Raw genomic sequence first — 208920 nt, forward strand, 5'->3', positions numbered from 1 at the left:
CACCGGGGTGTCCCGGGGAGGTCGGGGCTGGGGGTCAGGGAGGGCCCCCCTCGTTAGGAGGGGGTCCCTGGGTGGGTGGGGGGGGGGTTAGGAAGGGCCCCCTCGGGAGGAGGGGGTCCGGGGAAGGGTGGGGTTGGGGGGGGCCCCCTCCGGAGGAGGGGGTCCCTGGGGGGGGTCAGGGTGGATCCCCTCCGGGGGAGGGGGTCCGGGGGAGGGGGCGGGGCGGTGGGGGGACCCTCCCCCCCCTCCAGTCTCCGCCCCCTTCCTTCGGACCCCCTCCTCCGGACGGGATCCGCCCCGGCCCCCTCCTGGGGACCCCCTCCTCCGGAGCTGGGGAGGGGGCAGGGTGGGGGGCTGTTTGTTTGTCCGTCCATCTCTATGTCTGTACACGCTGCAGAGTGACGTGACCCCCCCCCACCCCTCCCCTGGCCCCGCTCCGGAGGAGGGGGTCCCCGGGAGGGGGCCGGGGCGGGTCCCGGCCGGAGGGGGGGGGCCGGAGGGGGGGGGCGGGGACTGGAGGGGGGGGGTGGGGCCCCCCCCCCCCCCCCCCCCCCCCCGGGCCCCCCCCTCCGGGGGGGGTCCCCCCCTTCCCCCCCCCAGGGCCCCCCCCCTCCGGAGGAGCCCCCCCCCAACCCCACCCTCCCCCGGACCCCCTCCTCCGGAGGGGGCCCTTCCTAACCCCCCCCCCACCCACCCAGGGACCCCCTCCTAACGAGGGGGGCCCTCCCTGACCCCCAGCCCCGAACCCCCCCGGGACACCCCGGTGTGATGTGGGGAAAGCCGGAGGTCCGGCAGTGTCGGGCGGTGTTTTAACCTGTATGGGGACAGCGGCCGAGCGGGCCGGTCCCCGTGTGGGGCTCACGGGGACAGTGGGGGGCGCCGGGCTCCGGCTCTCTGGCCTCACCCTCCGGCGCCCCAAGCCCCGCGGCTGCGGGGGAAAGAAAGAGAGAGGGGGACGGGAAGAGAGGAGGGATAGCAGAGGATGAGATGGAGTTGGGAGGGGGTTTGGGGTGTGGAGGGAAGCGGGAGGGGAAGGGAAAGGATGGGTGGGGAGGAAGGAGGATGGACAGAGGAGGGGGAGACGGGGAATAGAAGGCGGTAGCAGGGTACGGACAGGAGAGGAAGGAGTGGGGGAATTGGGTTTGGGGGGAAGAGGAGGAGAAGCTTCTGGGGAGAAAGAGCCGGAATACGGAGGAGGAAAGGTTCAGGGAGAGACAGTAGGGGAGGCCGAAAGCGGAGGGAAAGGGGTCGGCTTTGGTGAGGAGAGGGGAAGGGGGAAAGGGAGAGAAAGAGTAGGAATACGGGGAGGAGGAAGGAGGAGTAAAAGGGGAGACAGCAGGGGAAGCCGAAGCCCCCGCGCCTCACCTGCGGAGCCCGCACAGGAGACCCCACCCGCACCGTGCTCGCAGTGAGCGAATGGCGGCCGAGGGAGTTCCGGGCATTAAATCACCTCGGACCCGCCCCGCGCAGCCGCCCCGGGGCAGCACACCTGGAACAGGGCCCGGGACCCGCCCAGCACACCTGAGCCTAGCCCTGAACCGCGCCCCCGGTACCGCCCCGGTACCGCCCCGGTACCGCCCCCGGTACAGCCCGCCGTACCGCCCCCGGTACATCCCGGTACCGCCCCGGTACCGCCCCCGGTACAGCCCCGGTACATCCCCGTACCGCCCCCGGTACATCCCGGTACCGCCTCTGGTACAGCCCCCGGTACAGCCCCCCGGTACATCCCGGTACCGCCCCCGGTACAGCCCCCCGTACCGCCCCCGGTACATCCCGCCGTACCGCCCCCGGTACATCCCGGTACCGCCCCCGGTACAGCCCCCAGTACAGCCCCGGTACATCCCCGTACCGCCCCCGGTACCTCCCGGTACCGCCCCGGTACCGCCCCCGGTACAGCCCCCCGTACCGCCCCCCGGTACAGCCCCCAGTACAGCCCCGGTACATCCCCGTACCGCCCCCGGTACATCCCGGTACCGCCTCTGGTACAGCCCCCGGTACAGCCCCCCGTACCGCCCCCGGCCATTCCCGGCCCCCGCCTCACCGTGCCCCGGTTCCGCCCCGGCTCCCCGGGATGGGAGCGGCACCATCGCTCGCGGGCCCGCCCCTCTCCCCTGGGCCGAACCGGGGCTGCTCCCGGCGCTGGAACCGGCCCTTCGGCTCCGGGTCCTGCCCTGGGGACCGGGCTCGCAGGCGGGAGTCGCTCCGGGACGGGGCTCCGGGCACGGCCCCGGGACACCCCAAACCCCACCGGTTCCCGCAGCGGCGCCGGGAATTCTTTCGAATTTTTATCCAGCGCAGGCAGAGAATTCTCATAGAGAAACCCCAAAAATAAAGGATATTGGGTCGGAGTGGGGGGGTGGGAGGGGCGGGCAGTGTTCTGCTTTAAATCAAAAACGCATTGGGAAAAATAAATCTGTGGACCAGCTCCTTTCCAATCCTGGACTGGTTTCTGTGTGATCCTCTCTGATTCCAGTTCTCCCACGGGATTTTCAGCCTGTGGCACTCGAATGAAATGAATGCCAGGTGCTGAGCGTGGCAGAAAACAATGGGAAAACTCTCTGCATCAGGCAGTGTCCCAAAGGTCTGGCAGTGCTCCACATCCCTGGCTTCAATTTGGGGGTGCCAGCACATCCCCCCCATAGTGTCCCCCTGGACCTGGCACTTCCCAGCATTCCTGACTGGAATTTAGGGGTGCCAGCACATCGCCCCCATAGTGTCCCCCTGGACCTGGCACTGCCCAGCATTCCTGACCAGGGGTTGGGGGTCCCAGCACAGCCCCCCCAGCACATCCCGCTGCTTCAAGTCCCCTTCAAACAGGATCATTTTTTGGGGTGGATTTGGCCCAAACCCAGCAAATCTGGCTTTAACCAATCTTGGGGGTTCTCCCCTCTCCCCTCCTCACCCAAAACCCAGGCTCAGCTCAGCTCCCCATCCCCTCAGTCCCTCCCAGGAATTGCATTTACATTTCCCAATCCAACAATGCTGTTCTCCCCATGGGGGATCTTGATTGCAGCAACTGCTTAAGAAATAATTCAAAGAAATTCAGAGAATGAAGAGACAAGAAGGAAGAGCTGCCAGCTCCAACCAAGCTCCTTGCCAATCATTTCCTTTAATTAACCTGTGCAAATGAACCAATCAAAACCACATTGGTACAATTTTATTATTTTTAATTGAGTTCTAGAGAAATTCTGCAGAATAGAAAAGAACTTTTTGAGGCCATAAACTCTTCCAGGAGTTCTACAGGGCTGGGCAGCAGCTCCAGCTGTGCTCGGTGTGTCCCAACCGTTCCCATGCTGGCACAGCCTGGCTTCCTCCACACACTTGGAAGTGTCCTGAAGGTGGAACCAGGAAAGAAGCCTCTTATGGCCACAGTCTTGGGATTGAGGGGAAGAGCAGGAGTTTCCAGTCTTCAGCAGCTCCCACTCCGTCAGCACCGACAGCAAACACGGCTTCAGCCTGGGCCAGACACAGGGAGTGGGAGATTTCACAGATCCTGGTCTCACCTCGGCCCTTGTGCAGGTCCAGCCTGACAGAGAGAGGGAAGGGAACAGATCAGGACAGACAGCCTGCTCCCAGAAAATCATCCCAATCCACCGCGTGTTAAACACAGCTGTACAGAATTCCCGAGCTGTTCCTTTCCCTGCAGACCAGAGCTCGGGGGGAAGCTGGCTATCCACTCCCCAGTTCCCTCAGGCTTGGTTTGTTGAACCTTCTCAGGGTTAATTTAGCAAACTTCAGGGTTTGGTGATGCCAGCACCAAAAGCTGTGAGAAAGAAGCTGAACTGAAGCCAGCTAAGAGCGGTCCCTGCTGATGACTCCCGAGAACAGCTCAGTCAAAAGGGGGCAGGATGGATTCCGTACTCCCATTCCTCACTCACCTGGCCAAGGTCAGAGTTCTCTGCCCACCGAGGACACAGCGACCAGCAGGGACCTTTCTCCCACTCTCCAGCACAGGTTTCCTCCCTCCACACGCAGGGAACACAGACTTAGTCCTGGGCTGGCAACAGGAGAGGCACAAGGGTCATTTTGAAGCCATTCCAACCGCAACGCTGTCCAGACCTGGGTGAAAGCGCTTCCCACACCACTCCTGGAATTTTCTTCCCCGTCCCTTCCATTTTCAGGAGGTTTCTGTGGGAGTCGGGATTATCGGTGCTGTTCAGAAGCTGCATGTGGTGCCTAAAGCATTTCCTCGGGAACGTGGAGCTTCCCTCGTGCCTTTCACTTCTCTATGCCGAATATTCTTCCCAATGCTCCACAGTCTAGAAAGAACAAAAGGGAAAAGAAGGAATACCAGTTCGTTTTGACATAGGGAAAGTTGATTATCCCAACACACTTCCAGGTGAAAAAAACATTTCTGCCACTCTAAGAAATCCACTTGATACTGTCTCAATTAAATATTACTTATTTAAATATTGTATTAAGAATCATAAGGACACAACACTTGGAATTCCCAAAACTGCTCAGCTTAGCTACTTCAAGGATTTTCACGCACAGGGAACCGAGCGCTCCCAGATTTAAGCACCACGTTTGATCGAAACCCGATAGAAATTGGATTTGGCTGCCAGCACGGGAGCTGCTTCCACACACGGGCGAGGCGAGGCTGCTGCCAGCCGTGCCCTTGGGGCAGCAGCAGCGGCTCAGCCCAGACTCCGCGCAGCACCCAGCCGCAGCTGCAGGGAGCTGAAATTCCCCCCGAGAAAGGTCCCAAAGCTCCCCCAGCCCGCAGCTCTGACCTTCCCGGCGAACACAGCAGCTGCCTCCTCCTGCTGGGTGCTCCCGGCTCCGGGCAGCCTCCCCCCTGCGGGCAGGAGAAAGGCTCAGGCAGCTCGGCCGACTGTTCGGGCCCGATGTAATTGTGTTTTCCTCCATTTCCCGGGGCCGGGGGGAGAGAGAGGGCAAAGCAAGAGAAGCGGCGGCAGGGGACGGGACGGGTCGGGCTTCCGCCACACCCAAGATGGCGGCCGCGGCAGGACCCCAGGAAAGAGAGGCGTCTTCGCCACTGCCTGCTGGCGCCCACGAGCTCTCCCGCCCGGCTCGCACCCGGCCCCGGCGCCGCTGAGCGCACAGCCCGTGTCGGAACGCCTGGAAATGCCGCGGAAAATCGCTCCGGAACGGCATCGGTGTCGGCGGCGTGCGCAGGCAGTCGGGTAGACGCACGGGAGGGTCCTTGCTTTTTCCCGCCCTTTTCCGCCGCCATATTTAGAAGGTCAAGAGACTAGTGACCGGGTAACCATCTTGAGTGTGGCATCGCGTGACTTCCGCCTTTCCCGCCGCCATCTTTGTTGCGGCTGAAGCCACTTCCGGCATAGCCGCCATGTTTGTTGAGGCACGCTTAAGGCCCCCGCCCCTCACAGTGGCGTCTGTCGAAGTCATTGCCTGAACGAAAAACCGGCCGATACGGACCGACTCCGCGCTCTTCGCACGATTTTCCTCCGCCTTTCCCCGCGCGAGGACGCGGGTGGCGGGGTCAGTGGCGCCGGAGCGGGGCGGCGGCCGCGCGTGTGACGGCAGGCAGTAGCGAGGACACCTCTGCCGGGCGGGGGGGGGGGGGTGTCCTGTTGCGGCCGCCATCTTGAGTGTGGCGGAAGCCGGACCCGGCTCCTGTTGGGGGTCCCACCCCGGCCCGGCTCGGCTCGGCTCGGCTCGGCTCGGCTCGGCTCGGTTCGCTCGGCTCGGCTCGGTTCGCTCGGCTCGGCTCGGTTCGCTCGGCTCGGCTCTCTCCGGTTTGGTTCGCTCCGGCCCGCCTCGGCTCTCTCGGCTCGGCCCGGCTCGGCACAGCTCGGCTCGGCTCGCTCGGCACGCTCAGCTCGCTCGGCCCGGCCCGGCTCGGCTCAGCTCGGCTCAGCTCGGCTCGGCTCTCTCGGCTCACCCCGGCTCGGCCCGGCCCGGGGCACAGCTGCAATACCGCTCTGTGGCCACAAGGCGGCAGCACTGCCGCAGAGCTCAGCCCGGGGCGGGGGCGCCTTCAGCCCCAACCTCTGTCCGCATGGCTTCAGGCGCTTTATTATTTTATTCATATATAAAATATTATGTCATTATTTACCAAACCTACAGCTCTACATTCAGAATTTTTTATCTTCCTGTATAATAGAGTAGATAGAGAGGATTTATTTAAAAATGAATTAATACAGAAATCAGTATTATTTGTCTATATATATATATATATAAATTAAAAACTTGACAGGTTTCAGTATTCTACACCCACAGCCTCGCTGTGAATATCCCGGCAGTTTTGGTCCCTTTGTGGGAGGGCAACCCAGCATTACCTCCCTCATTCCCGTTCCCACTCTCATCCCTTTCCGCAGCTCCAGGTGGATTTGTGCCTCTTCTGAAAGCCTAGAAAGGAATTAGGGAATTCCCTTTGCTTTCTATGGTTTCCAGCTTTTTCCCTGGGGCAGCAGCAGCTCCTCAGCCCGGACTCCGCGCAGCACCCAGCCGCAGCTGCAGGGAGCTGAAATTCCCCCCGAGAAAGGTCCCAAAGCTCCCCCAGCCCGCAGCTCTGACCTTCCCGGCGAACACAGCAGCTGCCTCCTCCTGCTGGGTGCTCCCGGCTCCGGGCAGCCTCCCCCCTGCGGGCAGGAGAAAGGCTCAGGCAGCTCGGCCGACTGTTCGGGCCCGATGTAATTGTGTTTTCCTCCATTTCCCGGGGCCGGGGGAGAGAGAGGGCAAAACACGAGAAACGGCGGCAGGGGACGGGACGGGTCGGGCTTCCGCCACACCCAAGATGGCGGCCGCGGCAGGACCCCAGGAAAGAGAGGCGTCTTCGCCACTGCCTGCTGGCGCCCACGAGCTCTCCCGCCCGGCTCGCACCCGGCCCCGGCGCCGCTGAGCGCACAGCCCGTGTCGGAACGCCTGGAAATGCCGCGGAAAATCGCTCCGGAACGGCATCGGTGTCGGCGGCGTGCGCAGGCAGTCGGGTAGACGCACGGGAGGGTCCTTGCTTTTTCCCGCCCTTTTCCGCCGCCATATTTAGAAGGTCAAGAGACTAGTGACCGGGTAACCATCTTGAGTGTGGCATCGCGTGACTTCCGCCTTTCCCGCCGCCATCTTTGTTGCGGCTGAAGCCACTTCCGGCATAGCCGCCATGTTTGTTGAGGCACGCTTAAGGCCCCCGCCCCTCACAGTGGCGTCTGTCGAAGGCATTGCCTGAACGGAAAACCGGCCGATACGGCCCGACTCTGCGCTCTTCGCACGATTTTCCTCCGCCTTTCCCCGCGCGAGGACGCGGGTGGCGGGGTCAGTGGCGCCGGAGCGGGGCGGCGGCCGCGCGTGTGACGGCAGGCAGTAGCGAGGACACCTCTGCCGGGAGGAGGGGGGGGGGGGGGGTCCTGTTGTGGCCGCCATCTTGAGTGTGGCGGAAGCCGGACCCGGCTCCTGCTGGGGGTCCCAACTCGGTTTGGCTCGGCTCGGCCCGGCCCGGCTCGGCACAGCTCGGCTCGGCTCGCTCGGCACGCTCAGCTCGCTCGGCCCGGCCCGGCCCGGCTCGGCTCAGCTCGGCTCGGCTCTCTCGGCTCACCCCGGCTCGGCCCGGCCCGGGGCACAGCTGCAATACCGCTCTGTGGCCACAAGGCGGCAGCACTGCCGCAGAGCTCAGCCCGGGGCGGGGGCGCCTTCAGCCCCAACCTCTGTCCGCATGGCTTCAGGCGCTTTATTATTTTATTCATATATAAAATATTATGTCATTATTTACCAAACCTACAGCTCTACATTCAGAATTTTTTATCTTCCTGTATAATAGAGTAGATAGAGAGGATTTATTTAAAAATGAATTTATACAGAAATCAGTATTATTTGTCTATATATATATATAAATTAAAAACTTGACAGGTTTCAGTATTCTACACCCACAGCCTCGCTGTGAATATCCCGGCAGTTTTGGTCCCTTTGTGGGAGGGCAACCCAGCATTACCTCCCTCATTCCCGTTCCCACTCTCATCCCTTTCCGCAGCTCCAGGTGGATTTGTGCCTCTTCTGAAAGCCTAGAAAGGAATTAGGGAATTCCCTTTGCTTTCTTTGGTTTCCAGCTTTTTCAATGAGGTGGCCCAAAAGGCAAAAAAAGTAAAAATCAAAAACCCCGAACAGCACAAAATCTCAGCCCCTCCCAAGCTGCAGCTCCTCACAGCAAACCTCGGGAGAATCCACGGTGGTTCCAACACTGTTCCGACCCCACCTCATCCACATCCAAGCCTGCATAGCCCAAAAAAGGGCTCCTTTTTTTTGTTCCTGCTGGAAAAGAGAGGTCAAAGTGAAGGGGAAAAGGGGGGGAAAAAAAGGAGTTTTGGGTTTTCCTTCTTTGTGCAACAGGTTCGAAGGGCAGGATGGAGAGGTGTCATGGAAAAGTCCCGAAGGCTGCTGAATTCCCAGCAATTAGTGATGCGCAGATTGAATCCAAGAGGACAAATCCGCTGGGATCAAACAGTGGCTGACAGGATGGTTTATGACACAGATCTGCAAAGCTGGAGCCTTCTTTCTTCTCCAGGTCTCTGCCAGAAATTCCCCATGTGGGGAATTCCATGGGCTTGGATACCCCAGGTGACCGGTGAGGCTCAAACAATAAAGTTATGCAGTGATCAAAGTGTTTCTCCAAAGGAAAAATGAATTTCCAAAGGAAAAAAAGGACATATTCTCTGAAACTGGGATAACCTGCAAGAGTCACAGCTGGCTATGGTGTCCCATAGAGGATTCCATAGGGGCTCACCTTTTTCTTTGAGCTTGGCTGAATTCCTCAGCACTGCCAGGGAATGTGCCCATTTGAGGGTTTGGGCAGATTTGGCTTGTTTGCCTTTTTAGACTTTGTTTCCTTCTCTCAACATTCCCAGTGGATTGGGGTCTCCAAGGAATACATAAATCCCATTTAATTCCTGTTCCTTGGGACAATTTTTACTCAATTCCTGTACAAAAGGAGGCCCCCTATTGGGATGCTTTTCCCTACCATTCCCCACCTTAGCTGGGGATTCCCAGATTTCTGAGCTTCACAAAGCAGGAGCTGGACTTGGCTCAGAACTAAACACTCCCAAGGGATCATCTGGGAACATCTCCAGGTTTACAGCTGATCCTTGTGCTGAAAAGACCCCTCTTTCTTCCCTTCAGGCAATTCCAGGGCTCTCTGCTCCCATCTGGGAACAGCCCCCAGGCCAGACTTTCTAGTGGAGTGTCCCACCAATCCTCCCTGCTGGGATCCTGCTCAGGAATCCATGGGCTACAAATTTAGCAATTAATTCTTCTCATCCCTGCCCAGTTCTAATTCCAAAGGATTTGGAGTCTGCCTTACCCAGCTGGAGTCTGCTTCCAGCTCTGTTCTCAGAGCTCCTGCTGCTTTCCCGAGCCAGGGCTGCGCTCACCTGTCCCACCGCTCCAGCGGGTCCGGCCCCCGGTAATTCCGGATCTGAGCCTCGTAATTCCTGCAGGGAAGAGGCCGGGATCAGGCCGGGATCAGGGAGGGAGGGAAGCGCCCGGAGGTTCTGCCACCCCCGCGGATCTGCGTGGCCCCGGTATCCGCACAGCTCCGGGGGTCGGGGCATCCCTTGATGCCGATCCCCATCCTGTTATCCCGTTATCCCGATCCCGCTGTCCCGATCCCATTATCCCGTTATCCCGTTATCCCATTATCCCGCTATCCGGCTCCCCATCCCGCTATCCCATTATCCCGTTAACCCACTATCCCGTTATCCCGTTCCCCATTTCGTTATGCCTCTCTCCATCCCGTTATCCCGCTCCCCATCCCGTTATCCCGCCATCCCTCTCCCCATCCCGCTATCCCGTTATCCCGCTCCCCATCCCGTTATCCCGCTCCCCATCCCGTTATCCCGTTATCCCTCTCCCCATCCCGCTATCCCGTTATCCCGCTCCCCATCCCGTTATCCCGCTATCCATCCCGTTATCCCGCCATCCCTCTCCCCATCCCGCTATCCCGTTATCCCGCTCCCCATCCCGCTCTCCCGCTATCCATCCCGTTATCCCGTTATCCCTCTCCCCATCCCGCTATCCCGTTATCCCGCTCCCCATCCCGCTCTCCCGCTATCCATCCCGTTATCCCGTTATCCCTCTCCCCATCCCGCTATCCCGTTATCCCGCTCCCCATCCCGCTCTCCCGCTATCCATCCCGTTATCCCGATCCCGTTATCCCACTCACCGCTCGGGCCGGCACCGCGTTCCCATTGGCCAGCCCTCGGCCCGTGCTGCAATCCCATTGGTCGATGCCCACGTCAATCAGACAGGAGCCCCGCCCCCCGCCGCACGCGCCGTTCCCTGGGCGCGGCGCTGAGGGCCGGGAGGGCAGAAATGAGGAATTGCGGAATAAACGGGAAAGTCGAGGAGCATCCCCCGCTCCTCACTTCGCACCTGCCACCAGCCTCTCCCGTCATTAACTCGGAGATACTCCATCGTTTTTCCAAACTGCTGAATTTATTGTGCCAAAGAACCGCTGCGTTCCGCGTCCGCCGGTGCAGAGGTGCGTATAAAAGTGCTGCGATACAATTCCAGTTACAAGGAGTAATTATTCCATTACGTACTGCCCACGGCACCGTCCCTCTCCGGGCACAGCCGGCTGCTCCCACTGCCCCCCGCATTCCAGACGTTCCTACGGGATTTTATGTGAGATAAAAGCTCTTTTACAGGACAAAGCTGTTTGTTCCCACCGTGAAACCCGGGCCCCACGAGTGGGAGCAGCCAGGGAACAGCCGGAGAGCCGGGAATGGGCTCCATTCCCTGATCCCCCTCACGCCGCGCTCTCCGAACTCGGGCTCCTGGGAACCGAGGTGGGCGACAAGTTTAGGATCTCTTCAAAGGAAGGGCCTTCATCCTCCAGGGGTATCTCTGCCTCGAACATGCGCTGCAGCAGAGCATCCACTGTCCTGTATCCTGGCGGGACAAAAAAGTGCCCCATAAGCACCACGTGTGCTCCTCTGGATACCTGAAATGCCCGTGTTTTAAAATGAAAAAAAATCAGGGGGTCAGAAAATCCCCCAGATTACACTCCCTCTGAGCCCTTCTGCAAGATAAAGCCATTATTTGGGATTTTAAGCCCTTCTATTCCCACACAGTGGAAACCCGAGGTACAGCAAGAAAGGAGAAGGAGGGAAATAGTCACCGAGCCAGAGGAAAGAGGGATACGGTCCCCCCGTGATCCAAGGCAGCAGGAATGCAAAGCCCATAGAGGAAGGAGAAAGGAAAACAGGTGTCTTGGCACAGCAGGACCTCGGCCACCAGGGCAGTGTCTCCAGAGGGAGGTTCATGAAGACAAGGAACACAGAAGGGCTGAGGTGGGAGAGAAGAAGATGCTACAGAAGTAAAAACGAACAGCGAACAGCAAACATCCACAGCTGTCCCAAAGTCTCCAGGTGGGTTTTAGCTGCTTTTACAGCCCCTAGGGAGCAGCAGGGCTTGGGAACTTCCCCAGGAATGATGCCTTGGATGCCTTCCCCAGCTGGGAACCTTGGGCCTGGATGCCCTGGAGGGTCACACTTACGTTTGGAGGCAATTTTGAACACCAGCCCTTTGCTCTGTGGCTTTGTTCCACCTTCCCCCTCGAGCTCGTGCTCCGCACTCTCCATGTTGTCAAGGAGCTGCTCATGCTGGAGCTCATCCCTGCACAGCAAGGGCCAGGAATTACCCTGGGAAGGGGACACATGCTACCCTGGAGCCCAGCAGCGATGGGTTCTCGGTGGGGCAGCACAAGCACCAGCCACAGGGTTATTTTCCAGCATCTTTCCTGATTTCTGGGCTGGAATTCCTGGCTGCAAGAGCCATGGGAGGCAGCAAAGCTAACACCAGGGGCCTTCTACTGCCACCAAAACCAGCAGAGGAGCCAGGAATTCATGACAGGGAAGAGGAATCTCCATGTTTCAGGAACATGAGCCAGAACTTTGTGACAAGGAAGGGGAATGTCAGCTCATGCCTCGACACAGAGGCTGGTTTTCCCTCATCAGTGGTGCCAAATTGGCCACATCCAGCACGGGCACATTTGGGGGGCTTACTCTTGAACTCCCATTCCCAGCTCCTGGATTTTCTGCTCAATGGCAGTTTCCACTTCGCTCTTCTCCAGGGAGTACTCCACAAAGAAAGCTTCCAAGATGAAGGACACAAAGATACTGGAAGGAACAATGAGCAGAACTGAGGCAGCGTTTCCTCACTGGCATTGCCCATCTCAGTATTCCCAGGCTCATTTCCCACTGCTCCATCCCCTCCAGGTCAGAGCAGCAGAGCAGGGACAAGAACACAGCAGACCCCTCTAAACACAGCCCACCTGTCTCCCATGGGTGACCCCAGGCCCACCAGCAGTGCCCTGGCAGGCACAGATCCCCCTTTCCATCTGAAATCATCCCAAAAAACGTACTTGACAATGATTATCACCATCACAATGTGGAAGGCAATGAAGTAGAGCTTGGCAGGCTGAACTGTCACATTAGCAAATCCATTGGCAAAGAGTAGAGTGGGAGTTAAGGGAAAAGAGGGAAGGAAGAGCTGAGGGGGGAACCAGGAGCCCAACAAAACCCTCTGAGGGACCATCTCTGCTGCCCATCCACGTACAGGGCCACAGGAAGAGCAGAGTTTGGGAGGAGCATGGATGTGAGAACAACCCAATCTCCCACAAGGACCACCAAGCCCAATTCCTAAGGATCCAGCTGGGAATGTGCACCACAAAGGATATCGTGCCACTGGTTGACCACGGTGAGCTCCATGAGGACGATGAAGGAGGAGGCAAAGTTGTTGAAGTTGTTCTTGCAGTACTTCCCACGGGCAAACAGGGAATCCTTGAGAGCTGGGTTCCCGCACTCCAGGGCGTGAGGAGCATTCGAGTTGGATGGGAAGTACTGGATTTTCCCGTGGAATAACTCCATGCCAATGATAGCAAACACACAATACACAACCTGGGAAGAGAAACCCCATCACCTGCTTCTCCAGCAAGCTGCAAGCCTCAGGGCAAGCTCAGCATCCCAGCAGGTTTTCCAGCTTCCACAGGCACAGCAAGGGACTGGAGGGCAGCACAGATTCCAGAGCTCCAAGCCACCCAACAGCAATCACCAAGCAGGAATAATTAGCCAAGAACTATATATGGATAAGGAACGTTCCCAAATCATAACAGAAGCTCATTTTAGGAAATAATTTGAAACCCAGGTTTCTCATTCAGCCTCTTGTCCAAACCATGATTTGATTCCTTATGATGCAAAGCCCAGGCTGCCAGAACACCCCATGGATCCAAGGAGGATGTCCTGATCCAGGAAAAAAGCAGGAATTCAGCCCCTCTGCACCCTTTGCTTGCACAATGGCCACGATTCAAACGGACACTTACACTTCCAAGGGCCTGCCATCCAGGGAATTGCATTTATCCCCTTGGAAACAGCATGAGTGTGAGATTTAAGGCACATTTCTGTGGAACTGGAGTGCTTTGAGCCAGGACATCAGGATTTCTTACCAGAGTGAGCCCACCAAAAGTCAGCATGGTTGGGACGATGTTTATCAGGGTGTTCATGATGACCTGGAACCTACAGAGAGCCCACGTTGGTTACTGTCACACCCTGGCCACCACACGCTCCCCACATCCCCAAAAGAAGCCTCCAGAGAGGCTGCAGCCACTGGGCTCATCCCAGGCAGGCTGGGACAAAGCCTTGGGGTGCTCTGTGGGGTGGCCACGGTCAGTGCTGGGCACTGCCTCTGGCACAGATCAGCCCCTCCCCAAAAACCATCCCCCATCCCACTCTCTCCTCACCTCTGAATGCTGTCAACAATCCGGATCAGTCTGAGGACTCTTAGGATCAACACAATGTCCAGGATCTGCTGGCTGTTGTACTTCATGGCTGAATAAAGAACAAAGATACTTTTATTAATGGAAATAAAGCCGGGATGTGTTTAGATAAAATTCTTTCACTTGTTATTATTGTGGCCTTGTTAAACACTATAACAGGGAGCTAAAAAAAAAAATAGAAAAAAGAAAAAAAAGAAAAGAGGAAGACTGGGTTAGTTCTTATAAATCCTCCAGTAATTGTTTGTCTGGTCACAAAGCCTCTCCAGCCTGAGGTGCTGGCAGAAGGCTGGGGAGGACACCAAGATTCCCAAGGCATGCAGGCTGCTCAAGCTGCACTTACTGGACTTGAGGGTGGCATTGAGAATCGTTGCAGTCAGGGCAGCAAAGATGATGAGAGTATCAAACCTGGCACGAGGGAAGGCACTGCTGTTAGATTTTGGGGGACAGGAGCAGGGTTTAAACAAGGAGTGACCCCTGCTCCTCACATCAGGGCCAGGCAGCCCTGGCTCAGCTCAGACTATGGGCACACAGGAGAGCTTTGTCACAACATCCTCTGATTGATCTTAAACACACCCTGGCACAGGAATTCAGAGCGCTTCAGTCCTTGAGGAGCTGAGCACAGCACCCACCACGCTCCACACAAACTTCCAGCCCACTCACCAGTTCCAGAACTGGGTTTTGCCAAAGAACTCCCTGGGTTCATAAGTGTAGACCTTCAGGAGGATCTCAATGATGTACAGAGCAAGGAACACCCACTCTGCATAGGAAACGTAGGGGCTTTCCTCATCCAGAGCAATGAAGATGGCATTTACCAGGATGATGGCATCGTAAGTCCAAACAAAAGCCCTGCAAGGACCAAAGAGAGCTCAGTCTGCAACTCCCAAGAAGGTCAAAGTCACACAGTTATTTCAGAAGCTCTTTGCCTCCTCTCTCAAAAATTCTTTACCCATCAATTCTCCCCAAACCGAAAGTCACTGAAGAGTTTCATTTTGCACTTGAAGTCCAACACAGAATTTGGTTAACAGGTCCAGGGAAGTGATTTTCCCCCACCTACTCAGTACTGGTGAGGCCACGCTTGGAGGTGCTGACAGAGGAACCAGGGTCAGCTGTGCTCCCCTCTCTATAAGAGAGGCCTGAACACACAGAGCTGGTGCATTAAAGGGTCACAAAACTGACAGGACAGGACAGTGGAATGTGCTGGGAGAGCTGGGGTAGTCCAGACTGACAGGGAGAAGGGTCAGGAGCAGCTCCTGTGCATAAATACCTGATGGGGAGGTGCAGGGAAGTTGGAGCCAGATTCTTCTCAGTGATATCCAGTGGAAGCACAAGAGGCAAGGTACACAAGTTGAAATACAGGAACTTCCATTTAAACAAAAAAGTTGTTTGGTTTTTTTTTTCAACCAGGGATGATCAAGCACTGGAAGGGGTTGCAGAGATGTTATGGAGCCTCCATCCTTTGGGGACAACTCTAGACCCAGCTGGGATAGCCCTGAGTACCCTACTCTGGCTGGCCTTGCTTGGAGCAGGGGGGTTCCATTAGCCCATCCCCGGATGTTCCCTGCAACCTCAGCTATTTTGGGATTCTGGGAAGGCTTGGAAGTGCAAAAGAGCTCTAGAGAACTCCCAGATCTGATGAGGCAGCAGGACACAGCTCTGCAGCAGAGACTGCTGAGGTAGGAGCAGATCTAAGCACAGCACTTCAGTGCTGGCAAGACACAAAGCAGAGCCTGATGTCAGCAAAACCCAGCTCGGGCACCGGGCCACAGCTGGGTCCTCCAACACTGACAAAGGCAGGCCAGGAGCGGTGGCACAGCCCCTGAGGGGACAGTCTGTCCTCCCCAGCAGCGTGCCCAGGTGAGCCCTCGGCGGTGTCACAGCTCACCTGTGCCTCACGACGCTGCGCAGGAGCCGGCTGGGCGCGGATCCGTACAGGGCCGGCAGCCGGCGCGCCAGAGGGTGCCTGCGGATCTTCAGCGTCACCACCTGGATGTTGAGCAGGTCTGCCAGCTGCATGAAGGACTTCTTGTCTGCAGCAGAGTACCACGTGTCAGCCTGATCTCATGGCACATCAACAGCATCTGCCAAATGCAAATCTGAGCCCACAGGAGTGGCAGCCATCTGGACTCCGTATCTTGAGCTCATCTTTCCCAACAAAGCCAATCCCAGACCGGTATTCACCACAACAGGCTGAACTTGGAATTGGAGCAGCTTCTCCTCCCCATTCCTGGGGAGCTGGCTTGAGCCATGGGCCAACAACCACCCCAGAATGATTCAGAACGAGGAGACTGACCCATGTCTCCCAATATTCCCGCTCCAGAGGACTGTGTGGGGAGCCACATTGCATCTGATAGGGACGGGAGGCTTTCCACATCCTCTGCTGAGAACAGGAGGTCCCACATGCCATGGAGAGTTTGGCCTGATGTCAAATGGCCATGAAGGGCCACCCACAGCGTGTGGGACATGGGCTATAGCAGCAAGAAAAATCTTTCAGGACTCCAGGAATCTGGAGGGAAACAGGAAGAGCAGCCTGGAGCCCCCACTCCTGGAGGTGCTCAAGGAATGACTGGACGTGGCACTCAGTGCTCTGGGCTGGGTGACAAGGCGAGGAGCAGGCACAGCTTGGACTCTTATCTCAGAGGTCTTTTCCAGCCTCAACAACTCTGTGATTCTGAGCCCCTCTGGGGCCATTACAGATCATAAATCCCAGTGCCAAACCCCTTGAAGGATCAGGCTCCCGGCCCCTGGCTCCTCCCCAGTCCCCATTGCTCACCTACGAACCCTTTCTGCTCGTCATCCGAGATGCGGAGCAGCAGCTCCCGGTGGGAATTGCTGGTGTCAGGAGCCACCAGCTTGACCAGCTGCTTCCACCGGGCTTCCCGAACCACAAACTGCTCTCCCTCCTCTTCCTTCAGGAGGTTGAAGGCCTCGATCATCTTGCGGCGTTTCATGTAGGCGAGTTTACGGATCTCGTTCTAGAGAGAGCATCGGGAGTCAGGCAGCTGCAGGTGCCCTTCCCCTTTCCTTTAACAAATAAACTCATTTTCACAGCACAGAGATGCAAGAAGAGACCCAGGGGAACGACACTGGACACAAAGCACAGCGCAGTTAATGCGGGGAGAGGTGAGAAATGGTGTTTAACAGGCAGCTGTGGGTTCTCCACACAGAGCTCTGGAAGGATCAACAGATTGCTGGATGCTGGGACAACACAGAAAAACCGGAAGGAAAGACAAAGGGTAGTGGCAGACAGGAAGGAGGTGACAAAGATCACGGGATCTGCACAGCCAAAGAAGCAAAGAGGATGTGTCCACACGTGCTTCCCATCCACAAGTGAATCCTGCTGAGAGCAGCGGTGGGGATTCTCTTCTGCACATGACTGGGAGCAGAGGAACACCTTCTGCCTCCTGAGAAAGATCCAACCCCCCCATGGGAGCACCCAGGAACTCCCAGCTCTCCCACTTCAATCACAAGTCCCAAATTGCCCGTACCCAGTTTGGGCAGAACAAAAATTCTGATTTACTCAGACTTCCCATTTCCAGTTCCCCTGCTCTCAGAGCACACACACAGATGCTGTGTGCAAAAGCAGGTCCCTGCATGGAGACAGCATTCCTGAGCTAGGACTAAGCTTCCAAGATAATGCAGAATGTGCTCTTTATCTGCTGGAGGCACCATAGAATATTTAACTCAATGCCAACAGCAGAACTCCCAGCAATCCCATGATGTGAAAAGTGGGTCTTGTGCTTTGAAGCTGTTTCCCCTTCCCAAAACTTCCCAAAGGAAAGCCAGAGGTTCCTGACAGAGAACAGCAGGAATCCACTGGTCACAAGCCTCTCCAGGCATTACCTTCAGGTGTTTTTTGTAGTTGTTGTAGACCACGGCCAGGAAGAGAGACATGAAGATGTAAGTGTTGACAATGACGAAGGCAATGAAGAACAGGGCGTACCAGGAGCTGAAGTCAAACGCTGGCATCCTAGAGAAGGGAAAAGGGATTGCTGCTTGCCAGAAAGACAAACAGGGAAAGTGAGTCCATGAGAAAACAGCCTCCCACATGGATTTCCAAGTGCCATTTTGGACTGTCGGATCAAACTTGTCAAATAAAAGCTAAAAACTGCATTAGTTCAGCTAGGGAACACTCATCTTTTCTTCTGCTGGATTTTTCATCCTGGTTTGTCAGGCCCTGACTGACCAGCTGCAAAGACAGCACAGAGATGAAATCTCTGCCAGTGCAGCCAAATTTAAGAGAAGACATGAGGCAATGCCTCAGCCAGATGTTATTTTTTGACCTTGCTGCACTCAGATCTGCTTTTCCACTTGCTCTAGGATGAGCAGCATTTTATTTCTCAGTTTAAATGCCCAAGCTCCCTGTACCATCCCAGCTGTGCTCAAGATATTTCCAGCACATAGATGACTGAGCCACTCCTCCCTGTCCTACTCCTGACAGCACCTTCCCAGCACAAACTACAGCAGGAACCCAGAAGAGATAGGGATGAGAAGCCAAACACCCACAGGATTTTAACTCTGCTGTGCAAATTAAAGGTTGCACAGAGACCCCTGAGAACACAATGAAAGATCTGATCATCTACACGACATCCATACATGACATCCGGGCTGTTTGCCGTTGTCACCAGCACGTAGAGGTCAAACACAATCTCCAGGTAGTTTCTGAAGTAGGGCAAGCCTTCTGCTGTCTGGAGATTCCTAGGAGGAAGAGGACAGCCTGGAGTTAAGCACTGGCATCACGTGTTGCACAACACGAGCTGCACCTATCAGCAGTGCTTGCTGCAGGAATTGTTTGGAGTCTGCCCAGAGTATCCCAGGAGCAAAGGGAGTCTCCACACCTCTCTCCAAACAGCTTCAAGGCCATTAGGGAGAACATGAGGAGGCTGAACATGAAGAGCAGGAAGACGTAGGTGATCTCTGGCAGCGTGTTGCGGATGCTGCGGAAGGCCCTCCGGATCTGCCAGGGACAAGGGAAGTGTTCAGAGGCAACGTGGCACCCCTTTTTCCCCTCACCATCCCATCTGGATCAAACCCCTAAACTGGGGTAAAAGAGTCCCAGGCCTTTCCTCCTTGTTCTCCAGAGGGGGATCCCATATGGAATCTAGCTACACATCACAGTGAACTCGGGAGCCAAGGGACAGAGGGCCCAGGGCGGTGCTGAGATGTTCTTGCTGCAGGGAACATGCCAGGGACAGAAATCCATCACTCCAGGCCACAAAACACATGCTCTGAGCCCAAACGTTGAGCTGCTCCCTCCCCCCAGGCCTCCACATCACAGTTTATTAATATATAAGTCAGGACCAGACAAGTCTTGAGCAGCAGGACAAAGATCTCTCCATGCTGAGAGGAATCAGAGTCCAAATCTGGACTACAGGTTTGAGAATACCATGACACTTGATTACCAGGAGACTTCAGAAATCAGTAACCTGATCCCTGACTCGGGGAGAAATACGGGCTTTTTTTCTGTAGTACTGTGTGAATCCACCCACCCCAAATTATTGCTTCAGGCCACTACTGAAACAAACCTTCTCTTACAGGACCCTAAATTCTGCCATAAAATCTTTCTGCCAAATCCCCTGGACCGTGGAAAGCGGCAGGCTGTCCAAAAAACCAGGACCCTGGACATGCCACCAGGCCTTTTCCTTACCTGGCGACTCTCTGCGAAGTTGATGAGGAAGATGGGCCTCACAATCCTTGACCATCGGATGCTCCTCACGTCATACAGCCTGAGGACCCCATATACGGCCAGGTCTGTCAGGGATAACTGAAGGAGAAAGAAGGAAAGGTCCCAGAAGTAATTCTGGAATGTGTCCAGACAGTGAACAGTGCTCGTTGATGCAGGAGAGGTGCACACACGGCAGGTTTGTGAGAGCTGGCTGGTTTGGCCATGGCTCGTGTATGCCAGGGCTGGGATCCCAGGAGAACAACACGAGGGGGAAAAACCCCACCTCCCCTGGGCCCAACTCACCAGGATTGCCACCATGATGCAGATGTTCTTGGTGTCCTTCCAGAACACGTTGTGCAGGGTGACTTTGGCAAAATGTGTCAGCCGGCCGAGGAACACCAGAAGGCACAACACCTCCAGCACTGACGTGGCCTGCAGAGAGAGCAGGGCTCCGCCAGCACAACCAGGAGCAGCAATATTCCTTTTTGCACAATAAAAAACAGGCAGAGCGATATTTTCAGGCTTCCTTTTACAGAATTCTCTGCCACAGGCAGCACAGTGAGTCTGTGTTTGCTTAGGATTCAAGGAGTACATCTTTCACAATCACACTGGTGCAGCACAAATAAAGGCTGCAGAAATGTCTGGCCTAAAGTAAAACTTCTACCTTCACACATGAGGACTGGACTCGAGTCCCAAAGAAGGCTGGAATTGGCCTCTGAGACGGAGAACAGCAATTTGACTTTGTCCACAGTCACAAGGGCCATTGCTGGTGGCCACAGTGGCTCCTGTGGTCCCTGGCCAGCTCCTGTCCCTTTTTTGTCCCCATTTCAAACAGATCACAGAATTATAAAATCACAGAATCATTTGGATTGAAGGGGACCTTAAAGATGATCCCATTCCACCCCCTGCCATGGACAGGGACACCTTCCACTACCCCAGGCTGCTCCAAGCCCCATCCAACCTGGCTTGGAACACTTCCAGGGATGGGGCAGCCACAGCTTCTCTGGCAAACTTTTGCCAGGGCTTCATCACCTTCACAGGGGACAATTTCTTTCCAGTGTCCCATCTCATCCTGCCCTCTGGCAGTGGGAAGCCATTCCCCCTTGTCCTGGCACTCCAGACCCTTGGTCTTTCTCCATCTTTCTTCTTGGCCATTTCAAGTACTGGAAGAGCCAATTTGCCACTCTGAAACTTCTCCAGGCTGAACAACCCCAATTCTCTCAGCTTTTCCTCACAGCAGAACTGTTCCATCCCTCCGATCAACTTGGTGGCCTCCTCCAGACTCACTCCAGCTTTCCATGTCCTTCCTGTGCTGGGGACCCAGAGCTGGATGCAGGACTCCAGGCAGGGTCTCACCAGAGCAGAGGATCAATGATACCCACAAAAACATCACCATCCGCTGTCTCTTGGCACCTCTTTGAACCACTTTGAGCCAAGAAACCCTTGCTGGCTCCAGCAGCTGCATTTGCTGCTCCTGCAGCACAAACTCACCAGGAAGGGGAGCGGATACACAGCAGGTTCCTCAAACAGGGCAAGGGACAGGTTGAGGAAGATGAAGAAGTAGGTGGCTGTTCGCATCATCCAGTGGTTATAGAGGTGATAAAGCCTGGAGGGAGAAGGCATCACAAATAAAGGCTACAGGGCACATCCCCAGGGCATCACCAAATGCATCCTGGAAGAACAGCACTTGTTGTCCCAAACATTTTTGCCAGCAAGGAATTTGGCAATTTGTTTCCACATCAGTCTCAGAGCTGATGGATACTATAATGCCTTTTGGAGTAGGGTTAAATAACAGAATGTTTATTATAGTAAACAAAAAAGATTTAACTTTGCAGCCACCTGGTTCTGCCACTCCAACACCTTCCACAGAGCTGAGGGCTGACCAAGCCTCCCAAACTCTTCATTCCCCCAGAGGCTTGGAAGACTTTATATTAGTTTTATTTTCTCCCCGCCAGCAAACGACAACTTTTTAATGTCATTTCCCATCCTCAACATACAGATGCGCTGAGCCCCGTTTTAAGTATTTCAGCTTAAGTCCAGTTTTTGGCACCCCACACAGTCACCCTTCTTAGCACCGCAAACCTTTTCTGGCTGCTGCTGTTTGGCCACGGATGCGGCTGGCTCTCCGCAAGTGTGGCTGGACCGGGGGGCGCATCCCTCCTTACCTGACAGCCTCCGGGGAGGTCTTAAAGGGAATATTCCTGTTGTACTGCGCATCGGAAACAAACGCTGCTGCCAGCAGGAGATCCTGGGGAAAACACAAGACAGCGTGTGAGGAGCTTCGGGGAAACTCTGCGGAGTTCCCGAGGGGAGGGAGAAGCGGCCAGGGCGCCTCGGGGCCGCGGTACCTGCGCTGCCGCCTCGGCCATGGCGCGGGCGGACGCGGCGCCTCCCCGGCCCCGCCGCCTTTACCGGGGCCGGTCCCGCCCCCGCGGCGGCGGAAGCGGGAGGCGGTGCCGGGCTGGGGCTCGGCGGCGAGGCCGGGATGGTGCTGGAGGCGCTGCGGCCGCGGGTGGTGCGCTGGGCGCTGCTGGCCGCCTTCGCCGCCGGGGTGGTGGTGGGCTGGCAGGCGGGCCGGGCGCGCCGCCGCTTCCTGCGCTGGAGGCAGCGATACCTCCAGCGCCGCCTCGCCGCAGCACAGGAGAAGCTGGAAGCGGCCTGAGCGCCGGCAGCCGCGGCCGGACTGCCCCTGGCCCTGGCAGCGGGCTCCGGGTGCCTGCTCCGCTTCGGTGAGCGCTGCCTGAGCCGCTGGAAACGGGTGACGCGCTGCTGGGGAAGGACAGCATCCCTGGGAGAGCAGGGCTGCCGGCTGGACAGCATCCGTAGAATAGCAGAGCTTCTGGAGAAGGACAGCATCTCTGCGAGAGCAGGGCTTCTGGAGAAGGACAGCATCCGTGGGATAGCAGGGCTTCTGGAGAAGGACAGCATCCCTGGAACAGCAGGGCTTCTGGAGAAGGACAGCATCCGTGGGATAGCAGGGCTTCTGGAGAAGGACAGCATCCCTGGAACAGCAGGGCTTCTGGAGAAGGACAGCATCCCTGGAACAGCAGGGCTTCTGGAGAAGGACAGCATCCCTGGAACAGCAGGGCTTCTGGAGAAGGACAGCATCCCTGGGAGAGAAGGACTTCTGGGGAAGGACAGCATCCCTGGAACAGCAGGGCTTCTCTTCTGCCCTTCGCAAAGCAAGATCCCAAACTGTGTCAGACTAAGCTAACAAAGAACTGAGGATATGCAAGCAATGATCCCAAACCTGGAATGGACTGCTCGGGGAGATTTGGAGTCCTCGTCCCTGGAGGTGTCCAAGGAAGAACTGGACGTGGCACTGGACAGTGCTCTGGGCTGGGTGACAAGGTGGGGATCGTCACGGGTTGCACTCGCTGATCAAGGAGGTCTTTTCTAACCAAAGTGATTCCATGATTCTGGGATTTCCATATTTCAAAGGGCTGTCTGCACTTGTCCAGCTCTAAGCCGGCTGCTCTGCCCTTGCCAGGAAGTGCTGCCAACACAATAAACTAGAAAAAGTTATCGTGTGGTGTTTATTTCTGGAATAAATGTGAAAAGGTGCCTTATGGGCACACGTAACAAGTCGCATTATGGGTGTGCGTGGGGAGAATTAAGTGGTGAAAGAGCTCATGCGTTGGCTGGGTGAATAAACGAGTAAAATAAAGGAGTATGAATTCCGCCTGGCACTTTGGATAAGGAATTGTGAAGGTAGCTGTAGCAAATTCCTTCTTCCCGTTGCTAGAGAATTCCAGGAGTACTGGGGGATTCGTTGCAGGCTGCTGGTTTTCAGAGCTGTTGTGGAGTTCTAAAATCGATGGGGGAGAAAAAGCAGTACCCAGAGCCCCTTAAGGCCTGGCCTTGACCTTGGAGCTCTTTCCCAAACGTAACGATCCTGGGTGACCCTGGATGGTCTCCAGAGCTGATTCCAACCCCAGCTGTGATTCCATGACCGGGATCACAAAACGCCACAGCCCGTTTGTCCCCAGATGGGCTGCGAAGGGGCTTTCAGAGCCGGGGGCTGCCCGGTGTGCGGTAGGAGCGCTGCGGCCCCGCCCCGGGCCCGTCATCCCCCGGCGCCGGCGCCGCCCCCCTGCCCCGTGGCCATGTCGGAGCGGCGGGCGCGGGGGCCGCTGCAGCGGGTGCAGCGCCGGAGCCGGGAGCTGCGGGCGCAGGTACCGGGGATGTACCAGGGCCGGTACCGGGGATGTACCGGGGATGTACCAGGGCCGATACCGGTGCCGTACCGGGGATGTACCAGGGCCGGTACCGGAGCTATACCGGGGATGTACCAGGGCCGGTACCGGGGATGTACCGGGGATGTACCAGGGCCGGTACCGGGGCTGTACCGAGCTGTACCAGGGCTGGTACCGGTACCGTGCCGGCTGTCTCGCCCCCCGGCCCCTGACCGCCCCTGTTGTCCCCTGTTGCAGGTGGAGGAGCTGCGGGCGGACAGCGCGGCTGCAGCCCCCGGGCAGCGGGAGGCTCTTTGGCTGAGGTGAGCGGGGTCCCGAGCCCCATCCCGAACCCATCCCTCGGTCCCACCGCCCGGGCGCTGCCCTCACCCTCCCCTCTCGTACCCTCAGTAGTGCTCGTTCCCTCTGTGCTTTTTCCCTCCCAATTGTACAGCGTTCTCCCTGCCCCTCCTCTCCCCTGTTTTCTGGGCTGCCTCCTTCCCAGCCCCTTCTCTCCCCTGTTTTCTGGGCCGGCTCCTCCCCACCCCTCTGGGGCTGAGGACAGTCTGGAGAAGGGAGGACTGAGAGGAGATCTCACCAATCCACATAAATATCTCCAAGGCAGGTGCCAAGGGGATGTGCCAGGCTCCTTCCAGTGGTGCCCAGCAGCAGCATGAGGAGCAATGGCCATAAATGAAAACACAAGATCCACTTCTCCATGAGGGTGGCAGAGAACTGGAAGCGCTGCCCAGGGAGGGTGTGGAGTCTCCCTCTCTGGAGACATCCCAAACCCACCTGGATGCATTCCCGTGTCACCTGCTCTGGGTGACCCTGCCTGAGCAGTGGGCTTGGGCTGGGTGAGCTCCAGAGGTCCATTCCAACCCCAGCTATTCTGGGATTCTGTCAGATGTTGCTCTTTGGGCTTGGAATTCTCAGCCTGAAGGGACACACAACACCTAAAATGACACCTTTTAGTCAGCAGGTGTGGTTTGGATCAGAATTTTAAGAAAATACTGTCTGTCTGTCTGTCTTGCTTTCAATGCAGATGTACAGAGCTGAAGAAATTGGTGGAGGAGAATACAAATGCTCTCCATGCTTTGAAAAAAGTAAGTATGGAGATTAATTTGTGGTTTTCTTCAAAATCCATTGTGGAAAGTGTTTAAAGAAAATCACTGCTCTATTTTAGATGCCTCAGTCCAAGAGCAATGCCCAGTACTGCACAATCCCTGCTGGTCATCTCTCCAATCTATATTTTTTTATATTCATTTCTATAATTTAAAAATTCACTTTAATGCTTTATTTTGTCCAAGTCCCAGGTGAAAACTTAACAGAGAATTTCACCTTGGTAAAAAGGTGAAAGGGTAAGAAAATTGTCACTAAAGAGGGAATGAGAGCAGCCCAGGAAGGGGAAAGCTTGTAAGGAATCTCTGGAAAACTTAATTTATAGAGGAACTTTGATTCTTTGAGCAATTTATTGGAGAACTTTGATTTTTTGGGGCATTTTCTGGGTTCTCTGTCAGGCTGACGAGCCGGCGCCAGTGGGGAATTACAGCGAGAGGAAGGAAGAGGAAGAAAAGCTGTTGCTGAAACTCTCCCAGCAGCTGCAGAAACTCCTTCTTGTCTTGGATCAGGAAAATGTGACAAAGAATTATCCAGGGTGAGTAGCTTAAACATACAAATGCAACCTGGTTTTTAAAAGGATTGCTGGAATGGGCCCTGGAAAATAATTATCACATCCCCTTGATTAGCTGAAAAATAACAGAAGGATAAAAAAAGAAGTGCTCAGGAGAGAAGTAATTTATGACTGGCTGGGATTTTTTCAAGAGTGCTGGATAATGAATGTGAGGTTTGGAGGAGATTCTTCAGGACAGAGAGCAAAACACAGGAATGAAAATGCTGGATCTGAATAATGTCCTTGCAGAGGCTTGACAGCATTTCAAAAAGTTCGGTGGAGATGATACTAAAAAATTGTTTGATTTGTTTTGGGTAGGGATGAGGAACACCAGAAAGGTCCTCATGCAGAAGAGGGAGATGAAGAAGAGGAGGAGAGTGAAGATGAAGAAGGTGAGGAGGAGGAGGACACTGAAGAAGAAGAAGAAGATGTGGAGAAGTTGTTGGATGATCCAAATGTTAGAGAATGTGTTGCTGTTGGAAACTTTGATGCCCAGCAGGAAGGGGATCTCACATTTGTGGTAAATCTCTCCCTGTAAAGGGTTTTTACTGCAGATCACTGAGTTAAGCAGTAACTATAATGAAATCCTCTGCTTTTGGGATTCAGCCAGTTGTGGGATTTGGGGAGAAACTGGAGTTAGGTCCTTTTTCATTTAAATATTTGGTTGTTTTTTTTTTTGTCTCTGTCTCTTTTTCTGATGCCAAAGAAAGGTGAAATCCTGGTCATACACGACAAGAAGGCGGATGGCTGGTGGGTAGCTGAAAATTCCAAGGGGGAGAGAGGCCTCGTTCCCAGGACCTACCTTGCGGTTGGTGTGCTGCAACCTCTGTCCTCATCCCCCCTCTGCTCTTTTATGTCAATTAATGAGCATATAATTAATTATATAAAAAATAATATAATTAATGAGCTGCACCAAATGGGTCACAAAGCAGTGTGTTGTTTGGAAATAAAGCACATTATTTGGAAATAACTCCATGTTTTTATCCATGGGCATGGAGATAGCCATCAAAAGCAGCATTTCTGTGCCTTGTGAAGTTGTGGCAGAGAAGTTTCTTAAATATGAAAGTCAGAATCTTTGTTGCTAAAGGCCAGCTCTGAAGACTCCAAGCTGCTGTGGATTAATTTGGGGTTTTAATAATTTATCTGAAATGGGAGTCCATGTAAATGCAGGACAATTTTCTGCATCACAGAGAGAAAAAAATCTCCTTTTCTAAACTTCCTTAATTTATTCTAAACTTAAATTAACATGGGCTGTGATTGGAGAAGACATTTTTAAGAACAGAACTTGGAAGAAATCGAGCCCTTTGCCATTTTAAATGTGAATTCCAGGTTCCTAAGGAAGAGGAAGAAAGCCAGGAGGAGTCAGAAGAACACATAGAAGTGGTGGATGAAACAGCAGATGGAACTGAAATTAAAAAAAGGTAAATGGAATGTCTCAGATACGGCTGTGAAGCTGCTGCTGTTTGAAAACAGAGTGCTATTTAGTGGTTAAATTTTTGTTCATGTGAGGATTTACTATAAATCCCTCCATTTTCTTCCAGAACAGATTCCCACTGGAGTGCTGTCCGAGCCATCACAGAGGTAGGTGCCCCTCTTACACTGCAGCTTCACCTGCCATGATCTCCATTATTTTGTAGACAAGCTGTGCCTTTTCCCAAACACCATGTCTCGTATCACAGCCTATTGTTCTTTAACAACATCTGTGTTTTGGGAGGTTTTGGTAGCAAGAAATGCCACAGAAATGTTTCAGAGGAGGTGACCAACATCCCAAGTTTCTGGTTCCAAATTCTGTAAATTGGGATGAAATTTGCTGTTAAATAGCAGGAACAGTAATATCCTTTTTTTTCTTTGTTTTTACTAGAATGACACTGTGGAGGTATTGACCACCACAGGGGCAGTTCCTGCTGGATTTCGCCCATCCATGCTTTTCCAGCTCTTGGAGGAAGGTAAGGATTTTGTCTGGCAGGATTCTCAGGTGTCTGTGGTGGCTTTCTCACCCTGGTCACCAGCCTGTTGGTGTTGCTTTATTTTAATTTATTAGCTAACTGGCTATATTTGATCCATCATATAATGTACAAAAGATTTTTTTTCCTCTTAAATTTTACTTTATCAATGTGAAATCCTGACAAATTTCCTCATGATTTTAAAGAGTTTCTGCTTTGGAAGTTCATTCCTGTTGACTTTGCTGGAAATTAAGGGGTTTTTTTAAAAATTTTAATTTTCCCTTTTTCTCAAAGGTCTTTTGTAGCCTCTTCACCAAATATATTAATATATCTCATGTTTTCATAGTCTTTCTGTTTAAAGGTTTTAATCTCTTTTTAAAAATAATTTATTGTGCTTTTGGGATTAAATAATTCAGAATACTCATAGTGCTCGTGGCAGATAATTCCATAGTTTTGTTTGGTCAAATATTCAACTGGACATGAATTTGGGGTGTTGTCCCTTTTGGCACAATAAAGATCATTTTAAAAAATGAAGAGTTTTTAAACTTACTCTTGTTGTAGGTGAAGAGTTTCGAGCAAGTTACTATTTGCAACCAGAGCTTACCCCATCCCAGCTGGCTTTCAAAGACTTGGTGTGGAACTCTGAGAGAAATACCGTGAGTATTGCTGCTAAGTGGGACACAATTTGCCTTCTTTCCTTTTGGTTATTGATTATGTCTTAATTTGCAACCATCTCTGGAATATTTCTTCTGCTGGGATCTTCTGTCCCACTAAAACATCACAGCTAAAGGCTTGTGAAGAAGTCCTGCTGCTACCACTGCACTGGCTTTGTGGTTGGGAGAATCACTTCAGTCCATAAACACAAAATGAGGGCCCTGTAGGTTTAACCCTCCTTCTGCTGCATTTCAGATCCATCCTAGACCCACCAGAGTGTCCCTGATTGTCACTTTATGCAGCTGCAAGATGATTCCTCCTCCTGGAACCGGTGTGCGGGTCCTCAGCCGGCACGTCCGGCTCTGCCTCTTTGACGGCAGCCGGGTAAGGAACGTGTCTGCTTCCCAAATAAAGGACTGGAGGAGGTTTGCAACTCCCAGGATCCTTCTGGTTCTGGTTCCTCTCGTAGGCAGCTCCTCCAGCTGTCTCACACAACCTGCCTCCCAAGATGCTTAATTTATGCTCAGCTGAGTCTGGTTTGAGCCCACTCACGCAGAAGTATAGAATTGAATGATAAAACAGGCCAGACCGCATTGATGGGCATCAGGCACGGCCAGGCAAGCACACTCAGCCCTGCTTCCCACCCTTGCTACTCCACAAAGCACTCGATCCCTCCCTTATTCTGTCTTTGGTTTCTCCCCCTCTGCTTTCCTCTCGTGGTAAATCAGGTGCAGCCCCAAAATGCCCATGAGCAGTGTGAGGTGAGCTGGGGAGCTGCTCCTGACTCAGGGTGACAGTCACACCCGGCCCTGGGAGGGGCTGGGGCGGGAGCTCCATTTCTCTGAGTCCCTAATTTTGGGTTCCCCACCTGCCATTGTGCCTGCTGCCTCCTCTGTGTTCCTGGTGATGGGGATGAGCGTTTCCCGGGCTGATCTGTCTCCTGGGATGGGCCTGGGAGCAGCTGGGTCAGGGTCAGATTCCTCCACGTGCCCTTGATCCTCTGTTCCTTTGTGTGTGTGCAGAGCAGCCTTTTATAAAAACATAACCCTGATTATCCAGCAATTTTCTTCCAGCTGTCTTTGTTGTGTGCAGTGTTGGATCCATCTGGGATAACCCTGCATTTTCTGAAAGCAGTAAAACTTGCCTTAGCTTTTTTTCCCCTACTTCAGGTGCTGAGTAACATTCACACAGTGAGAGCTACGTGGCTGCCTAAAAATCCTCAAACTTGGACCTTTTCTCCAAGGGTAGGTGACACAGCTGCTGGCTTTTTACAGCTTCTTCCTCCAGTGTCACTAAAGTGTTCCCTGGTGGCACAACTGTGCTCCATGGAAAGACAATAAGGGGGGCAGGGTTTTGACTGGAATCACTTCTCTCCTCATTTTTTATAGTGGGATTGAGTTTGAGATCTTGTGTTGAGTGAGGGATGTGCTTGAAGGCCTTTAAAATTCAAGTTTGGTTTTTTTTTTCCATAGGTACATTAACTTCTTTTTCCTTTTTCCTCCCTCCCTCTGTACCAGGTGATGGGCATCTTACCCAGCTTGCTTGATGGGGACTCTTTTGTCAGGTCCAACTCCATGTCTTCAGCCATTGGGATATTGTTTGAGCTCGGCATCACGTACAGGTGCAATGTGAGTGTGGGGAGGGGCACTGGAAGTCACTCCAAGTGCAGGTTCATAAAGGGAACCTGTTACCGCTGAAGATGAATAGATAATGCGGACACAGGTTGAGGTGTGGTAAAGAAAGAGCAGAGTTTATTTTTCCTCCCAGGATTTATAGGCTTCTTACCATGGTCGGGGATTGGATGGTCAGGATAACACTTTCTCACTGCACTGGCCATGAGAAATGCCCATCAGAAGACGTGTAACAGAAAGAATGTACACATATCTATGTTTACAGTTACTGTCCTGGGAAAGTCCTTAGAAAACTATGTTAGCAAGCTCAGAAGCTGAGTTTTCAGGGTGACAGGAACCAGCTGTCCCCAGGTAGAGAATAGGACTAGAGAAATATCCTTCTTTAGAGAACAGGATTAGACAATACCTGGAAAGATGGAGAGAGACTTTTCACAAGGTCATGTAGTGATAGGACAATGACTTCCAACCGTCAGAGGGCAGGGATGGATGGGATATTGGGAAGGAATTCTTCTCTGGGAGGGTGGGGAGGCCCTGGCATAGGGTGCCCAGAGAAGCTGTGGCTGCCCCTGGATCCCTGGCAGTGCTCAAGGCTGGGCTGGACAGGGCTTGGAGCAGCCTGGGATAGTGGAAGATGTCCCTGGCCATGGCAGGGGTTAGTACAAGATGATCCTTAAAATCCCTTCCAACCCAAACCATTCTGGGATTCTCTGATAGGAGAATATCCCTAATTAGAGAGTAAAAGTCCCTCTGGCTCATGGATGTGCATGTCCCTGTACCAACACTGAAGTAACTTGTGCCAAAGATCCCATGCCATGGGATCCCAATGGACTGGTTCTCTCTTCACTCCTGCAGTTTTCCATCTCAGCCATTTATTTCAGACTAATGTCCTGTACAGTTTGAAAACTTTAACTGTTTCAGCAGTATGGACAGTGGTTCCCAGCTCCTGTTGACACACATAGAACCTGTCCATCTGGGATATGCTGCTGGAAAGCACAACAGGTAGTAAGACAATAGATGGTAAAGCCAGGAAAACTACCCTCAGAGAAGGCAGACTGTGATTTTTAAACACACAAGGGTGAAAGAGGAAAAGGGGAATAACTACAACAATTTTGATGTGGTTACTGTTATTAATTGTGGTTCAGTCACTCATTCTGGGTCAGCTGCTCAAATAATTTACATTTCTCTTTTTTCCTAGTCAACAGGTGAAAGAGGAGAGCTGAGCTGTGGCTGGGCCTTTCTGAAGCTCTTCACTTCCACTGGGCTTCCTGTTCCTTCCAAGTTAGTTTGTTGCATTGTCCTGCTCTCCCTGTATTTACACATAGGTGTAAATAGATCTGTTTTAGACTAAGAGTAAAGCTCCTCTTTCATACTTACACACTCCTGGGGCAAGGGGCATCCATACCAGGCCTTTATGATTCTGGTTCTTCTTTGCTGCATTTATCCCTTTCCCATGTGAAAACTGGGAGATGGTTCCCAAGACCTGGAATCAGGTAGGAGTTGTTGTGAATGAATCTCTCACTGCTCTTGGAGCGTAAATTATATTTTGCAGCTGATTTATGATTAGTGGGTCCAGTCATCTGAAAGAATAATAAAGTGTATGTATTTTTATTTTATTAAATGTAGGAAAACTTTTTGTTTATTGACAGAAATAATTCACTGTAGCTCAGACTTTCAAGACTTGTTTTTTACCAAATACTGGTAGACATATATGTATTGTGTATATGTATTCTGAATTTATCTGGATTACAGCACCTGCAGGACACCTCTACTGTTCTAAAAGTCTCTAAATCTCATCTTTTAAATATTCTACTATTTCATTAAGTAAGCATGGTATTATAGATTAAATTTCATGCTTGTTTCAGCAGTGACTTACTCTTGGCAGAACTGGGGTTACATTATTCTTTAACAAATTTTAAATATGGAAGATTTAAATTGTTGAAGTGATGATTCCTCAAAACCATTTTAGTGAACCAATTGCTAAATTCCGTACAAGAAAAATAATTGCGCTGTGGAAAAGAAACAGTGTTGTTAATGGCTTTTAAAATAATTGACCTCCCAGTATAATTAAATTCCAAAAAGAGTTGAATTCCCAATATCATACAGGCTTCAAATTTATCTTTATTGACAGGATGTATGAGCTGGTCCTGAGTGGTGGAACTCCCTATGAGAGAGGCATTGAGGTTGACCCATCAATATCAAGGAGAGGTGTGGTTCCTTTTCAGTGTAATATAAACATAATGATGTGATTCATGCTGCATCTCCTTCACAACAGTGCCCACAGCCTGCTTTGGGTTTGTGTGTTCTATTTTTGCACGTATTCCATTGTTTATCTGCTTTTGCCTTGGCTGTGGGGAGCTGGGTGCTGCCAGGCTAACTCGACTTGAAAGAGTTCTCAACCCACTGAAATGCCCATTTTTGTAATATAATTATTACTATTGTTTCAAACTGACTGTTTCAATCTGGGGTGTTTATTCCTGCAGCAGGCTCTGGGGTTTTTCAGCAGTTCATGAGCCTCAGGAAACAGCCTGTGCTTCTGGTGAAAGTGAAGTCACCAAGTGTGCACTCAAAAGACATCCTGAAGTGAGTCCCTGTGCTTCCATAAAATGAAAAAGTATTCCAGATAGCCTAGAGAAATCTGCAGTGTTTGCAGATCAATCAACATCTCAACTGCTGTCCCTTATTTTCCCAACAGTTTTCTCCCTGAAACATTAGTTGGGGGCATGTGCTACATCCATCTCCTGGTGTTTTATCGGCAAATCCTTGGAGATGCCCTCCTGAAGGACAGGATGAGCATGCAAAGCACAGGTGAGCACTGAAGGAAGATCAGGTTCACCCAGGGAATGACTCTCTCCAGAGTTTCCCTCTGGTAAGAGATGTTTTTGGCACTCTGGCTAAGTTAGCCTCTTTGTTTTTTTTTTTTTTAATTATTGTTTACTTGCTGACAGTAGGGAGAGACCAAAGTTGGAGAATTCTGGTTTTAGAACTCAGTGTCTTGCCCTGATTATTCAGCAGAACTAATGATAGTTTATACCCTTCCCTATTTAAAAAACAATTTGAAATAAGGAAAAATTACATTTCTTAACTGTACTACATTTGAATTTATATAGGTGAGAACTGCCACACTTACCTGGTTTGTTCTTCATGATTTAGGACAGTAGATCAGGCCAGTGACCTCTCCTGGAGTTAAATTGCATCCCTTTGGATTCAGACTTCATTTGAGGTCATCGAAAGGCTTTATCCCAGAAGTTGTTCTGGTAGCTGTGCAACTAAAGAAGATTTCTATTATTTCAAAATCCACCATCACTTTAGGAATAGACAACTGAAAATGTCTGTTCTACTCCCCAGAAGTCATCAGCCTGGCTCCCTTCCCCAAAATGTTTTGGCATTAGTAAATGCTTCATGTTTACCAAACCTCCAATCAGCTTCAAGGTGAAGAAACAAGTGTACCTTCAATATTTGAAGTCACACAATAAAGAAAACACTTCAGCCAAAATCCTGCTCTCTGTCACCTGGATCCTTACCCACAGTCTCATTAATTAAAATAATATCAGGAACAGAGTGATTTCTCATGGAAGTGATCCAAAAAGCACCAGCTCACCTGTGCAGTGGGATATGGGCCCCATAGGGAAAATTCACTGTGCACTTGGTCCCTGGTTCTCCTAAAATGCCACATCAGACACAGGCTGAGGTAGAACCCAAGTGTGTTTATCCATAACATCCAAACCAAGCAGCACAATTACAGCTGTGTGTAAAAAAGACAGGTGCAGAAATGAGGGAAAACACCCCTGGCAGGTAAATCGGGAAGGGCTCGTGTTTGCTGGCATTCCCAAAAAACAGCACTGGGGTTTGTGTGTCTCCTCTCCTAGTTTAACTGTCTCTCAGCCACTGAGAATTGGCTGCAGTCAGAACAGTTTTTAGGGAATTCTCCTACCTTCCCTGCTCTGGAGAACTGTTACAGCTCATTTTCCCTTTGGAATAATCTGTCAGGAGGGGATGTGCTGAACACCTGAATGGGCCAATACTTTGAAAACCATCCTGATTCCTTCTTAGCCTTGACTGTGCTTGCTTTCTGTTGCAGACTTAATCTGTAATCCTGTTTTAGCAACTTTCCCTCAACTCCTGGATCAGCCAGACCTGATGGATGCACTTCGGGTATGTTACCTTGTCGAGATTTCCAGGCAAAATTTGAGCTTTTTTTCTGTCCTGGGAGAAGACAAAGTTCTCCACAGCCTTGGTCTGATTTTACATTTCATTCTAGAGTGCCTGGGCAGACAAAGAAAGAACATTGAAGAGAATTGAGAAGGTAACAAACTAAAAGTTTTTCTTTCCATATATTCAGGGTAATTTGAGCTAGCTGCAATTGCTGCTTAACTTTTCCTCTCACTGTACATCTATTTGGAAAATAGAGATATGTAAATGCAGTTCTTAACATTTCTCACCCAGATTTTTAACAGTAAACCAGGAGGAAAATTAAATTAACTTGTAACGTTTTATTTCAGTGTTGTTAGAGGGGGAACCTGTTACAGTGTGGCTCCCTGTCAGGATGTGCTTCCAATAGTCAGCTGGTAAAAGCTTTCCATGGAAACATAAGGGGCTGTGTATGCCCCCAAAATCATATTCCCTCCACCAAACTCTGAGCTTCAGTCCTCCCACAGTCTGCCTGGGAAAAGGCCCCCAAATTCCTCAGATGTCCCTGCCCCAGACAGTTGTAATCCCGCATTTTGGCACATAGACAGCTGGAGAACTGACCTGGTGGTCCCCAGGCTCACCCACACCTTGTCCTACCTCCTGTCCCACAGACAGAGAGCAGCTGCAGGGAACTGAATGGGAAAGCCATTGGCTCTCAGTCCTGCATTTCCTGGGAGCAGCAGCGGGATATTTCATTCCCTGTGCGTGCTCCTGGATTGATGCGCAAGGACAGCTCCCTGTTTACGCAGAACAAACACCCGCTGAGTCAGAGCAGCTTTTTCAGGGCCATTCATCCAAAAGGAAAGCAGATCTGCTCACGGAATTGGCAACTCCCCGGGCTCCCAGAACCATCCAGTTCTACCTGACTGGCATGTGCCACTCCCACGGGAGGATTGCTGCCTGCTGAAGGCTCACCCCTCGCGTGGTTCCGTGAGGCTGAGCCCTGCAATGCTCCCTGCCAGGCACAGCGCTCCTGGGGCTGGGACACTCCGGACTTGGATCTTTCCCGTGTGTTTGATAATTGACCAGGCTGATCCTTTGGGTTTTCCAAACTGATCTTTATAGGGGTGCACACAGGTCACACCATGCACAAAGAGAGCCCGGGGGCAGCATCACCTCTGGCTGCAAGGAGTGGGATCAAAGCCACGCTCCGCCTAGGAGAGCAGGGAAATGAGAGGAGTTTGAGTTTCCAGGACAGGGAAGATACAATATTAAGAAAATATAAATACTCCACAGCAAAGGGCTCTCAGTGCCTGTAGTTTGTGTGAAGGCTGGCAGAGTTCAGTGCAGGTTTGTTGGTATGCTGGAGGCTTTTCCAAGATAACCGATATGTGTTTAGGAAGGTCAAATCTCTTCCCATTGCTTTCCTGGGAACTGGGAGTGAGTTGTTTGGGTTTTTTCCTGTGTACAATACTTTGGGAAAGTGCTTGGCAACACCACGTGTTTGCACTGAAATGTTTTCAAACGCTGTTCTCTGCAGAGAGATCAAGAATTCCTGAAGTCTGCGTTTGTCCTGGTGTACCACGACTCTGTATTCCCTCTGCTCTGCGCCACGTTTCTCCCCAGCTACAAGTGGGCTGAGGAAGAGGTGGAATTGTCTCGCTGGAAGGTGATCCATGACTTCCTGAAAAGGAGCCGGGAGAAGGATGGCGCGCTGGAGTACCTGCTGTCATCAGGAAACACCCACAGAGCCTTTGACATCTCAGAGCTGGCCTACGATTTCTTAGGAGAAGTCAGGGCAAACAATCCTGGAGAATGAACAAGTCAGGTTCTTTAGGGGCATGGTAATAATAAAATTAAATTCTTACCAAAGAGATTGTGTAGGATCTGAATTGTAATGGATATTTCAGCACAATTAAGATTTTGAGAGAGATTAAAATTATTTCATCCATTTATCTACTGGAAGTTGTATTTTAAATTTTTGCTTTTGCAGTGTTAAACAAGGCTCTGGTTGCCTGTTACTACCTGTTGTAGCCATGTCAGGTGTCATATTTTGCCAAAGCTGAGGTAGCCCTTTTCTCCTCTCATGCAGCTTCCAATTAATTTCCAGTGTTGTTTTAATCAGGATGAACAAAAGGCTCTTTGTCCCAGTCCCCCAGCAGCCTGGGAGCAGGGAAGGGAAAGAGCAGCGATCTTTAAGAATGCTGCTGAGCAAGGACAGCCAGCTTAGGGGAAGAATCCTCTCCTGCCAAACCAGTGACCAGCAGCTTGCTCCGTTTTTAGACTGCCTATTCCTCTCCCCCACTCAGGAGAAGGCTGGGTTACTCCCAGGAATGTGCCTGACCCAACACAAATAACAGCTGGTGGGAATCCTGGGAACGCTGCATTTCCCCAGGATTATTTCCTCTGCTGACCCCTCAGTGCCTTGTGATCACAGGCTCTGTGTGCTGCCCACTCCCAGAGGGAAGTGATTAATCCACTTTCTCTTTAGTGCTGGAGCATCTGGATGCTCCCTGCAGGGCAATGGGGACATTGCCACCAAGTCACACACGGACTTAAGCCCAGGCCAGGCTTGGTTTTGTCTGGTGAGATATAAAACAAGATTTTTGAAAGCCTCCACTGCATGGTGCCAAAAACCAGCTCCCACTGGAGTATCTGTAAACTGGAGCCTCCAGAAACACCACAGGACACTTCTCCCAGCATAGGAAGGGCTCAGACAAGAGATATGGATGTGATCTTTGCTCTGTGTTGTGCAAGAGCTTAGCACAGAAGCCGAGTTCCTGGGGCATCACCTGTCTCACCTGGCATAGCTGGGATATTTCACTGGGACAGTGTCCTCCTGCTGTAGCCCACTGCCCCAGTTAATGGGATCATTCTGTCCTCTCTGGGCCACCAGGCAGAAGTGCCACCCCCAGCCTTCCGTCCCACCTCTTATCTGGGAGTTCTGGGGCCAGGCAGAGTGCGCTGGATGAGACAGCAGGTGCTTCCCAAATCCAAAATGTATTTGCCAGGAGGCAGAAATTCCAGTAGCTCTCCTTCAAACCTTACAGGGCACTTGGGAGCACATTGCCAAACCCTCCCGGTGTGTCTGTAAAATTTACCTGCTAGTTCCTGAAGCTGGATGTACCTGGAGGGTGTGGAGGGGTCTGACGTGATCACGGGAGCAGAAACCTGAACAGAAAGGGGAGGAGGCAACAACAGTGGAAGCAAAAATATTTCAGGCTTGGAAGCGTGCCAAGGACAAGTGTTTGCAGGAAATATTTCTGTCCCGGCAAGGTGTAGAAAGTTTTTTTTCCCCTTTCCCCTCCAATTAATGACCTTGCATTGGTGCGTGTTGGGGCCGGGGTCGGGCTCTGTCGCATCCCGGCCGGCAGCGGGATGCACAAAGCCGCGGTGTCCGGCGGTGCCGGGGCACGGCGCGGTGCCAGCCCCGGCCGGTTCCTGCGCTTACGTCCCGCGGGCGTGTCCCTTAAATCCCGCACGGGAGCGGCGCGGGGCAGCCGAGCGCCAGCGGAGCCCAGCGCAGCGCTGTCAGCGGAGGAGACATGGCCTCGGTGGGTCCCTCTGCAGCCTCCACGCAGCCAGCCCTGCCCTCCGGACCCGCCGTCTTCAAAACCATCCCCTACGCCTTCATCCTGCCGGAGATCGTGAGTATGCCTCGCTCCGCACCCGCTCCCGGCTAAAATCCCCCGAAATCCTCCTGAAGGCATCATTACTGGGATTAGTGACACATTGTCTTTGAGCTAACGCTGAAAGCACGAAGTATTCCTGATGGGGTTTTTAGGAACAGCTTGAGGACAAGGTACACTCCGCTCCATCACAGCCTGTGTGAGGGTCGCTGTGTGAGGCTGGGAGAGGCTGAAGAGCTGCTGGCTCGCCCAGCTCTTGTTATCATGTAGAAACAGCTTGAAAAATCAAGGCAGTTTTGGTCTCAAGTCGTTCCAGAGGTCGAAGGCAATTTGGCGTCTCGTAACGTGTGACATTCCATGACTCTTTCAATTGCTTCTGGGTCCAGAGGGCATCCAGTGGGACTGCCTGAGATAGCAGCTGGTGCACTTTGTCATGGTGCACATGGGCTGGCAACCCACACACCCTGTGCTCCACAGGCACAATCCCTGCCCGTGGTGATGGGCTCAGCTCCCTGCTGCAATTCCCGGGATGGCTCAGGGCAGCATCATCCCGATAAGCCTGTGTGCTTTTTGTGCTCAGCAAATCTTTTGGGTGGATCCAGAATGGGCAACTCACTCCAGGCTGGTGTGTGGAGCTGAAGGAGACTTCCTCGTGCTGTGATTCCAAGCCTCGGAGATGACCGAGCGAGCAGGGCTGTTTGCTTTTCCCAGATAAAAGCGCATTTTCTGGCTTCTCCACCAAATCCCTCGGGGTGACACATTTCCTTGTGTGGAAGGCAGCAGCAAACCCTTCCCTTTCGTGTGAGCACTCATTTCCCATGAGTGTTCAGGGAAACCGGTGCCAGCTTGCTTGTTGTTGCACCGGGATGCCCTGGGAAAGATGCAGCGGTTCCGCTGGCTGCTGTGGCCTGCCCAGGAGGGAGGCGAGGAGGGAACCAGGCAGGAAAAGAGCTTTTCCTCATCCCACACTCATCAGAGGTGCCTGTTTGTCCCTGGCAGCTCTGCGGGACCTGGGTGTGGATCCTCGTCGCTGCTACCTCCGTCTCCTTGCCGCTGCTGCAGGGATGGGTGATGTACGTGTCCCTCACCTCCTGCCTCATCTCCCTGCTGCTCCTCTTAAGCTACCTCCTCGGCTTCCACAGGAACAGCGAGAACTGGAAAGTGCTGGTAAGGAGAGGATGGAACACGGGCAGATGTTGACAGCAGCAGTGTGGGTGCAGGACCACCACGGCTGGTGACCCACCGACCCTCTCCTCCTCTTGCCTCGACTGGAAAGTCCAGGGGAGCTGTGCTGTCGAACCACTGCCTGGGAGGGTTTGGTCCCCACCCTATGCAGGCACGTGTCCCCCTTGGGGCACTCACAGGAGCGTTGTTTTGCAGGACAGTTTGTACCACGGTGCCACGGCCATTCTGTACATGAGCGCCGCTGTCCTGCAGGCCAACGCGACCATCAACTCTGAGCTCAGCCCCGACGGGCCGCTCAACTACCAACTCAACAGCGCCGCATCGGTGAGTCCAGAGCGCCCTGCCAGGCTGCAGAACACGCAGTTCCCCCTGGGACAGGCAGCAGCACGTGCTGAAGCCACAGCAGAGCCACCCCAAGCCCCACTGGGCACAGCTTCAGCTCCTCACCTCTGTGGGTCATGCAGCTAGGGTCGGCTTCTCAGGGTCCATCAGTTCATGGACAGCCCGACATGGCTGGATCCTGGGAAAAGCTGAGGCTTTGCCTCTCCTTTGAGGCTGGAGAGAGCTCTGGGCTGGGAGGCTTCCCCATGCTGAGAGCACTGGGAGGAGATGGAGTTTGACTCTGCCAGCTGACCCTTCCTCTTCTTCCTCTCGTGCAGTTCTTCGCCTTCCTCACGACCTTCCTATACATCCTCCACGCCTTCAGCATCTACTACCAGTGATCCTGGCAGCACCAGATTCACCTCTGCAGGACGAGGGCTTTCCCAGTGTGAGAGACCCTGCTGTCTTCCCAAGGTGTCCCTGCCCCAGCCCTGCCACCAGGCCTCAGGAATAGCAGGTCCTTTTGCACTTCATCACAGGAGGGATTTTGCTGGCACACACTGCTGTGCCTGTGGGACATTTCCTGCCTTGCCTGGGGGCCACGCAAGGGGAGGGACCGGGCACAGGCCCCAAAGCTTCCAATTCCGACATTCTGCCAAATATTGACACCAAGGAAAGGAAAAAAACCATCACTGTTCCTTCAGCAAACAATCTCCTTTCTTTATATTATTTGCCTTTTTCTGGTTCAGCTCCATCCCTCCCCAACACAAATTCATAACAATGATACAAGATTGTGTTCCTTGACTTTCAGATGGTTTCATTTGGTAAATGCTGTATTTGGAATAAAGTGTTAACTGACAGATTTTGACTACTCTGTAAGCTGTGTTCACTGAACAAGTTCATTTTACTTCCCAAGAGTTAGAAAAGAAACAAAATGTTCGCTTACAAAGCTACAGCAGATTTTACACAAGTAAATCATAGAACTCATAGGAAATTTCTAGATGTAGTATAAAACTACAGCACGAAAAGAATGATGACGACAGACATTTAGAGCAGTTCTCCTCCCATGTCTCCTGATTCCCATTACAAAACCTGCAGCTGCGAGTCCAGGCACTGGCACCGCCGTCAAGGAGCACTGGTTACTGGTGTCCTTCTTCCATATTCTCAGCCTCGGAGTGGCTGGAAGGCACTCCCTCCTCTCCCTGCTCCAGGGAATCCTGCAGGTCTGGGATAGTGTTGGCTCGCAGCACATCCAGGTAGAGCAGGTAGTCCTGGAGGCAGGCTGGCAGCGGCAATTCCCGGATCACGCGCTCCGAGCGCAGCCGCTCGCTCCCCAGCAGGGACCGGATCTCCAGGCGGCACAGATGGGACAGGGAAGGAAGGAAGGCTGGAAAATGAAACCCAAGTCAAACACAGAGCAGCTCTTACTACACAAATATATTTACTAATAAAAAAGGAAATAAAGAGAGAACTGAATCTCAGTTTCCCCAAATAACCCCCTTAAAACATCCTCATTAGCTTCAAACACTCTCAAGGAAGTATTATTAAATGACATTATCACTTGGACAACTTAAAAATTTTTACAGACCCTTTTAAAGAAGAATTTTCTTTGAAAGGAATCATTAACAAAGACATCGAAGTGCAGTTTCTCAGCCACATAACACGTAACTGCTTTTCTGAAGGATGAACTATGAAAAATTCCTGCACAACCAACTAAATCTTTCTGGCTTGTCGCTTTTTGATTATGTTTAATTTTTGTGGTTTGTATTTAATTACTGTCCAGTGCTTACAAAACAGGACAGATGCTTCATTAGAAATACAAATTAAGAAAATAAAACATAATTAAGTCATATTGTCATCTTCTCCTCAAGCTCCCCATCTGCAGCCTGGAAGCTGGTTACGTGGAGACATCATTTTCCTGCATGTATTCCTTACCAAAATGGCTCTTCCAAGTCCAAGTGAACTTCTCCTTGTATTGGGAAAGGTGTTGCTCCACAATTGGAGGAAGTCTGCTCCAATTCATGAACTCCAGGACAAAATTAAGGACATCCTCACCCATGGAGAAAATCCTGCGTAACAAAGACTCCCCTAAAATACCTTTTAAAACTATTTGTAGATTACAAAATAAAAGACCAAGAAGCATTGCATGTGATACACAAGGACAGTGAGATTCATTCCATCACTGAGTTGCAAATTTGTCGTGTGTTTACTACAGCCTGCAGAAAATACAAATATTTCATAACTCTAAGTGTAATCCTGTAGTGCCCAATTAAATATAAATCATCAACAAGCTGTTATTTATACGTGGAAAAACTTTAATAGTAATAATAAAAAAAATCCAACTGGAATTTTTGCCACATTGTGTTAAAACAAAAGTCTCAAACTGCATCCGTTTCCTCTCCTCCCAGCCTTGGCCCAGCTTCACTTCCCATTTGCTTCCCATCCCTCCTGACCTATTTCTCCCATTGGAATTTCTTCTTACCATGGCTGTATTAAAGTATTACACACGCAATTTGCAGCTAAATTTGGGGGTTAATTAGAGATGTTCGATATAAATTTGGGAAGTGATGCCTTATCGGTACCCTAGAGAAAGGCAATTTCCAATCTGGCTTTCTTCCTAAATAAAACTGTTTTACTGCCTCCAGACATGACGTGTGAATGATTTATTTCAGACTTTCCACAACCCCTCCTGTTCCTGATGGCGGCAGCTGATTATCAAGGGCCATCCTGTGAAAGCCCTCGCTCAGTAGCAGCTCTGCACATTAGCACGAGTTTTTTAAGTAAATAAAGACAAGGCTCCCTGCTCACCAGAACTTGCACATGAAATTCACAGGGTTGAAACCAGCCAGGAGCAGGCAGGGCAGCCATTCCTTGTATTCCTTCTGCACCGTGCTGCTGTAGTGGATGAAGTGCATTAATTCCTCCTCCGAGGGCAGGGAACAGCCCAGCCTCAGGAAGCGCCGAAACAGAGCAAACTTCTTATGGCACAGGCAGTGTGCCAAGTTAATCCCACGCAGGGTGATCCCGTATTCCAGGAGAACATCGATGAACTGGTAATACCTGTGAGCAGGGAAGGAACATGGCATCCCATGAGCTTCCCCTCAGAAAGCATCTACCACTTTTTACATCTGTCTCCGATAAAACATTTTAAAATGGTTTTATTGAAATCTTTTCATCATTACCCACTGCAACAAGGTAATAGGATAAGGACTGAGACTATGACTGGTGTTACCTTTTGGTGATTAGATGGCACATTGCTCCATTGAAGTGGTGATGTGTTACCTGCCTTGTTCACAGAGCAATCACCTGCTCTGCATCCTTTCTTAAATTATTTATTATAAAGCAACACCAGGGCAGAAAGGGAAATATGGTGTCCAAGGATTTTTAAAGGCAGCTTCCTAAGAGCAGGCCACAAACTAAATTCACTACTAACAAACCTCATTAATTTAAATTCTATGCCATAACCAATTTCAATCTACGGACAAAGAAATAATCTGTTAAAAGCTGAGAGGATTCAAAACCCGTTTTTGAAGATGTTTTCCTTAGTGCAGCATGAGTCACATTCCAGGACTTCACATTAATATTCCCAAGGAGGAATATTAATGACTGTCTGCAAAGGGGGCACACACTGGAATTCTGGAAAAATATTACATGATGGCAGCAGAGGGAGGAAAGTGGGAAACTACACATTTAAAGTAAGTTAATTAAAGCAAATATAATTAACTTGAAAACAGAAGAGGCTTGCTTACTGCTTTTGGAAGATCATGCACATGGGGGACCTGCAGTCGAAGTCCAGGCACTCCTGGGCATCGGGGCTGAAGCCCTGTTTGAGCAGCATTTCCAGGCACTCCCCGTCCCCGCCGTAGAGCGCGGAATACACGGGGCTCACCTTGCCCTCGCCCCTGTCACAAATCCGGTCTGTGATGGGAATCAGCAACTCCAGTATCCTGCAGGTATTTAAAATCACTGCTTTCTGATCTTATGCAATGATTCATCTTAAACACACTCTCGTTTTTTCACAGGCTCATTGCAGCTTTGGAAGAAAATCATGTATTTTCACTCTTGCATTTGCACCTTTATAATTCCATACATAGACCTGTGGCAAACTTTGTGCTTTGGGATGGATTTGGGCTGGAAAGAAGCATCTTAAACCAAATACTAGGGACAGCTACTTCCTATTACCCAACAATTCTTTTTACAGCAACAGAACACCACTGCACATTAAATCCCAACTCCAAGGAAGTTTGGAAGCAAACTGGAAATGTGAGTTACAAATGAAATTAATTCTGATTTTTCTGGTTCACACAACTAATTCTGTTTACAACTGACACCCCAGGCCACATCACATTAGTGACAAACACCAGTTCCTTTGCTGCTGGAACTTACTGGTGCTGTGTAAGAGTTGCCAGTGATGTATCATCATTTATATATTTTTAAGTGCTGTCCATGTGTGAATCATGGAGTTCCTGAGAGATCCTTCTCCCCAGTGGTCTACTCCCAAAACTTCCTTCCACTCTTGGCTCTCTGCTGTGGAACTGACTTGTAGCACTGAAACTGGGCAAAGCTACAAATGCATCTATGGAAAGGTTAAAGAAACTGCTTTGTGGCTTTGATTTTTCTGGCTGGTGCAGCTAATTCAATATTTGCATATAATTACTTCTGCTACTTAACACAGAATTCTAATTAGCAGCTGTTCAAGTCATGTATAATGTATAATACGGTTATTTGTATTTTTAAATGGAAAAGCAATATGGTCATGGAGTGATTTGATACCTCGTTCAGCACCATGGAAAACCCTCTAAATTCATCAGGATATGGATCAAACCCAGGTTAGATGCTGAATTAAAAATCCTATAATCACAGAACAGTTGGGTGATGCAGTTCTACCTCCTGCAATGGGCAGAGACACTTCCACTATCCCAGGTTGCTCTAAGCCCTGGCCTGGAACATTTCCAGGGATGGCACAGGGAAGCATTTTCCCCTAATATTTCATCTAAACCTACTCCCTGTCAGTGCAGAAGAAACTACTAAGAGACATTTAAACTAAGAAAATAATCAGAGCTTATAAACTATAGATCAGTTTGAACACTTAGTTTTTCCCCCTTTTAGGGCTGAACCTCCTCCTTTGGGGATCAGATTTGTGTGACCAGGACCTACTTTGCATGGCCCATCTCAGCTGCTGCATGAATGGGTAGCTGCCAGTTATCCTCGTTGCAGTAGAGGTTTGGGTCTGCCCCTGCAGTCAGCAGCAGCTTCACACAATCCAGGTGTCCCTCCTGTGCAGCAATCAGCAGGGGAGTGGCCTTGTCCTTGGCCTGGCAGTTGACATCTGCACCTGACACAAAACAAAACCAAAGCCACGTCCATCAGTCACGATTTTTCACGTGCTGGCTTCAAACTCAGCGAGTTTTCTGCAGCAATAAGGAAATAAAACCTCCAATATTCGAAATGACGACGCGCAGGAGCAGAGCTAAAATTGCATTTAGTGGGAGTCGATGGAAGCGTAGCAAGGGAAATGAAGGCTCGTGGTTACCGTGGGACAGAAGCAGCTGCAGACTCTCCAGCTGGCCATACTGAGCAGCCACAAACAGAGGGGTAATTCCAAAGTCATCGCGGCAGTCCTTGCTGGCCCCTTTCTCCAGGAGCATTTGCATTATCTCAGTGGAACCCTGAAATCAGTGGGTTTAGACTTAACCAGCAGGAAAGCAAGGAAATTACATAACCTGGTTTTCCCCACATGTTCCAGAGAGAAAGAATAAAACCCACAATGTATTCAATACTCTGAAGATGTACTTAAAAATTAATGGTATAAGAAATTTGGCAAGTTCAAGTTAATCACTTTTGCCCATTTACATGATAAACTCATTTGTATGTGTTAGAACCATTAAGCCAACATATTTTTAAGTACAAGCTTATGACTGCTAGGCTAGGTCAGGAAAAATTACCTGACAAAAATGCAGTAATTATTAAACAAATAATTATCCCCCAGAATACACCAGTTACACAGAAATTACATTATGTGCTCACAGGTTACCTGAAAGGAAGCTTGGTGCAAAGAATTCCAGCCAGACCAAGAATGAGAACCTTCAACATTTGCTCCATGTTGGAGCAGAAACTTGACAACCTCTGTGTGTCTGTTTTCAACAGCTTCCACGGAACAGTAATAAAAAAATAAATAATAAAAAAAATAATTCTTATTGAAGAATTTAAAAAATAAATAAAGTATATGGATTTAAAAGCTAAAAAGGTCTTACTGCCAACATCCTGAAACAATAATCCTAATTCCTTTAAACTTGCCCATTATATACTTACTTGCCTTTTATGCTTAGATCCCCAAAACAGTGCTGGAGAATGGAAATGATGCCAAAATTCCCCCAAACATGGAAAAGACTTGGAAACAAAGGTAACATGGCACTCATGATGTCTGAGTACAGAGGCAAGTAAATCAATATACATATTTAATCAGATGATTTAGACCCTCAGGATTCACCATAACTGAAGTTTTAAGCATTTAATTAGGTCAAAAATAAATCATAGAAAAAATGTTAAAATAATGGACCTTAATTGTCAAACTAGGAATGCCAAAAGTAAGTCTTTTAACATAAGAATTAGGGAGGAGTTATAAGAATCAAAAAGGCTTTGAAACAGCCTCATATAGATGTAATCGTGAACCTCCTAAAGTTTTTCTGTGCTTGATGCAGAAAACCAGTTTGCTTTTATAATTTCATTTTAAAACACTGTCTGAAGCAGATGTACCCATAAACAAAAGGTTATTTCCACACCCACTCCATGTCCAAGTCTAAAGCCTGGGAGGTACTCAGGCCTACAAAAAGATGCAACATGGCAGGCAAGGAAGAAACTCTGGTGAATTTAAACTTGGAGAAACTTGTGTTTTAACTGGTGAGTTCAAACTCTGGGATTTGAGGAAAGCTTGTGTCACCTAGGAAGAGCGGGGTGGTGGCGGATTCAGTGGTGACGTTGTTGAGGTCAGCCCCAGCTTCCAGGAGAACTCGGAGACATTCCACAGAGCCGTGACGAGCCGAGAGGTGCAGAGCACACAGCCCTTCAAACGTCCTCGAGTGGATGTAGTCATCAGCTGGAGCTGCAGAGGAGCATAATGAGGGGAAAAAAGGGGTATTTGGCAGTGAATTTCAAAATACAATCATTTTAAGAAAATAACAAAGTTATTTGAGATATGTGGCCTACAGAACACCCATGAATGTGCTGTTATCACCTCAAGTATCACCCACAATTCACAAGTATGAATTGCAATGTGTCAACTTCTCTTTACCACAGTTTGGAAACCACACAGAAAATCTCCAAAGAAGGACAAGCTGAATCTATATAACTTGTATTTTCTATGGCAGGGTAGTTTAGCAGAAAACCACACTATTTCCCAGTAGGTTTTCCTTACCTGTATCAATGAGCAGCTTCAGGCACTCACTGGAATTATGCGCTGCCGCTTCGTGGATGGGCAACCACCTCCTGTTATCCGGGACATCAACGCTGTATCCCCGATTAATCAATTCCCTCAGTATTTCAACATTTCCTTCTCTGGCTGCAAGGCCCACAGCCGAGCACCGATCCGAATAGGCTTCTGTGAAATCCATCCCTGGCATGGAACTCTGCAGGAGAAGGAAAGGAGTGGAGAGAGGGGGAAAAAAGAGAGATGTGTACAATATAGATACGAGGAGGGTTGTTTGTTTTGTAGAGGATTTGGTTTGGTTTGGAGGGAGATGGTGGTTTGGAGGGGTTAGGGGGAGGTGGTTTGTGGATTTTGAGGGGAGGTTGTTGTGGGGTTTGAGGTGAGGAGGTGGTTGTTTGGAAGGTGTTTGGGGATTTAAGGGGAGGTTGAGTTGGAGGAGAGATGGCTGTTTATGGGGTTAAGGGGCGGTTCTTTGTGGGGTTTGAGAGCACAGGTGATTGTTCGGGAGGTGGTTGGCGGGTTTGGGGCGAAGCCACTGGGGGGATGTGGTCGTTTGTAGGCCTGGGGGGCGAGGCGGGTGCTCGGGGGAGGTTGTTTGTGGGTTTGGGATGCGGTCGCCAGTGAGTTTTGGGGAGACGGTGGTTCGTGGGGACGGCGGAGGCTGTCCGGGCCGATGAAGGCTCCCCGGCAGCCGTCACAGCGCCGGCCCCGCGCTGCTCCGCGGCCGGACCGCGGCCACCCCGCCGCCTCCGCCCGGGGCCGCCCCGCGGCTCTGCGCAGGCCCCGCCGGGCCGGGCCGCCATGTGGGTGTTCGGCTACGGCTCCCTCATCTGGAAGGTGGATTTCCCCTACCAGGAGAAGCTGGTGGGGCGCGTCCGCGGCTACAGCCGGCGCTTCTGGCAGGGCAGCACCGACCACCGCGGGGTGCCGGGCAAGGTGAGCCGGGCGCGGGGGGGGCGCGGCCGCAGCGTCGGGCCCGGGCCCTGCCCCGCGGCCGGAGCTGCCCGCAAGGGCTGAGGGAAAGCCACGGAAAACACAACGCGCTTTAAAGAGGGCTCGGAAATGCCCGCATTTGGCATTTAGGGAGTTAAATAGCCTCGGTGAAGGGCGGGTGTCAGGCTGTGCACAGGGAATAAGAAAAGGCAGAATTACTGATCTAAGTCTCCCCCACTGCGCGCTGTATTTTAACTTATTTTACTCTCAGGTGAAAATTAATGGATTAGGAGACACTTAAAATTCTAAAATTCTTCACGGTTTGGAAAAGGAGGGAAAAAAACAGCGAGAAAAAGAAATTAAAATTCCAAGTGAGCATTCCCAATGTCATCTGTTTTTAAGCCACGGGGGTGAGAGGATAAGGTATGACCTGCACCCAGGTAACTCCACTGTAAACCTGAAGCGGCTTTAAAAGAGAAAAAGCATCAGGATTATTTTAAAGAACGCAGCTTGCTGCGTGAAAAGTTTCACCCAGCTGTAAATAACACTGGTTAGAACCTCCAACACCCTAAAATAACTTGCACAGAGCTCAAAGATAACACAGCTTGAGCCACCAGTGACACACATTAAGAACAGCAACGAGGAAAAAAACAGTTCTTGCAAATATACAGCAGATTACATGTTAGCTGTATTTTAAAAATATTTTCAGAGGACTATTCCCAGTAGTACAAACGGTAATTAATTCCTCTGATCAATAAGTATTTAGTAATTTGTTTCTTAATGTTTGTTTTTGGTACTTCCAGGCAAGACAAGGGCTCTGCAAAGCAATTAACTAAATATCCTGCCCTTCCTTAGGCAAACAAATCCTTCCGTCACACAACCCACCTGAACATGAAGTTCTCCTCAGTACTGCCCTTCATATTAAATCGATTTAGATTTAAATGGAATTTAATGAATTTAGGTTACAGTTACGGACATTCTTCGCAAGGACAAGAAAGTCGATTTCCACCACAGAATAGCTCTTTAATCCATAATTCACAAAAACCTTTGTGACCCATAGTCAGAGAACTATCAATGGCTATGGAAAAAACCATTCCAAAAGGAACACCAGTGTTATCTTTGATGTATCATGGGAACGGACTCATTTCTCCTCAGGAAATGGGAATCATGTAGTGTTCATGTAGCTTTGTTGCCTTATTTTATCAGTCAGATCAGGAATAAATGGCTCATGCTGGGAGAGAACTGATTTGATGCCAAAAGCAGCAATTTTAAGCTGCAGATGTAGTTCAACATAGGGTTTTATGTTTTAAGGTTTTATACAACAAACTTTAGCTATTTTATTTCCAGTATTTACAAACTGGTTTCTTACTTTTTCCTACAAGAATTAACTTACTGGGGTAAACAAGCCAGTTGCAAGGTATCTTCCCTCTGTCCAGTGAGGCTCCAAGGGCCTCACTGGATAATTTTACATTAATGAAACTCTAAATTATCAGTGTTATTGTTAATTAATTGTCGCTGTTTTAAACTGCAATAGAATTGAGTTTGGACAGCACATGTAAAACAAAAGGACATTCAAGCCCTTCCCATTTCTGACTACTTTTAATTTTTGTGTCACAAGCGCTGTCCACCCAGAATCTAACACGTTGTTTATTTTATCTAATACACACAAGCTACTTTCAGAAAATACTTACAGTGGATCTGGATCTTACTGGAATTGTGCTGGGTTAGTTCTCTGAGTGTTTCATTCCTGTTCCTTGGTTTTTTTCTCATTTTGGTTTGGTTTTGCTCATGATTTAGGGCAAAAGCCTCTGACTGAATGATGATTTCTGCTTTTAAATTTTAGCCTGGAAGAGTTGTGACCCTGGTTGAAGATGCTGAGGTACAGTACTGCTGTACAGAATGTCCTGTTGCATTTCCTCTCATTAATTTTTGCTGTTCTACAAGCAGATAACTTGTCTTATCTTTAGGGAAAAGTTCTCTCAGTGTTTCCCAGAGTTACACCAATGGCTCTTAATTGTTTCAAATAATCAATGTAAACTGGAAGTACTTTGGGTCTGTTATTACCACAGTGATATTTTAAAGTATATTCTGGAATAGTCACTTTGGCTATCCAGTTGTGAGATGCAGAATTTGATATAAAGATATATCAAACATACATGGTTTGATACCAGCATCAAATGATAAATGTAATTGCTTTAATTTCAGTTTTCAAGGTGTAACCAGATTGTGAAGTTATCTCAGCACACCACACCAGTTCAGGTGTGTAACAGGTGTGGGTGACCCTCAGGTCCTTGCCAAACTGTCACTAAACAGAAGGGACCTGATCAAAATTCCTTCAAATTCAGCATTATTTAAATTTATCATTTTCAGACATTAATTTTATGAGGTCAGGGAGAAACTATGTGTCCTTTTTGCCAGCTCCTAAGTGGTTTGTGCCAAGGCTACTTTCTACTCCAAATATTAACAAAACAAGAAATTGTTCTGCTAGAAAAAGCTCAGCATTAGCAGAAGGAGGACAATCAATTTGCGTGATCAGTGTTTTCACTGATAATTGCCTGAATAAAGCAGCCCTTTTGTTTTGGGACTCTTTACAAAGAGTGCAAAAAGCGGCAGAAGGGCAGGAAATGAGTTTACCGTGAGTTTTGCCTAAACACGGTGATTTCTGAGTATCCTTTTAACCAATTCTCCTGGGCCAGGGGTGCGTGTGGGGCGTTGCTTACAGATTACCGGCTGGGAAGGAAGGAGAAGTGAAGGCCTACCTGGATTTCCGGGAGAAGGGCGGCTACAGGACCACCACGGTCATCTTCTACCCGAAGGACCCATCGGTGCAGCCCTTCGACGTGCTGCTGTACATCGGCACCCGCGACAACCCCAACTACCTGGGCCCCGCGCCACTCGAGGACATCGCGCGCCAGATCCTGGGCGCCGCCGGGCCTAGCGGCAGGAACACGGAATATCTGTTTGAGCTGGCCAACTCCATCAGGAACCTTGTGCCAGAGGATGTGGATGAGCACCTCTTCTCCTTAGAGACACTGGTCAAGGAGCTCTCGAACAAGCACCAAAATCTCAACTATCTATAAAGTAACAACAAGCTGGTTCTGTCTTCAGAGAAGAGGTTTTGTTGGCCATGGGCATGTGACGGGGAGGAGTGTTCCTCTGTATTGTGCTATCCTAATTAATACTGCATATCTGCATAATGCTGCATTCAGAATAGGAGTTGGTTGCTTAAAGCGAAACTGCCAAAATCATTCTTTAAGGAGTCCGGAGAAAGGCGAGCAAGGAAAGCGTTCTAGGTTTGAATTTGGTATCTTAGCTTTTCATCCAAAGACTACACCTCAGGACAACCACTTAAACTTCTCTTTATGTTTTGTTATTATTTTAGGTTTAAAATAAATCTTTAGAATACTTTTGAGGTCAAAATCAGCATGCAGAGACACAGTTCCATAGGTCTAAGTGATAGTTTGTTCTGATTCCAGACCACAATGCAGGAATTTTAAGTGATTGGCCTAAATTGTGTAGTAGAACATTTATATCAACATTCAACTCCTCTGAAATGAAGTTACACCACTGAATTAGTCATCTCACCCTTTAGATGTTAATTTATCCTTAAATGCAGAGGATAAACCATTTTATTGTAAAGGAAATAATTCCTTCCCTTGGCTGCTGATGTCAAGCCCTGAAAACCAAAACTCTAGGCACTCTGACTCAAACAAGCCATAACCTATCAGTGCCTCATTTTCATTTTTAATCCTAATATAAAGAATAACCCCAAAATATTGAGATTAACTAAGAGCATGACTTCAAGTCACAACACAGCAAGAACAGAAACTCTCATCTCTGTTACTTCAGGTGCTGTTGTGGCCTCATCTCTTGAAAAACCCCAGCTCCAAGGATAGATTTTAGTTTCAGGAATTCACCAACAGAAGGTAATTAAGGAAGGAACCCTCTTTCCAGTAACCTTAGGTGTGTATGGACATCCCAAGAGGGTTGGGAAGCCCCCAGTTCAGGGTAGTTTTATTCCTGATGCAATCCATCAGCACACGGAATATCCGTCCCAACGTGAGATTTGTCTCACTCCTCAAAACTTTTATTAACTTTTAACTGCGTATATTTTTATATCTTAATATAAAAGGTTCTGTTTCAGACACCATGTAACGCCCTGATTTCCCATTCAAGGAATGCGTAATTGTTTTGTAGTAGCCTGGAAACCTGGATTCTGCATCAGTAATTGCAAAAAAAGTGTGGTTTTCCCTTAAAAAGGCTGACCCTTCTTTATATCTTCCTGGTTTATATTTGTAAAGGTAAAAATGTGCAATGGCACTCTCTGCTTTCTTTAAAATTATTTTTAGGTTTACGAACTCTTTCCTCAAAGACTTACCCTTGTTCCTTAAGACAGGGCAGGGGATGCTTATGCTCAGTAATGATCCAGAACTATCAGGGCTGATTCCCTCTCTAAAATGCTAATTATTTAAGTACTGTGATTCTGTGTAGCTCCACATTCTCTATCTTTAATTGTCTCCAAGGCTTTGTTGGTTCACTTGCTTCCCAAATCCATAAACCATTGCAATAATACACGTTCCTGTGTGCGTGTGTACAACTTCAGTGCAATAAAAAATGCATTACAACAACTAATGGCATTGGAAATTTGCAGAAATGTTATGTATAAAGTGTGTCTGTGTGAAGTTGGACATCAAGGTGTGTGTTTATTATGCCTCGCTATAAAATGGCTCTTGGGGCTGAGAATGACAAACAACACACAGGGGCTGCTATTAACTCTGGCACATTAGGAATTAATTAAAGCACGGGAAATATAAATATATACATTTGTTCTTGCTGTGTGGGATTGAAGCCACTGCTCTGCCCCCAGCTTTGGTCACTACCAAAAACCTCCCAGATCTGTTACCTCAACAATTTTAGGCCATTTAGGCTTCATTTTTTTTCCGACTGCTTAAACTCAATCTCTATTTGTGCAAATACAAATTTTAGATCTGTAGGCTTCCCTGCACAACCACGCACACAAAGGCGCTGCTAAGCCTGTTCTCAGACAGTGTTTGGGGAAACAACAGACACATCCATGACTATTAACAGAAGATAATGCAGAGAGGAGGGAGAGGGAAATCCAGACTTAAGGGTTGGACTCTGTGATCTCCAAGGTATTTTCTATCCAGAATAACTCCAAGGCTCTGTAATAAGGGGATTCTCTGTAGCACAGCCAATTAACTTCCTGTCTTTCCTTCAATTATTTATCTTGAATAAATAATATATATTTATTATTATTTATCCATGGATCAGATGGGACTGGCCTAACCTGCTGTGATGTGAAGAATCCCCTTGGGTTCTCAGGTGTATAAATACACATACACACGTATATATATACATACACAGGTGTATAGAGAAACACCCAGAGGAGCCCTCAAAGTGCTCTTTTACACTCATAACCTCATATATGTTGGTTTAACCCTTAGTACTGCCAATAATGACCAAGGTTAATTACTCGCATCCCATTCCCCCCTTCATTCCCTCATTCCCCCCGTCGTTTTATCCCTCCCTCACTCATTCCCTCATTCACACTCCTCCCTCCCACTCCTCAGTCCTACTTCTCCCTCACACTCATTCCCTCTTTGACAGTCCTCATCCAAATTCCTCACTCCCTCACACTTCTCCCTCACTCCCTCACACTCCCTCCCTTCCCCTCACACTCACTCCCTCACACTCCCTCATTCACTCACTCCCTTCCCCTCACACTCCCTCACTCACTTCCCCTCACACTCCCTCACTCACTTCCACTCACTCCCTCCTCGTTCCCCCCCGGTCCCTGGCTCTCTCCGTGCCCGCCCGGCCCCTCACCTGTGGCCGCTGCCCCGGATGCCGCTGCCCGCGCCGGGCGCTGCCCCGGTTGTTGATCGCGGCTGCCGGAAGCCGACGTGGCGGCGGCGCGGCGCGGCCGCGGCGGAGCCCCCGGCCGGCATGAGGGGCTGCGGGCTGCGGCCGCCGAGCCCGGCCCCGGCCCCCCGGAGGGGCTGCGGGCTGCGGCCGCCCTGCCCGGCCCCGGCGCTGCTCTGCGGGCTCCTGGCGGCCGTGGCGGCCGTGGCCGAGGGCGGCCGAGCGCCCCCGCAGCTCAGCGACGACATCCCGTTCAGGGTGAATTGGCCCGGCACCGAGCTCAGCCTGGTCGGTACCGCACGGGCCCGCACGGCCGCTCCGCCCGGGGAGGGGCTCCGAGCCTGCTCACACCGCGGGGCTTGGGCCGGGATGGCCCCGCGCCGCAGGGAGCCCGGCAGCTGGGAGAGAATCCCGGGGATTCTGTGCTGGAAGCGGCATGGGGAGAGCTGGGGGATGGCTGGGGCTCGGGGCTGTAATGAAGGTCTGAAATGGTGAGCAGGAGTGAGGGGAGCAGGAATCTCGAGGGGATCGGGGATCTGGAGAGGATCAGGAATCTGGAGGGGATCCAGGATATGGCTGGAAGTAGAAGGTCCAAAGCGAAGGCAGCAGCCTTCTTAACCACCAGCCAGCTTAACCACCAAACCCCAGTCTTGTGGTATAATTAAATCCCAGGAAATGCTCTAGAGCAGCACTCAGGAATTCAGGGGTATTTCTGATGAGTAGCATTAAAAAGCCCCTGCCTGGCTGATCCATGGGTTGGTTATTTTCTCAGCCGACCACTGGTGTCTTGTACAAGGAAGACAATTATATCATCATGACCACTGTGGATAAAGAGAAGTACAAGTGTCTCCTGCCATTGATAGCCAGTGGCAACGAGGTGAGTTCAGGCGAGTTGTTCTGTAAATATAAACTGTATCTGAGTCTTCACATTGTCAGTTTTAATGTCATGAAATATCCTTTTTTTGCAGGAAGAAGAAAAGGACTATAAAGGTCCTACTCCAGGGGAACTGCTGGAGCCTCTCTTTAAGCAAAGCAGCTGTTCCTATAGAGTATGTTACTTCTGTCTTGTTCATTAAATGCCAATTAAAAGGTTACAGGCCAGTCCATGTCAAGGTTTAGGGTAGTAAATGAGATACTAATGCAGCCTGAAACAAGGTCTTTACAACTTTATGCCTTAATATTGCTGACAAAATTCTGTGTGATTAAAGATGTCAGAATTCAGATTAATGGGTTGCTATGGTAGCAGTTAAAAATGTGGATTTCTTTTTTAATTTAATTTTTTTTTCCTTTGTTTTATTTGTGTGAAAGTCAAGGAAGTCTTCTCTGCTGTGTGTGTTTGGGCAACACTGAGACCACTTGCTGTGCTCTTGTATTTGAGGGTGCTCCAGCATTCTGCTGCAAAAGCCAACGTTTGGGTGTGTTTTTTTGGTGTGTAAATACATCTAAAGATAATTTTTAAAATGTATTTTATTTCTAAGATTGAATCTTACTGGACTTACGAGGTCTGCCATGGGAAACACATCCGTCAGTACCATGAGGAGAAGGAAACGGGGCAGGTAGGCTGTTCACAACCCCTTCTCCACTGGCATGTTCCTGCTGAACTCCTCCAGCAGACTTGAATTCCTTGAAAAAGCTTGGAAAGTGGTAACTGATGTTTGTTTTGATTGTAGAAAATAAACATCCAAGAATATTACCTGGGGAATATGATAATGAAGAACCCATTGTCAGAACCAGGTGTGTTGTAGATTATTTCATTTTGCTGATGTTAATGAATTTTTTTGGGTTTTAATTTTTCCTGTCTCAAGACCAGCTTTTTTTAGGGAATTTCTGGCACAGATCCTCAGAAATATTCAAGTGCCCTAGACTGGGACTTAGGTGGAAATGAGGTTGCTGAGCCCCAAACTCAAAGAGCAGTTTAGAATAACTGATTTTTGGAGCATTTTTTGCCTGTAAATTAGTTCAAAGAAGTCTTCCAAATCCACAGACTTAAGTGTTCATTCAGGGTTGATGGAAATAACAGAAAGAGAATAGAAAAACAGCACCTAGGTTGGGGTGTTTGTTTCATTCTAGGCTAGTGTGTAAAAGGTGGGCACCATTGTTTTCCTAGAAGCGATTAACTGGAAGGCTGCAGTCTTTTTGGGGGGATTTAGTGCTGTTCATCCCACTTCTGGATCCCTGGCTGCAGCCCTGAGTTAGGGATCTTACTCCTGGAAAGCAGCAGGGCTTCAGAACCTGCCTTGTTTGGTCTTTCTGGGTGAGTGTGTGCAGTGCCTGTGCAGAGGTGCCTCGTTCTGCTGCTGCACAGAACACAGAATGTTTGATTTGAATCACCCATTTTTGGGGCTGGATGTTGAAGTGTGGTGGTACCTCAGGTCACCATGGCTGAGTCTGTCAGGCTGTTGTCCCTCTGCTTAGGTGGCAGATTGTGTCCTGTGTCCTTTCCCTGCTTCCTATCTGGCAGCTCCTGCTCCTTCCAAAGCACCTGGCTGTTTCCTGTCCAATTCCCACCCTTCCCAAACAGCTGCAGTGACGTGTTCTCCAGCCCTGCCTTGGTGTCAGGGCTGGATTTGGCCTGTCCTACCGACTCCAGATGGCTTTGTGATGAACTGACGTGTATTTTGCTCTGTTTACTGTGGGCCTCAGATCACTGGTTATTGCCTTTCTTTCCTCTTTTGCACCTGCAAGTGGCTCTTGGCAGTGTATAAAGCACCAGCAAATACACAAGCCAGAAAAGCTTCTCTGTGAAATTCCATTTTATTTCAAGTGCACAAACTTACCTCGTTCTTAATTATTCCCTAGATCAAGAAGAGAAGGAAAATTCCAAAGACGGTGCAAAAGAGGCAAGTGAAAAACATCTATTCTAACTTCTGCCATCAAAAGTGGAGGCAATTTATATATGATCATAGAATCCCAGAATGGTTTGTGTTGGAGGGGACCTCAGAGACATCCAGTGCCACCTGTCATGGGCAGGGACACCTTCCGCTATCCCAGGTTGCTCCAAGCCTCATCCAGCCTGGCCTTGGACACTTGTAAGGATGGGGCAGACGCAGCTTCTCTGTGCAGCCTGTGCCAGGGCCTGCCCACCCTCACAGGGAGCAATTTCTTCCTAACAGCCAATCTAATGATAAATGATGTAACTAGTCCCCTCCCAAAATGAATATCAAGAAATGAAACTGTTCTTGAGCTGCACTTCTCTTGCTTTTAATTATCAGTCCCAGCTCAGAAAATTTATTTAGTCCTGCTACTCAAATGACTTACACTCAACAAAGCCCTACAGCACAACATCTCTAAGAGATGGAGCTGACTTGCTGACCCATCCCATAATACTCTGTGCTTCCCTTTCCCCTTAGAGAACTTCCCCACTTGTTTAGGCCCCAAAACTCAACTCTTGAGTTGCTGATTCTATAGCAAAACAATGAGAATACCTGAAGCACGCTGGGGTTTGAAATTAGAGCAGGTTTGACCTCATTGCCAGTTCCCCTACATTTTCATGCTGAAATGAAGTTTTTGTGTCTGTGGCCTTTGGAACAGCCCAGGGTGGTGGTTGTGTAGTGATCTCAGCAATAGCCAGGCCTGAGGAGCGTTTTGGAGATCGTTGTGGGGGCAGAACATGGCAGCTGTGTCTCTTGGAAAGCCAAGAAAACAAAGTGTTTTGCAGTACAACTCTTCCTTCAGCTTCAGGGGGAATTAAGTCTTTTATTGCCTTTTTCTCAGACAGTACTTATGATGCACTTGCCATGTCAGGATTTCCTGGAATCTCTTATCAGGAAAGAGCATGTTGGCTCTTTAATCTCGTGAATGTCTTCACTCATGGTAGAGCAGTTTCTGGGAGGAGTCAATAGCCTGGTACAGGGTGACATGGCTTGAAAGCCAAAGCAGATGAGGGGCAGAAAGGTCCTGGATCCCTGGAGTGTCCTGACCCCAGAAAGGTCCTGGATCCCTGGAGTGTCCTGACCCCAGAAAGGTCCTGGATCCCTGGAGTGTCCTGACCCCAGAAAGCACCTCTGTCTTTTAGCACAGACCCCTGTCTGTTCAGCACTGAAAACCTTCAGTAGCTCAAGCAACACAAGTAAAAATGAGTCAGTTTGTGGGTTTGGGTATTTTGGGGAGCCAGGAGCACCAGCTGCTTCCAGTATAGAGACTTTACCACTTTAGGGAATTAATTAATTAAAGAGGGAGCTGGATGAAACACAAAGGAACAAACCTGAAGAGAGTGGACTGGAAGGTGTGACAAAGTGGGATTTACCTTGTGTACACCATTACCTTTATTAGCCACGGGTGGTGTGGGATCCTCTGGAAAAGGAGCAGCCTGGGCTGGGAGTGCTGAGAGATGTAGTGCAGGTACCAGGGTGACTTTGTAGGGTTTTTTTTAATTCTCTAGGGCCTGGTGCTGGAGGTGGTGAGCCTGGCAGATCCAGTCTGGGTGAATACCAGAACAGGTGTGGATGTTGCAGAAACACTGAGTAGCCACACAGGGTCTGATTTTAACCTGGTAACGCTGGCTCTGCACACAGGAATAACATTTTTTGTTTCAGAGGAGTCTCAGAAGCTCTCCTGTGGTTATGACCTGTTCCTTTCCCTCACCCAGATCCCCACAAAAAACATCGAAGGGCAGATGACTCCCTACTACCCGGTGGAGCTGGGCAATGGCACTCCCTGCAGCCTGAGGCAGAACCTGCCCAGGTCCAGCACAGTGATGTACATCTGCCACCCCGAGGCCAAGCACGAGATCCTCTCCGTAGCAGAAGTCACCACCTGTGAGTACGAGGTGGTGATCCTGACCCCGCTGCTGTGCAACCACCCCAAATACAGGTACAGTGCCCAGAACACTTGGGTCTCCTCTGAGCTTGTGATTTCTTGAGGGATCATCTTCTTGGTATTTGAAGACTGCAGATACCATGTGTGTACACTTTAAATGTCTATAAAACCAGAAGTATTTTCTCCAACCACAACCTTAGCCTTGATTTTAGCTCGTCCCAACATGAGGAGCTCTCTAGAAGCCATTTCCATATGAAGAATTCACAATTTCAGTGTTATTTTCCAAAAATTAAGTGTAGGCTTCTTGTTTCCTCCCTTTCCCTGGACTGTACTGTGAGGGCCCCCCTGAGTCTTTGGACCTTCCAAGGGGTGTAAAGAGAACTGCAAAGGGAATGTGCCCTACAGACAGGGCGGGATAATGGACAGGATTCCTGGATTTACACAGATGTTGGAACAAGTGAGTATTTAATCAGTGATCTGAAACAGGCCACAAGGTCTGAAGGCAAAATCCTGCATTTTGTAAACACGTGGCAGTTGGAGTTACTAAGTGCTGCTGTTTTTAATGTTTGGTATCCACTGTATATTTTCTCATGTGAATAGATTTGGTCATACTCTGTTACCTGCTGCACTGATCTGTGGCACTGATACCTGTTTACTGCTGGAGTCTTTTAAGCCTCTGTAGCAGTAGAAAAAAAAAGACATAGAAAGTGCACAGGGAAATTGTTCTGTTGCTTAATAAGGATAAAATCTGTAGCTGCTGGCTCCTTCCGAAGGGTTTCCTGCTGGTGGCATGGAAGGGTTCCTGAAAATAAACAGAGGATCATAATTTCCCCCCCTTATGTCACCTTGGTAAAAAAGGAAAGGTGGAGGTGGTAGCCTGGGAATGCTGCTCAGTAACATCACAGGGATCACAACCCAAGTTCCAAGTTCAGTGTTCTTTTTTTCCTTTTGTATGTTCCCAAAACAGCCCCGAGCAGTGGCGCAGCCTCTGGGGCTTTCCCTGTACACCTGGCATCTCATCCAGGGATGCACCTGCACCACCTGAGCAGCAGCAGATCCAGAAACTCAGAGCATGGAACTGATTCCTGTACTTGAAGGTCTAAAAGTGACATGTTCTTACCTTGCTGGGCAGGTTCAGGGCTTCCCCTGTGAATGACATCTTCTGCCAGTCCCTGCCAGGATCCCCACTTAAGCCCCACAACCTGGAACAGCTGGAGAAACAGCAGGAAATGCTGAAGATGCCTTTTAGGAGAGTGAAGGAGGTAGGAATTGTTTCATTTACTTTCCATCTTTAAGACATTTTGTAAGATTATGTCAGTCTTTCATTGGTCTTTAAGCTTGTTGAAACCATCTGTAACTCACCCTATGTGGAAGGAAAACAAAGCAAGTGTGGGCTACTGATCTAAATTTTTGTAGCCTTTGTAGCCTAGAGTTCACAAATGTGTGAACCTTTTGACTGGAATTTTCTTTCAGCTAAAATTGACCAAAACAGCCAACCTGATTCAGTGTTCAATAACTTCATATAACTTGTTAAGACTTTGCAGGGGACTTAATTGTATCCTTTAATTGCAGGAAGAAATGCCTTCAACGAAAGAAGAGAAATTCTCTTCCATCCACAAGCCTGTGGCTGTTGGGAGCCACCAGCTGTTAACAGTGGGGACAACCCACATCTCCAAACTGACTGATGAGCAGCTCATCAAGGAATTCCTCAGTGGTTCCTACTGCTTCCATGGGGTGAGCAGCAAAGCCATGTGGAATAAAGCTGGGTGGAATACATCCTAATTTATGTACTTGTTTAATTTTTATCTGTAACTTTTCTGTTGAAATTCAGTTTATTTGAGCAGACAGTGAAATTAGCCACGAAGGATTTTCACTAACTAACAGATAGGGAGTTTTACAGCTGAAACAGCTGGTTTGGGGTCTAGGGGAAAAAGGATGGGTTTGGTTTTGGGTGTTCTGTTTGTTTTAGGAATTCTGTTTGGTTCTTTTTAACACTGAGGTTGTTCTTCTCCCCAGGGCGTTGGCTGGTGGAAATATGAATTCTGCTACGGCAAATACGTCCACCAGTACCACGAGGTGTGTTCAGAGAGTTCTGTTAGTTCCTGTTAAGAAAATACAATCCTCTGGACAGGGAGTAGTGATGAGCTTTTCTTGTTTTAGGATAAAGAAAGTGGCAAGACCTCCGTGGTGGTGGGTACGTGGAGCAAGGAGGAGCACATCGAGTGGTCGAGGAAGAACGCGGCCAGGACCTTCTCCCTGCGAGAGGATGGCACCCAGACAGTCAGGTACCAGCCAGGCTCTGTTTGCCCTGCTCTCACACCTGGGACACAGGGCCCAGCCCCATGAAATTTGGGTTATGAACAGATAAAATAAACTGCCAAGAGCAGCATGTTCAGATTTACCCCCCAGTCAACATCGCAAATAAGGAATTCAGCATTTCGGTTATGGCACAGAGAAAAACAACACTGAACAACTCTTTCCCTCTGCAGTAACTGTAATACAACCTATAGCTCTATAATAGTATAATATCTATATAGAATAATAGTATAATATACAGTATAATAATATATAGTATAGTATAATAATGTATTTCTTACTATTTGTTTGCATATTAAGTACTTGAGCAATGATGAGGTGCTGGGTTGTACCACTGAACTGCCTGCTTAAAAATCGTGTTTAATACTTCCAAACTCTTCCATTCTGATCTTTTGTGGCAGGATGGTGTCTCATTTCTATGGAAATGGAGATGTTTGTGACTTGACAGACAAGCCAAGGCAGGTGACTGTGAAATTGAAGTAAGTGGACTTTTACCAAGTGATGTTTTGTGTCTGTTTCCTGGGTCAGAGGAGAAAGCTGCTGCTGTTGTCACAAAGCTCAGGAGGCAGTATCTGTTAACTCAATAAAATACTGCCAACAGCAGTGAGCTGATTGTGTGCTTATTGCCTGCCAACCCCCCAATTTCTCCTCTAATTTCAGATGTAAAGAATCGGACTCCCCTCATGCTGTGACCATTTACATGTTGGAGCCTCATTCTTGCCAGTACATCCTTGGGGTATGTACAGACACGCCCTGAGGTCAGGGCTGGTAGCAGAGCACATCTCCAGGTCTATGTTTAAGGTGGCCCCTTTCTCCCAGTGACTCTTCCCAAGATTCCTGCAGGGCTGAGGTCATGGTTTGGTCTCTCTGTTCCAGGTGGAGTCTCCAGTCATCTGTAAAATCCTGGATACAGCAGATGAATACGGGCTCCTCTCGGTGCCCAGCTGAGGACAGCAAAGCCCCCAAGGCAAAATCCTGGCATTCCCATGGGAACAGTGTCTGTGAGCTGACAAAGGCCTCACCAGCACAGCTCTCCAAGCTGAGGGACTCCTGAACCACTTTGTGTATAACTATGTGTATATAAGAGCTTATTGATAAACTTTTAATGATTAAAACTTTGTCTTGCACTTCCTGCCTGGCTCGTGTGTGACACGTTCCCCCCTCATTGGTGCCATTGTTAAGGTGTAAGCTCTACTTGGAAAAGGCACAAAAACAACTAAAGCTTCAAGAGAGGAGTTCAGCTGCCAGCAGAAGGAAAAGGTGAAGCCAACACTTCCTGCTCAGGAGCCACAGCACCACTCATGGTTTCCCTACTGTTCCTGCTTTCTCCAAACACCACTGTTACCTCGCTCTAACTGCTGGGAATTGTATGCTCCTGTCACTGTACCTCACCCCTCTTCAGCTGCTATTCCTGGGCTGCTTCCCAGGACATTCCATTTATTTATTTATATTTAACACTGTAGGGTTCAGCTTCATACAGTTACTTTGCTGAACATCCTTCCTGCCACAAGGTCCAGTTCCTTGTAGCGTGTCTACCTCGCAAAGAACATTTGGGAAGTTTTAAGCTGCTGGCACTAGACATTCCTAGCAGTAAACTGGGAGGGATCAGATAAGCTGAAATTCTGCTGACAAGAAGATCTGAAGTAGATCTTTTAATTTCTTCAAAATCCCACAACATTCCATTTTTGAAAAAGTTTGTAATGGCCAACACCCAGCAGAGCCTTTAATGCTTGGGGCTTTAGCAACAGTGTCCAGTTGTATTGGTCACTTCCATGTGCCCACCACATTTCTGCTTTTCTGCAGCCCTTGTGCAAGGCACAGGAATTTCTGACAGCTGTGGGGCGGAACCTGCCGGCCACATGTCAGATGAGTGGGCAAATAATGCCCAAAATAACTCCCCTGAGCTACTGGACTGTTGCAACAGAGCCTGTTTTAGTGTCTCACCAAGCAGAAAACCCAAACAGCAGCAGCAGCAGCATGATTTGGCATTTAAATTGACTCTCACTGCTCTTGCTCATATCCCAACTTCTGAGGCTCAGAGGGAGCTGGAAAGGGGGAAGAGTCTTTTACATAGATTATCTCCCCATGGAAAAGTCTTGTAGCCAGATTCCCCCATTTCCAGCCTTCCTGCCTGCCAGAGGCATCAGCAGCCAACACAGTAAGAAAAGATGAAAGCACTTCACCTGCTGCTGCCTGCACAAGGGGCTGGCTGGATCCCCTCATGGCTCTGAGCTGTGCAATCCCTTGGGATGGTTTTATCTTGGATCAAAGCTGCCCTGATGAAAGGCTGGAGCCACCCAGCTCTGGGCAGCCTCAGCATCCCTCAGGCTGTGCCAGGGAAGGGAACACAACACACTCACTCTTCCTGCACACCCTCCTAGTGGTGATTAGATGAGAGGGCAAGGCAAGAATAATTGTTTTGTGGAATGTCAGAATTCCCTGCATGGGAGGGAACTCCCTGGTGGGAGGGGGAAGCACATCTGACTCCAAAGCCACAGCACTTGGTGCCCACCAACAGCTGCTTTTGCCATGGCATGAGCAAACAGGTTCTTGCCAAACCCGTGTTCGTCAGCCTCGACTTCCCCTTGCGCAGGAAGCTCCAGGCTCACAGCTACTCCTGCCCAGCATCCGGGCTGCCCCAGCTCCATCCACCTCCAAAAGAAACAGGCTTTGCTCCCCCTCCTCTCCCATCCCCTCCTGACCAACAGCTGACTTAGGTTTGCTCCCACACTTCAGGAGGTAGAGCTGGTTCACACAGACGAGTGCATTTCCAGGTCATAAATACCTTATTTTTTTATCCAGCACCTAAATCCAAGCCCTCCTTAATAAGAAAAGCTCCTGTGAGGTCTGGTGTCCCCAAAGCTGGTGCTGATCTTCTTTGGATTTGAGCAGCTCCTGTGCAAGTTCAGCTCTCCTCCATTAAACAATATTTCCAGCGCACAAAACACCTTTTTCCCTGTAGAGAGAGACAGAACAAATGGCACTTGACCTGTTTTGGGAATGAAAGCATTGGTCCTGCCCTGGGCCACATGGTGTGGACCTTCCTTGCTCACTCAGAATAAGATAAAATTTCAAAATAAAAGATTGCTTAAAATTAAAAAAAAAACCAACCTCCCCCCCCAAAAAAAACCCCAAAAAACCCACAGAGAGTGTGTTGGATGAAACAAATGACAGAATAATTCCAGCACAGGGAGCTGGTGGCATAACTGTGCTTGTAGCAAAAAGCTGCCTCTTTAACTTTGTCCCTTCCAAGCATGATTGTCTCTCTGTGGGATTTTGCTAGGATGTAGCTGTCCCACCTTCCCAAAGGAAAGCACAGCCTGAGGTTCATGAGCAGCACCACTGTATTTAGATGGAGAATTGTCCAACTCAAGGCCTCACCCAACAGTGACAGCAGGAGCAAAAACTTCTCCTGACATATTCCAACTTATCAATTTCCTGTTCCTTTTATCAAAGCAGGTTGGGATTTGTCTGAAGAGCAGATTAAAGATTAAATGAAGAACGGGTGACTGTGGAGCAATACCCAGAACCTGCCGCAGCAGGAAAGTGCCCGGTCAGACCAGACTGACAGCACAAACCACCTTGGGTTTTCCAGCCCCCAGGGCTGGACAGAGGCACCTCTGGGCTGCTGTGAGAGTTTCCAGTCATGTGGTTGCAAAAGAGTGGGGGAAAAAAAATTGGAAACTATATAAAGGCAAGCTCTGACGCCAGTGAAAGCTCCAGGTAATAATTCAGAGTAAGGTTCTTACCCAGGGGTTGCTGTGGGGCATCAACTGACCCCCAGGATGTGTGATGGCCTCTCCTCTGACCTCCCTCCCCACTGAAGCTGTTTTTACATTATTTGATTTGAGAGAGAGGCAAAGGTGAAGTAACAGTTGATGTCATTTCACAGTTATGAGGAGTTTGGTCATCAGCATGGGCTAACAGCACAAGTAACCTGAATTTCTGAGTTAATGAAGCCAGGGTCAGCTTTGTCTGGATCATTCCTTTGGCTCTGCTCCCGTTAGCAGTGCTGTTTTTGACAGAGCACGACCACAGCACCACCGTGTTGCTCCATCCTTTGCCCTGTGCTTCCCCGGCACTCCTGCAGTCTGTCCCTGCTGAGCTCTGGCTAGCCCACGCCCTCCTTGCTGAACCCGGTTTCTCAGTTTTTCCCCACCTGTGATGCCGAGGCAAACCCTCGGGATCACACTGTGATGCATTAAACGAGCAACTTCCACCTTTTATTTCCCCCTCGGCCACGGCTTGGGCAACGCCTGAGAGCAAGCGGCGCGAAGGGGAAAACTTGTCGGATTTCACCGGGGAGGATCATCTCCGGCACCACCTCCTCATCCTCCGCTGGGCACAGGGCAGGGGGCGAGGCTGGGCGGACCCGGGGTGCCCGCTCCGCTCCCAGCCCAACAAAAAGCACCCGAGGCAGCAGGAGGTGAGGGAGGAGCGCCCAGGAGAGCAGGTACAGGGGTCAGAGGGATGGGAGGGCGGCTGGAAGCGAGGAGAGAGCTGTGTGATAAATGGACGATGCTGCTCACACCCCGGGTGTTCTGCGGGATGTGGGATGGGCTGGGGGTCCTGCTGGCAGTGTGGGACAGAGCTGGGAAGTCACTGACGTCCCTTCCCTGCAGTTCAAGCTGGTGGCCCAGGCCCGGTGGGCAGCAGAGGGGACCGTGGTGACCCGGGTCACTCACACGGAGCTCCGCAGCTGCCTGTGCAGGGAGCAAACACGGCTTGGAGCAGCAGCAGGGACAGGGACTCGTGGCAAACACCCGGGGCACGGCTGGGGCAGGGCAGCGACGCTCCCGGAGCTGGGAATGCTGCGGGTCACTGGGGCAGTGACCTCTCCTGGCTGCCTCCCATATCCTGCTTCCAAGAAAACTTCGACAGGTAAGGCCAAACAAAACCGGTAAATCCTCGGCAGAGCAAAGCTCCAGCGCTGGGATCAGGGGAAGATCTGTGGTCACACAATTCCGTGGGGCTCCCTGGGACAACACTGAAGTGGCTGAACAGGGTTTGGAGGGGTCAGACTTACTTGGTTGTCATGCACTGTGATGGAAGACATAAAACCTGAGTCCCACGGAGCCATGAAGGGCATTTGAGATTGTGCAGGCAGGAAATGGTATTACAAGGGCCACCTGGGACACAAAACAAAGAAAAAGTCAGTTTGTATCTACCATGTCCTCAGATGAGCCGTGCTCTCTTTCAAATCATTCTCTGACTCTCTTACTCTGAAGTAAGATGTGTTTTATTTGAGTGGATAGAAAGGGTTTCATGGATACAACTTATGAAAAAAATTCTGGACTTTGAGTAAATAAGGATTATTTTAAAGCATATTCATTAACATATTATAATGATGGATTTAATATTTATTTTCTCCAGGATGAGGATCCTTCCTGGCTGCCTTCATTTCTACTTCATTCCTTTCTTACTCAGCAGAGCACATGGATTCCTAACGTGGAGAACAATTCCACCCTTCCTGGTTTATAACTACTCCTATTCAAATCTCTCCTCTGTCTCAGAAGCACAAGCTCCGAAAACAGCAAGAGCTCTCAATTTCTCACACAATGTCATCGAAAAAATTACCAAGAGAGACTTGGAAGGATTTGACTGGCTGGAAGTTCTGGACTTTTCCTACAATCAGATCAGGGCTGTTGAGCCTGGAGCTTTCCAGAGTCTGCTCAGTCTGGTTTCTGTGGATTTATCATTTAATGATCAGAAGCTGCTTCTGTCAGATCTCCCACCCCACCTGAAGCTCTCACCCACTGGCAAAGCTCTGGGGTCTTTGCAGCTTTCTAGGAATTCTGGCAAATCCTCAGGGGCTGCTCTGGAGCCTTCTGCTCCCACTGAGAAGCTGTCACGTTCTGGAGTTCTGTCTCTCCTGCAAATCCTTAGCCCCAGGCTCAGGAGAAGCACAGGGAATATTCTTCGAAGGGGAGAGAGGAACACAACAGCCCTTCCCACGGCCACACCTGAGCCCACCCTCTGCGGAACTCCCATCAACGGGACACTCGACCTGTCCCACAGCAACCTCACCCAGGATGAGCTGATGGTAAAACTGGATGAGAACCTCTGCCAAGCCCAGCTGGGCAGGATTTTGGAGCTTGACATCAGTCACAACAATGTGGAAATGGATCTTCTGTCTCTGATTTCCCTGTTCTTCCCAATGGAAAACACTCTGTCCATCGATGCCAGCTTCAACAAGTTAACCATTAACATCTTGGATGCTGAGTTCTTCTGTAAGTTCCCATCCCACCAGCTTTTGTTCCTAAACATCAGCAACAACCCCATCAACAGTCTGGATATGCTGTGCCTCCCTCCCAGCATCAAGGAAATTGATTTGTCCTTCACCAACATCAGCCGAATACCCCTGAATTTTGCTGCAAAACTGTTTAACTTGGAAAAAATGTATGTTCAAGGAAACCATTTCATCTACACAGCATTCCCAGAAAGCGGGAATATGCTTCCAATGTGTGCCCCTCCCCCTGGAACCATACACATCAGTGCCATCTCCTTTGTCAGGAACGAGGCTGGGACACCCATTGGAAGCCTTCCCGAGAAACTGAAACACCTGGAGATGTCCAACTGCTCCATTGTGGAACTGCCAGAGTGGTTTGCTGACACAGTGGAAGAACTGTTATTTCTGGACCTCAGCAGCAACCACATTTCTGTACTTCCCAATTTCCCACCCTCCCTGCAGCATCTCGACATCAGCAACAACGACATCAAAGTCATCCACCCCAGCCTGAAATCCCTCTCCAGCTTAACTGTATTTAGGATTCAAAATAACAAAGTTGTGGATATACCCATGGAGTATTTTCCATCAGCCTTAAAAAAATGTGATTTTAGTAAAAACAAGGTGAAGGTGTTGTCCTTAACTTCTGTCCTGGAGAAGCTGGAACATCTCAATGTTTCTGGGAACCAGATCACACGTCTGGAGCCTGCCGGCCGCCTTCCTGCACTGAGCAGCCTGGACAGCAGCCACAACCTGATCCCTGAGCTGCCCGATGCCTTCGGGGAATCCCTCCCAGGGCTCAAGTATTTGAATCTATCAGGGAATAAGATCTCCTTTCTGCAGTGTGGCTCTCTGCCAGCTTCTCTGGTCGAGCTGGACATCAGTGACAACGCCATCACGACCATCGTGGAGGCCACATTCGGCCCGCTGACGAGCCTCAGGGTTCTGACTGTTCAAGGGGAGCATTTTTTCTGCACCTGTGACCTGTACTGGTTCGTGAACGTCTACCTCCACGAGCCCCAGCTGGAGATCAGGGGCAGGGGGGCCGTGAGGTGCAGCTTTCCCCCAGAGCGCCGGGGCTCGCTGGTGGGCAGCAGCCGCCTGACGCTGCTGCGCTGCTCCCTGGGTGTCCAGCTGGCCGTGACCGCCGGCGCCGCCGGCCTGGCCGTGCTGGCCCTCACCGCGCTCTGCTGGCGGCTGGACGGGCCCTGGTACATCAGGATGGGCTGGTACTGGTGCATGGCCAAGAGGAAGCAGTACGAGAAGAGGCCAGAAAACAAACTCTTTGATGCCTTCGTCTCGTACAGCGAGCACGACGCCCACTGGACCAAAGAGAACTTGCTGGAAAAGCTGGAAAATGACGGGTTCAGGATATGTTACCATGAGAGGGATTTCAAACCAGGGCATCCTGTGCTTGGGAACATTTTTTACTGCATAGAGAACAGCCATAAAGTGCTTTTTGTTCTCTCTCCCAGCTTTGTGAACAGCTGCTGGTGTCAGTATGAGCTGTATTTTGCTGAACACCGGGTCCTGAATGAAAACCTGGATTCCCTCATCATGATTGTGCTGGAAGATCTTCCACCCCACAGCGTCCCACAGAAATTCAGCAAACTCAGGAAACTGCTGAGAAGGAAAACCTACTTGAAGTGGAGCCTTGAGGAACACAAGCAGAAAATGTTCTGGCATCAGCTAAAAGCTGTCCTAAAAACAACCAACGAGCCGCTGGTGAGAGCGGAGAATGGATCCACTCTGGAACTGCAGGAGCTGGAATGAGATCCAGGGAACTCTGAGGGCTGTGCCTGGAAAGTATGTGCTCAGAGAAAAGCATTTACCTCCTGCAATGGCTGCTGTGATGCCCAGGGGTTTGTCTGGGTCAGTCCCAGGAGAGGCTCCTAGGGGGACTGCAGCACACCCATTATTCCCTCTGATAAAGAATCCTGAAGGGATGAGGCCTGGGCACTGATAAAAAGCCTTTTCCTGCTGGATGCTTGAATTTGTTCAGCTATTCCCAGCATTTCTGTAAAGTGCTGTGGATGTCACCTGAAAGGAAGAACTGCTCAAGTCACACCGCATGTCCTTGCTGCCTTCCTGAGGTGGTGGCAGTGAGAAGCAATTTCTTAGGACAGGACTACAGATTCCTGGTTCTGGGACAGCTTAAGGTGGGAGCACATCCTGTGTGCAGGTATGAGACCCACAAACCACGCTGCTACATGGGAGCAGCTCCTTTCTGTGCTTTGGCAAGGAAAGATTAAAGATTGACTTAATTTAGCCCTCCCAGAGAGGCTAAACCCACACTGCTACAGACTTCAGGTTCAGTGACTGCTGGAAGGGACGAGACTTGAAAATCTTCTGTAAATTCAGAATAAAATATAAAACCAAACAGTACAAAAAGGATCAGCTGAATGTGGTGGTCTCTGCTGTTAAATAACTGGGGTGAGCTTTGTTTAATCACAAATCTCTGGAGAATAAGCAAGTTCTGTACATTATTATTTAGATTTAGGAAAGTTCCACCTTACACAGCCACCCTGACCCATTTCCAATGGATTCAGTGCTACCTCTGCATGGTCCTTGCCCTCACCTAGTGCCACTTGATAATTTTATTTATTGTGTTTGGGAAAAAACTAAAATAAATTCAGCTGATCCAACTTTCACATTCAAGGGAAATCACCAGACTGTGACAAAAATAAACACCAGGTGAGGACAAATGCTTTGATGCAGCACAACTTGAACTTGCTCCTATGATGAGCAAACACAAACAACTTCCCAGTAGGAAATCCCACATCCAGGAATGCAGCATGTTTGGAACACAGACTCTGAAAAGGAATTGGCTGTGACAAAACAAGACCAATACCAACCTATTTGCTGCCAAAAGGGGGAACATGCAACAAACATCTCCACTGACAGAGATCCCTTGGAACTCAGTGCAAACCCAGCTTTCCTCAGCAAAATGATTTGGCATCATCAGCTTTGAGGTTTCACATATTAGGATAAAACCCACAATCCTGCAGGCCAGCAACTGAAACAGCCAACTCTTTTCACTGCAGAGATTTAGGGCTTAAAAAGACTGGGAATTATAAAAATATTACATATATATTTGTTCATTTAAGCAACCAGAAGTCCCTTGCTTATGAGATTAATGAGCCCAAATTAATTAATCAGTTGTTTTCTAAGAGCCTTTAGGCTTTCCTCTTTCTAAAGCACTCAGTGGTCACATTTCTCACTTCCTCTCTTCCCACCTCCACATTCCGCTGCTTCCCTCTCAATTCCATTGCTGCTTGTTAACCTTGCAGTGACTCTGTACTGGAGCTTTACTGGTTCTGTACTGGTTCTGTGTTCAGCAGGCTTCTGATAGAAGAGGCTAAGGGGAAAAAAAGGAGAAGTTATACTCCAGAAGAGTCTAAACCAACTATTTTATCAAAAACTTGGTTACTTCAGTCCATGATCACTGCAAAGTTGTACCTGCTTTCAAATTCCAATGTCAATTTACTACATCCATGAACCTCCCACAAAACAGCCATTTAGTACAGCTGGCAACTTAAATAAGGTTTTGTTCCTCCTGCAGATGAAAAGGTGTTGCACTTTCCTGTCTGGCACTATGATACTGTACAAATTAACACCAATATTAATTACACAGGTGGTGTTAAGGGCACAGCTGGCACCGGGAGTTAACAGAGAGCAAATTACAAAGAGCTTTGATGGGACTTCAGTTCTTTTGTCACATAAAAGCAATAAAACCTCCTGCTTGGCCCCTTCTTGCTTTACTCCCACGTGAATACTCAATGCAAATGTTTTATGAGGTGTGAGCGGTTTAATTTTGAAACATGAGATGAAATTCATGTGATCTAAAGGCACAGGAGAAGTTGCACAAATACACAACAAAGCCCCAAAACTGCCTCATGTATATGCTTCCCTCCAGTACAATTTGTACTGAAGAACAATTCAAATACAGAACAGTCAAACAAGATCTTCTCATTATCTTTTGTACTTAGTTTAGAAAAAAAAAACATTCTTTTTGAGAAAAAAAACCCTGGGCAGAGAGAAAAGACTTATGGAAATAATTTCCATTTTGCATTTGTATTAGAAAGTTGTTCACACTAATTTTATTGCAAGAAAGCTGGTTTGAATTATTCAGAATTAATTCATATTCAGTGTTAAACAAAGAACAGTGTTCCAGAATCTTGGGAAGAGTTTAGTTAACAAAAAGCCTGAACCAACAACTCACAGACAGCAACGATGTGGACATTTTTTGTTCCTAAAGTAACAAATCACGTTCCCATCACTGTCATTTTTCTGAAGATGTGGCACTTTCCTATAGCAAGGTATCAAAAGCCTGTGGCACAATTATTTTGGAGACACTGAGGCTCTGCTGAAGTCCACAGAAGCTGAAAGGTGATTGCTTGTTTGGAAGAGATCTGGCCACTTAGGGCAAGAAGTGTAAGGAATTTAAATGCCCCTGAATTGTTCTGTCTCCCATGGAATTCCCACAATAAGATACAACACAACTGGGTGAATTTATAAAAAAATAATTAACTTCTGTTACTTGCTTGCTGTGTAGACCAACAGACAAAATTTCTAAGCAGACAGATGAAACTGATGTTAGACTTAACAAAACCTCAAAAACTTGTCATTCTGGTTTTAGAAATGTTAACAGCTGTCAGTTCTTCTCGTCAGGAATAGCCAAATCACAGTTTATACAAAGTCATGGGCAAAAAGAGCAAGCAGCAACACGACTCTGTGCCTGACAGCTGACCAGTTAGGGAATTCCAGAGGTGACTCTGCTCCTCCTGGTGTATCAGTCACATAATACTGCAAAATTCATCTTTATCCTCAAGTAATGCAAATAATTCAGTAGCACGTGGTTATTTCTATCAGATGTAAAACACTTCTCCAAATAATTTGGGGATACAGAATGCCACCATCATTAAAACCAATGTCCAGCAGATATATACTGCAGAGGTTTATCCCAGTGCCACACTTCCCAAATGTCCCTCCCCAGTGGAAATATAACATTGACCAAACAAAGCCTTGTCCCACTTGAAGAAGCCAAAACTGAAATCCTGAACTTCAGCTGAGTTCATAGAAATTTTGCCATTTACCTCAACAGAACCACGGTTTCACCCCTTGAAGATAAAGGACTTTTGTTATTACTGGAAAACATTGGTTCTTCCAACCTTCTGCAACGGGAAGAGTTTAAACTCAGTTACAACCAAGCATCTTTCCCATTCTTCCTTCCTGAATATACAAGGTATTTTATTATATTATATTACTATAATACTCGGCATTATCATGGAATGGTTTGGGTTAGAAGGGACCTTAAAGATGATCCAGTTCCATCCTCTGCCACAGGCAGGGACACCTTCCCCTATATCCCAGGTTACTTTCAGCCCTGCCCAACCTGGCCTTATGACATAATAAACCACATAATCATGGCATCTAGGGTTTTTTCTACTTGCCCAGCAGTAAAAATGAGTAACAAAACCACCCTCGTGCAACAATCCCAAATCTAAAATATCCCCCTTGTTGGCTCTCCACGGGAACTCCAGAGCGCGTCACGGAGGCGACAGCTCCGCGTTCGCCTCAAACGCAAACGGGAACGGTGTTTCTATCCATCGGCAGCAGTATCATGGAGAATGGAGCAATTCCTCCCTGAAGCAGAGCAGGGGACCCTCTGGAAGGGCTGGCCGCTGCCAAGGCTACACGGAGGGCAGCGGTATGTCCCGCCCTGCGCTGCCGGAGGGATGGAGCGCAGGGATGCAGGGCTTGGCGAAGGCGAAGCCCGCGGGCTGCAGGCTGTGTGGAGTGCTCACCTCCGCCGAGGGGCTGCTGTTGTACACGCTGTAGTAGGGCTCGATCCGCGTGTTCATGGGCGTGGAGCTGCTCTGCCCGTAGTGCTGCTGCCCCGCAGACGCCTTGGGACTCAGCACGCTGTCCTTGGAGTGGCTGGCACCGCATGCCTGCTCCAAACCCTTTTTCTGAGGCTTTGGAGACAACATGTAGGCTGAGTTGGTCTCGTGGTGGGACGACTTGTTCCTGTTGACCTCCAGGCTGCCTTTGCCCATGGCTCGAAGCCTCGTCTTGTGCTTGCAGCAGAAGAAGACCAGGGCCACGTACTGCAGGCACCAGAGCACGCGTCTCCGCAGCCCCGCGCTATTGCGGGAGTATATAAAGGGATTTAATCCCGACTTGAAAAAAATGAGCGTAAACCCACACAGCTCAAACTGGTAGAGCACAAAGCCACCGCTGCCGGACAGCATGTCCTGCACCAAGGAGATGGCCAGGGGCAGGCAGCACACCAGGACGGAGAGCACGATGACCACGCACGTCACCACCGCCTTGGAGTCTTTGGCTGTGGCCAGGTTGACGGCCGAGGCCAGCGGGAGCCGGCCGGCGAGCTTGGCATGGCCGTGGGGTGGCTTGGTGCAGCTCTGGGTCCTGTACAGGGCGGGCACGGCCTCGGGCCCAGCGAAGGGCTGAGCCCTGGGGGTGCCCACGGCCACCGCGGGCGGGCCCTTCCTCGCCCGCGCGTTCCTGCGCAGGGCCTGGGCGATCATCACGTAGGACACGGACACCACGGCCACGCAGCAGATGAAGTCGGTAACGTAAAGGTAGAGGATGAGCCTGCCCTGTCCGCTGGGCAGGCTGGCCATGGGCAGGCAGAGGCGGGAGCCGCGGCTGCGGAGCGTGGCCAGCGTGGCCAGGGTGAAGCTGGCGGCCCAGAGCAGCAGCGTGAGCAGCAGCGAGCAGGGCGCGGAGGCGGCGCGGTGCGGGTGCTTGCCCAGCACCATGCGCAGCCGGTGCAGAGCGATCACCGCCACCGTCTTGAGCGACATGATGATGAAGCCGGAGCTGGTGAGGTGGAAGGTGAAGCAGAAGGTGCCGGGCACGCCGCGGGCCGGGCCGAAGAACAGGACGAAGGCGAACATGGGGGCGGCCACGCCGCAGATGAAGAGGTCGCAGAAGGAGAGGTTGAGGATCATGAAGTCGAAGTCGGTGCGGAATTTCCGGAGGGCCGGGTCGAAGAAGGAGAGCAGCACGATGAGGTTGCCGTAGGAGCCGAGGCAGAAGACGAGGGCCAGCAGGGAGGCGCAGGCGGCCAGCGTGGCGGCGTGGGTGCCCTCCCGCAGCTCCGCGGGGCCGCTGCCGTTCGTGCCCAGCTGCTCCGCGGGCCCGGCCGGCAGCCGCCCTGGCCCGTTCATCGCCGCCCGGCCCCTTCACAGCCCGCTCATCGCCGCCCCGGCCCCTTCACAGCCCGCTCATCGCCGCCGCGGGGCTCCCGCCTTGCCTCTTCACCGCCCCCTCATCGCCGCCACAGGGCTCCCGCCCGGCCCCTTCACCGCCGCCTCAGCGCCGCCCGCCCCGCCATGGCGGCCGGCCCGGCCCCTCCCCGCTCCGGTGCGTTCCCTCCGCCGCGGCGGGGACAGAGCGGCGGGGACAGCCGGCGGGCACGGGCGGGCCTCGGGGAGGCGGTACCGAGCTCCCCAAAGCCCCGCTGGCGCTGTATCCTCACCGCTCCAGCTCGGTGAGCAGCGGCGATGCGAGCGGGTGGAGCAGCGGCGAATGTGGTCTAGAGCATCATGGAAGGGTTCGGGTGGGAAGGGGACCGCAAAACCATCTCGTTCCTCTCCCTGCTATGGGCAGGGACACCTTTCATTTGCCCAGGTTGCTGCAAGGCCCCTCCAGCCTGGCCATGGACACTCCCAAGGTAGCCACAGCATCCCTGAGCAGGGCCTCACCAACCTCACAGGAAAGAATTTCTTTCTAATGTCTAATCTGAACCAACTTTCTTTCAGTTTGAACCCATTTTCTCTTGTCCTGTCACATGCCCTTGTAAATAGTCTTGCCTCATCTTTCCTTTAAGTTCCCTTCAGGTACTGGAAGGCTGCAGTTAGGTCAGCCTGAAGCTTCTCCTTTCCAGGCTGAACAACCCAAATTCTCTCAGCTTTTCCTCACAGCAGAGCTGCTCCATCCCTCTGATCAGCTTGGTGGCTCCTCTGGACTCGCTCTAACAGTTCCTCCCTGTATCAGGGGCCCAGAGCTGGATGCAGTGTTCCAGGTAGGATCCCCCCAGAGCAGGGGATCTGTGCACCAACAAAACACCTGCCTCAACCCAAAACCTGTTCAGCATCAACATCAAAGTTCTGCATGCTGCTCTTGCCCTGCTTGCACTTCTGCATCACCTTCCTGAGCCAGCTCAGTGGGGCCAGGCTGCCCTTTGTATTCGCTCAGAAGCACAGGATCTAAGGCCAAGCATCTTCTGTGTTCCCAACAGGAGGGAAAAGAATCAGCATCATTTATCTCTTAGCTGCCAACTGCTATCACAAACATTGTAGTGATGGAGAGCTGAGCATTAAAGGGATGGTTCTGAAGTACTTACAGGGATGTGAGGGTGAGGAAATGCTCAGTGCACATTCTCTGAGGCAGACACAGCTGAGGGGCCTCCACAGCACTGGAAATCCAGGTGGAAGAGACCAAAATCCAGCCAGGCAAGGCACAAAAGCCCTGTGAAAACACAGGAGAGCCAGTATTTCTGACTTATGCATGCACTTGTCTTAAAATCTTTATATATACCTTAATGTATTGTTTTAATAACCTACCCCAGGTGGTTTGTAGAACCATCCAGATGGCCACAAGTGTGCAAGTTTGATACCTGAAAGCTTCCCAGTGCCTCTTTATTTCTCAATATTCCTTTCTAAACCCCAGAGCAATGTTTTTATAACCCTCTGGCTGGTGACAGCAGCCTGGCCTGTGAGCCTTGCCCTGCTAAACACACTCCCAGTGGCAATGGGAATGGATTTTTCTGGGGGGAAATGCCAGCAGTTAGCTGCAGAAGTGCTTTACAACATGGGCAGATGCATTGTGTCTTGGTTTTGTCATAAAACTGGTTGTGTACATGAGGGGGAAGGTTCAAAACCCAAAACATGGTTTCCTGTGGCTTTAAATCATGTCCTCTCTCAGCTTGGCTTGTCTCTTATTTTTCCTTGTATTTTTGTTCTCCAGTCATGGTTAATTTGAAATCTGTGGGTGAATCTTGGCCCTCCTGAGTAAGAGTTGCTTTTTCATTGACAAACTGGGACAAACTCCCTCCTTGAATTTTCTTATTTAAAAACATCAGAGGACACTGAATTATGGGATTCAACAAGAGTGACAAGGTGTTAGCCTAATGCAAAGTTTGGTTGTTTTACCCCTCTACAGTTATTAACTGTGGTTTGAAATGGAGGGGAAAGTGTAGCTGGTTCAAGCCTGAAAGCCTTAAACATTCCAGCAGAAAATGAGAAGGGATTGTTCTCAGGGAGCAAGGGAATGAGCTGAGGCAAAAAGGATCTCCATGGGAGCACAAACCCTGCCCAGCCCCTTTGGCACAGCAAAATTTGTCATCAGTGTCCCTTTTAAAAAGGACTTTTTAGCTTTTAAAAGATTTGCCAAAGTTTGCGTGGGGGAGAAAAGCAGTGGAAGAAAGTGTGTTTTGCAAGGTAAGAATCACAAGAGCAAAACTTAGCTTGCACAAGGTACAAGGGCATTTACTCTTTGCAGCACTCAAGCCTTTCCTTAAACTAAATTCCTTAAAAATCCAGTGCTCTCTAGACCCATCAAGCTTCTCATTGTTCAGTCTTGGATTCCTACTGCATAAGGAGAAACAATGTTACCAAGACATTTTTGACAAGTGTTCTTTTGCAGATATTGACTGGAAATTACTTTTAATTGTTGGAATCTGCTCTCATCTCAGCCTAAGATTTGTATCTTATGATTTTAACAAAAGATTTCTAGGGGAAAGCAGCTGGAATAATAAAAGGGGAAATTAACCCAGAAAAAAAAACAGAAATAAAAGCGAGGACAGAATAAATAAGAGCAGCAGTGAAAAGCTTTTATTCTTTTGAATACTTTCAAGGTCAGCTCAGCTGGGCTTCTACCTGGATTTACTGTAATCTGACTGCACTTATTGCTAGAACAGATTTATTTGGTTTCTTGCTGGCTTTCCTAAGAAGCCAATCAGAAATGATGGCATCTCGTATTCTCCAAGGGAAGTGTGTGTCCAGCTCCATCTGCAGCAGCAAAATCTGCTCAGCAATATTCTACATATTCCACAGAGTTTGATATTAAACCAGGCTGTAACTACCACGGCACCAGTGCCCTGAGGACTTTGCCTTGGATTAACCACCTGGAACGCCTTCCTTGGAGCAGGGATTCCTCTGCCTGCTGGCAGCTGGGAAGTCTAGAGCAGGCTGAGGTCAAATTTCCCTCCTTTTATTAGAAATCCCCAGAAGATGCCTTCCAGGTACTGCAGGATGCTATGAGGATGCAAAACACATCAGCTAGTAACTCACAGCAGGGTTAGAGTTAAAATCTTCCCAGGTCAGTGGACAGCAAACCATTCTACTGCCACTGGGCTTCATTTTCCCCCTTGCATTTTACCAGATTATTGTGTTTTCCACAGTGCTGGGGAAAAGGGAGCTGGAGGCTGTGTTGCAGGATTCCAGGAAGCCTGAAGCTGTGGAAGGAAGTGTGAGACTGAGCAGGGTGTGGGATGCTGGGGATGCCTAACTGTGAAAAACTGACAGGAGACATCATCACATCATCCAGTGTACCCAGCACAGCAGTCCCAGCAGCCTGGGAAAGAAGTAAGAAGGGGGAAAGGGAGATACCTGGACGTAACAGGAATACAGTCCTAATATACCAGAAATAAGGAACTTCATCCCTTTGCCTCTTTAATTAAAACCCCAAAACTAACAAACTTGTTAGCAGCACAATCCACCAATGCTGAGATTGTGGCACAACCCAAAAGCACAGGTTAAAAGTCTAATTTGACTGCTTGGTAATTTTCTTACATGTCAAGATAAGCATCAAATATACGTACCTGATGATGGAAATGTGGGAGATCACACCACTTAATGGTCTAGCAAGAGTCACTGAGCAGTGTAACTGGCAACTTGAGTGCTTAAAACCCAAATCAAACCCCAAAAAAACCCAACAAAAAAAGCCCAACCTCAACATACCAAAATAACTTCCCAAACATCCCAAATTTTGCCTTACATTTCTGCCTTCCTTTGGTGCTTCCCCATGATGGTCTCAGGTTGTCTGTGCAGTCTGACAGGTGGTCACTAAGGATGTTGAGGCTATCAAACTATCCTCAAGATATTTTTCCATTTCCTTTCCTGTTCCAAGGGGAAAAATTCTCTCTTATGCTAGAAATCTCTCCCTCTCCAGACTGAGGTACTGCAGCTGGTTTATCTTGAAAGCTTCAGGGAAGAGACAGTATAAGACATCAGTGATGGAAGTTCAGAATTCAGGATGTGGGTGTTGCTTGGGGAAAGTTAGAGGATAAATCCAGTAATGGAGTTGAGGTATCTGGCGGTAAAAAAATTGTTCCTGCATTTTCAGGACAAGAGACTAACAACCCTTCCCTCACCAAAACTCAACCAGCACTCAACTCACAGGTGTCTTTTATCCTATAGAAATGTATTTTGAATATTGTGCTGTATTTACTGGGGGATCTGTTTGGATAAAGCAATTTACTGTGGGTTTATAAGGTGTTGGGAATTAATACCACTCCTGACCAGAGCTTGATTCCCTACAGTGCACTGAATCCTCAACCAATTCCAGCTACACCCTGACTAAGGAAAGAGATTTCCAAGTACAGCACAAAGCAGCAGAGCTGCAGAACAGCACATGCAATATCTGCTCCAACACTTATCAGCCAAGGATCCTTTAGAGATGATCCTCTGCAGCAAAGGCTTTCCGTCACTTGTGAGGATTTAATTCTATCAGCAAAACCCTCTCCAACAAAAACCAGTTTCTCCAGTTCTCAGAAGTTAACAAGTGTTTTCCTGGCACAAGCTATTTCTCCATAAATGTAAAAGCTGATTTCCTAGACATTAGAACAGGATCTTTAATTAATCTTTAATGTTGCCTTAACTCATTACCAAATCCCAGGACAAACACAGGCCTCATCCAAAAGCTCAAAATCACTGTAAAAACCTGAAGTTACGGTCTCAAACCAACACATTTCCTTTTTGAAATACAGGAAGATGCAGTAGTTACAAACAGTCCATTTATTGGGTCTTAAACTACGTACACAATTGAAATCATAATTTTGGCACTACGCTATACCGTGGTTACATCCGTGTGCTGACACTCCTTAAATGCTGCCCCAGGAGCACTGCTGTGCTTGGAAGTTTGGGATGAGCCACACAAAGGTCTCAGTGCTCCTGGGGGGTTTTGCATGAAAGATGAAACACACAGCAGTTTATGAGTTATTTCCATGTACCTCACGTTCTCTGAATGGATCACACCAGAATATGTGATGTCAGTATGGAGAAATGGCCACACGTGTTGCAGTAAAATCTGAATGAGACGCAGTCATGAGATACAGGAAAAGCAAAACAAACCCTCTCAGACACAAAGAGATATTCTGTTAAAGAAAATAATTTAAAAAACTAAGAATGGCATTTGTTTTGATACAAAAGCCAGAACCACTACTGTATTAACATCTAAGTATGAATCTTTACAAATTAATCTCACAATGGTGTTATGTAAAAGGTTGCAAACTGTACAATGTTTTGTCAATGCAATGCCTCTACAATTTATACAGTCTTTTACAACTATGTAACACATATTAAACAGCTTGTTAAACAGCCAATTGATACCAGTCTCTTAACAAAGCTGCAGGCAAAAAAAACACAGAGCTTCCACGATCTTCAAACGAGATATGCTTGCTCAATCTTTAGGAGAATACACTGTTACAAACTGCCTTTCCACACTGTGCATACATTTCATTCCGTGAATTCAACCACCACTAATAGTCCATCATTTCCCATCTGTGCATTCTAATTACATGGAAACACCCATTTCCTCCTTAAAAATATGCAGAGAATCATAGATTTATTTTTTTATTCCACATGTGGTCAAGACACCCCAAAGCCCTGGCCAGGCAGCAGGAGCTGCCCATGCTGCCACCCCCTGCACTGCACAGAGCTCAGCTATTTACATTTGCACAAGGGAGAGAATACAAAAAGGCAATGCTGCCCTGAGGTGGACTGGATGGTACTCAAATCCCAGTAGTGAAAAATAAAACTCTGAGGAAGGAAGGCTCCTGGGGTTGTGGTGTAGGGACTGAGGGAGGAGCTGCATCGGCAGAATTGGAGAGCTCCACTGAGAAAATTCCGGTTTGCGGCACTCTCTGGTTCTGCATATCCTTAATGGTGGGAACAGTGGGCAGGAGAAGGGGGTGAGGGATGTGCAGTGTAGGTCACTGTGTGCAAGGAAGCAGAAACAAGACTGATGTGTGATGCAGGCCAAGGAGAAGGGTCTTGCCATGGACTCACAATCAGGCCCTGCAGGTGCAGCCTCGGGACTCCCCCAGCTGCTCCCTGGGGAGGTGAAATTCTTTTGAATAGAACCAGGTCTCTAGGTTTGTATTTAAAAGTGGTTTTGATTAGGCATCAGGATTTCCAGCACAAAGTTCTCTACATGATCAATTTCTTTTGAGTTTCCTTTATTTCGCAGAAAAATTCCTACATCCTCATTTTCCCCGGGAGAAACCTGAAAAGAAAGAAGAAAGAGTTCAAAACACAAATATCACCCCATGCTCTTGTTTATATGAAAAGATAAATTAAAGCTTCTCTTGGAATATTGTCACGAAACATCACAATACAATAGAGATGGGAATCTTGTAGTGTAACAAAGAGAAACCCCAGGAATGGATTCACTCTTTGGGGACATGCCTGTGTGAAGAGCCCCGGCAGCAAAGCCGGAGTTTGGAAGAGGAAACCGGGTGGTAGCAGCCATTCCCCATCCTGAGATGTAGGTCACAGCCTGGACTGGGTGGTGTAAAGTCCTGAGAGGCATCAGAAGTACAAAGCAGCACTTTAGGGGCACTGCCAGGCATTTAAAAGGCAGCCAGCTGGCAGAAAATGGAGAAAAGGAACATCAATATTCAAGAAAAGAAGTGTAAATGTCTTAGCAAAGCACAGGGATGCACAGAAAGAGGGACAATATTTAAAATATTTAACCAAAATAAAACCACTGGAGGAGGCAAAGGTCAGACATTTGGCTGCAGCATTTCTCCTGTGGTTAATGAAGGATTCTTCCTGACTCTGGAGTAGAATCCCTAAGAGTGAAGCTTATGGCAAAACCCATCAGCTGACCCACCTATGCATAATAACAGGGTGAAACCAGGAGGTCAGTGAGCACCAGGAGCTGGTCATCTGTGAACTGCTGCTTGTGCTCCTGCCAGTTGTCGTGGTGGGTCCTCCGGAAATTGGACAGCGTTTTCTTCACAGTCATCTGCCAGCACAATTGGGATGGAGCTCTGTGAGTCAGGGACCCCAGCTCCACACCAAAACCAACGTTGGACACAACAAACACAACTGCTCAGTACCACCAAGGGTTGGGGCACACCCAGGGGATAGGAGGGCTCTGGGGAATTCAGCCCAGGATTTTAATTTTCACAGTTCTGGTTAGTCTTTTGACAAGGGTCATGACTCCAACATTCTTATAAAAAGGATTCCCGCACCTACAATTTTGAGCTGGGAAACATTTAGAGATTCTTATAAAATAAAAGCCAAGTGCTTTTCCCCACTGCTTTTTCCCTGGCTGTTTCAAAAGGGTGTTTTAGGTCTGAAAACATCAAAGGAATCCTTCATCTCACTCCTCTGGCTAAAACAGCCACAGTCAATGAAACCCAACAGACAAGAGAAAACAATAAGGGTTAAAGGCAACTATTTCTTTAAAGGCTTATTTCTATGGCAGCTCATAACACTTCATTTTAAAAATTCCAGAACTGATGTTTTGGTTCAGATTGATGTTTCCTAGAATGGCATGCACAAAAGGGACATCTTTAATGAAAAAAACCCACTTCCTCATTATAAATACAGTTCTTGCAGTTTTCAATTTAATGCTTTAAATTTGAAAGCAAAGACAGCTCTACCACAAAAAATACTTAAAAGCAGGTTATGCTTTTAAGCTATTCAGAGTAATTTAGTAAAAAGCAGCAGAAATTAAATTCCTTAATAGGCTCCTGTGCTTTTCTAGGAAAAGAGAAGTAAGCATGAGTCACAGGTATTCAGCTGTGTTCTGTTGAATGGAGAACTGCTGTATTTTTACCTCAATAGGCTGGGGATCATTGAGGTGGGCACTGAGATCCATGAGGAGCTGTGGCATCCAGGTGGGCACATCGTAGGGACTGGACAGGATGCAGGCGCTGAGCCCCAGCACGCCGGCGTGGCGCTTCACCAGGTCTGCAAAAACAGGCCATCAACCCACCTCAGTTAAAAACAAACTCCCTGGCAGTGCAGAGACATCCAGCTCTATAGAAATCCAGAGAGTTCTACAGACATGAACTTATGGGCTGCCAGATTGGTTCTGCTTCCTTACTCAGAATCCCAGATTCATTCCCTTGTCTTTAGTTTTTTGCACCTTCCTCCAGCAGGAATCAATCTGCAACTGCTGGACACTTTATAAACATTTCAAATGAGCTTCCCTCTCTCAAAGAAACTCATGAATAATATCTCCATGTTCCCTCTTTCTGCATTCAGAGTGTTTTCTCAAATCCCAGAACTACTGGACAATATGGAAAGCCAAACTTCTGGGTCAAATGACTGTGACTCAGAAGTATTAAATGCCTAGGCAGAAGCCAAAGTTCCAAGTCAGGGAATTAAGTTAAGGGGGTTTTTGTTCTGGTTTATTTTTTGGTTGGTTGCGTTTGTTGGGTTTTTTTTAGAATAAAAAATCCACGCTGCTAACAAATGGAAGGTAAGGTGGGCAAAGAGTGGAACTATGTTGTGTCAGCCAAGTGACTTTATTTATTGAGGAACTTTCTATCCCTCATCATCTACATCCTTAGTTCTGTGAACTGGAAACTGGAAAAACCTCTTTAATGTTAATTCTAAAAGAGTAAGAAATTAATTTGACATAGGAATACATAATAAAAATATTTGTCTTTGCTGTGTATTCTTACCATTTATGTTGCAAATTAAATTCTATGGCAGCCTTTGTTACCCAAAAGACTGATTTCTTCCTGAGCTGCTTTCTTACCCCCTGAAGGAATTGTGTCCCCCACTGAGGCCAGGTCCCTCTTCCTTTTCTTGGGGAGCCTCATTTTGCAGAGCTGCTCGAAGTGGGTCTGCATGGGCCCGTCCATGGTGAGGAAGTTGCACTGCAGGAGCCCGCTGAGCGTGGTGGCAGCCATCTCCCTCACCTGGGCACAGGTGGGACAGAACACTGTTGATTTATTTATGCCATTACTGCCCTCTTAAGCACACCCAACTAACCCAAGTGAGCAAATCTTACACAGCAAAAGCCTTTAAATTATTATCCTGCTGTCAGTAGTTTATTAGATGGCTCTTTAATAAAACATGCTTTACTGTAATACAGAACTACTGTCACTAAACTTGCCATAAAGTGACCTCCTACTCAAGCAAATAATGTAATTTAACTCCATTGTCAATAGAGAAGCTTTAGGAAGTTTAAAAACAAATGTTAACTGAGACCAAATAATCAACCTGCTTCACAAAATTCCCAACAGGCTCTGTATTGACATCAGTTTTAAAGTGGCCTTTATACAAAAGCATTTAGTTTTTCCTGTGACAAAAGCAGAAAAGCTTTTCCAAGAAAAGGCAGGAGGAATGTTCCAGAGGCTCAGCTGATTCTGTTCTACCCGTAGCACAAGAATTCTTTGAAAGACAGAACAGATGCTGGATTAATAAGCAACAAAACAGACTTTATGATCAACAACTCAGTTCTGTAATGCTCCAGCATGACAGACTTGCTTGTCTCAAGTACCAGATCTCTGCACTACATGAATAAAACCAGAAATCCAGGTTGGAAAAATATTCTTCTTAAGAGTAACACTGCAACCCTAAAGAACAAGACTAAACTTAGCTTTCATCTAATTGCCAAGCCCTTCAAAATACAAATCTCCTTTCCCACTGCTTTTAAATCAGCCACAGCATCTTGTTAGCGAATTCCTAGTAGAGACAATGCATCCTTGCTTTTAAAAACAAGTGACTAACCCATCAGTATTACTGATTTCTCTCATCTCCTCAAATCTCCCAAAGCCAGGCATTTATTGAGGTGTAAAACTGTATTTAAATTAGGAGTCCCTCCAAAACTCACTCCCACTTTCCATAATTACATTCTGACAAAAGCCTCCCAACATTTACAAACTTGCAAACCAAATAAACTGTATGAGTTGCTGCCGCCAGAGTTTTGGTAGGTACATTCTGTCACAGGTAAGTGCAAACAGAACATTTGTCTCTGCGGAGCACAAACACCTCCCAGTGCTCTGAATCCAATGCAGCAGATTATAATAATAAATCACATCCTTAAACACAATGTTCTGAGCCTCACAAAGCCATAAGTACAGCTGCAAGAGCTACAATAATTAAACAGAGGAAGTTCAAATAAGCTCTTGAGACTCCGGCCCATTCCATATAAATTTCTACAAGGTACTATTCGAACGTGATCTACTTTGCTGATAGTGAAGAGGGATGAGGTGAGAGGCTGGCAGTGTTGTTTATCAGTTTGTAAGTCCCTGAAGAGCTGAGCTATTAAATGGACACAATGTGCTAATACAAGAGCCAGACACAAAGCAACTCGGCTGGGAAGTGAGCGAGCTCCCAGGAGAGCTGGGCTCATTTATATCCCTACTCCCTGTATTACAACCACTTTAATTTCTAAATTAATCCCCCAGCTAGAAGGAACACTTTGCTGTGAGGAGCACCTGGAAGCAAAGCCTTTCAAATCATTCACAAAGCAGCTGATCACTCACCACCTCTGGCACTACTTAATTTATAAGTGATCACACTCATGATGAAGCACAGAATATAAAAACTAGAGGAATCTCCCCATCACCTACGGGGTTTGGGTTTTTTTTTGGTCAGAAGGGACTGATCACAGTCTACAGAAGTGCAACAATATCACAACAAAACCACCCAGCAGCAGCAGCCAAACCCAACTGCAGAAGTTACAAGGAGTTACTTAAACAGAGAGAAAATACTCTCATTCCTGTAAAACTGCAGTGCAATATGAAAAATGCTTATCAAGACATGAGCGCTGTGCTCATTAAAACATTCATCATCAGGTCTGGCCCTTCATATCAAAATAAGCAAAGAAAATAGAAGTACCTTAAAATCCAAGAACCAAAACCTCAATTCTACAGAGCAAAGACACTAAATCCTAGTCAAAGCTAATGATTCTCATCTTAAAAATCCAGCATCCAAAAGCTACATAAGAATTACTCAGCAGGATACTGCATCTTGTCAGTTATTACCAAGAAAGAACAAGATTACTTTTCAGAGAAAAGTGAAAGCTTCCATGGCAACAGCATTATCTAGAGTGGTTATGAACACAGGTAGGCTTTTTGGATTTGCACCTCTGTGGTGCAGAGGGATAATTTGGTACATTTAAAGTAACTGGATAAATTGCATTCAAGTGAATAAAAGGTATTTTTCAAAATGGTGTGAGATTATGAGGTAAGTGTTCTGACAAACAACTTCTGTAGGATGGCAAGGTGATGCAGAATCTTTCTTCTAGAAGGAAAAAAAACAACCATCCAAAAGTAGGATTTCATTGATATTTGCCAACTGCACAAATGATGGTGCAGGGGAGATAGGCCAGGCAGGTTATCACTAAAGATTCTTCACTTTGCTAAAACATGACTTAAATTCACATAATTTAAAGCAAGCCCCTCAGTTCTAGGTAGCTCTTGACATAAATATAAAGAGTATTTTTGTAATTAATATGGTATGATTAGATGTGAGGCAGATTATAGAGTAATAAACAGTGGTTTTACACACATTTTACACAGGAAGGGATTTGACCTTGGATGTTGAATTTTCTACCAATGCACATTTATAGTGGAATTAATAATAACTCTATTTCATGTACTGAAACCAAGATCCAAGCAATGCACCATGCTGTGCAAAAGAAGCAATGGGACTTTAAAAAAAAATCACTAATGGAGTATTTTATTATCAATTGTCTTCCTAGCATGAATATGAAAAAACTGAATCCTATAAAGCTCATTTTCAAAGCAGGAAGAATGCTGAGCTAGAAATACCTCCTGAATCAATTTACATGTCAGCTCTTCCATAAAACTTGACAAAGGCAAGAAACAGTGGTGTGAAAGCAGTGCAGAGAAGGGATCACTTGCCTCGAGCTGTTCATCTTCCAGGAGTTTTATCACCAGCCACCTGATGTCATTGACTGCCTCACTGTTGTTGAGGAAGATGAAGAGATTGTAGAACACCATGGTTTGGAGGTAGGTTAAGATGGTGTATCGGGCATGCCAAGAATTGCTTCTTGCTGTCTGCAGTGAATAAATCAGGGTGAGAAGGCATGAAAAATGTCAAAGCAAGCAGGCCCCTGCTGGAAACTGAACAATATTTAAGAAAAAAAGCTGCTGAGGTCAGTTCTTCTTTTATGCAGGTAATTTTGTTTCATGCACCTTTTATCTCCAAAGTAGGCAGTTATTATTTAGGTAATAATTTTCACAGGCTTCACTTAAAAAGTAGATTTTTAAACAGAAATATATTGTAAAACCCTAAAAAAATCAGATTCAAGGGCAGTTCTTTAGCCTAAGACTCATTCTGAAACTGGATTTTGAATTGTTATGCTCATGAGGAGATTTAAAGTGATCCACGACCAAACCAAATGTTAATATATCAAAGTGCTGTTCAACTTGTTATCAAAATCAAGTGGCTTAAATGTTAAACAAGTGTTCAACAACTGTTTCAGAACACTTTTAAATCAAGTCTTTCAGATCTAAATCAGCATTTTATTTGCTTAGAATTGTAAGTATTGTATACTCTTAAATAAAAGGCAGAGGATGCATGAGACGAGAAGAAGCTTTAAGCTGTTTAGACCACACTCACTTGTTTTAGCACCTGAAGTACCAAAGGCACTTGCTGAGGATAGAGCAAACCCTGAGACATCAAGGACAAACACATCTTAGCATCTCTTTTGAGCTCATCATAGCTGTTGTCGTTCTCCACGGGTGCAATCTAAATAAGAGCAGGGAGGGAAGAAAACCCTGTTAATAAATAGGTACTGGTGACAGCAAAATCCTCAAAAGAAGGGTAATCTCATGAAAGGACAGCTGCCTGGGAAAAAACACATTCAATATAATGCTGAAAGATTAGGTTAGCTGGGAAAAACAATCAATATGACATTAAATATTCTTAGTAAATAATCAAGATATCCTGGTGAGGTTTTAGTTCCCCACTGCCATTCTCTTGGTATCAAACCAAATTAATTTCATATTTTAGATCCAGGTCCAAAACCGAGACAAAGCTTTGCCAAGGTCACCTTCACTTTAATAAACCTTTATTTTATGGTCACATAGATTACTGTTGGGTAATTTATTGATGTTTGTGCACTTTGGGCACACAAGTATGGATTATTTCAGAGCGGTAAGACTGGATGACACAGCTTCAAAGAATACAAGAATCAGAGGAACAACAGGAGCAGCTTAAAAAGAATTGTGTAGTCAGGAAACAAAAGAAAATAACTCAAGGTGCCTTAGAGAATCATGGAATGGTTTGGGTTGGGAGACCTGAAAGGTGATCCAGTTCCCCTGCCCTGCCACAGGCTGGTTGTTCAATGCCACATGCAAGCTGGCCATGGAATATTATTAATATATATAAATAACATTTTGTCAGTTTACTTATACAATCCTTTTTTAATCAAACATAACCAATAAAGGAGAATTAAAGGATGTACCTTGAAAAACAAAGGTAACAGCTGGAGTTGCTCTGTGACAGCTGTAGAGAAAGATCGCCCTGCACTCGCCATCAACCACTTCAAAACTGTTTGAATAAAGAGAAGCAATCACCAATTAAGAAGAAAAATATTAACAATTCTGCTACACAATTTGCAGACCTCAATCATCATGTGCTAGAATAACCCCCATTCCTTGACCTCCTTAACTCACTTGTTTTCAAGAGTTTAATGCCCTGAGTTCGCTCGTCTTGCTCGCCGACTCCGTTCTCTTCCATAACATGATTCTGGATTTCTTCATCTGCTTCCATGAGGGGCTTGAGGTTTTCAAGTATCCGGGTAGTAAATTCATGGACACGAGGAGATTTAGTTGCAGCAGTGTTTGGCAAGGAAACATCTATCATGAATATGTAGGTCAACACACTAAGAAAACAAACAAAGCCAGCAGGAAGACACAGTGAGCACAACTCTTGTCCAGAGAACAGTGACCTGTGAACTCCAAATGATCCAAGATCGATTGGGTGACCCCTGAGGGTTAATACTTAGAGAAAATTTCCTCTCATCTTCAATTCAAAGCTATTTAAAACCAAATGTCTCTTAGAAGAGCTTCAGAGATGTCAAACATAAACTGACAATAAATTGGTGAGGCCCAGGCACAGGGTGCCCAGAGAAGCTGTGGCTGCCCCTGGATCCCTGGAAATGTCCAAGGCCAGGCTGGATGGGGCTTGGAGCAGCCTGGGACAGGGGGAGGTGTCCCCATCCATGGCAAGTGCTGGGACTGGATGAGCTTTAAGGTCCCTCCCAATCCAAAACATTCTAAGAAAAAAAAGACAAATATAGAGAAGTCCTCTGGAATTTCTGAAGCAAGTCTGTTAATTATTTATCTGATTTTTGTTACGAGCATTTATGCTTTTCGGGTTAATTATTTAGCTACCTAACTACCCAAATAAAACAAAGAGTTAAAACCCAACAAGAACCGCAGCAGACAACACTGACCTTCCTATTCTCTCTCGGACGTTCTTGTAGACTTGGGTGAGTTTGGGCTCCAGGTACTTGAGCAGCCTGTGCAGCAGCTCTGGAACTCTCCACTCCTGCTGGGCAAGGCCCCCTTGCAGCACATAAAGCCGGCTGGGAATCAGAACAGATCATTTTTAGTCATACAGAACATTCCTCCTTCCCCAGTCCCCTCCAGACTTTGGGAATGTGCACAAGTGTGTCAGTGCATCAGAGTGTCCTTCAATGAGCAAAGATGGGTAAAAATTACCCAGTGAAACGACAGTACTGCTGCTCTGCCAGCCCCAAACCTTCCCATCCTGTAGTTATACTAAAAAAATTACCATGAAGAACCTGCCACTGGGTGGGGAAAGCTAACTGGAAAGCATTTGTTGCCCTCCCCTACCAGGTATCTGGCACAGAATCCTCTCAATACTGCTTATCCAGGCTGTATTTCCTACTCTATCCAACCACGAGAAACCAGTTCAAATTAATTTTACCAGGCATCTACAAATGATCCTCCTTCACCACTCAGTGGAGATTCCAACAGCAATTCAAACAACCAGTGCAGTTTCCTAGGATCTCTGCTCTCCTGGAAAAGAACAGGGAGCAGAGATGTAAAGTAAATGAGGGAGGTTTAAAATGTAAATAATGTATAAAATAAAGTAAAAGCAAAGAAAGTTTTGACAGAGATTTTTTTTTTTTTGCATCCCTTGGGTTTATTTATTAAGTAAGGGCAATGTTCAGTATGTTTTCACAATGAACCTCAATAGAAGAAAAACCCAATAAAACTACACACAGTTTTAATTAATCGGTAAATACAATCAGAACAGAAGGGATTTAGCTTAGTTTCTGAGATATCTGAATAACCATGCCTAAATTTTGCTAATTAGGGTTTTGGCCGACAAACCACACTGAGTTCTGCTGAGCGATGGGTAAGAATTATTGACCCAAGTTATTTGTGACCTATCATCACTAACCCTGCTGGGGGGTGAACTCCCAGTTCACTGCAGGAATGGTTTTCCACAGTGGATCCAGCTTTAGGAGACAAAAACCGGGATACTTACACAGGAGGTGGCAATGCAGGTGCCCCAGTCATTGTATGTTTCCACTGTGATGTTGGACAAAGCTGTTCGAAGCAATGGACACAGAAGCTTCCAAAGTTTTTCCACCTGCCCAGCAAAAACACAAGAGACAAGATTTTGCTATTTAAGGATCTCAAACTCAGCCCAGAGATTAAAATGTCCTCTTTATTTTTGTACTGATTCTCCCAGGATTAATTTTTGGCATGCACAGCTAGGCCTGAATTAAATAAATATTTAGCAGCCCAAGGTGGACATAAGCACTTATTTCTACTGGAAATTACAAACCACATCAGCTTTGCCATCTGCTTAACAGCAAACTGTTCCCAGTTTTAATACTGGAGTGTTTTCCTAACACCTGGCAAGAACAGGCACCAAACCGAGCAATGAATCGCGCTCCAAGTTTGGCCATCAAGACCTCAACTTCTAATGGGGTTAATAATTCAAAACTAATCTAACTTCCAAGAATGACTCGAAAATATTGCTCCAGCACCTTCTCAAAGGTCCAGTGTTTAGAACCTCTTATGAGGCCAGCAATGATTTCAGCTAAACATCTCTGGGTGCTCTCGTGAGAGTCTGCGACCAGTTGCTCCAAGTGGGGCTGAAGAACTGGCAAAAAGGCATCATCAAAATTTCTGAAAAGGCCCTGGAAAACAAGAGGGGAAAGGCTCTTCAGGAATTATCTAAAACACTGTCTTCCCAAGAACATCATAAAATTGTGAAACATTTGAGTTTGAATGTGCAGAAAGTGAAATTGCTTTTTTTAAGAGCATTACACACCAGTGTCCTTCAGACTATTACAATACTCTAAATATGTTTCCCTAAGTAGTTAATCAGAAGAGAGGATTAATAGAATTACCCAGAGCAGCTTTAAAAATCAAGGTTTTGCAACAGTATGAGCCCAGCAGTCTGTGGCTTTTCCATGCTCTGGGAATTGTCTAAAAAATGAGAGCAATTTAGTGATTGCACTCTCCTTACCTTGAAAAGGCAAAATCTGCGAGGATTAAATTTGTCCTTTCCCTTTCTGTCTTCTAAAGACAAAAATTTTATTAACTGCTCAACAAACTTGGGATCAGAAAAGTGATCATATATAATTTGTTCTGCCTGTAACAGGAAGAAAAAAAAAGGATTAGCTTTGAGGTGTTTGCTTGCCACAGTGATATCCCAATCTTTACAAGTCCCATGTTTCATTTGCATTCTCAAGGAAAGAAATGCCATGGTTATCCATTTCCCCTTCATTTCATAGGGAATTATCACAACCCCTAAAAATTAGTCCTTCCCACTGTCATTAATGACCTTGTTCTCAACTCTGATCATGATTTGAAAGGGAAAAAGAAAGCGCTCATGAATACAATTATTCCATGATTCCTGAGAGAAAAGCAGCAATACATTAAAATAATAAATCTTTCTGGTATGCTGACACAATAAGAAGTAGAAAAATACAATTCAAACATCTTGTGGGGTTCTCCACAGTAATCTGTGGACAATATTAAGAGAAGAAAAGAGAAGTACTATTAAAAAAACCCACAAACTTGCAACTCTTACCTCTGTCAGCTCATCTCTCCTTCGCCCAAGCTTTGGTTGCTGCTCAACTGGAGCATAAACTGTCATAGTCCTGAACATTAAAAACAAAAGATAAGTAATAGAAAGTTAAAATAAAAAATAAGACTACACTAGCACATGTTGCTGCTTTCTATGCTGTTGTCTTCTGTGTTCTCAATATTAACTAAAACTTATCCTCAACTCCAAAAGATCAAAACTTAAAGAAGAAAATTTACAACAGAATGAAGTTTGTTATTACAGGTTTTGCTATGCAAACAGCCATGTGGAATTTATGCCTATTTGTGCCTATTGCCCACATAGAGAGAATGGCTAAAAAAGAAATAATAAACAAAAAAGCCTCAAACCAACCAACACAAAACCCACCCAGAAATGGTAAAGCAAGCAAGGTGCATAAAGGACAAAATAAACTGCATTTTTTTTGTTGTTAAATCAAATTAAATACATACATAAAAGAAAAATTTGAAATCATAATAAAACGGGATTTTATTTCCACACAGAACTTTTCCTGCTGACTCTCCCAACTCCACCTCAAGGCTAATGCTACTCACTGGGGCCAGGTGTAATATCCCCAGTGTGTTTTCTCCACGAAACAGCAGGATTCCCAGGCTTCCTTGGTCTTTGGTAGGCTCTGGCTGTTGTAGTGCAGCCACTGGTTGTCAGCTCTGTCACCAGCCTGAATGCTGGAAGGCTTCAGGCTCCCACCTGATAAAAGAGGAAAACCAAAATGAACATGTATAAATATGATAAAAATAGACAAAAATTAAAAAGGAGACATACAAATTGTTCTCACAAATTACAAGGCTTTTGGGGGAAAAAAATCCCAAACTGAAAAATCACCATTTATATTACTTCTGTATCATATTTACCTATTTGCTTAGAACATCAACAACCTCTTGATTCTATGTTTAATTTAACCAGAAAAGCTTTTAAAAACATTTTAGGATAAATGCAAGGTATATCTTATATTAAATAAATATTACTTATTTAATTATTACTATTAATATTATTATTAAATTAAATAAATTTTAATAAGGTTATTTAAAATAATAGCCTGTTATAATATATTATAAATAATATTATTTAAATAATATTATATAAATATATTTTAATAATATTATTATATTAAATAAAACATACTTATTTCGTAAGGGCAGATGGGCACTTTCTTGTGTGTTCTCTTAAGCTGTTTAAGAATCCCAGCCACAGCTGAGATGGCCACCTAAAGAAAAGTAAAAAATGGGTATTAATGTATTCATTCCACACATTTCCCTCAGAAGGATGTGGCTCATCATCCCTAAAAAGCCAGTGAAAACTGGAGTGAACCCATAAGGAAATAAACATGGTTCCTTCAGGGGATACAAGAAATGAATTATGTTATATGCCAGAAAGCCCTCAATAATAATTTTGTTTTAATAATTTGAATTTAATATCATTTCAATAATTTTTTGGTGGGGAAAGGAAGGTTTGTTTTGAACCTCACTGAGGCAGTAACAGAACAAACTAAACACATCGATGGCTCCCTTCAAATAACAAACTGCAGGTGGGAAAAGCAGCCATCTGCAAAAGAAATTCTGCAAAAGAACTCTGAAATAAACAAGGACTCAGCCCATCCCACATCTTCACAGTTTACAGATTTACACATGTCATGCTACAGCGCTGCCAAGACTGCCATTTCTTGGATTGGAAGTTTTGTACACGTGAGTGGCTGGGAGGGGGAGGATGGAGTTCCACCTCAGTTTTTGTGCTTTATCCCACCAAAAAACCCTGTTAAGAACCTGACGTAAAGCCCAAAGAGCTGCAGAGCCAAAGGAAATCCTTCTCCTGGGCTCACCTTCCGAACCACAATGGCATCGTGGTTGAGACACTGCACGAAGAATTTTATGGCACGGGTGGGCAGGATCCTGTCATCCCTCAGGAGCAGGGACAGGAAGCCAATGCTTATGTGTTCGAACTTCCAGGGCCTGAAAAAAACCAAATATTCAAAGCAGAGTGTAAACACCAAAGTTTATGTACTGGTTTTACTCAGAAATTATTACATGTATTAAGATTATGTAAATACATAAATTAATGGCACTGCTGTAATCAATGAGCTTAACTCATTTTGGGAAACCTCCGGTGTTCTGGGAACACAAAGGTGTGAAAATACAAAATAAGTGGTGCAAAATACCTACAGGGATATTCTTTTACAAGTTTTTTAACACAAATATTATGGAAACAGTAAGAATCTATTCTGATGTCAGTGTTACAGCCAGAACCAGAGTTTTCTTAATTAAAAAAACATATTAAAAACCTCAGTAACAGGCCAGACTAAGGAAAAAGCTTAACTCCAAGATGTGATGATGCCTTATATTAACAAATCAAGCTCCCAGTGCAAATAAATCCAAGACCATGGTAACTGTCCTCCTGAATACTGATCAATGCAACCACTTCCAATCCACCCTGAAAAAAACCCTTCCATGCATAAAAAAGGGGGACTTACAGATTTCTCTGTTCCACACAGTCCAACAGCATGTTGACCAAATTTTCATAGTTCCTGAGAGAAAGAGAGGGAATTATCAACCACATGGTACTGAGAGATCCATTGAAAAACAGGAAAAGTTCCTCAACAAAAAGTGTGTGAAGGTGAAAAGGAAGAGGCAAAGAGGAAACAGAAGTGTAGAGAAGATGCAGCCCAACAATCCTTGGACATTCTGTATTTCTCAGTTTAGCTGCTTTGGATGGGGATATTTAATGAGCAGTTCAAGAAAGCTGAACTCACCTCACAGCCTCAGCGTTCTTCTCCTTCTGTCGCTGAATTCCCAACTGAATTTCCTCTGATCCCAGAGCTGGGAACTCTGAACTTTCCTGTCCTGACTTCTGCAGCAGAACAGCCACCTCCATGCATTTCTCTGGAACCTGTTGATGGACAGTGCAAAGATTTGGGACTTGAACTTACAAGTTTTTAATGTCTCTGCTTTGGAACTCTGCAGAGTACAGAATTTCCTTGTCCACACAGACAAGGCTGAACACCAAGGAACTGATCACTCACTGCAAAATCCAGCCCAATGGTCTCATACTGCCGATGGATTTTCTCTGCTAGGTCATCAAAGAGTCTGACTATGGATGGTTTTTCCAAGGACATGGCTTTGCTAAGCCCAGAAGAGACAATTGCTGGCCACGTCTGTGCTATACAATCCCAGTCGTGCAGATTGGCCAAGCACACCCCACTGTGATTCCCAAGGAGACAATATAAGGCACCCTGTGGAATGGAAGATGCAGTTTGGGAAGGTTAAAGCTGGGCTCATCCATGATATCGACATATGCATGCACCCACACAGAATAAAAACTCAGCTGCAGCTACCAAATCATTAAAATGTCCATAAACATTCAGCCTCACTGTCAAATTACTGAAGATTTTGCACCGAGTCGTCTTCATTTAATGAGATTGGAAGCCCTGCCAATTAATTTATCCACAGATTGGCTGCCTGATTTCTCAATTATGTTAGAGGAGATGATTCACAACTGCTTCACCTTGACTACATCTTCTCAATTTCCATTCCATAACTTAAAAATAGGTGCTAACTCACATTTTGGTAATACCTGAGCACACAGGGAACATATTTAAACACAGTATTTCTCTTGAAAATAGATCTAATACAAATAATTCCTTCCACCAGTCATGCCTATTAGCCATGAAAACATCTATCATGCTGATAAACAAGCAAATCCCACTTCCTCCGTTAAAAATTCTCATGCAAAAACACTTTCAGTAGACAGCCACAAAAAACAAATTAGTGAGGCAGTACTTTAAATTGTTTCTGAGTGACATCTTGCCGGTCGGGACGCAGGAATTCCAGAACTAAGGGAATGATATCTCTGCAACAGAAATTGTAGGTTCCCAGAGCTGTGAAGAATGCTTGCTGAGCTTTACTTCTGACCTGAAACAAAAAATTTATTAGATAAAAATAACACCCTCATCCATTTCAGTTATTTATGCACAAAGTTTTTATCGTGTATTTGTGCACAGAAACAAAATTATTTGTGGAAGGTTGTAAACACCCCAGCCCATTTATAAAAATCTACTTCTTGTTTCTGGTATTTTCATGAGAACAGCTACAAAGTTACAGAAGATTCTTTATGCTGCCAGAAACGAGGTGTTTTTAAGATCATTTGAAAAACAAACAGCCAGACCAACAGATTAAGGATGCAGAATCACTTGAAGAGACCAACAAAACACTCCATAAACCTCAGTTTAAAAGGGGCTGCTCCTCACCTGCCCATAGGAACTCGTGGACAAACACAGAAGATCCCTGATCATCTCCTGGTGGGAAGTTTTGTATTCACAGCCTTCCATCGTCAGAGTTCTCAGCTGAATTAGGGGGAGCACAAAGAAAGGACAGATTGTTTTTACATTTCACACATATAAAAACACCAGTGCAGGAATATTGTTATGATGACATTTAGCTAACTATGCAAAGCAGCTTTTCAAGCAAATTAGTGAGGATTGAAGGGGAAGAATTACCTCATGCTGCAGCATAACTCTGTCGATCAGCAAGGCTCTGATGTGTTGTTTCTTTCCTTGAAGCTGTAAAAAAGGGCATCCTTTGGTTTAGATTTCAGTATCAAATCTGCAATTCAAGAGCCAAAGCTTCACAAAGCCAAGTCACTGACCCTGTTCTCCATTGATTTTTTCACTAGATTGAAGCTTTTCCATCGTGAATCAAACTCATGCTTGTGAGACCCTTGGAACTGCAAAACATCACTGATAATCTGTGGAAAGAAAGAGAGGATAAGAGTGATTGTTTTGCAAAAAAAGTCATCTTGCCTTAAGTTTTACAAATGTAAAGCATACCTTTATTATTAGAAACAAAGACTTGGTATCATCTTCTGAATTATCAAGAATGTAATCTGCAATTGGGAGAAATGAAATGTATCATCAGACAGGAAAAGAGATTTAAAAATTAGCAATAATGTTGTTTCTGCAAACCTTAACTTTCACAATTATAGGCAAACAATATAATTTCCTCATCTATAAAATCATACTGAAGTATAACACAGATGGTTTTAGTTACAGGAGTGATCAAACTTACGCAGCAATTTTCTTGTAACCCTTGCAATTGTTTCTCTGTAATTCTCCCTGGATAAATCTAAAAGAAAACAAAACGTTTTCTGTTAATTATACAACAGCATAAAAAGCAATTTGTTGTGGAAAGCCAGAGCAGACTATTCAGAACAGGCCTTATGAACTATTATAAAAATAACCATTTGCTATACCTAAGGACATGGCTCTCATCAGTTTATCACCTCAGATGCTTGGGTTTTAGAGGTACACAACCTCCTTTATCTGCCTTGATAATTAGTTTTATTTCTAAGTTCAGGCAGTTCATTTAGCATACAGGAACTGAGGAACACACAGAGCTCCCATCCCCTGCCAGATTCCTGCAGCAGATCCGGCCCTTGTGTATCACTGCTGAAAATAAAACTCTGTGTACACAGAGCTCTGGTGTTGGTCATAAAAAGCCATTTCTATGAAGAGAAGAATCAAAATTATGGTCTCCAAAAGAACCCATTGTTTTTGCAAAAGATAAAATAAGGAAATTAAAAAAAAAAACAAACCTGAATGGACAGGGATATACTCACCATAATCAACACCAGTGTACAGCTTTGTCTCTTCCAAAGACACCAGACTTGGGACCCTGCAGGAAAACAAAGTAGATATTACCACACATTACAGAAATAATGAAGTATGTGCATTTCACTGGTGTTTATTTAATTCCTTTTAACAAGTTAATTTTTATGCCAGTAGCACACAGACTTACGGATTTAATAACAGAACGTCTTAGTTCTCACACTTAAATTAAGCATCCCTTTGGGTCAGACTTTGTCAGAGGTGGGGACACCGTAAGGCCACTTTGAACCCAGAATTTTAATTTCCCAGTTAACAGAACCTCATCAGTTCCATTAAACAGGCAGAAATTTGGTCTCTGTCAAACCTGTGAACACACTCATTGAAACACACATGTCGTAGGGAAGGACAGGAGAGTTTGAGTCCTTTCCCGACAAGTGAATTTTCTGTATCTTGCCATTTACTATGAGTGCTCCCTAAAAGCAAGCTTCTAGCAGCAGTTGTGTGACAACAGCAGTAAGAAAGCACTAAAACCCAGCATGAAGGAACATCATCACTGAGAATGTTTTGGATATTAAATGAATGTTACTTACAGATGAGCCACCCTTTCCCCTTTGAGAGGAGGCAGAATGTTCCCAGAGCCAATCAGGCAGTTGTGCACGATGGCAAGACACTGCTGCACATCATCTCTTAAACAAAGAGGAAAACCTGGTTACTTATCTGTTAATTGCTTGAAAATACACCAATGATAAACCACATCTTTTTTGTGAAGTTTTATGATAGTTTTTTCTTTAGTTGCATCAGTTCTAAACACAGGAGGAAGCACTGGAGAAATCAAGCCGGGCTTTTTTGAGACAACCTAATTTGTTTACAAACCCCAGTATTTAACTTCATTTTCTGGAAAACATGGGGGATTTTTTATTTCAAAACTGTGCAGGTAAGATAAACTAATGTGAAAATCGCTTTGAAGAATTTTATCTGAATCTCAGATAAAACCTATGAAATAACTCCTTACCCCAAGACCAGGACAATTCCTTCCCTCCATGGGGAGGATTAGGGAATTACTTTAGGAGTGATTATTTTACAGTCTAAAGATAAATTAAAATGCAAAATGTGAACAACTTCTTTCCTATGTTACTTCAGGGAAATCTTGATGCTATCTCAGCTGAAGCAGGAGCTTTGGAAATCTTAAAATAACATCAAAGTGCAACATTCTAGTATTTTCCTCTCAATTTTTGTACTGCCTGTGTGACTGGCAATAACTACCAGGAATGGATATGGAACGGCACATGCCCTTTCTCCATCCTACCTGGACATTTCCAGCTCTCCAAGTGCATAAAGCTCCAGCCTGGTGAGCTCAGGCTGCAGGAACGTATCCAGCAAATAAAAAGCAAAGTTTATTTCCTCTGATGAAGGAACGTGCCACTGGATGTCCAAGTTCCACAGGTCACCTGGTTTACCCCAGTCCTGCAGCAAATAAAGATGTTTCTTATTCATCAAGCTATTTGAATTGTGTTTTGAAAAAAACAGCATTTAATGTTATTCAAAAAACCCCAAACACATGTGAGCTAACTACTACTATAAAGTAGTTAACTTAACAATTCCAGGAAAAACACCACCACCACCAAATCAAACAGAAATCCCAATCCTATGTATGTCTGCACATACCTAGAAAATAACACATATCTGAAAACACTAAAAGGAAAAGGACTGCACTGGTCTAATTGAAATATAACTTAATTACTCCTTTGTCTGGATATAAATTCAGACACATTCTTAAGTACAACTCAGGCTTTTCATACCCCCATAGAGAACAGCAAAGTCATTGTGATTTTTTTCAGTTTCAGAGGAGGAATTTAAAATAATTGTGTAATTGCTGTTTTTTGGGGGGTTTGTCAATTTGTTTTGTTGGGGGTTTTTGGTTTTTGGCATTTAGGATATTTTTGTTCATTTTTAAATGATTAACTGGCCCAAATGGATGTCTCCATCAGTTACAAAACTGGACTAGCTTTCAGTAACATCTGCAATTGAGAATTATGTAAAAACAGTTTTCAGCAAAACGCAGTTGTATATTGAAACAGGCCAGCTGAAAATTGCTGCCTTCAAACTGGGATATTGATAAATTGACCTCAAAGTCTTAACAGCAGAGCAGCACATGATTTCTGACAGTTTCAATAACTTTTAATATTGCCACTTCTGCTTTCATTTTATCTCAAGCTCATGGTAGAATCATTATTTGTCATTCTGCTGACCTGTAAAACACCACATCTCCTTGCTGCATATTAACTTACTGCAGTCATGCAATCATGGTAAAAAACACACATCACAAACCTATGAAACCACTCAAAACCATAAAACTACTGCAACAACAGTCAGTATTCATTTTTTGCCATCAACATACTTCAAATTAATTGCCACTTGCTCTACATTTCAAAGCCCAAAGCATCGCTTTCCATTGCTGCTACCACTGTCCAGAAATCTCCAAATAAAACCATTGAGCGTACGACTGCTTTTTCAACAGAAAACAAAACAAAACAAAAAAAAAAGTCAAATCCTCTAATCCTAAATAAATGAAAATCCTTGCCTTGATAGGAAAGTATTCAGAAAGAGGCTTGTCAAAGCCACCTGGCACACTGCAGTACTCTGTGGGGTAGATAAGTGTAGCAGAACGAAGAAGATGGTGCAGTAGGTTACAAGACAGAATGTAACCCTGCTTACAGGTTAAGTGTAGGGTGCGCTGCAGTATCTTCCCAAACTGCTCCCTGTACAGTAGCAGCTTCTTGCCATCCACTCGTGTGATCTGGGGGCACAGAGAGACATTGCAAACATCAGGCTGGTCCTGCAGGGCGGGACAGGTCACACTGCTCAGCCCAGCTGGGCCAGGCTCCATTCTCCAGCTCCCACTGGATTTACACACAAAATGATGCTTCCACAGCTGCTGGAAAAGTTTCAGTGATGCCATCTGCCTGGCCCCATCCTGAATTTTCTAGCAATACTCCTGTATTTTCTTATATTAATTTTAAAATATTTCTAGTTACTGAAAGCTTCTTATGTTTCTCCCTGCATTGATCCCTCTTCTTTCACTCCCCCTCAATAATTGCTTTAATTTCATTCCACATGCAACACTGTGTTTATTTGCTTCAAACAACAGCCACTCATGTTGCATTTGCCGCTAGGTAAAAACCAGAAGCTCTCCAGTGCCATTCATACAACATTTACACTGCTTTAACAGAAATTGTTTTTTTTTCTCCTTTCAGGGGCATTAAGCAGGATGCAGTGACACACAAGCGTGGGAAGAACGTTTTTGGGAATACCTCTGATAAAAGCTGAAGATTCCAGAGCAGCTCCTTATCTAGTTCTTCATCATGTAATACATCATCATCTAGAGGAACAAGGGATAAGCACTGCTGTCACCACACTGTAGCCAAGTTTTCCAAACAAGCTGCATCAGAATCCAGATGCCAAAATCTGACTCCCAACCCTCCAACTCACACTGCACCCATGTCAAGCTGGAAGTCACTTTTAGCCAATGTACCATCCTGAAATTGAGGAATGCCTGGAGACATTTCCAACTGCCACATTTTTAAGGAATTGTGGTCTTGAAGCCTGACAGATTTTGGCCTTGGAATTACACAACTGCTGCTTCGGTCTTTTTAGAGAGATTAATGTATTTGTCCATTGTGGAAATTAACTTGTGGAAAACATCCGGAAGTCTTAGATAGTCTTTTCATGCTTAACAAAAACCAACCCAAAAGCAAGCCAGTAACACTGGAAATGTTAGAAACTTACTGCCTGTGAGGTGAGTTATGACGTTGCAGCAATGTGGTACAAAAAGCTTCAAGGACTCCTCAGGGCGGCACTGCAAACAGCACCACAAAAAGTTCATTTTAAAACAAAATATCTGAAGGGAACTCAGCACACACAGTGATAAACAGCTAAGATTAGATTGCATCCCAACTCACATTCAACCTACAGCCAGCCCGACTTCATGATTCTCAGTCAATAAAACCTAAGTTTAACATAAATGCAAGATAAAGACTGCATGAATTAACCTCCTGAAATATTGCTATATGCAACCAGCCAGTTTTAGAAGACTTAATATTAAGAGCCACCTGTGTTTACATGAAAAAAGTATAGATATTACACAGGAAAAAGCAGCAGCATTAGCTATTTTCTTTTTTAAAGAGGGAGTGAAGAGGATTTTCTCTCACTTTTACTGCAGCTCGGCACATATCGGCAACCATTCGACCAGCAACTCTTGTCTCAAATATATTTGAAACAGCAAAGTTAAAAACCTTCTCCAAGGCAACCTAAAAACAAGGACAAAAAGATGGGAGATTACTTTTTAAAAAGAAAACAAAACAAATTAGATATCCCAAAATGTTTGATGTTACACAGAAAGTACCATCTCTACATAACCCTGTGTTCTTTTAAACCAGAAACCCACAATTAACATGGGAAAAAAAAGTTAGAATAGAGAGACAGAGAAAGCAGCTCTTTGAAAGCCTGAAATGTTCTCTTTGGGAAGGGAGGAGGTGGATAACTCTTGATGACTAATATAAGTTTAGGGTGATTCTGAAAAACTACACAGAAAATGTTTTCCAGGAATAAGTCACAGGCTGATGACAGGAAAACTTAGTTCACATGTCACAGCGAAGGAAAGCCAAGACACCCCTTAGTTAACAAATAAATAGGGAATTAAGTTGCAACTATTTAAGCAGATTTAAAGCAGATTATTTCCATCCAGCACCTTGCAAGGCAAGCTCAACTACATAAAATGCAGATCCCATGAATACTTTAATAATGGACAAACAGGAAAAATAGAAATTAAATACTTAATGACTACGAAGAATTAACTTAAGACCTGCATTTACCAAAAGATTCCAAACAAAAATCATGCCCAAGTGCCAATGTTCAAAATGTACAAAACCTGGCATCTCCCCATATGTATTTATTTAAACAGAAATATGGTAACCCAAACTACAGGGAAAGAAGCTGTCCATGTAATAACCCGGATTCTCCACCCTCTCCCTCCGAGTTATTTTAATCCAGGTAATTTTTCTGATCCCATTAACCACACAGCTCCTTGTGGAGCCTCTTTGGCCCAGCCGAGGAAGTGACAAAAAAGAGGGAGAGACAAGGAAAGCAGGGTCTTGAGTGGGTCAGCATTATCAAGACGTGAAAATCCACAACCTAAACTGATACAGGGCTAAAATGAACTGCTGGAATGATTTCTGCTTGTGTTTATCATCAGTTTGCACAAGAGCTCTGTAGGGATGTAGATAAAATCATGAACCAAACTGACAAGAATTCAAACTGCCCCCTCAGCCCTTTCCTTGGCTAAATGTGGAAGTTCACATTCATGAAGAAAGGAAGAATCTGAATGCACCAGTTGCTGTCAACTCAAAATTCATTTTCCTAAAAGAGATGAAAAGCCTGTGTTCTACATACCTTAAAGATATCCTTTGAACACTGGGTAAGGATTGTACTGAAAGTAGAAGAGAGACCCAGTTCCACCAGACTCTCCAAATGAGTCATTTTCTCTGTTTCAGTCTCCTCTCTGGTTTGTTCTAATGTGCTGCTCTCTATAAGTCCAAAACATCTACACAAATAAACCCAGGAAGTGCAGGGTTAGTAAGTGAAACTGGAAAGTTTTATAAAGTTCCTCATGCCAAGCTTTCCCCTCTCCTTAGCTCACTCACCTATCCATAAACTGCAGCACAAAATCCTCAAATTCAGCAGATGCAGAGCACAATTCTCTCTCCACCTACAGTTTTCCAACACAAAGGAAACACACGATATTGGCTTTTACTAAGTGAACAAAGTTTATTTCCTACATTAACTACTTCCAAGGTCCAAGTGAGAACATCCTCCAGTGCATTTCCCACCATACAGACTCAAGTGCTCCATGAAACAGTTATTACATGTTCCTGACACCGTCCTGTCCCAATTTCCTGGCCTGAATGTGTATCCAAATAACCTCTCTGGTGAAATCAGGTCTGCCTCCATGGATACAACCTTTGGCCTCACCACTGATCCTCCTTTGCAGCAGGAGGTCAGCGAGTGCCAGGGGTGCCGCCAGACCTGCTCTCCTGGCAGAATTACATTAAATATTCCCTGATCAAACTCCTCTTCACTTTTGAGTGCTGCAGCTCTGGAGCAATGAAATTCACCTTTTAATCTGGGCAACCTGCAGCTCTCTGAGCTACAAAGTGTCCCAGGAGCAAAGAGGTGTGGTGGAAAGGGGATAAGGCTCGCTGTCTAATGCTGTTACGATCTCTTGACAGGAAGAGATTAACAAGTATCTGGAGGGAGAGCAATAGAATCTCAATCAGGGAAGGGGAGCAGGACTTCAAAGAGGAGCAGGGGTTTCTTTAGGAAGAAAACAGCCCTGAAAAATGATGAAAAAACCCATCTAATGCACTGTTTAAAATAACTACAGAGTCCAACATCCTCCTCAAGGCAGGGAGAGCTCCGAGTCAAAAGACACCACACACAGGGCTCTGAGCAATTTAGTTTTGACATTAAAACATTAGATTGCCTGAATTTAACATTCTCTACAACAAGCTCTGACTAATTGCTAAAGCCTATTTGCACACTGGTATCAGCTCCTCTGATAGAAACAAACAGGAATTCATATCTTTGCATATACCTTCATATCTTTTGCTAGAAATTAAATTGAAAACCAAGTTACAGCCTTGTTTTTATACTAAGCCAGCACTCTTACCTCTGAAAGATCATCTCTTTCTTGCAATACAGATGAACAATCTACTAAAGGCACCAGAGTAGAAAATGTTGCAATGAACTGGAATGTAATCTGTTAAGAGGTACAAACAGCTCCTTAATGAATGTTACTGTACCTACACATTAAAAAGCTTTTACAGTTAAGGTATAGGATCTAAAGAAAATTATACTAAAAAAACCAAATAAATCCAGAGCTCAATTCTTCTACCCTAAAACATCTATTTCAGATTTCATATATAAAACCTAACAGGTAGCACTGTAAAAATAGTCTTCATTTTCTAAGCAACGTAGCCATTATTCTGTGCTGAACTCTAAAGCTACAAAACCCCAATATTTACATTGTTTAAGTCAATTAATATGAATTTCTGAAAAACACGGACTTATAATTTAACATTATGAAAACCTAGTGATAAAGGGTTTCCTTTTGATCTTAAAAGACTAGGAATATTTGCTAGGAGCTGTGGAGCAGCTATTTAATCCTGTTTATCAGAAGAGCCCAAAAAATCAGTACAATGCTTATCGCAACCACTTTGCACTGTTAAATGAGTCAAAGAAGCTTGTAATATTGAATTTTTAAGAATAAAATTTGTGCAGAAAAAAAAAAAGGCTGATAAATTCTGGACTCTGAAAGCAAGAGTTACCCACTTTCAGAGAAATATAAAAATATTTATATATATATATATATAGTATTAGTTAGTTGGCTGGTTATCTTCTAAAAAAAAAGGCAATATTTGTACACTCACCATGCACTTGCTGAAGTCATTTGGGTCCACCCCAGGCAAGGCTCTCATCAGCAGAGGTAGCATGTGTGTGGGACCCTCAGGAAACCACTTTCCCCCAGACACCAGGCTCCGAGCCACCCCAATGACACAGCTCAGGGTGGCTGTCAGCTGATGAGGCTCTGTCAGGGTCTCAAGTGCAGGATATGTTCTGTAAAATGGGAGGCAGGCAGATTGGCAACAGTAATGTTTCTAAAGCCTTCAAAGAAAATAGAAGTGGACTGCACATGGTATTTTCTGCATGCAATACAAAAAAAAATGTAACGTTTCCAAAATTTCCAAAATCCCATCATTTTCTCATCATTTTGTGAATGATTTAATGTTGCTTTGTTACCATGCTCCTTCCATTTGATCACTGCTATCCACCGCCAGCTCATGATTAAAGACCTGAGCAGCAGCAGCACAGGAATTAAGAACTGCCTGTGCTCCAGCATCCAAAGCTACCATGATGTCCCTGTTTGGACTTGGAGGCAATGCCAGCTCTGTGGTTCTTGTGGCAAACATGAAAACGTGCCTTGGCTGCCTCTAGACAGAGGGAGGACCTCTTCATGTTACATTGAGGTTCAGACCTCTTTATCAAAACCTGGGAAGTTCCTGTGATTTTTAAACCATTTTTTTTCCAAACACTTAACACTTTTTAAGCAAACTGCATCACAACACTTCCTGCTGTTACCAAGAGCCTCCAGCTCAGACAGGAGTCACAGCGCTCCCCTGCCCTACGTCACCCAGAGCACAGCCCACCCAAATAACCTGGAACTGCAGCCAAGGCAAACATTCCAGCCATGGCTTGAGCTACAGAGCTCAAAACAGCCCTACCCAGCACTGCTGTCCTGCTTGGAACTGCTGGGCTTGGGATGTTTTCTGCAAGAGTGGATTTATCAAGTTTATACAAACAGCTGAGTCAGGGAGGCGTGGAACACAGGAAGGGCTCTTCAATCAAACTCACTCCTCTGCTGTTTTGTTAAGATACAAAAGGCTGCATAGGGAACATAGATGGGGACTAGGAGGAAAGCTTTCAGTGGAGCAGGAAGGAGCACCATTTTTCTTTGGGAATTTCAGGCATCAAGGCATTAGAAATAGTAAAAATCAAATATTTCCGTGGGGCACAAGGTCTGGCAATTACAAAGTCAGCAATGCCAGTGGTTTTAAACAACCTGTAACATGCTCTGAACCAAACAGAAATATAAAATATATCTTTATTGCTACACAACCACCCCGTGTATCTGGAACCTACCAGGTGGCTAATGAAATAAGGATGCAAAGTTGCTTTTTCAACTCCTCCACCCACTATCTGATACAAAATGCTCCCAGAAATGCAAGCCACCTGAGGACTGCCTACCCTAAAGCACACGAGCTGTCAACAGCTCCCAGAACTATGCCACTTGCCAGGTGTTCAAAAAAAACCAAACCCAAACAAGCAACAAAACAAATCGAATGAATTCAAAAATCAAATTCTCCCTTGCTCCCATTCTGACTAAGGTGATAGCTCAGGAGGGTGTATCAGCAGCTCCTCTCACTGCAGGCATTCATTCACAGCAAGCAATTCATTCTTTATTTAATATGACTGCTTTTCCTATTTATTTCTTGGGAAGGGCACACGGATGTTGCAACGCTCCTCCAAAACTTACTTCTCAAGTACAGGTGGAATTACTAATTCAGGACGCATCAGTGCAAGGTTCTGCAGGGCTTGGGCAGCCTCCAGGCTTCCAGTTTTGCTGAACATTGCCAGGAGAACAGGCTGGATGATGCATTGCACGAAGTCTGTCACGTCCTGGTCCGTGAGCTTGTGGCTCTCAGGGACGGGAGTTAACCAGGTCACCTTCTTGTAGCGCTCGCGGTGCAGCCTCCTCACCACCCCACTGGGCAACCTCTGGAGCAGCTTCATCAGTTTGTTCTGGGAACAGATGAGAAATGATGGTCAGTAGCTTGGCAGCAGCACAACCCCAGCTGCTCAGGGCACAACAAAAAAAACGAGTAAGGCGAGATTTTGGAATTACAGAACCTCAATAAAGGAATGCTCAGAAGAGCTCTAAAATACAATGTTCACAATTAGTCGCTAAACTTTGTTTCCCAAAATATCAGTAATTGTGCTGCCAGCACTGTCCCTTATGATTTAAAAAGTCATGAAAATCACATAAAAATTATACAGCCAAGAATCAAGATTATTTACGTAATTAGGACACCTTTGTGAGCATTCCCTGCACGCTCACACGTAAGCAAATATCCTGTTCAAGAAAAGCCATCTCCCTGGGCACTACTGTGACCAGCCTTGCTGTTTTAATCTATTTTCCACCAGCTAGCACAGAGAGATTCTTACATTCTCTAACAGAAGATTTCTCTAGTTACACCATCAAAAATTATGTTTCAAATTAGACAATGCATTAAAAATCCTTTTTGCTTTGTTTAATAGAATCACAGAATGGTTTGGGTTGGAAAGGACCTCAAAGCTCATCCAGTTCCAACCCCCTGCCATGGGCAGGGACACCTTCCACTAGACTAAGTTGCTCCAAGGCCCATCCTAGATTTTCCTAACTTGGAGGCAGTAAGAAAAAAGCGACATCACACAGGTAATACTGATGGTGTTTGTCAGCCTCATTTCAAATGCCAATTTCTTCCTCCTGGCTATTTCCAAATTAGATGTCTTGTTTTGGATCTCTGCACTGACACAAGGATAGGAGTATGGTTTGAATGACAGTGCAGTCGTGGATCTTGATAATCCAAGGCTGCAAGCACCACACATCAACAGACAATCTGGAGCACACAGGGCTGACAGGTAGAAATCCCAGCCAAAGTTCTTGTCCTGACACCCAAACCACCCGACTCACCAGCCAGCGCCCGTTATTTGAGGGATGGTAAAAAGAGGCAATGCCATTGAACAAGCCAGACAAGTGCTTCTGCACCAGCTTACTTGGGCCACCCTGAAACAAATAAACCACAGAATTTTATCACACAGACCAAGATCAAATGAACAGGTAACAGCAGCATGAGGCACAGGTGTGTTCTCCCCACAGCGAGACATCAAAGCAGCAAATCACATCCCGCCCTCAGCTCAGCACGAAGAGCAAATTCTCTCCATCCCATCTGCCGAGGTTCACACTAAAACAGGTGTTTGTTCCTTTCCCAAATGCCACAGGCAGCAGCTGTGACACAAACCTTTCCAGCCCCTCTCCACACTGACAGTGGAACGATGGACTTGACAATGTAATTTGGGCAAAGAATCCCAAAGCCACACTTCTGCAGTGAGCTCAGCAGAACAAATATTCATCTTAAATATGTATTTAAAGCTTTGCATTCATTTTTGTTTCATTTTATGAAGTAGTTACTCACCATCATGGCTGTGATCCACATGACTGCATGTCCTACATCGTAAGCATTTGTTAAGAATCTTGGAACAACAACTTGGTTGCTTCCCACTGGCAGATTTAAACTCCTCAAAATCCTAGTAAAAATCTGACAGGAAGAAAATCAAATATTGGCATAAATTAATTTTCTAATCCAAAGGTGTTTTAAAAAAACCAAACCTACCACGCAAAGTAAGTAAGGCACATCATGAAATGAGCACTGTTACCTTTGGTACATATGGATCCCAGTCTATGTACCCAATGTTGTCAGTGGCCAAGCGAGCAAATAGATTGACTAGATGCTGAAAATAACCAAGAAAAAAAGGGAATATCCATTAGAATATATTGAGAATAAAATCTGCAGAGCCCTACAGCTACTTCACACACACAAGATTTAAGCTATCCATGGCACTAAAAGCACTTGGGAAGGGAGATTTCGCTCCATCAGAACCACACCAAGATGTGTTTCACTGGCTTAAAATAGCATTTATACAGAGACATGGAAGAAAATTCCACCAACTCATCCATCTAGCTTTTCCCAATATTTAGCTTTTTAGGACAATTAGTTCCTGCAGGGTCCATCCTACTCAGTGTGTGCTGCTGGCTGTCACATCTGTGTGCTTTGGTTTAAACCCTTCAGTGGCTTGTAAAGGTCACAGACATCAGCTGTCAGCTGATGGGAGGGCAGTCTGTGACTGCCCATGAAGAATTAGATGCTCCATCACCAGAAGACAGCCCCAGGAGTCCAAAAGGGAACTGGAAGATGTCCTGAGGAAAGACAGTTATCAGGACTGAACCAATACAAAAGGAAATGAAGTCTCACTCTTGTACCCTGATGAAAAGTACATCACCCACCAACTCTGCTTTTAGGAGCTTATCCAAATCAGGAAAGACCTGTCAGGCTCTCGATGCTTCTATCAGTATTTTGAAGCAATGACAAAGCCAAAAGGAAGGGCCTTAAATAATCCTGCCTAATTCCGAGACAGACAGCCCAGAGGAACAGGTCACCTCTCAGGCTGAAGGACATGACAGCTTTGGAAAACCCCCAAGTTCAATTCAGGACATCAGACACAGCCTGAAGACAAGGGTTACATTTTCTTTAATGATCTGCCTTTTTCATTTGGTATGAGGAAACACCCACTGAAAAAAATCCTTACTATGCACACAAGGAATGGATTCCACAGCTCCCCTTCAAACAGAAAGTCTAATTCCTGCCAAAGCAAGCTGAGGAAAAGCTTGCAGCATACAGAGGCTTAAACTGGATTGCAGAGTCAGAACCCATGTGTCTAATTATCTGCATCCCAGTCTGATGGAATGAACCTGACTTTAGGAAACAGACACAACAGGAAAGCAAACAAGAAATGAAAGCTTGGGAAAAAAAAAAGCAAGCAAACTGTCAGAATACAGCGGAAGAGGGAAAAAAATATCAGCGATAACTTGTGAAAGACTGCTGATGATTATTTGTTGCACAGTTTGACAGAAACAAACTAAATCATGATATTCAAATGCAGGCTGTCACAGTTCTGTCAGAAGGAATAGACAGAACTATGATTTTTTCAGGGGGGAAACCATCAGAGAACACAGAATCTCAAAACCAGCTTTGGCATCACCAACGTTTGAATCTGGACAACTGCCAAGAGCTGGGCCCAAGGCTGCCTCCCTGGATTTGTGATGGAAGCAGAAGACCCATGGAATGTGCGACCACGGCAGTTTGGAAATCAGCTTTCTCCTCAGACACGGAGAACTTCTCCTTGTGTATCCAGGCAGGAGATTAGTAAAAGGAGCCAGATGGCCAATGAGCTTATGTTCATACTGAGCAGGGAAAAAAACTGGGGATAGGCCAAGTTTCACTGCAGCAAAGCCAAGGCACAGCTCAGCTGACACCAAGAGCACCTGAGCTGCTGCTGGGGCTGCCTCCAGAGGGAAGTTTTCATTTCCCAGCTTTGGATCTCCCCACATGAGCCTGTGCACAGCAGGGGCACACAGGTACATGGCAGACTATGTGCCTTGAAAGATACAGCCCAAGGGAATTTTTGGCCAAGGGGAGTACAGGTTCTTTATTGTATCTCAAAGTCAACAGCAGCTCATTGCAGTGAATGCAAAACATCACCACTCAAAATTAGGGGCCACCTAAGATGTATTAAAAGTCAGGACAGAAGCGTGATTTCTAGAAATCACAGCTGCACTTTGCATAATTCTAAGTATTAGCAGGCAGTCTGGAAAATGCCAGCATTCCCAAGGCTGGAATGAAAAGCTGCCTGAGCTGGCCATCAGGCACTGTTCACCAAGCACAACTGCAGCCTCATTTACTTAGACAGTAATTGCTTGCTAACAATAATGAAATTATTGTCTCTGCTTTCTTGTACTAGTTAAAGCAGAAGGGAAAAAATCCATTATATCACTGTTTGGCTTCAATTCCTTGCAAGCACATTGTAGGAATATTGAAATGAGGATTTCTTCCAGTGTAGGTGAAAAACAAATACTTACTCCTTCCCACTGGGGAAGATTTTGAACCGACACCCAAAGGCCTATAAATTCATCAAACCAAAGCCTGAAAGAAAACAGAAGCAAAATAATTTTAACACTGAGAAGGCAGCTCCCTCACTGAATATTTATCTCTCACTTTGCCAGGTGATTGCACGAATTCACCTCTCCCTCAATTCATTCAGCAAGAACAGGGATCAACGTGGATAAGCTTTTATCAATTTGCCTCCCACAGCATATTCCCAAATTTGATATTGACTTTCACTCCTTGCTTTCTGTGGCTTTTTTCTTCCTTCTCCTATTACTCTTTTTTGATCACCCTTTCGCACCAGTGATTCCCAGGAGCTTCCTTATCTACCTCAGCTCTGCTCCCAAAAAAACCAGATGAGACCAAATGACACTTGATCTCCCTCTGCCTTGCACTGTGAAATTTGTCCCTTTTGATCAGTGGTCACAAGTGTCGTTAGCCCCTTCTCTGAATTCACCAGAGGCCAAGGATGCAAACCCTCCCCAGCAGTCACTGACTTAAATGCACCTTTACAAACTCCATTAAATTCAATTTAGTTTGATTTGCTGTGTGCTTTACTCAGCAGGGAAGAGGGACTAGGATTCCTTTTACCAAAAAAGCAGGTTGACAGTATTTCTGTCTTAAACTGCTGCCAAAAATGCTGCTGAAAGCCATCAGTGACTTCAAATCATCCTGCAAAAGATGATTCCTTGCATTTGGAACAGAGCACTCTTCAGTGACACCTACTTGAAACCCTTGTGGTGAAGTTCAGGGGGCAGGGTGGTGGGCAGGAAGAGCTCAAAGTAGGTAATGGCCTTCTGCATGGTCACATCAAAGGGACACATCAAAGGCCTCCACTCATCCAGCATTTCTGCAGTGGCATCTTCTGGGAAATACCTGAAAACAAGGAAACCATTGAACATACACAGACTCTGCTTCAAAGTTTGGCTCTTTTTAATCATGTTGAAAAGTAGCTATCAATTTGTCATAAATGTTGGCTTTAGAGTAAAACCATGTGCCCAGGAGCCACAGGAAGGCAGCCCTCATCTCCAAAAACCTTCACAAAACAGAGGGAAACCAAGGACATTGTGATGCACCATTTTAAGACCACCAATTAAAAAGTTTCTTGTCTTGTTGAACCATTTCACTCTGAAGGCTGGTCCAAATCAAACAACTATTACTCACTTTTGATGCAATATAAAAAAAATAAATCACTTCAGTCACAAGGATCATTTATAGAAACATTACAGGAACGTTGGTGATTTAATTTCTTTTAAAATACACTAAGTATGCATGCATTGCAGTATTTAAAATGCATATTAGATACATTTTTTTTATACAACAGAATTACTGCAACCAAGGCTGTTAAAAAGGAGAAATAAACCACAGAAAAGTCTCTACCCTCCACCCCATACTTTTAAACAGCAGCCAAGCAATGACAGGTAGAGTGGGGTCTTTTTAACACTCTTCCCCTCCTTCCTAAACTAATATTAAAAAAAGAAAGTCATGAAACGAACACTTACGGTCTGCAGCTCTTCACGAGTGTTTTCAGAACACTTTCCACAGAACTGAAATGAGAAAAGGAAATGTTAGGAATAATGTATTACTAAATTTCAGAGACAGCATAAAATAAACAACCATTTGCTGACCCTTCCCTCCAGAGCTTAAGATAATGTTGATGCAATTAGATGTCTTCTTTGAACATGCATTAGCTAATTCTCCACAGACCTAACTGGAACGATTAAAATTGCTCTGCTCAACTCCTGCCCCTGTTTTTTATATACTACTCTGGTATTTCCTTCATTTAAGTGAAGAATTACTATCATTTCTTGGAAGTAACATCCTGCATTTTGTCCACGAACAACCAGCAAAGTCACTTCTGGGGGAGATGAAAACGTAGAAAAATGGGTTTGTGGAATTCGTGAATAAAGACAACTTGTTGTTTTTAGGCTCCAAACACCATATTTGTGCTTTTCAATGTGGTTTTGGGCTTTGTCCAGTGGTTCTAAGATGAAATGAATTCTCTGCAAATCAAGGGTTATTTCATTGGAGTCCCTCCCAAGTAACAGCTCATTTTAAAACTGATTTCATCCACAGCAAGAACTCTTATTTGAGAAATCATTTCAATACCTATTGTCACAGGATGCCATCAAACCTTTAAAAAGACTAAATCTCACAATAAACTCAAAGAATAAAAGGGAGAGGGAGCAGAGAGTGATCAACCAACGCAAGCACAAAGGTAGTAAATTGTCACGTTCTTCAAACCTTCCACTTATTACACAACCACCTCAAGACTAACTTGCACTTTTACCCAAAAGCATTCCCTGAATGAAAAAAAAATTAAAAATAAAAAAAAAAGGTTTGGCAGAACAAATTCTCACATCTTTTAGATATGCTTTCTCTAGAAATAAAAATATTGCATCCTTTCATTCGTCATCCCAAACGAACGTCAAACAATGCTTTTCTGCTCAGAAAAGATGATGTAAATGTATCACCTTTAGAATTTTACCAAGATCAGCTCATTTTGGGACACACAAATACTGAATGTGTACTGTTGTCTCTATATGAAGTAAACCGATCCCATACAGACAGGAGAAATAGAAAATGGATAAATTAACAATTCCCTTCAACACTCAATACAAGCCAGCAAAAGCCCACCCAGCCCTCAGAGCACTGCTTCAGTCAAACAGTGCCCCAGAAGATGCAAAATTATGTATATTTTATGCAACAGTGACAAAGGCAACTCAGGACCTCTCCCAGAAAGAAATTTTCAAGCTAACTGACTCTAAAATGTGGAGAGGAAAGGCTAACCAGTCATTAAACAAAAATAAAACCAAACTGCAGGAAGCTCAAGAAGATCTTGGGTTCAAGTGAATACTGTCCTTGAAGGAGTTAGAAAAAAAGATAACAGTTGTTCCAAGAGCAGATAAATAAAGCATGAACCAGCACATTCCTTAAGAGCATCAAAAATTCACATGATAAATGTTTGGGTGGCAAAAACAAACAAGCTCTCCCCAGACTATCACTCCACTCAAGTGATATTTTCAATTTTCACTAAGGAAAACCTGAAGGACGGGAATTTTAACAAACACTGAGGCCAGAGATCAACAAATTTTTAAAATTTACGAGTTTTTGATCAGATCTCAGCATTTATCAGTGTGAGAAAGCAAAGGACAAAGACTGGGATGTTCTTTCCTCTCTTTTAGTTACAAATTTAGGAAGCCAGAAAACAAAAAGCAAAAGCAAGGTAATTTTGTATCCAAGGCACTTCTCTATTCAAGAGAGTGTTGATGTCCAGCCCAGCTACAGGAGATACCCTGGAATATTCCCATTAGGGGACTGTTAAGAAAGGACAGGACAATGCAGCTGGGGAGATACAATAAAGAACACCCAACACCACTTTTAACACCTACTGCTGTCATCTTTTTTGGCACTACGGGATTGTTTTCTTCTTTTGGAAAGGGTATGATGATACTTGTCTGCAAATTATATATATTTTTTTCCCTGTGTTTACAGAGAAGCATGTTTCAGTTAAAATGATTTAACATATAAATTGAGAGAGCTGACTATTACATTATGAAAAAGCAGGAAGACAAATTTCAGTTTTTTAGGAGAATGCCTGAAGGTAAAGTCTAGTCCTGTAGTGGACACTCCACCACAGAACTTAAATTAAGACAATGGAAAGAGCAACCAGCTACAGTTTCATGAATTATTTTAGTGATCTCCTAACTAGAGTGACATCTCTCACTGGATTAGTACACCTAAGTCCTTGTTTCTAAAAAAAACCCAAACAAAGCAAACCTCCCTGCAATCCCACTGCCACTTCCAGCCGTTTTCTGCACTTATCATCCACCAAAACTCCTGATACTGTTTCTCTGCTAAAATTCCCAGTGAACTCTTGAGACAGAAGCTCTTCACAGCCCCAAGGTTGTTGCTGGGTGGATTTTCCAGAAGCCATTACCTCATTGCTAAAGCACCTGCCACAATTTCATCGGATTTAAGAGGAAGGTACCTTCACTCCTGCACCAGCAGTGATTTTATCCATAATCACACACAACAATTCAGCTTTCAGCTCTCATTTAAACCCCTGAAATATATTTGCTGGTTAAATTAGTTAGAGCAGGGTCCTGGAGAGACACTGCACACACACTGCCTGGGTCCCCAATTAGCAAGGTTTACATCCAGTGCGACATTCTCATAACCAGTGGTGTCAGGTTAACGTTGGCCTTCCAAATACAATTATTTATGCAGAGAATTCCACCTCTGTGACAGTGTTACAGGCCAACAGAACATGCAGAAGGGACATTGGCCAGAGCTCAGCAACCAAAAAAAAAAAAAAAGAATCATTCTTACCACCTATGTAATACATTAAGCACAAATGTTTTAGGTGAAGACCAGCCTGGTTGATATGAACTGAATGTAAACAAAAATAAAATTCAATTAAAACAGGAGATTAATTAAACAGCTATAAATGACTTTTTTTTAGCTTTTAATTTACAGCTTTTAAAACCTTGAGTTCCACCACAAAGATACCCCTCTAAAAAGGATGTATGAGAAGGAATCGCACTGCATGGAGTGTCTGACATGGAATAAAGTTAATAAAAACTGAATGCTTCAGTCAGATCATCACAATAGAAATCTTCCTTCCTGCTTAACCTCCTTTATCCTCCCGGAAAAGCTCTCCCCACTACACAGCGAGCATTTACTCAACACCATCCCCCCAGAGCAAGGTGTGCAGGTACAAAAATAAAAAAATAAACCAATGCTCTTTCACATTTTACCTACAATTACCAAAATAATTCAATTCGGCAAACTGATTTTTTTCAGCTACACAGCCACAAGAGAAATTCAGCCTAAAATGCTCCATGTATTTCCTGATCATGTTCCTCACCAGCAATAGGATCTTCCCCTCAGGAATCAGTGGCACTACTTCAGTATAATTCTGAAAATTATTTTTTTAAAAGCGAATGAAGCACTTTCACCTGCATTTCTTGACAAGAAGTTTCAATTCAACCGAAGATAATGCATTATCCATGTACTATCTTTTATCATTTGTAATTTATAGAGCAGCACCTTCTCTGACTGGGATATTTATGAAAATTTTAAGTCTGAAAATCTGACAGATGGAGACGGATTGACAGAGCAGAGAAAGCAAAGAAAACATATTTTAATTTTTAAAATCAGCAGAACATGTTTAAAATTCTTAACTGGAGGAAAGAAATTATTTCTCCCCACCATGGCATCGCTTCAAGTAAATATGTATATTTCCTATAGAGAATATTTCACTTTTCTTGGAGTGCAGACTGATTTGTACTCGGATTCCAGATCCTGGGAATGATTCCAGGACAAATATTGAAGGACAGTACCGTTTGTATCTTTTCCTGCACAACATTAGTGAGTTATAGAAGAGAAAAGCATACATTTAACTTAGTAACTGGGCTAGTTTTGGCTGGGGTAAGTTAATTTTCTTCACATTATTACCCATCTTTAGCTCAACCCACAAGTTTTCTCACTTCTACCCTTCCAGTTCTCTCCCCAGTCCCACCAGGAAGGGCAGCCTGCGAGGCTTAGTTGCCAGCTGGGGTTAAACCACAACAATGCTGTTAAATATTTCATACTAAATTTATTGAACTGTGGGTTATCACCCTAAAATAAGTTGAGCAAGACCTCTGTTGCAGTGTATTTAAAAATTAATCACATTCATAAAGAAAGAAACAGCATGACAAACAGGAGCCACAGGCAGAAGGAGATACGTGATTCAGTGTAGCCCTGCATTCAATTATTGAAAGGTGCCTCGTGAAAATAGAAACAGAATATTTCCCATCTACCAAATTCCAGATATTAAAAGCACATTACAAAATGCTTCAAAACAGGTACTAATGGCCTATCAACTGTTTTAAAATGTGAACTTACTTGGGAAACCAATTTAATCCCAGATGTTCTGTTTTGGAGTACAATATCCTTTCCAACATTTCATAGAGTGGTCGCCATGGTAACTCTAAATCATCCCTGGAAAGCAGTTCCTTTTTCCTAATAGGAAACAAAACACCAAGCAGTTCAGGATTCAACACTGACACGGACACACTGCACATGGGGACACCCCCATCCCTGCTCCCAATTTGGCACAAACTGCAGGAAGACCAGGCTGCCCACTGGCAGCCTTCAGCACAAGTGACACTGTCAAGATTTTTCCTGACTAAGTGAAATAAACATTATCGAGTCGTGAGCCAGTTTTCATCTTCTCCCTAGCTGAGATTCAGCTTTAATTCTTGGCTCACTGAGCTGTTTGGTTTTCCTGATGGGGGAAAACTGGCATTCTTCCACTTTCAGTCCAACTCCTAAAGCTTTGAAAGGCGTTTGCACAAGAGAACCCTTTAACCACCAGCTCTGCACAGGGCAGATAAGTGAAGTAACCCTTAAGAACTCTGTTACATGAAAGATACAACATTGAGCAAGAGATCAACTGTTCTGAGACAGAAGTTTCCACAGTCAGCAGAAATCTGTACTCACTTTAACAGGTTGATCAACAGGCGTGCAAATCCTTGCATCATGCTGATCTCCAGCTTTGGAATTGTCACCAACTCATACAACAGTTTGATAAACAGCACGTGATCCTCCCTGCTGAATTTCCTCCCGTATAGTCGGATGTATCTGCAAACCAAACACAAGGGGGGTCAGCAATATTTCAAAACAGCCCATTTCATCCAAGACCCGAGGCAGAAACCCTCTGATTTCCTGTTTAATGAAACAGAAAACTAAAACCTGGTTCTCAAGTCCAACAAGTAAGAACCTGAAGACACACGCCAAAGGAAGGTTTACAACTGCAATCAGAGGAAGAAAAAGAATGACCAAATAAAGTTTACAGTGCTCTAAGATTCTACAAATACTGTAACCTCACTGACAGGACATAACCCAGAAGTGAAAAAAACAACCCAAAAAGTATCAAGCCAAGCCCAAATCCAATAGCTTCCAGTAAGGATGAACAATTGATTTAGAAACAGAGCTTTGCTAGTGGTGTGTCCCAGTATCTTCAGCAAGCATAGATCTATCAGACTCGTTCCAGAAGAAGTGTTTGCTGGTTTTAAGTTGAGATTGGAAAAAAAGTAAATATATTTCAAGTCCTGAAAGATATTCTGCACCAGCAGAACCTATAGAAGGTGCTAGCAGAGCATTTTAGGTGTGGCACAACTGTAAATTACTGTTCACTGGGAGGCAACTTCCCTTTTTATTACTGCTCTGACTGTTCTTAAAGATTCATAAGAAAGCTGCTTTCCACTTCCCTTTTCCTGTCAAATTCAAGGGGGAATGTTTACATTTGATGGGCAGTGTTTCCACTAGTGTTCATTTCAACATGTTGTACTTACTTTAAACACAGAAGGAAACAAACAAAATACAGGATAACCCATTTTTCCACCACAGGAACCTAAATAATCTGGATTGGCCAGAGACACTACCTATCTACAGAATTACACCACCACGAGCTGAACACCTACACTTTTCACATGCCTAAAAAAGACATGCAAAAAGAATCCTCAGGGAAAGAAAAATGGGTGAAACATGTATGATTTAAAAAAAAAAAAAAGAAAAGAAACTGAAGAAGCCTGGAAAATAAGTTTTAGCTACAAAGAAACACAGAGATCCAATTTATCTGCCAGCATAGCTTTATATATAACTGAAAATAAAATGTTTGGCTGGTTCTCCTTCATGACATTTGCTAACAACAGCTCTGCTACACAAAATGCTGTTTAATTAAGAAAGGAGTAAAGTACACAGAAACGTGATGAACACAAAGATGTCACTATGCCCAAGCAGCAGGACTTGATGCCAAATTGCTCCCATATTTTACAGTTTCTTTATGTAGGAGGGAAGCAGAGCTGAAAGGGGTCAATTATTTGTATTAATCCAGCTGAGCATTAAGACAGTGGCAGAAAATAAATACTTCTAGAAAGGGGTGCTCAGCCTTTTCCTCAAGATTAAACAAGAAAAATCTGTCAGAGAGGAATTGCAATCTTTTCAGAATATCCCTTCAGAAAGGATGAAATATCAGCATTACTCAATAAAAGAATATAGGCAGAACTTCATGAACCCTGAAGGGTATCCAGGGGCTAATCAGACAGATAATGCTCATCACAGAAATGGTGCCTCCTCAGGATAATTGGGTTATTGGGCAAAAAAATAACTGTAGAACTAAATTGTTGCAAAATAAAATGTAAGACTTCTGAAAGCAGATAATACCACATTGAGATGACACCTGAAATCTTAAATCCACTGCCTTTTTGATTCCTTTGAGGTTTTACGAGTTCTTATCCTGCAGAAAGGATAAAATTATTGTCCTTCATTGTTCAGCTACATGGAAAGAAAAACCCAAAAACCAGCAAATAAAACACACCCACACTACATAAAAAGCCATGATTAATTAGTGAGAATTCTGTTTCCAACACCAGCCTTTCTGTACAGAGTACTGGGTCTCTGGAGATTACAACAAAAAGGAAAACCATAAAGCCAATTCCCCAATCTCAGCATGCTGGGTATCCAATCTCTCCCCCCACAAGTACAATAGGCCTATTTTTAGGAAGTGTACTATCATATCATGTGGCCATCCTAAACTGCCCTAGAAAGTTGGCTGCTCTGCTACAGTTAAAAATTACCTCTCCTCCACAAGCTGACAGCACACTCCCCTAAATTCCTGGCTCTCCATCTGCATTTCCTAACACACAGGACAGGATCACGACTGGTTTAAAGCTCAGTTTTTGACAAATGATGTGAAAAGCAATGAATCACGCTCAGCAGGACTGCTAAAATCACATGTACATGTACACAGCACACACATCCCTCACACAGCCAAAGAAAGCTTCTGTTTCCCTGATAAAGATGAGAGAAAGATGTCAAACAAGACTTTTAGGCAATAGTGATTAAAATATTTGGCAAAGTCCCACGGAGACATTTCCATCCTCACTGTAACTTTGTGTCCTGTCATTCTCCTCCCGAACAGTTGAGCTGCGTTTTTTCCACACCTTACAGCAAGACAGCTGAATGTCATTTTATAAGTCTACACCTGACAAGCACGTAAAATAACATTTTCAGGGACAGCAACGGAGTCCATCATCTTCCCACATCCCTGACTGCTGGAGCAGAAAGCACAGAAAGGCATTTGTGTGTTTGCCTGGCTGCAGAGTTAACTCCATGTACAGTAACCATGAGATTTCTGTGTTGTATTAATGTGTTCATTTACTGACTATGTTTAGAGTTCTTTTAATGTTTAGAACAATCTATAAATCATGAAAGAGAGAGCACTTGAGACAATGTATACTGCTGATCTAAAGACCATAAAAAATAATGGAGCAAGACCAGTTAAGCAAATTATTTTGATGTAACCCACACATGCTGTGGCAAGTTGAGATTCACTTTTCAGCTTCCACAACTGGTTTGTATTTTACAAGCTTTTACCAGACAAAGCTGGAGGAATCTCGGAGCAATTATTCCAGATTTAACTGCCAGTCTTTGGGGCAACTTTTACTTGCTTCAGAAGCCTCAAATCCTAAGTTACACTCCTCAGAGGAGAGAAAGTTCTCTCACCAGTCCTCACATACATCCCAAAAGAACCAGGTGCCACCACTGAAAATAACCCATAAAAGAATTATTCAAATCAGCTTACAGACATTATGTCTGATAAACTCCTATTCTGCCTCCCTCCCTACTCAGTTTGTGACATCAGAGAGTTGAAACAGCTGGTCTGAAGATAAATATTTGCAAGTCATAGTTCCAGCTGTGGGGGGTATAAAAATTACACAATTCAGCTGTCACCATGAAGGAGTACTCAAATTTTTAATTCAAAAAAATATCTGAGTTTCACTTTCATTCTCTCCTTTGGCACAGAGTTGTAAAAAGCTGAGGAGGTGTAACTATGCAGGTGTATCATCTGCATGCCACTGTTTGCTTTACTCATTTGTATATAGACATACCCCAATTTGAATTAACATTTGCATCTGTACAATAAATAAAGACATAAATTATTTCACAGAATACTGCAAGAATTCCGGCCTTTGCAATTCAGATATTGGTAACGAATGTAAGCAGCCATCATGCCATTATGAAGATTCTGAGCATTTTCTTTTTAATTATAGTCTTTTTCAGGAGGGCAAAAAGGGAGCAAATCAATTTGGAGATGAGTCCCTGACTATCAAGAGACAGTAGAAATTGGATTCTATTGTCATGAACACCACAGGGCTGGAAGTGTTTTATCTACATCTGAACCTATGCTGCTGTGTTTCACAGAACGATGGAATGCTTTGGCTGGGAAGGGATTTTAAAGCCCATCCAGTGCCACGCCCTGCCATGGGTAAGGACAACTTCCACTGTCCCAGGCTGCTCCTGGCCTTGGACATTTCCAAGGACCCAGAGGCAGCCACAGCTTCTCTGCACAGCCCATGCCAGCATCTCCCCACCCTCACAGCGAATAATTCCGTGCCAATATCCCATCTAACCCTGCCCTCTGGCCATTTGAAGCCATTCCCCCTTGTTCTGGCACTCCAGGCCCTTACAAATACTCCCTCTCCATCTTTTTGTCTGCTCCCTTCAGCTACTGGCAGGCCACAATTGGATTGCCCCGGGCCTTCCCATTTCCAGGCTGAACAATCCCGACTGTCTCAGCCTTTTATCCCTAGAAGTACTTCGTCATGTCAAACCGAGCAGCAGCACATCTCTCACATTAACTACACCAGCTTATTTTTTACACCAAGCCCACTGTTTCCTTCCCTGCCCACACCAAATACACTCAGAGCCTCCCCGTATCTAAAATGCCACGAAGAAAATCTTGGTACTAACAGGCATCAGACGAGCTGCAAACACAATGAATTCAGACTTCAAAGTGTAGGTGGAAAACCACAAATTGGAGCCTGCTGACCTTTCTGTGATTCATAAAGCAGCACAGCAGTGGTTTCCAACAGGCCGAATTCACTGCCCTGGAGCCTCAAGTGGTTACAGCAATTGCCATTTACAGAGTGAGTAACAGGGTGATTCTGAGGCACACTTTGAATGAATTTCTGTGCCTATTTAGCCTGTTTAGTCAAAGTTCATCTTTCTCATAGTAGGGACTCCTAAGGTTATTTCATCTCGATGGGAAAAGTTCCACCAGAGGTACAGGCAACAGGTACCACTGAAACCAGTATGAGTTGGCAGGTGGCTGGGGAGTGGGAAGGGAAGCAGTGTTGAACTGGTTCCCAACAGGTTCAAACTGTCACATAACACAAACATGTGAGTCATTTTGCAACCACCACTGTAATTCTATCTAAGACTGCCTCTTGGGAAACAGAAAGACGCTTACATTCCAATACAGTCGTATCTAACAGGCTTTGACCTGTTATTAAATTCTCAATTGATATTATTAAAAAAAAAATCAACTTATGTAAGAAGAGAAGTTTTAAGTGAGTGTTTCAAAACGGTTCAAAACACACGTACTTTGTTTCTGGCACGCTGGACACACTTCGTGAGGGCACACACAGCATTTAGCAACAAACATGATAAACATCCACAGAATTTACTGATTGAAGCTACAGGACTCGCTGTCATATGATGCCATACCCAGCGCCAGAGCGTCCCGAATAAAATAGGGTCAAGCGTACTTCGTAAAACTCACGAGAAGAAACCTATGTAGTACTCGGTGCTATCTATGAAAACACCGAGGGTTTATCTGTATAAAAACCACCTTGCCAGCACAGACAGCACGGCCAACATCAGCACAAACTACCCCATGCCAGAGTACAGCCAAGATATCAAGGGCACCGGCGGTGTTTACACAGTATCAAGGCAGAATTTAATCCTGCCAGCACTGACCCAACAAACCGCCTGTCTTGAGAAAGACTTCGTGCCCCTATAGCAGAAGTTACACGGAGATTGTACCAACCGCAACTTGCTTAAGAAGGGGAGAGGTGAAACAGGTGGCCAGGCAGGCATTAAAAAATATACACGTATTAAAAATAAAAGCACGAGTTAAATGCACAAGCGCTTAACTCGTAGAATTCGGAAGTTTCAGAGGCGGCGGGCGAGCTCTTGCGGCCGGAGCCACCTTTGTCCCCGTTTCCGATGTGGAAGCGCCGGCCTTGTGTAAGGCAGGGACGGGACAGCGGCCGGGAGCCCCGGCCGGGCCGGGCGCCAGCGGTTCCGTTATGCGGGAGGCGCTCCCGGCGGGCACGGCTCGGCTCGGCAGGGCACGGCAAGGGACTGACGCGCCGCTCGCAGCCCCAGGCCCCGTTCCCCGTCCCGCCCCGGCACTCACGTCGAGAGCTTCCTGGTCCAGAAGAGCCCGCCGGGCCAGAGCTCCTGCAGCTGCACGGCGCGGGCCAGGTTGCCCTTGATGTGCTCCAGGAAGCGGGTGGCCTCTGCCTCCAGGCGCTCGCCATAGGGCAGCAGCTTGTTGTAGACGATCTCCTTCTGCGGCGGCCGGGCCATGTCGGCGCTGCCCGGGGAGGGCCGGTGACCGCGGCCGCCGCGCCCCGCCCGCCCCGCTCGGCTCCGCGCCGCTCACTTCCGGCGGAAGGCGGGCCCGGGGCGGCTCCGGGAGCTCCCCGGGCACCGGGCCGGGCCGGGGCTCTGCCCCTGCGGCTCCCCTCGGGCACCGCCGTGGGGAGGGGGCGGAGAGGCCGCGGTGCCCGCCCGAGCTCGGGGTGCGCGCTCTGCGGCTTTGCGCTTTGTTAAAAAGCCCTTCTCCTAAAGCTGCCGCCACCTGGACGCGTAATTGGGAGTGAAAACATTCACCCGCCGGCTGCTCTCATCGGGAGGGAATCGAGCATTGTTCTCGCTCGGAAACACTCGGTGTGCGGTGGGGATGGGGCGGGCGCCGGGGATTACGGGGTAGTCCCCAGCCCTGGAGAGCTGCGGGGACACGGCGGACGCTCAGTGCCGTGGTGTGGCTGACACGGAGGGGTCGGGCCACAGGCTGCGGTCCGTGGTCATCTCCGAGCTCTTTGCCAGCCTCATTGATTCGGTGGTGCTGTAATTAGCCGCGGAGTTTGAGAGCAGATTGCGCGGCTGCCTAAGAGGCTTATTTGAAATAATAAGGCTAGTCAGGAGCGCAGAGCTCGCCCGCGGGCCGTGGGTGTGGGATAAACTGCTGAGGGATACGTGATAACAGCACTGATAGCTGTTATCTCCAGCTGTCCTAATATAATTGAATTTCCCCTCAAGAGTTACATCGTGGCCGTACAACAGCTGCAAACTGATTAGATTTAGAGCTACTGACAAGGGCAAACCCTGTTTTCTGATCTCTATGCTCAAACTAACTCTGCTTAAAATTTAAAAAAAAAAAAAATAAAAAAATGGTTAACTGAATTGTGGAATACTATAGGGAGAGGAGAAACGCCACAGAAAACCTAAGTATGATAAACAGAGGTATCATGGCATCTTCCACTTTCATCATCTACTTTCTTCACCCTCCTAGACCTGTGTTTTTAATAAGGAAACACCAGGATGCTGTTTAGTGTCCCACCCTTCTGAAATACCTTTTCATTCCTAGAAGATTTTGTATCATATAATCTCGTGGATCACATCTATCAACTTTTACATGATTACAAAATAGCTGGACTTGACTAAAACTGTTACCATCTTTCACGGGGACTTTACGGTTGTGATGCCTCATATCTGCATGAGGCAAAACAATTCATAGATGAATCTCTGCCCTTTCTGGCTTCAATTAAAAATGAAACTTGATCATGGCCAGCTTTCTGTGGGGATAAAGTACATCTTGGGTTAGCGTTTTTCTGGTGAAAACAGAAATAAACAATACGAAATGAATAGTTTTATCAGCAATTCAGGCAAGGATAGATTGGCCCAAAAGCTGTAATATAAAAACAATACCTGTGGTTAGTAAAAAGGGTAAGTGAAAATTCATGTGCATTGGAACTGAAAAGTCTGAAATTACTTATTTTCTGTCACTTAGAGGCAATTCTTGATAATCACAATGGTGATTTGTTCAGACATTTCCAGTGTGGGAAAGTGTTTGTCAAATTTGAAGCATGATGAATTTGTTTGGACTTGGGGGGGAAAAAAATCAAAATTCTAGCCCAATTTTTTGAAACTGAAGTTGGCAGATACATCAGGAGCTTCACAGCTGCATTCTGTTGCTTTGTAGCCATGTTGTAAATAATTATTCCTGTCCTTTCTAACCCAAGTTAAAACTAAGACTTGATTTTTCAGGCATTTTGGAGTATTTGGCATGTGAATGAACACCTCTGACCTCTGTTCTATCTGAGCCAACAAGCTGCCTTCTCAGCTGTGGCCTCAGACACACGAACGCCTCCCACCAGGGTTAAACACTCACCTTTTGGGGGAAAACATGCCAAGTTATGCCATCACCACCTCTGACAGCCATCCTACTAACTCGTCTGATCTCCTCCATTCCTGTTTTCAGAGTCTGAAACAAGGGGAGAGGAGATTCCCACTCCATTCATAATTACAGTAGTAAGCACACCTGTAGTACTTGCCTTTTGAACGTATTTTCTGCATGTTGATTCATTTACTAATTAAATTTAGTAATTTTTGAAAAGCCCTAATCCTTTCCCCTCCCTGCTATGCCACCATTCTGCTCTTTAAAAAGAGGAAAGAAAAAAGCTACACTTTGCCAAGTGAGTCAAAAATAAATGTGTTGTTCAAGTTTGCAATATGTTTTGGCTGCAGCAGTGCGTGAGAGCACATTTGGTTCCCGAGTCAGATGATGAAGGACGAGGCTTTCATAACACAGGACCCGTCTGTGCCACTTCACATCAACAGCTTCTTCCTCTCTTATTAAGTAGGAGGAATACGAATTGCCAGCAGCCCAAATATGGCAGCCACCTGTGGATTTTGGCATTGCCTCCTGAGAACTGATGAAGCTGAGTGCTGTAGTTGTGAGAAAAACACAATCTTCCCATTCATGAGAAACTTTGAGTGCTGACAGTGGCGTGGGTCAGGCTGGGGGTTGTTGGCGTGTTCCCTCGTGGGGCGATGCCTGAGGGCAGCCAGCACCAGCACTGGCACAGGGATTTGGGAATCTTGAGTTGTCACTGAACCTCGCTTCCTGCTGCCTCGGCTCTCCAGTGACTACTTAGCACAGATGTTTTCCTTAGTGACCCATCTGTCCTTTTCCACCCAAGTTAAAAGTTGGATAATTTCTGAGTGACAGATTTCTATTTTCTAGTACCTGAGGCCCTTCCAGTAGTTGAAGGGAGCCTACAAGAAAAATGGAGAGGGACATTTCACAAGGACCTGGAGTGACAGGACAAAGGGGATGGCTTCAAACTGAAAGAGATTTAGATTAGATATACACAAGGAATTCTCTGTGAGGATGGGGAGGCCCTGGCATAGGGAAGCTGTGGCTGCTCCATCCCTGGAAGTGTCCAAGGCCAGGCTGGACAGGGCTTGGAGCAGCCTGGGATGCTGGAAGATGTCTCTACCCATGGCAGGGAACTGGATGAGCTTTAAGCTCCTTTCCAACCTAAACCATTCTATGATTTTACAGTTTGGAAAAGACTAGCCAATCCAACAGGAGCTTCACATTACCTGTACCTGTCCTAGTCTGTGACCCCCATATCTCACAAAGCCCCACTCCTGGAATAAAGAGGAGTAGGTGCTTTTTGATGAGGATCCTCAGACTCTCCCTCAGCCCCATGTTTCTAAACTGGTCAGTCATCCAAAGCAGGCACTGAAAGGTGACAGAGAGGCAACTCAGAAACATCCCTGTCACATAAACTTATGTTTTACAGAGAATTTGTCTATTTGGGGGATGAGGGCAAGAGTAATTACAGCATCTGAATGAGGAACTTCAAGTTTCCTGTGTAGTATGGGACAAAAATAGGTTCTTCTAAAGTGTGATTCAGAGGAACTAATTTTAGGTCCCTAAAATAAGGCTGTCTAAATACTCCATGACATGTTTCAAGTTGGATGGGGAGGCGGGTTCAGTGTCACCTACAGCACATACGCTGAATATTGTTCTTTTTCTGCAATGCCTGTTTGGATCTGTGTGTTCTAATGCAAGTGGAACACTTCTGTTCAGCAGAAATAAGAGGCCCTTGTGAAGAGGTTCAGGTGTTATTATGGGCACCCGTGTGATCTTTGAAATGATATTACATAGACAAAGCTGACCAAATAGGTGCAGCATTGTTAACCTTCAGTTTGCATTCCCAGTGGTTCTGTTTATGAGAGTTAAATCCATCCTCAATTATATCCATTCACAAGATATTCTGTGGCCTCTGCTCTTTTCCAGCTGAACTTAGTGGGTTACTGTGCTTACAATGGACAGTCTTTTGTTTGTACAAGAACAGGACCTCAATTCTCCTTGGTGAAATAAATTAATTTATAGCAAAAGTGGTTTTTCTTCTCCTCTCTCTGGATTTATTCTCTTTTGGTGCCTTATTGCCTAAGATTTGGAAAGGATAATTGTCCCAAATCCACAGCAGAGATTCTGCCTGTGACAGGCTGTTTCCTCTACATGTCTGAAACTCCCAAAGATATCCCTGGAAACTATTGTTCCTGCGGGGAGAAAAGAGACTTGAGCCTCTTTGTAAGAGGTTCTTTCCAAATTACTCACAGCTATTTGAAATAAATATTAATTCCTTGGACATGACAGAAATGCAGCCAACTTTGGGGAAAGAGACATTAGGGTTATTTTTCTGTTCCTCTTGAGCCATTGAGATGGATTTTTCTGTCTCACTCTCTTGCCAAACAGAAAGCAGCCCCGGAGGAGCATGTGATGACAGCGAACTCACAAAGGTCATTCCTAGGGATTCTGCTGTTCTAGGAAATCAGGGAAGCACAGTCGCTTGGCAGCCTGCAGTCACTCACACAGAAACTGCTTATTATGGACTTGGGCATCTCATGCAGCTGAGTTTGCCAGAGAGGATTGTGACACACCTTACCACAAGTGCCTGGGTAGCTGATAATATTTATTGTTTTTAAGTGGCAAATGCATCTGTTGCAGCTCCATCTGCAGTTCTCTGTTATGTCTATTCCATGTCAAGATGAAAAATTGGCAATGTCTATTTAAAAATAAAATAAAAAAATAGGTAAAGTCTGCTTTCCCAACCCAGGGCAAATGAAATAACAACCAAAAAATCTTTGCTCAGGTTTTCAGTCTTGTTTCAAGCAGCATTCAGTACAAATAATTGTGTTTATCATGGCCATAGCTCAAGTAGTTGTTCAGGCTTTAGTTCTGTGGGTGGATTGTGTGTTCACTGTTTGGACATGTGGATCAGAAGTATTTAAATATTTATGAATTCTGGAGGAGAAGCAAGCTGACTTAAATATTCCCTTAAGCAACCAATCCTTTCTCTCCTGCTAAAGAATTATGTATCCTTTGCTCCTGGCTGAGTGGTTTTGTGCATGGAATCTGCACGGGAGACTTTTTGGCACGTTTCTAAAGCAGCAGCTTCTCTCACGGGGTGTTAGGGAGACACTCAGCAGATTAACAAATCCTTGGGAGGATCACATGGAACAAACTCGGAGCTCTCTGGTGTTCATTTGGTCTAACCTGGCACGTTGTTTGTCTATGCCCTGGTAACATGGGGATAATAAGTGTAATTATGTCAGGGGCATGATTATGGTTGTGCTGGGCCTGCTGACTAACACTAGGATTCAAGGAATTGTAAATTGTTTTATTACTGTCCCGGGTATCCCATTAAGAAGAGTTCAAGGTGAAACAATGACTCTAAATTAACACTTCCTTACAACCTTGGGAATGTAACTGTCAGAAAGGCCATTTAGGATAGAAAAATGTTCCAATTAAAGAGCACAGGAGGCCTGGAAATTCAGGGATATCCCAGGGAGAGGAAAAAGTTGCTTTAACCACATTTGTGTTGTGACTTCCGGGCCAAGCCCAGTGGAAAACTGAGCCTTGCTTAGTACAAAGGCAGCACCTGCCCTTCTGCTGGGCAAAGCATTGAGAACTGGGTGAAAGAGCTCAGGGGGTTTAGAAAATTCAAGTGAGAAACAGAATCTGCCTTGAACAAAAAGAGCAGGGAAAAGACAGCATGTAATCTCCAGAGAGGGCTCTGCAGGACAATCCTGTGGGCGTTCACGGTGGCTGCGATACCACTATCTACAACCCCCATGTGTTTTCTTTTTCAGTAACATTGCAATGGATGGATACAGAACCTGATTCATGCTTTCTTGGCTTTGCCAAATGCCTGCTCAAATCCTGTAGCCATGCTCTGAATTAATCTGCTTACCCAAAGGCATTGCTAGAAAAATGGTTGTCCTTGGAGATTCCAGCCCCCTTTGCCTGGGAAAGATAGAGCCATCAGCATCTGGAGTGGTATTAGTAGGAGGCTTGACAGGCTCTGAAATTAGAAGAAATTGGGCCAGAATCACTCTGGTTACCCCTAAATATCCCTATTTTCTCACTAGATTCCCAGACTCCGTGCCTTTTTCTCTCTGCAGCCCCTGCAAACATTTATTTTTTCCAGGAAAGCTTTCAGTTTCTTTCAGACTGGCCTCAGTCTCTGCTGCGGAAATGTGCAAGAACATTTTCCTGTGACAAGACTAAAACTCAGAACTAAAGATTAAGAACTGGGCGTGCGTACAATCTTACTTCCCCCCTTCATACTCTCCATTTTCTTAGTTCACAGCCAGACATTCTGAGTCACAAGCTATTTAGTTCTGTTTAATAGTGCTAAATGAGTTTTTCATCCCCTCATTATGTTCTGGCACCATGTTCTGCAGCAGTAATTTCTGATTCATGCACAGTGTGAAAATTTGTTCCCTTTTGACTGTTGTTAACTTTTTATCTGGGAATTTTTTTAGTGCCCTGAGTTCTTCGGTGTGAGAAATAACAAGGCCTCTTTGCCATCTATGATTATACAGACCTATGTGGCCTACAAAAATCATGCTGATTCTTCCTGTTTTATCAGAACCACTAAAGTTTCTGCTAGGTTGGATGGGGAAGCTGCCACCAAGTTATAAAGCTGAATGAAAGTTTGGGACTGACAGAATTCCTCCTTTCAAAGGCAAGAGAGCATCTTTCTTCGCTCAGATGCTGACTCACTAAATCTGTCACAAGTAAATGTCTTTGAATCATACTTTTGATGAGAGCTGGCCACATGTTCACACTTGGAGAATGAAATCCAGAAGTTATCCAATTCCAAGCAGTGAAGCAGTAATCAATTCATTGAGACTTTCTCTGATGGCACAGGGTGCACTAATACAGGGCAAGATTCTGAAATCCTCACTATTTTCTCTTTGTTGCTTTTGAGAAGAAATAAAGGTCTAATGCAATTAAGAATCAAATAGTTTCCCAGAGCTGCAAAATGTAACGCTGTCATCCCACCTCCCTGAGAAACCATTCCTTTAGCAGCCCACGCTCTTTTGTGTGTTCTTAGATCTTCTGTAGAGCCCTGAATCCTCCCTAAATTTGACAGCATTGTTCTGGCAGCCGTGGGAAGGGTGATGCTTAAAATTTCCTATGTTTCAATGGGAATAAAAGCTCACTGCCTTAAATGACCACATCTCCTCCTCCTCAGCATGTGCAAGAGGAGAAAACATAACAGTAGAATCTCAATGTTTTCCTCAAATGTTAATGAGTTTCCTGTGAATGGATATTTCATAAATCAAACGTTGGATCAATCTGCTTTCCTATCAAAACAATTTAAATGTAGGCGTTATAGTAGGAGGGTTTGTGTTTGGATTTAGTCATCAAGCCAAGACTGACTTGAGCCTTCATGCCAGCAGAGGACTGACAGACTTAACCCCAAATTCCACTCAATTCCTGTGCTTTGGTACTGAATAGTTTAACTTTGCCCATCACAGTTTTGTTTGAGGTGTTTGGGTTTTTTTTGCCATAGGACATATCAGTTCATATGCTCATGTTTTAATTCCTGACATTTTGTAGTTTAAAAGAGCTTTGCAGTGATGATGCAAGTTCCCAAGGCTGATTTCCTCATATCAAGTATTTATATTTACCCAGTGTTTTAGTTCCTTATTATCATTTCAGATTAAAACTTCACTACTACCAAGCAGGAATGATTTACCTGACAATTCTTTTTTTTTTTTTTTAAATATATCAGTGAAAATACTTTTAAAAGCTTAATTTAGACTGAAAAATTTTGAGCTTTGTTTTCATGTGGTTTTATTTATTGGTAGAGGTTTATTGCCCAACTTAAAAAATAAAAGCTCCTTTCAGAGAAACAGTTGACAGGTCTTTATGCCCTACAGAATCAGGCTATGACAAAAGAAATGAAACAAAAAAATAACACAAAATCTAAACAATATAAGTCTAGCTAGAGGAAAAACACAGGCTCACGATTTTGTATGCATCACTTGCGTTACCTTATGTAAGCAGTCCGGGATTTTGGAACACGAGGGACAAATTTAGGTCCCATCCACACAAAGTTTGGCTGCACTCCTGCAATCCGATCTGTGTGGGTGTGACTCGTACCCTGCACAACACTCCCCTTGCACAGGGGCTGCTGCACAGGTGGGGGGTTCTTCCCACACGGATCACATCCCCACATTTGGATCCTGAAGTATAAATGGATCAGGAGACAAGTGTTGTAACCAGGTCACCTCCCTGTGCTATGGGCACACTGCAGACTCATCTATAAAGTCATTAGTCACTCAACCACATGAGTAAAGCTCTCAAAGAATCCCCCTTTGTGCCTGTCTTGCCCTTTAGACTTCCAAATCTAATCTGTAAAAAGAAGAAAGTTCCTGATAGCCAGTAAAGAGGAAAAACTGGGAGATTAAGGCCTCCAAAAAGTTTCAGTATATTTAGATATTATGTAAATAAGGACTGCAAAAAAGACCACCCTGAACAAGCTCATACAGCTTTGAAGTAGAGGTAGAAATCCCATTAAGTTTCATTCAGAAATGAGGAGGAAATGCAATTTAGGAGAAGAAAACATTATATGTGAATAAGGAAAAGAGGAAGACTAATGAAAAAGGTTAGAAGTTTATCATTTTGCCTGAAGAAGAAAACATAAAGGAACAGCAGTGCATTATCTTCAAGGACAGAAAAATAAAATCTGATGTGCATTACCATTTAGAGAAAATAAGGGGGGGAAATGCTGGAAAGGTCAAACTAAGCTTACATGGCTTCTAGCCTTCTTCCCTGATATTCCATGCTCCCTAGGTAACAGCAATAAACTGGCAACAGAAGTGGTATCTTTATTAATTATTTATCTGGAGGCTTTGGTGTCTTTTGGGAAACACTCATCAAAATCACCTGGGGACAGTTTGCAAGTGAATCAGGTCTAGAGTTTGGCTTCAGAGCTGCACAGCTAAAGATAATCAAGAAACTTTTATGGTAAGAAGTAATAGGAGAGAGAAACGCAATCACAGCAGGTCTGAGAAGGAGCCAGGTTACCTAAAAAAGGTGTAGAAAAATAGCAGTGTAGTTACAAAGTGAAGGATGAATCAAGACAGCAAGGTGGGAGGTTATGTGCCTGGTGGGGTATCCATGTGAATGCCAAAGGCAGTCATTTTGGGAAACATCAAGTGTGTGCCGTGGTGCAAGGTGACAGCCACACACAGAGATAGCAGGAGTAGTGAGTAATGAGAGAAAGCTGCTTCTCCAGCTATTCTATGCCAGACATGAACAAACAGCATAAATAACTTCCAAACGACCAACTCAAAAGCTTAGTAACTGAGATGGTTTCATCGGATTGCTTTTTATTGGTAGTGGCCAGAGTCAAGGGCACCGATAGGTCTGACCCTCCCAACCAGCCTCACCTGGGACCCACCCACACCCCCTCTGCTCTTGGTGCAGCAGCTCTACTTAAGCTGGGGGCTGTGAAAAGCCCTTAACTTATGGGTGTGTTCAGTCCTGGTTTTATCTCTGTGCTGTAGCTGTGGTTCCAGCCCAGCTTCCTGCTCCTGGAGGGACTCTGCTGGCAGCCCTGCCTCTGCCCGCCCAGGTCCTGTGGGACTGGTGTCACTGATGTGCCAAGGTTGCTCCTTGCAAAACCACGTCTGTGGTGTTCAGCTGTAAGGGCACTATTGTTGGGTTTTGGTGTTTTCTAGTAATGATAATTTTTACTATAACTCTTTTTTGTGCCATGGCTAAAAAGCAGTGTTGCTGGAAAGTTTTACTGTGCTTGGAGTGAATATTGGGAGCTTTTAAACGCTTTGTGCCCAGAGGAGGGGCAGAGGGCCTGGTGGTGAAATGGGTTATTGTAATTTTCACAACTGGCTGTAGCTTTGGGAAGTGCAGCCAACTGGTTCAACTTAGGCTGATACCACCACCCTGGACTAAACAGCTGGAAGTGGGAGGGAAATTCAGAACTCCATGCAGGCTGCCTGCATTTCTTAGTAGCATGTGCTAAAGCTCTCTTGCTAATTAGTGTGTTCAAATAACCTTTGTTTTTTAATATTGATAACTTATGCAGCAAAACATTAAATGTTTCACAGTATCATCTTCTGGAGTTTTCTGCTACTTCTCATGAAATCAGGAGAAAGTTGGACTTGTCTAAGGAATGATGGGTAAGATGTTATAACAAATGAAGTGTTAAAGACTGTAGCAATAAAAAAATGTTGTTGCCAGTGCTGGAATCTGGAGGTAGCAAAGTGTCATCAGTACCAGGAGAAGCTCTGCTTTTAAGGCTTGTGTGGCTTTCTAGTGCAATAAGCTGCTACTATAAGTAACTTTTTTTACTGGTCTTGCTCTTCACTGCTGCCAGATGGCAGCAAATTACCAAAGATTATCTGTGTTCTGCTTCTCTTTCTGTGTTCTTCTCCTCTTTCTAAACAAAATGGTGCTGCTTTCACATTAGGAAAATGTATGATCTCTGTGAAAGGTAAAGATTTGATTTAACATACTATATAGGTAAAGCAAATGAAGTTTTGTCTATTATGTTCATATTCCCTGTCATACTGGAAGCTTTTTGTTTCTATGTGAATATTTGTGTTCTGTGCTGGATTGAGTGGTTATTTCTCTAGTTGTGTGCCTTGGAAAAGTAATTTTTATCTTTTTCTAGGCCTTTATTTTGAACCTCCCTCTAGTCTTAAGATCCAAACCTGTGAACAACTCAGGTTATGCTGCATTACTGTAGAACACAAAGTGCGTGTGGATGGAAATTGCTAAGTGGAGAGAGCGAATAAAATTATTTTGATTTTTATCATAAAGTTGCTGTTGACTTACTCTTGGCGAGTGAGAACACTCAGAGTTCATCTTCTAAGGTAGGATAAACGCTGTTCCTAATGTAGAATTCGGCCTGAAAAGTTGGTTAAAATAAACCAACAAACTACCACAGACGTGGTTGGGGGGAAGTTAAACCTCAAGATGACATAGAACACACCAGAGAAAAACCTTTGTGGTGTGTTCTTGGAGACTCAACATAGTAAATAATCAATTGTTGACTTGTTTTTGTGTATGTAGTACATAGACAAAAGGAATGTCATGATGACAATTTTGGAAAATGTTATAGACAGTTTTCTAATGAGAACGTAAGCACTACTAGATACCACTGAAGTTTGGGTGAACAGTTTGTATGCAATGAACTTTCTTTCTCTGGGGTCTGCTGTTCTAGCTGAGGAGTCTGGCATTTGCCCCAGCACAGGGGGGAGAAATAGGCTGTTAAAACTGGGGAAGGTTTTTTAAGTCATGTGGAGATTGAAGATGATCACTCAGCCTCATTCACAGGGTGGGATGCCCAAGATAAATTCGAGGGTTTTTTCTTATGCTTCATTTTTCAACTACCTCATTTTCCACCTTATCAGGCAAAATTTTCTCAGTTCAGCAATGTATGGAACATACTTTGTTTTCAATGATTCCTGTAAATGCCTGGGAAAGACTAATGCTGCTCACTTGTGCCACAGATGCTGGAGACTCCAGGTGTGTATGTAGCAGCACTAGTCCTGGAGAGGTGCTGTTCGGACACTAGTCTCTGAACATATTTCTAATCTGAAATAGAGAAGGGAATGACACCTTGTGAGGGATCTGTAGGACCGCCCCTCAGGGATGCGGGGCCGCGTCCCTCACAGCGGGGACATTTTCCCGCCCTCGGGATCATGAGGCGTTTCCCGCCCTTGGGGCTGGGCTGTCTCCCCTCACGGCAGGAACGTTTTCCCGCCCTCGAGATCATGAGGCGTTTCCCGCCCTTGGGGCTGGGCGCTCCTCCCTCACGGCAAGAACGCTTTCCTGCTCTCGGGGCCGGGCGCTCTCCCTTCACGGAAGAAGAGATGTTTTCCCTTACAGGAAGAGCTGTGTCACCCCTCACTGTTAGGTGTGCTTCCCTTCACAGGAGGAGCAGCGTTTCGGCCCGCTGCTGTCGAGTTTTCTCCCTTAAGGCTGTGTTCGGGCGCCGCGGCCCGCCCCATCCACACGTGAGGCGGCCGCTTACGCGGTAAGCTTGAGCCTCTCGCGCTCCCGTCTGGGCGCCGCTGGTACGCGGAGCACCGGCGGCCGCTACAGCGGCTCTTCCTCCGCTGTTGCCATGTCCGCCCTGGCCAAAGCCTCCGGCGCCCTCAAGTCCGTGGATTACGAAGTGTTCGGGCGGGTGCAAGGTAATGGCAGGCTGAGGGGAGCTGACGGGCGAGGGGCGCCGCGCTGAGGCGGCGGCAGCACCGCGCGTGCGCGGGGCGGGAGCGGCCTGAGGGGAGGCGGGAGCCGCGGGCGCATTCCCAGTGGGACGGGAAAGTTTTTTTGATTTTGGTGGTTTTTTCTTTATTTATTTTTTTTAGTTTTAAATCGTTGTAAATATTCTTCCGCCTTAAGGCTCGGCTCGTAGCTCCCATTCCGCGCACTTGCTCTAGTGGCTTCTGTCAGCCCGAGTATGTGGAAATGCTCCTCCCGTCCTTCCCATTCACCCACTGCAGCGTTTTCATTATCATTTAAATACGTGAATGACAATAATCGTGTGACGAAGGGAAGGCTCAAACACAAGTTCTGTTCGGTTTCCTTAATATTAACGTCATTGAAATCTCCAGGGTAAAACACTATGGGTGATTTGTAGGCACGTCATTGCTTCTTTATATTAACTGAAGTTCCTACAAGTGATATGCTTTCACAGGACTCTAATTTTATTTTTTTATTTTTTTTTAGGCGTTTGCTTCAGGATGGTAAGGAAATGCTGGATTGGCTGGGTACTTTATGGTATAATATTTCCAGTGCTAAAAATAAGGCAGCTGTAGAGTGTAAACATATCCAGCCTGAACTTTGGTTGGATGGTTAAGTACTGTGAGTAGACTTGAAATTTTACGTTAAAATGGATTTTTAGAGACTTAGTAAAGTGTTGCTTGTGTAGATTGTGGTTTGGATTACTTGTGATGTAACAACCACAAGAATGTTGTAACACCTTGACCTTTAGAAAGGTTAAATCTGAAACAAGGCATTTCAGTTTAATTTTTCAAATGGCAACACAGTACCTGTATTTAAGGAAGGTTACTGAGGAAAAATTTGGGAAAAAACATGCTGCAAATAAGCACTTTGTGGCTCGTACCCTAAGCAAGTGACTCCAGCAGCTCTGAAGTGCAGCAGGTGGTTTTGCATTTCACAGAAACCTATGAAACAGGAGGACACAATTGAAGGAAGAATAAATAGTGTTTTTGTCTCAAACTAGTGTCCCATGCTTTAATATTAAACCTGAGAGATTTTATCTATAGTTTATATGTATTGTAAAATAGTGCCAAGTGGAAATGAACAGAGGACTGCAGTGGAGTTTGCCTTGAATTTAATTATTCTTTGAAGAAGAAAGGGTAAGTCCAAGCATGCTGTGCCTTGTTCTGAGCTGACCCAGAGCCATGTGAACACGCAGCTCAGTGCCAGTCCTGAGCTGCTCTCCAGTACTGAGGAGAAGGTTTGCAGCTGCATTCCTGTTCTTTTGGGCAAATTAATTTGGAGAAGCTGCTCATAATCACCTTGGAAAACACTCTTCATAGTTAGCACCACTTTTTAATTTGATAATTTACCCCAAAGCACGTTTTGTCTTTTGGAATGGGTCATAGAGACCTGACAGTTTGGCTCGTGCTGTTTGTGAATTTCATCACAACTGGGTGCCTGGGAAACTATAATTTTTTCGTATTGCAGAAATATCCTTTTTTTTTTTTCTAGTAATTAGCTTGACTTTTGCTGTTTGTCAGTAGAAATGCAGCAGCTGCAGGGTGGAATTGAAAGGGTGAAAAGTCAGGTGGAAAGCATTTGAAAGGGAACTGGGATGTTTGTCCATGTAGCAGATTTAATGAGTTTGAAAACTGTAGTGATTGAAGGGTCAAATGAGCAGCGATAGGAGCTATGGAAAGGAATAAAGCAAGTACAAGGGAATGGTGTGGGATTAGTGGAGTCCTTTGTGATCAAAATCTTGTTCTTTTTGGAAAATGAGCTGTGCCTGCTGCAACTCCAGAGCTGCCAGGAACATCTGAATGCCTGAGGATGAGCATCACTCATCGATATTAAGTCTAGCTCTTTCAGCTGGGCAAATGCAAATGGGGGGTTAAGTGTTCTCTCTGTGGTGTCTGAGCTGGCACTGATTGTCCTCTCTCATTATTTCCCAAATCAGTACACAGAGCAGGAAGCCAAGAAATTAGGAGTGGTTGGCTGGGTTAAAAATACCAGCCAAGGAACCGTGACAGGCCAAGTTCAGGGCCCAGAAGAGAAAGTGAATGAAATGTAAGTATTTCTGTGTTCAGTTTTTTTTCTCTTGCACTCATTAAAGTCACTTACAAAAGTGTTTTTAATACAAAGTGACAAGCAGATCCATGTGTCAGTAATGTAACAGTGTTCTCATTCAGTGTTGGAGGTAAGGAGGAGCATTCTTTAAGCTGTGAACAAGTCTTCAAGCTTGAAAAATACTGTGTTTTCATTTCTAGTGTCACACAGTTTGTTGATGTATTTCCTTAACATCCTCATTTCTTGTGACATGAAAAGAGAGCCTTTATTCATTTGACTAGAGGTCTGCTTTTTAATTCATCAGAATTCCTCTTGTTAAAAAAGATTGAAGAACTTCTTGAAATGTTTTCTCATTCTGTGCTTAAAAAAGCAGTTTTAACGAAACTGAGTTTAAATATGAATTTTTTCTGACTTAAAAAGAAACCCCTAATATATAAATACACATTTTGGTGAAGACCCACAGTCTCTGCCATTTGGAAATAAATTTTGAGGTATTTTGGTGTCTTTTAAAGAATAGGTAATAATTTTCATTATGAAATTGCCAGTTTCCAGGAGCTTAAAGCTATCACTGAGGAAATGATGCCTGGAAAAGCACAAAGCCCAATTGAGTTGCTTCCAACTATAATTTTTTTGCAAGTGTATAGAGGGAGATTGTTGGGAACTTAAAAAAATTCTTCAGGGGTTTGTTGTCTCAACAAAAAATGAGGGAGGGCAGAACTTTCCCTTTCTAGATGGGAAATTAGCAGTGCACATTCTGCTAACACTTTCCCATGCAGGAGTTGCTTCAAAACTGAACTTGGATGAAGAGAAGTTGTCTTTGTGCACAGAAAAGTGTTGCCCATTCTAGTCAGCAGATTTATATGATTTCCAGTCACTTTCCTTGGTTTTGTGCTAAATGTGAGGTTGTGTATCTTGGGCGGAAAAACATTTACAAAGCCAGAGAAAGATCAGGTTTTTTCTTATATCAAGTTTACACTTACTTTTTGAAAGAGTTCTGTTAATATCCAGATCTCTTCATGTTTTGTGAATTTCTGTGTTGGTGCCACGTTTTTATTTAACTTGGAACACAAAACTGACTGTGTGAGAAACCAGAGTTTGTTTTCTATTTATTGTCCTACTTTTTCATTTAAAAACACAGATCCAGAAGAAATAAAGAGTTGTTTTCAGTTGCTGCTTCTTTTTTTCATTTTGGAAATCAGTGTGTTCCTCTGATGTGGGAATAATGTGGCAATGCTCAAGTCAAAGCGTGGTTTTGATGCATGGATTACTAAACTTGAGGTCCTGGAGTAAAATTCTGAAATATGAAGACTTTTCCTTGCGCCCTCTGTGCCTTTTCCAATTTATGGAAAAGGCAGTGAGTTTATTTTTGTCATTAACCGGTGAAGTTGCATGGAAAAAGGGACCTCTTGTGTGTGAACTACTCCTTTGAAAGACCCTTATTTCTCTCTGCAGGGACTAGAGAAAAACAGATCAAAGTAGTTTTGAGGTTCTGAAAGGTTTTTTTCAGCATTTTTTAATAATGGTATGAATTCATAATATTGTGTTCTCAGATGCAAATGTTACTTAAAATGCTATATCAAAGAAACAGAACAACAAAATGAGGCTTGCTGCTGCTGTGGGAAATTGATACAAACCTACAACCATAAACGTGTATTTGTATTCCAAATGTGATAAATCACCAGGAAAAAATTCCATCACCAGCTGCCTATGCATGTTCTGGTTGGTGTTTTAGCTTTTCAGGACTTATAGACACTGTGGTGACACTTGTTAAAAATTTGTAGCTCCTGCATGCTTGAGGAAACTGAAGACTTTGCAGAGGAGGGAAGTGCATGAGTCAATAGTCAGATATTTCAAGAAAGCTTCCTGGAGATGCTTTGTTACCCTGGAGGTCTGGGCAGTGTCATTTAGACCAATATTTTCACACTTGCCCCAGCTTTTCAATTAAACATGAAGCACAGAACAGCTTAAAAATCACATGGTGATGGTAATAAAATCTGTCAGTTGTTGTTCTGGGTTTTTAATGTTAATGTACTTTAGGGGGAAGCAGTAAAGGGTTTTGGTCAGTCCTAAACAATATTTATCTTTTTGTGATGCTAAACAGAATCAAGAACATGGACGAAAAAGAGTAGGGATGCCATTGGAAAGTGCAGGTGTCCTACAGGTAAATAGGCAAAGCAATATGAGGGAGAAAGAGAGGAATCAAGTATTGAGAGGATGATAAAGGTAGGTAAAGTGTAAAAAATGTGGGAAAAAGCCAATGAGGCTCTCCAGTGTTGCCAGAAGCATGGAGTGGCTAACAAAGCTTGCCTTTGTTCTGGATCAGGAATGCAGCAGACCTCTAACCCAATGGTTTTTCAGCAGCTCCCCATTCCCCATTTTCTGCCCCTTTTTATTTTGTTTTTGTATCAATAATTATGTTGGGAGGCACAGCCACATTGAATCCAGTGCAGGCTTGACATCAATTAGCAATGGCTGTATATAATTTTTTTTGTGCAGGTTGCAAGGTAAGATGTAACTTAGGAGGAACAAGAGAATGGACAGATGTAAAATGGTTGTGCAGAGTTACTTTGAGAGGTGCCATGTAAAATAAGTTGGCTCTGGAGCAAACAGCTGAGCAGGGGCCTCCTGGCTCTGCCCAAGTCAGTGTTAAATTTTAAATAAGTGTGAACAACTGGGGCTGGGAAGTGCTGCATGTGCAGGAGGTTGAATGCCTGTTTGGAGCATTCATTCAGTGTTGAACATGGGTACGAATTTCTTTGGAAGTGCTGGAAGGCTGATTCCTTGATATTCTGGGGTGCTAAAACCTTGATCCCACTGAAAACTGGCAAAAGGTACCAACCTCACCAAGCCTCAGATTGCACTGGGAATGTCACTGAGCTGCAGGAAACCCAAGGGATAGATGAGTACTTTTAGATATTTTCCTTTCAATTTTGCATTCAGTTTGGTTTTAATGAAAACCTTTTAGGTTCTCAAGGATCAGGTGACTTTTATGTAAAGTATTTTAAGGCAAATTTTTAAATTGGGAGATCTTGGAGAATGTTTTAGAGGGTGTTTTTCAGAAGTCTTGAGAACCTTTTACCTGTCAGCTTGCTTTGGTATCCCTTGGTTTTTAACTCTAGATGGAGCTGTTAGTTCTGAAGATCCTCAACCATCCTCTGTTTGCAGGGAATCTATTTTTAGACTGTTGTGGTAGAATCCATCTTTTTCCTTGCTGTATTTTATAGTCCTGTTCCATTTGCTGCTGCACACAGATCACACCCCTTATCCTTAGATTAAAAAAGCTTGTTTTCAGAGAGTTTTACCTGTCAAGTCCCAAGAGAAGCAGAGCTGCACCATTTCTATAACATGACAAGGTTTTGTGTTAAAGTGGAGGTGTTTATTTGCCCTCCAAGGTATGAGCTGATGACAAAAAATGGGGTAGAGGAGTGTAGTCCTTTGTTTTATTTAATTTTTTTCCCAGGAATACTCACAGCCCAGGGTTTTTCATTATAATATCTTGTGCTGTCTCTTCCACTTTACCCATTAAATAAGGTTGGAGCCTGCGTGGTCATGGTGGCTGTTGCCATAGCAACCTGCACTGACAGGCTGGAACTTCCTTTCCTGGGAGAATTTTTTGAACTTTGATGACAAATTGCTTGGTTATCCATTAAAAAGAGAAGAGTCTTTGTAGAGTGCCAAATCCAGAATTTATTCCAAAAATCCAAGGTTTCAAATCAGACTGACACTTGAAAATGTGAAATCTTAGGATATTTTCTAGGCACAAGCAAATAGCACAGTGCGTGTTCTTGCTGTCTCTAGAGAAAGGCAGAGTTCTAAATATAGAAGACGTGTCTTGGAAATGGGTTTTAATTAGGAAACTAATGCTAATTTCTTTTTAATGTTGTATTTCTTATTACCAATGTCAGTTAAGAAGAATTAATATTAATTAGGATTTAACTGGCACAATACTTAAATTACTTTAGTGTGTAAATGCATAGAAAAATCTAGATTTTTATCATGTAGAAGAGGAAAAGGAAACTGTATTAGTTATTATCATGTGGCATTGTTTCAGTCATCAGGTGTAGCCAAGGTTCCTGTCTGTACCAAGTGATGTTGAATAAATACTTTTCCCCAATATAATTTTTAATTGTTTAAATAATAATATTAATTTATTAATAATAATTTTATTGCAGATAATGGTCCTTAAATGGAGCTAAATGCTACTAAAAATATCTGTGGGGGAAAAAAATTCTAGGTTTTAATACCTAATTGATGTTTAGCTATAAAAGGAACAGATTTTTAGATTTTCTCCATTTTAGAAGAGTATTTTTACTTTCCAAAAAAATCAAACTAGAAGTGTTGTTTAGAAGAATCCTTAACATTGATCTGCACGTGAACTTGTCAGTGAGGCAGAGATGTGCCCCAGCAAGATGGTTGAATTATTCCTCGGATGTGCTGTTCCTGGGAAAATGACAGTGACAGATTTTGGAGAAAAGGGCAGAGGGAAATGAAAATCACATTCTTTAATATTTATTTAATTTTGTTAAAATGCAAATGAGTAAAAGGTGTTAGATTTGTTCTCATTTATGATGGTAATGAAGAACAGTTTTTACATTAATCACTGCTGAAGGTGATTTAGTGTTTCAGTGAATCAATAGCAAATTACAGAAAAATATGGGGATCTTGTAATTCAGTGTGGCTCCAAATATAATAAGATTAGTTTTTCAGTGTTTGATTATATTTTTTTTAAAGTTAAGACTAATGTATGCTGCAAAACTAGATTAGGCTAAAACTTTTGTAGGTAATAAAATGGTAAATGTGATTGTCTCTTTTCATATTGAATGTTTGAAGTATTAAGTTCTTCTCTATAATTATTGCTTAAATTTGACAGTCTAAATTGTGAATTATTGTAGTCATTGATCCTGTAAATGAAATTTAGTGAACTGTTACTGATGATGGCCTGGGAGAAACAGGAGTAAACATTATTCTTTGGATTTTTTAGCCACATAAAATTAGATGAACTAATGAATTTGTTGTAGTACTCTGTTTAAAAGCCAAGGAATGAGTCAGGTAAGTCAGAACATGGAGATTTTGGTTACTGGGAATAAAGCGAGTGAGCTGTTCAGCTGAAGGAGGGCTGTATGTGCTTCCAGCACAAACCCAGAGGCCCAGTGGCTCATCTTGTGCAGTGTCTCAAGGGAATTCCCTTGTCCCTCTGGGGCCCAGGAAAAGGCTGTTTGTTATCCCTGTATGCCCACATGGCTGGGGCAAGAGGTGTCCCTGTGCCCTGAAGGTCACCCAGCCTACCAGTGACAGCCAGAAATAGCAGTGGCCTCCTGGCACGGCTCCTCTGCTTTCCACTGTGCTGGATGTGCCTGTTCCCTGCAATGCCTTAAACCACGAAAGCTTTTAGCCATGCTTGGGTCTTTCTGGATATAGAATAGTGCAAAAAAAAAAAAAATTCTACCCCCCTGTTTCTTCTGCTGGAGTATAAAAATAGCTGCCTTGCGTGACCTTGGAGATCTTTCTTTTGCAGTAGCTCTGTGGAATTGGAATTCTTTATCAAGTATCTGCTTCACTGAGTCACTGAAGTGTTTTTGTTTATAGAACATTTACCAGATACTTCTGCATGTAAACAGTTTTGAATTTCTAGGATTTGGCTCTGGAATAAGCAATGTTAGTGTTTGTGTTGTCTTGGAAAGCTCAAAATATGATGTTGGGCAAGACAGGTCACTTTTCTCCTGTCTCTGGTGGATGCTGCATTAATGCTCCCGAGTCCTTTAACAGTGTTAGGAACCAAGGCTGGGTTTCCTATGGCATTCCGGAGTTTCATTGGCTCTGCTGATGGGTCTCTGTGGGAACACTGAATTCCAACATCCCGGCTGCACAGTTAGAAGCAGGAAGGGTTGGAAGGCTCTATGGGATTGAACTATAAACACAGGCAAGTTGAACTGTTGTTTGAACACTCAGTTTAGGCATTTTATTGCATAATTAGGAGTCATGTGCCTTTCTTCCACACTGGGAAGTCAGGTTTCTTTTGGCTCAAAATTAATCTTAACGAAACCACAATAACTCTTCTGTGAAGAATTGGTTGAGCTTTGTGGGAGACAGATTTCAAAATAAAGTTTCTGATGTAGTGCATGATTTCTGCTGGGAGCTTTTTGCTCATTTGAACATCTATGCATTCTTTAATGCTGATATTTATTATTTACCCACATGTAATGCTTTGTTATTTCCAGAGTGAAGGGGTTCTGTTATTGCTGTTGCAGTAGGATGTGTGCAGTTCAGTGCCATTCATTTGGCTTTTTGTGCTGAGTAAAGTGTTTAACGTGTCCTTAGTGTTCCACCACAACACTTGGAGAGATACTGAGTAAAAGTCAGCTTAAACTAGGATTTTTAAATGTTTTTTGTTATTTATTTTGTTTATCAGGGTGGGTAACTGTGCAGACAGTCAAAAATAGATCTTTGGCAAAAAACTGGTAATTATCAATAAAAGCATGTACTTAGTATAGATTTCCTGGAAACTTACTATGGATGTGATGCTTCAAATGTGTTCTGAAAATACAGACCAACTGGTGTGACTCTTAAAGAGCAACTTCAAAACTGCAATTCTTTTGCTTTCCTTTTGGTGTGCTGATATTTGAAAATTACTGAGCAGGGAAGAAGCCTGTTACGGCCATTTTTCTATCTGAAGGGTGTTACTCTGCATCTGGGGATTTGTGTTTCTAATCCTCAGGAGAAAACAACATTAAACTAATGTTAGAGTTGCATAAGTGAGGATGAGACTGTCCCCAAAAGGGGTGTGGGAAATTGAGGGAATGTTTTCCAGGTGTATTAGATGTCATGCAGGAGCTCTCCCACAGGAGTGCCAAGGTGTATCCCAAATGGAAAATGTTTGGCAGACTTAACCAGGAGCCCTGTGCTGAGGAGGTGGATTCAATTCTGAATTTGCCAGTGTAATTATGCACAAATCATGAGTCTTGCTGCTGCTGATCTTATCAACGTTGCGGTGGTGAAAAGCATCTTCTCTGGGATTTCAGCACTTCCTTAGCCAGGTGAATCTAGGACTGGAAGCAAAATCTCTGTTCCTTATGCCATGTTAGCCAGAAAGGGAAAGGAAGCTACTTCCAGGTTTTATGGGGAAAGAGCTCTGAAGCCTGTTGATGTTGCTGTTTTGTTTTATTCCTTAAATTACTGTTGTTCTGCTTTGGTTCATTGGCAAGCTGTGTTCAGTTTATTTACCATGTTTTTATCAAAAATGGGTATGTATCATACTTTTGTACTTGAGATACACCATTTGCCAACAGCAGAAAAATCAAAATTACTTCTGATGCTGCTTTTCCCTCAGCCACTATTGGAGCAGTGCAGCAGTAGGAAAAAAGTCTCTCTGGGTAACTTCATTATATAACTCAATTTTACCTTGTTCTTTTTCCCCAGCTCCTCCCTGCCTCTACTCCCTTATGTGACTCCACAAAAATACAATGTTTGTTTGTTTTAGATAGTGCCCTGGGATGTTTCCCTTGAACTGTGCTGCATGTCACCAGGTATCCTGCAGAGTTAATTTTACTGTTGGTGTCCTTGTCTTTATGTGGCCCTGCTGAAGGGGGATCCTGAAGTCTCTCTAGAGAGACTCACTTGGAGAAGTCCCTGCTTTGGTCTGCCAGCCTTTTGCTCTCCAGCTGATTTACTGTAGTCACTCTGTGACTGGATTAGGAACTTTCTTTTCAAAGCTGGTTTTCTTGGAGATGTTTTTCAGTAGTTATGGTGAAACAGCTGGCTGGGCTCATCTATAATGAATGTTCTGCTCGTGTACCTTCAGTGCTTAGGAAAAAAATCGGAGATTAAATTTAATTAATGCCTGATTTAAAACTAGGCAGCTGATACCCAGTTTGGGGAGTTTCCTTGAACTTCCAATGCACATTCTGGTGGGAGAGGAATCCTGGGCAAGGAATTTTCTTTCCCTTTTTTGCTCTCTAGAGCTCTAGAATTTTAATATGTGCTAGAAAACAAACCCATTTGGAGCAAAATCCTAATCCATTCCAGTTGGCAAATCTCCCAGGAATTGTTTAATAATGTTTCACTCATACTTCTGGATCTGAGCAGGTTTGGTGTATCACAGAGGAGCTCACCTGAAACCATCACACTCTATAAATGCTGATCCTGAGCCTCTGTCCCTGCCCACTGTATAATAAAAACCCTTGAAATTAGATTGTAATGTCAGTGCTAGGAACTTTTCAGGCAGCACAATTCTACCCCCCTCCACTGGTCTGGACAGGGTTAAAATAATCTTTAATTTTAGATGGCTGGTGATTTGCAGGGGAGATTTTCAAGAGTTTAGGTAAAAGTTTGGCTGGGTATTCTAGGTGGGGTGGAGAAAAGCAGCTGCCTGCTGCCAGTCTCAGATGTCCCTCAGGTGCCCTGCTTTTCCACCCTGTGGATCCAGGAGCTGGAGCCTGGAAACTGAGGCCTTCCTTGGCAGATTCCCAGCAAACTGCAAATTCGGTTCCTTTTGGAGGTGAATCTGTTTGATTGCCAGCAAATCAGTTTTCCAGGGAGTGACACCTGTAATGTGTCTCTGATTGTGAGTACATGCAGAGATGGAATTTTGCTGCTGCTGCAGATTGCTATTGCCTGTGCTGCTCCCTTCTTTGCTGGAAAAGTGCTTGAGCAGTGTCACCCCACCTCAGGTGGGAAAACACCTTTGCTGTTCATCACTCCTTGTGCCTACCTGTGCTTTAAAAAGCCTTGGCTGGGATGTGATTGAGATCTAATGGATTTCTGTGTCTTCCAGATTTGTCTTGTCCAGCTTGCACAACACGTGAGTGGTTTTGTGTCAAGTTCAGCTGCCAGGACCTGCTGTTACCCAGCCTGGGGGGAGGTTGATGTTCTTACTGCAGTCTGTGATGTCCTAAATCCCAAATCAGCAGCAATGCAGTGCGGCTTCAAAAACCAGAGTTCATATTTTTAAATTCCTAGTGCAAACATGAATTAAAATTGAAGATAATTTTGGTGAGTAGTTACACATGGATTATTCCCATGCTGCATGTGGAGGAACTGGGGCACAGAGCAGAATCAATGCAGTCTCTTATGGCAAATTTGTGATGGAGCTGAGAAGGGAGTGTGGGAGTGTTGATATCCAGTCCTGTGCTAATCCTTGGAACAGAGTTTCTTCCTATAAATTGTTGGGACTCTGTACATTGGTTAACTAATGTCAGTGAAGGGCTGCCCAGAATTTCAGGGTGTGTTATGTGCTTATTTAGTTTCTAGTAACTGCTTTTGGACTGCTTCAAGCCCTACAGCTGCATTATTGTATCAGCTGATTCCTCTGGCCCAGGTGGACCTGTTGCTTTCTGCCAGGTCCAGAAGAAATCCATCTTTCTAACCTCAAAATGTTTAAGAGTACAAAGAAAAAAACTTGATAGGCTGGAGTCAGTCAGGACCTCATTCTGCTTTATCAGCATAAAATTCCTACTACCAAGAAACAGTAAAATTAAGGAATAAAGCCAGAGAATGAGAATGTGCTGTAGGTTTCCATCCGTAATTTAGTGCTGAGAGGAACTGATTGGCTCAATTGCACAGAAATTCTGGTGCTGACTCTGGATTCAAGTTGTTCCCTGCTCCCTTCACCACTGTCCTCTTTGCCCTTCTGGTCCTGTAGTTTAAAACAAAACTGTTCAACCTTCCTTGCTAGTAGCTATAAAATACAAACATGCCCTTTGAAGTTCTTGCACACCAGAAGTGAAGCAATTGTTATATGCCAGCTGGCTTTTTTTTTTGTTAAATTCTAGCATTAATAATAATTAATTGGATAATTACATAGAAATTTTTGTTCTGGCTCATGTCCAAATGGATAGTTTGGGCAGAAAATGCAGTGTGGAGTGGAACATATGAGCAATTAATCGTTTCAGTGAGTACTTATAAACAAGGTCAGCTCAGCAGGCATCCAGGAAGTCTCTTCTGAAATGTGATGCTGTCTTCATTATCCTTTTAGAGGATGTTGGTATAGGACCAGAACAGCAGCAGGATTTCTCTGCCATGCTCTCTGACTACACACAGCAAATTTCTGAAGGCTGGTAGTAGACCCAGAGATGAACATTAAAAAAAAAAAACCAGACCTGCAGTATTTTATTAGAACTGTGTATTCTTGAAAGCTGCTGTTTTGCCTGAGTTTGGTCACAGTTACACAGGCTAAAAAAAATATATTGAACTTGGTGTCTTGTTTAGTATTTTAGCTAATATCAACTGGGATGTTGCTGGTTGGGAATAATAGGAGCATGTGGAAGGCTGACAACCTCAGTATTTACGGAATCAAATGTTCTGAGAAGTGCTAAATATTTGGCTTGGTGTTGTTTAATAGAATTAAACATCATCTTGAGCTTTGTAAGTTGTCAGGCTTGCAAGCCATGCCTGCTGGAGACCTGGGAATTGCCAAGTCTGGAGCACATGGGGCTCAGGCATGAAGCAGTGTGATGGTGGCAGAGGTGCCTGGGACTTAAAGTGTCCCCTGGCCATGTGGGATTGATGTGGGAGGAGATGCTGGAGCTCTGGGATGGTGCTGGACCTGTGCTAAAAATCCTTCCTGCTGGAGACCTGCCCAATGCCTTTGCCCTGAGGAAACCACTCTGTGTTATTAGCTCTCCTCTTCCTAATTATCCTCCCAAATGGAGACCAAAAATGTACTTAATGGCTTTAGCTGGAGTCCTGCATGGAAATTTGTCTTCTCCCAAGGGGATCAAGTCACTGGGAATGTGACTCCTATAGAAAGGCCTAAAAGAGGTCTGTGTTACCATGGGGTTTGAAAATAGAACTTCCTGAAATTCTCTAAGTGTTTTTCCAGCTGATGTGGCTTTCCAGAAGGATGACCTTCACCTTGAGATGGATGGCTGAGTGCAGAGCCCCAGGTGCCTTCAGTGGGATTGTGTCTGTGCATATCTCCCTGACTTGTTATGGGAAGCACTTCTCTCGCTCCTCTGGCCTGTTTAAATCACAGTGTGTGCTTTGGGACGTGGGGGACTGGACAGAAATAGAATATTCTTTGTTGTGGGCCAGGTGATCTGTGCTGCCTATCCCCGTGTTTCCAGTGAATAGCAGGAATGGATGTGCCAGAGCACTGAAGGCAGGGACTGTGCAGCCTCTTGGGCTATGTGGGGCAGTGTCCAGGGCACCAAGTGTTTGTTTGCAGGGTGCTTTTCCTGGCAGGCAGCTGCTTATTGTGGCTGTTGTTAGAGAGGACAAAGTGGGAAAGGACAGAGTTTGTAGTCCCGTCAATAATGTGTTGATGCCAATGAAGTTATACCTGGTATGCAGCAAGTGTTAATTTTGGACAGCTGTCTTTAGGTAGGAATAAGTTCTCTGTTCCACACTCTCAAAGTACAGAATGGGCACGTTGTGCTGGTCACAAGATTGGGCAATTCCTCCAGTGGAAGCTGGTGTAGAAATGGGCACAGGTGCCATGGGCTGCCCGAGGGTGGAACACAGAGTCCATTTCCAGGGAGTGTTGATGCCACTTGTTTGGAGCTCTGGGGTTGGTAACCCTGTTCTCAGCCTGCCTCCCTGCTCTTAGTGGATCAGTGGGGAACGTGCCAGTGGCTTTTGGAATTCTTCTCAAGGTCACATCTAAATACAGGAGGACAAAAGGGAAGGACTCTGTGGTACATTTCCCTCCTAGTGTAGGCAAGAGCGGAGTATCCTCTGTATGGCTTTAATACAGCAATCCTGGGATTTACTGAAGAGGAAGGAATAAGTGCTGGATAAAAGAAAATAATAGTTCTGCTTCTGTAACCTGCTCAAAAAGCAGAGAATAAGATGGACAGGACAACCAGGTACTTCCATTTTTGTTGGTGGTTCTGTCCCTCTGCAAGAGAGGGAAGAGCAGCTGTTTTGACACCAGCAGACACTGAAATCCAGGAGCGCTTTTGTGTCCTGGCTTCATTCCAGCTTGACAGGAAGCAAGATCCTCTGGTGGCAATTTAAGTTGAACTTTTGGTTATTTTATGCCACTGTAATGTGGCAGACATTTGTGGATGACAAAGAAATTCTGCCTTGATGACATCTAAGATGTCTAGTGATGAGACAAAAGAAAGCCTCAGGAAGGGGGTTTTCAAAGCATATGGGTCTTGATGAAACAATTTATTTTCAGAAAGGTTAAAAATTAAATTCCTCTGGGAGAAAGGTTTATAACTTCAGAAATTATGCCAAGAGGGCTGTTGTTTTAAAAAATAACTTCTGGTGTGTTTCAGTTGCTGAATAAAGAAAAGTCAGAAAGGGAGGTTAGTTTTAGCTAATTATAGAGGACGTGTTTTTTAAATCTGTTCTCAGGCAGACTGATAATATTTAATTCACTAATGACTCAGTGATAGCATCTCGATTGACTGCATTGCTAATTAAACATTTGTGACAATACTCTTTTTTTGCTCATGGTCCCAGTGCTTGGTATAAAACTGCTCAATAGAAATTGAAATTCTCTTTTAAGTAAAGGTTTGTAGCCTTCCATGTTACATTGTTGAGATAATGCTAAAACCCAAAGGCAGGCAAACATGTGAATTTTGGTTCAATGATCTCAGATTTCAGCTGGTCTCATGATTTTTTGACAGTTGATTAATAAATCTGAACATGAGGGATTATTAATCCCTAATCTTTAGAAAAAGAAGATAGAGCATTATGAATAATTTCCAGGTATTTCTTACTCTGTTCAGGTTCATTGCACACTTTGCTGGTGTGGTGTCTAGTTCTTCTACTTTAAAAAAATGGCAAAAATAAAATTATGTTCAAGTAAGGCTGTGATATATTTAAGTCTTACCTTTTTTTTATTAGGCCCAGTGTGATACTGATGACAAATGAGAAAAAGCAGATCCTGAATCAGTGATGGATCATTTCCTGCAGTCTGTCTCTGGGCTGTGGAGGTTTTGTATCTTAGCAGGTAGGGATGTAAAATGTAATTCAGACATTCAAGGAAAACAAAAGCGTTTTGTTCCAAAACCATGTAACTGGCCCTTGTTTTCACTCTAATTCTGAAGTAGTTACTTGGGGGTAGTCAGAGGGTTGTATTGGGCATTGCTCCAGCTAATTTTGTGTTGTTTGGTTTCAAGCCAAAAATAAAAAATGGACAACATTTGGATTATTTTTTCCCTTGGGTTTATGCCTGTTTGCAGTTTCTGAAAATCCTTAGCTTTAGGAGAAAAACTGGATGCATTTGAGATTGGCAGGTTCTTGGGGATTGAACAAATTCTCCTTAGCTTTCCCTTCAGAGCTCTGTAGGGTTTAAGTGGTGCCAAGGAACCATTTTCCAGCTGACTTGGCATGTACAGTGTCGTTACTGTCAGGAAAGTTTGGTTCAGAGTGGAGTTCACTCCTGTGCCCTTGCTAAAAGGGCCCTGGGAGCAGCCCTTGGTTCATTTTTCCAGCTGTATTTGCTATTTCCAGAGCTTATCCCAAAGTCATGGCTCACCTCTGACTCATGGTGCAGAGGTTCTCTGGAGTCCTGAGTTTTCCTGAGTCAAAACAGCCCTTGGGTTGTATCTAGAACAGCACAAACTGTCAGTTGTGTAATGATTAACACATTGGGTCAATGGCAAGCTGAGGAATTGTATTTACTTTAGAAAAAAAAATGAATTTTGGCCTTCACCATCACTCAGGCCAATAGGGTATCAGGACACAATGAATCACTGGGTTTGAGACAGATGTCTTAATATTGTTATGGAAAATGAGTTGTGAATGAGTTGTGAATTTTTTGGCTGCTCTTCTCTCAGCTTTTAAGATACTATTTTATAGACACTGCTTTTGTGAAATTTTTATGGGCAGGAAGCTGAAAATAGGCCTGAAACAGCCAGGAAAATGTGGTGAGGTCCAAAATCTCTGCTGATGCCACCAACAGTGGACAGAGTAAAAAAGGTGACAAACTCCTGAGATTTCTTTGAGATGTATCTTTTTGAAAGGAATGGAAGCATCTTTGCCCAAAGATATTTAATATACGAAATTCTAGGATCATGATGCTGATACAAGGGGTCAGTCTTCAGTGGAATTACTTTGAAAAGCCATTTATTGATCTTTTCTACAACATATAAACTTTCTTTCTCTATTCATTGTGTTAAAAAGAACACAGTTGATTAGAAACTATTTACACCTCTCCTCATCAGTGTCTGGGCCTGCAATGCAGAAACGGGAGTATCTGAGATCTCTTTCAGTCAAATTCTAAAATTAAACCATGCAAGCATTCTGCCTTTGTCTCTAGCTCTTCCCTTCACCTTATCCAGAGGTGGAAAAAGCCTCTCCTTGACCAGCTGGAGAGGCTTCTTCCTCTTCCCTGTTCTCCCTGACACACCTTAGTTCTGATTTTTCTCATTTGCTGTTCTGAGGTACTGCTGACGTCTCATTTCTCTTCTGCTGGAATCTGCATTTCCTCAGTCACTGGTACAATGTTTTTGGCTCTGTGTAGCTATTTAAAAAAAAAATAAGTATTTGTATTTGGAGGACTTGTTTCTCTTGTCATTTAAAAAAAAAATCTTGTTGATATGGCTTTGTAGTTCAGTTCTTTTACACTAGATGTCAATCTACTTGCATATGTGGAAGTTATTTTGTGCCTTCTAGATATTTCTCTCAGCAACTCCCCTATTAAAATGCTGCTTTCCATCTGCCTTGCAGGGGAATCAATGCCAGGAGAAAAGGGATGAGTTGAAATATTGATTTTCTTTTGGTGACTGATGTTGAACAGGACTCCTTGCAAATAAGACAGCAGTTTTGGGGTTGTCAAATGTAATTAAAATCACTTATTTCAGTAAAGCTGGTTGACAGCTTTAATGGAAAATGAATTTTCAGCCAATGTAGAGAAACTTGTTCCATTCCTTATTTCTTAATCTTTCCCTCTTCTAAATGCCATTCTTGCAGGGCTTGATTGAAATGAGATCTTTGAGTTTACAAAAGCATTTCCCACCTCACCATTGCAGAGCCAGTGCTCCAATGAATTGTTTAGGAATAAATGGAATTCCTGCTAGGAATGCAGAATTCAATGAGTTGCATGGAAGGTTCTTGTCACAGAGCAACTAATAATTATTAACTGCTTTTAATATGTAACTCCTCATTAAATTAACCTCTTCCCTTGTGTTACAACTCCAGTTCTGTGATCTTTTCTGCCTCTTTTGAGAGGCCCCAGAGTAGAAAAGCTTCTTTTTCCTTGTCAAGCAGTGTTTTAAATGTTTTAATTTGTATTTCTGGAAGATGAACTAAGATGACGTCTTATGTTATGCTCTAATCCTGTACTTTAATATTTTTTTAATTTTTGGAGTGCATATCACTGCCTTGTTAATACAGTTTTCCAGGATTTTCTTTAATAGATTAAAAATTCCAAACATCATTGAAGAACCAAGCTGGCTGGAACTTCTGATCATTTGGAGAACTATATTACTCAGAAATCAGCTTAAAAAGGGAAAGAATATGTTCAACATGGCAGTGAAACAGAAGCCAGACAGAGCATCATGGCTTGTTAAAAGAAAGTTGTATAAGAATTCTAAATATGCAGAGACTTGAAGAGTTTGTGCTTCTTCATTATGAAGCTGATTGCTGATGAAGAGTGAGACAGGCCTGAATTTCTTTAACACAATCAACTTCTAACTTTTTAATTATTGGGGAGTTTTTTGATTCTAAAATATTAAAAGGCTATTTGGTTCCCAGTTCCACTTCGAGTTAGCTCAAAATGCTTTTGAATGTCTGAAAAATTTCTAATTTGAGGTTTTGGAAGGATTTACTGAAGTCCTGTTTTTTTGGCTGGAGCTTCCTTAAAGGTGCATGGGAGAAGGTGACCTTCACAGTTACACCTCATTTATTTTCTGTTATTTCATAGGGCTGAATATCAGTTCAAGAGACATAAATTTGTGTGAAAGAGCTGCTAAAAGTGGTGAATGTGTATGAAGTAATAATTAATGAAGAATAATTTGCTTTACAAAAAATCCTTTTGATGAGCTTGGGATGATTTGTATTCTCTAGCCAGCAACAGTTTCTTTGTCTGAAAGAATTTTGCCATAAGGGAAGTGTTTTGCATTCCTTTGCAAACACAATCTCTCCCAGGATTCTCTGAAGTGCCCTGAAGAACTGTAAGTAATAAGTAATTGCTTGGGACCTGGAATTTTCTTTGAAACTGGATTTATTTTAAAAACATATCAGGAAAGGATACAGTTTGAATGTTGCATAGTAACATCATGGAACAGATTTAGGTCCTCTTTATCACATTTTACATAAAAATCCCTAGCTTTGAGCTCTGTTGCTTTGGAGCAGCCTACAAAGTGATTTTTATAGAAGCACAGGAGTGGAAAGTGTACCCAGTTCTCTGATTCTCTTCCATGTGTGAGAATGGGGATCAAAAGGAAAGCTTGGTCCTTGTCACCTGCCACTTCATGTCCCCTCACACACTGGAGCTGTTGTCTCTGCCTCGTACAGACTCCTCAACAACCAGCAGTACTGTGGGATGAAGTGGAAGAGCATTCCAAGAAGGTCAGGGAGGGAATCCTGCCCCTCTGCCTCGCCCTGGGAGGCACATCAGGAGTGTGCCGTGTCCAGTTCTGGGGTCATCAGGACAGGAGGCACAGGGAGCTCCTGGAGTGGGGCTGGTGATGGTGTGGAGATGAGGAAGGGCCTGGAGAATCTCTGTGCCCAGGAACGGCTGAGGGAGCTGAGGCTGTTCAGCCTGGAGAGGAGCCCCAGCTGAGAGGGGCCCTCAGCCCTGGGTGTCCCTGTCTGCAGGGACTGTCTCTGTTCCAGGGGGCTCAGCTACGGCACAAGATGAACAGGCAGGAACTGATTCCACCTGGGCAGGAGGAAGAACTTCCTGGAACAGCTTGCCCAGAGGAGCTGTGGAGTTTCCCTCTCTGGAGATGTTCCAGAACCAGCTGGATACAATCCTGTGTTGTGTGCCCTGGGATAGTTGGGACTGAGCCACTGTGGTCCCTTTTCACCTTGACCCATCCTGGGATTCCAGTTCTGCCAGTGTTGATGCACATTGTGGCTGTTTGGAGTATAAAACCAGAGGATGTGGAGCTCAGGTGGTGTGGAGAGCTGTTGCTCTGCTTTGATATGTGCAGATTTAGGCATGCTGGTCTTGTTCATACTCTTTGCCACATTTAACTCTGCTCTAAACCAATTTTGTAGGTTTTATCTGTCAGTTTTGCTGAGTTCCTAAGTCAACATTGTGCCACCAAGCAGCAGAGTGCTGGGAACATCCAGCTGTCACTTAAGGTGTGCAATTGAATGTAGATATGGCAAGGTAGCCTCGACTTGTAAGGGTGGTGAAGAGACAAAAATGGGAGAGACAAAAAGATTTATCTGCATAAAACTGAATGAGAAAACTACTCCTTGTTCTGAATTAAGTGCTCCCTGCACCCCCCTGTAGTGTCTCTGCTTGGATCTGGTGTTCAGCCAGGTTTCCATCAGAGTTGTGTGGCTGCTCTGTTTAAATGTGGCAGCTTTCAGCTGCTCATGGTTCATGTTAAAGCTGCAGCCACACAACCATTTTTGTCCCATGTGCTTGTGGTAAATGTAATTGTGTTAAAATTATACATGCAGATAAAGGCCTGAATTGTTTATGCATAGTTTTCTGTTCTGGTAATTTGTTCTCCTTAGGGTTCTCCCTGAGTGTTTTCTAATTAGTCTTGTAAGGGTTGTAAATGTGTTTAGGTGGAATAAAGAGGTTTTATTTTCTGTCCTGTTCCTTCAGGGTTTGGTCAGTTGGTGCTTACTGGTCACCCCAGCCGTGTATCAGTTGTATAGCTGGGAAAAAGGTGCGTCTTTTCCTAACAGAATCAGTGATTAGTGTTTTGTGAAAGGTGGGGAACTGTCATCCCTTTACCAGTTTGTGGAAGCCATCCAGCATTTTGGATCTGTGAGTGCTGAGGGGTTTGGAGAGAATCTGCTCCAGCAATTCAGAGCACTTGTTCTCCATCTCTAAATACAGGGAGAGCAGTCAAAGTTTCCTTTAACCAGCACCTACGACTTGATGAGCTGGGCAGGTTTTTCTGTATGTGTTCTTATCCTTTTGCTGCAGCAAGAGCAAGGCAAAGCAGGAGATATTAATATTTAATGAAATTTTCTGGATCTCAACCATAATTGTGATGCTTTTTAGCTGGAGGTGTCGCCCCTTGAAGTTCCTGCTGGATATCTTTGTCTGAGAAGCTCAGCCCAGATTTCTCAAGCTGGTAACTTAATCCTTGAGTTAGTTATATTACCAGTTGTTTGGGTGTATTTGTAGGGGATCAGACTCTTGGCTTAAAAGTATTTATTAATATCCTGAGTAAAAAATTATTGTAGTGGTTGGATTTCCTAGATGGTCACTGAACTGATTCTTAACACACACCTAGAAGATGGACCCATCAATATTTATTATTTGGGGCTTTGTCTTCCAGTATTGGGAAAGGTAAGTCCTTAAAAATGTCCAACAGTAAAAAATGGGGTAAAAATAATGATTTAAAGCTGAAATGTGGAGTTTTGTCTATTAGAGAGGGTTAAAAATTACGGAAATGTCATTGTATTCTTCTACATACTGGCTCAATATAGGGATAAATAAGCAAAATGACATAAAGGAGAGAAGGCTGTTTCTATCCTGAAGTCAAGGGAGAATGAAGGAACAGAAGGATTTTCATCACAATAGTAGATGATCTGTCAGTATTTGAATCCTGAACTTGTTTCCATTGTTTCAGTAAACAAATATGTAGGCAAGCCTGTGATGTCCTGTACTTAGTTTAAAGCTGAAATGGATGTTTTAATTAAATAAAAATGCTTTTTTTCTGCTTTATATTATGGGAGAAAGTTGTTCTCTGGTGGAGATGCATTTCTTTACTTGCTGGCACCTTCCTGATAAGCCTTGTACTGTTTGCCCTGTAGCAAAAGAGCTGGAGAGCCAAGTTCCATGGGGGAATTCTGAGCATGTAATGCAATGTTCTGGCTTTATTTGGGCTCCACAGTCCGTACTCAGAATTTCATAAATAGGGTAGGAAAGTGATAATCTGAATTATTTATTTAATAACTTGTCAAGTTCTGTGGCCAAATGCCCTTGATTGCAAAGAAAACTGATGCAACAGCTCTGTATTAGGTTGAACATGGCATTATGTATGTTTAATGCTTGGAATCAGCATTACAGGTGTTCACTGGCTGATGAATTCCTAGAAGTCCTTGCTGACTGGGTTCTGACATCTGTTGACTTCCCAGTGCCAGGATTTCCAGTCTCCTGCAGGGATTTGGTTTTCCCAAATAATTGAGTGTGTCTGTCCAAGAGGAACTGTGCTCTGGTGATTGGTATCCAAGAGTTTGAGGGATGGCTTGTTTTGAAAATGAATGTCTTTGGAATTGGAAACCTATATGTGGTTGATAATATATTCTATGTGGAGTTGTCACAGTCAAGATTAACTTTTTATATATTTTTTTCTCTAGGTATAAATGCAGATTTGCCCTCAGTAGGATCTATTTACACAGTGGCAGCAGTTATGCTGCTTCAGATGTCTTTGCATGTGTGTTTACTGATGAAAATTCCACCAGAATAAGCAACCACTCATTTCTCCAAACACAGGAGAGGGATTCAGCATGATGTAAGAAATGGGACTGACTTTGCATTTGTGTCTTAGTGCTGTGCTGAATGAAATGGCAATTATTGCTGCTTGTTGAGATGATAAAGGGTGAAATGATGTTTCTGTGCCTTTGGAAAGATTCCAGTGATTCTTCCTTTTACTGAGGTACCCAGTCTGAGCGCCTGCAATGTGACTCACAGAGGTGATGTACTCTGGAGCTCCTTCCTGATCTCACTTACATCTGTTTGGTGGTAAAATCCGTCGTATCATCATAAATATTCCTAGAACTTGGTCCTTATCTTGGGAATTCCTGGAGGCTTTTAGTGCCTTTATCTGGAGGCAAATCTATGGTCTAGCCACTTTCTTTGTCCCACACGTGCTCTGTCCTGAATTTCAGTGCAGCTGCTTGAGGTTCGTATTTAACTGATATGATTTATATAGTGATTGGACTGTTTTTTCTGGACAGCCAGGCAGCTTGCTCTTATAAAAAGCATGATGACATGAACTGTTCTGACATGAATTTTGTGAGATAATTATTTCACAGCAGCTCCCCCAATCATAACACTGCTAATGTTTGGAAGTTTGCATAATTCCTCCTATAAATTATTATTTTGTTGTTTTTCTTTGAAGGTCTCGGTGTTGCCAAAAACTGAAAACATCTTTTATTCACTGTGCACTTTGTAATGCTCAAATAAATCATGAGCAAAATCAAAGAGCCTGAGCTTGGCTTTTGAGAGGTTTTATTCTAGGGATGCCTCTGTGTCTTCAGTGTGAGGGTTTCAGCTCCCTGCCTTTGGAAATCTTTGTCACTGAAAGCACCAAGGAACTCCAAGTTGACTGTGAAATGAGTTGGGGGTTTTCCTGAAAGACTTATACATAAATTTCAGTAAAATAAGCCACTAGTTAGATCTGTGCTTTTCCAGGATATTTTTGTGGTTCTCGATTCACATCCCAACCCATGTAGCTCCTGCAGCAGCCATGGAAAAGCCATCAGGAATAGATCTGTCCAGGCAGAAGGGAACTTCAAAACAGGGGGAAGGGGGGAAAAAAAAGAAAATGGCATAAATCACAGAAAACAAATGAGATGTTTGATACTTCTTGACAGCCCCTGAAGCTTGATGGAAAAAAGAGAAGATTGTGTTTAGGAACATATTTATGCTTTGTCAATAATTCTCTTCTGACCAGGCATCTCGCAAAATATCAAAACCTGCTGTATATTAAGGAATTATGAGGCATAAACAACAAAAAATTTCTGCAGGTCAAGGTACTTACAAATAGTTATTAACAAGACCTATTTGGCAATACTTAATTAGTGTGAAATGCACTTCCAAAGATGGTTTATTTTGGTTTTGATATTTCTTTCTTTTGTAGTTGTAGTGCTTTGTTTAAATTTTGTAAAAGCAGACATCAGGTCTATGCCCCTGTCTCTAATAGGCGTTGACTTCAGTAGGTACAGGATGCTGTTGAGTTCAGTAGAAATAAGATGCTCCCTTTAGTAGAATTCTGCTTTTATTCTGATTGTTGAAGTCTGAAGCTCTCACTACCAAAATCATGTACTGTTAGCGGGCAGATTTGGAATGAGCAGGAAAATGTCAAAACCCCTGGGAAGTTTAGGAGGAAAGGTGAAGCCAGTTACCCTCATTGTTAATAAAATCAATCTGCTTTGTTTTCTGTGAGTGGTAACTTCAAGTAGGAAGTTCCAGAGCTGCCGTGAGAAGGTGAGATTTTGGGATTTCCACTCTGGGTTCATTTTATAGGAAGAATGATTTAAAGAAATGTGTTTCTTGCTTCATTCATCTAATCACTGTTGCAGATAAACAGGAAAATGTTTTTAGGTAAATACTCTGAAAATGAGGTTTAATAAAAAACCATGATGTAGTACAACACTGAATGGCAAGAGCACATATCAGATCTCATTTCAGTACATATTAAAAGCCTTGTTTAACAATATTTTTACACAAAGAAACATTGAACTGAGATGCTTCTTCATGCTCTGATGGCTTCCTTAAATAGCTGGGAGCTTTGTGTTTAATTTTCCTCAGTGAGTATATCTATAGTGACAGTCCATGGGCCCCAGGATGGGCTTTGCTTTTGGCATGCTGTGGTGAAAAAATCTTTTCTATCTATTTTTTTAATATTATTAGAAAGTATAAAGCCCAACAATTAGAGATGTTGCAATGTAGACTTTGAGGAAATCAAGTTGCCTTGGCTGAGTTATATTTGGTTTTTATTTGATTTCTCAGCTGATCTATCCAGCACCCCTCCTGTTGGGGTGGTCTGGGATCAGGAATTGCTTCGTTAGGGTGAGGTGTTTAATACCTGCCTGCAGAGAGTGAAAGGAAAACTTCATGGAACTTGGAAAGCCAGGGAAAAATGAAATTGAGATTAGATCTGCCAGAAATGGTATTTTGAATACAGGTGAGGGCATAAGAAAAACATTACAAAGAAGCAATATGTTGAAGAATGAAGATTTATTTTTCTTACTGTAAGTGGGATACAATTCCTTGGGATGTGATGGTGTGGAAAGGGATGTTTGCTTCCGTAAGGTCCTTGAGGGCCAGCCTGGCACATCCCATCCTGCAGCCCCTCCTGCCTCAGGCTGTTGTGTCTGGAGCTTTACCTCAAGGCGCAGCAGACAGAAAGTCTTGGTTGGGGGGGGGTATATGATGGAAATAATAAATAATACATATCCCAGTCCTTGCTCTGCTTTCCAGGGAATATTGCATTTGCATCCTGTGGGTGACAGGTACAGTGTTCCCTGCCTTGTAAACACACCCTGCTGGATGCACCTCCGTATTCTGGCGTGCTGGAAACCACAAGGAGCTCTTGTCAAACCAGGAACAGAATCCCTGCAACATCCTTATGTTAATTTTTTGCTTTCTGCTTGTTGGAGCTATATCTATAATAGCAAAAAAAAATAGAGCATTATGAAAATAAGTCTTGATAAAGCTCAGATTTTCTCATCATATAAAATTTAAGCAGACTATTAGTTAGTGGGATCCACTTGGTGTTTTCCTGAACACTTGTGCTCTCTAATATTACGTATTTAAAACATTTTCTTGTTTGCTCTTGTGTTCTGGAATGTCTGCTATGTTATATCACAGTTGCTTTAAAAAAAGCACTTGGAGATGGGAGGTTAAAAGGGAGGGTGTAACTGTGCTTCCTTGGAAAGTGCAATTTAAATTAACAAATTAGATCACATAGTGTAAAATCAGGGAAAAAATAGAGCTGAGCTGGCTGAATGCTTGACAAAAAAAATTCAGAACTCTTTTGCAAACTAAGGACAAAAAGAAACCCAAAGTTCTTAGTTGTAGGCCAACCTTGTTAGCTTGTGAAGTATTCCAACAGAGACATTCTAGGAAAAGATAAATTCATGTGCGGTCACTGCAACACTGGAAATGTTAAATATTGGCCCTCAGACTTGCTCAGAGCTCTACAAGAGGATACTTTAAAAGTGTTGATGCTTTCCTTTAAGAGCTTTATAATTGGAAATGGCAACTTCTCAGTGAGCCGTCTGACTCTTTTTCCCAGCCCTTTAACTATGCAAAGAGCTTTGTAAAGTAAGGGAGACTTTTGAGGAAAATAGAATCTCAGTGGTGCTTGAAGGAATTCACTCCAGTTTGGCCTGGCATTGTTTTTGTTCTTGCATAATAATAAATTATTCTTCACTAAGTGTCTCCTCTGAGGAGATGCAGCAAGTGTGGCACTGTGGGTGTCTTCCTTGTGGCTTTTGTGTCCGGCTGAGCCTTGGGACTGCAGGACAGGGAAGTGTTGTCTTTCAAATTCCTGACTGTGTTGGGCAGCTGGGATTGTGGCTCTTGGATTTCTGCCAGGCTGTGTAAAAACATGGGTTTGAAGTAAAGCTGAGCTGGTCAAGTGTGATGATTCATTATGGCTCTGAAATGGCCAATGTAAGGGTTTAATTAACATTTTGATGGGTAAAACTGGTCAGAGGCTGAAGTCCTTTAGTCCTTGTTCAATCTTATGTGGGTGATGGGTGCTGAGCATTGGAAAGAGCTTTTCTTTTGTTGGTGCCCCAACAGCAACAGTTCCTGATCATTTCAGCTTCCCGTGGCCTTGTGTTTAGTAGATGTGGAATGGCAGAGAACCTTGAGTGCCGTTCAGTGCAGTGGGTGGGGTTAGCCAAAATTCCCCGTCAGCCTGGGGAGCCAAGCCTCCCTGGAGGGACAGACAGATTCCAGGGAGAAAACACAATGGCCCTTTTGGCTGCTGCTGGCTTCCTGGGATGTTTACTGCTCCAAGAGACAGGACACAAGCTTAACTGGAAACTCCCTTTGTCTCCTACTTTTCTGTAGGTCGGTGTGGACATAAAAGCTTTGTTTGAGTTACTGGAAGGGCTGAATTTGGGTTTACTTTTCACTCACTTCTTTACTTTGGAACAAATGATTGCAGTGTTGCTGAGATTTTTCTGATAAGATCTCTGAAAGAAGCCAAGAGCGACTTGCCTAACATGGCCTAAACAAAGAGGTATGCTGATAAGTTTTAATGAAAATATACTTATGATCTCATGTTGAAATGATTAAATCCTCCTTGAAGGTTACCAAGATGATTAACAGGAAAACGCACAACAGATCTTGGTATTGTATATGACAAAACAAAAACAACTCCAGGCTTGGTTTCTATCGTTGTGGGATAATTCCTTCTCTTTAAAGTAATAGGTGAGGACATTTAACATGGATCAGATACCAGTGTCAATTTGAGGTACATAGAGCCAAATTCTCTCCTGATGCAAACTGGCCATGATCACTTTTTTTACATTAAAAAAGCCTTGCCAATACCATATGGAGTGTGATGATTAATACATAAGTCACTTTTCTCAAGTTTATAAATAGAAATTCACCACCAAAATGTGTATTTGAGGCGTACTCAGGGCCATGTCCGACAATAACTGTAAAATTGCTGCTGACATTCTTTCCAATATACCTCGAGGAAAAGCTCATCGTGGATTCCCAAGGGAAATGCTGCCGGAGTGCAGAGGGGAAGGAAGAAATACAAATAAATTAACAACATTCATCTGACAGCTGTGTTTAAAAGCATGGTCAAACACCAGTTTTGATTAAGTACCTTTCTCTCCTTCCTAAAACACTTGCAGAGCTTGTGTTAAATACCCGATGTGCCGAGGCATTCCTGCTGTTGGGATGCAGGAGCAGCCAGGCTCCCACACACCTCCAGGCTGCAGCTCTATTCTGGGCCACCATGCCCACGCCTCAGCAGGTCCCTTCCTTTCCAGCCACCCACTGCTTGGTCTGTATCCTTCAGTCCTGCTGCTTTTGCTTCCTTGCTTTAATCCTCTGGAGTAACCTTTCACTTGGCTTGGATGTGGTGGGCTCTGGTGGGACCATCGTAATAATGGGGTTAAAATTCCCCTCCCTTGCACTTCGCCTTGTTCTCAAATCCTAGTATTCCCAGCACACTTAATTTTACCAGGGCTTTTGTTCTTTCTGCTACTTTTTCACAACAAGAAACCCTATAAATTTTCATTACAATTACCTGTTTTCCTGGTAGGAGGAGCAGAAGTGAGGGGACAATAGGAATGGCTCTGCAGTAAGCTGCGGAGGGAAAGGTGGGAGGTGTCTTTATACAGAGGAATTTTGGGTTTATAAAAACAAAGGTTTTTGAGTAAAGATTACAGAGCAAAGCTTGAAAATTGTAGCTAAAGTTCTTCCCAAAAGCTAGATGGCCGTGAGAGAGAATTCCACGTGTCTTCTGCAAATGTGGGAATATCAGGATTTATGAAAATTGGACAGTGCTGTTGCAGAAGGCAACAATATTTTTGGAGAGATTTTATAAATATTTGCAGGCCTGGTCTATATGCTGTCACAGATGTAAATATAATCTTCAAAAAGGAATATTCTCTGCAGTATTTTATTCTAAACAAAGGCAAATAAAGTGTAAACAAGCCAGTGCTGTTACTTTCTCTTCCTCTAAATAAAAGCACAGGTTTCTTCTGTTCCACTTAAGTGACACTGTGCTTGAGGCAAGAGAGAGAAACGTATTCCTAACCTGTGCCTGGTTCCTCCTGTATGAATGCTGGAGGGCATGTCCAGGTCCTTTCCTAGCACCACAGACTGTAAATTTCTCCAATATCAGGATAAAAGTTTTTTTGCATACAAAAAATGAACTATTGCGGGAGTAATTTTCATATTGTAAAGAAACATTTCAGAGAATAATGCCAAGCAAGCTGTTTGTTTTAGAGAGATATGTTTTGTAGCAGAGATTAGAGTTAAAAAATAAATATTATTCAGGAAATCAGAAAGTTACTTTGTTATTGTAGTATTTCAAGCACTGTGGGTTTTAGGGCTGTGCCAGCGTTATTAATTATTATTATTATTATTAATGATAGCACTTAGTGCTGTGGTTTAGTTGGCAAGATGGTGTTTGGTCAAAGGTTGGAATCTAACTGGGAGGTCTTTTCCAGCCTTGGATTCTGTGATTATCCCATGTTCCAGATATGTAACTCCTTAAATAACTTTTCCAGGGAGCTCTGCAGATACCTGGCCAGGCTCCATCCTGGCCAAGTGAACAGGTAGGAGTGTTTTCCTGCTCAGAATACTGTGCATAGCGAGGCTGCTTCCACAGGGATGTAAACTGGGATGGTGCAAACGCAGCTCTTTGGATGTTGTTTTCCAAGAATGTGTGGAGGGGAAAGGGCTCTGTTGCTGGGGTGCCAAGGCAGTGTCCCTTAGCGAGGTTTGCTTCAGTTAATGAAAGAAGGGAAAGAGTGACAGATCCAATTGTTTTAAGCTCCTCAGAATATCCCCCATGAACATGGGGATAGGGAAGCTGTGTGGTTTGGTTGAGAAGCAGTTTCAGGAGTGCTGACTTCTCCCCTGGACAGGGAGATGTGTAAATGTGTAAATCAGAAATTCATGGTTATCCACAACTCAGTGGGATCAGAGCACGGCCAAGAGTGACTAGATGGACTTGGGTTGGGGAGGAGCTGTTTACAAGGGAATGGAGCACCAGGACAAGGGGGAATGGCTTCAAACTGACAGAGGACAGGGTTGGGTGGGATATTGGGGTGGAACTTTTCCCTGTGGGGGTGCTGAGGCTCTGGCATACGTTGCCCAGATCCCATCCCTGGAAGTGTTCAAGGCCAGAGGTTGGATGGGGCTTGGAGAAACCTGGGATAGTGGAAGGTGTCCCTGTCCATGGCTGGGGGTGGCACTGGGTGGGTTTTAAGGTCCCTCCCAACCCAAACCATTCCATGAAATAAAATGTGGTCAGAAATGGGTACTTAGAGGTTAGCTCTTGTTCTGGATTCATTGGAGCAGTCACTTTGGGAATAATTTTTTTAAAACAAGAGGAAGCTGTGTGGTGTCCTCTCAGCAATATCCTCGTTCACTTCAGAATGAGTGAGGGGGAGGGAGTCTCTGCACTCCTGAGGAGAAGTGGGAAGGAGCAGTGAATTTTAACATGGATGCTATAAATGACAAGCTAAGACTCTAAATGCAAGTAATTGTAGCTCATCTCTGCACACATGAAGAGATATGAAGTGAATGGGAATTGAGAAGGCTGAGTGAAGCAGGAGGAAGTGCAGAACCTTTTGTTCACTGTTGATATGGATACTCATAAGTAAAAACCATTTTTAAAAATACCCCTGGTAGTGATGAGATTGGAGATGACGTTTAACTTCTAGGAACTACTGATTTTCTGCTTTCTTAGCTTGTAAAAAATGTGCTTCTTCATAGTGCTGGTGACTGAGCTGTCACTTGAGCAGAGAGAGGGCTATGGCTGAGGAAAACCCCCTCAATGTGGAGCTGAGCCCCAAAGTCCGGCAGTTCCCAGGTATTGCCCCCTCCCCTCCCTCCTGTATTAAATAAGGAATTACACACACATCCTGTAAAGAGTTTCCATGGAGCTGGATTGCTCTAATTGGATTGTCATAATTTGTGCTTCATCCTTATTCATGTGAAAGAGAGTATGTGGAGCTGAGAATGGGTTGTTTGCTCCAGTCAGTTTGTAGTTATTTCTTCACCCAGCAGAACTTGGGAGGTGGAAGCACCCAGGGACGAATTCTTGTTGTGAAGGCTGGATAAGGAATATATTCCTTTTGGTTTTGTCCAGGATAAGCTCACCTTCAAAACGGGAAGAAAAAAGGAAGTAGTGAACAAATGATTACATTGCTTAAAATGCAATTTCTACTATTTTTAGGGGATTAATTCAGTATTCCAAATACTTGTCCGTTCTTCTCTCTCAAGGACATCCAACTACTGGAGACTTTCCTGGTAAATAAAAAAGAACCATTCTCAGATCTTTTTTTTCTGAAAATGAAACAAAAGGGACTGGTCTGTCCTAAGGCTTGTTTCCTTCTGTTGAAACATCCCCTCTGCCTTGAGGCTTCCAGTAGAATTTGGAAGTTGTATTCTCCTGTTTTACTCCTCTCATTCCTGCGTTGTATTCCTTGCTGGAAAGGCTTTATCTGAGACAGAAAGGAAGGTTGTTCCCAACATTCAGCAAAGAACAAGGGGTGTGAAGAAGTGGAAACATCTGACAGGTAGTTTAATTTCTCTATGCTAAAATGGAGCAAGTCACACTTGGAACATGAGATACCTGGGTCTGGTTGCTGTTTTGTAGGAAGTGTTTCTATACAGAGAATATATATATTTTATGTATTATATTCTATACAGCTCTGTTTTATTGTTCAAGTCCCACTGTCTGGCAGTGATGAGACCAATCTGCGAAGGACTAACGTGATTCATGGGGAAATTGTCTTTGGTAACCAGGGAAGCCCCTTGAGATGTTTTGCAGTGTTTTCTGCTGTCAAGAACTGCTTTTTCAAAAAAAGTTGCATGTAGGGTCTCTAGTGAGGTGTGTTTCTGTATCTCAGATGTGATATACTGATTTACTGGCTCAAGGTAATTTCTGTGCATGATTCTCATGATAAAGACATCAAAATTAGATCTTACTGCTAGAATATTGCAGTTTACAATGCTCAGTGTGATTCTGCAAAGGATTAATTAGCATAAGTCTGTAAGACAGCTCCTATTGTTTTCAAAACAGAATTTAGGTGAGTATTTATTTCTTTTTAATAGTAATCAGCTAAGTATCTATACTAACTTCTAAAAATTACTTGTGTAGAAATATATTTCTCCTTCAAAATGGTACAATAAGATGCTTTCTCTTTTCTGCTTCTGGGAGTTTAGTACAACCAAAAATATTGGCCAAGTATTTTTTGTAAATAAAGCTCTGTGTAAGCACTCACCTGCTGCATTTCCACTGTTTGGGTATCCAGTTAAAACATTCAGTATTTATTGCAAATCATTATTGCTCTGATGTAATTTGTTTCTTTTTTGTTGGTTTTGAACTCATCCCTTTCCCGTTCCCATTCTTCTAGTTGCCAGCAAGGAGTAAAAACAGGCTGTTGGGATTGTTTTCCTGTCACTTTTCAGTTATCAGTGGTTTGTAGGTCCTTGCTAAAAACAAGTATTGAATCTGCAAAGGTAATTATACCTATTGGAATGCTATTAATAGTGTTTAGAAGGGATCATTGCAGTAAATCTGCTTTAGCCCTTTTGTCAGCTGTGGTTTTTATGTAATTTTGTGTAAATCCCCTGGAAACACTGATGCCTTTAAAGAGTTCGGTTTGCTTTTAAAAGGGAAAGGGAGGGAAAGCAGAAAAGAACAGATTTGGGGTAATTTCCTTTTTGAAAGATGCTTTTTATGGCTCTTAAAAAAGTAAAAGTGAATGAAGGCATGACAGAGAATAACCCCCATGTGTGCAGTTCCTTATCTGCCAACCCTCTCTTATTTTTCCTGCAGGAAATCCTGGCTGAGCAAAGTTGGAAGCCCGAGTTCCCGCATCGATAAAACAAATTTTTCCAATGAAAAGGAGATTTCCAAGCTCGACTTCTCGGATTTCAACACTAGATACTAACAGGAGGCAACGTCACTAAGCACAAAATTCTGACATTTCTGCTGCATGATATTTTCTGTGCCTCCATCAAACGTCACAAGAGCATTGGGATGCTTTTCTGTACTAGGGATAAACATAAATGCTCCCTGTTCCCACCAAGTAAGAATTCCATGTTGCTGTGTTAGACATCTTACACCATGAATGTCAACATTTAGTGTCTAAAATGCCAATATCTAATTTATTGCAGCTTTGAAAGACAGATAAAAGCTTAGAAGTGCTGGTGGTTATTTGTGCACAATGATACTTGTTACATACAACCAGATGGTACCTAATCTTTACACTGTGAGTCATATTTCAGATGAAAAATAATAATAAAATTATGTTCTACTGTTTGTAATCTCACCAAAAATACATAACTACAGAACTGGAACACTTAAGAGTTCTGTGTAACAAGTCTGTTATAAACCAGGCCCTTTGTGATAATTAATAAAGTTATAGTGATAATTTAAAATAATCTTAGTTTGAAAAAATGTATTTATATAATGAGCTCTGGATTAAAATTCTCCATAGTAATTCAGATAAATCTTGTTCCAAGGTGGTGAAATATGTGACCTCATGCCCTGTTTTTTCCTGTCTGCCTGTATCTTACATCCATACTGCCTATAAAGGATGTTTTAATCTCTTTGCTTTTTAGTGTTCTTACTGAAAGTGAAGATTTAAGTGATTTTCCTTATGGGTGTGTATTTGCTCCTGAGTTAAGACTGTGATGGAACTTGCACCCACATCCATCATCTGAAGTTCATGGAAATCCTGAGCCATGAGCTTGCAGTAAATCCTGGATGAGTCTGGTCCTTTGTGGATGCAGTTCCCATATCCAGTGCTGTCTCCACAGCCACCCTGGAGTCAGGGCTGGATCACAACTAGATCCTCCTTCCTGTGGGGCTTGTGGGTCAGGATTAGAACATTCCAGGAGACTTCAGGAGGATGCTAAAGCTGGTGTTCCTACTGGCTGCCCTGTCCCCCTTCCTGGGGTAGGTGGTGTCAGTTTGGGCAGCTGCACCAAATCTACAGCTCATGGTTTGCATTTCAGGGAGGAAGGACATTTCCTAACTTAAGCACTGCACTCCTCCATCAGTGCAAGGTGTGCCTAGAAAGGTATTTCTGCTCACCACTAGACTGATTTTTTTTTTTACCTTTGTATTAAGCAGTAAAATCTCCTTTGTAGAATTTGCAGGAGCTGCTTCTGAGTTGTTCTGTGATTATACACAAGCCCTCATTGTTGTAGTCAATAGCTCTTGTTCAGCTGATGGCAAATGGCAAAGTTCAAGTGTAGCAGGAGTTCAAGAACTGCTCCATCCTCATGGAAAACTGGATCCTGCCTAACAAAGTAGTTTACATTTTCCTTGGAGCTACCTGGCAGAAAATACCCCCTTAGTCAAAGACTTTCCAGCCAAGTGCTTTGCTCATAGTTTCAGGAACAAGGAGAGAGGAAGGCTAAAAACAAAGGGGTCATTGGATACGGGGGAAGAGTAGCCAAAAATTGTTTTCATGTGTTCCAGGAGTGGAACTGGGTGCTCACAAGGAGCTGGGGCTTTTACCCCAATTCCCCTAGAATGGCACAGCTTGAGGAGAGGGAAGCAGCTATTTAAAGCACTCACTTTTTTGGGGAGGAAATGTGAAGAGAGCATTTTTCTGTGCTGCAAGTCATGTGTTGCTATGTTCCTGAAAATAATGGAGCCTTGGCTGGCACTGTGGGCATTAATCTTACCATTTTATTTAATCCTCAGATTCTGGTAAAGTATCCTGAGTCCAAAGCCATCCCATTTGTGGAAGTACAGTGTGTGCAGAACAGCAGAGCAGTGTCTCTAGATTTAACGAGAACATCACTGGTTTTGAGGAGCCAAAGAATCCCAATGGTAAGACAAAAAAAAAAAAAAGCAAGAACAGTTGGATGACTAGACATCAAAACCGAGTTGAGATGCATTTCCTTTTCTACTCCATACCTAGTATCACTCAGTTATGACCATAGATACCCCTGAATTTTATTTGTTCAAAATGCAGTGCAGCAAGAATGTATCATGTGTAGGCCAGCTTCGTTCTTGCTATTTAAATAGCAGTAGTTTCTGTCTATAGTTTCTATTCTGTTTTCCTAATAGCTTCTATCTAAAAAGAGTTGAGATTTGGAAATAAATAGTAGGAACAGACTTCCACAAGTTATTTGTGGATTTTGGACAATGCTGACTTTCTTGAGGGGAAAATGTTGTGCCTGACTTGTGTTCTACTAGAATTCAAGAAAATTCACCTCATTAAGCCTAAAGGCCAGACCTGTTAATTAAAACCAGAGTTTAACTTCTAAATGGCAAACATTTCAGAAATATATGGCTTTGCTTGTATTTGACTAAAGAATAAAAAAATAAAACTTTGCCAAAGCCATGAGCCAAGGAGAGCTTTGTGCCTCATCAGGAATGATGTAACCTTGCAGCACAGGGATGTTCTGCTGGACCTGCTCCTTCTTGGTTTCTGTGTGGAGAAAAGCGTGGTGCCATCTCCTGCCATACTTTCTCTTAGGTGACACCAATCTGTCACTTCATATTTTCTTGATGTCCTCTGGAGCTGGCTTGCTTTCTTCTTAGAAAACTGGGCATGTTTGCTGCTGGAATCCTCTTACTAGACAGAGTGAACTGGATTAGTCACTCGAGCTTCCTGATTAATGCATGGCTCCGTGCTGCTGCAAGCACTCTGATGTGAAGGGAATGCTGCAGTGAGGGATGAGGCCAAACACTGCTCTGTGCTATCATTTGTTTTTTAGAGCCTGTTTACACAAGAGCAATCCTGTAAATTGGGATTTCTGTAGTATCGTTCTTTCTTCAAGGCTCCTCACAGTCTGTTGTGTAGTGGGTAGAAGTATTAGGATTAAAGAGAGGTTATTTTTGCCTCAAAAAGCACAGCAGGGACTTAAAATAACTAAACTTGCCCCAATTCATTTGATATTAATACTGGCAAAATTGAATAAAAAATCCTGACGTGGAAGATCAAAGGAGGAACAACCTCACTTTGGGTTAAAAGGGCTGCAGCAGTGGGTTGGAAGGTTTTACCAATCAAAATTCCAGAATGGTTTGAATAATTAGGAGGAGACTAGTTGTCTTCCACAGTTAGATGATGTTACTATAAAACTTAATATACATAAGTGCACAAATATAAATATTTAAAAGTAGTGTCTGATGAATAACACTGTAAATCAGTTGCAAGATAAAGTTGTCTTTACCCCAGAAGTGAAGAATTGCACTCTGAACAGCATTAATGGGGGAGTAGAAGCTTTTGGCTCAAAATCCAGCAAGCATCTCTGTCTCTGGTGAAAGGCACTGTGTGCTCTCCCATAGCTGCAGTAATTCCTTGGTGTTAGGAATTTAGGTGTTGGGAACACCTGTGATTCCTGCAGTTTGGAGATGGGAAAGTCTTACAACATTTGTGTTGTTTCTAAAAGTGGGCAGTAAGCTCAAAGCTATGTTTTTGTTTCATAGACAGTTGATCAGCACCAAGAAGCAAATTTTGTCCGTCATAACCATGGTGTGTGTTCCAGAAAAAAGGGGACAATGCCCTTGTGGGTTTTTGGGAGCAGTTATCTTCTAGGTCTGACAGGATGAATTAGAGGAATACCCAGCATCCCAGGGTTTCTCCACTAGCTGGAAGGTGACCTGGCATTCCCTTGGATTTGGCAGGGAGGTAACAAAGCAAACAATGGAGAGACACAAGTCCTGTGCTGCAGGCACTGACTTATGTTCTGCTGGAATGCTGCCATGGACTTTAGTGGGAACAGTAATTGGTCATGCAACCAAGGAAATGCGTTATTAATGGGACAGTGTTTGAGCAGGGGGAGATAAGATGAAGATTAAGCCACTTTCTTAGTGCTGGTTTTGTTTTTTCCTAATTACAGAGGAATCACTGTGGCTTCAGGAACATTAGAAAAGCCAGAACTTTCTTGCATGGAGTTCAGCACTTTGAAACCATGCCAGATACTCACTATCCCAAGCAACTCAGTAATTCCCAATTTGTAGTTACAGAGTTGTTCTGCAAAGGGTGGGAGAAGAGTGGATATGTGTAACTCTTCAAAGCCTTATGAAATAATAAAATTTCAACTAAAATTCCAGTGCAGGCACAGAGATGGCAAATAGAACAGGAAGGGAGCAGGGACAGGAGTTTGAAGAAGATCGATGTGGAGAAATTTACCTGCAGTTGTTTATTGGGAGCTGCACCACTGGAAATGAGTTCCATGTGAGCAGCATAGAAAAAAAGGGGCGGCTGGGGAAAAGGGGCTTGGCAGAAGAGGGTCTGAAAAAGTGTTCAGAAACAAAAGCTCGGGAGATGTTTGGAGCATGAGAAGAGAGGCCAATGTTTTATCAACTGATAAGGGAATGCTCAGTTCAGATGGCAGCACCTGGATGCTCTGGGCAGGTCACAGCAGGGATTTGAGACTCACTGTAAGTCTTGTTCAGCTGGTGATGTTTTGTATTTTCCCCTGTTTAAAACCAACCAGCCTAAAACTCTCCTTAAACATCCACTCCTGAACTCTACAACTGTTGTACTGCTGTGAGTAGTTCAGCTCGCTTAGGAGAGAAATCTCAGTGCCACGGAATAAAACAACCCTGAATGGTGTCAGGGGCTCTCGCAGTAATATCTCTTCCCAGAAACAACTGCCTGCTGTCAGGAAACAGCAGACAAAAAATTTGCAGACCAAGTTAAAACTCATTAATGACCCACAATATAACTCGTGGAGAAAAAAAAGAAAACAACAAACCTGTGCAGTTACCTAAGTTTGCTGACACTTTGGAAACAAAATGATGACTAAATAGTAATGTGTGCTCCAAAGAATGAGTGATATACCAAGATGAATAGGATTTTAGGCACTATTTATCACAGTTAAGCCATAGCCTGAATACCATAATGCTGATTCCTTAAATTCATTATGCAGCCAGTATAATCTAGCAGGCAGCAATGTGCCTGTGAGAAGGAAGAAACTATTCCCATTGTTTTAAACTGAACTGTGGGCACAGACTGATTGACAAGATTGTGCTTTGTCTTATTTCTAAGATACCACACCAATGTTTGTAACGAGGCTTGTGTGAAGTGTTAAACCCACTGAATTCTTACATTTCGCTGTTTAAAGTAGTAATCGTGGTGTATTTATCTGATGGATACAGTCATGTAAGAAGTGTTGGTGATGCTTCCATCATCTCTGTTGAAAGCTGGCAGTGTGTGGGTGCTTCTAGCTTCTATTTATGTGACTGGGATTTGTCCTGTGCAATAAATAATAATTAATTTTTCTGGTGTTAATACCCCTGAGGTTCCCAAGAGCAGCGTAACAGCTCTGCACACAATTATTTGTAGAAATTATCACGTGTGAAATAACAGCTTTGTTCTGACCCAGCCATAAAATTTACTCTTTGGGTGGTAGGAAATGTGGCACTCCTGAGCTGCCCTTCAGTGGGAATTCTGTAATATTTTGGGAAGAAAGGAAGAGGAAGGGACAGAAATAGCCACAACTTCTGAAATTTTTGGCTTCGTCAAGGTATGTTTAAAACTCCCCCAACGTTCTGAATGAAATAAGTGAATTGTTCTGGAGGTACTGAGATAACAGTTGCTGGTTGCTTTTTTTGAATTTTCAGATAGTGTTCAGGAAGCGTAAGGAATGAAAACACACAGGAAAGCTGAGAGATTTATTTTGTTTAATGTCCTTTTTTTTTTTAAAGCCACAGCCAGGACTTATTTGCATTTTTTAAAACCTGTCTGTGGGGGAATGGAGCCACTAAAAGCTGGAGTGGTGGCTGTGATGAGGCTGTGATAATTAACATGGTTTGATGTGCTCGATGCCTTGAAGCAAATCACTACAGAATTCCTGGTGCTGGGTCCTGGGGGAAAGGCTGGGATACATTAAATTGCTTTATAGGAAAGCCCCTTGGGTTTTTCAAGTGGTGTAAAGAAGACAGTTTGCAGCCATCCAGCTAAAAATGCCACAGAATTATCAATTCTGAAGAACCTTAGCAACAACGTGGTAGCTTTGCTGCCCTCACTACAAAGCAAAAGAGAAAAAATGGATTCGCCTCTGTGCTGCTGCAAGCCAGGAGGAATTAACTTCTGGAGAGGAGTAGGAGGCAGGTTTCACCTTAGATGCTTGTATTCCCTGAAATAAAAGATGAGATGGCAGCTCTACATTATTTAGTATCAAACAACTGATGCATCTAATAAGAGAAGCAAGGGAAAATATCCTCTGAATTTTAAATATCTAATTGAGGCAGCAAACCAAATAACCACAAATCAAAGGCTTGCAGCCGTGAGAAAAATACTTGAGAGAACAACCTATTCACAGTGACCCAAAGCAACCACTAAATTAATGCATTTGAAACAAGGATTCAGGAAAGAAAATAAATCTGCTACTTGGAACATTAGGGGGAAATGGGGATCTTTACCTCTTTGGTCCTGTGATTTTTTGGCTGGATTAGTACCTGCAATACCTGCTGCTCAGTAGGTGACGACTGTTTGGTTCTGTTTCTGTGTATCACAGTTGTTTCAGAAAATACTCTTTTTTGTGAGATAAATCCTAGCAGTACCTTGCTTTACACTTCCCCACTAATTTATTTTTCCTCAAACATCTTTTCTCATGTTTTGTGCAGCTGATCTGCGATCCATCTGTCTGTGACAGAGATGTTTATTCTTAGTCCAAGATGGAATCTCAGACTCCTGTTTCCTGGTTACCATTTTCCTTTACCCAAGAGCTGCAGATTTGGATGTAGGATATTGACAACCTAAAATTTCAAGTGGAACAACCTAAAAAATTGGAGCACTTTAAAGAGCTCTCGATGTCCTCTGAAAGCTGCAGCGTGGAGTGTAGGGACCATCCACAGGCTTTTCCACACTGAGCTGCTCCCATTTTATTTTCCAGTCCTTTGCTTCAGATTAGAGTTGTCATATCCCACTGGTCAATTCCAAGGCACTCCCTTCTCTCCAGTCTTTTTTAGTCCCCTTGAGTCTGAGGTCAGCTGGAGTTTTATAGCCTACGAGCTCCCAGAAACCTCTGTCACTCTGCTCTGTCCCTTTGGGATTTTGCCTTCCCATTTTATTTCAGGTTTTTGCCACTGATGTCCTTGCATGAAGCTAAGCCAGGAACAACCTTATATTCCCCCTGCTCATCACTCTCCCCCACCTATTCCATTTTAGCTGATAGTGATCACTGATGGCTCCTCTTTGTGCTGGACTCGTCTCCCTCGGATGTCTGGCCTCAGCAGCCACACTCCATTGGATCTTTGGGGGTGATCCTTCCTGACAGCGTAACCCCACTGGGGATTGCATTAGCCAGGCATGCAGAAAAGAGAAAGTGCCTGTCTAGTGAAATAAAATAAACACACAGGGGAAAAATTGCCAGCCAGGGGTAGGGCTGGGGCTTCCAGTGTTCTTCAAAAACCCTCCCCTGCCTAGGTCGAGAAATACACCCTCTCATTCCCTCAAATCTTTAAGCTTTTCCATACATTTGTGGGGATTTTTTTACAAGAGGTGTTCTGTGAGTTTTCTTTCATCTGTTCAAATTTCATCTGCGCTTCTTTCATTATGAAGAAAATATTAGTAATAAAATAGTGAAGTCATGCATGTGCAGGCTTAGAGACTTCAATCACTGAGCCATCAGTTTAGCCCTGAGTCAAGTAAGTTTAATCCAAGAAAACAAAATTACATGCACCAATCTTATTTCTTCTTCATCCTGCTTTACAGTAAACAGTGTTATTAGGATCCTGAAACTTAGTTTATCCTCCCCTCACCACCTCTAGCTCCTTCTCTGGAGCCCCCAGTAAATCCCTCTGTGACTGCATCCCACAATCCTTTCAGAGGCAATTGGCTTATGGCAAACAAGTGGAAGCCCAGTTTGGCACCTCATTGTTCTCCTCGGAACCCAGGGTGCCTAAATCCTTCCTCAAAGTACCAAACTTAGCAAGTTCCTTTATTTCTAATTCTTGCTATAGGTACAGCAGGCAGTTTTCTCTGTGCCATCCTCAATCTCTGCAATGCACCCATTTACATTTACAGACATATTTCACTTGGGATTCTGCATGGGGGGAACAAATCTGTCATTGAAAGAACTTAAATCCACCTGTGATCAGGTTAAGTGGCTTCAGTGACACATTAAGGGTCATTTCCTTCAGGTGCTGGCTGTAAATGTAAACCCCAAACCCTCCTCCTTTTCAGGTAAGTTATTTCTCAGGACTGAATGAGGTTTCTGAAAGAAGTAGGGACTAAAGCTCTCCGGTTTTAAGTGAAGAAGGCTCTAAAAGGGTAATGTAAACTGGATGTGGTGGGTGTCACGGTTCCTGCCACAGTGAAATGTCTCCCCATGCTCTGGAAGCTGGGTCTGGCTGCAGAAACATCACCCTGGAGGTTGTGTTCCTCCTTTGCAGCCCATTTCTGCTTGGAGCTGAAACAGTAGCAAAAGAGATTTTTGGTGTAAACTGGAATTACAGAAAAAATACTCTGGATGTGTTGTTTCTCCAAGGCTGTGAGCACCCACAGGCAGCTTGAGGTATGTCTGGTGATGCACTGAGCAGGGTGCAGGAAGGTAAAACTTCCCTGACTTTCTTATGGAGTAATATTGCAGCTGACCAGCTGGAAACTGGGAATGGGGAACTCAACCTGAGGTGGGCTATCCCAAAACTCCAGGGCTCCATCCCAAACTGCTGAAGGGGGAGAAACAGCCTCTATCCAGGCCATTTATCTCCATCAATCCCTGTTCCTCCTCTCTGCCTGCAGGAACAGCCACTTTCAGGAGCTGTTTCCTCACAGCTGAGGAGGAAGGCCCTGCCCAGGGCTCCATGTGGAGCTGAGCTCCAGCTCTGTGCAATTCCAGGTGTTTCAGGCCCAGGAATGAGCAGGGATGTCTCTAACCTATGTACAGATACCTTTCTTGAAGGGGCTTCCTCTATCAAGCTGCCTCTTTGCTACTTTTTCTCTGTTTTCTCCCTTATTTATTTTTTTTCCAACTTAGCCATTCACATACTGGATAAACAGAATTTCAAAGAGCTTTCCAAATCCAAAAGATGGGGATGTTATACAAATTAATCTTATGAAGAGAGGTATTTCCTGGGAAAGCCTTCTAAAGGAATTTTTTTCATTAGTGAGTCCCTCATTACAGGATTAAAAGCTAAGCTCCTTTCTCCCTCATTTCTTCCACAAATTAGGTTTTCATAAGACCTTTTATGTGTTTTTCTAAGTACCCCAGGTCTTGCCTCTTCTGGCAAAAGAGTAAATGTTAATAACATTAATTACTTCATGCTAATAAACTACTTTTGGTAACATTGGCTAGGAAAAATATAGGAATCCCTTTTTTTGCATTTTTTTTCCTGTGGTATTTTAAGTGCAGCTGGCAATATACGGGGCCACATAATAGATGGATGTCATCAACTTTAATGCAGTCTAGATTTTGCAGAATAACCCTGTTCTGGCTTTCTCAAGTCATGCCTACTTCTAATACTGGTATTTTAGAGGGGATTTAGTTTTGTAAGGGAAACTCAGGCCGGTTAAATCCCCAAATCTGGAAAGTGGTGTCCACAGGTGAACCCTGGATCCTCTGGAGATGCTTTTATGGGCTTTCTGTGTGGGGCCAAGGAAGGATCCTGGAAAGCATCAAGCATCCATGCAGGGAAAAGCTTCCCTTTCCTGAGCTCTCGAAGTTGTGGCCACCATTATGGAAGTGTTTGTTCTTCTGTGCACATGCAGAATTTTAGGGGGAATGTAGAACAATGGACAACAATGAACTGCCAGCCAAAGGAAGTTGTATGAAAGATGGAATACATTGGGTTTAGATGAGAAATGCACAGAAATTAGCATTTGGGATCCAAAGGCTCGCCCTCAACACTGACAAAACATGCACAGGAAAAGAAAAAAGGGTTGTGCCTCAACTGGAACTGTAAAATTTCTGATATAAAAATGTCTGAATTCCAGTGGGAAAAGGTTGTTTGTATTGCAGCCCCTATCTTAAAAATGCTGGTCAGTGTCAAATGTTCTCAGAAGTGTCTCATTTAATGAGATTTGACCCAATGACAAGATTTCATTATGACTTCATTTAGAACCTTGGACAAATGGAGAGTAACAGTTAACCTGAACTCTCTAAAGATTTTGTTAATGTACCTGATTTCCTAGACAGGAAAATCATCTTTGTCGAGTCTAAGAAAATCTCTTAATAAGAGGCATTTATTTATTTGCAAGTGGAATTGGGATGTAGAATAAAACCAGACTAGAAATTTTCAGAGATGTGATTCCTCCTCAGAGGCAATGGGAGAAGTCTCCACCGTGAGAAAATGATCAGTAAACAGCCTTTGGCCCTGATGGGTAGAGCATTTATTTTTTAAACATTAACTGTAGATCACAGTATCAATTCTGGTTTATCACTGTGATAAAAGTTCAGTTCACCGTTGTCTTGAAATGACTGAACTGGCTGTGAATGTTTTGTAACCGAGAACCATTTCCTTTTGTAACTTAAGCACTTAATTGCTTCTAATTGGTTTCTGTTGCAAACGAGACTCGGATCCAAATGACAGAGCAGAGAGGAGAGGATGGGGGAGCCCGTGCTAAGTGCACATTATTGAGGTGTCAGTGGTGTGATCAGAGGTGTCATTGTGGGGCAGGACAAAGGAAAAGGAGGAAGAGACTACTGAGCATCTGGGGATTCTGGGAGAGATCACTAAAGATCAGTCCTGGCAAGCAAATCGCAAAATCAGTATTTGATGACGCATAGAGTCCTCAGCTAATCAGTATCCAGAGCAGCTGATAAGAGCAGTCAAAACCATTGAAGTCAGCAAGTCGGTAGCACTTGGGAGAGCTGGCACCATGGGAAAGATCAGGGAAAGAGAACAGAACTAAATCAGGAACTAAACACCAAACAAACTCTCAAAATAGGCAGCCCGGTCCAGGAATCTGTTCTGTGCCTTTGGGATCCAGTGGTGGATGTGAGTGAGTCATAATCTTAGTTTAGGGGAACCAAGGAGTCATTTTCACTGCAGCTTTCTGTACACCCTGACCTTCACTGGCCTCATGAATCAGGAGTAAGTACAAGAAAATTAATGTGAATGAGAACAAAATTTAATTTTTGGCATTTGCAGAAACTTAAACCCAGATTATGCCTTGTTCTGGTTTTAGAGCAATCAGTAATATCTAGAGCATGCTCACTTCTGAACCAGTACCCAGCAGTATAAACATATTTAATATTATCAATGAGTAGAGCTCATGTATTGCTGTAAAAATTCCTTCCTTGTCTTCTTTTGTCTTTTAGCCTGAGTAGTGATGGAATGTTTAATACTGGCACAAGAATTGCCAAAAGAGACTTTATATCTTTACTAAATAAACGCTGCTCATGTTCACCAGTGGCATGATAATCCCAGTTACATTGTGCAGAATTAATTAGCTCCAGTGTAAGGCTGCTAAATGAGCAGTTGTACTATTGGGGAGCAAAAGACACCGAAACAAACTAGGTATGAACAATCTGCACTTCCTCTTTCAGTATTACAAGAGGGAATGGCAGAGGGCAGGGTTAGATTGGATATTAGAGAAAACTGTTCCCTGGGAAGGTGGAGAGGCCCTGGCACAGGTTCTCCAGAGAAGCTGTGGCTGCCCCTGGATCCCTGTAAGTTTCCAAGGCCAGGTTGGATGGGGCTTGGAGCACCCTGGGGTAGTGGAAGGTCTCCCTGTCCGTGGCAGGGGGTGGGACTGGATGGGTTTTAAGGTCCCATGTGTGTCATTAAACTCCAGTGAATTGTAGAGGCCCAAAGAACTGATCCAGGCACCAGCCTGAGTTGGCTTTGCCAGCCAAGTTCAGTCAGCAGCAGGTGAAAACCCTCAAACTTTTCTCCAGTACTGGGGAAAGCTGGCTTGATTGTGCTGTTGACACTGGCAAGCAGTTGCTCTCTGCCAGCAGGTTTAGCAGTTGTGTTGTTCATTTTTGCCTATATTCAGAAATGGACAAAATGTACATTTTTCAAACTATACTTGATGGGGAGCATCGGTGTGCAGAGGTGATTTTTGTCTTCGTAGAGCAGTACATGTTAAAAATTACCCTGCTGATGTCACTCGAGGTGTTTCCTCCTGGCTCTCTCCCCCATCCTGAGTAAACAGGAGAGATGAAAAGGTAAAAACTGAGAGTTCACCTGCTGTATAACCCTGTATCAGTAACAAGTCTTCCTCTGGCATGGAGAAATCAAACCTTTGGGAGTTACCACATGAGGAAATACTACTATTTAAAAGCTCCACATCTGGAGGCTGTGAGGTTGGAAGAGGCTCCCTTCAGCTATTTGAAGGTGGAGTTACTGCTTTTGAGAGAGTTTGACTGAGTTAGGCTGTGGGAGGCCAAGTGTTTGCAGTGCCCCTGGCTGAGCAGCACAGAGTAGCTGGGTAGCACAGAGCCACAGGGGCTGTCTCAGGGCAGGTGAAATTCAGTCTCCTGTGCTTTTTCCCAGCCGTCTCTAAAGCAAATTAATGAGAGCGAGTCTAGACCAATTTTTAACCAACTGCTCAGACAGGCTCTCTCCCTCTTGCTGGTGTTTTGTCACATAATGGCTGACTGGCCTTTTATTCCCTGCAAGCAGGGCATTTGGGGAACTAAATGCTCCATAAAATCAGGCTTAGGTGAGGAGGAAAGCCTCATCTAAAAGCATGTCAGGAGCAGGTGAGCTGCCTGGCTGGCAGAGAGGGTGTCCTTGGGGGGGCCTGGGAGCACTGTCTGATCAGCTACTCACCCTCAACTGCTGTGACTTGCATCACAGCTTGTTTCTGCAAGGAGAAGTTGCTGCAGAGCAGCTGCAATCCTGCATTTCTTCACTCCATGTGTATTCTGAGGCAACTGGTTTGGGAGCCAACACCCTTGCTGCCTATGCCAAGAGGATCAGCTGAGCCTGCTGCTGTCACCCAAGGGTGTTCCAGGAGAGCAGCGTGGCAGCAGCAACCTTGGAGACCAGAGGGTTATGGCTGAACTGCATAGTCTGCAACTAAAAAACCCCTGTCCTATGGATCACTTGTTTAATGCCAAAAAACACTTGGAAACACAGCAGATTATACTCTAACAACACAGTGTGTTTTCCCAGCTACCAGAGCCTGATACATTTGAAGTAAGTATAATTCTCCTCTAATGCTCTGAGCTGCTCTGTTTCTGTGGGCTAATAGAAACAGATTTTCAGGTTTGGGAGAGAGGAGCTCCCTAATTGTCGACTTCCAAGCAATCTGAGCTGTGGAGGGAAAAGCCTTTGACAATTAGGGTAATTGAGAGAGAGGAGGAAGAAGGGGAGATGTTTCCTTGAACAGAAGGACAATTTCTTGTCTGCCCTGGTTTAAGGAGGGGAAGGGCTGCTTGCTCGGGGCTCTTTCTCTTGAGTAATTGATGAAGCAGATTCATTCTGCAAGACACAGAAGCCAAGGTGATGCTGACTGGGCAGATCTTGGAGCTCTGCAGGTCTCTGGCAGCAAAGGGAGGAAACAGCATCAGAAGAAAATCATTTATGTTGCAGCAAGAACTATCATGTGCTCCCAGGGTGGGAGGGGAAAGAGAATAGCAGTTGTAGGCTCTTTTTCCCTGCTAGTGAAGGAGAGGAGCACAGACAGGAATGTCATGATACAGACAGGCACAAATCTCTGTAAATCAGTGCTCTTGGCTCATCAGGGGATCCCTGCGAAGTGTTAGCAGAAAGGAGTGACAATCAGAGACAATCTTAACTCGTAGGTGTGTGTTCTATCCAGTGTTACCTGGTGCTCAGGGGTCAGGTGGCTGCTGTTACAGCCCAGCTGCTGCAAGGCTTTTAATTGTGCAGACCCTCTTGCAGTGAATTCACAGCCAAATGGGAGTTATGAAACCATGTTTTAAGATTTAGTCTATAGTCAAGCTTGTGTAGTAGAAAATAAAAGGCCACATTTAGAACCATGACAGATTTTTCCAAACACTGAGAAGGGTGAGGGATATAATCAGGGAATTATTTTCATTTTTTCTGATTCCTTCTGCAGCAAAAGTCATTGCAGAGGTAATAGTGAAATTTGGTATGTGGTGATTGTATTTACCTTTAGCTGGAGGATCCTGAAGCCTGTGACTCTTCCATGGGTGCTGTTGCCTGGCTCAGTGACCTGAACATGTGCTGAGCACAAAATCTCTGTTCCCTTGTGACAAATCTCTTGTTTCCTTGCGGGAAATCTTTTGGGCTCTTCTAGGAAAGATCTTGGCTCTGTTCTCCTGGCTGTTTGGTGTTGGCCTTGTGTCAAGGCAGATGGAAGTGGCCTGTAACAGAATGCTGGATCATCTGTCCATGTCCAAGGAAGGAGAATGCTCTGAAGGGCCAACCCTTCCCCTTGGCAATACCAATTTACTGCCCCTAATATGGCCGTGGTTATTGCCCTGTGCTTTGATCAGTGACTTTTGGCCTCGTGGAACTTTGTATCCCTGGAGACTGCAGTGCTGCCAGTTCAGTCCAGTCTGGAGCCCCAAATGGGAGACTTGGGGAAAACTTCTGTGCAGGTACAGATGGGGAATACTGGGGGAACCTGTTCCAGTGACGTCAGCTAAGCTGTGGAGCAAGGATCAGTCTAATGAGTGGCTTATCCAAGGCTGATTTCCTGTTTAGAAAGCTAAGATAATAATCTTTTATTAATGAAAAATCCGAATGATCAGCTGAAAGCACCAGCATTTAGGGAGTTAATGACTGGCTCCTGGTCTGTGCTCCTGTGAAGCATCTGGAGCAATCCCATCCCTACTCAAGTTCCCTAGGAGCTCCCTTGTGACTCCATCCCCCAGCAGTCACTGTGGGGGAAAGGAGCTGTGATCGATCCTGGTGATTCTCAGCTATTGTGACAGCAAAAGACTGGTCCAGTGTTCCCTAAAATTGCTGCTGGAGTGCCAGGACTGGGAGCAAGCACGGGTCACCCCTGTGCCCTTTACCCCTCAGCTCCAGTTGAGCAATGTCCCCCTGAGCTGAGCGTCTGGTCCTCCCAGACAGACACACTAACTCCTCAATGGGAACCTTCATACCAATTAAATCTTATCATCAAATCGTTCTGTTCCGTCACTCCACTTAATTAGCCATGGTCTTTGGTATTTCAGCAATGCTGCACCGTGCCAAAAAATGAAAGTATTCTTTGTGTGGTACACGCCCAACAACTGCCTGTCTGCCAGCCAGGGGCAGTCCAACAAATGTTTCTCCTGCACCAGAGCAGTATCTGCTGGGAAATGTAATTGCCCACCTCTGTTTTTTCAAACTGAAATGAGTTAGAGGCTGTGGTCTTTTCATCTGGGCACTCTGCTTTCCTTGCAGCAAAAGCAGGCTGGTTTCTCCTCAGCTGTTTAGTGAACATAAACTGTGATGAGTCACACAAAACCCACAACTGAAGGGGTTCCTCAAGTGTTAGTTGTTAATATGGTCTCTTTACTAATGATAAACAAGAAAAGAACACAAATTAACTGCTCGTTAGCAGCAGATCACAGCTATTACCTAAATCCTTGTCTGCAGCAGGGTCCTTGACTTTAGGAATGTGTATCAGGTCCGACCTAATTTTATTTTATGTTTGGAAACATCCAAACCCAGGCAGATCATCACATCCCACTTTCAGCAAGAAAGCGCCTGATTTGGCAACCTCTGTTGTAAATGGCTGTAAATTTTTTTTCTCCCTAAAATCTGAGCAACTCCTGTGAGTAAGTGAGGATAAAAAGCTCTGTGATCTGTAGAATCCAGCCTGGAATTGCTCATCGACAAATGACAGCGAGGGAAACACTAGGAATGAGGAAATAATAATGGTTAGTTCCATGCTGCCCACTGATGCTGAGACCCATTTACACTGCCAGTGAGAAGGCCACCAACTTACCTGTGACAAGGAATCAGTTGATCCATGGAAACAGGAACTCTTTTAATAGCCCCCCAAAGCTGTGCCCTGCCATCTGAGGCATTTGTCAGATGTGAGAGGCACTTGGCCTATTTTTGTCACACAGTAAATCCTTTTTCCTATTCTATTGGGGCTCAGTCCCACCCTTGGATATGAGCTCAGTGCTCTTTCACTTGCATGGAAATGTTCTGTGCCTGAAGGCAGAATTTGGCTGGATCTGAATAATGACATCTGTAATGTTCCCTCAGACAGGACCCAAAAGACACCAGCAGGTGCTGATAAGCATCCAGCCTGCAGAGAGGTGTTTGTAAATCCTCCACAGTGCTTGTCTGCATCTTCACCTGCTTTTGGAAAATCTGCCTTGGGGAGGCTTGGAGAAAACCTGGAGTTGCTGCAGGAACAGAGGTGGGGGTTCAGTCTGTTTGTCTTGGTGGCCTTGATGCCTTAAGTTTTAGGTTTCATATTTTCCATATTCTGCGCTGCCTAGGTGTGTAGTTCTGAGCTTCACATTAAGTGTTGGTGAGTTCTCTTCACAGAGTAGGTAGACAAAGCCATTCCTTTTCTAGCTCGATACCAAGGACAATCAGTACAAATTTCAGGCCAAAAAGCATAAACATGGTGGACTGAAGAGAGGAAAAGAAGAAGGATGGGATTTCATAACCTGAAGCAGTGATTGGACAATTAACCCTGATATGCAGATGGACCAAAAGTTATTAAAATGTGAGACCTGATGACCAGTCGTCCATTTTGTGACCATTTTTAGGTCCATCTTAGGTGTAGCCCTGGCCAGGCTCTTATACTGCCCAAGGTGTGTCCTTTAAGGCCTTTTAATAAATACCTACTTTATTCTTAACTCTGTCCAGCCTCTGTTCTAGGTCAGCCTTCTCAAGGCATCAGCCTAGACAGGACCTTGACCATCACAACAGCCCCACGCCTGCCAGAGAGCCCAGGTGATGGTTTATCTCCTGTGCAGTACTGCTGGGTGTGCTTCTGCCTCTTGTCCTCCCTGTGAAAACCACGTGAAAACCTTTTCCTATCATCCACAAAAGAGAGCTAATTCCAGAGGTTACATTGACAGGAAATAATCAGTGCCATCACCCACAGAATTCCAATATTGCTGTCAACCCCTGGCTCTGGTGAAAGCAATGGAAAAATATATGTTCACCTCTACTGAGCCCAAATTTGAGTTTCCTGGGATGCCTAAGGAGTGGCTCCAGAAATGCCACCATCACTGGTGTTTACTGATTTAAAACACAGACCCCTCGTGGCTTTTCACTTGTCCCAGCAGTTCTTTAGGAAGTTGCCTGTTTCCCTTTGCCATCCTTTGCTGTGTGAGCCCAGAAAACTCCTTGAATGAAGGCTTTCCTTGCATTCTCAGCAGGAATTTGCCATCCTGATCTTCAGATCATTCAACAAAAATCCTCTTGAATTTTCCCTTGTGTTGCAGGCCCATGACAACTTCATTGAGACAGAAGAGTTGTCACTGGTGTGGCAGATGGACAGATATTTACCTTTAAACCTCTCCCCTCACTTCTCTTGCTGAGGCTGCCAAGGTGTGGGGGTTTTCTGGAGTCCTGGGGGTGGTTTTTGGCTTCTGTAGGCTGTTCTTATTTAGAGTAGCTGCAATTTTGTTCCAAAGATTTTTGTTTTTCATGAACTTTTTGTGTCACAGATACCTTTAAATGGCAAGTGTTGCTCTGTTTCAAGAGAAAGGGGAAAATAAAAGGGAAGAAGAGGTCTAACTTCAAGATTTAGCTCCTTTTATATGAAGCTGGGGCAAGATCTGTGCTGGTGTGTGAAACCCAGCTTTGTCCAGAGAGGCTCAGGCTGGGGCAGCAGCTCTTTGGCTTTCTGCTCTGTGTAAATACCTTTGCTGCCCTTCACACCGGGCTCTGGGGATCTCCACTGGATAATAAGTTAAAGTCCAAATACTGAACCATTTGGGGTGATTGATGGATGTTATGCACACACCCAGGGTATGTCATTTCCAATCTGAAGGGAAGCAATTGTTTCCATATGTTGGCACGTTGGGGTTCTTGGTGCCGAGCCAGTTGTCTGGCTGCGATCACGCAGCAGCATCTCTCAGTGATGGAAGATTATACCTTGGAAGAGGGGTGCTAACTTTAGGCTGTATTCCTTAAAAGGATACAAACTCTGAACACTTCTCCAGGATGTAATTTATGGTTCCAGTATGTTTTGACTTTACATAGATGAAAAAACAGGCCTTTTCTGTATTCATATATGCATAAAAATTCCTTCCTGCTCTGCGGCCCCCTCTCCCCCCCAAAAGAATCCAATAAAACAATAGCTGGGGCTGGGTCATGTTGCTAACTTGGCTGCATGGGCTGCTGCCTGCTGAGGCTCAGAAGGATTCCCCCTCTTATTAATCCAATTCCTTACAGGTATTTGAACAACTGCATCAAGTTCTGTTATCTAAATCTAGCTTTTCTTGCTCAGCTGGAAGTCAGGCTTTTGAAACAGATTTTAGAGATGCCCTGCACCTACCAAACTCATGTTGGGATGGTTTGGTTTATTTTGTTAAGTGTCAAACTGCTGCACAAATAAGTTAATAGAATTTTCAAACTTCATGCCAAGGCCCTGCATCAAGCAGGGAGGGGGCAAGTTAAAGGCTGCTGGAAGAGGGTATTTTTAACATAGTGAGAAGCCACCAATTTAAAATATTCTGTGAGTTCCTGAGCTATCCACAATTCCCTGAATCTCCATCACTGGAGCAAAGCTGCCTGATGGTAATGTAGCCAGTGAGGGATCACCACATCCTTCCTGAAGTGTCTGTACTGCCAATAAAACCTGCAGTAGATGTCGTGTGTGTGACCCCATTTGAAAAACACAGGCAAGTCTTCAGAGACTTCATTCTGTGTCATATTCAGGCCAGTTCCTTTGGATAAAGTCAGTCTGAAATTCTAAGAAATGCATTTTTTTCCCCTCCCTAAATGGTGAGCAATCATCAGGCTTTTAATTCTGCAGCCAAAAGCCTTTGCAACTGTGAGACACAGTGGGCAGAACCACGCAAATCACTGCAGCAATGCTCCTTCCTCCAGCTGGGAATAAAGAACACGTGAAATCACTCTGCCACACACTCGTTTGGTTTAGGGAAATTGGCTGGATTGGTATTTTAACTCTGGAAATGTCTGCAATGATATTGTTTGAGCATCTTGGGGCTGTGTATTGACCATGGGATGATCTTCTCTGTGCAAGACTTGGGCAGATATGGAGACAGGTATTGGAATGCTGAAAGACAAGGATGCAAGTTTCTTCCCAGGAAAACTTGCAGTGCTGTCAGAGGAAAGCAGAGACACAAATTTGTTTTTCTCTTCAGTCGTGTGCATTTTTTATTTATTGGAAATGTTAACTTATTAAGACCCTCTAGTGGAATATTTACATAATATATATTACATGACCTGAAGAGATTTTTGATGCCTAAAATTCCACTCAAGAGGAACAAAGTAATATATTTTAATAGGAGATTAATTTGCAAAACTGAAATGTATGAGGATACAGAATGTATTCAACTTGTTAAGTAATTTATTAAGAAAATAGTTTTGATCTTCTGAGCAGGTGTTTGGATATGGAGGAAAAAATTCTCAGTGCTTTTATGGGAGCTACATGCACACTCAAAATGTCAACAATGGCATTATTCATGTAATAATTTTGAACAAAGTGGATTCTACCTTGTCTCTAAATAATGCTCTTGGTGCCTGAAAAATGTCAGTCTGGAATTGATAGCAATATTTTTCATGCAGCTCCTGCCATGGTTGGTGTGAATATATATAAAGGTATACCCCTGGATAACAACATGAAAATTGGGAGCTAGAATTTCTATCTAATTTTGTTTTTCACTTTCAAGGTCTTCTACAATTGCATGTATAGATTTGGTTATTAAACATCAGGAATCAGGCAATTTATAGTTCTACCAAATCAATTCTCTGTATAAAAGAAAAATGCTAATTTTAAGCATGCCTCATTCCTACTCAGAAAGTTGTAGCTCCAGGGATGCCTCAAGCTTGTAGGGCTTCCTGAACAGCTTCAGATCCCTGTGTGTGCACTTTGGTAGGAACTCCAGAGCTGTGTTTGCATTCCTGAGCTGCAGGGATTGCCATTCCCCTCCTGCAACTGGTGAAAGCCAGGGATAAACCTGGGATTGCTCTGCAATGGTTGACCTAAAACTGCTGCCTTCTCCTGGAGAACTGCTCCATCCCACCCTGCTGAAATGTAGGTCTCCCCTCTCCTCAGAGCCAGTTAGCACTAATTAACTACTTCCAGCATATTAGCAGCCTTGCCTATGTGTGTCAATACTAGATGGACGCTAATCTAACGAGCTGCTCCGTGTTAATTACGACCTCATTGAGCCAACCAGTTTGGGAAGAGTGGGAGATCCATTTCCCTTGGTGGTCTGGGGCTCCTTCCCTCCCAGCCCCTCTGCCTGGCAGCCACAGTGACCTCGAGGAGCTGCTGACCTCGGATTCCCGATCGTTTCTGCAGCCTAGCCCATTTCCCTGGCTGTTGCTCTAACAAAGGACTCCAGGTTATCACTCACACTCTTACACCTCATCTGCCCTTTGCTGCTATTTGAGGCCCATGGACCACTATTTCTGTGTGATGGTGCATGTTCCCAAAATAAATGTCCTTAAATTAGCAGGTTCAGTTACAGGGAGTAGTCTGGCTGTAGCAGCAGAGAGCTTGATTTAGGCCAATTTGGAATTTTTTTTTTTTTTTTTTGAGAAAATGTGCTCTTTTGAGGTTAATAATTATCTAATTACTTAGTTAATAATAGATGCCTCTCAACATATTAATGGGATATCATGTATTTTTCAAAAGGACTGGATCCTGTAGTGGATGCAAGCCCTGGTCCAGCAATGTCACGACAATAAATCAGCATTTGTTCGAGGGCTGCTGGTTGTATCACGGGGATGCCAACTACAGATTTACTCTATTTCAGCTCTGCTTCAGGATTTATTTGAGGGGTTTGTGTCCTAGTGACTGTGACAACTCTGCTGAGTTGCTGCTGTGCAAATGGAAGTGCAGTGGCCTACATTTCCCTGGTGATCAGTGAGACAGCCTGACCCACTTGAAACATGTTAACCAGCCCTGCTTCCAGACAGCTGGGAGCACTTGTCCACCACCGGACCTGGGCTCATGCCATGCCTCAAGCTGAAAATTCAGAATTTCTGGCCATTTTGGAGATAATTTAAGTTGAGCTTGGCGCTTGTTTTCTTCCCCTTGTGCCTGGATGTGTCATGGTTCAGTGTAATGGGTCAGTCTGTGTTTCATTAAATATTAACAGGGAAAATGATTTGTGCTCGTTTAGAGGGTAATACTGCTGTGCTAATGGATGGAAAATTGCCTGGAAGGCTGCTGGTAAAGGTGTAGTGGCGACTGATGCTGAACCCTTGTTCTGAACTGCCCTGCCAGGGGGATGGGAAATGTGAAGAGGTAAAAAATTCTACAGGAAAACAAGAAGGATACTGTATGGGATATTCAGGCACGTGCTGAGTGATCTGACTGACCTTTTCTGCTCTGCACTGTAAAAATGGTCCTCTGACATGGTTTTCATTCAGAGCCCAGCCAAAGCGCTGCCCTGAAGGCACCTCCATGCCCTGTCCCTCAGCAAACCCTTGTGCTGCTGTGCCACGTGTGAGCCCAGCCCGGTGTCCCACTCCTGGCACCCACTTGCCCTGGTGGGAAGCGTTGTGGTCTCCCTGTCTGCCAAAGGCACTTGAGCAGCTCAAGAGAAGCAGCTGCTGCTTGTGTTTGTGCCCCATGGGCTTCCTTGGCCGTGTCACATAAGTGCTCCCTGACAATATTATAACAATATATTTATTATAACAATATATTTATTATAACAATACATTTATTATAACAATACATTTTTCAGTTCCGCTCGCGGCTCCCAGAGCATCCGAAGGTCTCCTGGAGCTGTTCCAGGAACAGAGCTCCTTTAGCCATAATGAACCCATCCAAGGGGAGGTGGGACAATGTGCATCCTGTGTGATTCATGGCATCCAGGAAGGTGCAGGAGAACGTTTATCCCAGAGCTTCCGACTGGCTGGGCAGTAGGAAGATTTGTTGTCAGATGCTTTGGATTGGCTAACAATTAATATCAACGATGCGCTCTTTTGTGCTGCTGGGATGTGCTCCTCTTTGTATTTGTGTGTGCTGTAGCACCCAGGCTTCCTGTGGGCTTGATAAACAATAACCTAATCATAAATCACATGATTTGGATTTCTAAAGAGGGTGTTTATGCTGTGACTTCACTGAATCCCACTGTCTCTGCCTGCGAAAAGGCTGCAATGAACAAGATAAGAATAAGGCTAATGCAGAAGGGTCTGTTTTGATACAGGCACTTAACTCTTGCCAGGCCTTGGCTCTCAGGAGCTTGTACATGTGATCATACATTCCTTGTAAATCAGTAACTTAGCATAAAAAGGCTGTAATATATTTATAAGCAGACTCTGATAGGCTTCAAGAAAGCCAAAATACAGGATTTGACTCTGAAAAATATTTTGAGAAATGCAGGGCCTGCTTGTTTCCCCTTCTGTTTGTGTAAAAACCATAATACTGAAGAGAATCCTGTGTGGCTCTGATGAGCAGAATGCTTGGGGATGCAGTCATAAATCTCCTGGCCTACAAAAGCAGCGGTTCAGCATCGTCTCCATGGCAACCCATGGAGCAAGAAATGAAATCTGATATGAAGAGTCTCACCGAGGAGAGCCGTATGCAAGTCACACACTCACCGAGGCAGAGTGCTGGTGAAACAGAGAAAATAAGATGCATTTTCTTTTACTTGTTGCTTCGTTCTGAGTATTCCTGCCATGAATAAAAGGGGCTGACAAACCAGCCATTATTCCATGGCCTTCAACTACTCGGAGCCAGGCCAGGGGCTGGCGGAGCGGCCGAGAAACAAGCGTGGGCTCTGCCAGCACTTGAGCTCATAAATGAACTCAGCTCACAGCTGCATCTCTGAGCTGCTTATGTTCCCCTGCTTAATGTCAACCTTGTTTCCCCTGCCAGCGACATGGAACTTTTGTATGTGCACAGATAAAAACCAACGAGTGGTCGATAGCTCCTAAAGGAACAGAAATATTCCCGAGCGCTGGAGGGTTGGTGTTCACCAGAACGGCCAAAAACAGAGAAAGGAAACTCAGTGAAAAGCTGACCTCACCCACTTTCTTCCTGCAGAATTCCTAGGAGACACCAGGCTCTGAAAATCACTTATCAAAACCAGACATCAGAGAAATAGCCAAGGCATAGCCCAGAATTCCTGCGGGAGGACACAAAAGTTCAGGCATTTCTCAGGCAGCTGAGGTGGATGGATGTTGGCTGCCCTGCTGGGGAGGAGCCCTTCATGTCCTGCAGTGAAACACCTTCCATCAGCACAGAAGGGGGTTTTTACCTCCTGATAAGGAAAACATGGACACACTGATCCATGACCACTGACCCAAAGAAAGAGCCTGGAGTCGCTCTCTTTGCTTATTCCAATGTGTCAGTGACGCCAACCACGAGCTGACACCAGGGAGCTGTTGGAGGCAGCACAATCCTCCTTTGACGTACCAGCAGCTGCACGATGCTTTGATGTCTCCACAAAACTCTGTGTTTATCAGAACCTTCTCTAATGGTGGAATTTCATTTCACCTCCCTGGTGCCATCAGCCCCTTGATTCCTTCCCTGCACCCCGTGAGACGATTTTTAAGTTCATCAGCATTTTCAGAGCTGCTGCTTAGAAGTGGAAGCCACTGAGATTCATGAAAAGGTGCTTCATTTTCTGAACCAGCTGTACCTTTCCTTTCATGTTTTTGCTGGTTGCTAGGTGTTCTGGGGGTTTTATTTACCGCATCCCTTTGGGTGCTGCAGTGTGAACAGTAATTCCGTATGCCGGGTGGTGTCAGCTCGTGATAAATGGGAGCCGTTGTTGCTTCCGTAGGAAACAATGACAGCCAAGAGGGACAATTTGCTGCAGTCCACAGGAATGCAAAAATAATATGTCACTGCTCTCCACAGCTAATGAAGACAAACCCTTGGTGCAAGCTCTTTTGGGGGAGAGGAGAAAGCTTTTGCTTAAGATTTAAGTCTACATTTTTTTTTCTCATGTTGGGGTACATTAAGCAAGAAAACAATAAATTTATTCAGGGTTTCCCCCCAGACTAAGAGAAAACAAATTTTCAAGAGGAGGACAAGTTTTATTAATATATCTCCAGTATATTTCCCTGTACTGTTCACTGGTCCTCCCAGCAGATTTTTCTCCTGTATCCTTATTTTTTAACTCAAAAACACCCCCCTATACAATATGCTGTGATAATTTTTAATTTCTTCTTGCACACTTTCTCTGGGTAGGTTTTTTAATGTGAAGTGGCAGCATCTCAGCGTTATTTTTAATCAGGTATTTATGTAACACGCACAGATCCCCAAACTGCGTTAATTTACTGTGAAGTTTTGCAAAGTCCGGTTTTAGACGAGATGCCTCAAAAGAACAAAATGCCTAAATTAAAATCTATGGGAGACCAAGTTCACATGATGGAGAGGGTGTTGCCATCACATCTGGTGCCTTTTCAGTCTCCTGAGTGCCTGGAGCGCCTTCACCACCACACCAGGATTCCCTGTACTTGGAGCTGTTTGAGGACTTCTGTCTGTCAGATATTTTTATTTTTTTTGAGCATCAGTAAAAGCAATTCACTTGTTACTGTACACACTGAGAAATCAGTGCCATTTAATATGAACTTGTTACAAAATACATTTCTGTGTCCTGAAGAGTTTTAGGAAATAAGTACAATATAGAATAGATGGGTCTTGTTTTACATCTCTTTTTTAATCAGAGATTTTGTGAGCCCGAGACTAAAAATCATGTGGTAAAATCCTTGAAATGTGCCAACATTTTAGGATTTTTGATAGTGGCTACTAAACTCAGAAGTTCCCAATATGTGCAGTTGAGTTTTCAGAGTGTTTGCTGACTTTTTGTGACATTTGCATGCATTGTTAGACGCTCGGGCACGAGGAATTTCCTCGGGAGCTGCGCTACTCGGCGTGTCTGGCTCATTCATCTGCCAGCTCAAAAATCCTGTGAGGCAGCAGCAGGAAGATGAAAGCACTGGTTCCATTGTCACAGGTCACCAGCCCAGCCTACAGCCACCCAAACATGGCACGGTGGGGAGGTGCCAACCGGACAGAGCCTGCTGCCCTTGGCTGCTGATGTGGATCAGAGCAGAGCACCTGCCCAGAGCGGGCTGTGCCTCGGGGCTCAGCTCTGAGAGGGTGTTTCCCTGGAGCAGACTCCACAATCCTGCCCTGGAAGCATCCTTGCACCAGCTAGGAAGCCCTGTCCTGGTTTAGGTGATGGGAAATGGCAGAATCATGGAATGGTTTGGGTTGGAAGGGACCAACCCCTTGCCATGGGCACCTTCCCCTATCCCAGGTTGCTCCAAACCTGTCCAACCTGGCCTTGCACACTTCCAGGGATGGGACAGCCACAGCTTTTCTGGGCAACCTCACCACCCTCACAGGGAAGGATCTGGCACTGAACTCAGTTTACTGCTTCTTCAGCTGATCATAAAATGGCAAAACTTGTGGCTGAGGCAGCAGCTCCTGGCTGCATTATTTGCTGTGTAACACATCCTTCCAGGCAGCTCTTGTCAGTGGGTGTCCATGATTTTTGAATATAAATATGAGGGGAGCTTCAGGGAACATAGATTTATTTCTTTTTCTCTCCTTGGAGAGGTGATTCAGGATGGTGGGGTAGGGATCAGCTGGACAGACACGTGTGCATTGTCCAGAGCTCAGTCACCAGGAATCCCTTTGGGATCTGTGCTGCTCAGTGTGTGTCTGTGATGTGAGTAACCAATCTGTTTGCACACCTGGGCAGGCAGACTTGTGTGAAAAGAAACCTGGGAGAAGATTCCACAGTGTGCAGGAAACCCCAGTCTAGACAAGCTGAAGGTGGTTCATTATTCAAGGCTGCTGCATTTCTGCTGTGGAATGAAGACAGAGAGTGATTAGCCTTATTATTGTCTCCATAGCACTGATTTAACAGAACTTGTGAGGTTTAATCTAGCTGGGTGAGCAGGTGAATGTTTGGAACCCCTGACAATTAATCAGCTGTAATTGCAATGCATAGCCTAAAATGTTGTGTTGCTCTCAGCTGACTGAGACACGATGACGTGTCTGCTTCCAGTCCAGTGGCGAGTTCATAAATTCCATAGTTCCATAATGCAGGAATTCGGCCAAAATAGCTGCAATATGGGATATTATGGCTTATCACCAGCTTCCAGAGCCTGTCCCAGGCTGGGAATGGTGTCCTGCCCAGGCTTTGAGTCACCAAAGTGCAGGGGTGAGGCTACAACTGCAAGGTGTGGGTGCTGTTCCTTGTATCCCAGGGAGGAATTTCACCTCTCCTCTCTCAGAGCTGCTGGTGAAGGGCAGTGAAGCAGCCCGAGATGGCCCCACTGGAGCATCACACCGTGCTGTCATTTTCCATGGCAACCGGAGCAGGGATAGCCTGACATTCCCGTGGCATGTGCCATTATCCGTGTGCATCCTGGCGGCTGATGCTCGGCATCTTCAGTGAAGCAGCAGCCGCTGCGCGGAACAGAGCGAGCTTGAAAATCGAAATAACTTGTAAGGTACTAGGAAGTGTTTTCCCGTCAATCTCTAGTTCTAGGGTGGGGCTGGATGAATGAAAATGCTGCCAGCAGCAGTTGGATCCGGCCGGGTGACGGCACTTTGTGTTCCAATTGTCTCCGAGGGCCGTGGCTTTCAGCGAGCCCCAGGTTAATGAAACTGCAGCGTCAGTGGCTCCAGCCTAACAAAAGGCGCGGAGCCCCTTTGAACAGACATTTCCCCTCTGCCGTAAGTAACGGGGGCAGGACAAAAGTGCACTCTTTGGAAAAGGCCCCAGCCCCGCCGTTGCCGTTGCGTTTCTTTGGCACAGATCAGCAGGGATTAGGCTGTGACCCATGGAAGTTCCTACTAGAACTCCTCTGTGAATACAACTGCTGTCACTGCACATGGCAGGGGAAGTGGTTTGTGCAACCACAGAGTGTCTGTGGAGCACTGTGGTCAGACCAGAGCTGAAAGTGAGGAATATCTGATATGAAGTGAGTAAACCCCAAACACAATGACCAAAAGGTTTGAAATTTGCTCTAGGAAATCATCCTGTAGAGTGAGTCCTGACTACTGTCCTGACCAAGATTTTATTAAATTTAACAGTAACTAAGCAGAGATTTACTGGGAGCTGTACAGGTGGTCTAGAACCCCTCCAACAGCACAATGCAATTGTGCCTACAGTCTTCTCTCTGCCTCCAATCTCCCTCCAGCTCTCCTCAAAAAGAACATTTTTCAGTGTGAAACCTATTTGCCAGTACTTGAGAGGAGATGTGAGAGCAGTGGGACCATTAAAAAGTCCTAATCTGAATTTGTAGATGCCAAGAAGCAGTTAAGGAGGTGTGTGGGGAAGGTGAGTGTTGCACACAGGTTTAGCACTGATCTCCCCTTCTCTTTCCCTGCTCCTTCCTCCCTGCACCAGACTGCCTGGAAACAGCTCTGGACAGTGGAACGTCTCTGAAGGAGGGATGTGCAATACAGACACCAGGCTCAGTTGCTCCAGAATCATTCTTGTGAGAGAACAATACAGAGAAAACACTAAATCATTTATTCACTGCAAATGTCAATTAAACATTAATCAAATGCCAAGGTAGAACATGGGCAATCTGAGCAGTGTTTATTCTGTTGCTGAGTATCCAAATCAATTAAAAAAGGAACCTTCTCCCACACTGTTTTATTGGAAACTTATGGACTTGTTCATTTTTAAACCTAAGAGTCAGAGTAATCCCAGCCATGTAAAATTACAGAAAAATAACTGTGTTTAAATAATTGATGGGGAATGATTGTCTAATGCTTTTTGCATACTTGGGGTGCTTTGCTGAGCCGTGAACCATTTTCATGGAGCAATTGCTACTCCTGTCACAAATGGGTCAATACACTGTGGATTTACATGATTTTATAGTAACCTTTCATATAAGCATTGCAAAGGCGACACATCCTGGCAGTGTTACCATGACCTGTGTCTCTAGGCAGAGGGATTTCAAGCGTTGGTTCTCCTTGTCAGAAACAGGGGAAGGAATTTGCTGGGACAGAAGGATGAGCTTGAGGCATTCAGGTGGGAGATCTCTGATCCCTGGCTCTAAGCTCCCACAGGGTGACAGTGAGCCAGACAATTTTTAGAAGCACCAGCACTTCCTCTGTAAGGATGCTGCTTTCCCCCTTTGTAGGAATCCTTAAAGCTTCTCATGCATTGAAGGCACCACGATAACTGTGACCATGTTATGGCCAGCCGTTATATTTAATTAGCTGTCCTGGGAGGCTGCCGGTGTGGTAAAATGTCATGCAGAGCCCAAATCCAGTCTCGGGGAGAGTCTGTGAAGATGGGAACGCTAAGACACTGCCTCCCGATCTCCTAGGTGACAGGAGCTTGTGTCACTAATTGGTCCCCGAGCCTGCGGCACCGGCAGTGGAAGGCAGCAATTTCAGCTGAAGGGATTTGGGAAAGAGTTCGGTGAGAACGAATGTTGGGCGTGTACACAGGGGATTTAATCTGTGCTTGTTCACGCAGACCTCTTGTTTAGGGAGTTACTCCGAGGAGGAGCCTCAGGCTGCAGGATTAATGGAAGAACCATACTGGGTAAATGATGTCTTTTCTGTGACCAATTCACAGGTACAAAACAGATCCTCTGGTGAAGCCAAAACCGTTTGGTTTGTGTACAGCTTGCTCACACACGCCTTCAGCTTTACATGTAGAATTCATCCTTTTGAGGAGGTATTTGCCATCTATCCCACGAATTGCTTTGCTGCTGTCTTGGTAGCAGGTTAAAATTGTGAGTCAGCTAATCGAGCTTAAAAAACAGTTTAATCCTATTACAGCACATAAGACACTGTCTTTTTTGTTTTTCTTTCAATAATGCTGGTTCATGCCCTACTCCCAGATATTAAGAAACACACTGTAAGAAGTCTGTCTCCTCGAAATAAGGCGTGGACCCACAGCAGGTAAACGAGCATTACATTCTGCAGTCCTTGACGCTCCCAGTTCACTTCACCTGTGCCTTGGTTCATCACCATTTTCACAGACCATCATGCTGATAGTTTGCTGAAATATTTGGGTATGTATTTTCCCTCAAACACTTAACCTGGAACAAACACCTGCATTAGAAGCCCCAGATACCAATAAACCAGTGCATTGTCTTCTCCATGTGAGACTGTGTTCAGATTGTGAGTAGCAGCCCTCATTTGGTTAATGAGGCAGAACTATTATTATAGTAATATTAGTAGTATTTCTATATTAACATAATAATAGTAGTAGTAATAATAATGAAGCAGCTAGCCTTTCAAGAAATGTCTGGGCATGGAGAATTTTTGGAGTGAGAAGCCCTCTGCCTTTAGGGTTGTGGCAGAGGGCTGTGCTGTGACTGACCTCGCAGCCCTGCTTGTTGGCTCTGGAGGAACAAGTTTGTGAGCTCATTATTTCATAGCAAAACTCTCCTTAGTACCTGTGACTGTTTTCTGCTTGCAGAGGTTGGCTGCTCTCCAGTGCTGCTGCTCTCCTGTTCTGGGTGACCTTCAAAGGAGCAGCAGTCCAAGTTGGATTGTTCTGGGACAAAGGCTCCTTCCCATGGCCTGGGACTCGGTGTCCACGGGACACTCAGCCACTCACTGACCTCACTTCCTCCACCTTCCCAAGGGCTTCATGAGCATAACCCAGCAGCCGGGACAATCTGTGGCAGGACAGTCAAATCTGTTGTAACCACATTCCATAGTCCTGTGCTGAAACAGGGACATGCAGGTAATGGATATTTTATTCCAGTACTTTGTGCGTAAGGAGCAATATATTTCCCTTCGTATGTGTCAGAGCTTGAAAGGAGGATCCATTTTTGATGAGCTATACCATGCATAGCTAATGCTGAAGCTTAATTTTAGGCACAGATTTTGGTTTTATCCATTAGGGAACACTGTAAAGCCCTGTGGTGAGTTAGGATGGCACAAGGAAGGTGCTGTTCAGTGCTGGCTTGGAACACCAGGTGAAGGTGGTCCTGCAGGTGCCTCAGTCCCAGCCCGTGGATATTGCCAAGCACAGCTGCTACATACATAATGTAACAGCCTGTTCCAGCTGACCCATTCCAGAGCCTCTTAAAGGCTCAGTTCCCTGCAGGCAAGGACTAAAAATAAGTCATCTGAGAGGGGTACTAGCTCAGCTAATTAGCCAAGGAGCAGAGAGTACTGACTGCTGCACTGATGACAGTGTCTGGCTGCCTTGTTCCAGTGCCTGGCATTGCCCACAGGAAGATCCTGCCCAAAGGTGAGCTCCACAGTGCGGCTACTGCGCTGAAATGAGAAGCTCTCCAGCCTGGGATCCAACCTCTTTGGCCAAATCCTTAATCTTTTGTGTTCTGGTGGTACAAAGCTTGCATGAAGCTGGCCTGGAGTCCCAAGGACTGTTTCCATTTCACTGAAAATCATGATCCAAGTCCTGACCTGCCTGTGTGATAATTTAAGTCTGTCATGATCACATTGGTGTCAGTGCACCCCACAATGTTCTGGGCTACAAACAGAAGAGGTCAAACTCTCAGTCAGACCAGACATAGAGGCACAAATGCAAGAAGAGGAATTTCTCCCAGCTTAATTTCTGTTGCATCCCACTTCTTTACCTGTTCTGCTCACTTCCAAGTGACAGTTCTCCTTCCATGCTCTGGACTGCAAATTTGGAGTGTAACATAAACTTCCTAGTTCTGTTTTTCTGTTTTTTAATCTTTTTTATTATTATTTTTCAGCAGTCAAGGAGAATAGTCAAGTACTTCATTTATGCTGATTGGAAGTGGCAGAGCAGTACCACCAAGGCCTTTGTGCCCCAGGAAATCACTGAGGTCCTTTATGGCTGCTGAGTATATCCATCTAGAAGCACCTTTTTGCAAAGTTCTCCCTCCCCTGCCAGTTGTTTATTCATGCATCAACAATGAGGAGCAGTTGAAGGTGAGCTTACTCTTGTACTTGTAGTATATTAAAATTAAAGAGCAGTGCTTCCAAGAATCTCACTCTCCTTCCCCAAACACAAAAAGAAAAGCCAGACCTGAGCAAAGTGCACCAGGAGATAGGATATGAACATCATTCAGCTCCCATAATTAAATACAGAGATCCACAGGACCAAAGGGCACCTGGGAAAATTAAAAGAAAAGCCTGTATGGAATGGATCCATCTCTGGAGCAGCTTTTAATGGATTAGAATGATGTGAATCCTTATCAGTCAAGGCAAAGGTGAATATGGCTGGGATTTAACTGTTTGGGCAGAGTGCACTTCTGGTTTGAATTCAACATAAAAGCTGAACCAGACTGACACCAGTGAAACAGGGGAGTAGCTGTCCTGGACCTGAAAGGAAGGAACTGTCAGAGGCAGTGAGAGTCTTTTTGTTCACAGCAAGTGACACTGGGGTGGAATCGTGTCCCCAGGACGTATGTCTGAGCCAGGCAGGAGAACCTCTGGATCCTCCTGGCACGGGGAGGCAGGCTGGGGAGGTGAATGCTGGGGGGACAGGGGTGAGCACAGCCAGTGGTGAATGGGGAATTCTGTGCATCACTGGAGCAAATCCAAGGGGGAGTGACACATGCAGGGGAGGACAGAGAGCACATTCCTGGTAGTGCTGGGGCAGAGAAAACCCAAACCTGGAAGAGGTGGGAGTGACTCACATGGAATTTGGTGGGAGTGAAGTTGCTCGGACCCATGCAGAGCTGGTCCAATTTAGCAAGAGCATTTTCCAGTGAGAGCATCTCTCCTTGCCCAAGGAGTGCTTTTCATTGCAGGAAGGCTCTTGAGATTCTCACTCTTGAGATTCCCTCTATGCCACCCAAGTTCGAGGCACTCCAGCATCCCTGAGGGTAAGGCAGGGCTCTTGAGCATTGAGGCCAGCAGGATCTGAGGCCAATGAGCAGAGATGAGAGGAACAACACACACTTGACTTCATTATTGTAAATTATCCCACATCCTTCCTACCACACCAGTTGGAGCCATCCCATACTGCAGGGTAAACACATGTCCATAAGAATGGAGTGCTTCTGCCCTGCACTGGTTCAGAAGTCACTGGGGGTAAGTAATAGCTCCTGGAGCCAGGAGATGATTGTGTATCCTTATTTCCATTTCAATGTGTGCATTGCTCTTCCAGTTCACAGCTCTTTCATGGCAGTGTTGATGATATCTGGGGACAGGAACAAAGCAGGGATCTGAAGGCAGATGTCTCTGTGCTGAGCTCTTTCTGCAGCAATTAAAAAATCACATCACTTTGAATTATGTGGGACCCTTGAAAACCTTCCCTTCAGAGCTGTGAAACTTCAGAGGAGCTGAGTGCTGCCAGCCTTGCTGCCTTGCCCTGCTCTCCAGTTTCCATGTATACTTTATTCCTGGGAATAAAATGGGTGTGTGCAGTGTCCCGGTGGTCCAGCCTCTGGTGCCACCCCAAAGGAGCATCTGACTTGACCAGAGCATGAGTAGCCTGGTAGATTTGTGCTGAATCTCAGTCTTAATAACATCAGAATATAGATATATATATATAATCTCAGTTAGTAATGAGCAGAGATTCCCATGCAAGGACTGGAAATGTTAAGACTGGCAAAACTTTATGGAATTGAGATGTTGGATTGATCACTAGGGCTTGCTGCTAGCTTAAAGCAAATTATTTTCAACCCTTGGCTAGGCCCTTACTAGGCTTAAAGGAGCTGTCTGTCCATCCCAACATCCATAACCCTCAAAGCCTATGGACCAGTGGTGCTGCCTGTGATGAGTGAGGGCTCACTTCATCTCTGGAAGTGCTGCAGAGCCGGTGCTGCCATGGGACTCCCTCTGGAACGTGGAGCAGAAGTCCTGCAGATGCTTAGCACGCAGATTTCTCTGTGATGACAGGACAACTTATTGCAATTAGTTTGAACGACTAAGAGGGACTTGGAGGCTCCAAACAGTCAGGAAAAAGACAGGGAAAATAGGGTGTGGAGACCTCTTAACCATTTCCTCAGTGTGTGATGCGTGACTGTGACTGATTTATTGTGCCTGAATTGAAGTGGAAGGTGGAGGATCTCAGAGCTTTGCATGCCAGGTCAGAGTCAAAGATACATCCAGATCCACAGAGGACATCCACATGGTGTGAGCCCATGCATTGTTCCAACATTAATTTGGGATCATGAGGCCTGTTTTCAATTGCTTAGCCATTCTTCCCCCAGCTTTGCTGTTCCTTAGCATAGCCAGAGTTGTTTTTTGCTCAGTGGGCTGCATGGGGGTTAAATATCATTTACACTTCTATCTTACTCTTTTTTCTATTCTGTAAGAATAACTCGTCTGCTCCCTTAGACAATTCCAGGTTTATTAGCTTGCTCAGAAGTGTTCCTTGTTTACAGGTGAGCTGTGATCTCAGGAGAAGATGAGTAAGTGTTCCCATTCTAGGGAACATCAGTGATGGACTTTTAGGCTTAGCAATCCATTTATATTTGTTCTCTCCAGAAGAGGAAAGGCTGGACATTTGGTTTTGGTTAAGGAAAATCCTTTCAGGCATCACTGGAGGTGGGCAGAAGAGCAGGTTGGTGTGAGAGGGCCTGGCTCTGAGCAGTGAAAAAATACCCAGAAGAGCTTGACATGGCTGAGTGTTTCCTAAGCAGAGCTGCAGGAGAGGGGAGCATCTGGTGGAATTAATTGCCTGTGATTTTCTGGAGTTGATAGCTGAATAGGAATTGCTGCAGCAGAGCAGAGATCAGAAAGGTGGGGACAGATTCTGTTTTATCAACAAAACCTGTATCTGATAGAGCATCTCAAAAGGAAAAGCTGCATTCAGGGACTGTCTTAACACACTGACCTGTCCCAAAATCTTCAGCTGATGAAAAAACATATTATAGAAAATTCAGGTGCCTGTGCAATGAATGGTACAGTCACGTTGGCTGAGTCCAAGTCCTCTTTTCCAGTAGTTTGTGAATGTCAGATTTGAACTTTGCAGACCACAGTATCCCCGCCCTCAGTGTCAGGCTCAAGTTGAACTTGCTTTTGCTGTGGATTTTTAACTTTCAACAAAAGCATTTCAGCTCTTCCTGAAAACAAACTGTGTGCAACATACATGATTTGGTTTTTTATAGACTGGCCAAACTTCATTGACTTGCTCTCTTGGAAGGTGGTTATCACAGGTGTGTGATTTGCCTCACCTGTGAAAGTAACCTAAATTTAGACCTTATAAAACCTCAGTAACACCACCTTCTTCCAGGAGGAGCCTTGTTTGAGTTGGTCAGGGAAGAGTCTGTGTGGTGAAACAGGTCTTGGGTGAGTCCCTGAGTAAAACTGGGCTGGTCCAGGGGTGACAGAAGGCTGGGAAGCCAAACTGAGGCCACAGGGGCATTTCCAAGGGGCTACTGCTCCACAGGCTGCTGAAAGATGTTCCTGAAGGGCAGCCAGCGAGGCAAGGCAGCCTGACTCTGACAGAGGAGGGAGGAGACAGCACCTTCAGGGATGTATCGGTGCAAGGGTGAGGTCTGCTGGAGTGGAATTGAGTAGATCAGCATGAATGAAACAGGTTTCATGGAGCCTGAGTCTGACTAGATAAACAGAGCTAAAGATTGGAAGCCAAATAATGAGGATTGACAGGGAGGGCTAGGAAGCAGCAGGATGTTAGTCATGAGCACCAGGAAAAACAAAACCAGCCCAAAAACCAGCACAGAGATGAGAAATCAGAGTTAAGAGCAGAAAGCCAGGCATCAAATAACACGTAGAAAAATGAGGAGAAAACAGAGTGTCTGCTCGTTGCTGTTAGGGATCATTTTTCCTGGAGACATAAAGAAGGCTGGGGCCCAGTGGGAAAAATAGTGTGTAATAGTTCATAACACAAGGAGGGCTGAATTAAAATTGCACAAGCAGCTCTTCATCTGCAGAGGTGGGAGAGCACTGGAAAGTTGCATTAGTCACAGGAGTGGTTTAGTATTTTTTTATTTGTTTGAAGGGATTTTTGTTTTAAACAAGGGGGGTAAGTAATCACAGCAAAAATGTAATAGGCTGCATAATGAATGAGTAATGAATTCTCTTCCTCTTGGAACCTCCAAATCTATGAGGAACACAAACCTGACCAAGATGTAATCCAGTTTGCCCAGGATTTATAGCTGGGGAAGGAAATGATGATGGGACATTGTGGCCTGGGGAAGAGGGGCATTCAGGCAATTGTTCCTAATTGTGAAGTCCCTGTTCCTTCAGTCCTGCCATTTCTACACTTGCTTTGCTTGAGCACCACTTGAATGCTGTTCCTTGGAGAGTCAGCTTTCCATGAGCAGGGGAACTGCAGGAAGGAGCAGAAAGGCTTCCCCTGACTGGATGGCAGCCAAATCAGTTCCATTGGCTCCTCTCTGCTGCACAAGGCTGGCCTGGCAGCGTGAGCATCATTGCAAAAGCCAGAGGAGGGATCATCTTTGGAGGCCCCAAATCTCTCCTGAAGTTCTGAGGTCGTCAAGGAGCAGATGATTGTAGAAGATGCTTTTGACTCTCTGCTTGCTCCCATTTCCAGCCTTCCCTGTGGGAATTGGCTGCTGAGAGGAAGCGGATCCTGATCTTCAGGCCTCTGCTTGTCCCTGGGGACAAGAGATGTGTCCTGCAGCCTGGACACAGGCAGCAATGATGTAACACAGGAAGGGAGGCAGGGGGAGAGGAAGGAAATCTCATTTTCCACCCCAAACATGAGAATTATATCGAAGCCTTGAAATATGCCAGAATCAATGAAATAATTTGGGAAACCGCTTGGATTTGGAAAATCTGCTGTGGAGGCAGCACTGTCCTGTGAGCCCTGAGTAGTGGTGGAGATGAAACAAGGATCTTTTCTGGGGCTTCACTATAAACCCCAGAGCCTGCTGGCCTTTTGGAAAAGGGTGGGAAGTCCCAGGCTGTGTCCTGGGTGGAGACCTGTTGGCTCTGAGGAGTGGGAAAGAGGCCAGTGGGCCTGGGCCAGCCCCGTGGCCTCTGCTATCTCCTGGCAGGGAGAGCTCTGCTCCTCCCAGCCCTGCAGCTGACACGCTGCTCCCTCGCTGCTCCCGGAGTGTTTGCCTGCAAAATCCACTCAGATCTCACCTGCATTTAGAGAGATCCCTACTGATCTTGTAGGAAAAGATGTCCTGATTTCTGCCAAGGCTGGGGGGATATTCTGCAGAGCCCTGCTTGCTCATGGCTGAGCCTCTCAGCTGGTGCAAAACCACTCGTAGTAACGCCAGTGAAAATCTGGGGGATGCCAATCCACTATGAAAACCCCACTGTAATGCTTTAGGCTGTGCCACCATTTGGGCTGGATTTTGGGGCAAACTTTTAGAATTGGAAAAGCTGAAGAGGTGCATAGAGAAAGGAGGGAGCACTGCAGAGGATGTTACTGAAGGCCTGTCAAAAGAAAGATCTCAAACACAGATCTGGGTGTGCCCTAGGAACAGCAATCCCCTGGGATCCCTTCCACTCCCATTTTCCTCTAGTTCAAGGCACTGGAAAGGTTTTTGTCAGTGACAGTTTTCTGAAGAGACACTCAGTGAAGTGCAGCTGAGATAAGGCAGGCTGTCACCTGGGAGCATCTCTCTCCCTTTCAGCACTCCTGCCTTCCAGATAATTCCATTTTGTGCACACATGAAAAGGGTCCTGTCCTGAGATGAGGTCACCAAGTCCAGCCAGGGCTCTGAAGGAATATTTGCAGCTCTTGGAGTGTTCTTCCCATGACAGTGCATTCAAAGCCAACCCAGCACACAAATCTTTTGCAGAACACATAAAAACTGTCTTAAAAACACTTCTTCACATGCACCACAACGATTTTATTCCTTTTAAGTTTGGGCAAGGTGTTAATATTCTTGGCTGGCTGGAAACCTAACAAATACCTTTGACTTCTCCCTTGTGCTTCTTGCTGGATCTGCCAAGCATTCTTTAGATGTCAAGGTCTGGGATTTATATGCTGGAAAGCACATGACAATTTTGGGGGCATGGAGTTAACCAATATTGCACAGAATGTACTGGTTATGTAAAAGTCATATTTTAGAATGAAATCGATGCCTTATGGAAAATCCTAAGTATGGAAGCCAAGTGAAGCTCTGTGTTTATGCACAGTGCAGATACAACCCCAGGCCTGGCTTTGCAGGATTCTCCACCCTCCTGTGTTGCTGTGCTTCAACCATGACCTGAAGGGTTCATCCTGGAGGTGATGGTTCCATTCCTCGTCCCCTCTCCTAACAAGGGTTTCCTCTTTGGCATGTTGTTTTGTTTTCCACTTTGTGTGAAGATCTGAATTCCAAAAGCCTAAATAGCCAGATAATACCAGGCATTTTGCAACACAGACTAGTGGATTTCTCCATGGCTTCCCAAAGTGCTGTTGATTTGTGGAATTAGGGGAGAAGGTGAACGTCCTCCTCTTGCCTTGCACCACTGTTTCATTGCACTTCCACCCCATCCCAAACCAGATCCTCCTGTAGACAAAGTAGATTAAAATCTCACGAGACTGAAGAAAAAGGGAAAGTGGGTAAATTTTTATATTTGCCTGTCAGAGGTCTCAAATGCATTTTAAAGCATTTTTGAATGGCTAAGAAGAAAAATAAACTTTTCCCTTTTTGTCATTATGTGAACAATTAAAGTATATTATCTTTATTTTAGTTTAATGAATGGAGAGATAATAAGATATTTCCAAACAACAGACCTGGAATGGAAACTGAGATTATCCTTTGCTTTTCTGGGCTGTAATAGAGATCCGATTGGGAGCTTTGATGAACTTTAGTGCAAAAATACATTGAGTAAATTTGGCTTTACTGTGAGAAGCAGATATGGATTATTGCTAGGTACATTCCATAATGGAAAGTCTCCCTTTTGAGGTGGATGTGGATCCACCCTGAACATGTCTTTGTTGATTTGTGAGATTGTTTCCTGCTTTTCCTTATCACAAACTTCCAGCTGTGAGTTAAAGGCAGCACTGACGTTTCGCTCTCTGGACTGAGGGATGCAAAGAGGCCTTTCCGTCCAGGGAAGGACTTGGACAACTCTCCAGGGGTCCATGGAGGCAGAGGAGGCTTCTCCAGCTTCCAGCTCTTAGTTTGACTCCACTGACACAAAGGGAATAAGAGCAATAACAAACCTGCACTATTTTACAGTGATTTTTTAGCCTGCTTTCACATAGGATTACACATCTGTGTCTTCTTCTTTCCCAATATCTTTTGAAGCTGCTGGCTCAACTCAACACTTGAATTTTGAGCAATAAATACATTTTTACTTATTATTTTACTTATTTTTTACAAAGATTAACTTTAAATTTTCTAAAAGAAAACTTGGTTTATACTTCTGTCTCATCCTTTCCCTGTACTAAACTTCCTTTTTTTTCCCCAAGAGTCGCCCTCAGTAGCAGGTGCAGCATTCCAGCAGCATTCCCAGTGACAACAGAAGTAATGTCATCCTTTTCTCCTGGAAAACAATGGGAAGTGGGATCTGGAGCTGACCCAGATTCTCCCCTTGTCGCAATGTCAAAGTCAGTTATGAAGATATCTGAACGTGTAAAGTTTTAAATTACTCTTCTAAAATCTGTAAGGAAAACCCTGATAAAACACATTTCAGTGATCTCTATGCTAGTAGTGAGTTGGGCCTCCTGTGATAAAATATTTTAGTCTGTCCTAGGACAGAAATGATTTGTAGAAAGGCCTTCTGAGTAAAAACACAAAGCAAATTCCACACTTCTCAGTGTGGGAAAAAACCCCTCAGGGATCGTTCTGTGCTCCCCTGATCCATCAGTCACAATAAACAGCCGAGATGTTGTGAAATAAATAAATAATGACAAATGCCAGGCCCGGCTGTTCTCCCTGCTCCAGGCGATGCGGGATGTCCTCAGCACGTGCTCAGCTTTCCCCTCAGCCACACAGAGGGTGCCAGCCTGGTTTTGAGTGGGCTCCTTCTCCCAAAGACCTGTCAGTGTCTGGAGCCTGGATTTGGGCAGGCAGAGCTGGCAGTGCCTCGTGGTGACCTGGGGAGCAACGTGGGGACGGCAGCTCTGGGAGCTCGGGCGCGTGGAGTGACCCTTCCCTTGCACAGCTGCAGCCTTGGCACCCTCCAGGCTGCCCTCCCTGGGCACTCCCTGCTCCATGGGAACACTCTGCACACAGAACTTTGCCCATATGGCTTCATCTGGACAAAGGAATTTTGGAAAAATTGCCGTTCTTTTAAGCATGGATCTGAATCTGGATCTCATTTCCATCTTGGCCTCTTCAGGAACAACTGTTCTGAGAAGGGAAAGCTCCAGGCTGGTTTCCCATGTCCAGCGGCTCAGGGTTAAGGCAGTGGATATCAGCCACTGTGGAAGTGACAAAACAGGAGAAAAATGGGTGAGATGAGACCAAAACTCCAAGGGTGAACGGGGATATCCAAAGTTACCCCTGTCACCACTGGGTGTTTTTTAATTATTATTTTGTCCTGTAACTCCCTGTGAAGCTCTCATTCTAGACTGAAGCAAAACCACCTGAAGGTCACCAAAAAATATCTGCATTTTCATGCTGTATTCCTTTTGCTTATTTTGGTTACATTTAACCCTCCTTCCTTTCCCTGTTTTGCATGATAAACACAGAACTTTTATTCCAAGTGATAAGTGCACACTGTATTCTTCTACCTTAATTGGAAAGATGTCGATGACTTTCCCTGTTTTCAGCATGGACCTGATCCAAAGCTCAAGGAAGGAAACTTCCAGCAGGCGTTGGCCTGTGTGTCACAGACACTTGAATGACTCTGTACACAGTGGGAAAACAGAATTTTCCATTCTATTATTTTCCCTTTTAAAAGGACATGCAGTATGTACTGGGTTATTTTTTAAATTATTTATACAACTGTATCCTGACAAGCTACAACTTCCTCCTGGGTAAACACAGCTCCACGCTACAGAAACAAACTGGAGCTGTGTTTATAAGGTTGGGGAAGGACCACTACTATTGTGGGGTGTGCTGTCCCAAAAATCCCCCCCTTTTATTTTCTTTACAAACTTTGGGGACATTCTTCTTGTGTGGGTTTCACAAGTTCTGGTTCCTTGTACCACAAAACCTGTTTTATGTAACCCACATTTGTTTTTATTCAACATTGTACATACGGATTTTGAATGACTACATACATAAAACAGGGAGTTCCAGGCACTTGAGGGGAAAGTTGCATCACAAAACTTTACCATTCCACGTGTATTTCATCTTGAAATTCTGGCATCAGAGTCTCTTGTCATGTATTAAAGGCCATTTTTCCCTTCTAGACAAGGTGAAAGCATTGAGTTAGAAAGTGCTTTGTGGTACCTTGAATGGGGATGCAGGAAAAAGAAAAAAATCAAATTCTGGTCTGTCAGAATTAAAAAAGTTCATCTCTTGGCTGTGAACATCACCTCGCTGTCCCCTGGGTTTGTGCCATTTTTCATGGGTAACACAGAGGCTCTAAAAGCACTCGAGGATTGGGAAAAGCAGCAAAGGCAGTCTGGTTTTACAGGGCCTCTCCTCCCATCAGCTTCCCACTTTTCAGACTTTCCTAAAAGCCCTTTTGGTTTGTTTTTTTTCCCCAAGTAACAGTCTTTTATTCACAGCTGGATTGCCTGCAAATGCAGAAAGCTCTGGATAGTTTTTTTCATGGAATCCAAACCCCAGTTTTGGTGCCAAAGGATCCCGTGTGGGTTTGGAGCTGCTGCTTCCCCAGGACCAGAGCACGATATTTACCTGCTGCTTTTCAGGTAGGAATAAGTGTTCTGGCTTCATCCCTATGGCTCACAGGGAAATACCAGTTTGTTTGGCACTGTAAAACTTAGATTTTTCCTCATGAAAATACCCTGGATAAAAAGTCATAACCTCTGAAGATGAGGTGACCACTCGGTTAACTGGAAACAAAGCTGCCTTCCAGGAGACAGGCTTCCTGGAGAGGAAGGATGCAAGAAGCATCACCTGCTGTGTGAGTTTTGCTCTGTTTTTTCTCACTTTGTTTTTGTTCCTAGAGGGAGAGTGTGTTAAACAATAGTCTTCTAACTTGTTCTATGCTTTGACAGTTTTGGGAATAACATACACGCTGAAAGACAGGAATTTAGACATTGTGACCTCTGGCTAACTATAATAAAGATTAAAGTTGAGAGTTTTCCAAGGAAACTAGCTCACGATTAAGATTTAATTCTGCAATTTCACCGTTCCCCCCTCAGCCATCCTGCTTTGTGATGAAATTTCCAACAGATGGCTCGGATCCTCAAGGCGTGGAGAAAATGTTATTATCTGAATATTAGCAGGCTTTTAAACCTTGCTCCTACCTTAGCTGCTGTGCTAATGAGGCTCCCATCTCCCCTCCAGGGTTTGCCTCAGGGTTTTCTCCTGTGAAAGGGACTTTTCAAGGAAGAAGTGAAAGTGTTGAAGGAAATGTTGTAGGTACAGCCTTGGGAGAAGATTTCCCTTCATATCCTTCTGCAAAAGGCTAAATAACGCTCTTGATTTTTTTTTTTTCCCCTTGTGGAATAAAGATGTTTGGACCTTGAATTAAAGTGTGTAGGAGTAAACCTTGCAAGGCTTTAAAATAGAAACACAGCAAATGGGGGAAAACAGCATTCTGCAGAAACTTGCTGCTCTAGAACAAGGAGCAGGAGTGTATAAAATACCAGATCCTCTGCCTTGGATTTCAGGCGAGCCACTATTTATAGGGCGATCACTGAAGCTGACTCCAGACTTCACTTATAAATAGCTGAGCTTACATTTCCCTTCTCCACCAGAATTTTCCCAACTGTAGTTTCATGCTTCCCTTGTCATGCTGAATGTTGCTGGTGCTTTGTGGACAACGTGGGGGCTGATAAAATTGGATTCACCAATAGATTCCCCTTCCTTGTTAGCAAATCCTGCTTGGATCCAATCCCACTTTGGGAGTCATGTGGGATGTATGTGGATGCTATTGCCTGGACACAGACAAGACTCTGATGACACTTTAAGAAGAAACTTGGGGCTTCAAAGTCACTGCAGAACTTCTGACTGCAGTTTGAAAGTCAGATTTTGTGAAAAGGTGTCTTACTGGGTGGGATTCTGAGGAAATCCTGCAGGCCATGCCTTAAGCCCTTAAAATCTGCTGTGTTTGGCTGCTTTTGACTATTTAAAATTTGGCCAGATCCTTTGTAAGGCAGAATCGTGACACTGGGGGCTCTTTGCCCACCAGAACATCATTCCTGGGGTTCATGTGGAGAGTTCCTCACTAAAGGCAGTTACTGTTACAGGCCAGGACATTTTTTAGAATAAGCAGCCCTGCATGGAGGCAGGTGAGAGATCTCAGCTAAATGAGGAAAGGGGAATCTTCTTAAAGCTTCCCACAGAATTAAAAGTTACCAGCTTTAGCTTCCAGACCTGCACCTGAGCAATGTGGAGCGTGCCCAGGATCCAACATGGAAGTTGTGAGCATGGGAGGGAGCAGCTCCAGCCTGGAGCTTTGAATGATAGATCAGCCTCCTGGTAGATAATTCCTGTTAATGTGCCTCTCTGAGGATCATTTCATCCATCTGTGTGGCAGCATTAAGGCAGGGAGAGCAGATGACTGCACCTGGATGAGGCTCCACTGATGTCAGACACATCCCTGCACATGGTCCAGCTGCATGGAGCTGAACGAGGAATCACAGCCTCAGCAGTTAAAGCCCAGCATTACCAGAGCACCACAGAAAGCATTTAAAAACTTGTTTATGCTGGTGGGATCCTGGAGTATGTGCTGATGTCTTAACCTGACCTGAAAGCTTTGGTTTCTATAGGAAAAGTAAGCAGGTTGTCACGAAAATTAATAAAATCTGGGAGAGAGCTAAGAGTTTAACTTCTGTTCCCATAGTAGTTAATGGACCAGCTGCACCTGACAACTTTGTTTTGTCAGATCACATGGGCTGATGTGTATTTTTCATAGAATTATGGAATGGTTTGGGTTGGAAAGGACCTTAAAGCCCATCCAGTTCCATCCTCTGCAATGGTAGGGACACCTTCCACTATCCCAGGTTGCTCCAAGGCTCATCCAACCTGGCCTTGGACATTTCTAGGGATGAGGCAGCCACAGATTCTCTGGGCAGCCTGTGCCAGGACCTCACCACCATCACAGAATTTCTCCCTAATATCTAATCTGAAATTATTCTCTTTCATATTAAAGCCATTACATTTCTAATCAGGCGCATTTCTGATGCATCTAGAGGAAATGGAGGAGTACAACTATGGTGAAACACAAGGAAAGAGGAAATAAAAAAAAGCAAAGCAAAGCTTTTTGCAGAGAATTGTGCAGGTTTTTATGGGACTGATAAATGCTGAGGATTTTGGTCACCTTTCCTCCCCATTTCTCTTTGGGTGAGGAAACCTTGCTGCATCAACACCTGTGAGACATTGAGCCTCAAACTGCTGCACCACAAAAGGGGCTTTGAAGGGCCAAGAATCTTCCTTTGCAGTCGTAGACGTCCTCTGTGATTGGATTTCTTC

At 45.0% G+C, this 208920-nt stretch overlaps 11 protein-coding genes and 2 long non-coding RNA genes across 20 annotated transcripts; 7 read left to right on the forward strand and 6 right to left on the reverse strand.

Annotated features, from left to right (window-relative positions):
- Positions 1–3090: 3090 nt before the first annotated feature.
- LOC106628300 (uncharacterized) lies at positions 3091–5268 on the reverse strand. Its single transcript, XR_015772197.1, has 3 exons — positions 4734–5268; positions 3879–4259; positions 3091–3526 (listed from the first exon to the last, which is right to left on the reverse strand). It is a non-coding gene; the product is annotated as an uncharacterized LOC106628300 (long non-coding RNA).
- A 5114-nt stretch (positions 5269–10382) lies between these two features.
- On the reverse strand, positions 10383–21857 carry LOC102099518 (two pore channel protein 2-like). Of its 3 annotated transcripts, XR_001331623.2 has the most exons (20): positions 21755–21857; positions 21572–21654; positions 20898–21012; positions 19710–19838; positions 19389–19505; positions 18580–18698; positions 18338–18439; positions 17585–17711; positions 16515–16716; positions 15627–15771; positions 14405–14590; positions 14085–14149; positions 13709–13796; positions 13415–13484; positions 12650–12869; positions 12335–12425; positions 11976–12089; positions 11468–11586; positions 11090–11256; positions 10759–10860 (listed from the first exon to the last, which is right to left on the reverse strand). XR_001331623.2 is itself a non-coding variant. In XM_005525521.3 (19 exons), exons 1-19 carry the CDS (start codon positions 21773–21775, stop codon positions 10718–10720), a joined length of 2256 nt encoding a protein of 751 aa, XP_005525578.2. In that variant the 5' UTR covers positions 21776–21857; the 3' UTR covers positions 10383–10717. The 3 variants fall into 3 exon arrangements, 1 of the variants encoding a protein (XP_005525578.2); XM_005525521.3 differs by lacking the exon at positions 11090–11256 and having other exon boundaries at positions 10383–10860; XR_015772127.1 differs by lacking the exons at positions 10759–10860; positions 11090–11256; positions 11468–11586 and adding an exon at positions 13292–13331 and having other exon boundaries at positions 11978–12089.
- An 11-nt stretch (positions 21858–21868) lies between these two features.
- Positions 21869–22931, forward strand: MTLN (mitoregulin). Its single transcript, XM_088052542.1, has one exon. It carries the CDS (start codon positions 21892–21894, stop codon positions 22066–22068), a length of 177 nt encoding a protein of 58 aa, XP_087908668.1. The 5' UTR covers positions 21869–21891; the 3' UTR covers positions 22069–22931.
- A 560-nt stretch (positions 22932–23491) lies between these two features.
- Positions 23492–35564, forward strand: NPHP1 (nephrocystin 1). 2 transcript variants are annotated; one of them, XM_088053909.1, is made up of 20 exons: positions 23492–23581; positions 23840–23904; positions 24627–24687; positions 25102–25238; positions 25572–25773; positions 25960–26061; positions 26583–26674; positions 26795–26834; positions 27115–27199; positions 27758–27852; positions 28106–28234; positions 29020–29094; positions 29368–29478; positions 30677–30759; positions 31610–31686; positions 31962–32061; positions 32174–32286; positions 33560–33633; positions 33740–33784; positions 35150–35564. In XM_088053909.1, the coding sequence occupies exons 1-20, from the start codon at positions 23513–23515 to the stop codon at positions 35426–35428; spliced, it is 2034 nt and encodes a 677-aa protein (XP_087910035.1). In that variant the 5' UTR covers positions 23492–23512; the 3' UTR covers positions 35429–35564. The 2 variants fall into 2 exon arrangements, with proteins under 2 accessions (XP_087910035.1, XP_087910036.1); XM_088053910.1 differs by having other exon boundaries at positions 31965–32061.
- On the reverse strand, positions 30859–33746 carry LOC148184548 (uncharacterized). Its single transcript, XR_015772333.1, has 4 exons — positions 33643–33746; positions 33080–33223; positions 32609–32747; positions 30859–31058 (listed from the first exon to the last, which is right to left on the reverse strand). It is a non-coding gene; the product is annotated as an uncharacterized LOC148184548 (long non-coding RNA).
- A 1263-nt stretch (positions 35565–36827) lies between the features above and the next one.
- Positions 36828–39290, forward strand: MALL (mal, T cell differentiation protein like). Its single transcript, XM_005525479.3, has 4 exons — positions 36828–37256; positions 38238–38405; positions 38619–38747; positions 39083–39290. The coding sequence occupies exons 1-4, from the start codon at positions 37155–37157 to the stop codon at positions 39143–39145; spliced, it is 462 nt and encodes a 153-aa protein (XP_005525536.1). The 5' UTR covers positions 36828–37154; the 3' UTR covers positions 39146–39290.
- Positions 39291–39629: 339 nt separating this feature from the next.
- On the reverse strand, positions 39630–49993 carry ASB3 (ankyrin repeat and SOCS box containing 3). Its single transcript, XM_005525477.2, has 10 exons — positions 49863–49993; positions 46159–46369; positions 45685–45846; positions 44779–44891; positions 44278–44413; positions 43902–44079; positions 42494–42691; positions 41553–41804; positions 40680–40813; positions 39630–40131 (listed from the first exon to the last, which is right to left on the reverse strand). The coding sequence occupies exons 2-10, from the start codon at positions 46361–46363 to the stop codon at positions 39884–39886; spliced, it is 1626 nt and encodes a 541-aa protein (XP_005525534.1). The 5' UTR covers positions 46364–46369; positions 49863–49993; the 3' UTR covers positions 39630–39883.
- Positions 46927–51731, forward strand: CHAC2 (ChaC glutathione specific gamma-glutamylcyclotransferase 2). Its single transcript, XM_005525478.3, has 3 exons — positions 46927–47106; positions 48947–48982; positions 49800–51731. The coding sequence occupies exons 1-3, from the start codon at positions 46972–46974 to the stop codon at positions 50181–50183; spliced, it is 555 nt and encodes a 184-aa protein (XP_005525535.2). The 5' UTR covers positions 46927–46971; the 3' UTR covers positions 50184–51731.
- A 1237-nt stretch (positions 51732–52968) lies between these two features.
- On the forward strand, positions 52969–61187 carry ERLEC1 (endoplasmic reticulum lectin 1). The gene is made up of 14 exons (XM_005525520.2): positions 52969–53274; positions 53759–53863; positions 53955–54035; positions 54465–54542; positions 54657–54720; positions 55786–55826; positions 57575–57798; positions 58877–59006; positions 59317–59478; positions 59761–59820; positions 59905–60029; positions 60462–60539; positions 60721–60796; positions 60937–61187. Exons 1-14 carry the CDS (start codon positions 52969–52971, stop codon positions 61006–61008), a joined length of 1602 nt encoding a protein of 533 aa, XP_005525577.2. The 3' UTR covers positions 61009–61187.
- Positions 61188–64385: 3198 nt separating this feature from the next.
- On the forward strand, positions 64386–68476 carry LOC102106628 (toll-like receptor 2). Of its 3 annotated transcripts, XM_088053036.1 has the most exons (3): positions 64386–64513; positions 64683–64941; positions 65434–68476. In XM_088053036.1, the coding sequence occupies exon 3, from the start codon at positions 65435–65437 to the stop codon at positions 68057–68059; it is 2625 nt and encodes an 874-aa protein (XP_087909162.1). In that variant the 5' UTR covers positions 64386–64513; positions 64683–64941; position 65434; the 3' UTR covers positions 68060–68476. The 3 variants fall into 3 exon arrangements, with proteins under 3 accessions (XP_087909162.1, XP_087909161.1, XP_005525532.2); XM_088053035.1 differs by lacking the exon at positions 64683–64941; XM_005525475.3 differs by lacking the exon at positions 64386–64513 and having other exon boundaries at positions 64839–64941.
- Positions 68477–69599: 1123 nt separating this feature from the next.
- GPR75 (G protein-coupled receptor 75) lies at positions 69600–73577 on the reverse strand. 2 transcript variants are annotated; one of them, XM_088053008.1, is made up of 3 exons: positions 72094–73577; positions 71383–71460; positions 69600–69644 (listed from the first exon to the last, which is right to left on the reverse strand). In XM_088053008.1, the coding sequence occupies exons 1-2, from the start codon at positions 73480–73482 to the stop codon at positions 71431–71433; spliced, it is 1419 nt and encodes a 472-aa protein (XP_087909134.1). In that variant the 5' UTR covers positions 73483–73577; the 3' UTR covers positions 69600–69644; positions 71383–71430. The 2 variants fall into 2 exon arrangements, with proteins under 2 accessions (XP_087909134.1, XP_005525576.2); XM_005525519.3 differs by lacking the exon at positions 69600–69644 and having other exon boundaries at positions 70146–73577.
- A 4741-nt stretch (positions 73578–78318) lies between these two features.
- PSME4 (proteasome activator subunit 4) lies at positions 78319–122099 on the reverse strand. The gene is made up of 47 exons (XM_005525474.3): positions 121871–122099; positions 116107–116247; positions 115510–115626; positions 111120–111164; positions 110344–110493; positions 109593–109656; positions 107333–107407; positions 107092–107214; positions 106590–106682; positions 105393–105658; positions 103729–103915; positions 102969–103058; positions 101944–102008; positions 101693–101843; positions 100453–100551; positions 100031–100100; positions 99556–99623; positions 98826–99041; positions 97551–97708; positions 96835–96930; positions 96256–96311; positions 95706–95762; positions 95468–95523; positions 95287–95385; positions 95138–95200; positions 94889–94984; positions 94422–94553; positions 93665–93874; positions 93395–93531; positions 93116–93169; positions 92468–92597; positions 91774–91855; positions 91185–91338; positions 90619–90688; positions 90052–90177; positions 89567–89719; positions 89059–89163; positions 88492–88583; positions 87995–88126; positions 87213–87421; positions 87002–87087; positions 86155–86283; positions 85434–85589; positions 82316–82478; positions 81386–81519; positions 80432–80566; positions 78319–79822 (listed from the first exon to the last, which is right to left on the reverse strand). The coding sequence occupies exons 1-46, from the start codon at positions 122041–122043 to the stop codon at positions 80432–80434; spliced, it is 5463 nt and encodes a 1820-aa protein (XP_005525531.1). The 5' UTR covers positions 122044–122099; the 3' UTR covers positions 78319–79822.
- A 9302-nt stretch (positions 122100–131401) lies between these two features.
- On the forward strand, positions 131402–166241 carry ACYP2 (acylphosphatase 2). Of its 2 annotated transcripts, XM_088053010.1 has the most exons (8): positions 131402–131541; positions 131965–132036; positions 132531–132732; positions 133273–133387; positions 133797–134058; positions 134597–134613; positions 136050–136159; positions 165466–166241. In XM_088053010.1, the coding sequence occupies exons 5-8, from the start codon at positions 133989–133991 to the stop codon at positions 165578–165580; spliced, it is 312 nt and encodes a 103-aa protein (XP_087909136.1). In that variant the 5' UTR covers positions 131402–131541; positions 131965–132036; positions 132531–132732; positions 133273–133387; positions 133797–133988; the 3' UTR covers positions 165581–166241. The 2 variants fall into 2 exon arrangements, with proteins under 2 accessions (XP_087909136.1, XP_005525530.1); XM_005525473.3 differs by lacking the exons at positions 131402–131541; positions 131965–132036; positions 132531–132732; positions 133273–133387 and having other exon boundaries at positions 133795–134058.
- Positions 166242–208920: the final 42679 nt, after the last annotated feature.

This window comes from Pseudopodoces humilis, chromosome 3 (assembly GCF_049639895.1).
Source record: "Pseudopodoces humilis isolate 2021_Gansu_Grassland_sample_001 chromosome 3, ASM4963989v1, whole genome shotgun sequence".
NCBI lineage: Eukaryota > Metazoa > Chordata > Aves > Passeriformes > Paridae > Pseudopodoces > Pseudopodoces humilis.

Excerpts from the sequence above, each read along its gene's own strand:
- GPR75 (XM_005525519.3), bottom strand. The coding sequence starts at position 73,482 with ATGAACGGGCCAGGGCGGCTGCCGGCCGGGCCCGCGGAGCAGCTGGGC.
- LOC102099518 (XM_005525521.3), bottom strand. The coding sequence starts at position 21,775 with ATGGCCGAGGCGGCAGCGCAG. Across the intron at positions 12,090-12,334 it reads ATGGTGATAATCATTGTCAA|TATCTTTGTGTCCTTCATCT; the intron begins GTACGTTTTTTG and ends TGTTCCTTCCAG. Across the intron at positions 10,861-11,467 it reads GTTCAAAATTGCCTCCAAAC|GATACAGGACAGTGGATGCT; the intron begins GTAAGTGTGACC and ends TTGTCCCGCCAG.
- ASB3 (XM_005525477.2), bottom strand. The coding sequence starts at position 46,363 with ATGCCAGGGATGGATTTCACAGAAGCCTATTCGGATCGGTGCTCGGCT. Across the intron at positions 42,692-43,901 it reads GCTGAGATGGGCCATGCAAA|GATACTGGAGTTGCTGATTC; the intron begins GTAGGTCCTGGT and ends AAATACCTGCAG. Across the intron at positions 40,814-41,552 it reads AATTTCATGTGCAAGTTCTG|GATTTTCTCCATGGGTGAGG; the intron begins GTGAGCAGGGAG and ends TTTGTTACGCAG.
- MTLN (XM_088052542.1), top strand. The coding sequence starts at position 21,892 with ATGGTGCTGGAGGCGCTGCGGCCGCGGGTGGTGCGCTGGGCGCTGCTG.
- LOC102106628 (XM_088053036.1), top strand. The coding sequence starts at position 65,435 with ATGAGGATCCTTCCTGGCTGCCTTCATTTCTACTTCATTCCTTTCTTA.
- ERLEC1 (XM_005525520.2), top strand. The coding sequence starts at position 52,969 with ATGCCGCTGCCCGCGCCGGGCGCTGCCCCGGTTGTTGATCGCGGCTGC. Across the intron at positions 55,827-57,574 it reads CCAAAGACGGTGCAAAAGAG|ATCCCCACAAAAAACATCGA; the intron begins GCAAGTGAAAAA and ends TCCCTCACCCAG. Across the intron at positions 60,540-60,720 it reads CAGGTGACTGTGAAATTGAA|ATGTAAAGAATCGGACTCCC; the intron begins GTAAGTGGACTT and ends CTCTAATTTCAG.
- PSME4 (XM_005525474.3), bottom strand. The coding sequence starts at position 122,043 with ATGGCCCGGCCGCCGCAGAAGGAGATCGTCTACAACAAGCTGCTGCCC. Across the intron at positions 115,627-116,106 it reads CTGTTGATCAACCTGTTAAA|GAAAAAGGAACTGCTTTCCA; the intron begins GTGAGTACAGAT and ends GTTTCCTATTAG. Across the intron at positions 99,042-99,555 it reads ATCTTCAGCTTTTATCAGAG|ATCACACGAGTGGATGGCAA; the intron begins GTATTCCCAAAA and ends CTGTGCCCCCAG.
- CHAC2 (XM_005525478.3), top strand. The coding sequence starts at position 46,972 with ATGTGGGTGTTCGGCTACGGCTCCCTCATCTGGAAGGTGGATTTCCCC. Across the intron at positions 47,107-48,946 it reads ACCGCGGGGTGCCGGGCAAG|CCTGGAAGAGTTGTGACCCT; the intron begins GTGAGCCGGGCG and ends TTTAAATTTTAG. Across the intron at positions 48,983-49,799 it reads CCCTGGTTGAAGATGCTGAG|GGGTGCGTGTGGGGCGTTGC; the intron begins GTACAGTACTGC and ends CTCCTGGGCCAG.
- NPHP1 (XM_088053909.1), top strand. The coding sequence starts at position 23,513 with ATGTCGGAGCGGCGGGCGCGGGGGCCGCTGCAGCGGGTGCAGCGCCGG. Across the intron at positions 23,905-24,626 it reads CGGGAGGCTCTTTGGCTGAG|ATGTACAGAGCTGAAGAAAT; the intron begins GTGAGCGGGGTC and ends CTTTCAATGCAG. Across the intron at positions 32,287-33,559 it reads GATGAGCATGCAAAGCACAG|ACTTAATCTGTAATCCTGTT; the intron begins GTGAGCACTGAA and ends TTTCTGTTGCAG.
- ACYP2 (XM_088053010.1), top strand. The coding sequence starts at position 133,989 with ATGTCCGCCCTGGCCAAAGCCTCCGGCGCCCTCAAGTCCGTGGATTAC. Across the intron at positions 136,160-165,465 it reads GAAGAGAAAGTGAATGAAAT|GAAATCCTGGCTGAGCAAAG; the intron begins GTAAGTATTTCT and ends TTTTTCCTGCAG.
- MALL (XM_005525479.3), top strand. The coding sequence starts at position 37,155 with ATGGCCTCGGTGGGTCCCTCTGCAGCCTCCACGCAGCCAGCCCTGCCC. Across the intron at positions 37,257-38,237 it reads CCTTCATCCTGCCGGAGATC|CTCTGCGGGACCTGGGTGTG; the intron begins GTGAGTATGCCT and ends TGTCCCTGGCAG. Across the intron at positions 38,406-38,618 it reads GCGAGAACTGGAAAGTGCTG|GACAGTTTGTACCACGGTGC; the intron begins GTAAGGAGAGGA and ends GTTGTTTTGCAG.